Genomic DNA, 288358 nt, shown 5'->3' on the forward strand with positions numbered 1-288358 from the left:
TTGGGGAAAAAAAGGATAGAACACAGAAGAGATATTAGTTTTTGTATGTCTAGAAACATTGAAAAGAACGCCTGTAGGGGTCATTATCTTGCCAAGACAGAAACATTTGTAAAACAAGGTTAACATACGATAAAACAGTATATTTAGGAAGAGGAGGATTGGAAATTTTTACTCTCTTTAAAAGGTGACAAATAATAGAATGTTCGCCTACAAGTTTACCATTTATGAAAGGATGATGAAGGGAAATGGCTGACCGATACAGTTTGATAGTCCTGCAGGATTTACCTGAGCTAGCTTGGGAAGCAAGAAAGTTAGCTATTAAGCTTAGATCTGCTGAAAAGGGATCTCTAGATTTTCCCAGACACCAGCTGGACCAGATACCCCAAGCGGATTTGTAAGCTTTGGATGTACCTGGGGCCCAGGAGCTGTTAATATATGTTGAAGCTTTGAGTGGAATTCCTGGATAGGATGAGGAAGACCTGACACTTTCCAGGGTGATAGAAGAAGGGATTTGTTGAGGATCAAATCGTGAGGAAGACCTTGGGGATTGAGAAGAAGAGTTGGGAAGGAGGGGAGAAGGACAGGGAAGTCGATAGATAATTCGAGAAGGGGAGGATACCAAACTTGTGACTGCCAAAATGGGACTACCAGCACTACAGTGGCTTTCTGATGCCGAACTTGTGCAAGGACTCTGTTGATCATGATGAAAGGAGGGAATGCATAGTTTATTGAGTGAGACCACACTTGTAGAAAGGCATTGGTAGCTAGTGCTTGAGGGTCTGGTCTCCAACTGAAGAAATGAGGGAGTTGCGAGTTGAGACGAGACGCAAAGAGGTCTATTTGAAAGGGACCCCATTTATGATGGATCAAATTGAAAACAGAAGACTGAAGTTTCCAGTCGCTGGAATCGGAGCGATGACGTGAATACCAGTCTGCTACTGAGTTGAGAGAACCTGGTAGGTATTCTGCTTGAACTGAGATTTTTCGGTGAAAGCAGAATTCCCAGAAGTTTTTGGCTAATTCGGCTAGAGGTTTGGATTTGACATCGCCGAGATGGTTTATGTATTTGACCACAGAGAGATTGTCCATTCGGAGGAGTACCGAACAGTGAACTTTGTTCTTGGTACAGCTTTGGATTGCAAAGGAGCCTGCAGGCATCACTGAACAGTTGATGTGCAATGAAGACTCCTGAGGTGACCATGTGCCTCCAGTCGACATTTGACCACACCTTGCGCCCCAACCTGTTAGGCTTGCATCGGATTCTAAGACAAGATCTGGGGCTGATGCAAAGGTGGTCCTGCCGTTCCATGCTTCCAGGTGATCTAGCCACCGTTTAAGTTCTGTACAGGATTTGTGATCGAGGAGGATGGAATCTGAATAAGCAAGACCCTTGCGCAGATGACGAATCTTTAATCTCTGGAGTACTAGGTAATGGAGGGGACCTGGAAAGATCGCTTGAATCGAGGAAGAAAGAAGACCTACAATTCTTGCAAGAGACCTTAGGGAGAGAAAAGTCTGCCGTAAGGAAAGGATTATTTCTGATTTGATGGATTTTATTTTTGAGTCTGGGAGTTGAAGAGTGCCTTGAATAGAATTCACTAGAAATCCTAGGAATTCCGTAGTTTGGGATGGATTGAGAACAGATTTTTCGTTGTTGATTACGAAACATAGATCTGAGAGGAGAGAAATGTTGTAAGATAGGTTAGAGCGAAGAGTGGAAATATTTTGGTGCATGAGAAGGATGTCGTCTAGGTAAATTATTAATCTGAATCCTTGAGCTCTGAGATGGGCTAAAACTGGTTTCATTAACTTGGTGAAGCACCAAGGAGCTGAAGAAAGAACAAAAGATAGGCAAGTAAACTGATAGGTGTGATGGAGCCATTGGAACTGAAGAGAGTTCCTGTGAGAGTAATGAACGGGTACAGTTAGATACGCGTCTTGAAGGTCTAGGCGGACCATCCAGTCGTTCAATAGTAGTGATCTCTGAGATGTAGAATTGTTTCCATTTTGAAATGATGATAGAGAACGAATTGATTGAACTGTTTGAGATTTATAACTGGCCTGATTTTTTGGTTTTTTCTGACTACGAGAAATAAGGAGCTTATGAAGCTTGAGTGATGGGGCTGAACGTGTTGAATTGCACGCTCGTGGAGAAGGGCTTGGATTTTGGAGGAGATAAGGGTTGACGTTTCTGTTGAGAATTTGAGAGGTTGAGACAATTGAAAGGGGGGGTCGTAGAATTCCATTAAGTAACATTTGACGGTGTTGAGAACCCAAGGGTCTGAAGTAATCTCTTTCCACCTGTGGAGAAATTTTTTTTGACAACCCCCTACAGAAAGATGGCCAGAAAATTGGCTTACCTGTGGGAGTATAGGATTTGGAGTTTCGCTGATTCCTGCCCGTGAAGCCTCTGGATCGTTTGGGATAGAATTGCGGACGGAAGTCTTGTTGCTGTGAATGAAAGGAGCCTCTGTAGCCTTGATATCTGGCATACTGGCCGGTAAAGCAACCCCTTCCTCTACCGGCCCTGGCAAAAACCTGCGCATTAAACACTTTTTAAAGAGATTATTGCACCTTGTCTAAAGAACTGAAGGTTGTGACATATCTGCTTAATTCCTTAATATAGGAATCTGCAAATAGAAGGCCGTCTGCTTTAAGACCTGGGTCCATAGCGGCAAGATTTGCCAGTTTAGGGTCCAATTTGAGAGGGAGTCCTTTTCGACATTCGTGAGTCATGGCAGAGTCTACATTGCCAAGAAGACAGAAGGCTCATTGAATCCAGAGGGAGAGTTCTTCTGGATCTATAGAGTCATTATTCAGTCTGGCGGATTCCGCCATGTCAAAAATACGGGCTAAAGGATCTACTATGTCGAGGACTTTGTCCTGGCAGACTGACCAGGCTTTGTCTACTCATTTACGTGGATCTTTTCTGAACTTGGAGAAGAAGGTTATCATGGAAGAGTCGATGGATGAGTGGAAGTAATATGTAGAGGAAGAGAGGTCTAGGGCATTCAGTACGGAGTTTGGAGTGCACTTGTTTATCTAGAGGAAGATGTATTTGGCTGTGATATATTCATCAACATGATCAGAAGGCAGCCATTCATTGGAATTAGGGTGATGGATTAATTTGGGGTCAAACATAGGATTACCTTCAGCGTCTAGGAGGGGGGTAGAAAGTTGGTCAGATGACACTGGTTTTACTTTTTGGGGAGGAGGCCTAATCCAAAAATCAGAATTACTGATATCATCAAGATCTTTATCAAACTCAATATCGTCCATGTCATCATCAGTGTCCTTAATATTGTCTATCACAATCTTATGGGTTGTGAGTAAATGATTTGTTTTTGTCTTACTTTTTAAACCCAAAGTATTTTTCCCCTCTGAAGTAGGAGGCCTGTGAGGAACTAAGTCCTTCGTCCTGTGTGAGTTAGACTCACTTTTCAATAGCGCAGAAGAGGCATTGGGCTGCTTAGCAATAGGAGGCTTTGCGCTTTCTGCTTTCCCCTGCAGACTGGGCCATTCGTGATTGTGACAGACAGGATGAAACAGTATTTTCAATTTGCTTTGAAAATTTAGACATAGAGGCAGACACTGCCTTTGCCACAGAGGATTGAATAAATGTATTCAGATTATTTGAAAATGCCTCTTCAGAATCATTTTCTGTAAAAAAAAAAAAAATGAGGAAAAATGTATTTTGCTGAAAGAAACAAGAAGAAACTGGTAAAAGAGGGGTTACATTTGGAGAGGGAGGGTTTATTAGGAGGTGTATATATGACTCACGAAGTAACTGCCAACCAGATGGCTGAAGTATTGAAGGCCACGCCGCTCGGAGGTCTAGAAAGAGGGGCGGTGAAGTCAGCCGAGAGCTGGGAGACGCACGACGAAGAGCTGTGAGAAAGCTAAAAATAGCTTCAACGCAGCACGTTTAAAAGGGGAAAAACGTGATTAAAATCAGCTGACAGAACGTGAGTGATTCGCGAGTGAAGGAAGGTGTCTGCAAAAGAAAGCTGAACAGAAATGCGGTGAGGGCGAGCTGAACAGTTGTGTCAACCGAAAGGCAATTAAGAAGGGGGAAGGGAATGGAAATAGAGTGAACCAGGGAGAGCCCGTGGACGTGCTGAATGCTTAACATAAGTATAACACCATAAAAACTAAATAAATATTAAACGTTGTAAAATGTATAGAGCGCAAAAAGATATACTTATCTTGGCTGCGAGCAGCAAGAAAAGAGTGCTACTTGCAGTCAAGATTGGTATATCTTTATGTGTATTGCGTCCTGATTGGCCCTTTCTTCTTCTTTGTTTCCCATTGGTAGCTTGTTCTGCTACTCTTATGGGATTGGTGACTGCAGCTGCTATTGTAAATAAAGCAGGAAAAGTAAGCATAATAGGAGTCTCCAGTCTTGTCATAAAATGTTAACACCTTCTGTGCTGCGGACGTAATGGTTACGTCCTGCGGCACAGTGCTCGTGTACCCAGGACGTAACCATTACATCCTGGGCACAGAAACGCTCCCTCTGTGTTCTTCCCTCCCTCCCCCCAAAGGCAGGGATGGAAGGGGAAGCCCTTCCCCTTCCACCCAAGACAGCACCCCCAAAAAATCCCCCCCTCAACCCTCCCCCTGTGACGTCAGCGCGCGATCGCGCGCTGACTATCACAGAGGCCTTCTCCCATCGCGCTGGAGGCTCAGCTTCCAGCGCGATCAGAAGAGAAATGCTCAGCATTTCTCTTCCGATCACGTGGAGGAGGCCTGAGTGGCTTCAAAGGGAAGGAAAGGAATTTCCTTCCCTTTGAAGTCTCTCTGAGCATTTTAGCAGCTGGATTGCAAAGCAATCCAGCTGCTAAAATGCCCACTAGACACCAGGGATTTATTTTACATATGAAATTGGCATAAGGGTAGTGACCCCTTGGGCAAGGGTCGCTTCACAGGGGGGCTTTTTTTTTTAAGGCCTTTTCTGCCTCCCCTGGGGGCAGATTGGCCTATTATTAGGCCAATCTGTCCCCGGGGGGGTGGGGGCAGAAACCTCTAGGCACCAGGGATCATTTTTTAATTTTTTTTTTAGAGGTGGGGAGCGACCCCTTAGGCAAGGGTCGCTCCCCTGGGGGGGGCAAATTATATTTAGGCCATTTCTGCCCCCCTTTGGGGCAGATTGGCCTATTTTTATTCGGCCAATCTGCTCCCAAGGGGGACAGAAACCACTAGACACCAGGGATTTTTTTTTTTTTCTCGTGAATTTCACGCAAGGGGAGCGACCCCTTAGGCAAGGGTCGCTCCCCTGAGGGGAAAATTTATTTTAGGCCATTTCTGCCCCCCCCCCCGGGGGGGCAGATCAGCCTATTTTATTTGGGTCGATCTGCAGATACCACTAGGCACTGGGGATTTTTTTTTTTTTTTACAGATGGGGAGCGAGCCCTTAGGCAAGGGTCGCTCCCCTGGAGGGGCAAATTGTATTTAGGCCATTTGCAGATCGGCTGATTTTAGGTCAATCTGCCCCCAAGGGGAGCAAAAACCACTAGGCACCGGTGATCTTTTTTTTGCACCAATGTCACGCAAAGGGAGCAACCCCGTAGGCAAGGGGGTGTGGGGGGACTGGGGGGAATGGGGGGCAAATTTATTTTATCCCATTACCTTCCTTGGGGGCAGATCGGCCTATTGTTATTAGGCCGATCTGCCCCCGGGGGGCAGAAGCCTCTAGGCGCCAGGGATACATTTTTTTGGATTTTTTATTTTTGTTTTGTTTTGTTTTTTAGAGGTGGGGAGCGACCCCTTAGGCAAGGGTCGCTACCCTGGCGGGGAAAATTTATTTTAGGCCTTTTCTGCCCACCCTGGGGGCAGAAGCTTCTAGACGCCAGGGATAAAAAAAAATTTTTTTTTTTTGTTTTGTTTTTTAGAGATGGGGAGCGACCCCTTAGGCAAGGAACGCTCCCCAGGGGAGGCGGGGGCAAATTTATTTTAGGCCTTTTCATCCCCCCCGGGGGCAGATCGGCCTATTGTTATTAGGCCGATCTGCCCCCAGGTGTGGCAGAAACCTCTAGGCGCCAGGGATAAAAAAAAATGTTTTTTTTTTGTTTTGTTCTTTAGAGGTGGGGAGCGACCCCTTAGTCAAGGGTCGCTCCCCTGGGGGGCAAATTGTATTTAGACCATTTCTGCCCCCCTTGGGGGCAGATCGGCCGATTTTTGTTAGGCCAATCTGCCCCCAGGTGGGCAGAAACCACTTAGGCACCAGGGATTGGTGTGTGTGTATGCGTGTGTTTTCTTTAGGGGGGCAGCCCCTTGGGTAAGGGTTGCTCCCCATGTGGGCACATTTAGGCCATACCCCCACCCCAAATAAATGGGGTAAAAGTTGTTCTGCCCACCAGTGGGCAGATGGGGCAATTACCCTTGATCCACACCCCGGGGGGGGCAGAAAGTCTACTAGATGCTAGGGAATTTTTAAAAAACAAAAAATATTGAGGTGGTGGCTACCAACCAGTATGGGCCTGGTTACGCCCCCACCTCAACTGAAGGGGGTAACAGTCTTTCAGCTCTCCCCCGCACTCTAAAACATCTTATCCCACAGCAAGCAAGAAGACATTTGATTATTTTGGGTTTTTGTTTTACATTTGGGCCATGAGAGCTTGGCTTACTCTCAAAATTGTCCCACTTGGAATGGTGAGGGCTGCACTTTATGGACTTTGGGATGCTGCCATGTAGAAAAATCCACAAGACCTAGACACATCTGAAAACTAAACATCTGGGTGATTCCACAGTGGTGTGTTTCACATGCACCCTGCACCATTTTCGTACCCACAATCCCCTGCAAACCTCCAACTTTGCTGGAAATCAACCATTTTTCCCACGTTTTTGTGATGGAACCTTCCGGAATCTGCAGGAATCCACAAAATTCCTACCACCCAGCATTGTCTCATCTATACCGATAAAAATTCTGCTGCACTTGTCAGCCTAAAGATGTTTTTTTGCAAGCTGCCCTTTTGGACCCCCTTTGGTTCCCCCTCAATATTAACATGTTTTTGGCTCTTCCCTTTGACAAGCACTTGGCCCACCTACACAAATGAGGTATCATTTTTACCGGGAGACTGAGGGGAACATTGGGTGGTATGAAATGTGTCCCAGTGCAGTGATCACACAGAAACGTGGGGAAATGTGATTTTTTAGCTACATTTTAGGTTTGCTGAGGATTCTGGGTAAGAAAACATTGGGGGATCCACGCAAGTCACACCTCACTGAACTCCCTCAGGTGTCTAGTTTTCAGAAATGTCTGGGTTTGGTAGGTTTCCCTAGAAGGCTGCTGAGCCCAGGACCAAAAACGCAGGTGCCCCCCCCCCCCCACAAACACAGGTAGTTTTGTATTTGATAATTTTGATGTGTCCAGATAGTGTTTTGGGGCATTTCCTTTCGTGGGCAGTAGGCCCACCCACACAAGTGAGGTTTCATTTTTATCGGGAGACTTGGGGGAACGCTGGGTGGAAGGAAATTTGTGGTCCTCTCAGATTCCAGAACTTTCTGTCACCGAAATGAGAGCAAAAAGTGTTTTTTTGGCCAGATTTTGAGGTTTGCAAAGGATTCTGGGTAACAGAACCCCATCTTGGATTCCCCTAGGTGTCTAGTTTCCAAAAATGCATTGGTTTGATAGATTTCCCCAGGTGCCGGCTGAGCTAGAGGCCAAAATCCACAGATAGACACTTTGTAAAAAACACCTCTGTTTTCTGTGAAAAAATTTGATGTGTCCACGTTGTGTTTTGGGCCATTTCCTTTTGTGGGCGCTAGGCCTACCCACACAAGTGAGGTACCATTTTTATCGGCAGACTTGGGGGAATGCTGGGTGGAAGGAAATGTGTGGCTCCTCTTAGATTCCAGATCTTCCTGTCACCGAAATGAGAGGAAAAAGTGTTTTTTTGGCCACATTTTGAGGTTTGCAAAGGATGCTGGGTAACAGAACCTGGTCAGAGCCCCACAAGTCACCCCATCTTGGATTCCCAGAGGTGTCTAGTTTTGAAAAATGCTCTGGTTTGCTAGGTTTTCCCGGGTGCAGGCTGAGTTAGAGGCCAAAATCCATAGGTAGGCACTTTGTAAAAAACACCTCTGTTTTCTGTGAAAAAATGTGATGTGTCCACGTTGTGTTTTGAGCCATTTCCTTTCGTGGGCGCTAGGCCTACCCACACAAGTGAGGTACCATTTTTATCGGGAGACTTGGGGGAATGCTGGGTAGAAGGAAATTTGTGGCTCCTCGCAGATTCCAGAACTTTCTGTCACAGAAATGAGAGGAAAAACTGTTTTTTTGGCCAAATTTTGAGGTTTGCAAAGGATTCTGGGTAACAGAACCTGGTCAGAGCCCCACAAGCACCCCATTTTGGATTCCCCTAGGTGTCTAGTTTTAAAAAATGCGCTGGTTTACTAGGTTTCCCCAGGTGTCAGCTGACCTAGATGCCAAAATCCACAGGTAGGCACTTTGTAAAAAACACCTCTGTTTTCTGTGGAAAAATGTGATGTGTCCACGTTGTGTTTTGGGCGATTTCCTTTTGTGGGCGCTAGGCCTACCCACACAAGTGAGGTACCATTTTTATTGGGAGACGTGGGGGAACACAGAATAGCAAAACAAGTGTTATTGCCCCTTGTCTTTCTCTACATTTTTTCCTTCCAAATGTAAGGCAGAGTGTAAAAAAGACGTCTATTTGAGAAATGCCCTGTAATTCACATGCTAGTATGGGCACCCCGGAATTCAGAGATGTGCAAATAACCACTGCTTCTCAACACCTTATCTTGTGGCCATTTTGGAAATACAAAGGTTTTCTTGATACCTATTTTTCACTTTTTATATTTCAGCAAATGATTTGCTGTATACCCGGTATAGAATAAAAACCCATTGCAAGGTGCAGCTCATTTATTGGCTCTGGGTACCTAGGGTTCTTGATGAACCTACAAGCCCTATATATGCCCGCAACCAGAAGAGTCCAGCTGACGTAACGGTATATTGCTTTAAAAAATCTGACATCGCAGGAAAATGTTACAGAGTAAAACGTGGAGAAAAATGGCTGTTTTGTTCACCTCAATTTCAATATTCTTTTATTTCAGCTGTTATTTTCTGTAGGAAACACTGGTAGGATCTACACAAATTACCCCTTGCTGAATTCAGAATTTTGTCTACTTTTCGGAAATGTTTAGCTTTCTGGGATCCAGAATTGGTTTCTCACCCATTTTGGTCACTAACTGTAAGGAGGCTGAAAGCACAATTTTTTTTTTAAATGGGGTATGCCCACTAAAATGTCAAAATTGTATTGAAAAATGTAGAATTTCCTAGTAATTTATGACGGAAAGTCTTAATTTTATTAAAGAGATGGAGGCGAGTATTATGCTTCTCGATCTTGCTTTATTTTGAATAGCAGCAGTCAAGAAAACTACATTTCCCATGAGGCTAGAGGAACAGACAGCCAATGGGAAAAGAAAACGTATCGGCATGACCACCAATAATAACACGAACATACTATAAACACTATACTTGACTGCGACCAGCCCTCTTTTTTGATGCGAGGAGGCTAGTCTGTGTAAGAAAATAACGGAATATTAGAAACGACAATGGCAACAGCCAAAATTAGAGAACAAAGTTCTTGGCAAAAGTTCATCCATGACTTGAGGATCGGGAAAACCCAGGAAGCTGAGTGCAGTTTGTGATGAACATTAGGAAGATGGGTGTTCGAACTTGGCGATGTTGGAGGCATCATCCGGCGATCAGGAAGAGTTCTGAGATTGGTTGGTTGTTGCTGTGGGAGGGAAGAAGAATCGACAATGATTAGAGAATATGAGGTGGGATAATACTCGCCTCCGTGTCTTTAATAAAATTAAGACTTTCCGTCATAAATTACTAGGAAAATCTACATTTTATGGCAAGACGGGAGGCTCCTATTATGCTTTTTTAAAGCATGTTAATTATTATTGAGGTTGCTGTATGAATTGCTTTACAATAAAAAGTTCTGAAAACATAATCATTAGACCAGTCAGCCGATCTCAGAATGTCCTCGAGTCTGGAACCTACCCAAAATGCTTTGGAAGCCATTGCACCTCTGGAAGAGTGAGCACCAAACACTGACATGTCTATACCTGCTAAAGTCATGACCCAGCGTACCCATCTGGCTAGAGTAGCAGATGATACAGGTTTATGGGGTTTGCAGAAAGAAATGAGGAGTTGGGATGAGGACATTCTGAGGTTGGCTGTGCGGTCTTCGGAGACTTTGAGACATTGTCCTACACATAATTTGGGTTGATTAGGAAAATAAGGGTAAAACACTGAACGTATATTTGTTTTGGTACGTCTGTTCATAGTAAATAAAAAACCTGTAGGGGAAAATTGTCGAGATGAAATATCTAGTGCTTTGACATCTGATAGACGTTTAATAGAGACTAAACATAGTAACATTGTGAGTTTGGCTGAAAGCATTTTTAGAGAAAGGTCTGTATTGTCCTGCCAGGAAATAAATAAGTTTAAGACAACATTGACATCCCATAGTTTAGAATATTTGGGTAATGGTGGGAAAGAAAACTTTACTCCCTTAAGAAGGTGGCAGATCAAAGGGTGTTCCCTGATCGGTTTTCCGTTGATGTGGGCGTGGTGTAGGGAAATAGCTGACCTATAAAGGTTGACTGTCCTGTAAGACTTACCTGTACCGGCCTGGGCAGAAAGGAAATTTATAATGGGGGTCTTTACCGAATTTAGAGAAAAAGGTAAGAAGGGATTGGTCGATAGAGGGGGTAGAGGTAATATTAGAAGAAAGGGAGGGTCTGGGACATTCAGATCTTAGTTTGGCCCTTGTGGGTTTGTCTAGAGGAAGTCTTAGTCTGGAGGAGATATAGTCGGCTACGTGAGAGGAAGGTAACCATTCAGTAGAGTTAGGGTGGTGGAGGAAAGAAGGGTTAAACATGGGATTGCCGTCTGGGTCCAGAATTTGTTTGGGGTAAATGGGTTAGTAGTCAAATCGAATTTTGTTTTCTTGGGGGGAGGGGAGGGTTGAGATTGGGAGCCCCATATATCTGTGTCATCATCTAGATCATCTAAGTCACCCATGTCATCATCTGTGCCAGAGATGTGAGATACAATAATCTTTTGTGGAGCAGCTAAAACATGTTTGGTCTTTTCGGAACATTTAAGTTTGGATTTCCCCTCCTTAGAAGGAGGCCTTGGAGGAGAATTGTCCTCAATCTGGGGTGAAGAAGTTTCACCAGTCGAGCTAGCGCCATCAGGGGTGACTGTATTGAGGGCTTTTTGGGCAGGCAAATCCTTAATTTTTATTTTTCTGCATTCCCCCGCAGAATGGGCCAGTAAGGATTTGGAGACCATATCCTTTATGGAGGATTGAAGGTTTTTTGTAATTTTGCCCATTGAATTATTAATGGCTTTTGCCACTGAATCATTAATAAAATTGTCAAGGTCTTGGTTAAAGACATCGTCATCGTTATTGGAATTATCAGTCATGTTGTTGTAAATGTAATTTGGGAGAAAAAGGGTTAAAAATAGCCAGTAGAGGCAGAAACGGGGAGAACACGCCCTCGGGGGCATTACCGGTGCGAAGAGGCGGGTTAAATATGCTGAGGTAGATGAGATAGAGCAGACGCTGAAGGGACCCGGTTGTGGAGCATAGAAGCTGTTGTTTTCACCGAGCGCGTCCTTCTGAGGTGAGAGACGGAGCCACGGTGAAGCGCTGCGCAGATAAAACGGCCGTTAGAACGCTTGCGCGTTCCTCAGAAGGCTGGGGAAAGGGGGGCAGATACACTGGGAGGGGGGAGCGCTAAGATGAATATTAAGGAAAAACACGGCCGCGCAGAAGCAAAGCGGCGTACAACAGATATTAAAAGCAAAAGCTAAATAGTAATTGTAATGAGAAACGCGCACATATAATAAATACGAAAAAACTTAGAACACTTATCTTGACTGCGAGCAGCAAGAAAGAGGGCTAGTCGCAGTCAAGTATAGTGTTTATAGTATGTTCGGTGTTATTATTGGTGGTCATGCCGATACGTTTTCTTTTCCCATTGGCTGTCTGTTCCTCTAGCCTCATGGGAAATTTAGTTTTCTTGACTGCTGCTACTCAAAATAAAGCAAGATTGAGAAGCATAATAGGAGCCTCCGGTCTTGCCATAAAATGTGGTTTGCCAATTCAAGTCTGCCTGTTTCTGAAAGCTGGGAAGATGGTGATCTTGCCACCGCAAACCCTTTGCTGATGCCATTTTCAGGGGGAAAAACACAAGCCGCCTTCTGCAGACCTTTTTTCCCATTTTTTTAAAAAACAAAGTTTTCACTGTATTTTGGCTAATTTTTTGGTCTCCTTCAAGGAAACCCACAAAGTCTGGGTACCTCTAGAATCCCTAGGATGTTGGGAAAAAAGGACGCAAATTTGGCGTGGGTAGCTTATGTGAATAAAAAGTTATGAGGGCCTAAGCGCGAACTGCCCCGAATAGCCAAAAAAAGGCTCGTACAGGAGGGGAAAAGGCCTGGCAGCGAAGGGGTTAAATGGAACTGCACAAATAACAAAGCTATACTCTTCCCTAAGCGTCAAAGGGCCTCTTAGATGTGCATGTTTCTTGTCCTTCTTCTGTTCCTATGAATAATTTATCCCCTTACTCCATATTTACAGTCCGTCCTTGGTGTCGTCGCACATTCCCTTTCCACTGACTGCCCGCCTTAGTCCCTCCTCAGTGTCCATGGCTTCCCCGCCCCCTTCTGTGCTCTAGTGTCAGCGCCAGCAAGTGCTCGGAAGGTCCGGCTGTCTCTTGTGCTCGTCCCCATGGCGCTCAGCTGGCGCTTGTGGCTGCGCATTACCTATGCGTCGATGGGGACTCTGATCGGAGTCTCTGCATTCCTGGCATGGAACGTGGCTTTTGGACAGTCCTGGACGGCGGCCATGGGGGGTCTTTCAGGTAGGAAAAAGTCAGGCTGAATAGGAGAAGTCGGTAAATAGAACATCGGGTACAGTAGGGAGGTGACCAGCAGGTGCCGTTGGGAAGGTGAATACGGTTGGGGGTGGAGGAGTATTTGTCAGGTACCGTGGGGAGGGGGCTGTCTCAGGTACTAGGGGCTATCAGTGCCAGTAAGATAAGCGGTAGCATGCACTAGGGATGCCTTCAGGTACAGTTGGCCAGGCTTTTAGATCTGCAAAGACGTTCGTTGTTCAACACCAGGGGCGAGGAAGGCCGCTAATATAAAGTGTCTATCAGGTGTGTAAGCAGAGGCGAATGGCGGAGACCAGTACTGCATGGATGATTGTGAGGTTGTAAATAGATGTGTGCCAGGTATTGAGAAGCGGGTATCCCATTATATGGGCTTTCACATTCAGCAAGGGAGCGACTTTTTCAGTTTCAGAACTGTTGGAATCTTTTGGTGAATAGGGATTGCATACATTCCTACATTTTAGAAAAGGAACGTGGGATATTTAAAAAAAATATCGAGCGAATGTATTTCCTCCGTTGACTTAGTGTACCAGAGGCAATATCAGGCGGGAAACGTCCAAAATAAAGACCTTTTTGGCTTTAAAAAATAAAGTCTCGCGTCTGAGTCGGGTCTATTGGCATGTATGGGATCATTCCGGGTGGAGGAAGGGAGGGGAGCCCAACACATCATGCGAGGAAGGACTTGTGCCGTGTGCCACCTGTGCATGTAGGCCATGTCAAGAAAAGCAGGGAGCTGTAGCGGGGAATTGCATTACTTAGATTGATCTGGGGCGGAGGTATTGTGTGAGTGGGCTGTGGGTACATCATGGAAGAAGTCTATACTGGCACCAGCCAGTGAGAGGTTTTTTTTTAAAGTGGGCTCTGTTAGGGACAGTAAAACGCCGGTTTCGTCTGTGCATTATGTTAGGAAAAATCTCTCAGTGGGTCTGTGCATGCTCAGTAACAGACTGACCACTGACTTTGTATTATGAGGGTAGATCCCCGCGTAAGTTATCCTGCTAACAGGGATCGAGGTCCCAGTTGGTTGATGTATGTATGGTCCGATGCTGAAGAAAGGGAACCCTAATGTCTAAACTAATTGGAGACAACATTGCAGAGGGGCGTAGCCCTCCTTGGCACCCAGTCGGGGGAAAGGGTGAAACAACTTTAAAACTAACATTTTCATCTGTCGGTGACCGGAAACAATGGCAAACGCACCATTAACAATTGCAGACATTACAAATGCAACAGACTCACCAGAAAATTAATTTAGCCATGTAATTAAAATGGTATGGCTGCTGTGACACGTGCACCTGCCTCTGTTATTGTTCCTAGTACAATGACTTTTGTTGGTTATTTCCCCCAAGCATGCATTATTTGAATTAAATAATACTTGTTTGGTCCCGATTACGTTTAAGTTTGTTGGTAATCACTATAATCTCAACATGGAAACTACAGGATTTAATATAGCCGTTGGGTAATTATATCCTGAGTTCATCTCTCACGTATCATTTCCTCCAACACAAGGTTAAGTGCTGCGACCCAAGACATGATGATAACTCCACTCCGCTCACTCCCACATTACACCAAAATTCTTTTCACTGTTGAGTTTCCTTCCTCCACCCTTTAATGTCTCTAAGTAATATTCCACCGAGTTTTGGTTGTTTAGTTCAAACTCTCTGTTTTAAGATTATTAAATTATAAATTGGTCCAGAAAAAACACGCACGATGTTGCGAATACCCCTCAAGTTAATGTAGGGGTCCGATTACTTGTTCCGGTTTCTAAATGCAATGAAAGCAGTTGTAATGGGAGAGCTGAATCCTTCACGCAAAACACGTTTCTCTTCTGATATTTCATATTTCTGAACGTTCATCTCATGTGCAAAAGCTCCTCATTTAGTGTTTATTGGACTCTTAGTCGTCCCACTTCTACCAGTCCCGTCCTTACCTCTCTTACTGTTATGGTTTCTAATTTGTTCTAATGGAATCTAGATTTCTCACGACGGAAAGTCTTAATTTTATTAAAGACACGGAGGCGAGTATTATGCGTTTCTTTTCTTACTTTAATAAATAGCAGCAATCAAGAACAATACTTCAATTCCCAGAAGGCAAAGGAACAACAGTCAATGGGAATAGAAATGTAGTTCAAACAATGTACACCAATCACAAGTATGCAGGGGCATTGTGACATCACTTGACTGCGAACAGCCCTCTTTTCTTGCGAGAGAATCAATGAAAGTTAAACAATGGAACAATAGAAAACAGAATAAGAATTGCCATAATAAAAGACAACACATCGGAACAAAAGTTCAAAATCCAAGGTAGCCAAGACGGGTTACTGTAGGTAGCTGACGCGGAAAGAGCAGGTTGAAGAGTAGACAACCAAGCTGAGGTCCGAGACTTAAGTGGAAGCTTGAGTGATGGCCAGCGGTGCTAAAAGAAGGGAGGGAAAGATAAACAACGAAGTTACTGGAAGAGAAGGGATAATACTCGCCTCCGTGTCTTTAATAAAATTAAGACTTTCCGTCGTGAGACTAGGAAAATCTAGATTTTATGACAAGACCGGAGGCTCCTATTATGCGAGTTTAAAGCATATTAATTACATCCAGAGACACACTATTAATAGGTTTACAGTAAAATACTCTAAAAACATTGTCATTAGACCAATCTGCAGATTTAAGAATATCTTCTAACGGGAGCCCGCCCAGAACACCTTAGAAGCCATAGCTCCTCTGGAAGAATGGGCTCCGAACATAGAAGTATCTATGCCCGCCAGCGACATTAACCATTTAACCCACCTGGCTAGGGTAGCTGCCGAAACAGGAGAGTGGGGTTTTCTGAATGAAATCAATAATTGGGAATGAGAAGAGGATCTTAAATCTGCAGTCTTTAGTTCATAGGCTTTTAAACATTGTCCAACACATAATTTAGGATGATGAGGAAAATATGGATAAAAAACAGAAGCTAAATTAGTCTTAGTTCGACGAAACACCTTAAACAACACCCCATAGGTGTAAATTGTCTATTTGAAATATCTAAAGCTTTAACATCTGAGATACATTTTATAGACACTAGGCACAATAATAAAGTCAGTTTAGCCGATAACATTTTCAATGAAAGCATGGAATTATCAGGCCATGAAAGAATGAATTTTAAAACAATGTTAACATCCCATAAATGACTGTATCTAGGTAAAGGAGGATTGGAAAATTTTACTCCCTTTAATAATCGGCAAAGTAATGGATGTTCTCCCACCGGTTTTCCATTGACCGGTACATGGTTTGCCGAAATAGCTGATCGATATAGGTTGATTGTGCGAAAAGCTTTATCTTTACTGGCCTCGGCCGCTAGAAAGTTGATGATATAAATCAAATCAGCTGAAAAGGGATCAATGTGTTTTCCCAGACACCAGCTGTGCCAAATAGACCAGGCTGATGTATAGGCCTTTTTTGTGCCTGGGGCCCAGGACCGGGAAATGTATTGGGAAGCCTCTGTCGAAATGCTCGGGAAAGATTGAGATTGTCTGAAATTTTCCATGCTGACAGGGTTAATAGATTGTCCAATATGAGGGGATGTGGTTGGCCTAGAGGATCCAGAAGTAGATCCGGGAATGAAGGAATCAAAATCGGGAAATCTATTGAAAGCTCTAGAAGAGCTGGGAACCAGGTTTGAGATTGCCAAAAGGGGGCTATGAGAATTAAAGAGGCTTCTTGGCGTCTGACATGAGATAGGACCCTGCTGATCATAAGGAAAGGGGGAAAGGCGTAATTGAGGGAGAGGGACCAGCCCTGTAAAAAAGCATCTGATGCCAAGGCTAATGGATCTGGACGCCAACTGTAAAACTGAGGAAGGTGGGCATTGAGGCGAGAGGCAAAAAGATCGATTTGTAACGGACCCCATTTGTTGAGAATGATGTGGAAAATTGAAGAGTGCAGTCTCCAATCGCTTGAGTCCCGAAGGTGATGGGAATGCCAATCTGCCACTAAATTCTGAGACCCCGGAAGGTATTCTGCATGAACCGAAATGTGGTTTGAAAGGCAAAATTCCCAAAATCCCTTGGCTAATTCCGCCAGAGGTTTGGATCTTGTGCCCCCAAGATGATTTATATACCGTACTGCAGAGATGTTGTCCATTCTGAGGAGAATGGCGCAACTAACTCGTTTTTTTTACAAGGCTTCTGATTGCAAAGGAGCCGGCAAGCATCTCTAAACAGTTTATATGCATTTTGGACTCCTCTGACGACCATGTGCCTCCAGTCGAGATTGGTCCACACCGGGCCCCCCAGCCGGAACGGCTTGCATCTGATTCTAATACTAGATCTGGGGCTGATGCTAAGATAGTCCTTCCGTTCCAGGCCTCTAAATGGTCTATCCACCATTGAAGTTCTGTGCGCGATTCGTCGTCTAATGGAATGATATCTGCGTACGAGAGTCCTTTTCTTAAGTGACGAATTTTCAGCCTTTGAAGAGCTCTGTAGTGGAGAGGACCAGGGAAAATGGCTTGAATGGAGGAGGAGAGGAGACCTACAATTCGTGCTAGCGTTCTGAGAGATATCTGAGAGCTGCGTAGGAAGTATTTCTGATTTTATTGTCTTGATCTTTGCAGATGGAAGCAAAAGTGAGGCAGAGATTGAGTTTATTTGGAAACCTAAGAATTCTATAATTTGAGAAGGGGTCAGAATAGATTTTTCTCTGTTTATGATGAAACCCAAGTCTGAAAGGAGTGAGCATGTAAGGGATAGGTGAGACAAAAGGGATTGAGGCGACTGGCTCATTATTAGGATATCGTCGAGGTAGATAATGTGACGGACACCTTGGGCTCTGAGAAAGGCTACCACCGGTTTCATGATCTTGGTGAAACACCATGGGGCGGAAGAGAGACCGAAGGGTAGAAAGGTAAAATGAAAGTACTGGTCTGACCATTGGAATTGAAGAAATTTCCTGAAATGGGGGCTGTCGGAACCACCAGATACGCGTCTTGTAGGTCCAATCACACCATCCAATCCAGTTGAAGAAGAGTATCTCTGAGATGGAGGATGGTTTCCATCTTGAAATGGTGATAAACTACAAACTGATTGAAACCCTTTAGGTTTATTACAGGTCGCATTTTTTTGTTTTTCTTGAGAACTAGGAAAATTGAACTTGTGAAGCCCGTAGGATCGGGGAGGGTAAGAGCGATGGCTTGCTTTTGCAATAGAGATTGAACTTCTGAAGTAATGAGGGAAGCCATCTCTGCGGAAAAACGAGGAAGAGGGGGTAACTGGGTCTGAATAGGGGTTGCATAAAGTTCTATGGCGTAACCTTGAACAGTGTGTAGAATCCAAGGATCTGCTGTAATTTCCAACCACTTTGGTAGGAAAAAACGGAGACGTCCTCCTACAGGTATAGAAGAAGGAATAAGACTTGCTTGGCTGAGGAGAGGCTCTCGAGTTCCTGAAGCGTCTGGAACGGAAACCTCTTGATCGTTGGGGGTAAAATTGCAGCCTGTACTCTTGGTAGGGCGTGTTGTGGTGTCCTCTGGAACCTTGATAGTAGTACGAACGGCCGGCAAAGCGGTTCCTGCCTCTGCCAGCCCGTGCAAAAACCCGCTGGGCAAACATCTTTTTTAGAGATTGCTGGGCTTTATCCAATGACGTGAATGTTGAGACATACTTGCTTAAATCTTTGATAAAAGACTCCCCAAATAGAGCACCGTCTGTGCAAGCATTAGGTTGAATGGTTGCCAGATTGACCAGTTTAGGGTCAAGTTTTAGTAGTAGACCCTTACATCTTTCGTGTGTAAGTGCAGAATTTGCGTTTCCTAGCAGACAAAAGGAACGTTGAACCCACAAGGTAAGCTCTTCGGGATCGGTGAAAGAGCCATCGATTCTAGCTGCTTCAGCAATATCAAAAATTTGAGTTAGGGGACCCATAATGTCAAGTAATTTGTCCTGGCAAGAGGCCCACGCTTTGTCCACTCCTTTGCGTGGATCCTTGCCCAATTTTGTGAAAAAGGTCAAAAGGGGTTGATCAATGGAGGGAGTAAGGGAGATATTACCGGAGAGGGAGGGGCGAGGACACTCAGATTTTAGCTTTGCCCTAGTTTTTTGTCCAGAGGGCAGTTAATTTTAGCGGAGACATATTGGGCAACATGATCAGCGGGAACCCATTCCGTAGAGTTGGGGTGAAGGATATTATAAGGGTCAAACATCGGGAAACCTTCAGGGTCTAGGATATTGGAAGATTTAAGGACAGATGGTTTAGATTTCTTGGGGGGGCGGGGGGGGGAGAATATGAACCATCATCACCAGAAGAGGACACATCGGAGTCAGAATCCGGGTCCGGAAGGTCATCATCCGTATCGGGAATAGACGAAATTATCAGAGGAGGAATAACGTTCTTTTGCTTGGATTTATGTTTTAAATTTACTTTTGAGGTTGGTTTCCCAATGTCCAAATGTTTATACTCCTTGGAGGGAGCCTTTTGAGGAACCGCGTCCTCTGCCACATGTGAGGAAGACTCACTTTTCTTTTGCGTCAATTTTTTTAGATTTTTAATGGGAGAAAGGCGCTGACTGCATTCCCCCGCAGCCTGGCCCACATGGACCTAGATAACATGTCAGAAAAGGAAAGTTCTAAATTTTTTGCATAGAGGAAGAAACTGCTTGTTGAACAGAAGTTTTGATGAAGGCAGACAATTCATGTCTCACATCGTCAACCTCCAACGAAGGAGAGTTATCCGAATCTATGATAAAGCTATAGAAAACCAGGGACTTAAAGGGTTAAGAAACCAGTAAAATTACAAAGCTCCGCCTATGGGCGTCGCTAATCCTGCCAGACAAGGGAACACAGGAGGAGGAAGAGGACTGGGGCTCCTGTGAAGGCAGGAGGTAAGGGCGAAGGAAAAGTTTAACCGGGAAAAAAAAAAAAAAAAAAAAATGGAAATAAAATTCAGTCCAATGCAGGGAAACGAGCGCTCAACCCGAGCGTTGGGAAAATGTCTATTTATAGACAGGGGGCTCCAGCGAGTGGACGCGCTCTGTCTGAGGCGCCGGGTTTCCTCAGCGTGTGAAAATAACTGACGCTGAAGAACCCCGGTGGAATGGAGAGAACGCGAGCTGACGCGCGCAGCAGGGATTCGGAGGCGGTTGGGGGAAGCGCGAGGGGTGCTACTAGGAATGCGGCAACATGCCGACTGTCAAAGTGCAAATACGAGTAAAAGCGCGTATGTGAAGCGTGAACGCAGTAAAAATCGAATGCAATTATATCTCAATAATAAGCAACAATGAAATAATTTTTTACAAACGGAGACAAGATAAAATGGTACTTAGCTTGACTGCGAGCAGCAAGAAAAGAGGGCTGTTCGCAGTCAAGTGATGTCACAATGCTCCTGCATACTTGTGATTGGTGTACATTGTTTGAACTACATTTCTATTCCCATTGGCTGTTGTTCCTTTGCCTTCTGGGAATTGTAGTATGTTTCTTGACTGCTGCTATTTATTAAAGTAAGAAAAGAAACGCATAATAGGAGCCTCCGGTCTTGTCATAAAATCAGAATGCAACAAGGTATAGCTCCTCACTAACTGCCAACAATGGTTTTGTAGATTGTTTCATGCACTGCGCTATCAGTGTTTTGCTCCGAACAAGGTATTTTAAATAACAGCAATGTTTCTTTTCCCTTTTTTTCTGCGGCAAGAAGGGTACAACTATATTGTCTCTTATAAGTTGATTTCCACATTTTACAGACTGGCTAGATGTGCCTGAGGTCCCATATCTTCGACATTTGCTTCCTTTCATTTTCGTGGCTGTTGACAACAGATTTAAAACCTGTCACTCAACTACCAAATTTATCTCGACGACAATGTTTTTTTTAGAGGGCCCTTAGTTAACATGTGTACGCACATATATATGTCCTTTTGTACATATTTGGGTACATTATCAAAAATCGTTTGGTAGTACTACTAGCAAATGAAATAATATTGCTTATGTTCATTCTTATCTATATTTGCTATATTGGTGGTTCATTTTTTCTCACCAGATAAAAAGATAGACAACTAAAATATATCATTTTTCTTTAATGCGTTCTACCCATTAGTTCATTTTACGTGCCTTCGTACGATGACGTGGCCTGTGGCACTAAGCTATGACGACAGCACAGCTTTGTCTCTAATAATATAAGTAAACGTTTTACACCGTATTGAATGCCAACTGCCCTGGGTGTATTTTATTAAGATAGTATAGATACAGTCCACTAAAACATTATCTAAGTTTTCCACAGTGAAGGAAATAGCTATGTAAAAGTTATTTAGTTAAGACATTAGGAATTGAATGCATGGCATTAATTATCCTGGCATTGGACATCTTTGTGCACACTGGTTCACATTTAATGCATTAAAGTATTTCAAGAGAAATGATCTGAATCCGGCTTACTTCACAATACCATGTCCTCATATTGTCTATTTGGATTCATTTTAAAACTTTGACCATATCGTGCTCTACATGAGTTCTGATATCGTGCATGTTAGACTTTTTATCGTTGGCGTGGTCTCCCTTAACTTTTTTGCCTCTTGTTTCCCAAGTTGTTGATGTGTGCTGGACTCTGATTTAGCTGTTTCTGTGACTCTGGGCACTTTACCACTGCCAGCCAGTGCTAAAGTGCAAGTGCTTCTGTACAAAATCTGTATGTAATTTGGCTTATCCATGATTGGCATATTCGTTTTATTAGTAAATCCCTAGTACAGTGCACCACAGGTGCCCAGGGCCTGTAAATCAACTGCTACTAGTGGGCCTGCAGCACTGGTTGTGACACCCACATAAGTAGCTCTGTAATCATGTCTCAGACCTGCCACTGCAGTGTCTGTGTGTGCAGTTTTAACTGTAAATTCGACTTGGCAAGTGTACCCACTTGCCAGGCCTAAACCTTCTCTTTCTTACATGTAAGACACGCCTAAGGTAGGCACTACGCAGCCCCAAGGGCAGGGTGCAGTGTATGGTTAAGGTAGGACACATAGTAATGTGTTGTATATGTCCTGAAAGTGAAATATTGCTAATTTTGTTTTTCACTGTTGCAAGGCCTGTCCCTCTCATAGGTTAACATGGGGGCTACCTTTAAATCTGATTAAAGTGTAGATTCCCTTTGGGAGCGAATGGACATGTGGAGTTTGGCGTCTCTGAGCTCACAATTTGAAAATACATCTTTTCGTAACGTTGATTTTAAGATTGTGTTTTTGAAACTGCCACCTTTTAGAAAGTGAAAATTTTCTTGCTTATACCGTTTCTGTGACTCTGTCTATTTGTGGATTCCCTGTCTGGGTCAGTTTGACAGTTGGGCTAGTTGCACCTCATACTAGACAGTGACACAAAGGGAGCAGGGGTGCAGCCTGCATATCCTGATGAGCCATCTGTGCTAGGAGGGAGGGGAGGAGTGGTCCCTCACACCTGAAAGGGCTGTGCCTGCCCTCACACAATGCAGTCTCCAACCCCCTGGTGAGTGTCTGGGGCCTGGCCTGGGCAAGGCAGGATTTCACATTGAAGAGAGACTTTGCTGTGAAGTAGGCCTACTTCAAAGGAGAAATTGGGTATTAGAAGGGCACCCAAAACCACAGACTTTAGAACACTTCTGGAAACCAAGAGGAACCTCTGCCTGGAGAAGAGCTGAGGAAGAAGAGCTGCCTATGACTGTGCTTTGTGGAGCTATCCTGCAGTTGCTGCTTTTGCCAGAGTAAGAGGGCAAAGACTGGACTTTGTGTGCCTTTCATCTTGTGGAGATCTCCAAGAGCTTGATTCAGAGCTTGCCTCCTGTTGTTAGAAGTCTCAGGGACAGCAAAGAATTCTCTCTGCCAGCACCTGGAGTCTTTGGGGAGACTCCTACTCTGCCCTCTGGTGCTCATCCATTTTCTGGGACCCTGAAAGGAGAACCTTGCAGCCAAAGATGAAGAAATCCACGCACAGAATGCAGTGTGGGGAAAAGATCGATGCAACTCCGATCTGCGGCTGGAAAATCGACACGCCGCCGGCTTTGTGGCTGAAAATCGACACTTGCCTGCAACACGACCAAAGAATCTAAGCACAGCGCTGGAGAAATGACACGCAGCATCGCTGACGGAGGCTGGTGAGATCGCAACCTGTGCTTTGTGGTTTTCGGATCATCGTGCGGCTGGATTTCCGACGCAAACACCGCTGGGTGTGTAAAAACAACTGAATGCCTGCCCGGACCCGAGAGTGCTGACCAAACCGACGCATCGCTTTCCTGCAGAGAGAAGAAACGACGCTACCCGACAAAAGGAGAAATGACGCAAGGTCTCGCTCCTGAGTGAAATCGACGCATCGCAAGCCCTTTTTGACGCACACTCGCCCGTGCAGGGTTATTTTTGACGCACCCAAGGTACATTTTCACGCTAACAGTGTTAGTGTGTGTTTAAAACTACATGAGTACTCTTTTTGCTTTTTAATTGATAACCTGACTTGTGTATGGTGGATTTTTGTTGTTTTGGTCTTGTTTTGTTTAGATAAATATTCTATATTTTTCTAAACCTGTGTTGTGTCATTTTGTAGTGTTTTCATTAAGTTACTGTGTGTGTTGGTACAAATACTTTACACCTAGCACTCTGAAGTTAAGCCTACTGCTCGTGCCAAGCTACCAAGGGGGGTAAGCAGGGGTTAGCTGAGGGTGATTCTTTTTACCCTGACTAGAGTGAGGGTCCGTGCTTGAACCAGGGTGAACCTGTCTGTCAACCAAAGACCCCATTTCTACCAGTGCAAAATTAAAAAGAACTCTTTATGAAAACAGAATAGCTTCACAAAAATGGCACCTTCAATTTGATAATATGCTGTTGCCTTATTGAGTATGAACCTTATCTTTTGCTTACTTAGGTTATATTCCCAATTAGGGTATTCAATTCCTGCTGTTAAACGGTCCTTATTAAAATCTTATCTTCTTCTTGAAACCCATATTCTCTCCCATTTGACAGAAACTTGACGATCCATGGTTCCTTATTCCCTTTTCCGTGTAGCGAAGTTCCTAATTTGGTAGTGGTGCAATTTATCTGTATGCAGTAGTTTCTGCAAGGCCTTAATACTCCAGTCCACATTTGCAAATCTCTGTAGAATAGCCTCTCTTGTATTGTCTGCCATGTCTTTTCAGAGCTCTCCCTGATTTTATTTTTTCAAAAGGAACCCAAACAAAGAAAAAAGTGGTATTCTCTTTACTGCTGCAGTTTGCCTACCACTCTGGTTTCAGAGGTTTCCAAAAAATGCTTAGAAGCTTAGACAATATGTAATATATTGCCATGGTTTTGTACACCTTCTGTAATCTTAGCATTTTTTGCTGCCAAAGTTAGCTCTGATCTACAGAACTTCAGCTCTCAATATCTACATGGGCCTGTTGTTTTTGAGTTGTTAATGGTTCTTCTTTGTTCTCTAAACCTATTTTTGATCATGTACCCAAATATGTACAAAAGGACATATATATGTGCGTACACATGTTAACTAAAGGCCCTCTAAAAAAAACATTGTCGTCGAGATAAATTTGGTAGTTGAGTGACAGGTTTTACATCTGTTGTCAACAGCCACGAAAATGAAAGGAAGCAAATGTCGAAGATATGGGACCTCAGGCACATCTAGTCAGTCTGTAAAATGTAGAAATCAACTTATAAGAGACCATATAGTTGTACCCTTCTTGCCCAATCTGAGATCTTATGTATAGTTATCCTGAGTTAGCATAATTGGGGAGAGAGAGAGAGAAGTGGAGATGTCTGTTGGGATGGTCTTTTTTAGCACCATAACATATCTGAATCTCTATGTGATGTAAAGAAGCGGTCAGATTGTATACACATTTGGGACCTACACTGAATGAACTATATTAAAGTCCTCTACAGAGCTGGTGATGGACACCCCTCATAGCAGATATTTATTATTTGAATTTAATAGGGATAATTTACAATTTGTTGCTGATTTCTGGATATTATGGTGTTTGTATTATTGTCTGCCATAACTGTTATATGAAAGTACATACCTATATAATGCCACTGCGAACAATAGGTCAGCCCTTTTTTTGTGGCTTACCTGCATATGAAATAAATTTGCTGGTTGAGTTCTTTGCAATTTGTGGGTTCGAAGCTGAGGATTGCTCTGGACAGTGTTACTGTTTTCTGGACTCTGTCATTGGAGTGTAGGTGCTGCAGTTACCTAGGGAAGAGCCAAGTTTTCTTCTGACTTTGCATGTGTAAATGTACCTGAATGCTTCTAATGCTGAGTGGTAGTGAGTGCCAGAGCTTGGTGGCTTGTATTGAGAAAGCAGTACCTCCTAAGGTAAAGGGCTGTAATAAGTGGTACAGCCTGGAGCACAGTGTTCCATTTGGTTTGTATTTCTTGAATTTAAATTGTAGGTATAGCTGCCTTTTTCCTAAGGGGGCCATGTGGACAATGCAGAGTGCATTAAACATTGCCCTTCTAGCTTTAGGTAGCCAGTGGAGCGATTACAGCACAGGAGTCATTCGTTGTCTTGGGTGGAGGTGGGAAAGAATCCCTCAGGCAACATTTTGAATGAGTTGTACATTTTGTATAATGGGTACACCAAAGTATAGGCTGTTGTCATAGTCAATCTTGGAAATTACAAGTTTTGCAGTTTTTGCTGGTATGCCAGGTATGAGGAAAACGTGATGTTTTTCCATAGTGTAGAAGGCATTCCTTGTGACATTAGCATGAGATATAAAGCATAGGTCTAAATCTATGCTTACTCCTGGATTTCATACTTCTCTTGATGTTGTTGGAGGATCTTCGAAGTCCTTAGGCCATATGGTAGGCTGATAGTTTTGCCATTGTCTACATATCATAATCTTGGTCTTTGCAGTATTGACCTTTAAGTAGTTATTCATTATCTATGTGTTTATTGCCCGTTTTATTGCTGTAGTTTTGCCATTGTCTACATGTCATAATCTTGGTCTTTGCAGTATTGACCTTTAAGTAGTTATTCATCATCCATGTGTTTATTGCCTGAATCCATTGAGTTGTTAATTATATAGGTCTTTAGATCTCTCCGTTTTAAAAATTATTTGGGTGTCATCTGCATAGTGATAACAGGTGAAGTTGTACAATTTAATCATATTTGGTAAGGGAGTTAGGTATATGAATAATAATAAAATGAACCCTCCTGACGAACGCCACAGTGTTGTGTGAGGAGTTGATGTGAAAGGGGGTAGGTAGACTATTTTGTCTACTTGTGAGGTAAGAAAGAATCCATTTTAAAGTATTTTTGTGGATTCCGATATTGTGAAGTCTTAGCAGTAGTGTATGGTATCAAATGCTGGTAGTCCTTTTTTTGTCCACTGTGAGTTTTAGGTAAGGGAAGGGCAGTCTGCTTCAGTTTAAGCCTGTGGAGAAGTGGTGTATTTTTGTGGTCCCTACAGCGCTTTGGTAGACTCTGTTATGATGCCGTAATTTTTTTCACTATTGCAAATCCTGATTTTCTCCATTTGTATTGTAGTATGTGAGTTCGTTCTTTTGATGATGATCCTTAACTATGTGGTCAACTCCGGATGCACTTTTTGTTGGTATCTGTTTGTCCAGTGGTGTGGCTAGAGATCTAGTTGTAGAGGGTGTGTATGTCTTTCTGTCGCATGTTTATTGGGGTTTTTTAAAGGTGGGCGAAGAGTTGCAGGATGCATATTGTTTGCATTGTCTATACAAGCGTTTATTGTTGGGTTTTGTTTTCTTTGAATAGTTTGTTATTGATAAGTGTGTAGGTCTTGAAGTTGATGGTGGTGTGGTCACTCCAGGTTATGGGGGAGTTGTCTGTAACTATGGCTTGTCTTCAGGTGCAAATATGCCTTCTAGTTTGTGTGCCCAGTGAGTTAGGTCAGAAAGTATTTGTTGTAGATTAAAGTTTTCAAGCTTGGTTGTGATAGCTTTGGTTGTTGTTAGATTCTTCTTAATCGTATGTTGAGGTCTACAAGAATGTGTATGTTTGGATGGTCCAGATAGGTTGTTGGTTACTGTATCAAGTAGGCCACCTTTAAAGTTGGTATTGCTGTGCTGTTGCTTATGTAAAAAGGAAGGTATAGTTAATAGTTGGACTTGGGTGACATCTTATCAAGGTTTCACAGGTCACTGATGAGATTTTCAATGATTATTTGTAGTGTTTTTTTTTAATGACAGCTAGGCCTTCTTCATTCTTGACAATGCAATGTTTGTTAATGAAGTGGAAATCAGCAGGTATTGCTTTGTGGTATGTGGGTGCAGGTTCTTCGCTAAGCCATGTTTCTGTAATGAAGGTAAGTAGGTCAAATATGTTAAAGCAATTTTTGCCCATAGATCTTTTGTTGAGGAGTAGGCATTTTAGTTTTGTGTTTTTTTTTTTTTCTTCTTCATGTCCTGTAGTAAGGGCGGTGGTGGAGGGGTTTAGGGTAATTTGATATGGCTGGTTTCGGGGTGAATTGTCCTTGTGGCTTTTGTTGGAGTATGGAAGGGTGCTTGGTTACAAAAATGTGGACTTTGAGATCTGTGTGTATGGGGGCAGTTATTGGTGTGGGTCATACTGTTGTGGCTTCGGTTTTGTCTGGTGATTTTGTAGAGGGTGGGGGTTGTGCTGGGAAGGGACGATCTGGGAACCTTGTGATTCCACGTTCGTGCCTTCCATTGATATTTAGTTTCCTTCTGGCAAGAGGCATTGTGTTTGGGTTAGAGTTAATTAATTGTTGTATTGTTATGAATAGTCTGTCTTCTGTAGTTTGTGAGCTCTCTAAGAACCGTGGTCAATATTGTGATGATTAATAGACCTGGCCCAGGATGGATTCTTTAGGTCGAAGTGGAGGAAGGAGGGAAGGGTAGCTGTAGTGGCTAATGACACACTCACTACTTCTTATGCATCAGTCTCATACTCCTCAGGGCAATATTCACTCATAAATGTTGTGCTTACTGACTGCATTTGTTTGTGACTATCACAAAGTGTAACTTTTGACATGTTTAAAGACCCGGTTAGCCCAAACGAAACAATCTTTAATTTTTTCTTAAAGTGTGTCAGTGCGAGTTAAAGTCCAATATCTAGAGATAGTTAGGTCTGTGCAGAAGACGGCTTGTTGTGCTCTCTGCTAAGATTGACTATTGTTGCTTTCAAAATGTCATTTTTTTTTTTTGTCTTCTTTCACAAACCATGTGATAGCTTGTAGAGGTGCAGGTAACCTGGTGCTAAGTGTGTTAAACACATGGATGTTACGTAATCCATCTGAACCAGATTCAGCCCACCACCAAGAGTTAATGTAAAACTGAGCAGTAGAGAGATGTTTCCATTTGCTAATACCTGCTACTGACTGGTGCGTTCTGTACTTGCTGAAGTCTCTGGATTAGTGTCTTTGGACACTAAAGGGTATTAAGGTATTCCAGGTGGTACATAAGGAGGGCTGCAATTATCAAAGCACATTCCTTTCCTGTCAGAAGAGTGAGTATTGTTTATCTACTGACAATCAATGGGGTGCATTATCAGTCTTCTGGTGTTCTTAGCGGTCAACAATGCTCAGTGGAAGTCAGTTATTTGGGTGCTGCAAACACCACTTCTCAGTGGGCATTTCTCAGGCATTGCAGTTTGTAAGATGGCACCCAAGAATTGCTTCTGTTTCAAAGGCATTTTTGTTCATCAGTTACTTCTGGATGGATTATACTATCTTTGTTCATTCTGCAAACGTTAAAACACGTGTTACCTTAACATGGACCGTGTTCAAAGAATCTTTGATGCCGGCACTCTCTGGTTAGAAGACTTGAATGGCTCTGGTAGTTTGCAGGCTGCACAGTCCCACTAACATCCTCAGGGAACAACTCTCTCCAGAAGGCAACTTCTCTCCATGACAAAGGTAGAAGCACCGTCCAAGCGCTCCTCTAAAATGTAGTAGGTATACTTTATGCAGGTTTCAAGGAGCCTTGCTATTCTCCTTGATTTCAAGCATGTTCTGAATAGCCAAGCACATTTAGAAGGCTTTTGAAATTATATGTCTCCACAAAGGTGTTTGTTTAGTGGTCCCAATAGCTTGAGTTTTGCTGAAAATATCGATGCTTGTGTTGGAGGTCGCTGTTTATCAAAATACTCTTATTCTGTTGAAGTAGCCAGCCAGCAGTTTTCTTTTTAGGACAAACCCCTGAGTACCTGCTTATTTGATAATGTATAATAACGATTTGATGAAACGGGACAGGGAAACCACTCCGACCTACATAAGCAACAGTGACTCATAGTTTGCATATTCCAGTGGTCGCAGAGCAAGTGCAGTAACAATTTATGTCATACACCGATCAGCGAAGTTCCCTTGAATACTGAACAAGTATTTGTAGTTTTCAAATCTCTTCTTTTCATTTTCTGTTTTCTTGGTGAAATTTAAACAGTGCTGCAACCATACATTGCATTTCTTTCTCACACCCTAAGAGCTGTTCATGTTCTTGTGTGCTTTTGGAGATCCAATTTGTGAATTCACCGGAGTGCAGGATTGCCCAACTCATTGTGTGTATTAAAAGGCAGGTATCAGTGCCGTGAGTGGATTCAAAAGTTGTCATACAAAGCAAAGTCAAGCAGCAGAGTTATGCTTTACACTTAAAGTCCTAGCTCCAAGAATATGATTTATAACAGGAAAGAGAAGGTCACACTAAGCCTACTAACTCACATAATGTACTTTCAATGCTGCTTTGTGAATGACACAACTCTTATGGCTATTCTTTACCTGAGTGTACCACGTAAAAGTGCAGAGGGTAAAATCAAAATCTGGGTGGAAAACATTTACTAGAAACATGATTTGCCCTGCAAAAAAAGTACCCCATTCACGAAGAGGCATTTTCTAAAAACTAATCTAACTAGTTAGAAGTGTGACGCTGTACCCTCCTTTATGTCCATGTAATGCCGTCCTCCCTTCCCCCTCAGCCATCACCAATTTAATGTACTGTTTACTTTTCCTCTTCTCTAATGCATTGGCACAGTGGAACTAGAGCCTCTTATGCTAAGTGTTGCTCTTTTTAAATAAATTAAAATACATTATTTACTGATCTGCTTCAAGCTCCAGTCACTTGACAGTTTCCGGAAGGAAACAAACATGTATTGCAAGAATACCCTGTTGGGTGCCCAGGACGTAACGGTTATGTCCTCGGCAGCACCGCTTGGGTGCCGAGGACGTAACCGTTACATTCTGCACCCCCCCTCGCGCCCCCCTTCCACCTGCCCCCTTGTGACGTCTGATGACGTCAGCGTGCGATTGCGGGCTGACCTCCTCAGAGGTCACCCGCTCACGCTGGAAGCTCAGGTTTCAGAGCGATAGGAAGAGAAATGTTTGCGTTTCTCATTCGATTGGGGGTTGGGGGCAGGCAGATAGACATCAAAGGAAAGGAAAGGCTTTTCCTTTCGTTTGATGTCTTCCTGAGCATTTCTGCAGCCCAATCACATTGCGATTGGCTGCAGAAATGCCCACTAGACAACAGGGAGTTTGTTTACCTTAGGTAAACAAATAAGAGGAGCGGCCCCTTGGGCAAGAGTCACTTCCCAAGGGGGGCATTTTATAGTAAGGGCATTTCTGCCCCCAAGTACGGCAGAAACCTGTAGGCACCAGGGATCTTGTTTTAAAAAAAATATAGGTGGGGAGCGACCCCTTAGCAAGAGTCGCTCCCCTTGGGGCAAATTTATTTTAGTCCATTTCTGCCCCCCTTGGGGGCATATTGCCCTATTTTAATTAGGCCGATCTGTCCCAAAGGGGGGGGCAGAAACCCCTTAGGCACCAGGGATTTTTTTATTTTTTTATTTTTTACAAATGGGGAGCGACCCCTTAGGCAAGGGTCGCTCCCCTGGGGGCAAATTTATTTTAGGCTATTGCTGCCCTCCTTGTGGTCAGATCGGCCTATTTCTATTACGCCGGGGGGGCAGAAACCACTTGGGCACCAGGGATTGGTGTGCGTCTTGTTTGGGAGGCAGCCCCTTGGGGAAGGGTCGCTCCCCATGGGGGCACACTACTGTCGGACATTTCTGCCCCCATTGGGGGCAGATCGGCCTATTTTTGTAGGGCCCATCTTCCCCCCATGGCGGGGGAGGGCCCCTAGAAAGCCCGCCAGACACCAGAGAAGAATTGTTTTTCAAAAAAAGAGGGTCACGGTATGGCCATACCCCCACCCCAACAAATAAATGGGGACAAAGTTGTTCTGCCCACCGGTGGGCAGATGGGGCACTTACCCCGATCCACTACCCGGGGGTGGGGGCAGAAAGCCTACTTGGTGCCAGGAAAGCTCTCCACCCGCACACTGAAAGATCTTATCCCAGTGGCAAGCAAGAGGACATTTGATTATTTTGGGTTTTGGTTTCACATTTGGGACATTAGAACTTGTCTAACTCTCAAATTCATCCCACTTGGAATCGTGAGGGCTGCACTTTTTGGACTTTGGGATTCTGCCATATAGAATAATCTACGAGACCTAGACACATCTGAAAACTAAACATCTGAGTGAGTCCAGGGTGGTGTGCTTCACATGCACCTGCACCATTTTCTTACCCACAATGTCCTGCATACCTCCAACTTTGCTTGAAATCGCACATTTTCCCACATTTTTGTGAGGGAACCTTCCAGAATCTGCAGGAATCCACAAAATTCCTACGACCCAGCTTTGTTGAATCTACACCGATAAAAATTCTTCCCCACTTGTCGGCCTAAAAATGTTTTTTTTTTTCAAACTGCCCTTTTGGACCCTGTTTGGTTCCCCCTTAGTTTCAACATGTTTTTGGCTCTTCCCTGTCACAGGCACTTGGCCCACCTTCTCAAGTGGGGTATCATTTTTATTGGGAGACTGAGGGGAACGTTGGGTGGTAGGACATTAGTGCCGGTGCGGTGATCCCACACAGAAATGTGGGGAAAGTGTGATATATATATATATATATATATATATATATATATATATATATATATATATATATATATATATATATAATAAACATATATATATATATGTTTTTTTAGCAAAATTTGAGGTTTGCTGAGGATTCTGGGTACAAAAACCTGGGGGATCTTCACAAGTCACACCTCCGTTGACTCCCTCGTGTGTCTAGTTTCCAGAGTTTCCTGGGTTTGGTAGGTTTCCCTAGATGGCTGGTGAGCCCCCCCCCCCCCCCCCATACAAAATAGGTAGTTTTGTATTTGATAATTTCTGATGTGTCCAGGTAGTGTTTTGTGGCATTTCCTGTCGTGGGCACTAGGCCTACCCTCACAAGTGAGGTACCATTTTTAACAGGAGACTTGGGAGAATGCTGGGTGGAAGGAAATTTGTGGCTCCAGATTCTAGAACTTTCTATCACCGAAATGTGGGGAAAAAGTGTTTTATTTTTTGGGCAAAATTTTGAGGTTTGCAAATGATTCTGGGTAACAGAACCTGGTTTCCCCTAGGTGTCTAGTTTTAAAAAATGCACAGGTTTGGTAGGTTTCCCTAGGTTGCCGGCTGAGCTAGAGGCCAAATCTACAGCTAGGCACTTTCCAAAAACATGTCAGTTTTAATGTAAAAATGTGATGTGTCCATGTTGCGTTTCCTGTTGCAGGCATTTGGCATACCCACACAAGTGAGGTACCATTTTTATCGGGAGACTTGGTGGAAACACAGAATAAAAGAACAAGTGTTATTGCCCCTTGTCTTTCTCTACATTGCTTCCTTACAAATGTAAGATGGTGTGTAAAAAAAAAAAAAAAAAAAAAAAAAAAAAAAAAAAAAGACGTCTATTTGAGACATGCCCTGTAATTCACATGCTTGTAGGGGAACACCGGAATTCAGAGATGTGCAAATAACCACTGCTTCTCAACACCTTTTGCCCATTTTGGAAATCCAAAGATTTCCTTTATACCTATTTTTCACTCTTTATATTTCACCAAATGAATTGCTGTATACCCGGTATACAATGAAAACCCATTGCAAGGTGCAGCTCCTTTTTTGGCTCTGGGTACCTAGGGTTCTTGATAAACCTACAAACCCTATATATCCCTGCAACCAGAATAGTCCAACAGACGTAACTGTATATTGCTTTCAAAAATCTGCCATAGCTGGAAAAGGTTGTAGAAGAAAACACGGACAGAAAGGCTCTTTTTTTTTTTTTTCATCTCAATTTTAATATTTTTTTTATTTTAGCTGTTACTTTCTGTAGGAAAACCTCGAAGAATCTACACAAATGACTCTTTGCTTAATTCAGAATTTTGTCTACTTTGCAGAAATGTTTAGCTGTCCGGTATCCAGCATTGGTTTCACACCTATTTCTGTCACTAACTGGAAGGAGGCTGAAAGCGCAAAAAATAGGTTTTCTGATTCAAGTCTGTCTGCTCCTGAAAGCTGGGAAGATGGCGATTTTTAGCACCACAAACCCTTTGTTGATGCCGTTTCCAGGGAAAAAACACAAGCTTTCTTCTGCAGCCCTCTTTTTCCATTTAAATTTCTTTTTATTTGTTATTATTATTTAAAAAAAACAAAAACATTTTGGCTGTATTTTGGCTAATTTCTTGGTTTCCTCCAGGGGAACCCACAAACTCTGGGTACCTCTAGAATCACTATGATGTTGGAAAAAAAAAAAAAGGATTAAAATGTGGCCTGGTTAGCTTATGTGGACAAAAAGGTATGAGGGCCTAAGTGCGAACTGCCCCAAATAGCCAAAAAAAAGGCTCGGCACCTGAGGGGGGAAAGGCCTGGCAGCGAAGGGGTTAAGGAAACTTCCAAATTTTGGAATTGCATTCTTCACATGATGTAGCGGGACAAGACACTTGACTAAAGACCCTCCTTTGGTTTCAGTTTGACATATCCTGACATATCCTGAACTTCTGTGGTTATCGTACATAAGATAAGTGTGTTGGCAAGCAACAGATACGTCAGACTTTAAACTTGGGAGTCAGTGTAAAACTGACACCATTCTTTACTGGGAATTTCAAATCTGTGTCTTCTGATTACTGATAGACCGGAAGTAATTTAACCACTAAGACCTGAGGAAGTTTTGCCTCCTGACAGATTGTTAGGGTCGCTGCAGTGATGTGTTTCTCTTAGGTGAGAACTAATGGGTTGCTAGAGACTCACTGACTAGATAAAGCATGGTCGCTTCTTTAAGCCTAACACTAACGTCAAACATGCAGGCAGCCTTAATGCACAAATCAGAGCCAGGTTAGTCATTTGCTTTCCAATCTGCAGTTAATTGATGTGGGGCATTATGATGGGACTAAGTAAGGGGATTCGTTCTTTATTTACTTGGTAGATTATTTCTGATAACCTACCAAGTGTTCTTTGGCTTTTCCATGGCCCGATGTTTCCAGAGTGTACTTGAGTTGACCTGGTTTTCAGAGTTCTCTATAGTCAACATATATATTGTATCTGTAGCTACTGTTGTTGCGAAAACTAAACTCTGTATCATTGTCTCATGTTGGCTTTGCCTAGCCTACAAAGCGGCTTTTGTAGTAGCTTTCCACATTCTATAATACAAAATACCTAAACAACAGGCTGTCTTTCTTGGGCATGTTATTTGCTATCATTGTAGCAAGGCTAAAGGGCCAGCATACTTTAACTTAAATCTGTTACCAAGTTAAAATGTTGTGATGGTGTCCTTTCTGATTTCCTGTTTGGCAATCAAACCCACAAAAGATGATGGAAGGAATAATTGCAAATAGTCTAAACCCCCATTAGTTCAGCTGAACAGCATTTCAATCCATCGTTTTTTGCCACTCCACAATTGCCAGTGTCTTAGATCATTTAGGAACATTCCTTTTATCAAATTTTTTGTTTTGTTTAATTGCCAAGGGTATGCCCAGGTGTGGGTCCCTAGCTTACTGTGCCTCAGGATTCAAGATGTACCTCAGTGACGAGACCTAATAGGGCTCAAACCTGCCTGGGGTAACTTGTGTTCCCATCTGGAGGAAGCCTCAACTGGTAGTTCAGAGCCCACTGTTCCCATGAGGATCAGGGTCAGTACTGATTTGCATAAGGTGGACCTTTGTTTTAGAGTGATACGGTGGATGAAAAACTGTGGCTCGGAATGATAGCTAGAGTGATTGCTAGTGGTTTAGACTATTTGAAATCTCATTTAGTGTGTCTAATCTTTTAGGTGAAGTACAGAAGATTTTTTCAAAGAGCCATGTGTTTCAGTATAACCCAGAAATGCGTGTGGCACTTTATCTTGGCACAATGACATATTTTGAATCTGCTGACCACAACCCAGATAACAGACCTAACACTTTTGCTGACTGTCAATTTTTAAAAACTTAGATGGCAGTTAGAGATTGATCAATTGTTGTGGAATGCTAGGATTTCCTAGTTAATAATCTTAGCTATGTTACCACCATCTCAGTTGCCATATTGGACTTAAACTTGGGAAGCATACGTTTTGCTATAAGACAATATCACTCTTCTATAGCTTATGCCTACAGAATAGTTATAAGTATTACATGGCCGACCCAAGCCATTGGAAAGATGTTAGCACTTAGATTTTAGTTACCAATACACTTGCTTGATTGCCCACTGGGACAGTGTTTTCCAAATCTTTTAGTGCTACTACCCAATGTTAAGAATGACAACGTTTGTAACCCAGTTAGCTTTAGTGGACATGAGGCAGGGGTGATTTATTAATGTACTGTTAGCAATTATTTGTAAATGTCACAACCTTTACCACCCCATTTGATATCTGCCTGTAGCCAAGATATTGGCCTGCCCAAAAAAGTAGTAGATCGTGAACTTCACTGGGGTCTGACGCTGTAAAACATTTCAGAGTGGGTTGCTGGCTTGTGGCACCCATCTACTAAAATCACAGGGCTTCTGAAAATTCTTGTTGTTGATACCTGTCATTTTAGCAAATTTGAGAAACCCCTTTCTATTTAAAGAAGGCTCATTGGTGAAGGTGCTCTTGGGCTAGGCTATCTGCTTATTTGTTGGTCTCTCCTGTCTGTCTGCCTCTCTTTATCTTACATAACACAAACATGGTCCAAGGACATTGAAATGCTTTGCATGACCACAAAATTACATTGCACAAACTTATATTCATTTTATTTTAAGCACAGGAGATTACATGTTTTGCCCAGAATCAGAGGACGTTTATCCAATGCTTGGAATTGAACCTGGTTCCTGGAGTCCAAAGTCAGCAGCTGAAATTTCTTTACTTCACAAAGTAGCAACAGTAACAAATAGTGGAAGGTAGCTGAGTCTTGCTAGTTAATACTTGCAGGAGTTTGTCTAAAAGGTGGTCGTAGGAACATTGTTCAGCACCTTGGCACTTGTGCCCAAATGGGGCTAATCATTTTAAATATTAGTTACATATAGACCAGGACTTTTTCGGCCTACCAGTGGGGCCCTACCCACAGTATCGGAAATGCTGCTCTAAGATTTTTATTGTGCTAGTCAAAGAGGCACACTGCCCTTTGGGTTTCGTAAAGCTCACAGTAAAAAACAAATATCTCGATGGCATTTCATTAATTTTACTTTAATACTCAGTGGAGAACACCATGGAAATGATAACATCAGATAATGTGTCTTTAAGGAACTCGGTAGCTGCATTGTCAGTTGAGAAATATGCTAGTGCTGTTAATGAACCCATGTGATTAGTGGTGACTTATGTCTCCAAGATTATACTTTGGAAAGCCGAGTTAGAGGCATTCTGAAGGTGATCAGGATCATAAACTAGCTAAAAACATTTTATCAAGCAAAATCCCGATCACCTTTTTGTGACCTACATGCTGTTGTCAGGAGGCAGGAATCATTATGTTCTATGTGGTGTATGTGAGTAGGGAAGTGAAGCCTTCTTTGATCCATGCATCTTCAACAGTTTTCCCAGACACTTTGATCCGATTGGTTTTTTCTAAAACCTTGTTTGTGCTTTTTTCATATGAAGCATAATTTCTCACCAATTTATGGTGTTACATGAAGATTACCTGGCAGATGCTAATCTTACGCCTGAGGTCGGGGCATGCAATGAGAGAGCAGTAAAAGGATTTAAAGATATCTAGCTAAGTGTGCAGTTTTCCGGCCACAGGATTATCATAATGGTATCATGCACTGAGATTTTATGTTAACCTTTTTGCTTGAAATTTGGATTTTTATATTACTGTTTGATTAAAAAAAAAAACAGTAAGGTTATTTCCTTTTGAAAAATACAACAATTAAAGCAAGAGAGTTCAATGTCATTGGCTCCCTCCGAGGCAAACAACATTGATGATAATAAAAGGTTTTGAAATATTATGTAAATCTATTAATAGTGTTTACAGTTTTTTTAAATACTTGTACATAAATTGTGATAGGAAATTAAAGAATCTAGGAAACTTGACGGGAAATGGAAGGTAGCTCGAAACTAAGAAGATAGCTGTTCAAGTTCACAAAATGAATTACTGTAGTTGCAGATCCATGGCCTCTGGTAGGGCTTTACAGATGCATCTCCTCTGTTTGGGCGGAGGAGCATCACCCCCCCCACCCCCGCCAGAAGCAACCGCTGCAAATAGTTTTACATGGAAAGTATAATAAAGTCTGTTTATTATCCTTTCCATGTGAAAGGGGCGGGGCATTGGGGGTGACGAGCTGAGCAGAGTGCACTGTGCAGTCCCCTCGGAGCACATGTGTGTTTGGCTGGCTAAACACACATGCGCACAGGACTCTCTCTCTCCAGCCGTGCAATGGTTGCTGGGCTGGAGAGAGCCTGCACAGGCTCCCAGTCTGCTTGGGAGCACCATGGCTGGGCGCTCCCAGCCAGTCCTGACGCTGTTCAGAGCAGTGTCAGGATTGGCTGCAGTGCAGGCTGGGAGCCTGTGCCTGCAGCAGCGACAGGATAGGAGCAGCGTGGGAGCTAAGCCGATAAATGATTTAAAAAAAGAAAACATTTTTTTTTTATTAATTGTCTCCCGCGCCCCCACACCCCACCCAGACAGAGCCACTCATGGGGCTTTATGCTTCTAACCTAATTACTAGTACGTTTGACTTGTACCTAAATTGTCTATATTTGTTTTAAGACACTTTAAACTAGCATGACTCGGATTTCGAATTTTTTGTTTGAAGCAAAGAAAACATCTTACAGCTTCATGTACTACTAAATTGCATTCGGCTTAACCATACTTCTCAATTCCTTTTTCCCAGTCACTGTTTTTAGTATCAATTTCTGCTGCCCCAACCCTCTCAGTTGGTGGGCAAGTGAAAAACATTTTCAATAGTAATATTCGCCTTCTCTCTGTCTCCCATGACTTCTGAATGGATAAAGTGATCAATTTTGTTTAAGTCAAGCAAACCTCATCTGTGTGCAGACCCAGAATGGAAATCCTGGCAGAACTTTCCATTAGTTACATCCTCAATCCTAATTGTGTACTAAGGTTTAAGCATATTAATTCTCTTGAGATTTTTTTCTCGGACACACAAGTACCGATTTCCATCCCCAAAACATAAGTCAACATTGTCACTACATTCAGGGCCAGCTATATGAGGTTCAGTGGTACTGTCAGAACATTTCATGGTTAACATGGCTTTGAAGTGTGAGGCTCTGTAGTTTTCGTAACGTCACAGTTTGACATACAATGCTTTCCACTCATTTGGAGACAGACACCGCCATGTTGTATGCCTGCCTCTTGGCACCTGGTCAGCAGGGAACCCCAGTAAAGGATAGTTTTCTAAGTCTCTGTGAAACTGTAGCAAAGTTTATGTAAACTCTTAGAATTAATAACAAAAACATGCCTTTCACATGACCACCTAACACGAGCTAAAACCTTGAGAGTTTTGCTCAACTTCTAAATGAATTAAAACAGTTAAATGGGGAGATAAACATGCTCTGAAGCTTTCTACTTCTCCTTCAAAGTTTAGACCAGAGTTTTTCAAACCATTATTCTAGGCACGGTTAGATTACAAAAAAGTGCAATCTGTATGAGCCAATCAAAGAAGCCAGGCGACCAGTTTCAACCAATATTGAATCAATAAAACAATCAATCAGTGTTTAGAATATAATCACTTAAAACCACTGCAAAAGTAAAGACTAATTCAAAGGCAATAAGGTTAATCATCTAAATGACGAAGCGCAATTATATTAAACCTGCTGTATAAGCCGCCCATTGGTTCCTGGTAGAGGTTTGTGTCAAATTCATATTTGCCTGCACAATGCACAAATCATTTTTGTGCAAGGGACCAGTATATGTGTAGAAGTTGGTCGTAAATTGCATTCAACAAAGAAACTATTTAGCCGAAGGTTGGACTGTCTTCTAAATAAGTTCAGAAGGTTGAAATGTAATGGCAGATTTCTGGGAGTGTATGCTCTTATTCTCTGGAACTCTGTCCCGCCAGCCGTAATGGTGCAACAGCGTTTTAAGGAAACTCTGAAAACGGAAACATTAATCTAGTCATGTTATTGCAATCACAAATCCTCAGATACGCAGTCAGTAGCTAGATGTGCAGAAACAAGCACTATGCTGCCAAAACCTATATACTGTAAACAATTGTGAACACTTCTTCCAAATAGACCTGTTGCTATATATACCTGTAGGAGCCTGGCCTGGTTTGTAGTGGGTACCTTGGGTACTTACACCTTATACCAGGTCCCGTTATCCCTTATTAGTGAAAGTAGTAGTGTTCTAGCACCTTAGGCTGAAAGAGGTAGCTATAGCAGAGCAGCTTAGGCTGAACTAGGAGACATGCAAAGCTCATGCAACACCACTTATAGTTACACAGTACTTGTAAACAAGTAAAGACAATACTCTGTGTTACCAAAAATAAAAATATTTATTTGGGTGACACAGTACCAAAAATGCTCTTCTGGAGGCAATTATTATGCACAATATATATACTAGACACCAAAATTAGGCAAGTAAATAGTCAATGAACAATGCAAACAATAGGAAATGCTATAGAATGCAATGGAAGAAAAGTGGGTCTAGGGGCAACACAAATCATATACTAAGAAAGTGGAATGTGAATCACAAATTCCCCCCCTAGACAAGTGTAATGTGTGCAGAATCACTGGGAGAGTAAGAATATAGTAAAGGTAAGCAAATGACCCCATCCAGGAGCCCAGAAAAACAGGAGTAAAGTACTGCGAGTTTCCTTGGGACACACTACGCCTCCTTTTTGGGATTTTGCAGCAGCCAACCAAGTCTGCAAAGAACAACTGCTGGATTATTGGACCTGAAGACCTGCAAAGGAAGGGGACCAAGTCCAGAAGTCAAAAGAAGTTCCAGGAAGGACAGGAGCCCCTGCCAACCCAGAAGAGGGTGCAAAAGAAGAGCCCCCGGTTAGGCGAAGACTGCAGAAATGCACCCTAGGAAGTTTCCAGCAGGTTCCTGCGTGATGCAAAAGGTGTCCCACAGCGTGAAGATCATTGCAGATGAGATTTCGTGTTGGAAGGCTCCAACAAGCCTTGGCTGCGACAAAAGTGCGTTTTGCCTCAAAATGGCACTGGATCAACCCTGGAGGGACCTGGTGGCCTCAACTCCGTGTGAGGAGGAAGAGGGGACTTTAGAGAGCCCTCTGGATGCCAGTCAGCACCCCCAGGAGCTGGGTTCAAAGGAGGTGCAAAACGCTGTTGATGCAGCACAACTAAAGAAGGTCCCACGCCGCCGGAGAACAACTCAGCGAGTTGTGCGTTGCAGGATAGAGTGCTGGGCCAGACTGTGTACGAAGGAATTTTGCAAAGAGTCCACAGAGGCCTCAGGAAGCGAAGAAGACTCAGTACACAGGGGTACCATCGCTCTCTGGGAAGGCAAGGTCTTGCCTCCTCCAAATTGCGTCAGCATGACCTCAGGACGGTCTATGTCAATTATGTCCACCCTCTGTGTCCTTAGGAGCACTCTCGTCGCTGAGAGAGGAGTCCCAGGGTTCCGGTTGTCATCTTGGAAGGTTCCTGCTTGGAGCAGGGGAGTGACTACTTCTGGTGCAGGATGAAGACAGGGAGTCCCCAGAGCGTGCACACTGTGGAAACTGTTGCAGTTGCTGACTTGGAGCTGAGGTTGCTGAAGAAAAGTGTCTCTTGTAGACACTTTGTTGCAGTTACAGCGTTTGTTGGAGCAGGCTGTGGTTGATCCGAGTTCAGAAGAGTCTGAAGTTGTTGCAGAGGATTCCTGAAGGAAACTTGCAAGAAGAATCTGAAGAGAACTCACAGGACAGACCCTAAATAGCCCTGAGAGGGGGATTGGCTACCTTACCAGGTATGGACCTATCAGGAGGGGTCTCTGACGTCACCTACTGGCACTGGCCCCTCAGAGGCCTCCAGAATGTCTCCACACCTTGCAAAGCAAGATGGCAGAAGTCTGGGACACCCTGGAGGAGCTCTGGACACCACCCCTAGGGTGATGATGGACAGGGAAGTGGTCACTCCCCTTTCCTTTGTCCAGTTTCACGCCAGAGCAGGGTCAAGGGGTCCCTGAACCGCTGTAGACTGGCTTATGCAAGGAAGGCACCATCTGTGCCCTTCAAAGCATTTCCAGAGGCTGGGGGAGGCTACCCCTCCCCAGCCTATAATACCTATTTCCAAAGGGAGAGGGTGTAACGCCCTGCTCGCTGAGGAAATGTTTTGTTCTGCCTTCCTGGCACTGGGCTGCCCAGACCCTAGGAGGGCAGAACCCTGTCTGTGAGGTGGCAGCAGCTGTAGCTGCAGTGCGGGTCCATGGTGGAGCCCCCAGGATGCATGGAATTGGCTCCCCAATACCAGATTTGGATTGGGGGGACAATTCCATGATTTCAGACATGTTACATGGCCATATTTGGAGTTACAATTGTGAAGCTACATATAGGTATTGACCTATATGTAGTGCACACGTGTAATGGTGTCCCCGCACTCACAAAGTCTGGAGAAATGGCCCTGAACTATGTGAGGGCACCTTTGCTAGTGCAGGGGCGCCATCACACTCAGTAACTTTGCACCTAACCTTCAGGAAGTGAAGGTTAGACATATAAGTGACTTATAAGTTACTTAAGTGCAGTGAAAATGGCTATGAAATAACGTGTGCGTTATTTCACGCAGGCTGCAATGGCAGGCCTGTGCAAGGTTTTGTCTGAGCTCCCTATGGATGGGGGGGGGCAAAAGAAATGCTTCAGCCCATATGGATCTCCTGGAACCCCAATGCCCTGGGTACCTAGGTACCATATACTAGAAACTTAGAAGGGGGGTCCAGTGTGCCTATTGAAAATGGTAAATAAAGTCACTAGCCTACAGTGACAAATTTAAAAGCAGAGAGAGCATAAGCACTGAGGTTCTGATTAGCAGAACCTCAGTGACACAGTTAAGCACTACGCAGACACACACACACACACACACACACACACACACATTAGGCCACAAACTATGAGCACTAGGGTCCTGGCTAGCAGAATCCCAGTGACACAGTAAAAACACCCTGACACTCATAAACAGGCCTAAAGTAGGGATAACCATGCTAGAAAGAGGCTACTTTCTCACATCCTCTATTTGGAATACTGGCACAAACGATGTCATATTGTTGGCTGGGAATCAAAAAAGGCCCATCAACTACCTTGAACGTGCCCTTTGAGATATCACAAGGTGGTTTGTACCATTTTACAATAACTTCAGTAAGACTATAATTACAGTACTTTGCAATCCAAAGCTAAGCATGAAGATCAGAAAGATGACCTGCAGGTGCTTCAGAAATGGCAATGCTATCCACAGGAGCTGTTTATAAACCAAGTGATTTACCAGATTGAAGAACAACACGATAATGTTGTCAGGCCGTGTGCACTGCTCTGGTGTGTTTTCATACGAATATTGTTAGGCCTTATTTTTAGGGTCGAGCCACTGATAGCATGCACTAGCGCCCGCATATCACTTATGTGTTGTTGTTGTTGTACATAAAAAAAAGAACCTGAAGAGAGACATTTTTTTAACATTTGTTGAATTGTATGTCATTCTTCGGGACTCGGAAAATCCATAAAATTGTTACCCGACCTGCAGGTTAAGTAGCCCGAATAATCTACTCGACCTAACTTTAATGTACATGACCTGTAAACAGGTCTCAAATTGTGTGATCCTAGGTAAATATTTTATTTTATACAGTCACCTTTTTCTTCGTTCTCACATAGGGGTGCACCGTTAAACATGTGAGTTAAGCATTTCTGCTGCACAAAAAAAACCTCCTTTTGTTTGATTAATTAGACTAAACGATGCTCTATATATAATAAGAATCTAGCCCACATATAGGGAACATGTAATCCTTGTCTTGTCTCTTAGTATTTTCCAGTTTGTTTAAACACTAAGGTTTAATAAATATATTACTAAAGCATGTTGCTGTAGCATACGGTCATTTACAGACAGGAAATTTCCAAGAAATGTTCACAAACCTTCCCACTAACTTGCAGCTTTATGGATAAAACTATGTAGTGTATTAATAATATTAATAATCAGTGAAAACTGAGTTTCAGAAAACATTTGTCATTTGCACACCAGGAAGTGAAGTTTTCTTATTAGTTTTCACCCTATTAAAATATTTATTTAATCACACTGAAAACAAAAATGGTCTTTCACAACTACTGATATTTGTTCGTACAGTTGACTTAGTTATTTAAATGTTGTGTGTTAGGAAAAACCCACACACACTTTCATTTAACACTTTTTACAGCAGGTCAGACAGGTCACCATACAAAATTCTGGAACTCTGCAGTCAGAATGTAAAAAAACTGACTTTTGACCTCTGTCTCTGAACACAGACCAAATGTGACACGAACAAGATTTAAAGGCATCTTTTTCACTTTCTGATTGAACAGAACACATGCTTGTTAACTCACCAGAAGGGGCGAGTAGGTCCTAAGAATAGCTGGACCTGAAAAAATATGACTTGTCCTAGGGAGTGGGGGGTTGATTTTTCGAGGCCTGCTCTTTACAGCCTCATACTTGGTGATTGCTAGCATATTCTCATTTCTCTTCTTGTCTGTGGAGCAGGGCCCAAGCACTGATTGGTCCAACTTAATCTGTGCTGTCTGCTGCTCTCTATGTGATTGAGGGACTATTTTGTTCTTTTTAGGTTTTAGTACCCTGCAGACAGAAGGTGCGTGACTGGCAAAAATGTGTCCAGAAGGACAAACAAAGTTGTATTTTTCTATAGTTAACTTTATTTTGCCGGGTCTTCTTTTCTCACTTTGCACTCATGTTTTGTTTGGTTTTGCTCAGTGGTGCTGTTCTCAAAAGATGACTCTTATCTTGTTCTAAATATTTCAAAGCAACATTGTTTCTTTCTTATGTGTAATTTCCAAAATTATGCTTTGACACGTAATCATGCAGTACACCACAATCCACCCCACTCCAATCCAGTCCACCACACTCCAATCCAACCCACTCCATTCCACCGCACTCCAATTCCCCCAACCAATCCAGCTCCATTCTGTCCCCCTCCAATCCAAAACAGTCTGCCCCCCTCCAATCCAAAACAGTCTGCCCCACTCCATTCCAATCCGCCTACCTCCATCCTGGTACACCACACTCCAATCCTCCCATCCTACCCCACTTCAGTCTGCCCCACTTAAATCCAAAACCCCACCCAATTTAGCAATCCAGAACAGTCAAGCCCACTTCAATCCATAAATCTGCCCCAGTCCAGAACAACCTGCCCCACCCCAATCCAGAACAACTAGCCCCACTGCAGTCCAAAACATTCTACCCAACTGCAGTCCAAAACATTCTGCCCCACTCCAATTCAGAACAATCTACCCCACTCCAATCCAGTTCATCCACTCAAATCCAGTCAGTCCCAATCCGCCCCACTCTTATCTGCCTCACTCCGATCCAAAACAGTCTGCCCCACTTAAATCCAAAATTATCTGACCCACTCCCGTCCAAAGCAATCTGCCCACTCCAGTGTACCCCACTGCAATCCAAAACCACCTGCCACACTCCAGGCCAAAACCACATGCCCCATTCCACTCCATAATAATCTGTCCCACTCTAATCCAAAACGATCTGCCCCAAAATCATCTGCCACACTCTAACACAACCTGCCCCACTCTAATCTGAAACATTCTGGCATACTCTTATCCAAAACAATTGCCCCACTCCAGACTTCCCTGCTCCAATCCAGTCTAGCATACCCAAACCACCCCACCCCATCCCAATTCACCCCAGTCCAGCCCAATCCAATTTACCCTATCTCAATCCTATTTACCCCACCCCATTCCAGCCCACTCCAGTACAACCCACTCCAATCCAATCTAACCCAATCCACTTCACTCCAGTCCACTTGTTTTGATCCACTCCATCCCTCTCCAACCCGGTCCACCTTAATCCCCTCCATTCCAATCCAGTTCACCTTAATCCACCGCACTCCATACCAGTGTGATCCACCCCACTCCAATCTAATTCATCTCACTTCAGTCCAATCCACCCCAGTACAATCCACTCCACTCCTATCCACCCCTCTCAATGCAATACACCTCACTCCATTCCTGTCCACCTCAATGCATTCCACCTCATTTCAGTCCACCTGACCACACCCCACTCCGTCCACCCTACTCTGCCCCATTCAGTCCACCCTACCCATTTGAATCCACCCCACTTCAATCCAGCCCAACCCATCCATTCTCCCTCACTCCAGTCCACCTCATCCCACTCTACTCCAAACCACCTCACTTCAATCCAATCCTACACACTCCACTTCACCCTTCCTTATCCCAATCCAATCAAGCCCAGTTGAGTCCACCCCACTCTAAATCACTTCACTCCAAACCATCCCACTTCAATTCACCTTAACCTACCCCACCACAGTCCAATGGCATCCACCCTAATCCACCCACTCCTGTCCAGATCATCCACTTCTGTCCAATCCATACCACTCCAAACCACCTTAATCCAACCCACACCGACTCCTCCCTACACCAATTGAATCCACCCCACACCACTCCAATCCTCCCCTATCCAATACAGTTCAGTCCATCCCACTCGTCTACCACAGTCCACCCCACGTCAGTCGAGTCTAATCGAATCCATTCCACTCCAAAAGATCAATTTCACCTACCCCAATCTAGTCTACCCCAGTCCAGCTTGCTCAATCCACCCCACTCCAAGCTCCCCCACTCCAGTGAAAGCCACCCCACTCCAGTCCCATTCACCTCAGTCCAACCCACCCCATCCCAATCCACCACACTCTAATTCACTTCACTCCAATCCACCTCACCCCAATTCAGTCTATTCTACCCCATCCCAGTCCACCGAACTTCACTCCAATCCACTCTACTCCAGTCCACCCACTCTATTCCAGTCCAATCCACCGCACTCTAGTCCACCCTACCCACCCACTCCAATCCACCCCACCCACTCCAATTAATCCACCCTACTCCAGACCAATCCACCCACTCCATTCCACCTCCACCCTACCCCAGTCTGATGAATCCAGTCCACCTCATTCTAGTCCACTCTTATCCACCCCACACCAATCCAGTCACCCCAGTCCCATCCACTCCAATCCACCTCACCCCATTTCAGTCTACTCCACTCAAATCTACCCCACTCTACTCCAATCCACCCCACTTCCTCAATGCACTCCAATCCACCCAGTTCCACCCCCCACACCACTGCACTCTCTGCCACTCAACCAATGGGCTCTGCTCTCCTCCACTCAATTCTACTACACTCTTCTCCCCCCTGCTCAACTCTTGATACTCTATTTCGCTACTCCACTCTATGCCACAAACTTTTAACCTTTCTGAACAGCGGCCACACTGATGTACAACATAGCAAAAACATATTGCCAAAGACAGTAGCTCTTGTGTAGGTGTACCTATTGGCTTTGCCAATGTTTGTTCCGGGAGTTCCTGCATTGGGCACAATTTGTTTCCCTGGCTCAAGCTGGTGCCTAAATGCCTATTTAAGCATTTAGTTTAGCAAACTGAGGCCCTCATTACGAGTGTGGCGGTCTCAAGACCGACACACTGGCGATGGCGGTCAGGCCGCTGCAGACAGGGCGGTCTGACTGCCCTATTATGAACGTGGTAGATGTGCCACGGTCCACGTTGCAGCCTGTTGGCAGTCTTGGCTGCCGCAATCCGCCAGGGTGGATTACGAGTACCCTTTCCGCCAGCCTGGTGGGACACCTGCACTTGTCATGGGCAGTGCAGGTGCCCCCATAGACAGCCCCATCACACATTTCACTGCCTGTATAACGGGCAGTGAAATGTGCGATGGGTGCTGTCGCACCCGACTCACCACAACATTGCCGCCGGCTCAATTACAAGCCGACGTCAATGTTGTGGTGAGTTTTCCGCTGGGCCAGCAGGCGGAAACGCTGTTTTCGCCCACTGGAGCAGTGGAAAACCCCTAATAGGGTGGCCAACATACTGCCAGCACTGGTGGTATACTGGCTGCCGTTGCTTCGGCTGGCTTGAAATAACACCGCCGAAGCCGTAATGAGGGCCTGAGTGTCCTTCACAACCAGCAGGACTAAATAATACCTCTGAAAAATAGCCCAGAATTTCCTTATCAGAGATTTTAACATCCTGGGAACAATTGTGACTGTTTGCATCTGTTATTAATGGATATTTCATCTAGATGTGAAACATCTGGAAAACACTCTCATTGGAGGAAAGTGTCTTTTCAACATAGTTTTTTTTTTTTTTGCTTTAACTGTATTGTAGTACGATCTCTCAGTTTTCATCTGAGGCAGGGGTATCGTGAGTTCTCTTCCCCCCCCCCCCCCCCCCACCCCTTTAACAGCTACAGCTGGTGGAGTTCGTGATGGGCCACTTCTGTTTGCAACTGGGCAGACAAAAGCTCATAAATAACATGAAAGCGTTGGTGGGATTCTAACCTCACCCTTGCAGCAACACGTGCAGTCGCATGCTGCTAGGCTAACATAGTTGTTAACAATTCTGCCAGCCAGAGCAGCTTAAAGTTCTGGTTATTTGTTGTTCTCCCTTCCACTTTCTTAAATGGCTATCCTTGAGCATGACAGGATGTATTATGATGGCCTGCTCATTTAACCTCTGTTCCTTATTTTCATCTTGAGTAGTTATAACCCTTTCACTTATTTCACTAGTCTATTTTCACACTGGTGTTAATATTGCTCTAATAAGAGATGTAGCCACATGATGAAAGAATGGATGGAGGAGTGAAAAGGTGAATGGATGAGAAGAAAAAGAATGGCTGTATGACTGAGTAAAAGTATGAATGCATGTGTAAGTTAATGTATAGACAGCTGAGTGAAAGAACGGATGGAGTAACAGGGTGGATGGACGGAAGAAGTGAAAGGATGGATGCTGGGCGTCATGAACCCCCAACTGCAGCTGCAGTGGGAGTGATATTCTCAATGGGCCTCTTCTGTCTTGAAGGTGGCAGACAGAGATGAGTGAGTGATAGGATGGATCGATGGATGTGAGTGAAAAGTTGGATGGATGGATGGGTGAGGGAAAGGAAAGGAAAGGATGGGGATGGATGAATGAAGGAAGGAATGGATGAGTGAAAGGGTGGGTGGATGGATGAACCGAAAGGGTTGATGAATAGTTGATGAGGATGGATGGATGAGTGAGTGAAAGGGTGAATGGATGGGATCAGTGAAAGGGAGGATAGAGATGTGGTGGATAGATAGATGATAGAAAGGATAGATGATGGGAGAAGGGATGGAAGTGAAAGAATTGATGAGTGAAAATGGTGAATGGAAGGATGCTTAAAAGGATGAAGTTTGAGTGAAAGAATGGATGGATAAGTGAAATGGAGGGTGAATGGATGGACAGATGAGTGAAAGCGTAGACAGATAAGTGAGTGAAAGGACGGATGAGTGGGAGGGTGGATGTATTATTGAAAGTATTGACTGAGTTAAAGTATGGATGGAAGGAGTTAAAGGGTGGATGGATGAGTGAAAGGATGGATGAATGACTAAAAGGATGGATGAATGACTAAAAGGATGGATGGGGAGACAGGTAAAATGGTGGATAGATGGATGAATAGTTTTAATGGTTAGGTTTGAAGATGGATAGATAGGTTTGGATATGCATAGGCGGATGGATGAAATGGTGAACCACTGAATAATGGGTGAAGGAATGAATGGAAGACAGAATGTAAAGCCAACATGGTAGCAGGTGGATGGAAGGAAGGATGGATGGATGGATAGATGCTTGGATGAAACAGACAAGAGAGATCTTCTGGGGATTACTTGCTTCGTTAGCTTTGTGCCATAAGGACTTTGGTTTGAAGTGAGCGTTATTTCAATTTTATGGCTACTCCCTTGATTTGAGGTCTAGTCCATAAGGCTGTTGATAGCTTTGTAGTTTCTGTGTCATCTGCTGGCTTTTGATCCATGTTCCATGCTCTGCCTGGAGGTTCTTGGGACTGCATTGAGACCATTCTGGGCTGGTCATTTAGCACGTATAACTGGCTTGCTTCCATATTGCTACTTTATTACAGGATTTGCTTCATTCATTCCTGACAGCCAATGGCTTTTCTGAATAACCTCTGGTTATCTTAAGATCTCCAAGTTTAATTCCTGTAACAATCATTGTTAAAATTGAAACTTTTTGTACAAGATAAGTGTATTTGGTGCAATGTTAAAGTGACAAACATTAACAATCTACTTGAATTACAGGATTCATTATAGCACCTAAAACAGGTATACAAAATTGATTTGTAGTATAGAGCTGCACACGAGTTGTGATACAACGCATCAGTCTGTGCACGCACCTCACTGTTCACGTTCATGATGGCCCTAAACCATTCACTTCATAAAAGTAAGGGTAGTATGGCTGGTTCTGTCTTTTGTTTATTTTTCTTTAATCTGGCTTTATAATTTCATACTGCAGATGTTAAAAACACTGGACCAGGCAATGAGGTAATTGGTTTAAAAGTATGTAATGGTAAACACAGCTGTTTACATGGGTGCAGGAAAACATGGGAGAAACAAAAGCTAAGAAAACTTAAAATGAAAAAGGATAGTTTGAAGAGTAAATAGCAATGTATAACGAGTAATCCCCCTCCTAAACCCATCTCCCCAGTCTAGGTCACATGTTCTGTAGTCGGCTTATCGGTGCACTAGCCCATGTTTTGTGAAAACGGTCTGTCATCCTTAAACCTCGGTCATGCAGTGAAGGTATGAAGACTTATTAAGACTGGTATACTCAGTATGTTCACAACCCTCCTTCATCATCAAGGGATAAAGTCTAAGGTTTGTTTAATCTTATGAACAGACCCCACATGTCCTCAAACTGGGTTTGTCCTGAGTTTTATGTATGCATCTCTTATAGGTGGCCAAGTGGAAGAGTTAGGTCACCATTCTTGGTGTTTTGGTAGTGTTGTTAGGCACCAGTGCCTAAGGAGTCAGATATTTTGCGACCATTATGGCTGTTGACATCCACCTCCTCCAATGAGTGAAGCTGTGATCCACTTCTAGAACATCATGTAGTACGGCAAGTTTGAACAATGTGATACAGTGAAACTGTGCCCAACGACTACAAAATTGCACTCCGAGACCGCATCCACAAGCATCATTCACAAGGAGATAATCTACTGCACCAGCACTGCAGACTACGTCGCCCCAATCATGTAACACCTCAACGTCTGGCTCCAAACAGGCAGCAAAGCTACCGTCAGAAGCACCCTTGTCTACAGATCCGCCACAGGTTCTTCAACGCCCTCCACGACTTAATCGCCCCACTCTCCATAGACTTCGAAAAGTACCTCTACCTTGGCAACCTCAGTTTTCACCTCAGCGACCCCAACCACACAAACACCGCAAACCTCCTCGAAAGCATAATCAAAATCGGCCTACCCCAACTGGTTGCCAACCCCACCCACATCGCAGGACACACACTTGACCTGTTCTTCATGGCCAGCCACAGAATCAAGTACAGCCAGGTCACCGAATTCACCTGGATCGACCACGCCGTCATTCTGTTTACCATCTCGGGATACCCCAGCACTGTGCCAAACACCCAGCATGTCACACCTGCACACACTGCCTTGCATGGCCGCTATTAGGTCCAGCAAATAAAGCTGTTATGTACTGCATGCTGTTCCTCTTCATGGCATTGAAGCCTTCATATATATTGTTGATAACCTTGCGGAGTTCCCACCTTGTAATTTGGCAGCAATGAGCTGTTGCTTTAGTTTGCACAAATGGTAAAATGCTCCATAAGAAAAGTTCAGCATCGTTGAACAGGTGATACTCTTGGGGAACTCATTTCAGGTGCTTGTGCCAAAATACTCTGCAGTTGTCTTCATTTGGCTGTAATGTAGCAGGGTTGTTTGGACAGCTCATTGGGTGTTTATGCAAAACAGATATGTTTATTCCAGGGATCACCAAAACTGTAGCGTGAAAAGTCACTATGGAGCAGATCCCTCCCCAGCTGGGAGGTAACTGCATATAACAGTCCTCCACTCTGCCAGAAGAAATACAGAAGGCCTACATGTCGGCATGGAACACTGTGACCTTGCAACCAATATTTCAACCTCCATAAACAGTGCCATTTCCCCTGAAACGTAAGGAAACAGAAGTTAGTTTCATGACAGTCTGGGGACTATAGCACTGAATATTCTTGTCCCAGGTGGGAGTACGTTTCTTTATTGCACCATGGCTGACATCAGTGCCATTCCATAATGACATAACCACATAAGAAAGTTTAATGTTGGAATGCCATTGATCATGGGCAAAGACTGACTTGGTTACTCTACACTCAGGCCTTCAGACACAATCTAGGGGGTAAAGGGTTTAAAATATAGTTGTTACATTCAGTTGGTGGACTTGTTACTTCTAGAAATCCTAGATCAAGGACCATCTGGGCCCATTCTACAGTGGTAGGGTGACCTGTCTTTCTCATACATTATATTTATTCCCTGATGCCCTGCCTATTTGTGAGGATGTATAAGTACTTCTGGTAAACATCACATCGTGTTGCATTATCTAGGGAGCGTACTACTTTGACATGTGTTAACTGCATTAGGGCTTTAATTCTACGCAAATACAGATGTATTAAACATTAAACTCTGTTTGGGGGTACTTCTTTTCTGGAATGCAGTCTATCTGACCCAATAGCATGAGGAATTATGGAGCACACGAAGCATGATTAATTTGTGGCCTCTGCACCTTTGTCTGATACCACATATTATCTGACAGTTTAGTGTGGGCGTTATGGGTCGCATTGCTATTAAAGAGCTCTCTCAAGGACTGAAAGACAGTAGAACTAGAAGGTACCTTGCAATCAAAGTGAAAAATTGATAGTATTAAGATACGAAAGAGAAGCATAAAAACAAAAAATACATATCTTTTGTGCTGTCTTTTAAAATGTACAAAAATACAGTTGGAGGGGGATGCTTTTGAGGTGCCAATCTTTGTCCTCCCCCTCTTGTTCCATTTGCATTGTTCATTACTTTTGGTGTTAAAGCTCGGTCGAGACGCACATGGCTGTGATGAATCCAGGGTTTCCTGCCATCCACCTTGAGGGCGGTTGGTATGACCATGGTGACTGTGTAGGGGCCCTTGAAACGTTTCTCCTTCCATTTACAGACCCAATTGCATATAAACACTTGATCTCCTACTTTCACAGCTGGGCAGTCGACCTCGGTCTTGGCGCACTTTTCTTTTGGTTACCTGTTTGGTGTCAGCAGTTCACACAAGTGCATATGGATTTCATCATTCACTGCCTGTGTCGAGCTTTCTCGAAAGTTTGCTTCTAGTGGCAGGGACTTGGACACTGATAGACCTTCCTGGTGGGGTGTCATGTGATGATGTGAACTTGGTGTATTCCTCAGGGAAACAGTGCTATTGGCAAACAGTATAACCATTTTTTGTTTGAAGTAGGGATTTAGCTTGCTGATCTTGCTCTTCAAGAGGCCGTTCAGGCGCTCTACCACACCATTACTTTGGGAGTGGTACACAGGAGACAATTTGTGCGCTATCCCTAACTGTGTTGTGGTATGTTCAAATATTGCATTGGAAAAATGAGTGCCATTGTCAGATCTTATCTTTTCTGGTATTCCTCATCATGGAATCACTTCCCTAGGAATGTGGCTTCTGACTTGGCATCAAAATGACACATGGTCCCGCTTCGACCCATCATGAGAAGTGGCAGACCACCACGATGAGGTACCTGTAGTTATTGCATTTATCAGTCATATCCACAAAGTCCAAATGAAGGGCTTTAAAGGTACTTTGTGGTTGTGTAATGGTGGAATTGATCACTTTTAGGTGGGATTAGGGAAGTACTGCTGGCAGATTGTACAGCTGTGAGGATACATAGTAATTATGTTGTGTAAATTGGGGCCAAACCAGTCTTGTTGCATTTGTGTTGCCAAATAGTCCTTGGAGGTGTGGGCTAGCAAATGGATCTGATTCAAGGTGATTGCAAGCAAAGCCTGTGGCATCACTGGTTTTCTTCTAGATAGCTGTCTAAATACTAGGTCATCCCCTGAGTGGATGCACACTCTATCTTCCCATAACTGCTTTCCATGCGAAGAAGCAGCTTCCTGCAGTTCTCTTGGGTGTAATCTCGCTGTCTCAGTGTAATGAGGAGTGTCCTTGTCTTGGTAGTCTTTTATCCAGACTCCCTTGTTGAGACAGTGTGAGCCACCAGAACAGGTGCAGGTTGTGAGTCTGATGGTATCTTTGGTGGTGTGCGCCTAGTTGCCTGATCTGCTAGTGCGTTACCCCGGGACACAAAATCCTATCCACTTGTGCGCGCTGCACACTTCACAGCCTCTAAGAGGTTTCTATGCATCATAGGGACCATTATCTGACTTTAAAAAACCCTCTCCTGCTCAGTCCCATGATGCTTGAGTGCACAGTGGTTGTTACATCTGCTAAATCTGAGTGTATGGTAATTACTTCTCCTGCTCCTGACTTAAGGGCCGCTATAAATGCTGTTAGTGCTCCTGCCTGGGCGGAATAATGTGCAGTTAATGTCAATTGTTCTATGGCCTGCACTGTATCAGAGGAACCGTGCTGCTGAGCCTTGACTACTGCTGCCCTGTATGTTTAATTCCTGTCTCTTGGTCAGTCATGGAGGAACCGTCAACAAAGTAGACAATGCTGCCTGGTATAGGGTCCTCTGTGCCTTCACTGCGATCGTTGGGTCTATGTGTTGCACAGTTCTGCGAATCCACCTCAGGGTTTAATATTGGGTGGGCAAAGAATGTCTCAGGATTCACTCTATGAAACTTCACAACCTTCAAAGATGGTAGTGACAGTATCACCTCACATCCTGACAATCTGAGTAGTCAGAGTGGTCTTGGCTTTCTGAATAATAGCAAATACTGCATGTTCTTAATAGAGCGTCAAGGGTGCCCCCATAACTATGTGGTTGCTCTTCTGTAATGCAAAGGCTGCAGTGGACAGAGACTGCTCACAGTGCTGGTGTCTTTTCATGACTGATTCCAGCAGCCCACTGAAGTCTGCAGTCGGTTTGTGCCCTAGCGGATGCTGTCTAAGGACAGATGTCATCACCTGACCATTGCAGTGGCAGAATAAATAGAACTCCTTGGTGTAATCCGTAGCTCCAAAGACCGCAGCATTTGTTATTTCACTTTTCAACTTCTGAAACTTTTCCTTCATCTCTGGTGTGTATTTTATCCTGTCCTTTCTGTCTTTTGCCTGCTTGACAACAACTAACAAGGGGGCTATTAGCATGCTGTAGTCAAATACCCACTCTCTCACTTAGTTACAGAGACCCAGAAACTTTTGCACTCCTTTGACAGCTTCTGGTTCTGTCATTTGCCAGATGGAGGCTACCCTTTCAGGTATTAAATACCTACAAAATGCCAGCAGTAATTGACCTAAATATTTGACTGCTTCCTGGCAGTAATGAATTTTCTCCCTCTCCACTTTCTCTCCTCTCTGGTAAAGAGTGGTCAGAGCTAAAGGCCTTCATTATGACCCTGGCGGACGGTGGAATTTTGGAGAAGAGTACTGCCAACAGGCTGGCAGTACTCCTCCCCAAAATATGGAATGTACCACTCTGTCCGCCAGGGCGGTAACAGCTGCTGGGCTGGAGACTTCAGTCTCCAGCCAGACGGCCTTCACTGTCCCACCCACGGGATTATGACCCGCCTACTGCCATGGTTTTTGTGGCTTTCTTACCGCCACGAAAACCATGGCGGTAGGCACTATCAGCGATAGGAAATCCCTTCCCTGTCACTGATAGGAGTCTCCTCTGCCCCGCTGCCCAGAGCCCTTCCCCACCCTCCCCACTCCAGCCCCCCCACGACATACACACACATTCACGCACCATCATGCACTCGCATACACACACTCATACCCACATTCACCCACGCACGCATACATCCATTCACACACACATCCACACACACATCCACACACACATCCACACACACATCCACACACACATCCACACACACATCCACACACACATCCACACACACATCCACACACACATCCACACACACATCCACACACACATCCACACACACTTGCATACATACAAGCACCCACGCATTCACACAACACAACATTCATGCACACTCACATTCATGCATGCACACACGCATTCCACACGCCACACACCTGCATGCATGCACACACAAACATATACCCACACACACAACAAACTCCATCCCCTCCCCTGTCAGAGCACCTGACTTACCTGATTGTAATGGATCCTCCTGCAGGAGACGGGGCACTGCTGCCAGCAGCAGAGTCCGCCAGCAGAACACCGCCAGGCCGTATCATGGGTCATGATATGGTCTACGGCGGTCTACTGGCGTGGCGCTGCAGCTGGCAGCAGCGTCGCCTTACCGCCGTCATGATCGCAGCCGGAATTCCGCAAACCTTCTGGCGGAATTCCGGCTATGGTCATAATATGACGGACGGTAGGTAGCTGCGGCGACGGTGTTTTGGTGGCCGTCGCCGCAGCGGTAGGCGGTCAATACCGCCGTTGACATAATGAGGGCCAACGTGTTCTTTTCTGCACTGTTGTTCAGAAGGACTACAGACCAATATGTCATCAACATATTTTAACAGACTGCTGTTGCATTGATAACATTTGACAGATCATCCTTTATTGCTCTTTTGAACATGCTGGGGGACCTGAGTACCCTTGGGGCAATCAAGAGTAAAAAAATAAAATAAAAAAAAAAGGTACTGAGCCCTGCAATATAAGAACATGGTCAGATAGTGGCTGTCTGGATGGAGGGGAATGCTGAAGAAGGCACTTTTAAGATCAATAACTGAGAGATACATGGCATCCCGAGTAATACTCAACAAGATGATGGAGGGGTCAGGGAGAATTGGGATTTCTGGTAATAATATGTAATTCAAAGGGTGCAAGTCTTGAACCATGAGCCAAGTATTGCCCTTAGCTTTCTTGACTGGGTAAATAGGTCTGTTACAAGGAGACACTCAGGGTAAATTACTCCCTGTTTTTAGCAATGCCTGTATAGTAGGGGTGATGCCCTTATCTGCCCCGTGGACAAGGGATATTGCTTTACTCCGGGTAAGAGGGCACCTTCCTTCAGTGTAATCCAGAATGGTGCAGCAGTACGGATGAGGCCAAAATCAAGGGGACTCCTAGACCACAAGAGTCTGGTACTAGTGACAGATCTGCTTCTTTTACTGAATCAAACGGTCTGCTTGGTGTGGTCGTTCTGACTTCTAACACAGTACTTAGTGGTATATTTTTTCCTGAAAAAGTCAAACTCTTTTCTTAGGATTATCATAAAACAGTTGGTCATCCTGTGTCTCCCTAACCAACTTTTCTGGCTCAAGGAAGATGACACATACCCACAAAACTATTATAGTTGCTGGCTATTAGAGCACCATAGATCGGTGTTAATTCCAAAGCCTCTGTCTGTAGTATCACCTCAGTGTCTGGCAGCCCAAAGTCCTGTCCCTGTTGTCTAAAAAGGAATTCCTGGGTAATTGAACCTAATTTCCCTCTAACTCTGATGTTTCTGCTATGGTGGTGTATACCGCTGCAGTAAATGTCTCCATATCAGTGGGTCGTACTCTAATCTGGTCTGTGTGGGAGGAATCTACAGTTAGTACCATTATTCTGGAAGGTGGAATTCCAGGTGTAGAACAGATCATGGTACCATCTTGTTAAAAATGAATGGTCATATTTGATTTCGCCATCAGATCTTTTCCTAAGCAAATGCTGGAGCAGCTGAATAGAACAATAAACAACCATCAGTGTGCCTCCCACCTACTTCCATGATTTTGTTGCTCCTGTATCTTAGGAATGTATACATCTTGTCATTGATGGCTACTGTCACAATGGGTTTCTCATCTGGCCTGTGCGCTACTGACAAGACTGGACACATAGAAATACTCTGTGGGCATCCTCATTGTATGGAAAGGATTTCCTTCCCTCATAACTACACCTCCTTGTCCAATTTGAAGTGGAATTTCTGTGGGGGTGCTTGGTAATTTTGCTGAGGTAGTCTCTACTGTGCTTGGGGCATTGCTGGCAGCTGCACGTTTTGAAAGGGTGTCTGGGGCAGATATATTATTTTGTTGACTTTTCCTTGGCTGTACTGTCATATTTACTGATTGACTATAAATTCTCATTCTTCGATTTTGCTCATCCCATAGCTTCCTAATGCAGTCTTTAATAAGATTCTCAAACCTCCGACAATAATAATATGCCTGATCCCTTCTTAGAGGACCCATCCTACCTCTTCCTACTCCTCCTGTACTATTTCCCTGTGTCTTTACGTTGTTCTGCTGTTGCGGGTACTGTTGTTGAGTGGCCCCTGGGGCTGTTCCTGCAGACATTGCAGTCATCTGAGTGGCCACTGCCTCTGCAGCACCTTCCATTGCTCCTTTATTTGCTGTTTTCTGCTGCTTCAACTTGACTGCTGCTTTGTCTGCTACTTCCTGTTTACCATTTTCTTTCTCTCGTGTTGCCTTGCAAAAAGGGATTATGTGTGCTTAAATTTCGATCCAGGGCTTAGCCTCCAGTGCCACTATGTTACCTAAACTGCCCTGTACCTCAGGGGGCAACCCTTTCTTGACTACATTATCAAACCGTATTGCATTACTGTCACTTCCCTGCCCTGAACTGCTTCCTGGGTCCATGTTTCTTTCATTTTGTTGATGTGTTGTGAGGGATTCTCATTTTGGAGTAAGTGTAGTCTATCTGGGTACTTTTTCTTCAGCTGATAACACACTACAGATCTGACCAGAATAAATGGAGACCCATCACATCTGGTATCAGTGAGGTTCACATTTCTAACTTCAGCCTTTTGAAATACTGTGTCTGTTTCACCTTCTATGAGGGGACTAAGCAGGCTTTTTACATCCCCTACTGCCAAGGTGATGCCTGAAGTTTTTTTATCAACTGCCTTGATCCATGTCCCTGATCCCTCTGTAAGCAGGGACAACTGTTTTCTGAGGTTTTCCTTGCACATTTGTGGTCAAGGAACATAATGTGGTGCCCCAGGTCCCTTACGTATCAGGGGCATCTGATGCAAAGCGATGGTGACATGCTTGTGATAGTGCTGTTTTGCATACTTCTGTCATATACACAGACATTTTCTAATGTAAGGCTATTACCAGTCTGGGTCACCCTCACCGTACAGAATACAATCTTCAGCATTCACTGTGTGATGTGGGTCAAAGAACCCATTTTTGACCATGGGCTCACCTGTGGAACTAACCGTGCGGTTCAATCTGCTAAATTAGCTACGAATGGTACAGCAATGGGAGCTTGGGCACTCATTTGCTGTGCTGGTCCGTTGTGGAGTGTCACCTGTCTCCTAACCTCACTGGATCCCATTCTGGAGTCCGACTGGCCATGGGTGCTTTGGAATTGTAACTGCTAAAGCTCGGGGTTGTGTACTGCTAGGGAGCACATCTTGCTCTCTTTCCCTTGCATCAGTTGGCTTTTGGCAGTGTCCACGCAGCACTTGTATAGTCTAAGTCAATGAGTTTTCTCTCTTGGATATCATAAGTAGGGTGACTTACTTCTTGGGCTTATACAGTTCACAGATACTCTGCACACACTGGCGTATGGATTCTCTCCTGTCCACTAATTTCCCAAAACTTCTCTGACTTTGTCCTCTAAAGTCATTGTCATACCGTTCTCTCCTTACTTCACTTGTCTCTCTCCTGCTCCCCCTACATGTTAGCCAGTCCTGCACACTCTCTGGTGAGACTACAATGCCCCCTTCTGCCAAGGGGGATGACTACCATCTGTCCTTCTGTCCTTCTGTGCTCCTGCTCCCTTCCTTGAGAAATTGGCTGTCATGTTGTATCAACAGTCCTATGTACATAGTCACTCTACCCTATGTCCCTTGCTGTGGGGTGGACACCTGTTCCTTAATTACTCTACCTGTAGTATCTCTTTTCTGAACCAGCCGCGGCGTTGCTGATGAAATATGTGATTGGTCATTACTATCCCCTGAACTCTGTTCTTTGCTCTTAATTTGAAACTGACAAAGGTGACAGTGATTTCTTAGTTGCTCATTCCTTGACGTTCAATGTAATGTCCTATAATGCTATACCATGGTGCTCTAACTCTAAAACACACCTGTTGCCAAGATGTGTAAAACTGAAAACTGGGAGAAAATACCCCCGGTCAGTTATAGACCAATAAACCTACGATAGTGGAGCACACAACAAACATATCTTAGTACTCTGTATCCTAATTATTTCTTTTTAAGTGTCCATACGTGCACCATGGTACCTATATATGATCAATTTTAATCTGAAAGAAATGTTAAAAGACTCCACTTCAAACCTTCAGAGAGATTTTTTTCTTTTTATTTGAGTCTAACAGCAAAGACAAGTTAATAGTTTCCTTTAGATTGCATATGTTACTTATTCCAAATTCCACACAGATGTTAAATCCTTATATCAATTGTTGCTACAGTTGTTTGATAGTAGTTTCTCGAGCATATCAAATTCCAAATATAAGAACAATTAGTTCCTCATGAATGTTCACTGCCACACTTGTTGATGGTATTCAAATTCCAAATGCAGGAACAGTTGACACCTCATGAATGTTCACAGCCTACTAACAGCTGACATGTATTTCGTCCTCTACAGGACTTTTCAAGGCTGATTGATGTGATATAAACAATAAAACATTGTTACAAATCAAATATTTATTATAAACCACATAAAACCACAAAAGTTACCATTTCTGTTTAAAACCATCTTCTAATCACATGTCCTACTCACCCTTATTAAAATCACTGGAAATCATGCAATACTCTAATTCATTTACCAATCCCAATTAGAAATGGAAAGAAAATACATAAAAATAGAAATGAACTTCTTGTTAGAATATCAGGTAAAAGATTAAAAAAATTGTATAGATGTAACCCGTTCATCATACCTACAGTGTCACCAATTAAAGACCCATGAGTCCAAGAGAGCACGCAAAAGCATGATCATGCATTAATCGCAGTAGGTCTAGTGGTATAGTTAGAAAAACTGTCACAAACAATATATTACCTAAATCGCAATGTCGTCACCTCACAATCAGCATAAGATCAAGAGTACTAAAAGATGATGAGTAATTTGTGAATCGACAAAAAATACTAAATACTCTTCTGTAATGAGTCCATTGTGACAAGGGAAACAGAGACACTGTATGAACCAACCTAAGGGATGAAGAATGCACGGAAACCCGAATCTGTAAGTATTTTTATGCAATTCAAATATAAGATTATTCACATGACTTCGCTTACTAGCTTCACTCCGACATCCCCATGAGCATCTTTTCGGCATTTGGCACCTGCGGGTTCCAGCTCAATATATATTTTTTATTACAGTGCCTGTAAACCTTTAAAATATTACAGTTAGCTCAACAGAAAATGCACATTCTAGAGAGACATGTGAACTAATGGAATTGGCCTATAGAGGGCCCAATATGCCTAAATTAACAACCCAATATGTCACAATCTCCATAGACCTTGAACGCCATTTTGGAATGTGTACAATCACTGTTCCCAACAGACCAAAACACGTTTCAGAACATTAAGCATGGATATACTGTGTGTGCCTTCAATAAGAAAAGAAAAAAAAAAAGCACATAATTATCATGGACCATAGATCTGAAGCTAACAATTGAATTAAAATGATATCCCCCTTAAGCGCTATAGCTAGATGCAATATGAACTGCGCATCTTATTGCCCTGAAAATTGGGGGTCCCCTACCATAGTTTTCTACTTAGGAGTGCTTACCCTCTTTGGCTTTGGTATATGTGGGGTTACCTTCGGGCTCAGTGTCGGGAAGTGTGGAGGGGTTCCAATTTCAGGGTTCTCAAGCCCTAGTGCAGCTCCTTGCAGCTGCACAAGTGGGTAGATTCTAGGCACTGTGGGCGCAGTGCTCATAGGGTCATATGAGGGTAGGGGAACAGACGTAGACTAGTAGAGTAGTCTTTTGACTTCTCACAAAATATTCTCCATAAGGCTACTGTGGGTGCTTTTCTTTCATTTGTCTCCTGCATGTTTACTCTGGAGGTATGTGGCAACATGCTCAATTATCTTATCATTGAACGTTCCTTCTTTTGGTCAAGGATATTTATGCTTTTGGGTGGCTTCAGGCTATACTTTTGTCATTTGTTCTTGGGAATACCTTCTATGTATGCTTTAAGGCGGTCTCCATAATCAGTATTTTTAATACATTACATTTTATCTATTATGCTACCAAATTAAATAATCTTGCATGAATCTTATAGTGATAGTATTTTGTCAACTTTTCTACTTATTGTATCAAAAAATACATTCAGCTTTTAATTTTACTTCACCAATTCTATGGGGCACATTACAATGTAAACACTTAGTTTCAATCAATGTATATTCAAAATGACAGTTTATGCATTATACGACAGTACTCAACAACATCACACTGTGGCCTAATTCATTCAAATATGCACACGCTCACCTTCAGTCACGCAAAAAATACAACACAAAATTCTATTCTATGGTGATAGTCACATCTCTTATCTAATTTTCAGTAAATGCAACTAGCAACCTCTGGCCCTCTTCCTCCACGTCCCAGAGGAGATTCTTTTCAGACCGTGCATTTCAGAAACCATGGAAAGACTGCCAAATATTAGGGTCCAGGATTGGGAATTTGAGTGGTCAGATTTTAACTGGAGGTAAAGTTTAGCGAAACCAGCTTTTCAGCTGTCTCTCGGTGTCAAATGAAACACATATTGGCACCTTCCGATTTCAAAGTTCCCACTAGGCCACTTCCAACCCGTTGTTGTCAATCACAGGTTAACTAGTTATGTTTTGCCTTGTTGATTATGCAACACATGTACATAATCCTCTGTCTCTTGCTACCTTAAATCTTGTATTTACATCATATTTACATCTGCTTTTTAACATTGCCAAGAAGAATATGCTAATTCATAAACAAGGATTGTGATCTGCTTAGTTCTGACAGTCCCCGGATCCTTCTCAACTGCCTTGTACAGGCAGAACTTCAGCTTAAACCTGGCTTCTGCTTACCTCATCAAAATGTGGGTACTGATCTTTCTGCAGTGTCCTGATGCCAGTAGCCAGGTGGGGGCAGAGGAATCTCCTTGAATCAGACTTGCCAGCTGTTATGGGGTAGATAAATGCTCCCAACTCAAATTACTGCACATACTCTTCTTGGCAATCCAAAGTGGTATTTACTAACTGTTGTGACAGGGAGAAAAACACTGCACCTCAGCCCTGCTCAAGCTACCTCTGAGTTTTTTCTCAAATGCCTTTTCACAGGCAGGCCTTTTTTATACAAATCAGTCATTGTGGGACTTGGGCCTAGACTGTTTTTTTTAACTATGAACAGCTGTGTGGTTTCTCCTTGGGCTTTATGTTGCGTTATATTTTTGTGTTTCATATTTTCTACATTTGTTCTGCTTTGCTTCAAACTAAGAGGGAACAAGGCTAAAGAATGCAAAGAATGTAGCACTGTTACTCTGATAAATTAATTTATTAAGGGACTTCGGGGTGCCTTAATAATGAGTATGCAAAAATATTAACTTGAACTTTTAATTTGAATGCAGCAAAATGCATGCACCTACTAAAATAATCACAGCAATTGAATAATAATAGTCAAAGAAAATGCAATATATCAACAATATATATGCAGTGAATATATATATATATGCATACACACAGTAAAGCTAGTTAATTAATTAAATGCATCACCATTTCAAGCAAAGCTAAGCACAAAAGTCAGTGTTGAAGATGGAATCAGTGGTTAAATACAGATAGCATTACAACATTGTGTTTAGTTTTTACATTTTCTTCCACATTCCTTTGAGCAGCATTGTCAGCATTGTCAGCACGCATTTGCTCAAGTGAAGTGCATGAATACTGACCCTCGATAACCACACCCATCTGCTGATTATACATCTGACAATAACTGCTGGACATTGAAATAAGATCAATATGTATGCATAAAAGTTGGATGTGTGTGTGTGTGTGTGTGTGTGTGTGTGTATATATATATATATATTCACTATAGCAATGCTCACAGCTGGGCTCCTGGAGGCCCGAGAGAGGTGGTGCGTAGAGAACCGGCAGAGCACTCCGGTTAAAAATAGAAACAATGAAGAAGCTTCCAAGGAAGAACGCACACTCGGGAAATCCCAGAACTCAAATAGAGTAATTTATTTCACACACTACGCATTTCGGCTGTCTAGCACGTGATCAAGGCTGCTAGACAGCCGAAACGCGTAGTGTGTGAAATAAATTACTCTATTTGAGTTCTGGGATTTCCCGAGTGTGCGTTCTTCCTTGGAAGCTTCTTCATTGTTTATATATATATATATATATATATATATATATATATACACACAGGGAGTGCAGAATTATTAGGCAAATGAGTATTTTGACCACATCATCCTCTTTATGCATGTTGTCTTACTCCAAGCTGTATAGGCTCGAAAGCCTACTACCAATTAAGCATATTAGGTGATGTGCATCTCTGTAATGAGAAGGGGTGTGGTCTAATGACATCAACACCCTATATCAGGTGTGCATAATTATTAGGCAACTTCCTTTCCTTTGGCAAAATGGGTCAAAAGAAGGACTTGACAGGCTCAGAAAAGTCAAAAATAGTGAGATACCTTGCAGAGGGATACAGCACTCTTAAAATTGCAAAGCTTCTGAAGCGTGATCATCGAACAATCAAGCGTTTCATTCAAAATAGTCAACAGGGTCGCAAGAAGCGTGTGGAAAAAACAAGGCGCAAAATAACTGCCCATGAACTGAGAAAAGTCAAGCGTGCAGCTGCCACGATGCCACTTGCCACCAGTTTGGCCATATTTCAGAGCTGCAACATCACTGGAGTGCCCAAAAGCACAAGGTGTGCAATACTCAGAGACATGGCCAAGGTAAGAAAGGCTGAAAGACGACCACCACTGAACAAGACACACAAGCTGAAACGTCAAGACTGGGCCAAGAAATATCTCAAGACTGATTTTTCTGGACTGATGAAATGAGAGTGAGTCTTGATGGGCCAGATGGATGGGCCCGTGGCTGGATTGGTAAAGGGCAGAGAGCTCCAGTCCGACTCAGACGCCAGCAAGGTGGAGGTGGAGTACTGGTTTGGGCTGGTATCATCAAAGATGAGCTTGTGGGGCCTTTTCGGGTTGAGGATGGGGTCAAGCTCAACTCCCAGTCCTACTGCCAGTTCCTGGAAGACACCTTCTTCAAGCAGTGGTACAGGAAGAAGTCTGCATCCTTCAAGAAAAACATGGTTTTCATGCAGGACAATGCTCCATCACACGCGTCCAAGTACTCCACAGCGTGGCTGGCAAGAAAGGGTATAAAAGAAGGAAATCTAATGACATGGCCTCCTTGTTCACCTGATCTGAACCCCATTGAGAACCTGTGGTCCATCATCAAATGTGAGATTTACAAGGAGGGAAAACAGTACACCTCTCTGAACAGTGTCTGGGAGGCTGTGGTTGCTGCTGCACGCAATGTTGATGGTGAACAGATCAAAACACTGACAGAATCCATGGATGGCAGGCTTTTGAGTGTCCTACAAAGAAAGGTGGCTATATTGGTCACTGATTTGTTTTTGAATGTCAGAAATGTATATTTGTGAATGTTGAGATGTTATATTGGTTTCACTGGTAATAATTAATAATTGAAATGGGTATATATTTTTTTTTGTTAAGTTGCCTAATAATTATGCACAGTAATAGTCACCTGCACACACAGATATCCCCCTAACATAGCTAAAACTAAAAACAAACTAAAAACTACTTCCAAAAATATTCAGCTTTGATATTAATGAGTTTTTTGGGTTCATTAAGAACATGGTTGTTGTTCAATAATAAAATTAATCCTCAAAAATACAACTTGCCTAATAATTCTGCACTCCCTGTATATAGCTAGCTATCCTAGTGGAGGTCGTCACTAGGTAGTTTTAGTTAGGACCAAGTTTGTATAGAAAAACATAATTTTGTTTTGCTAATAATTTTGGAGCCACTTGACGAATCTTCACAAAATCTTCCAAGAAAATATGAAGCTCACTTGAGCTGCTGTCTAGAAAGTTTCTGGGTGATCCGCCCGGTGGGGCGAGAAAAAAGGGAGGGGGTCCTAAAACACTTTTCCCCCATTATTTTTTTCCATAGGGATTTTGAATAGCTATAGTGCCAAAAACACTGGTCTGAATTACACCACCTTTGGCAGCAAGGTAGGTCCTGTAAGCAACCTCTTTTTGTTTTGGTGTAAAATCAGTAGTTTTAGAGAAATATTAAAGAAAATCCAAATTTGTATATCCACGGACGTGAAGCATTCACAACCCCTTCCATTCTTGTGCTGAGATCTGATTGGCTGACAACACTTCAACAAGGAAGCCGTTGTTGTCAGCCATCTTGGGACTGACTCGGCTGAAAGTAAGTCCCAGAAAAAAAATAATACAAAAGGGGCCAGGGCACGAACACCCTGACCCCTAATCTCTGGTGCTGGGGTCCCAAAGGGACCCGCCCCCCCGGGATAAAAAGCATTTTGAATTGCGCTGCGATTCCTGGTGGATCCAGCAAAAATGTAAAAAAACAAAAAAACTAGCGTAGGTTCCTGCACTTTGTCTTTAAGTCCCCATGTGGGCATTCTTTTATTGGGGTGTTGGGGGACCACTTGATTCCCTCCCCCCCCCCCCAACACCCTGGGGATCACCACCTCCCCAGATCAAAATACTGGCGTGGGGAAGGCCCGTCCCACCCCCGCAAACTGCAGCCCCTGATATCACCACCTCCCTGGGACTATATTACAAATAAATATAGAGGGTCTGTTTTAAACCCCCTTAGGTCCGGGGATCACCACCTCCCTGGGGCTTCTTTTAGGTTGGGGGAGGCATGGCCCCCCTCGAGAAGCCACTGATGGCCATGGGGACCGCCACCCCTCAGGGCTGTCTCCTGTTATGTCCAGGGGTGCCCAACCCTGGAACATAGCTGTTTACTGTGGCTTGGCTGCAGCTTTGACAGCTTCAGCCAAGCCACAGCAAACAGGTTTTTAACAGCAGGACCCGTCAAACAGATCCTGCTGTCAAAAAGCAGAGTTTTCATCTGTTCAGAGATTAAAACATTGGTCCAGCAACCATCCAGCTGCTGTTAAAAGCAGCTGCCTGCTTGCTGGACCGCGGGGGAGGCCTTGAGGCTATCCCGCAGTCCCAAATAGCCAGTAAGGATATATTATAAAATAAATAAATAAAATATAGTCAGGGAGGCTTTGAGGCCCCACCCTTGGTCACAGATAGCCAGTAAGAGCATATTACAAAATACATAAAAATCATAAAATCAGGGACCCCGCAGTATAAATAAATAAATAAATGAGAGAAATGACCAGAAACACACTTGGTCTTGAACCCTCATCGCGCAGTGTTAAGGTCACAGACCTTCACACTTGAGTATTTGTCCTAAAGTGTGAAGGACTGTGACCTTCACACTGCGCGATGAGGGTTCAAAACCAAGTGTGTTCCTGGTCATTTCCCCCCTTTATTGTTTTTTTTTTTCCTAACTACAAATGTTTAAGGCTCATACTTAACGGTGATCTTACTCTTTTTAAATGGCAAATACATTTTTTCTTTTCAAATTGTGCAGCAATATCTCATTCTAAGTATATAATACATCAAAGCCTAAACAAATTGTAATTTCTCTTAATCTCACTCTCTCTCTTTCAATGTCTTTCTCCCACTCGCGCACCTGTTATGTTTGGGATGTGCTATTGGGAGGTTTTTCTGTCCTCCCGTGGCCAGTCGTTTTCCCTCATCCTGAGCAGCACATGGTATGCCCCTGACATAAGGGACAGAAGGAATAAAAGGAGGAGTGGTCTTCGTGCCACTAGCTTCCATTACCACTATACCACTGTGTCTGAGTGTTTGTACTATTCTATAAGCAGAGAGGCCCTCACCTGTAATAGTGTTCCTCTAGTTCCTCTATCCACCTCCCCTCCCCTTTTCCGGGCCACAACACACACCCACTAAAACACTTAAGCTCCTACTCATAAACCCACTCACACACCCAGGCCACAACAACCTGTGGACGAAGGCGGGTCTGGATCCTGCACCTACGACAGCAGAGTACCAGAATGCATGATCCGAAGGCACCCTGTTGCATCCTTGTCACTCCGCAGCTCCAAGTGTTGGTGGCTGCACACCGCTCGGGGGCAGCAACGCCTCTGCGGCCCTCGCTCGGGAGGATGGAGAGTAGTCCGTCCTGCCTGCCAGCCTCCCACATCCTGCCTCGTTCCACGAGGCGGGGGCGTGTACTCAGCAGCCCCGTCCATCACAGCACTGTGCGCGTCTCCCGTGAGGGAGTGTGGTGCAGCCTGCCGTGCCACAGCTTGGATCCCCAGCGGGTCCTCCCTTCTCACCAAACCGCCCTACGTTTGCGGGCGTGTGAAACTGCAGGCATTGTTCACCGTGTGTTTTTCAATCACGCGCCTCCCGGGAGGGGAACGTGTTTTAGAGCCTATTTTTTCATGCTTGGGCCCCCAGTGTTCCTCCACACGCAATACACCATAGTGGCCTGCCTGTTCTGCCAAGGAGGTGTCAGTCTAGTGCCAGGCATCAGAAAGCAGACAGAAGACAAGAAATAAAGCTGCAACCAAGTGAGCAGATATTCCAAATAAATTGTCTGACCACAAACACTCACAGACCCGCTAAGCACCTAATGCCAGAAGAATCAATACAGCCACCACTGCACCCTGCCCACAATAGAGCACAGGACATCGTTGAAAGTAGTTTGGCCAATCAAAAACAGTTTAATTCCTGAGCCTAATTTTCTTTGACATGGCTTTCATAACCACTCTCTAACCATTTGTGGCGGATGGCCCACCGTCCGTGCAGTCCGCCCGATGGAACGAGTGGCTTGACAGACTGGAAACCTACTTTGCAGCAATGGCGCTGGACAATGATAGACCTCATCCCATGCTTTTACATGTGGGGGAGTGCCATGATACACAAAATGTCCAAATCTGTCGCAGAGGAAGGTCCGCCTTTCACATATCAGACTCTAAAGCGGGCCCTCACAGCGTACTTTGAACCTCTCGCAAATCCGAATTATGAGATGCTTCTACTTAGACAAGCCCATCAACTGCCTGAAGAGTCCATTGACACATTCTTTGCAAGGCTCCGACTAGCCAGCATCTGCACCCTCCCTAATCTGGAAGATGAAATAAGGGCACTAAGTATTCAAGTGTGTCACTCAGTGAAACTGAGGGAGGGCGTCTTACAGGTGCCGGGCTTGACAGTGGTGTACATACTCTTCATGGGGGGGATCCAAAGAATTTTCCAAGGTAAGAGCTGCGCACATGAAGGCGGCACTGCAAAGAGGTTAAAGACTGAGTGAGCCAGTTACGTGGTCACGATGTCCACAGACAAAAAGAAGACCCCCCCCAAACAAAAGTCCACTCTCAGAACTTGCTACACGTGTGGAGGCATCTACCCTCATCAAGGACCTTGCCCAGGGCATGGGAAGCGGTGCACGAACTGTAACAAACTAACCATTTTGCAAAGGTCTGTCGGTCTGCATAGGCACCAAAGACCACTAAGGCCAGAAGTGTAAATTGTGCTCAAAAGCCCTACTTCCTGAGGATGACCGCGACATGGATGTTGATATTAAGGACATTGAAGGTGCCGTGCATGTCCTCCGTGCAATGCAACCTGGAGTAAAACCCCTGCAACGGATTCTGATTTTCAACATTCTTGTGGCTAGTCAACATGTATCCGCCCTCATTGACACCGAAACGTCATTAAACATCTTGCCACAATTTGTTCTCAAACCTCCACCTGTCCACCCAACACTTAGTCCCACCAACACTCAGGTCTATGCATTTGGTTCATCAACTCCACTTCCCCTCGCTGGACTTTTCACAACCAACATTGCGCAAGGTCAGCAGACAACAAGTGCCAAAATATATGTCACCAAGTCTGGATCCGGTATGTTGCTGAGTTACAAGACAGCGGAGAAGCTCCACTTGGTGTCAATCACCTGGGGACGGTTGATGATTTGGTCTCACAATTCTCACAGCTTTTTGACGGTATTGGATGCCTGAAGGGGAGATTGGTCAACCTCCACATTGATGAATCCATTTAACCAGTGGCTTTGAAGCATCAGTGGGTTGCGTTTTATTTGCATCCCAAAGTAGAAGACGAGTTGTGGAAGCTAGAGCAAGCGGATTTCATTGAATATGTAGAGGGGCCGACCCCATGGGTCTCACCCATTATGATCACTCGCAAGCCTAAACAACCAGGGGAAGTATGAATATGCATTGATATGAGACTGCCTAACGTAGCAATCTGAAGGGAATGCCACTTGACACCAGTAGTTGATGACATTGCGGCTGAGGTGAATGGATCGAGATGGTACTCAAAGATTGATCTCAAGACAGGGTACCACCAACTGCTGCCGGACCCAGAGGCACGAGCCATCACCACGTTTTCAACACATGTGGGCCTCCGAAGGTACAAGCGCCTCCGTTTTGGCATCTCCAGTGCCGCAGAGGTCTTTCAGGATACCATTTGTGGAGTGCTAGCTGGATTGGAGGGGGTCACCAATGTCAGCAATGACATTCTGGTACATTCCCACACCATTGAAGATCATGTTGAGAGGTTGCAAGCAACTTTTATGTGGCTGCATGACAGTTGTTTGACACTTCATAGGGAGAAGTGTACATTCCTACAACCTGACATTGCCTTCTTTGGGTATCCCTTCTTGTAGAATGGAGTCATACAGGACCCCGACAGGGTCAGGGACGTTCAGTTTGCCCTGGCTCCCACTTCCGTAACTGGAGTTCGGAGTTTTCTAGGAATGGTTACATATTGTGAGAGGTTCATCCAGAACCTTACCTCCCTCACTGCCCCTCTTCAGGAGTTGACAAATTTATGGTGGCTGGAAGTGGGAACTTGCACAAGAATCGGCGTTTTGAGCTACCAAGTGGGCATTGTCAGCGCACACCACCCTTGTTTATTTTGACCCCTCCAGAGACTCTGAGCTCTCCGTTGATGCCAGTCTGAAAGGCCTTGGGGCAGTGCTGTCTCAAAAAGGGAGTAACAAAGAGTGGGCCCCTGTGGCCTACGACAGTTGTGCGCTAACTGACACTGAGCAGTGCTACTCACACTTTGAGAAGGAGGCTATTGCTGTCCACTGGGGTTGCTGTCACTTCCACCTGTACTTGTAAGTTAACCCATTCGTCGTCCACACTGACCACAAACCCCTGATACCACTTTTCAACAGTTCATCATCCAAGACACCAGCACGCATCGAGAAGTGGGGTCTCCAACTTTAACAATACCAGTTCTCTGTAGTTTATCGGCCTGGAGCCCAGCACCTGGCAGACTTTCTCTCTCTCGACATGCCCGACCGACTACCGCGAGTGAAGTGGCTGATGCCGAAGAAGTCAAAGTATATGTGCAAATGGTGGTTGAACGATCCCAGCCCCTACTCATCACGCTGGAGGAAATCAGAACAGCGACTCAGACTGATATGTGCCTGCAGTCAGTCATCTCTGCCATAATTACCGGCAAGTGGCACACTTTGACACATCATCTCTCCAGACTGACTGAAGAGGCACAGTTGATGTTGTCATCACTTCATTTAGTTCAGCAAGAATTGGTGCTATCTCCAGATGGATGCTTACTACAGGTACCATGATTAGTGATCCTGTTGTCACTGCAGCAGCCAGTGGTGGACCTTACTCATGCCACGCACCAAGGGATTGTCAAGACCAACGCATGCCTCAGGTGCAAACTATGGTTCCCTGGCCTCGATGAACATATGAAGCGTGCCGTGAGACATTGTCACATTTGCCAAACGGTTGGCCCTGCAGATCTTCCAGCACCCATCATTAACGAGCCCATTCTTTCAGCTCCATGGCATCGTGCAAGTGTGGATTTTGGAAGACTACCAGATGGGCGACATGTTCGTCGTCATTGATGACTTTTCATAGTACTCCGAGGTTGAAATCCTTGACTCCATCACCAGTGCCCACACTGTACCACACCTCGAGAAGGTCATGACCACCCATGGTCTTATTAAAGAGCTCTAAATTGATACTGGCCAGCCTTTCGCAAGTCAAGACTTTGCGAGTTACCTAGCCTCCTGACGCATCAACCATATTAAGATCACTCCCCGCTGGCCACAAGCGAATGGGGAGGCTGAACAGTTCTAGCGAACCCTGAATAAGGTCTTGAGAATTGCTGTGGCGAATGGACGCGACATTGAATGTGTTCTGTATGCTTTTCTACAAAAATATCGCCTCACTCCCTATACTACCACCGAGGTAGCCCCCAGTGTCTTGTGCATGAACCGGCTGGTGTGTGACACAATCCCTCATCATGAAGGTCCCTCGGTGTTGCGCGACCAAGTGGCTGACAATTTGTGGCAACATCGTGTGCGGAACGCTCGCATATCCCAGAAGAGACAGGCCAAGAGTCAGGTTATTCAAGTAGGGGATCTTGTGTTCGTTAAGAATAGACATGCTGGGGGAACATTCCGGCTACCTTTTGAGCCCTAATCATGGCTCGGCAAGGAAGTAAATCTTTAACAAGGAATGTGTCATTTTCCAAGCGATAACTGTCCATGGAGCCCTTCCCTGATGAGGAGACAAGTGACTTCGCACATTGTTGTGAATCCTTCAGAGGTGGGACTATCCGGTTCCTCAGCAAAAGGATACACAGATCAGGCTCCTGATGACAGAGGGGGTTTGAGGTTTTGTGTCCTTTGATGGATAACGCAAACCCATCTGGGGCCAGTGTGGAAAGAGCCATTTAGCAATCATATTCTCTGCCATCTACAGAGGGTGCTGTCACCCAAAGGCAAGGGTACTGGCTGATACCATCTAAGACCTTGGGCCAAGACGTCCATATAAACTGCATATTACCCTGATGTCCTGCTGGGTATTTTTGGTTCCTGATTGAGGACAGATTTTGTTGGGAGGAGGAAGTGCATTCTTGAATCTTCTATATTATGTAATTTTCCTTTTTCTTTTATGCTGGTCAGAGTTGGCACAATCTTTTTTTTTTTTTCCTGTTTATTACTGTGGGTATAGGAGGAATGTTATGTTTGAGTCATGCTATTTTGAGGGGTTTCTATTCTCCCATGGCCAGTCGTTTTCCTTCATCCTGAGAAGCACATAGTATGCCCATGAAGTAAGGGCAGAAGAAATAAAAGGAATAGTGGTCTTCGTGCCGTTAGCTTACGTTACCACTATACAACTGTGTCCGAGTGTTTAAACTATTCTATAAGCAGAGCGGCCCTCACTTGGTAATAGCGTCATCCCCCCACCCCACCCCACCCCCATGGGCCACAACACACACCCACTAAAACACTTAAGCTCCCACTCACAGACCCACTCAGACACTCACACACCCACTCAGAAACCCACACAGACAGACACCAACTCACAGACCTCATCAGACTCTCACACACCCACTCACATACCCACTGACACCCTCATGCACTCTTTCACAGACCCGCACACACACTGACACACCAACTAAAACACTGATGTGCGCATTCTCACACCCAGACAGACAGTCATAGCCACTCTATTCCCTGGATACACCCTCTCACACCTATTATCACACCCACAGAGGCTGCCAAATCCAGCCAAAGGGCTGTGTTCAGCACAGGATTTGGTGGTTAGGGAGGGTTGGCCGCAGGTTCTGGCTGCAGGCCTGCTCTTGTGGGAAACCTCCGCTGCGCACAGGCGAAAGCTGTGCAAGGCTGGTTGCTTATATGGGATTGAACTCAGCGGCCAGGCCAAATGCTGTGCGCGGTGGTGGTGGTTGGATTAACGTATAGTAATGAAAATTACTATATGTTAAACTCATAGAAATTCACAGAAAAAACAAAGGTTACAGGGACATTATAGTTGGGAAATAGAATTAAAAAACAAATAGAAATTCACTTAAAAAAAACAAAGGTTACAGGGACTTTATAGTTAGGCTCACATTTCAAACATACAAAACCACAGAAATTCAACAGTCGTAGTTAGAGTTTTCTCAAGTAAGTGTAACTCCCCATGCACTGCTAATTACCCTACAAATTACTGCACTCATGACATCTTTGATAACATCATTGTTTGCTGTAACATTTTTTACTACAAAACTGTGCATGGCAGGGGTGAGAGTTACAGTTACCTTAGGGCACAAGCAATACTTACTTAAGATAACTCTGACTGTTGAATTTCTATGGCTTTGTACGTTTAAAATGTGCGTGTAACTAGAACGTCCCTATAACCGTTTGGTTTCTATGTTTTTTTGAAATTCTATTTCCTAACTATAACGTCCCTGTAACCTTTGTTTTTTTATCAGTGTATGTGTGTGAATTTTTTTTTTATATATATATATATATATATATATATATATATATATATATAACGGAGCGAGGGAGATACATACACAGAGATGTGAAATTTAATAAAATATCTACTTTTCCATGGAACAAGTTGATTCATAAATCTTCTTGTCCTGTAACAAAATCCACGCCATGTAGTGCGGCGACAAATAATGGCAGCAATCTCAATAATTAAGGGCTCTGATAATAGCCTCTCTGATTATACCAGGGCTAATACTATAGTAGGTTTTGCATACTAGCAAATCCCTTATTTTGCCACCTATCCACAGATGTACATAGTGCACTGTAGGTAGCAGTAAGCAATAGTTCCAGGTTTTGATTGCCTTTTTGAGCCTCTGCAAACCTACAAACTTGCATGTTTTAGGGGTTTTTACCAGCTCTTTCCTAATTGTTTGCCATAGTGAGAAAGCTTGGAAATAATTTCCTTACAGTTGGGGAGAAAAGTAATTGGAGGGAAAGCGAACTTTTAAATGCCAATATTTGTTATAATAATGAGGCACTGGCAGCTCCCACAACAATATATTTCTATAAAATCAATGTCAAAACAACATGCATTGACAAAACAACAAGGCTCTCAACCAACATCGAACCTACTGACTTTGACAATGCTTGTTTATTTTCATGTTTCTCATAATCTTGTTGAAACTGGTTACATGATTTTTCCATTATGGATATATTTTTAGAAATACTAGCATACATCAACACATACAAGAAAAGGTACCTAAAATTTAATAGCAGCTTTTAGCAAAATATTTCCCCTCATTTAACTTTTTAATGAACGTTTTGATTTTTAAATCAAAGAATACTCAATATTGCTTTCAAGCTTTCGCAAATATTTGCATCTAATCAGAGAGCATTCTGGGAGCATTATACGTAGCCTCATTGTTCAACTTTGCAAACGTGTGCACTCATTTTAATACCTGAACTACTATCAGTATTGCTGTCTAAGCTTACCACATTTCGTTAGCTCATGTTCACCCTAATAGTAAAGGCTTTGTTAATGAGCCATAAATACAAGTTCAAACAGCATTAACATATGGACAAAAATGTTACCTTTACTGTAGACAATGCCCTTCCCTGATCCGTAATGTCGTATGGTAAACTGGCACCCATATGCATTTAAGGGATTGGGCCTACTTGTCCCAAGGACAAAACATATATGAAAACTTGTTGTCATTGACCCCAAACAATATATCTGGGGCATCGGGCTTTAGGAATTTCACACCCCTGTAATATATATATATATATATATATATATATATATATATATATATATAATATAATATAATATAATATAATAATGGTGAGCGGGAAGTGGACCACTGTCATTTATTGCAGAGCTTGAATGTTGGTTCCTTCAACTGAAATAAGTTCTCTTTAATGTTGCTGCACCCTGAAAGTAAGATCCTCATCTTTGGGCCTGTGTAGGACTGAAATTTGCATTTATCCTCCAAATATGACTATGGGAAGCGTCAACAGCAGACTTGACTTTTTTTCGGTTTGTATCACCCATCTCAAATTTTCAGGAGCTGTTCCTCAGTTTAAAAGATTTAAGTTGCCCAGTGACATTTTTCAGTTTTGTTCCAGCATTTTCTTTATGTGAGGCGTAGTTGTACTGTGAAGATTATCTCAGCTGCTTTGGGTATGCATGGATATCACTGTGTAAGATCTCTTCAGGGGGTAACCTTTCAATGATCTCTGTTTCCCTTGTATCTCAATTACAACAATTTGCTACTTCTGCCTAATTGGCAGATCTACAGGCTTTGTCAAGCCTTCTCCATACCAACAGAAATACATGATCTCTTTTTCCCTGTTCATAGGTGTGTGATTCTGTTGCCTTGTCAACTGACACAGCTAGTATCAGAAAGTTGAACTAGGGTATGGAAGCTCTACTTCATAATGAACAACTTATAGCTACCTTAATCTAAAGTCATGTATGATAGTTCCCCTGCTGCATGTCAGTATGGAACTTAATTTTGAGACATGTGACAGCAAAAGTTTGATTTGTGGTATTTGTGCAGGTTTTTTCTGCCATCTCTCTTCTACTGTGGACATGTAAGTGAAATCTATTTGACTAGTGGCATCAGGATCTGTGAACTCTGAACAGAGGAAGCATCTACTCTCAGATCACCCGAATTTTGCAGCTGTCCATGGATCTCCATTAGCCCTGCATTGTTTGCCTCCTTTAGATCATGCACCACTTATTATCCTCCTTATGTCCTTGAAGACAATGCAGAACATAACAAGGCTGATATCTTTTGACACTGAGGCAGCAGAGCTAAATGATCCAGCTTAGCAAACTCCCCTGCAGGCTTTCATACTGACTGGATGATGGTGGCTTGCTAGGGGCTGTTGAGCAGGGTCCTGCAAAATTGGTAGTCAGCACCAAGAGTTCATGTCCTGTGGTTTCTGATTCAGAGGTTCCAGTGTACAATGAGCCCTTGGCTGTGTTAAGAACAGGTGATTCTCAGCAAAGTAAATATATTGTTGCATTATATTTTATATTGTCTTCTATAGACTTACAACTTGCAACCACTCAACTTTTCCATTCCATTGCTGAAGTAAGTGTCCCCCAGTGAAAGTGTACGTACTCGCATCTTCTGTTAATTTTTTGATTCTTAGTTAAACTCCAAAAGGCTTCATGGGTCTGTGTATGATGAAGCTGTTGGGGAATAACACTTTTTTTTTTTCTTTTCACTGCACATAGCCGTTCTGTATTCTTTTCATTGCATTTGATTACGCTAAACTAGTAGTGCTATGGTGTTGTCGTGCTGGCAGCTGTTCTGGCTGTTTGATGAGCCACCACCACAATTGTCATGAGGGGTTACAGGTACAACTTCTTGGTTCCTTTTCCACCATTTTGGCAAATTGTCAAGATCAGAAGTTCATTTATGTCTCAGTATAAAAAGAAAAAAATCCAGGTCTTGTTTGCTTGAACCGTTGTGTGATTTTTAATTTAGTTGTTGTCACATGGCGTTGTTACTGCTGATTCTGGCACCAACAGTGAGTTTGCACTTTTCAGCCTAGCAGTTCCTTAAGAATTTTCTTTACACTAGCTTCCTCTATTCACAAAGACAAGGAAACAGTTCTTTTCTGTAGATTAATGCCAATGTTTTATTCTCGCGGGTGACCTTTCACAGTCTGTGGATTCGTCACTTTAGATAGGGCTTTAAGTGGGATGAAAAAACTTGGATAGTGTAGGTGGGGAGGGGGAGTCTTCAAAAAGGGTATGGCAAACCTATGAAAGGGGTGTGACTTATACAATTAGGAGCCTGGCCTAAATCAGAATGTGTGCTGTACAGAAGCCTCTTGTGTTTGTTTGAAAAGCTTATAATGTTGCTCTGTGTGTAATAATCTACAACAAATATAGGGTACACTCACATGCCCTTAGTTCACAAATAGCATTGTTATTAGGGCTGGTCATGAATACTTGTCAGTGCATTTTTAAAATTCCCACTTTCAATAAATGGATCTTAATGCAGTGATTTGTGATGCACTAAGGTAAAACACTACTCTGTGTTAAAGAAATAATAATAAAAAAAAAGGTTTTGAAGACCGTCTATTAAATTCAGACATGGCATTTGTTGCACAATTTACATGTACATTCCCATCCCGACCACAGCAGGCACCGAATACACGTTGTCCTTGGAGGATGCAAATACATGCATTCAGAAGACAAGGGGGACCCCAGGGCAAGCTTACTAAGCTGTAATGCTTAAAATCCTTATATTCCCCTTAACATCTTGTGTAATGGTGTAAATAGTACATGAGTCAATGTGTTGAAGGCAGTCCTCTAGCTCACTGCTGAGTGTGTGGTGTGCACACGACTAAGATGGCAAGACATCCCAGATTTTCCGGACAGTCTCGGTTTTTAGAGGTCTGTCCCGGTGTCCTGACGTTTATTTCTTGAATTTAAATACCTGTCTCAGTTTTGGGGACAAAGGCCTAGTCATCATGCAAAGCAGCATTGTAAAGGAAAAGAACGCCTCTGAAGTCTGAAATCATAAAAAAAAAAAATATTGGTTTCTTTCAGGCAGCCCAGGAGAAGGCCAGTGCGGGCTCCCAGCAGTAGGCATGAGGGCAGGAAGACTCAGGATGCAGGTCCTGCCATAGCTAAAGCTGTGTAAATGTAGCCTTGTAAATGTATGTGTGTGACCTATTACCAACTGGCGGTCGCCAGTAGATTCTCATAGTTATGACTACTTTTCACTAGACATAGCATTTTTGGGTTTTCTAGTAACAAACCCCTTGATTGCCCCCTTCAAAAAGAAGTAAAACTGCTGTTGCTGAATAGATACCTTCAACAGTAGATCTGAAGTCACTCAGCTTGACTATTTTCCTATGTGCTCCTTTGGATCCTGAATCTGTTAAGCTGATTGTTACATTCTATCTATACTGTTTCTTGTTTGTTCCTTTTTGCATTTGTATGTTTAACTTGATTGCTATTTGTACAGTGCTTTCAAAACCGGACAGGTCATGTTTGCGCTATATAAAACTCCTCAAACAAATAAGTAAACTTTTGACTGCCCTGTTAAACGAATCTCCACAAAACTTTCCAAAAGAAAAAAGAAAACGTTCATCCACCTCAGCTCCTTCCTGGAAAGGTTTGAGTTGATCCATGAAGCAGGGGCCATGAAAAAAGGGGGGGAATGAGGAATCCCAGAACTTAAAATCTCCATTCATAGTCCATAGAATTCCTTAGACAAGACTACAGCAAAAACTGCTCAACGGAATTGAAGAATGTGCCCAGGGCCTGTAGATTAAATGCTACTAGTGGGCCTGCAGCACTGACTGTGCCACACATTTAAGTAGCCCCTTAACCTTGTCTCAGGGCTGCCATTGCAAGGCCTGTGTGTGCAGTTACACTGCCAATTCGACATGGCATTTTAAAGTACTTGCCAAGCCTAGAACTCCCGTTTTTCTACATATAAGATACCCCTAAGGGATGCCCAAGGTAACCCATAGGGCAGGGTGCTGTGTAGGCCAAAGGCAGGACATGTACTGGTGTAGTTTACATGTCCTGGTAGTGTAAAACCCCTAAATTTGTGTTTACACTGCTGTGAGGCCTGCTGCCTTCATAGGCTAACATTGGGGCTTCCCTCATACATTGTTTGAGTGGTAGCTGCTGATCTGAAAGGAGTAGGAAGGTCACATTTAGTATGGCCAGAATGGTGATACAAAATCCTGCTGACTGGTGAAGTTGGTTTTAATATTACTATTTTAGAAATGCCACTTTTAGAAAGTGATAATTTCTCTCCACTTAAATCTTTCTGTGCCTTACAGTCCACGTCTGGCTGGGTTTAGTTGACAGCTCCCTTGTGCATTGACTCACACACCCCAAACACAGGATACTCAGCCTCACTTGCATACATCTGCATTTTGAATGGGTCTTCCTGCGCTGGGAGAGTGAAGGGCCTGACACAAGCATGTCAAAGGACAGTAGCCTGCCCTCACGCAAAGGACAGCCACATCCCCTACTGGGACCCTGGCAGACAGGATTGAACTGAAAAGGGACCTTGTGCACTTCTAAGCCACTCTTTGAAGTCTCCCCCACTTCAAAGGCACATTTGGATATTTAAACAGGGCCTCTGCCCCTACCAACTCAGACACTTCCTGGAGAAGAAACTGGAACCAGAACCTGCACCCTGCCAAGAAGAACTGCCCAAAGGACTCACCTGTCTGCTTTCTGTGAAGGACTGCTGCCTTGCTGTTGCCCTGCTGCCTTGCTACTCTGTGGCTGTGGTGAAGAAGTGCTCTCCAAGGGCTTGGATAGAGCTTGCCTCCTATTCCCTGAAGTCTCAGGACCAAAAAGGCTTCATCTCTACAAGAAGGACTCCTTGTGAAATTAGACGCACAGTCTGCATTGCACTGAAAATTTCACAGCACGCCAAACTGGAACGACGCAGCCCGACTTCGCATTGAGAAGATCGACACAGTGCCAGTGTAGCGACTGGAAATTCGATGCACGGCCCACCGGATCGATGCACAGCTGAGCCGCAACTATGCCGCCTGACCTCCAGAGAGGAATCGACGCAGCACTTGCTGTGCGGTAGAAAATTCAACGCAACACCCACTGAAACAACGCAGCTTCTGTAACTTCGTCCTGTCAGCGCAGGAAATCCACACATTGTCCCCGGGGCGTCCGAAAACCCCGCAACCCGAAGAGGATCCACGACTGAGCACAGGAACTCGACGCACAGCCGTCCCTGCATGAAAATTAAACAACACATCGCTGTGTGTGGCCCGAGAAATCGACGCACACCCCTTTTGTTTCCACGGATCTCCTCCTCTGTGGTTGTTTGCAGAGCTTTTTCACGTGAACCAGGTACTTTGTGCTTGAAGGAGACTTTGTTTGCTTTTAAAAGACTTAAGACACTTTATATCACTTTCACAGTGATATCTCAAAATACACTTATTGCATTTTAATTGTTTTGACCTGCATTTATCCAGATAAATATTATATATTTTTATAAACACTGTGTGGTGTATTTTCGTGGTGCTGTAATGTTATTGTATGATTTATTGCACAAATACTTTTCACATTGCCGTCTACGTTAAGCCTGACTGCTCAGTGCCAAGCTACCACAGGGTGGGCACAGGATCATTTAGATTTTGTGTGACTTACCCTGACTATAGTGAGGGTCCTTGCTTGGACAGGGGATAACCTGACTGCCAACCAAAGACCCAATTTCTAACAGTATAGTCTCTTCCCACCCCTTAATACGGGTTGTATGACAGAACCACGCACGCTTTTAACACAGATGCCTTTAGAAGGCAGTCTTAACAATGAACACGTCGTCCTTTAACATGCAAGTCATTTCAACGACGTGCCTTAGGGAAGCGCTGGACTTTGGAATAATATCATTTACTATTCCTTCTCCAGTTTGCGCAACCTTAGGGAATTTGTTGGACTTAAAATCCAACACCAGTCCAACAATGCGTTTCCCTAAAACAAGTTGTTGTAAAGACTTGGGTGGTTCAGGTATGCTTGGTAAAGACATGTTTGTTGTAGAGACTGTGTTCTAAAGGCACTGCGTGGTTCCCGCTGCATGTTAAAGGCTGTTCCCCCTACCATGCACATCCATTATCAGAGAGAGAGGTGTTAGCAGGGAGGAGAGTCCCTGGACAGAGCACATTGTGCACACCTGTCATCCAAGAGAAAGGTCTCAAATGAAAGGCCAGTCTCTCTCACCACAGGCTATCACGATCATTCGTCACCTGAGACAGAGGTCTGACGGAAGAGGCCACTCCATGTACACACTGTACTACACACTCCAACAATCTGAGAGAAAGGTCCGAGAGGAAAGGGCAGTACCTCTCCACTCTCTGCATAAACCTATGATTTGAGAGAGATGCCTCAGTGAAGAGACCAGACTCTCTCCACACACCCTAATACATACTGCCTTCATCTGAGAGAGAGGGCTGGAAGGAGAGCCTAGACCATGTACACACCCTACTATGCATACTTATTATCTGAGAGGGAGGTATCACAGGATAGGTTTTTCCATGTACACACCCTAATACGCACATCCGTCATCCGAGAGAAAGGTCTGGATGGAAAAGGTAGTCCTTGCACACATCTTACTATGCTCACCCATCATCTGAGAGAGAGGTCTGACAAGAGAGTCCAGACCGTGTACACATTCTAATACACACGTCCGTCATTTCTGAGGGATGTCTCAGCAGAGAGGCCAGTCTCTATTCCACATCCTATTGTGCACACCTGTCATCTGAGGCAGAGTTCTAAGTGGAGAGACCAGACTAGTGTGAGAGAGAGAAAGATATATAGATATATATATATATATATATATATAATCTCTGACAGTATGAGCCAGTCCATGTACACACCCGTCACCTGAGAAAGAGGTCTCACTGAAGAGGCAAGTCTTTCTCCACACACCATAATACACATGCCCGTCATATGAGAGAGATGTCTCAGCAGAGAGCGCAGTCTCTCTCAGCACATCCTTCTACGTACACCTGTTATCTCTGCGAGTGGTATTGAAAGAGAGGCCACTCCATGTACAAACTCTACTACATCTGTGTTTTATATTTTAGCAGAGACATCTGTGTCAGATTCTTCCTACACCCAATTATACACACTCTTCCTTGAAGAGCGAGTTGTTAGTTTAGAGTCCAGTCCTTCTGCATACCATACTGGAGTTCATTGTCGTCCAGGTGAAAGTTCTCAGTGGGGAGGCCAGTCCCTACTCTACGCTACAGTGCAGATTAGTTATCTTTCTGTGAGGTGTTATTGAAGAGGCCAGTCTCTCCTCACTTCCTACTATGTCGTAGCGCCATTCTGTGGAAAGTTGTGTCTGGAGTGGTCACTTTTTGCTTAAACCCTAGGAGATGGAAGTAAAATCTAGAAGTACTGTAGTGGAGGAGCGTGTAAATTCACTAAAAAAAAAAAGTACGATCTTGTGAGAGTCTTGCAAGATTATAAAGAAAGGTAGGGGATGGTAGATAGTTGTTTATATAGAGAAAGCAGTCAGTACACAGTATTATACGTTTGAACACTCTACTGTCCACACTGAAGGATATAGACCTCTTGTCCATGAGAAATACATGAAATGTTTGTGCTTGCGAGACTCTCCTGACATACTGAGAAATACACAGCTTCAAGTAGGTGTTTGGGTGCTCCTACTCTCTGGAGAGTCTTGCAGAATTGTTTTAAAATGTAGTGGGGTAGAGAAAATCTGTCCCTAGAGAGAAGTTTCAGTACAGTGTGTTGTGTCTGTGCGGACTGTAGTATTGGCACTCTGTTATGCACAACTATTATCCATGAAATATATTTAAAATATTTGAGCTTGCAAACCTCTCACGAGAGTCAAGCAAATGCATGAGTCGAAAAGTGTGTTTGGGTGCTCTCGTTAGAGATTCGCAGGTGTCAGTATTTTCAAAAGAAGAGCGAATTGTAACATGAAAGTATCAGATTACGTAATATATGTAAAAATAGTGTGGCTCTGTTTTAACTAAATTGTGTAGTGTTAAGCTGCACATAGAACTGAATGCATTACTTGATGTTATTGAGGAGGATCCTGTTCCCTTCTGCAGTGAAGTGCACTCCATCTCTCCTATAGACACCTGACATATCGAAACAGATGTTGTTGTGGTATGTACAGCCCATGCCATGGCCACAAAGAAATGCCAGAACTGTTTTAATAACTTGTTTCTGCGAATTCTCAATTTTGGACAAAACTCTTTTGACCATTGCCATTTCTGCCTTTGACATATTTTACAATATACAAAGGCAGTTTGAGGAAATATAGACACCAATTGAGAAAAAGTCTCCTTCATTTGGATTTCAAGTGCAACATTTGTGATTGTGCCTAGGTCATTCCCACCATAGTGCACTTGCACCAGGTCTGAGTGTTCACAGTCCAAAATGCTCTCAACCACTAGTAACAATTGATGCCGCTTCATACCTCTATGGCCAATCCAAGTTATGTATAAGTAAGGCAATCCAAGATTCTTGTCAGTATCACAATTGGTGACAATATTTAGCTCAGTGGATGAAGTGGTGTCCCAAAATCCAGCGGGGAACCGTGGTGCAGTATGGAGATCTCCGTCTCAAGAGAAGTGACCAGCAGAATGAGTAAGCTTGAGGAACAATATGGAGTTACATGAAGACAGAGAAAATGGGACAGTGACAAAATTATAAATGTAATGGTAGGTTTTTGGCAGCTACAAAAAGTAAGTTCAGTTGTGTCCAACTGTTGTCTGTAATGTACACATTTCCTTGATAAACAGTATGAGCTTTTCTATTGGGTGACTTAAAATTTTGTTATTATCCTGTGAGAGTCTCACATGAGTCATTTACAAGCTTCAGCAGGTGAAGCTTGATGAGGGGGTCCTTGTATGATCCCACAGAACACTTGTGAGAGTTGAATGGAACTTGATGGGGTGACCCCGGCATGAGGTCTTTCTTTCGATCTCTCAAAAGTCTTGTGAGTCGGATTTTACAGGAAGAGAAAAAAGTGTCTAATAAGCATGTGTAGTCAAATGAATTATAAAGGAAAAATAAAAGGTTACGCAAGCTATTACAAATAAATATGGTACAGGTAGTACATGTCCTGTGAAACGGATACATTTCTTCTGTGAAGAATCCAACAGTGAGGTTATTATGGGGTCAAACAATAGTTGACTTTCCCTCTTCAAAAAAAAAAAAAAAAAAAAAAGCTTCAATGTGATTGGTTGGAAGGCTTGAGGGTTCATATAATTATGTGTTTCATAACTTAAGACACCTCAGAATGCCCGTGGTGGTTTGAAGGTGAAGGAAATGTAATCTCATTGCCTTGTGCTCAGCAGAGGTCATATGACTTTTGAGTAAAAGAAATGGGTGTATTCAGCTACCTTCAAGACAGTTTTATTTTCAAATGAGTAAAAATATACTGTAATTTAATGATGGAGCCCGTGACTAAATATTACAATAAAAAATATATTTAGAATCATGTTTTAATATATTTGTTTTTTGTGCCAGTACTAGTATTTGGAATTGTTTAATGTTAAATAGAAATTAAGAGTTTTATATTGAACCTTAGCTGATTGTATTTTTCAGATATTGTTCAGTTCATAGCTGTCTATGGAGAGAGGTTTAATTTAAGATCTAGATCTCTCTCAAGCATAGATGATGTATATTCTAACTTCAGAATTTACTGCATATATTTTTGGACAGTGTGTATCCTAAATATAGGTAAATATATAGTAGAGTGTTTTTGCAATAATAAGTGTGTACTAAGTGTTTTGAGCCATAGATTCAGGTCAGTCATGGAAAATATCTTTGGATAATGAATGAATTGGTTTCTTAAATGTTTAACTCTGAGTTTTAACACTGTGCAAAGTTATTTTGGACAGAGGGTATGTCAACATTAAAGTGAAGCATTCATACTCAATAATGTTGTATGATGCACAGTGAAGGTTTTAGCAAATAGCACTTTAGTTAATCTTAAGATAGTTAAACTGTATTGTATTCTGCAGTGTGATTAGAGGGTACTGTGATTATAGGGCACTGTTTCATAAACCACTTATGCATGAAGTTTTCTGACAGAAAAAGTTTTGATATAGGGAGTTTATAATAAAACTTTTTGACAGCCAGCATTTAACATATTGAGCGGTCTCAGTATGGATGTCATTTTGTTAAAACAGTGTTTGACTGGTACTGTTTTATATTATGGAGAAGTGTTTTGCATGCTGTATTGAGCACGTCCTGGGGTGTCAGCAGAGAGGTGATTTTATTAGTAAAATGTTTTATTGCTATGAGGTAATGCATTTAGACTGTATACACTTATTAGAAAAGGAGCTTCTTTCTCTTGAAAATGAACTGGATATAATGTGAGACTTTTTAAGGTGTGATAATAGAGGCATCATTTTCCACATTCCTTCTACATGCATCTCTTAACCTGCTCAGAAGTGTCAATCCATAGATAGCTCTTACTGATCTTACCCAAATCCTCTGTTCACTCTGAGGAAACACCGGTTGGGAGACTTGGGTCCATTACTAAATTCCTTCACTACCCAGGCCCTCGTTATGACTTAGGTGGACGGAAACGCCTGTCTGCCAAAGACGTGCATTCAGAAAACTGCCAATGCAGTGATCTGACCGTTAGGGCTATTAAGAGTTTTCTGCTGGGTCAGTGGAGCGGGAAACATCCCACAACATTGACACTGGCTCATAATAGAGCCGATGGCAATGTTGCAGTGCGTCTGGTTACAGCAGCACCCGTCGCACTTTTCACTGTCTGCTGAGCAGACAGTGAAAAGGGCGGCAGTGCTGGCTGGGGGGCCCCTGCACTGCCTATGCCAAGTACATAGGCAGCGCAGAGGCCTCCATGGGGCCCCAGGCATCCCATCTCTGCCACCTTTTACATGAAAGCGGCGGAGAGGGGACTCTTAATCCCCACTACAGCGCTGCTTGCACCGTGGCCCTGGTGGATTGAGACCGCAGCGCCAGCAGGTTGTCGGGCGGCAAAAATGTGGCAGTGACGGCGGTCCGACAGTTGCGCTTTTGCCACGGTCATAATGGGGAGGCTGGACCGCTGCATTGGCAGCGGTCCAACCACCACTGCGAGTCTGGTGATCCTAGGACCGCCAGACTCGTAATGAGGGGCCCAGTGTCTAACATGTATAGCACTGTCAGGAAAGATGATGTGTTGTTTTAAATGTGAAGCGTTCACTCTCTATGGGCTTGTATAAGAGGGAGTTAATCATGAAACCGTTCCCAAACCGAAGGATACCATGTTTAATTCTGATAGCAGAGGGCCTAGTGCTTATCTAAAACCTTCTACAGTATCCCTTCACTTTCCTCAGAGGTATCAGTAGAGACCTTGCTGTCTGTAAAGCCATTTGTACACCATATTCTGTCAGTAGAAATGCCTTTATGCGGGGGTGAATTGCTTAGTAAGAGAGGGAATGTTCTTAGAAAACTGAGCTTTTCACTGTGTATACAAGTATATTAAAAATTTCTCATTACAGGGGTACTGTGTGTCTAAGTTCTCCTACTGGCACCATTTACAGATAGTTGTTTGTAAAGCCATGTAGCACAGGAGGTACTAGCTTTCAAAGGTTTTCTACTCCTCTGTAGAGCTGTCACTTAGAGAGGCTGCTCTTGCAGTGTAGTATGAGAGAGGCTCACTGATCAAATTGCACCATGAGTAATGTATAGTATGCTGAAATATACTTGCCCAGAGTCTCAGCAGGAGGAAGCGTATCCAGCCTGAAGTTTTGGCAAGAGCTTTTCCTTTTGAGGGAGACGGCAGTGGAAGCAGCAACAGCAGCCGTTTAAACTTCTCTGTAGAGCTTAGAGAGGGCATGGCAAAAGTAGACCGCATGGAGCTACACTTCCCCATCTTCCTCCTCCTCTGCCAGTGTCACAGGAGAGCAGCCCTAGTTTTCCCATCTTATTGCCCGTTTTACCAATGGGATAACGGGTGCCCCAGGTTCTACAGCAGAGACGGTGATCCATAACAGTGATCAATGGGACTTGAATATTGTAGAAAAGCGTACGCCATACCCTTCTGGGAATTTCCCCCATCCTTTCCTCCCCAAAAGGTTTCTTTTCTGAAGACCATCTTCTCTTACTCCTATAGGATGTCCTAGCCATACTTGCAAAGGGCGCAGTGGAGTTGGTTCCAGAGCAGGAAAGGGGTCAGAGTTGCTATTCCTGCTATTTCCTGATTACCAAAAAGGACGGTTGTTCACGTCCGATTCCTGACCTCAGGATTTTGAACTGGTTTAACAAACAGGAAAAGTTCAAAACGCTGACTCTAGCTCAAGTGCTTCTAGCGCTGGAACATGAGGACTGGATGGTTTCAATTGATTTGCAGGATACATATTTTCCCATTTCCATTCAGCAGTCGCACAGGAATTATCTCAGATTCACGGTGGTGTCTCAACATTACCAGTTTGTGGCTCTTCTGTTTGGTCTTACTTCTGCACGTCAAGTCTTCACAAAGGTGATGGCAATGGTCGCAGCACATCACAGAAGCGGGGGTAATATTTGTTTTCCCTTACCTGGACGATTGGTTGATCAAAGCCAAGTCTCCAAAGTTGGTGTTGCATCACTTGCAAATAACTCGGTTGTTGTTTAACCTTGGCTTTTCCATTGATAAGCCCAAATCACAGCTAGAGGACTCTCAGCGCACCTTGCTAGCTTTCGGAACCTAGGGAACATCCATATTAGCGGGTCCAGGTTGTCTCCAGGGTGCGTCACATACAGCATCACATCATCAGCATAAATACACACAAAGGCCCTCATTACGACCCTGGCGGTTTGTAACCGCCAGGGCCGCGGCACGCGGGAGCACCGCCGACAGGCCGGCTGTGCCCCGCGGGGCATTCTGACCGCGGCGGCTTAGCCGCGGTCAGAGAAGGGAAACCGGCGGTCTCCCGCCGGTTTCCCGCCGGTTTCGCTGCGCCGGCTTGGGTATTCCGACTCCCCCTCCCGCCATCCAGTTCCTGGCGGTTCGCCTGCCGGGAACCGGATGGCGGGAGGGGGAGTCGCGGGGCCCCTGGGGGCCCCTGCAGTGCCCATGCCAACAGCATGGGCACTGCAGGGGCCCCCGTAAGAGGGCCCCAAAATGTATTTCACTGTCTGCCTTGCAGACAGTGAAATACGCGACGGGTGCAGTAGCACCCGTCGCACCTTCCCACTCCGCCGGCTCGATTACGAGCCGGCATCCTCGTGGGAAGGGAGTTTTTCCCTGGGCTGGCGGGCGGTCTTTTGGAGACCGCCCGCCAGCCCAGGGAAAAACTCATAATACCCTCCGCGGTCTTCTGACCGCGGAGCGGTATTATGGAGGGCGGAATCCTGGCGGGCGGCCTCAGCCGCCCGCCAGGGTCGTAATGAGGGCCAAAGATCCCTCGCAGCACAAATCCCAGCACCCTATGCGTGTGATGGTGTTGCAGACAAGCCGCTAAGGGCTCCAAAGCATTGACGAAAAGTATTGGTGACAGCGGGCACCCCTGGTAAATGTGCCTCACATCACCGTAAATTCGGGAGTGACCACTCAATTAATGTGTAGGTGGGCTACAGGTTGGAGCTCAAGCCCCGTCAAGACTGGTGCAAATAGATAAGGCCATTCAAGGGACTCAAATGCTTAGGTGGCATCTAAAAACACTGCAGATGTGCGGAGGACAGGGTCGATGGTATGTATTAGGGTGAAAACGGTGCGCAGGTTGTGAGAAGTTGATTTGCCCGGGCGACAAAACCTGCCTAGTCTGGCCTCACGATATGCAGCAAGCATTCAGGAACCTATAAGCTTAGCAAGTATCTTATCGTCGGGAAGCATTCAAGAAGCTAGAAGCTTAGCAAATATCTTATTTTCCACATTGGTCATAGATAAAATATAAGCTTTCCTGTAGTAAAGGGGTCAAGACGCCAGCAGCGAGGGACTCCACAAACATTGCAAGGGGGTGTGGAGCTAGTACCTGTGCATGTTCTTTGTAGAAGGCCGTGGTTAGGCCACCCAAGCCGGGGGCCTTGTTACCAAGCAGCATGTTGATGATCTCTTTCTGTGTGACTGACTCGCCTAAGTATTGCCTATGTCCATCATCAAGCCCCAGCAATTGTATTGAGTCGAGGTAGGGAATGAGATCTGAGGAGGTCTCAGATTGTGTGGATGAGTAAAGGGAGGAGAAGAAGGCTGTCATCTCCCTCTGAACTGGCACTGCGCCAACATATGTCTAGCGCTGGTCGCCCTGCAGTTCAGCAATGTAATCACTAGCCCATGGCTTGCGCAGCATATTAGTTAGGGCCTTGCCAGCTTTATCCCCCACTCCATACCTCTGGGAATGTGCCTCATTCCTCAGGCTCCTCGTACTCTTCCAGCTTGCTCCGAATGGCTGCCAGAGCAGACGGCAAACCATGTTTGAAGTATTTGAGCTCCAGTGCACAGATCTTCTGCTCAAGACATGCCAGCTCCCTAGGCAGCTTCATCAACACACCCGCCTGCTTGGCTATATAGACCCCCCGCACGACCGCCTTGAAGGCCTCCCACAGCATGGAATGGGAGGAGGCAGAGTGTTCTTTATGCAGAAAGTATTCTACAGTGGCGCATCTGATGTCCTCCCAGAACACTTTCTCTCGCAGGGCCCCAGGGGTGAGTCGCTACATGGAAGCGCAAGAATGCAATCTGGCGGGGACACTTCCAGTAAGATCACGCCATGGTCTGACAGTGTCCGGGGCAAGTGTTCAATGCTAGTAGTCCAGGTGTCTACATCACCAGCCAATAGTCTGTGCGTGACCAAGTGGTATGTGTTCATGAAATACAGGTGCCCGTGTGTCTGGCACGTTAGAGGTCCATGATGTGATTGTCAGATATGAGGAGGTGAAGCTGTGCAGCTGCATTTGGATGTGGACAGTGGGACACACCAGAATGATCTGCTCCAGGGTCCAGGACCATGTTGAAGTTGCTTCCCCATAGTACGGTACCCAGGCCAAGCATGCCCACAAGCCTCCAAACCTCCACAAAGAAGCGGGGTGTCGTCCACATTGGAGTCATACACTACTATCAACCGAAGCAGGAAACCCTTGAGAAAACTCAACAAAAGTACATATCAGCCTTGAGGGTCACAGGGAACCCTACAGCTGTGCCAGAGCAGTCCCTTAAGGAGTAATATAGCCACACCCTGGGCATAGCACAAGTAGTGGGCTACGTGGCGTTTGTCTACCCAGCCCATGCGCAAACACGAGAGAATGGCTTCAGAAAGAGGTTGCTCTTAAAACAAACATATATCTATCTGATGACACTGCAGGTAGGCCAATACATTTTGTGCCTTGTGTCGGTCATTTAGACCGTGCACACTCCAGGTTAAGCATTTAAGAAAGCGCATAGAAATGAGAGGGAAAAGGAACTGAACATCTGTTGTACTTGGAGGGGCAACCAACCCGAATGCGTACAATGGGATGCTGAGTGGCCATGGAAGGGGGGAAAGAAACCACATCAATCAGCCAAAGTCCTGCAAACATTAACAGCGCCCCAACAATCCCACCCAACCCCGACTTGACTCCCCAAGTATGTCAAAGCCACCCCAACCACCCTCCCAATGCCCCCCCAAACCTGACACACAAGAACCAGAAACTGACCACCCCCCACCCATTTCACCCTCCCTATCAGGCTAAATAATAGAGTACGACCCATCATGCAGCCACAAAACCTGAAGCTGTAAAAACAACAAGAGAGTCATCCTCTGGGGCCAGCAAAAGGACCAACGCTACCCAGCCAGAGTACAGCTGGGTGGCCGGTGTAAGCAACAATTTAGAGGCAGCCCCCCGGCGGTGCCCCATCTCCGCCCAGCAAATCACTTAAGTCACAAGGTTCCCAGCTTGTGTGTGACTTTGTGACCTTCATCCCTAGGGAGTAGCATTCGGGGAGCAATATTTTGCGTCTGTGGGACACATGTCTCATTGTTCCTCCAGAGAGCCACGGGGAACCTCAGTCATTATCGCTGAGCTGACCTGATTAAGAGGTCGAGGTACTGGCAGGCGATCTGGCAGCGGATAGCGGGATAGTTTTAATAAATTTGTGGTAGCTTCAGGGTCTGTGAAAAAATGGGTCTTTCCTGAGTGAAGTTATGCGTAGCTTAGCTGGGTAGATCAGGTAATATTTTGCATCAGTTTTCTGATGTGAGCTTTTAATCTGCAAGAATTCTCATCTGGGTATCTGCACGCCAATAATAAAGCCCGGGGAGATACTTTGTGTCCTGGGAGTGCTAGATCTTGCACTCCTGTAACAATTAGAGGACTGTGTCCCTTCAATTTTAATAGTTGGGCTGTGATCTGAAGGGCAAGGGCGCCTATTGGAGGTCACTGACCCATAGATCTTTGTGCCCTCTCAACAATGAGCATGACTGAGAGGGCATCGCCAAACAGCGTACGCAGCATGGTTTCCATATAGTCCTCCATTCGGCCCATTGCCATAGAATCTGGCTCACCAAGGATGCGCAGAACGTTTCTCCTTGAACGTGCTTCCAAGTCTTCACTCTTGAGGTGGATAATCTTCAGGAATTTTTTCATTTGCAACGGTTTCTCGCCAACTGACATCGGCCTTCTAGATGGATGATGCGTACATCGCGATTGCCAATCCTTTAAGCGGTCAGCCAGCAGATCTATTTTGGTGTCTATTGCAGTCAGGCCCTATTTGTGAACAAGAAACATCGTATTAATATCAGGCTTCTGAGAGGTCCCCCAATCTCCCTGGCCCATCTAGAGTTCCTCAAGTGACAAGTCCACGGTGCAAGACTGTCTGCAGTGTTCAGATGTGAGTTTGGATTGGCTTTTATTAGATTTCCCTGTTTTGCTGTGTGGTGGGCCTGTTAGGCCACACAGAGGGAGCAAAGGGGGTCACTCAGGACGAGATCCTTGTAGCTGATAGTTGACACCAGTGGGGTGCCTCCACACTCGCAAAGGGAAATATGGGTTGGGGGGGCACAAGCACACCTCTTTCAGCCAGAAATTGTCTCTGTAAAGGGCAGCCCCACAGATGGTCGGCAGGCAGCCCACACAGTGTACCCAGGGCTCATGGATGCTAATAGCCGTTATGTCCAATGTACCACAGACAAGGCTTCATCCAGCACAGGTAAGTGAGCATGGGAGCAGAGCACAGTTTGTCTACCAGTACCCAACAGTGGAGGGGCTCAGGGCCGACTGCCACCCCTGGCTATTTATTATAGCAGAGCCTGGCAGAAGGGGTGAGCTCTCTGCGCGGCTCACGTGGTCCATCAAAAGGGCCGGGATCTTTTTCCTAGTGTCTAGTCACATCACAGGGGGACCTATCCATGTCCTCTGCAGTGCTCCCTATGTCGGCAGGTGAGTCCTGGTGCCCATGCAGGTTGCCTCACAGGGCAGGCACCTGCTTCCTTTCCCTTCAGATGTTCCGCAGCACTGCTGGGGATAGATTCAATGTTTTGTGATCCTCCAGCAGCATGCCAGGCTCTCACTTAGGACCTGGGGCCCCCTCCAAAAAGCCTGCTCTCACTGAGAGGCCTCCCAGTATCTGTAGGTGTCGCTCGTGCGGGGCTGTCAGCAATGTAAAACAGGTAGCAGAGGCTCTCTGGAAGGCCTTCTTGTGGTCTTGCAGCCTGAGGTCCTGCCTCTCAGCATTCCCCTACAGATTGATTGGGGCAGCTGCATTCTCTTTTTGCAGCGTGCTGCTCCGCAGGAGGAAGATCGTTTCCGCTCCTAGAGGGCACACTGCCTGCAGGGTCATACCGTGATCAGGCTGCACACATGTCAGCAGTTGTGTCCGGGGCACATCCGGGAGTTTGGCACTGCCGCCAATCAGCCTTTGTTCGCCACCTCCTTTAACCAGCCACGCACAGTTAGTCAGTCTAGCTTAGCGAGCCAATTATTGCACGATCCCAGGGTAGGCCCATCACAGGCCACTGTTCACTCCACCACCTCTAGAAGCTTGGCCCTTGCATTTTAACACCTAAATCAGCAATTCCTCGGTGCAGCAGAAAGAGGGGCCGACATGCACGTCTGAACAAGCCCAGCACCTTCTTATTGAAAGGATCAATGTTGGATTACCACTCCAGGCCTCAATAAGTAATGGCCATCTTGCAGTTGGGCTCAGTGGTGCCCCTATCCCCAGTGGGATCTTAATTTACTGCTTACTCATCTTCTGTGTTCTCTAGTCGAACCTTCTGAATAGTTGTCCTTTAAGGTTACTTACTTTTAAGACCGTTTTTCTGATTGCTCCAACATCTGGAATGCGACTTAGTGAATTATATGAGGATTGGGGGTATAATATATGGTACGGCTAGGTAGCCATAATGTGCAATACATTCACAAATACCGTATTGGGTCCAATCAAGTACATTTCCTCAACTTTAAGCTTAACCCTGGGTAGCTGTAGCTGTGAGCAGTAAGGCTTAGCAAAGGAACAATGTGTAAAGCATTCAACCACACCAAAGAACAGAATAAGGATACGAAAGTCACACAACACGAAAGAAAGAAGACACCGGGTTAGAAGAATAGATTTGATTTTTATGTTTTTTTAGCAACCTTGAACATCAAAATCCACTGGAGAGTTCTCTAGATATATATATATTTTAAAGGAGTAAATAACTTTAGCATCAACCACAAACATGCATTGTTCAACAAAAACATTGGAATCTTTTGAAAATGTTCGAAAAGTTAGTTTGGCAACTTCAAGCTGTGTTGGGCGATCAAGTCTGACAGGAAAGAGGTCCAGGAGGCCAGAGGGGACACTTTGGACAGTTTCTTGACCATCAGAATGTTTCTAGAGCAAGATCCAAACTTTACAGGATGATTGCCACAGACCATAATGATGTGGCCCTGCTACTGAGGAATGCAGAGTCAAAGATGCTCAGGGATGCTCTGGTTGCTGTGCAGTCTATGGGGTGAAGTCCGGTTGAGTACTCAGCGCACAGGTGAGTAGGGAGCGACTGTCCATGGAGTTCCTTGTCCCACAAAGTTGTCTTTGCAGGGTTCCAAGGCTGCTCGTGCAGACCTTCGCTTTTGCAACACAGAAGTCACTATACAATTTTTCAGTGGAGGCTGTTGTCCCTCTTGGATGACGAATCCAGTCCCAACCAACACTCCAGTCCAGCAGACATGGGTGCATTTTTGTCCATGTTTGAATTGTTTCTGGGGGTGTCTGGTGTCTTGTAACAGCAAGACCTTTGCAGTTGCTACCAGAGAGGCAACATGGGCTCCTGCAACTTTAATGTCCCCAGTGCTGTTCCTTAGAGTCTTTGCTTCTGTCTGGGACCATGAGTCAGCATTTGACCAAATTAGGCATGCTGAACAGGGTACAGACTCCACTAGCCCGAAAGTGCAGTCTCTCTGGTGTCTCAGCCTCTCTTTGCGTGCTTCCAACGGATGTAAAGTGGTTTCTTTCTTGTCCTCTTTCCAGATCTAGTGAGTCTGAGGGTCAACATGCCAGGAGTACCATATTTACCCCAGGAAAGTGCCCTGAGGGTGCCATGCGGTCACTAGCCAATGGACTATTGCCCCCATCCCCCCCACACCTAGTGACAGAGTTCCTTAATGTGTGGCATTTTGCTATCCCAGAATGCTATATTCTTGTACCTTCCAAGATAATACAACCCTACCTTGGTCGTGAGGAGTAAGGTAGCCCACCCTAGAGGGACAACACGCTCACAGAAGAACTAGTTTTGGGGTGAGTTTCCCACTTCTAGTTCTGTCTTCATACTGTCTGCAAGGACAAAAGGCATCCTGCTCAGGGGTGTTGGGCCAGATGGCCCATCAAAGGTGGCTTCCTCTTTGAAGCACGCCTGTGAGCTAATCCCCTGAGTGGCCATCCTGGCAGAGGAGGTGAGACGTCGCTACTGAAGCACTGCCTTTGCCCTTGAGTCTGAGAGTTGTTCACATGTCTCCCAGGCGGTGAGAAAGCTGTCTGTGCGTATGTGCCTTTTTGAGGCCGCTGGATGAGCAGGGCACAGAGTGATCACTTTTTTTAAAAGTGGCCAACTATTAATAGTGCATGAATTTCAACCAGAGCATCAGATCACATTTAATGTTTTTATCATTCATTTGAAACCATGACCCAGTTTGGTAGTCTCAGTCAGAAGTTAGCCAGGTGTGAATGTCACCCGTTAACCCTAAATTGCCATTGGGACTACCAACTTTACCCACAGCCAAATGACAATTTGTAAGTGTTGCTGTCGAGACATAGTCTAATATATATGTCCCACTTAAGAAACTACAGCTCCCGGCCATAGGTCTCTTTAGGCCTTCCTTAGGGGAGACTTACATATAAGCTAAAGGGCTACGTGGCTTTGATTTTGGGTTGAATGGCAAAGTCGAACTGACAGTAAATGCACCATCCTTTCAGACTGCAGTGGCAGGCTAGGAGCCATTTTGTACCTGGTCACACGAAGAATGGCACATGCAGTGCTGCAACTCTGAGTAGACACTGTGCCTTACATGCCCTGGGTACAATATAGTAGGGAATTATAAGTAAGTCAGGCCTTGCCAGTTGTTTGAATCCAATTCGACATATACTTTGCATGGGGTCTGAACACTGGCACTTAGGTCTGGTTAGCAGGCTTATGTGCACTATCATAGTCGAAAAACCAGCAGCATCAGTCCAAAAATGTGAACATGTAAAAAGTGGCATTCCCTCACAAGGACTTTGTCACGATGGAGCATCCTTCGGATTAAGATTGGCTACGCCATGGCTCACAAAGAACATCCAGAAGGTTTTTGTGCGCATTACACTATGGCTAAATCTTCTACTTCTGCTTTAGCTAGAAATGCCCCTGTACTTGTTATCTGTTAAGCGGCAACTTAGGCACACTTTTGCAAAGCTCCGTTGTTTAGACTCTGAACTGAGGAGGGATGGTCACTTTGCTTGTTCTGTTTAGCCAGAGTTTTTGGCATAGGAAGACATGCACCCACCTCCGAGTGTGGGACTGCTTGGGTACTCTAATTAAAAGATGACAAATCTGCAGGTAGATGAATCCATCAGAAAAACAAGTTACTAACCTTTGGTAATGCTTTTTCAGGTGGATACAGTATATTCCTCACTGACCCAGCCACCCACCCCCTCGTTGCTTGCCTGCATATACTAACAAAAGTATTGTATGTAGAATTTGAGTTTTTTTTATAGGTTATAAATTTGGCCTAAGGTTCTGTGAAATATGACTGAAATTCGGACTTAGTTCCACTCGCTTGCCTCAAAGGCATGTAAAAACTGGTTGGAAACTGACGTCTGCATGCTGACAGGGGCTTCTTATGGCTCCACTGACGTCACAGAAGGTTGAGTGCAGAGTTGTTAAGGTTCCGAAGTCCTTGCGATGAAGGAGAGCTGTGAAGAAAGCATTACGCGGAATTCTGGCGCATTGGAGTTATTCAGAAGGTGAGGAAACCTCAGGTAGATACTGTATCCACCAGAAAAAACATTATCTAAGGTAAGTAACTTATCCACTTAGCCCATGTACAGCTCTAGGAAAAGGAGCTGCTCTCTTGAAACTGAACCGTTGAGAATCTGTGGATTGATAAAATGTGCTAATACAAAGCCTACTGTTTGCATAGACCTTCTACATACATCTGTTATCCACTTCAGAGTTGTCAGTTTACAGGTAGGTCTTTCTGATCTAAATCAAACACTCTGTTCACTCTGAGAAATCATCTGTTGAGAGACATGGGTCTGTTACTGAACTGTTGGTGAGCTGTTTTGAATGTAAACTGTTCACTCTATATGGGTTGTATGAGATGGAGTTATTCTTTCATGAAACAATACCACAAACAAAGTATACTCTGCTTATGTCTGGTACTGAGGGCATAGTGCTAGTCTAAATCCTTTTGTACTAATCCTTTACTCTTTTTAGAGGCATCTGTAGAGGCCTTCCTGTTTGCAAACCCATTAATACACCGTGGTTTCTCACAGGACATACCTTTGTACATCAGTGAACTACTCAGTAAACAGTTTTACACAACCTACAACCTCTGTAGACCTATTAGTAGAGAGTTGGAATGTTATGATATGATAGAGGTAATCCCTGTCTATAAAATTGTATTCATATGCTGTGGCTTTATATCAAACCTTATTATCCCTGATATCCCCTCTAGTAAAACTGAAGTACCACATGAACTAGTGCTTGTCAGAGGCCTTTTGGACATACCCTCTACTTTGGTCAGAGATAGTAGGTGACACCTTGCTGTCTATAAAGCCATATAGTACAGAAGGTACTAGCTCTCAAAGGACATCTACACTAAGCAGTCGGTCTGTGTTGAGTTCTGACTTGGAGAGACTGCTGTTACAGGGTAGTATGAGAGGCCCAGTATTTGATGAAACTGTACCATGGAGAATGTGTAACATGCTGAAATGTTGTACCACCAAGCCTTACTTTACGTTAGTAGTAGGTTCTCTTTAACCCCTTCGCAGCCAAGGACGTAACAGTTATGTCCTTGGCTGCGGCGCTGAGGTGCCAAAGACGTAACCGTTACGTCCTTAGACTGGCTGATGGGGGGACTCGCCTCAGTGCCCCCAGTGCAGGGATGGAACAGGAATCGCTTCCCCTTCCCCTTCCACCCCCCCCAGTGCCCCTGTGGCATCTGATGATGTTAGCGCGCAATTGTGCGCTGACCTCTTCAGAGGCCTGCCCCTCCGCTTTTGCATTTCTCCTCCGATCATGTGGAGGGGCTGAGGAAGGCATCAAAGGAAAGGAAAGGCCTTGATTATGTCTTACTCAGCATTTCTGGTGCCCAATAGCCAAGCGATCGGGCAGCAGAAATGCCCACTAGACACCAGGGAGTTTTTTTAATTTTTATTTTTGTATTTTGGAATGAGGGGAGCAGCCCCTTGGGCAAGGGCCGCTCCACAGGGGGGCAAAGTATTTTTAGGCGATTTCTGCCCCCTTTGGGGGCAGATAAGCCTATTATAATTATGTTGATCTGCCCCCGGGGGTCAGAAACCACTAGACACCAGGGATAATATTTTTTTGTTTTTTTAACCACTTAGGCACAAGGGATTACACCAATGTGTGTGTGTGTATATGTGTGTTTTTTTTTGGGGGGGGCAGCCCCTTGGGCAAGGATCGCACCCCAGGGGGCACATTACTGCTGGCCATATCTGGCCCCCTTGGGGGCATATCGCCCTATGTTTGGAAGGCCCATCTGCAGAAAGTCCACCAGAGGGAAGATTTTTTTCCGCAAAATTAGAGGGTGGGGGTATGGCCATACCCCCACCCCAAATAAATGAGGCCAAAGGTGTTCTGCCCACCAGTGGCAAATCGGGCAATTACCCTGATCCACACCCCGGGGGGGCAGAAAGTCTACTAGATGCCAGGGAATAAAAAAAAAAGTGTGGTGGTGGCTATCAACCAGTTTGGGTATGGTTATGCCCCCACCCCAACTGAAGGGGGTATCAGTCTTTCACCTCTCCCCAGCACAAGAAAACATCATGTCCCATGGCCAGCAAGAGGACATTTGATTATTTTGGGTTTTGGTTTTACATGTGGGCCATGAGAACTTGGCTAACTCTCAAAATCATCCCACTTGGAATGGTGAGGGTTGCAGTTTTTGGACTTTGGGACACTGCCATGTGGAAAAATCCACAAGATCTAGACAAATCTGAAAACTAAACATCTTGGTGAGTCTAGGGTGGTGTGCTTCACATGCACCCCGCACCGTTTTCTTACCCACAATGCCCTGCAAACCTCCAACTTTGCTGGAAATCACAGATTTTTTCCACAATTTTGTGATGGAACCTTCCGGAATGTAGGAATCTACGAAATTCCTACCACCCAGCATTGTCTCATCTATACCGATAAACATTCTGCTGCACTTGTCAGCATGTTTATTTTCAAACTGCCCTTTTGGACCCGCTTTGGTTTCAACATGTTTTTGGCTCTTCCGTGTCACAGGCGCTTGGCCCACCTACACAAGTGAGGTATCATTTTTACCGGGAGACTGAGGGGAATGTTGGGGGGTAGGAAATCTGTCCCGGTGCGGTTAATCCACATAGAAATGTGGGAAAAATGTGATTTTTGAGTTTTTTTAGCTAAATTTGAGGTTTGCTGGGGATTCTGGGTAAGAAAACATTGGTTGATTCACTCAAGTCCCACCTCCCTGAATTCCATGTGGTGTCTAGTTTTTAGAAATGTTTGGGTTTGGTAGGTTTCCCTATATGGCGGCTGAGCCCAGGACCAAACATGCAGGCCCCCCGCAAAAACAGATAGTTTAGTATTTAGAAATCTTGATATGTCCACATAGTGTTTTGGGGCATTTCTTTTGCGGGCACTAGGCTTACCCTCACAAGTGAGGTACCATTTTTATCGGGAGTCTTGAGGGAACGCTGGACTGAAGGTAATTTGTGGCTCCTCTCAGATTCCAGAGCTTTCTGTCACCGAAATGTGAGGAGTGTTTTTTTTGGGGCCAGATTTTGAGGTTTTCAAAGGATTCTGGGTAATAGAACCTGGTGAGAGCCCCACAAGTCACCCCATCTTGGATTCCCCTAGGTGTCTAGTTTTCAAAAATGCGCAGGGTTTGTTAGGTTTCCATAGGTGCCGGCGGAGCTAGAGGTCAAAATCCACAGCTTGGCACTTTGCAAAATACAGCTCAGTTTTCTTTGGGAAAATGTGATGTCAACGTTGTGTTTTGGTGCATTTCCTGTCACGGGCGCTAGGCCGACCCACACAAGTGAGGTACCATTTTTATCAAGAGACTTGGGGGAACGCTAAGTGGAAAGAAACTTGTGGCTCCTCTCAGATTCCAGAACTTTCTGTCACCGACATGTGGGGAAAAAGTGTTTTTTTGGGGGGCCAAATTTTGAGGTTTGCAAAGGATTCTGGTAACAGAACCTGGTGAGAGCCCCACAAGTCACCCCAACATGGATTCCCCTAGGTGTCTAGTTTTAAAAAATGCACAGGTTTGGTAGGTTTCCCTAGGAGCCGGCTGAGCTAGAGATGAAAATCCAGAGCTAGGCACTTTCCAAAAAGCACATCAGTTTTCAGTGTAAAAATGTGATGTGTCCATGTTGCGTTTCCTGTCGCAAGCCTTAGGCCTACCCACGCAAGTGAGGTACCATTTTTTTCTGGAGACTTGGGGGAACACAGAATAGCAAACCAAGTGTTATTGCCCCTTGTCTTTCTCTACATTGTTTCCTTTCAAATGCAAGACAGTGTGTAAAAAAGACGTCTATTTGAGAAATGCCCTGTAATTCACATGCTAGTATGAGCACCCCAGAATTCAGAGATGTGCAAATAACCACTGCTTCTCAACACCTTATCTTGTGCCCATTTTGAAAATACAAAGGTTTTCCTGATACCTATTTTCACTCTTTATATTTCAGCAAATGAATTGCTGTTTACCCTGTATAGAATGAAAACCCATTGCAAGATGCAGTTCATTTATTGGCTCTGGGTACCTAGGGTTCTTGATGAACGTACAAGCCCTATATATCCCCGCAACCAGAACAGTCCAGCAGACGTAACGATATATTGGTTTTAAAAATCCGGCATTGCAGGGAAAAGTTACAGAGCAAAAGGGGAAAAAAAATTGCTGTTTTTTTTCACCTCAATTTCAATATTTTTTTATTTCAGCTGTTATTTTCTGTAGGAAAACCTTGTAGGATCTACGCAAATTATCCCTTGGTGAATTCAGAGTTTTGTCTGATTTTCAGACATGTTTATCTTTCTGGGATCCAGCATTAGTTTCACCCTCATTTCTGTCACTAACTGGAAGGAGGCTGAAAGCACAAAAAAAAGTGAAAATGGAGTATGTGTCAGTAAAATGCCAAAATTGTGTTGGAAAATGGGATTTTCTGATTCAAGTCTGCCTTTTCCTGAAAGCTGGGAAGATGGTGATTTTAGCACCGCAACCCATTTGTTGATGCCATTTTTTAGGGAAAAAACACAAGCCTTCTTCTGCAGCCCTTTTTTCCCTTTTTGTTTTTTAAATGCAATTTTCTCTGTATTTTGGCTAATTTCGTGGTCTTCCTCAGGAGGCATGGTCATGGATTGAAACACAGCTTGCACAGGCCTCACAGGAAGCACAAGACTCTCAGACGCCACACGCAAGAAATGATCACAAAGCAAGAAGCTGGGGCTCCCGGGGGGACCCCCCCTCAACCAAAGAGGCCAGGCAGGCCCAGCTAAGGCTTCTTGAAGCTATTGCGGCCTTCAGGATGGGGGAGCCAACCAGCTGTGTCTCCTCCCAGTGTGAGAACCCAGTAGAGATGTCAACACCTGGTCAGATCACTCGGACCTATCAGATTCTGAACTGTAACTCCCCATTGTCACTCCCCCAAACAGCAGATGACCGTCTCTGAGGATAGATCTCATGGGGGCGGGAGTGATGGTGCCAATCTCTCCGCTCACGCTATACATTTGGACAGCGGAGTCCATGGACACGAGTGGCCCAGCTTTCAAGTCTAGGATGTTAAAGTCAAGGGCGTGCCACTCCCGCACGGCCAGCTAAGTAGCTCAGTGGTTGGCACAGCAGGCTGCATCCGCACATGGTCCTCAACCACCACTGAACCGTAGAGTTGGAAGATACCATTCATATGATATCTTTTTCTTTGGTTTGGACAGGGACGGTTTCTGAACCAGTCCTGGGGAAGGAGAGTTGGGTTGTTCTGTTGTTGTTTGGGTTTCTTGGGGACTGTGCAGTGTACACTGAGTTAGGTGCTTTCGTCCAAATGGTCACCTTTGCCTAGTCCCAGCCTTACCTCACTAGGAGCGTACCCTCGATTTTACATTGCAACATGCCCACCCCCACACGCTATAACATAATCTCCAGGATTGTGAGGGGGGATCCATTCCCTAACAAAAAGTTATAAGGTATTTTCCTGTTTGTCCCGCAGAGGTGCCCCTCTGGCCTTACTACAAGAAACGCCATCCTTTAGATAAGAGGGGCTAGCCTTACAGCGACATTGGAGGGGTCAGCTTTACTATACAACCTATTCTGCATATGCCGGAGGAGGGGGTTACTCATTTGGATAAAGCCTGGGGTCCCAGTTCCAATACACAGCCCACAAGGTAGATGCGGAGGTGCGATTTGTGGCTCTCAGGGGTCGCCTATGCGGGAAAATATAACATTAACATTTATGCTTCTTTGCTGAGCTATCCCTTCAACTCACCCCCATATGTGACAGGAGAATTACTAATCGGTGGGGACTTCAACTGTGTGGGAGACCCAGACCTAGAGAGGTTGCATCCCCGCTGGTTGAGTCCCCGATGCACAGGCTTGCTCAGACGTTCACTTCCTGGGGGAGAACTGGAATTTGGTTGACTCCTGGCGCACCTTACACCCACAGGATAGGGACTGCTATTACTATTCTACCATATATAATTTGCATGTGCTGATAGTTAAATTTCTGAGTACGCTACCTATGCACCAGAATATACATACCCTAGAGTATCTTACCAGAACTATCTCAGGCCATAAATCGGCCCTCCTATACCTGAGCTGGGTGGAGGACCAGCCCCCCATACCTTCTTGGAAGCTTAGACTGGAAGCATTGACGGACCCTCCATTCAGGGCCCAAATTGGAACACGTGTCTCCCAATATTTCCAGGAAAACAGGCAGTCTACTGACTCCAGAGACATGAAATGGGCTGCATTGAAAACGGTCCTGCGGGCCGCTGTATAACTGTATCGACTGGGGTACGGAAAACCCTCCCTCAGGAGGTTCAGACTGCCGAAACTGCACTGAGACATATCAAACTGGTGCATGCGAGAAGACGGGCGGATCGGGAGTCCCTACTGGTGGCTACAGAAAAAGTAGTGAAACAAGTAGAACGACTCCAATGTCATAACTATCAGCACTATATGATAACAGCCAATGTGTCCAGGGACAGTGCGGGACAGCTCCTGGCCTGGTTGGCTTCTCCCAATAGAGGAACTCCAATAGTGGACATCCGAACAGAGACTGGCCTTTCGCTGCATTCGCAAGCTGATATCAATAGAGCCTTCTACAACTACTATACTACGTTGTACAAGAGCAAATCTCAAATATCCCCAGATGACATTAAGGCCTTCCTTGCACCGCTTAAGTTTCCCAGAGTATCAACAGATGGAGCAGAATCGTTGGGAGGGGAAATTATTCTACCCGAGGTGAGGGCAGCCATTAAACATATAGTACAAGGAAAAAACCCAGGCTTCTCTATTTAATTTTATGCTATTTGTTATAGATCAATTAGCACCTAAATTAGTAGAAATGTTTAGTGAGGCCAAGCAGGTAAAGGTCCTTCCACCGTCAACCAGAGAGGCTCTAATGTTACCCCTGCTGAAACCTGGGAAACAGCACCATGGGATTCAGGCCTATCGCCCTCTATCAATCCTAAATGCAGACTACAGAACACTTCGTAGACTACTTGCCCCCAGACTCTTTCACTATATGCCTCTGCTTATACATAAAGATCAATCGGGCTTTATCCCGGGCTGCAACACAGCGCTGGACATCCGTCGACTGCTGCTATTGCTGGAAAAAGCACTAGCCGTAGCACTGTGTGCTGCGATATTATCAGTAAATACCAAAAAAGCTTTTGACAGCCTCAAATGGAATTTTCTGGCTGAGGTGATTACAAGTTTCCACCTAAGTACTGGGTTCTTAAATCGGGTCAAACACCTGTATTCTGCTGCGAGCGCTAGAGTTAAGACTGGCAAGCATATTTCTCCCAGCTATGGGATAGAACGCTGCACCTGCCAGGGATGCCCCTGTCTCCATTACTGTTCGCCCTGGCAATGGAGCCCACTGTGCTCGGTGCCCACCAGGGCGGTGATTACCAGGGGCCCAATGGCTGCTTCAAACATTCAGTGACATATTGGGCCTCAGAATTAACTAGATGAAAACCAGCCTGTTACTGGTTTGCCAGGGCACCCCCCACCAGTGGAGTTGGGTTCCTTGAACTGGGAACCATATTGCATTACATATTTGGGAGCAAGAGTTTATCACACCCCCTCCAACATTGTGGAGGGCAATATCGGACGGGCAATTGGTTCCCTGAGGCGGGCCACGGACTTCTGGAGCATGCTTCCATTATCAGTGATTGGGAGGATGGCCCTGTTGAAAATGGTTATGCTACCTCGATAACGCTTATTTTACCACCTTGCCTATCAAAATCCCTTGAACCATCTTTCAGGAAATAGGTTCCCTGATTCTGATGGATACAACTACCTGTGGATTCCTCACCTAATGAATACTCCCATGGCGCCAGCATTCAACGGAAATCTTCTTCCTAGCTTCTGCACGTCGACGAGGACGTCACTCTAGCCCGCGCGACGCCGTATGACGCCATACAGGCAATAAGAGGTCCTCGCCGACGTCAGTTCCCTTTTTTCCGTGCATTCGAAACGGTTATCTTCGAGGGAGCTACTGTTACTTTCGTAGCTACAGTGTATTTTCTGCTGCAAAGTTCTTCTCAGCGGTAATAATGTCTCAGAGGAAGTCGGGTTTCAAGCCCTGTCGAGAGTGTGGGGGCAAGATGTCCGTTACAGATCCTCACTCCGACTGTCTATGGTGTTTGAGCTCCGACCACGACGTCGTGACTTGCGATTCATGTCAGCACATGAACCCGAAGGCCCGCAAAGAACGTGAGGCTAAACTATTCATGGCGACGTCGAAGAGAAAGGAAAAACATCATAAAAAGTCTTCTTCGCCAAGGTCTCATCGGCGTCATTGAGACTCCCGGCGCCGTAGAGATTCACGGCGTCATTCCAGCAAGGAGACTCGTTCGAGGTCGCCTTTGGCTCGGCGTCGGAGAACTTGGGAGGTCAGTCCCACGGTCACGCCGCATCCATCGACGCCGTTGCCCTCTCCGGCGTCACCGACTTCGCCTGGACAGGCGTCTGTGATTGAGGTGATGCAACCTCTGGTGTTGTCTCCGGCGTCGCAGACGTCGAGGCCGGCGTCGGGGTCGCCGTCGATCCAGGCACCCCAGTATCTGGCTTTTCCCACCCCTGGAGCCGATAGTACAGCATTCCTGAATGCGATGTATACCATCTTTCAACAGATGGCTCCAGGGGGTGCTCCGGCTGGTCCTTCGGGGCCTTTGGCCTTTTCATTGGGTGATCCTGCGCCTCTACGGCCGGCACCCTTTATGCCCTTTCTCCCTTTTGGGAATGTGGGCTCGGCACCGCTGTTGGCGCCGGTGGCCGCTCCGGTGGCTTCCGAGGGATTGGCCCCGGAGGTTTCCATCCCGTCGACGTCAGGATTTCGTCCTGTGACTCCGGTGGGTCCATCGGCTCCAAGATCTCTTCGTCCTGCTCCTTCAACGGCGCCGAAGCTGCCTGTGGCGCCGGACGCGGCGTCGGATACTGCTGGGGATCGGCGCCGATCTTCAACTTCGGCGGAGGCCATGTCGACTCCGCGTATCGAGCAGAGACTACATTCGAGGAGGCGTGCTCTCTGTCTTTTGGAAGAGCAGGAGTACCAACGAGTCCTGGAGGAAGGAGAGGTTGAGGACTCTGGTGATGGATTGCATGGTCTGGATACGGCCAGTGGGCTGGATACTTCCCCTGAGTGGGACCTTTCATCTCCAGGGGAGTATACGGAGGAGGCTGCTTCCTTTCACGCTGTGGTACGGAAGGCAGCTAACTTTCTGGACCTGCCTTTGCCGGTGGCAGAGGCGAAGCAGAATTTATTGACGGAGGTATTGCATCCGGCCTCTGCTGCAGCGGAGCCTCTCTTGCCGTTTAATGAGGCTTTGCTTGATCCGGTGTTAGAGGTGTGGAAGAAGCCAGTATCTTCCTCGGCGGTTCATAGGGCTGTGGCCAGGAGATATCGAGCTGCACCATCTGACCCTGGCTTTCTTTCTAGACACCCTACGCCGGAGAGCTTGGTGGTGCAAGCCTCCTGTTCATCGAAGTCAGCGCCTGGATCTTTCCCGACGGTACCTGGAGACAGGGACTCCAAAAAGCTGGATGCACAATCCAAGAAAATATTTTCATCTTGCAGTTTGGCGTTGAAGGCCACCAACGCAACTTGCATTCTGGGGAGATACATCCATGCCCTTATGGACGATATTTCATCTTCATTTACGGAGCTTCCCCAGGGACTCTTGAATGTTGTCTCGGACGCCCAGGCTGCCGCAACCCAGATTATCCAGTCTGGGCTGGACACGACCGACTCGGTGGCTAGGGCGATGGGCACGGCTGTGGTGGCAAGGAGACAGGCCTGGCTCCGTAATTCAGGGTTTTCTGCGGACGTGCAGTCGACCCTATTGGACCTCCCGTTTGATGGGGACAAACTGTTTGGAGCCAAGGCAGATTCGGCCTTGGAGCGATTTAAAGAGAGCAGGGCCACAGCCAAATCGTTAGGGCTGCAAGCTCCTTCTTCCTCTGCCTCTTCCAGGTTTTTCAGGAGGTTTCGTGGATTTGGGCGTGGCTCTTCCTCCTCTTCCTTTCGGGGGAGATTTCAGCAACCCGCCTCTTCCCACCCCTATAGATCATTTAGAGGGAGAGGTAGGGCCCGCACCAGAGGAGCCTCTCAACAGCACTCTGCCTCTTCCTCGTCCTCTGGAGGGGTGCAGCAGGGAAAGCAGCCTTAGGCTTCCACCATTTCCCACTCACTCCTCTCCTGTAGGGGGAAGGTTACGGCATTTTCTCCACAAGTGGGAGACTATTACAACGGACACTTGGGTTATCAGTGTTGTGGGAAAAGGCTACACCATTCCCTTTCGGGAGATTCCGCCCCCCATCCCGCCCCGCCCATCTTATTGTTCAGAAGAACACCTCCTGTTGCTAGAACAGGAGGTTCAAGTCCTCCTTTCAAAGGGCGCGGTGGAGTTGGTCCCAGAGCAGGAAAGGGGTTGAGGTTGTTACTCAAGGTACTTCCTGGTTCCCAAGAAGGATGGTCGGTTGAGACCGATCCTGGATCTGAGGATCTTGAATTGGTTCCTCAAACAGGAAAAGTTCAAGATGCTGACCCTAGCACAGATGCTTTTGGCGTTGAACAAAGAAGATTGGATGGTGTCTGTCGACTTGCAGGACGCTTATTTTCATATCCCGATACTCAAGTCGCACAGGAAGTATCTCCGGTTTGTGGTAGGGTCGCAGCACTATCAGTTTGCGGTCCTCCCGTTTGGTCTTACTTCAGCACCTCGAGTTTTCACAAAGGTGATGTCGGTGGTTGCGGCAGAGCTCAGAAGGAAGGGGATAGCAGTATTCCCTTACTTGGACGACTTGTTGATCAAAGCCAAGTCTCCGGAGCTTGTGTTGCATCATCTGCAGTCAACAACCCAGTTGTTGTTCGACCTGGGCTTTTCGGTGAACGTGCCCAAATCTCACCTGGAGCCCTCTCAGCGCCTCCTGTTCATAGGGGCAGTACTGGATACAACATTGAATCGAGCCTTTCCTCCGCCTCAGCGGATTCAAGACATTCAGACGTTGGTTCCAATGTTTCAAGGTGGAGCGGTCATTCCAGTCCTCAAGGTCCTTCGTCTGCTCGGTCTGTTTGCCTCCTGCATACTGTTGGTCACGCATGCTCGCTGGCACATGAGGGCTCTTCAGTGGTGCCTCCGAAGGCAGTGGTCTGAACACAAAGGAGATCTCGAAGGTGTGGTCAAGATCTCCAGAGATGCTGCTGTGGACTTGAAGTGGTGGATTGCGAGCAACAATCTTTCACAAGGAAAGCCGTTCGCGCAGTCGCCACCAGTGGCCACGGTCATAACGGATGCTTCCACTCTAGGGTGGGGAGCTCATCTGGGGGATCTGGAGATCAAAGGACTTTGGTCTCCAGAGGAACAGATGTTTCATATCAATCTGTTAGAGTTACGGGCTGTACGTCTGGCTCTCAAGGCCTTCCTCCCTTCCCTTCGTGGTCAGACGGTACAGGTCCTGACGGACAATACTACCACGATGTGGTACATAAACAAACAGGGAGGAGTAGGGTCGTACCTTCTCTGCAGAGAAGCTCTTCGACTATGGTCCTGGGCAAAGGACCATCAGATTTGCTTGGTAGCAAATCATCTGGCCGGGGTTTTGAATGTACGTGCGGACAGTCTCAGTCGCCAATTCTCGGCCGACCACGAGTGGCGTCTCCATCCAGATCAAGTCCGTTTAATCTTCCAGATGTGGGGGTTTCCTCGGATAGATCTGTTTGCCACTCTGGAGAACGCGCATTGTCCGTTATTCTGCAGCCTTCAGTATCCAGTGCAGGGAGCATTGGGGGACGCGTTTCTGATAACCTGGTGCGACCAGTTGCTTTACGCGTTTCCCCCCATACCCTTGATTCCTCGAGTGTTGAGGAATATTCGCCAAGACCGGGCCCAAGTCATCTTAATAGCTCCGGATTGGCCAAGGAGGGTGTGGTACTCCGACCTTCTCCAACTCTCGCTGTGCCCTCCGCTCCGTCTCCCTCTCAGGGCAGACCTCCTCTCGCAGTCGCAGGGGCAGGTTTTACACCCCAACCTCCAGAGTCTACACCTACATGCCCGGAGATTGAACGGCGCAACCTGAGTTCCTTCTCTCTCCCGCCTGATGTAGTGGATGTTATCTTATCGGCCAGGCGACACTCCACTAAATCTATCTACGCTAATAGGTGGTCTAAATTTGTTTTGTGGTGTGGAGAGAGACAGATTGATCCCTTACGTGCTGATCTGTCGGACGTTTTGTCTTTTGCTCTGTCTCTAGCGCAGAAAGGTTGTGCAGTGGCTACCATTAAGGGTTATTTGTCGGCTTTGTCAGCCTTCATTTGTCTTTCAGACCAACCATCGTTATTTAAATCCCCTATTGTTCTCAGATTCTTGAAAGGTCTTCTAAATAAATATCCTCCAAAACCATTCGTTATGCCTCAATGGGATTTGTCCTTGGTCCTTACTTTCCTTATGGGGTCCCCTTTTGAGCCTAAGCATTCTTGCCCCTTAAGGTATTTATTTATTAAAACAGTCTTCCTGGTGGCTATAACATCTACAAGGAGAGTGAGTGAGTTGCAAGCCTTATCGGTAAAACCCCCTTATACAACTTTTTATGGGGATAAGGTGGTGTTGAGGACCAAGGCTGCTTTCCTTCCGAAGGTTATTTCACCTTTCCATTTGGCCCAGACAATTACTTTGTCCACGTTCTATCCTCCGCCTCATCCTTCTAAGGAGGAAGAGAGACTACATCGCTTGGACCCAAAGAGGGCGTTAAGCTTCTTCATTGATAGAATGAAGGATTTCAGGCTGGAGGATCAGCTGTTCATCGGATACGTGGACAAGAGGAGAGGAAAGGCAGTCCACAAGAGAACACTCTCCAAGTGGGTTGTTCTTTGCATTAAAATCTGTTACTCTTTGGCAAAGAAGGATCCTCCTGATGGCATTAGAGCTCATTCCACCAGAGCTAAGTCGGCCACTTCGGCCTTGGCCAGGGGTGTTCCTGTGGTCGACATCTGTAAGGCCGCAACTTGGTCATCCCTTCACACTTTTGCATACATTACTGTCTGGACTCTGAGGTCAGAAGGGACGGCCATTTTGCACGGTCAGTGCTGCAGGATTTCTTTGTTTGACCATTTTGGCACCCACCACCGGGCGTGGTACTGCTTTGGGACTCTTATTCATTAGGTGAGGAATCCACAGGTAGTTGTATCCATCAGAAGAACGAGTTACTTACCTTCGGTAACGACTTTTCTGGTGGATACATTAGCTACCTGTGGATTCCTCATGGTCCCACCCGCCTCCCCGTTGCCTTTCTGGTCTTACCAAGTAATCCTTAAGTGCGCTCCTCTTGGTCTTCAAGGCTGCAATAGATTTTGTATATATGGATACTTGTGTGTATATATATATATATATATCTTTTTGTATATACATGATTTGCATATATTTGTTTGTTTGATTTAAAAAAAAAAAAAAAAAAAAAAAAAGGAGAGTTATTAAATCTACAGCCATTTTATTGCAATGTTGTGTGATTTACAATGTTATGGGATGTTGCCTTGCTCTTTCATTGCATTGGGTTATTATTCTCATGCACGTAAAAAAATGTTTGTACTGACGTCGGCGAGAACCTCTTATTGCCTGTATGGCGTCAGACGGCGTCGCGCGGGCTAGAGTGATGTCCTCGTCGAAGTGCAGAAGCTAGGAAGAAGATTTCCGTCGAATGCTGGCGCCATGGGAGTATTCATTAGGTGAGGAATCCAGAGGTAGCTAATGTATCCACCAGAAAAGTCGTTACCGAAGGTAAGTAACTCGTTCTTCTATCCTTTATCTGGGGAACAGGCCGCAAGCGGGTGGTGCTGTCAACTTTGCAATGACCGACTATGATGGATGGGCTGGCAGCACTGAATTTCGAAGCCTACTATATAGCGGCATAGCTTCAATATTTTACTCAATGGGTGAGGAGCTGCCAGAACCCGCCTAATGACAGGTGGCTCTGAACATCGGCTGGGTCCTGGCTAATTCAGCTTCTTCTTGGACTATGGGATCTGGAGCCATGGGTAACGAGGGAACATGAGGTGGTGGCATATTACTGGTGTAGATGCATACAAAGAACCAGAACAACAGAACCAAGCACCCTTATTCTTCTGAGCTCCCACTTGATTATTTAACAGCCCTTCTGCACAGCAATAATTGGCAAGGCGAGGGCTATATCAACTCAGGGATGCAGAAGTGCACGCAGTGTGGGATTTGTTCAGAGATGTGGTGTTGCTCCCCTACAATGACTTACAGACTGAGTCTGACCTAAGCCCTCAACATTTCCTGATCCACAGGGCCTTAGTGGCAACCGTGGGGGGCCAGCAGGGCAGAATCACCCACTCACTCTAGCTGCACGTACTTAGAAGCGGGCACTCTGAAGGCAATCATGTGTCTGTACCGTAACATAAATAATGACTCAATGCAGCCCTTAGCATACATACTTCAGAAATGGAAAGTAGATATTGCAAATCCTTACAGATAAGGGGTGGGACATAGCACTGGAGCGAGCACCCGATTCTCACTCAATGCCAGGTTTAAATTAATAAACTTTTACATTTTACACTGAACGTATCTAACCCCTCACAGGCTGAACAAGATGCTCCCAGTGACTGATATTAAATGTCTTAGGTGTGATCAAGTGGGGTTGGATTTTTTTCATGTGTTTTGGAGTTGTCTCCAACTCCTTCACTACTGGCGGGAGAGTGTAGACTTCCTCTCAATATTGGTAGAAAGAGAAATACCTAGAGACCCGCCTACTGCCTCTTAAGTGATTTCCAGCATACCTCTAAGACTAAAACATCCAGTAAATTTAAGGATCTGTGGTTCATATTAGCCAATCAGGAGATAACTTGTAACTGGAAATCCCACCTGGGCCCCCAGGTGCTAGCTTGGTGCAAGGATCTCCTGAAATGGGCAGGTTACGAAGGGAAAACATAGAACTTGGAGGATCTGTAAAGGGGATGCCCCTCTGATGGGGCCAGGACGTGGGCAACGCTGGTTGAGGAGCTCAAACAACTGGTCTCTCCCACTACAAACTCCATGACCAGATCTTCATAGGGTGGAGGCGGGAGGGGTGAATACGGGAGTTTGCTTGGACCGGGATCTATCACCCATTGGACAAATTGGCTATGAAGAGAGAGGGACTAAATATAGAGCAGCATATTATTGAACTTAGTTGCACTGCATAAGGGAGGGAAGAGTTTTGAGGGGAATGGGGGTGGGCTTAAGGAGGATGGAGCTACCTGGGATGGGCTATTGGCTTATATACTGTCATTGATAACTGAAATTAGACTATGTATTGAATGGCCTATGAACTATCCCAGTATTTGCCTTCAATAAATCAATACATTTTTATTTTTATTTTTTTAAAGCAAAAAACAGTGTCAAGTTGTTGGATTGATCATTACCAATCTTTTGAGTCTATTCATGACCCATTTAGCTCCTTCCTAGCAATACTTATGCTTATGTGGAATGTCATCCTATGGAGCTAAGTATCGACAATGAGGAAAAATGAAAGAGGCAACTTTTCCCTCACCATGGCATATAAAACATATTTAATAATGCCTTGCTTATAGTTACATGACACCCCACCCCTGGAGCACCTAGGGGAACCTTAGGGGTGATGTATACATAAATAATTAGGTAGATTCACTTTGGAAATACCTTTAATTTTCAAAGTCAAATATGCACACATTTTACTTTTTAAAGACAATCTACAAGGCATGTGACTTATACACTAGAGCACCTTGGGAAATGTTGTTTTTTGTTTGAACGTGTTTTAATTGGCTGCTGTGAATTTTCCAGTAAAGAAAGAGAAAGCATAATCCGAGCCTCCGGTCCTGATATAGAATTGGATTCTATGAACATTCTAACAGACTTTGTTCTTTTAACTTATATGGAAAGTCCAGAGCAATAACTTGGGCTAGTTTAGGACTGTCATCAAATCATAAACATGTGTTGAGACCATTTCCTGAAATTATCTTGGGCAGTTTGACCCTGAAAGTACTGAACTTCGTAAAACAAATATGATGGACACCTATTATGCTTACAAAGTTATCTACCTAGAAATCATGTTTGTATGAAGTCATACAGTACTATACACACAAAAATAACGTAGATGAGAATATTGAGCAAGGACAGTTTGCAGTTACTAGTTGTAACAGGTGTTTAGTGAATCTTGCCTCATAAACCTTTGTAAACTGAGAATTCTTATACCTGGCTCTCCTGCAACATTTTAAACTTTGGCCTTCAGAGATTGAAATGCTAGGTGATTATGATTGCTATGAAGATGCTTTCTATGCAGTCAAAGATAGCAGCCAATGTGAAGTGTTTCCTACATATCAGAAAATGTGAAAGGATGAAATCCAAATGGAGTTAACAATTGCTATAGAAGTTGCAAAGAACAGTTCACAAGACAGTCAAGCTGACCAATTTGAGTTGGACTATTAGGCTTTGAGTTCTGTCATTGAAAATGAGATGTCCATATCCATGAATGACGTAGAATATGCTGTGGGTCAGTGAGGAGTGAGAACATTGATTTAGGAATTTTTATTTCACAACTAAATGAAAAACACCAAGAGATATTTCTGCAAATACCAAAATCTGTAAAGCATGGACTGCTACATGATAAGTCTTAATGTAATTGCAAAACATTCAAGCCTACACTTCTCCATGTAAATGGTCAGGTACAGGATAAGATTTCTAATTGTAGTGCTCACTGCGTTTGTTCTGAGAAAACTGTGTGTGGGCAAAAGAGTTTAGAAGCACAATGTTTTCTGAAGTGTATGTGTATATATATATATATATATATATATATATATATATATATATATATATAACGATGTGGCCGTTATGATGATAGTCCTCTACAGATTAGTACTTCAGTATTTAGATGCAGTAGATTATATTCTGAATATCCCCCGCTTTAAACAAAATATATTGTACATTTTCCACCTTTTGTTTGAGTGTGATCTCAGGTAAACGCTCTGATGTTTCATGTGCTGTTGTCAGAGTCGCCAGATCCTCGGGATCTGTGCACGTTCCCAACACTTCCACCACAAGACAGCTCCAATACTGTGATTAGAATTGTCACAGAGTCTAAGAGAGTCCAAGTGGGGAAAAGGGGATTAGGAAGGGAACAGCTGGGAAGGAGACCTGTAGGAAGCAAAAAGGTTAAAACACACATTATCGCGATTTTATCATATGAATCAATACTAGACTATGACTATAAACATTGTCATTCTGAAAAGCATGGACAACCTAAGCATAGACTTAAAGTGACTAGGGTACAAGATGACTGGGTACCTGTGAGGGAATCAAGAAAAGTTAAATGCAACTTTCAAATTCAAGTACCATCCTTTGTCTGAGGATCAGGAAACAATCTGAATGATTTCTAAACCATCATATGAATCAGGTTTTGAGAAAACATGTTAGGAACACACAACATTACATCTTGAACTCTGACTTTTTGTTTCCTCAAATTGCCGGAACATGAATTGCGCACATTACAGATTTTCACATAGGTAGAAAATACCATTGAATGATTTGTGCACCATGAATAACACAAATTAAAACTCGGGAAATAAATCACGCGACTTGTCAACTCGAAAAAACACCAAGTAAATGCCTTAGAATGGTAGCGCATAATGAACATTGTGATTTTTGAACACAGAAAAGGAATCGTGCGGCTTGCCGATTCGAAGGTCACCAAACGAATGTTAGGAAATGGTAGCGTACAATGAATAACATGAATTACACACGGAAAGAATCGCGCATCTTATCGATTCGAGTGCCACCATATAAATGCCTAGGAATGGTAGCGAATAATGAATAACATGAATTAAGCATGAGAAACTAATTGCACGTCTTGCCGATTCGAATGCCACCATGTATCTGCCAAGGAATGGTAGCGTACAATGAATAACATGAATTAAGAACGAGAAACGAATCGCGCGTCTTGCCGATTCGAATGCCACCATGTAACTGCCAAGGAATGGTAGCGCACAAGGAATAACATGAATTAAGCACGAGGAAAGAATCGCGCGTCTTGCCGATTCGAGTATCCACATGTAAATGCCATGAAACGACCAAGCGCACATTCACACGCACAAGAGTCAAATCGCTTATCATGCAAAGATTAGGCCCAAGAACTTGAGCGTCCTTGATAACGGAGTCGGGGGCCCAGCCCAACCTCCGTCTTACCGCCCTGATCTAGGATCACCAAATTAAGTGAAAAAAGGGCGAGGCCTGGAGGATCAAAGTAGGCCGCCGGAACAGGAGCTCAGGAAGTTGCTGCTGCTCTGCACCGGGACCTCTGAATAGTGAGCACGTGGAGCTGGGCTGGCTCCCTTTTATAGAGTCTTGGCCAAGCCCACAACCACACCCAGGCATGCTGCAAGGAAAACTTCTAGGAGGCTCTGGAAGGGGACCCCACCCTGACACAGTCTGAAAGCCTGCAGCAGTACATCACATGTGAACAGTATTTATATGCATGCTGAACATAAGTCTTCAAGATTAAACTCTGCAATGCAAAAAGGTTAAACAACATCATGTCAGTACAATGCATAAATTATGTTAGCTTGAAATTGCTAGGCTTTTACATTTTAGTCGCCCGTAGAGCGCGCACTGCCCTGATGCTGACAGCTGTGACTTCTCCTACTAGACTAGCTCCTCACAACATTAAAGGTATCACATTGTACAGACTACTTATGTTGCCTGTGGAACATAGTAGCAAACTATAATAGCTAACATTATCGGGTGATGCTTTTCATGAGGTGTCCAGAGTTATCAAAAAATTTTAAGTTCTGATTAGGGATGAAGCTATAATGGTATAAAACCTTATGCTAGCTTTTATTTATCTGAGAATGCCACAGGTCCTCAGAAGTGCCTATGATTTTCTATTTAGAGGTAAACATGTCATAGTTTTTGTTTACCTTTTACAGTTGACTCTGGTCAAAGGTCAACCAGTTGTTTTTTAAAAAAAATGTTTTAATGTGTTCCTGAATAAACTAAAAGGTTTTAGGCAGTATTGGAAATTTTAACATCTGGTTAACTTTTCAGTACACTGAGTTAACACAAAATATGAGACAGGCAGCAGGTCTAGAGTATCGGAAAATATTAAAAGACATCATAGTAGGTATATTTAGCAAGGAAGATAAAAAAAAACTGTTGCTTCTTGCACACACAAGAAGTCACCAGCATTTTATAATGCAACACATTATGAAAACTCAGAAACAGCTTGTGTGCCTAATGCCAAAATTAGACAAGTTTGTAGAATTTAGAAGTGTTTCATTTGGAGAAAGAGGCATTAGTGACTTTTAATAGTAAAGGCAAAATGGAACATTATGGTTTAAACTTACCACTATGTCAGTCAGTGGTAAAGAAACTGGAATCATTAGAGAAAATAGTTTCATATACTGCTGGTTTAGAGAAGACTCTAAACCTCTGTATATATTGCAGAATGTTTTTGCGACAAATGTCGAGGAGGCATTAGCGAATTTTGCAGAGTATGAATATATTCTAATTAAATTAGATCACATTGAGGAAGGATAAAAATTGGAAGGTACATAGGGAGATTTCTCCTGGTAAAAGATGTGTATGTGAAAAGACAACAGTTTCCTCTGTGCTTGGCCTATGCTGTCATCATTCACAAACCTTAAGGATTAAGTTTGGATGCAGCAATAACAAATATAGTTCGCACAGTCTGTAAAGAAGGAATGTATTATGTAGATTTATCACGATTGAGGACATTGTCAGGGTTGTACAATCCTGATTTTGATGAGAGCAGGGTGAGTGCAGACTCATCATGTGTGATAGTGTAAAATCTCTTGCAAGGGATCTATGCTCCTCATCTGAGGTTCTATCCCATTGTTAACAGGCATTAATTTCACAGAAGCAAAAAGGTTTTGAGATTGTAGATTTCACAAAAGTTTCAAAACAAACTCCAATATCTACAAAGAGGCAAAAAAGATAAAACCTAACAAAGACAGTAACGTAATAGGTTTTTCATTTTATTTCAACATATCTCATTCTCGTGCTACAGAGATGCAAAGATGATGGTATTAACATCAGTACTGGCATCGCCAACTTTAAAGCTGGTCAGATATCTATTTATAAGAAAACATACATTACTGTGGCTATTGATTTCTAGTATGAACACTCGATCAATGCTGGTCACTACACAGTCAACCTTAAAAATTAATCTGACTAATGTGATGATGCTTCTCTCACAGTAAAGCAGAGATTACCCTGGAATCTTCCAAATTCCTTTCTTTTATTTCCACAACTCAAGTTTCTAGAACAAACATATTTACAAAACATGTATCGGTATAATTATGCAGAAATACATTAAAGTTAATATTTATTGTTATGTGGCCTACTGAGGATAACAACTATATAATGATTTAACTTTTTCTAATAGTAATAAAAGGTCCTAAAACAAACAAACAAGTATGAATGTGTGCAATGTACCAATGTTGATCTCATGCAAATAAACCTTGTGGCGTTTTGTCATAAGTCTAAATGATTTATTTTTCCCCATAATTATATAATGGACTGCATTTCATGAAACTAAACACTCTGTTACTATTCAGGTGTTTATAAATGTTATATAATACATCAGGATATATTCTGTCAGGGTACCTATATCCTGAATTTTATTTTTCCTGATGAACAAAACGACTGCCATAACTTTCCGCTCAGGTTGGGGCCAACCAGTCATAGCACTGCCGTGGGCCCGTGTATCTGTGAATTTGGCCAGATCTGTGGAGGATCCACATCGGATCTCTGTCTCCAGATGCGCATAAATCTTTTTACTTTTATAAACTCCTAAATTACTGAACAGATTTACACCAAATAACAAAAAGCACTCTTTCCGGACCAAGATCTAGCTTTCTGCCAAATTGGGTGCAATTTCGTTCAGCGATTCAGGCTGTAGTCGTGTTTAAAATCACAGTGGGAAGTTGCATGGGGAAAACGTGGTTTGGGTACCCCCCCTCCTTTTCTCAGCCATCGCTTGACAGAGCACCCTGAAACTTTACAGGCAGCAGCTGGAGTATCAAACAGCACCAAAGTTATTAGCAAAGCAAAAAATGCTTTTCCATTGGAAACTAGGTCCTATCTCTAACTAAATACTGGCAGTCGCCAGGTTAGAGAACGTTATAGGTTCTGAATTTACACACACAAAACCATAGAAATTCAGCTGTTATAGTTAGTTATTTCAGGTAACTATACCTTGTGCCCTAAGGTTACTAGAACTCGCACCCTTGCCTTGCACCACTAATTACCCCAAATATTACATCATTCATAACATCTTCTATGAGATCATTGATAATATAATCACAACATTTGCTGTAAAAATATTGATGAGAAAACTGTGCATAACGGGGGCACAAGTTACAGTTACCTTAGGACAGTGGTTCCCAACCTGTGGTCCGGGGACCCCTGGTAGTCCAAAGCCTTCTCAGAGGGTCTGAGGCTGCTTAAAAAAATTAACAATTTCAACAGATTAGTCCTCCAGCTTTCAGTAATGACTCAGCAGGGTTCCCGGGATTCCAATAATGATTCAGTGGGCATCCCTGTGTTCCAGTATTGATAAAGTGGGGGTCCACAGACGTCAAAAGGTTGGGAACCACTGCCTTAGGACACAAGTTATAGTTACTTGAGATAACCCTAACTGCTGAGCCTGATATTGTGTTCAAACCCAGTTAGCTTGCCTAACTTTTTATTGAGGACCTTCATAAATTTCTTCAACAATATGTCACCCACTGCTCTGCCTTAGTCCACAATCGACTTGCTCCCTAAAGTTGGGATCCAGAATTGTGTGAATTGCCTTGATCCAGCCAACCCAGTACAGAAGGGCTTCATATAGTTTACCACGTGACATTATGTCTTTAAATTTGAATGTTAACCATCTAGACCCATGGGTATCATTCTTTTCACCCCCATACCCTTCTGGTTTTATATAAGCAAATATTCTCCAATTTTGTTTACAAACTTCTCTTGTCAAACTTTCTCAATGACATTGGTGAAGGGTGAACCTGAATCTGCCTAAATGTGTATCCCCACTCCACCAAGTGTCCTCCAACAGTCTGGTTTTCTCTTACAAATATCATCATTTATATTTAATATACATTTTTCCTTCACATCCCTTACCATAATAAGTCTGTCATTATCGGACTCCTGATACGATTGACTCCTACCAATATCCCCATATTCCTCATATACACATTTCACACGTTTCTTCCTTCTGTATACTTTTGCATAGTGACCCTTAATTCCACAATTACTGCACTTCAGGTTCAGTGTGGGACAACTTTTGCTGTAAGCAAAGTGGTCTTTGCTGTTGCATCCGTAACATATGCTCTTCTCTTTTCTGCTACGTTTATCCTTGCTTCTCTCTAAATTTGGTTTAGTACTACTCCTTTAAACATTCTACTAACATAAGTAGTATCTTTTTGTTCTTTCTTCAGTGCACCTGTACACTTCTACTGCATTTCTGCTTTCTGCGTAATTGCAAAAATGTTCTCTGGTGATGAGTCTCCATGTATCTATCCATGGTCTTTGTTGTATCGCAGTATTGCAAGCATGCATTACCACCTGATCCCTATTTAAGTCTTTTTGCAGTACCAAATTTGCAATCTACCGCTAATTTTCGTAGTTCTGTCTCCATTTTGCTGTGTTTGCGTTGAAAATGTATATCTTTTGATACTCACACACACTTTAGGAGCAAAATGTTTATCCAGCTCATCAACTGCAGCCAAAAAGGCCTTATTATCGCCCACAACAGACATTTTGGATAATCAAGTCTACATTTTCATTCCCATCAGAGCCAAAGAAAGCAAAAGAATCCTCGTCCTTTGTTCTGCTGACATTTTCTCATCAACATCAATGGCAGCGATATAGTTCTGAAAATAGGGCCAGATGTAGCAAAGGATTTGCGTGTCGCAAACTGCGAAAATCGCCGTTTGCGAGGCGCAAATGCCTCTTTGCCATGCAGAAATGTATATTGCGAGCCGGGACCGACTCGCAATATGCATTTCAGAATCGCAAATAGGAAGGGGTGTTCCCTTCCTATTTGTGATTCGGAGTGGTATGCAATACCATTTGCGACCGCATATGCGGTCGCAAATGGTGTCGCAGTTACCATCCACTTCATGTGGATGGTAACCCACTCGCAAATTGGAATGGGTCCCCATGGGACCCCTTCCCCTTTGTGAATGGACCACAAATTATTTTTTCAGGGTAGGTAGTGGTCCAAGGGACCACTACCTGCCCTGAAAAAATACCGAAACTAAAGGTTTTGGGTTTTTTTTTTAAGTGCAGCTCGTTTTCCTTTAAGGAAAACGGGCTACACTTAAAAAAAAAAAAAAAAAAAAAATGCTTTATTGAAAAGCAGTCACGAACATGGAGGTCTGCTGACTACAGCAGGCCTCCATGTTAGCGAGTGCCTATAGTCGCTATGGGGCCGCAATTTGCGACCCACCTCATTAATATTAATGAGGTGGGTCTTTGTGACCCCATAGCGACTCGCAGACGGTTTCTGAGACACCGTTCTGCATTGGAAATTGCGACTTGCAATTTGCGAGTCGCTCCGACTCGCAAATTGCAAGTCGCAATTTCCAACTTTGCTACATCTGGCCCTTAGTCTTTCCACTCTGCCCAGTTTAGGGGAGATTCTGAACCTGATGCCCAGAAAGATTGCCAAATATTACTTTCAGCACTCATATTGCTCTTCTTTTATTATCAAAAAGAACGAACATAATAGGAGAAATCTATATTGTCCAGTATTCACCAGTAAGTGATGTAACACCATTTGTGAATTCACACTTCTGTGGCTTCTTCACTTTTATTTTGTGGTTTCTTCCCATAAATGCCGACATTGTTCGTGCGGCATGTAAGAGCAAAATAAAAATAACGGAACGGCGGATATGTAAGGTCACTATCCGTGACCTCACATAGACGGGTTTCAGTGCAGTGACGCCAGTGCACACTGGAATCCTGTGATGCAGGGGCAAGAAAGAACAAGCATGCGAAGAAGGTGTGCGAGGCCATTTTGCCCCAAAGTGCATCAACTCAGCTCAGGCTAGAGCAATGGTTGCTCTAAAGTACGGTAGGCCTTGTTTAAAGTGACAAACTCCAAAACTGACCCAAAAATAGCTTCAGCAGGAGTCCTCCTGTAGCTCCATGCTCATACTGAGTCAATGTTTACCGGTTCCGCCTAGGGTCACCAGCAGATTTTTAAGAAATGGTTCTATAGGTGATGCAGAAGGTGAAAGGTCTGAGCCTGCTACGACAGTGGTATAAAAACTCTTGCTGAAATTCTTCATTGTAAAATTTAAAATCACTGTATAATATGCACTGCATGTTGCTGTATATCGTTTGCATGGACAGTCATTAGCAATACATTTATGCATCTTCAGGAGGTCATACAACAGTCTAAAGTGTATACTCTCTGGGCAACCAAAGGTAAGGGCACGTTGCTAGTCAAGGCCAACTTTGCCACAGGCCAGCCCACACTCACAGCCTTGTTATTAATTAAATCTGTTCTGCTGAGTTGCCTTAAATGGCATGATTTGGTCCCTTGCTTTCTTCTTGGGATGTGAAATGGATAAGTGTGCATGCGTTCGTTGATGTGCACAGGAGTAAAGCCAAGAATAGACTGACTAAAATAGCAAAGCGCTAACCGTCTATTTCTCCCTTTCCGCACCGGTAGTCCAATGCCCTAGGCATTTCCCTTCACAATCTGTGCAACACCCTACCAAAAGGCCATATAATGAAATATGAAACAATATCCAAAATGTTGATAGACCCAGCTTTCCGTAGGAAGTAAATCGAACTTATTCTCGTTTGATCTTTTAAAGTGACCGATTTGTCACTATGAATGCAGTGTTGGTTCATTTTAATGAGTATTGATCTGTGTTTTTAACTTTTGGTTATTTTGCTTTCCAAGAGGCAGACGTTTGCCTCCAAGTCTTCCCGAGACGCCTGACATTGTGTATCATTTCGAAATGTGACAATGCAGAATGATCTTGTGCTACATAAATGGCAAAATGAAAAAAGCGTCAAAGTCGTAGGTCTGACTTTGTCAATCCGGCTGTTTTTTTTTTGGACAAACCTATGCAATAGACATTAAAAATGTAAAGGTAATAAAAAGTTAAACTGCTCCCATCGCAAGTTAGCAAGTTAGTTTGCAAAAAAAATGTAAAAATTGACACATTGCAAAAATAAATTAAGTGAAAGGATGTGTGCCCTGAGAAGTAGTGAGGAAATTGGCAAGAGTCCAGAAAATTCTCTACCGTTCACTTGGTACACGAGACTGTTAGTTAATGAGGAGTGGCATTCAGCTATAGCTCGAAAACATTCATGTGTTTGAAGTTAGTAGTTTTTTTTTATATCAATTTTTTTTATTAGAATATCATGTGAGCTGAAAATGTTGGCGCACTGCTTTAGAGCATACAGGCATTTGTAGAAACATTGCTCAACTGCACCATTAAGAGGAAGTTACTTAATGAACCTTATAGACTTGAAAATGCGAACATGTTGGTTTCAGTTGGTTCTCAGGATGTGGCGAAAATATAAGTAATGTTTCCACGAGGAGCCCCGTTCCCTTGGCACCTTTTTATGGAACTAAACTTCCTCATAATCCACTCACTGCTTGAAAGTGAGAACAGCTGATTGCTCTTCCCAAGCGTGACTTAGCATTTGTTACCTTGTAAATTGTCTTAGTCATTATGTGTCATCAGTTGGTTATTTTCTGCTTGCATTACAGTGCCTCGTTTAACTCTTTCATAGCTCTGTGGTCCTCATAAGACGTAGCTTGCTGTTAATTCTTTGTTCATTTGCTTTTTTTTTTTAAACAGCTACTACTGTTAACCGAATCACCCCGAGACGCTTATCCGGATGTTGCTATATAAGCTTGTTGAGGCAGCACATGCACTTGTCTTGTAACATTTAGCTCAGTGGTTAACGCACAAGATTTTGGTACGTGTGGTTGGCAAATCTCTATTTTAATTCACAATGCATCTTCCATTCCTCCCTAGACTGAATAAGTGCTCGACAATCAATGATATTATTAACACCTGGTGTTCTGGCAGGATTTTGAGCTATTCTAAATCAATATAAAATAGTTATTCTTAGCACCGAAAATTGAGTAGTTTCTTATGAGATTACTAAACTACATCCATGCAGGCAGCCATTTGTCCTAAAGAAAAGGCAAAAAAGGTAGTTGCCTTGAAATAACTTTGCAATTAATGGTGTTCTAGCGTGCAAAGGATACATGTGTTTGTTCAAGCTCCAAAAAAGTGGACTATGTGGCTGGTGGGTAATGTTCTTGTAAAAGTTCACTTCTATTGAAGTAGTGCCTCCTAATAGCATATGTTCTAATAACAACAACCATGCTTTCAATTTTGTTCTGAAACTCCAAGAACATAAAGTTTTAAACCAATTAAACTGTCAGTGTTGCTTTTAAATCCTGCAGTGGGAGAGAGCTTATGATGTTGATGATCACCTCTAACTCTAGGGGATAATAGTGTTTATTCCCCCATCAAACCAGTATGTGTTCTCAGTCGTGTTAATCTCTTAACTGGCTCGACAGTGAAGTCAGTCTGTATAGTTCTGCCTTATCCTGTCTGGTATCACTGGACATGCCGATGAGTGGTGCCACATTGGCAGGCAATCCTTGAGTGTCTCCCACCTCGGGCACTGGGTTATGCTTGACAGCACTTCTGATTCAGGTCTCCTGGTTCACAGGAGGTGGAAGTCCTGATGCGGCTTGGTCCTGCCTGGGATGATTGTGAGTGGCCTTGGTCTCTGGGTTGGACTATGGGAACCTTAGGGAGAGTAGGGGGGGGCAGCATCTGATACCCAGGTCCCTCTGATCACTCAAGTGTCTGCTTCTCTGGGTGACCCACACCCACTGGGGACGAGCTATACCTCACTTCTTTCTGGACAATCACCCTTCCTTCAGGGTGAGGGGAATTCTTCTTTCTGTTAACAGGCAGGCGTGTAGGCACTTTAGGACAGGTAGGCAGCTCTTCCAGCAAGACATCCATTCCTAATGTGAATTTCCCCTCACATGTTGAAGACTGGCTATCAGGCCTCGTGTGCAGCCAGGGCTGGTGCATGCCTCTGAATACTTTGCTGAGCACTCACGACTTTGTTCATAGAGTATTGAGGTCCCACATTTATATACATCTGGTAGACAAAATATGTGAGTCTACTGTTGGAAACTGCAGAACCATTTTCAAGTAATTATTCTTTCAGTTGCTTTTTCCATGCTGTTCTTGAAACACAGCCAGTGTATGGAGTAATGCTCCTCACAGGACGCCATCTCCATCCATAAACTTCCACAATAAAGACACAAAGAGGCGTTAGGTTTTTGCACCTAGCTGTCATCAGCCAAAGACAAAGACAAAGACAAAGGAGGTCTCACCCTAAAAGATTTCCTCACCTTTCACAACTGAGTATGCACTCCCCCACCACCTGAACCCCTACCATCCACCAAATGACAGTGTTCAGAAACCTCCTTGCTAAACGAGCATTGGCAAAGCAAATCAGTGTTCCCTTTGGCATCTGTCAACTTTTGCTCTTTTTTGCCAATGTTGTGCAGCATCAGACCACCAAAAAAGTGTGTTCATGTGTGATTATGTATGCACGCACATGCCTCACCAGGCATGTGCATGTCTACAAAAGGACTCAGGGGCACTGTTTTTTTCCTTCGTTATTGTTTTATTTCTAATATGTCTATCCAATAAGAATCAGTAAATTAAAAAAATACAATTAGTCATGTGAAAACACTTTTTCTGTTTGGTTGATGTGGCGACATCAACTTGCTGCTGTTGTGTTGAAAAAAATAATAATGGCTGGTTGTACAGCGGACTGGCAGGGTGGAAGCTGTTTGTTGTTGATATTGGGGAATTTAAAAAAGAAAGCTGGGTGGAGGGTTAATGCAGCAGAGGAGGGAGAGAGCAACATGAGGTGTAGGGTCAGAAGCACACAAGGGACAGAGCACAAACGCACAGAGTGGGAGGGGGAAGAAGGACCCGAAAGAGCAGGCAGCAGCACACAAGGGAGAAAACACATGACCTCTCAAGGAGAGCTTAAGCAAAACGAAAAAATAACTCCCAAAATGAGCAGTGCGAGGATACAGGTCAGCTAACCAAAAGGATGGTAGAGGGCGGTTATGCTCCAAGACATGGGAAAACACAAGAAAATAAATGTGTGCCGTTGAGTATGAAGCAAGCAAATGAGTGTCAGTAAGCCAACTAATGGTAGGACGTGTGTGGGCTGTAAGCCCACTTTAATTTTTGGGAAGTCCATGAAAGGCCTTTCGCAGCCAGGCAACTTGCACTGTCTGATAGTATATTTGAAGCAGCCCTGTCTCCTCTCTTCCCCTCACTTCACTGTCTTGGGCTTCTTCCTCTCGCTACATCAATGTGAGCTATACACTTCCATCATCTAGGAGTACAGTCCTCACCTACATGTTGTGCAAATCCATGCTTGGGTTATCCAAAATGGATCCTGCTAGCTTCCATTGCTCTGGCTCACATAGACACCATGCATGCACAACACAGTCTACACACATTGCAAAATTTAACAAGCATTCAGCACTCAGGCACAATCACTCAAGTTGCTTGAATTAAAGATTGCCTAATCATGTAGAACTTTGCATGAGTGATGGGGCACGCCCAGGACCTAGTTGGACCAGGTTGGGCAATCAGGCAGGGAAACATGCCTGTTTGCAATGCAAGTGTTATTCCTGTCCCAGGAAGTTCCTTGTCAAGCTAGATAGTGGACATTGCTGTAGTGTTCAAGCTGCTCTGTTGTCCTCAAAAGGCTTTAAGTGGAAACACCCTAAATGAACTTAGATTACGTACTCTTAATGCAGAAGACCAAGAGTCTACCTATTTGTCTATTTACCTGTCTACCTCTGTCTGTCTACATAACGACCTAGCTGTCAATCTGGCTGTAAATCTACCTATTGAGCAACCTGCCTACCTCTCTATCTACTTGCCTACCTTCTTGTCTGTCAACACGCCTATCAATCTTTCTGCTTATCGATCTACCCATGTATCTATCTCCTGTCTATCTATCTTTGCAACAGTCTCTATTTTTGCAACCCTATCGATGCATCTATCCTTCATTGAATCTCTATCTCTGCAACATTTTCTACCTGTGCAACTATCTAGCAAGCTGCTTATCTATCTAGCTAGATATATTTCTGTCAAGCTAGGCAACTCGATTTATCTGTCTTTGCAGGGGGGACTTCAAATAGGTAAGCACTACAGGAAGGTCCCAAGGACGAATAGGGTTCCGAAGGGGTGGACGCAGAAGGCAGAAACTCCTGAACAACTTAGAGGTCATGCATGCAGCAGAGGATAAATCATCCCAGGGAGCCCAAAATGTTTTAATAGAGCACCACTGAAGTTTCAGGGTAGCAATGGAGAGACTCTCACCAAACCCTTCCTGAAGAAATTGAAAAATCACAGAGGAAGTAGCAGGAACAGGAGACAAAGACCATGCCCTGCACCAAGCATCAGAGAAACCCCAACAATGCACTTAAGCTTTGTGTGTGGAACCCCACCTAGGAAACTGGAGGGAACCGAAAACCTGCAGAGAAAGACTTCTCCATGAGACCCTCCCTCTCAACCCCCAGACTGTGAGACACAAACGTGCCAGAGCCCGCAGAGGGACGGACAGAGGGGCTGGTTCCCAAGGAAGACGCCACTCCGTCCCCACCACCAGGAGACGGAGAAGAGGGAACCAAGGTTTCTGAGGGAACCAAGGTTTCTGAGGCCGGGCAGGCGAGACAGAAACCACTGGATCATGGAAATTGGGGCAAATGTGTAAAGAAAACCCCGAGGCCAAGGACTGTCAGGGCATCGGTCCCCAGTCTGCACCCCAAATGAGGAACCGAGTGAAGAAGAGGGGAAGCTTGGTATTCAGTGGGGTAGCAAAGAGATCCACATTCGTAACACCCCAGCGACTGCAAATCTAGGCAGACACAAAAGAATAAACTCCCAGAAGGACTGGAACACCCAACTCAGACGATCTGCTTGACGATTTAGCACCCCCTGAATGTGAACGGCGCGCAAACCGAGGAGGTGGAACTCTGCCCAGCACACAATGTGGCGGGCAAGGAGATTGAGGGAGGAGGACCGGGTGCCGAACTGGCAATTTATGTATGACATCGCCACCTAGCTGTCCACCTGGACTACCACCAAGTGACCCTGAAGAGAGAAGGTAAATATCTGGAGGGCATTCCAGATGCCCCACAGCTCCCTCCAATTGGAAGATATCAAAGCTTCCGCCTGAGACCCTGAGCAGTGGGGTCCCCCAAGACAGCCTCCCAACCCAGCCCTGTAACCCAGGCTGCTGGCATCAGTAGTGAGGACAAAAGGAGTAGGAGACTGAAGAGGAAAGCCTCGGTCCAGAGAAGATGGATGCAACCACCAGAAGAAACCCTGGTGAATGGAAGCGGAAACAGGAACAAGAGCCTCATAGTTGCCGCTCGCCAGGGTCCAGTGAAGCAGAATATGGTGCACCAGCGGGTCCAAGTGAAGGCTGACACAGGGCACAACATCCAAAGTTGCCGTCTGAAAGAAAGAAAAGAGACAACAAAGTAGCACTCTAGAACCTAAGCACAAGGTCAAGCAGCCGAACGGCAAGCAATGGGGAGAACCACCTCAAAACAAACCCCATCTTACCTTCGGACCCTGAAGAAGCAGCCATTCCCTCGCAGAAGGCTCATGCACAGTTAGTAGATGCTCAAGAGACTGAAGCAGCCGGGCACACCTGGAGGTATCGAAAAAGCCACCAATATACTCCAGCTCTTTAGAGGTAGTCAGGTGGGACTTGGATAGATCAGGAAACCGAAGTACTCCATGAGGGACACTGTGGTGACTGTGTCGGGCAGTAACTTCTCCAGAATGGTTGCATGGATCAGAAGGTCGTTGAGATATGGGTGGACCAAGACATCCCTGGAATGAAGGAGAGCCACCACTGGGGCCAGTACTATTGTGAAAGTCCAGGGGGTGGGGGACATTAGGCCAAAGGGAAGCACCCTAAACTGCAAATGTTAGGAGCCTACAGCAAACCTCAGAAATGTCTGGGAGACGGGAGCCACAGGAACATGGAGAAAGGCCTCTTGAATATCAATCTTTTCAGGAAATCCCCTGGAAAGACCAGCTGAATCGACTTATGCAAAGTGGACATCTAGAAGTGCAGGATAGGAACAAAGCAGTTCAGAAACTGCATGTTGATGATCAGTCGAAAATCCTCTGTCACCTTCCAGACCTTCGAAGACACAGGAACAGCAACCGTAACCCCTCTCCAGAGGAGGATCAGTAAGGAGGGCTTGTTTCTGGACCAGGGAGGTGATACCGTCGGCCAAGGCCAATCTCTTCACTGGATCTCGAGGCCAGGCAGTCTGCAGGAAGTGGGGATCTGGAAACTCTGGAGAAATGTCCAGATAAACACCCTGATACCCCACCTGAAAAACCGAAGCGTCTGTGTTGAAAGTTGCCCAAATCGGAAAAAACGGACCCAGATGCCCCTCAGCAGAAGAAAAGGTGGGGGTGGCCCAGTCGGGAAGGATGTTTCAGACTTCCCCTCTTACCACCAGACTGACGGGAGGTACCCCTGAAAGAGTACCCTTATGCTGGAATCGATAGCTATTAGGTTGGGAATCGGGGCAATGCTTCTGAAACTGATCCATCCCCCTCCTTCCACTATCTCGGGACGTAGGCCTCTGACAGAAAGGTTGAAAATGTTTCTGACTGTTAAAGGATTTCTGGAGGACCTCCTCCAGTTCATCCCCAAAAGGTTTAGAACCTCCAAAGGGCATGTGCAACAAACAATTCTTCTGAGATTAATCAACTTTCCAGCCTCTGAGATGAAGATGAGACTGTGCAGAAACAGAACCAGCAGTGGCCATCGCAGAAGCCCAAAGAGGGTCAAAGGCAATGTGGGAAAGAAACTTAGCCTGAACTTCGATAAGGGACAGCAAATCAGAAAAGTCTCCACTATCCTGAATAGCAGAGGAGAGATACTGAAAATCCTTGACCAAGGACTGAGAAGTATTGACTCCAATAAATTGCAAAAGTGCAATTATGAACGTAAGCTACAAAAGAGCAATTAACTGTGTAACAAGGTCGATAGTATGCAAAGCGCTCGACTTCTGCCAAGTGAGATTGCGCTGCGAAAACAGAGAAAAAGTAGTTCACAAACCCAGCGAGCCTCGCATGTTTTCTGTACTTGATCGCTGTGCTCGAGGAGGGCTAACCACCGGAAAAGGCAAATGCATACCTTGCACTAATCAAAAGAAGCGTATTCTAACAAGCAAGCCAACTTGCCAGTGAAAGGAACTGACGTGTCGTGGACGGGGCTCCGAGCCCTTTTCTAATACCTAAGGTGTCTCGCTAGCGATACGCATGCGCGAGCGCATGCGATGCAGGCTCGACCCTAAAAAAACAGAGAGGAAGGAAAAGAAACAGGCACCAGAACAACCATGCTTAAATCCCATCACCCCCCCCCCCCCCCCACACACACACACACACAAACAAGCCACACCAGCTAGGGTGACCACCCGTCCGTAAATTTCACGGACTGTCCGTAATTTTGCCCTGCTGTCCGTTGTCCGTGATGAAAGTCTTAACGACGGCATTTGTCTGTAATTTCAGCCTTTCACCTAAAGGACAACAGAGGCAGGGCGAAATTATGGGCAGATGAGTTTCCCCACCTGTAAAGAAGGGCAGGGAGTCTCCTGTGCTCTGAGGGAGGGGCAGACAGCTAAGCAAAGGCCTTCTTGCCAAGGTGTCGCCTTCCCTAAAGAAATGCAAATGTGGGTAACTGGTAAATCTGCAACTGCAAAGGGGCTTGGAAACCTACTTTAATCAAAGGAGTCACTTGAAGCTTTCTGATGGCAAATACACTTTTCTTGTAGAGAGGTACTGTTATGGTGAGCTGTAGAGTGTGTGGTTTTAATGGACTGTTATACATTTTATACCTGAGTAACATTTTTTATATTATTCAAATTTGAGAAGCACTTTTTTTTATTTAACAGAACTGTATTTGCGCATTTTGTTGCAGCCTATATTATGATGTAATTGTATTTATATAGCGCTTACTACCCCTGATGAGGCATCAAATGCATATTTAAAATAAGGACTTACACATTCACAGTACTTTCAGGACCCTCGGTAACTCATAGTACTAACAAACATTGGCAAAGCCAATAGGTCTTGTTTATGTAAGAGTTATTGGCTTTGCCAATGTGTTTTAGCCATGTTATGCACCAGAGTGGCTGCTGTTCAGCATGGCTAAACGTTAGTGGCATAGTGGTGTGGAGTGGAGTAGAGTGGCATAGGAGCAGTGGCGTAGAGCCCAGTGGTGCAGAGTACAGTGCAGTGGGGTACAGTGCAGTTGTTTAGAGTGCATTGGCGTACAGTGCAGTGGTTTAGAGTGCAGTAGCATGGAGTGGCGTGGGACACAGTAGAGTGGCATAGAGTGCAGTGGAGTAGAGTGGCAGAAAGTGCAGTAGTGCAGAGTGGTGCAGTGGCATAGAGTGCAGAGTAGACTCATGTGGCAGAGAGTGCAGTGGCGTGGTGCAGTGCAGAGTAGAGTATAGTGTTGTAGAGTGGAGTGATGCAGAGTAGAGTGGCATAGAGTGCAGTGGCATAGAATGCAGTAGTACAGAGTAGATTGGTGTACAGTACAGTGGCGGAGAGTGCAATGTTGCAGAGTAGAGTGTCAGTGCAGTGATGTAGAGTGGAGTAGAGTGGCACAGAGAGCAGTGGCAGAGTACAGTGGTGCAGAGTAGAGGGCAGTGACATACAGTGCAGCTTAGGGTGCACCGACGTAGAGTGAGGTGGCATAGAGTGGCATGGGGCAGGGTAGAGTAGCATAGAGTGCAGTGGAATATAGTGTATTGGTGCAGAATGTAGTAGTACAGAGTAGAGTGGTTTAGAGTATAGTAGCGGGCAGTGTTGCAGAGTAAAGTCTCAGCGTGCAGTGGTGTAGAGTGCATTGAACTAGAGTGCAGTGGTCAGAGTGGCGTAGAGTGCAGTGGCGTAGAATAAATTGTTTCAGAGTAGAGTGCAGTTGCATAGAGTGGAGAGGTTCAGGGTAGAGTGCAGTGGCATACAATGCAGTGGCACAGAGTGCAGTGGCATAAAGTAGATTATTTCAAAGTAGAATGAAGTGGCTTAGGGTGGAGAGGTGCAGGGTAGAGTGGAGTTGCATAGAGTGTGATGGCATAGAGTAGAATGGTGTAGAGTGCCGTGGCATAGAGTGCAGAGATGCAGAGTAGATTAAAGTGACACAGAGTGTATTGATGTAGAGTGCAGGGGCATAGAGTTGAGTGTTACAGAGTAAAGTGCACTAGCATAGCGTGTATTAGCTTAGAGTGCAGTGGCATATAGTGCAGTGTTGCAGAGTGGCATCTAGTGGAGTTGTGCGAACTAGGTTGGTGTTGCCTAGAATGGAGTGGTATAGCGTACAGATGAGCAGAGCGCAGTGGTGTAGAGAGGCGTAAAGTGCATTGGCATAGGATAGAGTGGTACAGAATAGAGTAGAGAGGCATAGTGTGAAGTGGCAGAGTGCAGTGGCAGAATGTGGAGTGGTTCAGAACGGAGAAGAGTGCAGTGAAGTGCAGTGGCATGGAGTGGTGTAAAGTGGAGTGATACAGAATAGTGTGCAGTGGTGCAGAACAGCGTGGGGTGGAGTATGCATGGTGTGGTAACACACTGCCATTACAGACAACACATTTTTGATTGAAATGACCATTACATTTGCACAGACGTACAGTTTATCAAATCAAACTATACTGTGCACAGACGATGATGTGTGGAAATTGCATCACCTAATACAATGATTTGTTTTAATCATATAAAGGTACTGTTATGTGTTTCCATCACAGCTCAGGATTAACAAAAATGTGCTTCATTTTTACTCCTAATTCTGATATATTCTGAAGTTTATTTAAATGTTGTCATGTGATAGAAAAAACTCTTTCCTAACCCCAGTATCCAGCAAGATTGTCGCATAAATCCTCTCACCTTGAAGTCAGAGAAAGAAAAGTAAACACTTAGTTCCCACCAAAATCAGAGCCTGACATTTGACTTTGTTCTTTGAATGCACAGCAAATGTGATGAGATAAGAACAAGATTTACAGGCCTGTTTACAGAAAGGGAGCACTTGGATGGATGCTGTAAATAAGGTTTGGGCAAGGGAAGGAATGGGCAAGGAAGGAATGATCTCAAGCTGCATGGCCTAAAACAAATAAAGCAACAAAATGTGAGTTACAATCCACAAGGCCAATGGCAAGCAACAGGCGGAGTGCATTCTCAAGGAAGCACTATGAATGTGCTTAAGTGACAGCCGTGGGATACATTGTGGGGAAAGTCCAGTATTTTAGTCTAGTCCGTACCTTGCAGAGTTTTGGCCAAATCAATCAACCAGGTAGTATGACGAGAAGACCTGGCGTGGTTTCCATGTTGCAGGAAAGGTCTGTACATCCATTCTATCAGTTTGCCACCAGTTCCTATGGTGTAGAGCTTCTAGCACACCTCATGTAGGGTTAGTGCTAGGTGGCAGACATGAAATAGGGCATTTAATTATTATTTAAGGTGGCTGTAAGTAAGGAGTTGACCTGGGTAAAGTTGGTAGTCTGTCACAAGGGTTTGGAAATTTAGTAGCTCGCCATCCAGAAACAAATCCCCCAATTTTAAGATACCTACAGCATGCCACTGATGGAGTTGCTGTGAGCACAGCTTTCTTGTGCGAGTGGGAAGGCTTAGCAAAGGTAGTGCAGGAGCACAGGGTATTTTCGTGTCAGTGAGTTTACAGGTTCCAGCAAGGCAAGAGAAAGCTGTGCATGAGAACCCCGGTTGGTGATCTGTAGAATGGTCAGTAGGAAACAATGAGCAGTGCATTAAGCCTTCCTTAAAAGTCTTTACTGATAAACCTCATCTCATGCAGGGAGGTGTGCAGAAAGCCAGTGAGCCACGCATTGGACACTGTGCAGCTGAATAGTAGCATTCCAAGTCCAGAAGACCTAATCCACCCACAGTTACAGGTAATTTTATAGTGGAAAGAGCTACCCGACGGCGCCGCAGCAACCAAATCAGATGTGTGGCATATCTGAAGAAGGAATGAAGGACGAGCAGGGGAAAGTTTGTAAAATAATACTATCATTGGGGTAGCACACCATCTTCACTAGTGCCACTTGGCTCACCAATGAAAGCAGAAGAGAAGACCTTAATCAAACTGGGCTTGGAGGGACCCTGATGCTCTGCTGAGATTTTCATCCTGGAAATCAGTGGGAGAATGGTAAATATTAATCACTAGTTATCGAAAGGTAACTGGTTCCCAGTTCAATCTGAGATCTAATTGTATATAACGGGGAAAACAGTGCCATATGGTAAAGAAACACTAATTATATTTTAATTTCTTTACAGTTTTTTGGTCAATTTACGTCCCAAATATTTTGAAGATTCTATGTGTACTTGACACTTAGGGATAACCCAGATCACTAGTTTGGCCTTTGCTCAATTTCAAAACTATTTAAAGACATGGGCAAAGCGGATAATTGCCTTGCACAACCTTGCAAGGGGTCTGGCCCCTGCTCACCCTTCACAAGCACGAACAGCGGACCATTGCACCAGAAGAGTTTGCCAAGGTGGATGGGTGTTGCTTGTTCAACCACTTGACAGTGCCGCTTCTGTTTCACTCCTGTGGGCAGAGATAACTCCCCAGGTACGCAATACCTTCCAATAGTCTTGGTGGGCCCATCTTGTCTGATTTTAGGAATTGTCCCACCTTGTTCTTCTCTTCCTTATTAATCCAGTTCTGAGCAACAACCCTTTGAATCACTTGCTGTGGATCTCCCATTTGATCTCAATTTCATCCTCCTTTTTTATTATCTTTGATTGGTAGTCCGGGCTCCCATTTCTGAGATAAAAGTAGTCCCAGATATACAGTCTAGTGCTGTGAGACTACAGACGAGTTGTGGGTACCTCACATCCTGATATTAGGTGTGAGACTGTCGCACACACCACCGGCCCTGACTCTTTAAAAAAAAATTAGGTTGAAAGTCCATGGGCGGTTGGGGTAAGCCAGATGTTTTTGTTAAATTTGTTTAAACTAGCATAAGGTTTATTACCTTAATGTTTCCCAAACTGTTTGCCAGGGGTTTTAAAATGTTCAGAAACATAATCAAAATGTTGCTGTTACTTTCTCATCAAGAAAGAATCAGTAGATTTGGGTAGGGGTGATGGCCTTGGTGATTGGTCTACGCTACTGAACAAGGACGTAATGTGACACCTGAATTTAGCATACCAGGAGGCAATCACAAACAGACCACAGTGAATAAATAGTGCTATGTTAAAAAACAGTACATAAATGCACTGACAACATAGTGAGGCATGGCCTCTCTTGTGTGTCTGTAAAACTGACGTTTGTTTTTGAATTTTTATCCTGAATTTTGACCCTTTGTCCTGAATTTTTGTCCTGAATTTTGACCCTTTGTCCTGAATTTTTTACAGTCCTGTCCAGAATTTGCTTCAATGCCAGGTGGTCACCCTAACACCAGCCAGAACTGACAACATGAGTGGCAGAGGCAGGCAAAAGGGGGGCCCTCATCAAAAAGAATGCACCCAGCCGGTCAGCTGACAGCAGGCAGCCACTGAATGCCGCTGTAAGCCGATTCTGAGGGCCAGTAGAAAATAACTTCAGTAGGGTAGAACTGCAGTCGAGAAACCTCAATCTTTTATGTAACAGACTGAGACTCATGCCGTTAAACCACAGGGGATTGACTCTGCATGGAAAATCGAGCTGCACCTCTCTCCCCCTCACTGCCCACAGTAGCCGGGGAGGAGGCGGCAGACCGGAGGCCACAAGGAAACAATGGTACCACAGCAGCCAGAACAGCGGAGGGGGTGCTCATGCAGTCACCAAAGAAGGCGCCCGGGCCGAAGCACTACCGGGAAGCGCAAAAGCATGCCAGACCCACGGGAACGGCAGCACATGAAAAGAAGCATTGCTTGCCCAGTCAGCCTGCAAGTGAAAGTACAGCATAAGGAAACGCGGCGCCAAAGCAGTTGCACAATGAAGAATGCAGAAAAAAAGGAAGAAAACGGTCCCCACGCAACTGCTCTTAAGTATCAAAAGTGAAGAATCTGGAGGGCGCCCAGGCAGCCCTTACAACTCAATGATGGACGTTTGGGCACAAAAAAGAACAGGTAGGCCTCGGGGAGGAGGGGCTTTATGCTCCTTGTCCTCCTTACCTTTCATAGAAAGGTACGACGTAGCTTTTTAGGGGTGATATGGAGAGTGAATGGGTACATCCACTCCATATCGTTAGGAATGGGACGAGGAACGGATGAAGAGGTAATGCTTTATTTTATCCTCAAGGGTTAGAAATAACAGTGCTTCCCAAAGATGATGACGACAGCCTCCGTTCAGTAGGGCTTTATTTACACTTTCAGAATTTTGTGTACGACGATCGTGCGCAGATCTTATAGTTAATAGGGCGAAAAATAACCAGAAAAGGAAGAACACCTTGGGCTGAAACTAATTTGGTGGTTTTAGGAGGCTGGACTGGCTTGTAGTGAGTACCAAGGGGTACTTGCACCTTGCACCAGGCCCAGTTATCCCTTATTAGTGTATAGGGTGTCTAGCAGCTTAGGCTGATAGATAATGGTAGCTTAGCAGAGCAGCTTAGGCTGAACTAGGAGACGTGTCAAGCTACTACAGTACCACTTAGTGTCATATGCACAATATCATAAGAAAACACAATACACAGTTATACTAAAAATAAAGGTACTTTATTTTTATGACAATATGCCAAAGTATCTTAGAGTGTACCCTCAGTGAGAGGATAGGAAATATACACAAGATATATATACACAATAGCAAAAATATGCAGTATAGTCTTAGAAAACAGTGCAAACAATGTATAGTTACAATAGGATGCAATGGGGAAACATAGGGATAGGGGCAACACAAACCATATACTCCAAAAGTGGAATGCGAACCACGAATGGACCCCAAACCTATGTGACCTTGTAGAGGGTCGCTGGGACTATTAGAAAATAGTGAGAGTTTGAAAAATAACCCTCCCCAAGACCCTGAAAAGTGAGTGCAAAGTGCACTAAAGTTCCCCTAAGGACAAAGTAGTCGTGTTAGAGGAATAATGCAGGAAAGACACAAACCAGCAATGCAACAACTGTGGATTTCCAATCTAGGGTACCTGTGGAACAAGGGAACCAAGTCCAAAAGTCACAAGCAAGTCGGAGATGGGCAGATGCCCAGGAAATGCCAGCTGCGGGTGCAAAGAAGCTTCTACTGGACAGAAGAAGCTGAGGTTTCTGCAGGAACGAAAAGGGCTAGAGACTTCCCCTTTGGTGGACGGATCCCTCTCGCCTTGGAGAGTCGTGCAGAAGTGTTTTCCCGCCGAAAGGACGCCAACAAGCCTTGCTAGTCGCAAATCGTGCGTTTGACGTTTTTGGACGCTGCTGGGGCCCAGGAGGGACCAGGAGGTCGCAAATTGGACCTGAAGAGAGAGGGGACGTCGAGCAAGACAAAGAGCCCTCACTGAAGCAGGTAGCACCCGGAGAAGTGCCAGAAACAGGCACTACGAGGATGCGTGAAACGGTGCTCGCCGAAGTTGCACAAAGGAGTCCCACGTCGCCGGAGACCAACTTAGAAAGTCGTGCAATGCAGGTTAGAGTGCCGTGGACCCAGGCTTGGCTGTGCACAAAGGATTTCCGCCGGAAGTGCACAGGGGCCGGAGTAGCTGCAAAGTCGCGGTTCCCAGCAATGCAGCCCAGCGAGGTGAGGCAAGGACTTACCTCCACCAAACTTGGGCTGAAGAGTCACTGGACTGTGGGGGTCACTTGGACAGAGTTGCTGGATTCGAGGGACCTCGCTCGTCGTGCTGAGAGGAGACCCAAGGGACCGGTAATGCAGCTTTTTGGTGCCTGCGGTTGCAGGGGGAAGATTCCGTCGACCCACGGGAGATTTCTTCGGAGCTTCTGGTGCAGAGAGGAGGCAGACTACCCCCACAGCATGCACAAGCAGGAAAACAGTCGAGAAGGCGGCAGGATCAGCGTTACAGAGTTGCAGTAGTCGTCTTTGCTACTATGTTGCAGGTTTGCAGGCTTCCAGCGCGGTCAGCAGTCGATTCCTTATCAGAAGGTGAAGAGAGAGATGCAGAGGAACTCGGCTGAGCTCATGCATTCGTTATCTGAAGTTTCCCCAGAGACAGAGACCCTAAATAGCCAGAAAAGAGGGTTTGGCTACCTAGGAGAGAGGATAGGCTACTAACACCTGAAGGAGCCTATCAGCAGGAGTCTCTGACGTCACCTGGTGGCACTGGCCACTCAGAGCAGTCCAGTGTGCCAGCAGCACCTCTGTTTCCAAGATGGCAGAGGTCTGGAGCACACTGGAGGAGCTCTGGACACCTCCCAGGGGAGGTGCAGGTCAGAGGAGTGGTCACTCCCCTTTCCTTTGTCCAGCTTCGCGCCATAGCAGGGGCTAAGGGGTCCCTGAACCGGTGTAGACTGGCTTATGCAGAATTGGGCACCTCTGTGCCCAACAAAGCATTTCCAGAGGCTGGGGGAGGCTACTCCTCCCCTGCCTTCACACCATTTTCCAAAGGGAGAGGGTGTCACACCCTCTCTCAGAGGAAGTTCTTTGTTCTGCCATCCTGGGCCAGGCCTGGCTGGACCCCAGGAGGGCAGATGCCTGTCTGAGGGGTTGGCAGCAGCAGCAGCTGCAGTGAAACCCCAGGAAGGGCAGTTTGGCAGTACCAGGGTCTGTGCTACAGACCACTGGGATCATGGGATTGTGCCAACTATGCCAGGATGGCATAGAGGGGGCAATTCCATGATCATAGACATGTTACATGGCCATATTCGGAGTTACCATGGTGAAGCTACATATAGGTAGTGACCTATATGTAGTGCACGCGTGTAATGGTGTCCCCGCACTCACAAAGTTCAGGGAATTGGCTCTGAACAATGTGGGGGCACCTTGGCTAGTGCCAGGGTGCCCTCACACTAAGTAACTTTGCACCTAACCTTTACCAGGTAAAGGTTAGACATATAGGTGACTTATAAGTTACTTAAGTGCAGTGTAAAATGGCTGTGAAATAACGTGGACGTTATTTCACTCAGGCTGCAGTGGCAGGCCTGTGTAAGAATTGTCAGAGCTCCCTATGGGTGGCAAAAGAAATGCTGCAGCCCATAGGGATCTCCTGGAACCCCAATACCCTGGGTACCTCAGTACCATATACTAGGGAATTATAAGGGTGTTCCAGTAAGCCAATGTAAATTGGTAAAAATGGTCCCTAGCCTGTCAGTGACAATTTGGAAAGAAATGAGAGAGCATAACCACTGAGGTTCTGATTAGCAGAGCCTCAGTGAGACAGTTAGTCACTACACAAGTAACACATTCAGGCACACTTATGAGCACTGGGGCCCTGGGTTACCAGGGTCCCAGTGACACATACAACTAAAACAACATATATACAGTGAAAAATGGGGGTAACATGCCAGGCAAGATGGTACTTTCCTACACAACCCCCCCCCCCCCCCCCCCCCCCCCAAACGAAGGACAATAAGACTAGCCATGACCTGATGAGTCTTCATTGTCTAAGTGGAAATATCTGGAGAGTCCATCTGCATTGGAGTGGCTACTCCCAGGTCTATGTTCCACTGTATAGTCCATTCCCTGTAGGGATATGGACCACCTCAACAATTTAGGATTTTCACCTTTCATTTGTTTTAGCCAAAGTAGAGGTTTGTGGTCTGTCTGAACAATGAAGTGAGTGCCAAACAGGTATGGCCTCAACTTCTTCAGAGCCCAGACCACAGCAAAGGCCTCCCTCTCAATGGCAGACCAACGCTTTTCTCTAGGGGTCAACCTTCTACTAATAAAAGCAACAGGTTGATCCTGGCCCTCAGAATTAAGTTGTGATAGGACTGCCCCTACTCCTAATTCAGATGCATCAGTTTGGACATAGAATTTTTTAGAGTAACAAGGGCTTTTCAGGACAGGTGCAGAGCACATGGCCTGCTTCAGCTCCTCAAAAGCTTTCTTACAGTTTGCTGTCCATAATACCTTTTTAGGCATTTTCTTGGATGTGAGGTCATTAAGAGGGGCTGCAATGGAGCCATAGTTCTTAATGAACCTCCTGTAATACCCAGTGAGGCCTAGGAAGGCTCTCACCTGAGTCTGAGTGGTAGGGGGAACCCAATCAATAATTGTTTGTATTTTCCCCTGAAGTGGTGCAATCTGTTCCCCACCAACAAGGTGTCCCAGATAAACAACCTTACCCTGCCCTATCTGGCACTTTGAAGCCTTGATAGTGAGGCCTGCCTTTTGCAGGGCCTCCAAAACTTTCCATAGGTGGACCAGGTGATCATCCCAGCTGGAGCTAAAGACAGCTATATCGTCCAAATATGCTGCACTGAAAGCTTCCAGCCCTTGCAGGACTGTGTTCACCAACCTCTGAAAAGTGGCAGGTGCATTTTTCAAACCAAAAGGCATTACAGTAAACTGGTAATGTCCTCCAATGGTAGAAAATGCAGTCTTAGATTTAGCATCTTCTGATAATTTGATCTGCCAATACCCTGCAGTCAAATCAAAAGTGCTTAGATACTTGGCAGATGCCAGTGTATCTATAAGCTCATCTGCCCTGGGTATAGGGTGAGCATCAGTTTTGGTTACCAAGTTGAGACCTCTATAGCCTACACAAAACCGCATTTCCTTCTTTCCATCTTTAGAATTGGGTTTTGGTACCAGTACCACAGGGGAAGCCCATGGACTGTCAGAGTGCTCAACCACTCCTAGTTCCAACATTTTCTGAACTTCTTGCTTTATGCAGTCCCTGACATGGTCAGGCTGCCTATAGATCTTACTTTTGACAGGTAAACTGTCTCCAGTATCTATAGTGTGCTCACACCAAGAAGTGGTGCCTGGCACAGTAGAGAAGAGTTCTGAAAATTGTCCTAGGAGATTTATGCAATGGTCTTTCTGCTCAGCAGTAAGAAAATCTGCCAAAACTACACCTTCCACAAGAGCATCTTGTTCTGTGGAAGAGAAGAGATCAGGTAGAGGATCACTGTCTTCTTCCTGTCCCTCATCAGTTGCCATGAGCAGGGTGAGATCAGCCCTGTCATAGTAGGGTTTCAGGCGGTTGACATGGAGCACCCTAAGGGGACTCCTGGCAGTGCCTAAGTCAACCAAGTAGGTGACTTCACCCTTCTTTTCAACAATTGTGTGGGGTCCACTCCATTTATCTTGGAGTGCTCTTGGTGCCACAGGCTCCAAGACCCACACTTTCTGCCCTGGTTGGTACTGAACCAAAACAGCCTTCTGATCATGCCATTGCTTCTGGAGCTCTTGGCTGGCCTGAAGGTTTTTACTGGCCTTTTTCATGTACTCAGCCATCCTTGATCTGAGGCCAAGTACATAATCCACAATATCCTGCTTAGGAGCTTTTAAAGGTTGTTCCCAACCCTCCTTTACAAGTGTGAGTGGACCCCTAACAGGGTGTCCAAAAAGAAGTTCAAAGGGGCTGAAGCCCACTCCTTTCTGGGGTACCTCCCTGTAGGCAAAAAGGAGGCATGGTAGAAGGATATCCCATCTCCTGCGGAGTTTTTCAGGGAGTCCCATAATCATGCCTTTGAGAGTTTTATTAAATCTCTCCACCAGTCCATTTGTTTGTGGATGATAGGGTGTTGTGAACTTGTACGTTACACCACACTCCTTCCACATGGCCTTTAAGTATGCAGACATGAAATTGCTTCCTCTGTCTGATACTACTTCCTTTGGGAAGCCCACCCTGGAAAATATTCCCAGGAGGGCCTTTGCCACTGCAGGAGCTGTAGTGGTCCTTAAAGGAATTGCTTCAGGGTATCTTGTGGCATGGTCCACTACCACCAAGATAAACCTATTGCCTGAAGCAGTAGGAGGGTCAAGGGGGCCAACTATGTCAACCCCTACCCTTTCAAAGGGAACCCCAACCACAGGCAGTGGGATAAGGGGTGCCTTTGGAGTGCCACCTGTCCTGCCACTGGCTTGACAGGTTTCACAGGACTTACAAAATTCCTTTGTGTCCTCAGACATCCTAGGCCAATGAAACAATGGAACCAATCTGTCCCAAGTTTTCATTTGACCCAGGTGCCCAGCTAGGGGAATGTCATGTGCCAGTGTTAGGAGGAACTTTCTGTACTCCTGAGGAATCACTAATCTCCTGGCAGCTCCAGGTTTAGGATCCCTATGCTCAGTGTACAAGAGGTTGTCCTCCCAGTAAACTCTGTGAGAGTCACTGACATCCCCATTAGCCTGTTTGACAGCTTGCTGTCTGAGACCCTCTAATGTGGGACAGGTTTGCTGTGCCACACTCAGCTCCTCTCTGGCAGGCCCCCCTTCACCCAAAAGCTCAGCAGTGTCTGCTTCCAGCTCCTCTGGTGTAGGTTCTGCACAGGGAGGGAATTCTTCTTCCTCAGAAGTAGAATCCACTGTAGAGGGAGGGATAGTAGGAAGTGGTTTGCTTCTACTAGCCCTAGCTTTAGGGAGCACTTGGTCCATTGTTCCAGGATCCAAGCTTCCCTGTCCTTTTTGCTTTTTGGCCTGAGCCCTTGTCAAAGCAAAAATATGCCCTGGGATGCCCAGCATTGCTGCATGGGCCTCCAACTCCACATCTGACCAAGCTGATGTCTCCAAATCATTCCCTAATAGACAGTCTACAGGTAAATCTGAAGCTACCACAACTTTCTTTGGACCAGTTACCCCCCCCCCCAGTTGAGATTTACAACAGCCATGGGGTGGCTTTGTGTTATGTTGTGAGCATCGGTTACTTGGCACTGGTGTCCAAGTATGTGTTGTTCAGGGTGCACCAGTTTCTCAATCACCATTGTGACACTGGCACCTGTGTCCCTGTAGGCCTGGACCTCAACACCATTTATTAGGGTTAGTTGCTTGTACTTCTCCAAGTTATGGGGGCAAGCAACCAAAGTGGCTAAATCAATAGCCCCTTCAGAGACTAAAGTAGCCTCTGTGGTCTCCCTAATCAGACCAACCCCAACTAAATTACCAAAAGTGAGCCCAGCTACTCCCTTGGATTGGCTATTAGTAGGTTTGCTCCCACCACCACTGCTATTAGTAGGGACACTAGGTGTAGCAGTAGGGGTTGTAGTGGTAGGAGCAGTGGTGCCTTTCTTTGGACAACTGGGATCTGTTGTCCAATGGCCTTTTATTTTACATAAATAGCACCATGGTTTCTTTTCCTTGTTCTGATTAAAGGAGGATTTGGACCCACCACCCCCACCAGAGTGTTTTTGTGGGCCTGATGAAGACTCATTTTTAGATTTGTCCCCACCCTTGTCAGAAGACTTACCATCCTTCTTTTTGTTGCCATCTTTGTCACCCCCTGTATGAACTTTTCTGTTCACTCTTGTTCTGACCCATTTGTCTGCCTTCTTTCCCAATTCTTGGGGAGGTGTCAGATCAGAGTCCACCAAGTACTGGTGCAACAAATCAGACACACAATTATTAAGAATATGCTCTCTCAGGATCAAGTTATACAGGCTGTCATAATCAGTAACTTTACTGCCATGTAACCACCCCTCCAAGGCCTTCACTGAATGGTCAATGAAATCAACCCAGTCTTGTGAAGACTCCTTTTTGGTCTCTCTGAACTTTATCCTGTACTGTTCAGTGGTTAAGCCATAACCATCCAGGAGTGCATTCTTAAGAACTTGGAAATTATTGGCATCATTTTCTTTCACAGTAAGGAGCCTATCCCTACCTTTTCCACTAAATGATAGCCATAGGATAGCAGCCCACTGCCTTTGAGGGACATCCTGTACAACACAGGCCCTCTCAAGTGCAGCAAACCACTTGTTAATGTCATCCCCCTCCTTATAAGGGGGAACTATCTTGTGCAGATTCCTGGAATCATGCTCTTTTGCAGGATGACTATGGGGAATACTGCTGCTGCCACCATGGGTATCTAAACCCAACTTCGGTCTTTCCTTCTCTAATTCAAAAGACTGTCTATCCAAATCCAGCTGTTTCCTTTTTAAGCTTCAGTCTGGTTTGTTCCACCCTCAACTTATTGAGTTCCCTCTCTAACATTCTGTCATCAGGGTTGGTGGGAGGGACATTTCTAGAAACAGAGCTATGATGGGAATGAACAGAAGGAGACCTGTCCCTTACAGAAGCCACCCTAACAGCTTGGTTTACAGAAACATTACTACCAGTATGGTGAGAATTAATGCTTTTGCTATGATGTGAGACAACACTATTTATTTGGTGTGGCTCATCATCATTACCATCTATGCTAGATTGTCTAGTAATGGGCAGGCTAGGAAGTTTCTTTCCTGAATCTTTTCCTGGGGGAGTCCCTGAATCAGATTGAGAACTATTAGGTACTTTTTCAACAGATGGGGCACCTATGGCCTTATCCTGTTCTCTAAGCATGTTAAGTAACAGTTCAAAGGAAGGATTCTTCCCTACACTCAAACCTCTCTCTATACAGAGACTCCTTGCTCTTTTCCAGCTAAGGTTGTCATATGCAAGTTTGGACAGATCAACAGTTTGGCCTGTGCCAGACATTTTTTAGAGAGAGTTAAAGTGATAGAAAAAGAGAAAAAAGTTTTCAGAACTTTTTGGAAAGACAGAAAAAAACTTTTAAAACTTTTAAGAACTTTTTTGAAAGTTTAGAAGTACTTTTCAGCACTTAGAAAAGAGTGAAAAGAGGAAATGCAAAACTTTTTGGCAATGTGTATATACACTGACCTTGTTTTGTATATTTTTCTCTTATGAAAAGTACAATGACAAGAGTGGTAAGTAGTCTCAAGCACTTATCCCACCACTGCACAACCAATGTAGGAGGCTGGACTGGCTTGTAGTGAGTACCAAGGGGTACTTGCACCTTGCACCAGGCCCAGTTATCCCTTATTAGTGTATAGGGTGTCTAGCAGCTTAGGCTGATAGATAATGGTAGCTTAGCAGAGCAGCTTAGGCTGAACTAGGAGACGTGTGAAGCTACTACAGTACCACTTAGTGTCATATGCCCAATATCATAAGAAAACACAATACACAGTTATACTAAAAATAAAGGTACTTTATTTTTATGACAATATGCCAAAGTATCTTAGAGTGTACCCTCAGTGAGAGGATAGGAAATATACACAAGATATATATACACAATAGCAAAAATATGCAGTACAGTCTTAGAAAACAGTGCAAACAATGTATAGTTACAATAGGATGCAATGGGGAAACATAGGGATAGGGGCAACACAAACCATATACTCCAAAAGTGGAATGCGAACCACGAATGGACCCCAAACCTATGTGACCTTGTAGAGGGTCGCTGGGACTATTAGAAAATAGTGAGAGTTAGAAAAATAACCCTCCCCAAGACCCTGAAAAGTGAGTGCAAAGTGCACTAAAGTTCCCCTAAGGACAAAGTAGTCGTGTTAGAGGAATAATGCAGGAAAGACACAAACCAGCAATGCAACAACTGTGGATTTCCAATCTAGGGTACCTGTGGAACAAGGGGACCAAGTCCAAAAGTCACAAGCAAGTCGGAGATGGGCAGATGCCCAGGAAATGCCAGCTGCGGGTGCAAAGAAGCTTCTACTGGACAGAAGAAGCTGAGGTTTCTGCAGGAACGAAAAGGGCTAGAGACTTCCCCTTTGGTGGACGGATCCCTCTCGCCTTGGAGAGTCGTGCAGAAGTGTTTTCCCGCCGAAAGGACGCCAACAAGCCTTGCTAGTCGCAAATCGTGCGTTTGGCGTTTTTGGACGCTGCTGGGGCCCAGGAGGGACCAGGAGGTCGCAAATTGGACCTGAAGAGAGAGGGGACGTCGAGCAAGACAAAGAGCCCTCACTGAAGCAGGTAGCACCCGGAGAAGTGCCAGAAACAGGCACTACGAGGATGCGTGAAACGGTGCTCGCCGAAGTTGCACAAAGGAGTCCCACGTCGCCGGAGACCAACTTAGAAAGTCGTGCAATGCAGGTTAGAGTGCCGTGGACCCAGGCTTGGCTGTGCACAAAGGATTTCCGCCGGAAGTGCACAGGGGCCGGAGTAGCTGCAAAGTCGCGGTTCCCAGCAATGCAGCCCAGCGAGGTGAGGCAAGGACTTACCTCCACCAAACTTGGGCTGAAGAGTCACTGGACTGTGGGGGTCACTTGGACAGAGTCGCTGGATTCGAGGGACCTCGCTCGTCGTGCTGAGAGGAGACCCAAGGGACCGGTAATGCAGCTTTTTGGTGCCTGCGGTTGCAGGGGGAAGATTCCGTCGACCCACGGGAGATTTCTTCGGAGCTTCTGGTGCAGAGAGGAGGCAGACTACCCCCACAGCATGCACAAGCAGGAAAACAGTCGAGAAGGCGGCAGGATCAGCGTTACAGAGTTGCAGTAGTCGTCTTTGCTACTATGTTGCAGGTTTGCAGGCTTCCAGCGCGGTCAGCAGTCGATTCCTTATCAGAAGGTGAAGAGAGAGATGCAGAGGAACTCGGCTGAGCTCATGCATTCGTTATCTGAAGTTTCCCCAGAGACAGAGACCCTAAATAGCCAGAAAAGAGGGTTTGGCTACCTAGGAGAGAGGATAGGCTACTAACACCTGAAGGAGCCTATCAGCAGGAGTCTCTGACGTCACCTGGTGGCACTGGCCACTCAGAGCAGTCCAGTGTGCCAGCAGCACCTCTGTTTCCAAGATGGCAGAGGTCTGGAGCACACTGGAGGAGCTCTGGACACCTCCCAGGGGAGGTGCAGGTCAGGGGAGTGGTCACTCCCCTTTCCTTTGTCCAGCTTCGCGCCAGAGCAGGGGCTAAGGGGTCCCTGAACCGGTGTAGACTGGCTTATGCAGAATTGGGCACCTCTGTGCCCAACAAAGCATTTCCAGAGGCTGGGGGAGGCTACTCCTCCCCTGCCTTCACACCATTTTCCAAAGGGAGAGGGTGTCACACCCTCTCTCAGAGGAAGTTCTTTGTTCTGCCATCCTGGGCCAGGCCTGGCTGGACCCCAGGAGGGCAGATGCCTGTCTGAGGGGTTGGCAGCAGCAGCAGCTGCAGTGAAACCCCAGGAAGGGCAGTTTGGCAGTACCAGGGTCTGTGCTACAGACCACTGGGATCATGGGATTGTGCCAACTATGCCAGGATGGCATAGAGGGGGCAATTCCATGATCATAGACATGTTACATGGCCATATTCGGAGTTACCATGGTGAAGCTACATATAGGTAGTGACCTATATGTAGTGCACGCGTGTAATGGTGTCCCCGCACTCACAAAGTTCAGGGAATTGGCTCTGAACAATGTGGGGGCACCTTGGCTAGTGCCAGGGTGCCCTCACACTAAGTAACTTTGCACCTAACCTTTACCAGGTAAAGGTTAGACATATAGGTGACTTATAAGTTACTTAAGTGCAGTGTAAAATGGCTGTGAAATAACGTGGACGTTATTTCACTCAGGCTGCAGTGGCAGGCCTGTGTAAGAATTGTCAGAGCTCCCTATGGGTGGCAAAAGAAATGCTGCAGCCCATAGGGATCTCCTGGAACCCCAATACCCTGGGTACCTCAGTACCATATACTAGGGAATTATAAGGGTGTTCCAGTAAGCCAATGTAAATTGGTAAAAATGGTCACTAGCCTGTCAGTGACAATTTGGAAAGAAATGAGAGAACATAACCACTGAGGTTCTGATTAGCAGAGCCTCAGTGAGACAGTTAGTCACTACACAGGTAACACATTCAGGCACACTTATGAGCACTGGGGCCCTGGGTTACCAGGGTCCCAGTGACACATACAACTAAAACAACATATATACAGTGAAAAATGGGGGTAACATGCCAGGCAAGATGGTACTTTCCTACAGTGGTCGACAATGATTGCATTGCATTGACAAGAGACAAATGATTTCCTACATTACATGTGTGAAATTAGAGGTGGGCGAGCCAGAAAATGAACTGGGGAAAGCTGAGCCCAAGGGCCTGGCTAGGCTCAAAGAGCCCATGTTCTAGTGCTCTAGCCGAGCCCAGAAAAAGTTGGCATGTGCACCATGTAAAAATATGAAAAACAAATCTCTTAGAATTAAAAAACGTGTATTTGTTTAATATGCCGAAGCGATTCACATCGAGTATATCACTGGATTGAAAGATTATTAAGTAATAATTTTTAAACATGAAGTTAACACATTTCTGCCACCCACCCTGTTAACAATGCCATTAATAAACTAAGCTGCAAGACAGTTGTCATTTGTACCCATTATGTGGCCTAGTCTCTTATACGTGTAGCAAGGTTATATTTGATTAAATGAAATACAAACGGTTTTTGTACATTGCACATCCTGAACTCATATATTTGAAGGCGCTTGTTAAGGAAGTAAGAACGAGACGGTGAAATTAAATATTTGCCCTGGATCATGCAAGTTAATCATGTGTCAAAGCCAGGACTCATTCTAGGTTTTCTGGTTTCACCATATGCTATTCAGCAACTAGATGGTTATCTTTTTCTCTTCCTTTTTAATATCCAAAGTTTATGCTTTAGTTCTCAGTTCATTAAGCTGGAGAGTTTTATCAGGCTAAAGGCACATGAAGACTTTGGTTCAGCTCGAGGCTCTCTTGGACCATCAAGCTCAAAACAAGCAGAGCCAGGACTCTGGCTCGATCCTTTATTGCTTGCTCAGCTGTATCGGAAATTAAGAATGAATCAAGCAAGTAAGTTGTGTAACAGAGCTTGGCCAAAGAATATGTGTAATCCTAAACCCTGTGCACGTTTGTCAGGCTAGTTCTTTGGGACATATTGATCTCGAGGGCAACAGGGCAATCCTTGTAACAAGTAATGTCTCAGGAGCAACAGGAACCGAGCCTACTATGAGAACTGTCTGAATGCCAAAAACCTCAATTTTAAAGACTAACCAGGGGTTGCAAGGGTGTGGCGTTGAGGCTTATTCTGTAAATTTGGAAGAGGAAAGGAGCAAAATATAATGTCCAGGTAGTGTTATAACTTTGTAAGTGGTTTAAGCCTTATAGCATCCCTACAATGTTCAGTAGCATAATGAAATAGTCCATAGTATGGAAAATTGCTTCAATTGATCACCTTTAGAATACCTCATTGTAAGAAGGTGGGAGACACAGCTCATATAACAAAATGTGTATGAAAACGTCCAGAGCCTGTATTATGTATTGGGAACACTGCTCATATTTGAACCATGGCGCACCTTTAAACGGGTATGCCAAGCGCAAACATGAACAGTGCCGCCAATTACAATGAATGCACTGCCTTCAGGGCAGCTGTGAACTCCGCTGCCTTGTTGGCAGTGCATTAATTGAAATGTGGAGCAACTGCTTTGCTTATTCGGTTTGTGTTCCAATGTACAGGGTGCACCTGCTTGCACCTGGATTGGGGAGAGAGATCTTCATGCACGTAGGTATAGTGAGTGACGGCATCTGCATGCAAGTGGATGTCTGGATGTCCATGGGTACCCTTTTGTCCCCTTTAGAGGGCTGCCCTCAGGGTTCACACTGACAGAGCAGCACCTCATTGTGGCGCACTGTCAGTGCGCCTCGCGGCGGCTTCCGTACCTTTGCCTCCATGTCCATAATATGTTATGGGCAGAAAGACAAAGAGATTTTCTCGTTTGCATGAGGCCACGTCCCCGAGCAAATGAGAGAATGGCCTCTTGAGGTAGCGCTGATGCTACATGTGCACCAGTGCTATTAACATTACAGAAGGGTTGCACAAGCGTCTGGGGCAGACTATGTATTATCATGGTGCCCTTGTAGGGGGCACAAAGCTGGTCCACACGTCCGTTACTGCCCTCAAGGCACTCAGTTTAATTCAACCCCAGGTGTCCTAACATTGCCCCACAGGTGCCGCTCTGCGCTGGGTAAGTTGGGTTCTGGTGATAAGACTGGCCACAGCCACAATCTTTTTCAAGGTGTTTCTTCTTTGCAGGCCAGGGACTGGCATGTCAGAAAAAACAGGGTCAGTCAGGAGACCATATATTCTTACTGGGTCCATTTAGATTTTCTTGATCCTAACAAGAAACACTACATTGGCCACTGTCGCTAGGCCAAGGTAAGTACCAGGGCAGTTAGGCGCGTAGGGGCATAAGCTATTATGACTACTTATGACTTACTCTGGCGGTGATTGCGTCTGAGTAATTATAGTTAGGTCAGACTTACCATAGGACATTTTTTGTTTGTTTGTTTGTTTTCTTAATCACCGTTTGAGTCTGCACAGATTGTTTCCCCCAAAAAAAGTTAATCTACTTTAGTTTTGTATAACTATATATTACCACCGCATCATGCTCTGCTTATGACCACACATATTACATCACTCATGACATGTTAAATGAGATCATTGATTACATCACTCATGACATGTTAAATGATATAATTGATTACATCCATCATTTACAAATGAATACTATTGTCTCTAAGGTAATATGTGAAGTCATAAGGAGTGAATGAGGGGGTGCCAGTTTAAGATAGTTGACTAAACTATAACTGGCATATTTCAGAGTTATTTTTTTAATGTTAGTGAATATAAATATACAGACACTCTCCCTCTCTGGGCTAGTGATTGATCCTGGTCATGCCAAACTTCACCCTACACAGATTTACTAGGAAGTGTCAGTAGGCAGCCGTTTCAACTTGTATACATTGTATTGTAGATTTTAGTTAACATGTCATACCTTTGATTAAGCCATAAAACGTTTCAATTCACACCAGGTTGCACAGCACCTGGTTGGAAATGTGTGTTTGCTGATTGTCCTTTATGGAGTTGTTAGGTGAGATGTGTGAGGATCCAGAGAGGATCTCCAAGCACCAGGTGGTGCCTATAAGTGTAAGAATAAATACATTTGCACGTGTGGGTAACAAGGTAAGGGGTCCTGCCAGGGGCGGCTCCTTCGCACTGGCAAAAGAGAGTGGCCCCATTGGCTAAAAGCCAGCAACTGAAAAATAAAACAATATTTAGTTTTATTTTTCAGCCTGCTGGCTCAGCGAAGGCAGTATGTGAAGGAAGGGATAGGGCTTGGCCATGGAACAGGGGGAGAAGGAGTATAGTGAGTGCACTAATGTCTTTGACTGGCCAAACTGACACGCGCACTTCGGTTTCTCCAAGCCGGCTGGCAGGCATCGGGGTTGCACAGACTCCAGTGCACTGTCTGAGCAGTGGACCAAGCCACTCAGACCACTCCTGGTGCTGCTCTCATGCTAGGTATAGCTGTGTAGCATGAGAGCAGCACCAGGATTATGTAGGGAGCCTGTGCTGATGTCCTAGGGACTGCTGGGACACCATCAGGACAGGAGTGTGAGGCGGGCGGCGGCGGTTGGACAGGTACGTATTTTTTTTTTTTTTTTTTAATTATTAATATTCATTTCGTATTTGGGTCCAAGGCTAAGGACAGACCAGAGTTTTCACTAGATTACCAGTGTGGATAGGCTTTGGGCTTAATAAACCACTAGGCTATGGGCATCCTATGTGACAATGATAAGCTGATCTTTATTTATGTTTTACTGATATTTAGTTTCACATGATTTCTGATCACCGTGTAGTAATTTCTGATTGAGATTATTTTTCGCAGAATATGCACTTTGTCTTCATAATACTAGCAGGTTGGGCTAAAGGAGTCAATAGTATAAGGCAGCAGCAAGAGGCAGGTGTTAAGTAGGATTGGAGGGATGATTGCGAACCATGTGGATAGTCAGATTTAAATCGGGAGAATCCGGCCTTGTGGTGAAACATGGTGTTGAATGACATGAAGGTGATGAATGCTAATGCTATGGAAGCACAGTGGAGGGGTTGGAGTGATAAAAGTTGAAGGAGCAAAAAGATGAAGATGTATGAGGGCAGCAGTTCCATTCTGGTGCATGTGTGTCCTCATCGTATACCAATAGGTTATGTCATAGGGCTCAGTTCCACTGCCGGTTCAGAAGTTGTCCTGGGAATCAGCCTGGAGTTCATGGGACTCAGTGTAATTATAAAGTTCTGTTAATGCTGCTATTTAGATTAATCAGCGAGTGTTGTTGCCCCTCTCTATGTAGTTGTTTGGGTTGCTGGGTAAAGTGTATTCATCTTCAGCTCTTCAGAACAATCCAGAAGATTCCCTGTTGAAACGAGGTGGGATTTATTCAATGCATAAGAAAGTTAAGTGCAAGGATAGGATCTTCTAGTAGATAGCTGACAGGCATAGTTGTGCATGGGTGAGCTTGTGATCCCGATTTATGACAGTCAGTTGCAACCAAGAATAAATAGGAGTTGGGTAATTGAGAAGAGTGGGGTATGTTAGAGTAGGATGGTGCTAGAGGATAAGTATTGTAAAAGATTCTCATTTGTTTGGCGTGGTCAGGATTTTCCTGTAGCATTTGGCTAGCATGACAGAATGGCTTGATTGTCCTGGTTTCCGAGTTGTAGAATTAATAATATTAAAGTTTTGAATAGTTCCTTGAGTGGGCAGTTGGATTTAGCAAGACAGTTGTGGTGGTCATCAGGATTGCACAGACTCCTGTGCACTATCTGAGCAGCAGACTAAGCCTCTTTGACCACTCCTGGTGCTGCTCTCATGATAGGTGTACCAGTATAGCATGTGAGCTGCGCCAGGATTGTGTTTGGGGGGGGGGGGGGGAGGAGTTACGTATGGGAGCCTGTACAGGTGTCCCAGCTGGGACACCATCAGAAGAGGAGCGCAAGGCAGCCAGCAGTAGTGGGACAGGTCCATTTTTTTTTTTTTTTCGTTTTTAAATTATTATTATTCATTTTGTAATTGTTATTTATTGTCACCGATTTCTCCCCCCCCCTCCCCTTGAGATTAGCGGTGCCCGCCGCTGGGTCCTGCTACGAAATACAGTTAATCAGCTGTCATCAACTTTTAGTCTTTGTATTGCCTCAATTTGGGGATGGTATTCGGTCATGTTAAAAGGAGTTCCACTTTTGTTTGATCCCATCTGCTCGTTTTCTGTTGAGAAACCATTTGGAAAAACATATAGCACCCATCAGGTGAATGGGTATGAAAATTCTGTACAGTAACTAAAACATTTTCTATCAGGCAGAAATGATTTTACTGAGGAGTAGGGTGTCACATGGCTACTGCACCATAGCCTTTGAATGCTGTAAAGGTCATTGCCACTTTTGTAAACTCTGCCTCTTCTGTTAAAGATTGCACCTCTGGGCCTGATTATAGCTGTGCTGTTATATTTTAAGATGACTAATCTTTTCAAGAATAAGGAGTTCTGTTTAAATCTGTTAACTATGCTGCTGTTGTCCATACCAGAGTTTGGATCTCGTTTTCTTCCCTTAGACTTAGTTCTGCAATGTAAGTGGGTAATAGTGAGGATGGCAAAACAAACCCATTCGGTAGCCCTTCTTTTGAATGTTCCGTGCATTACTAAACCAAGAAGAATTATTGCTTGCCTTGTGGTTGTGACAAAGAAAATCGTAATTTTGTGAACCTAAGGAGCGCTTTTGGAAAAATAGATGTCCACAAATTCAGACTGAGAGTAACATACAAGTATGGCTAATTCCTCGTTCTTCTGTGATTTTGTAGGGGTGCTTGCACTTTGGTCTCTCGTTACCCATGTGATGTATGCCCAGGATTTTTGGCGGACGTGGCTGAAAGGTCTGAGATTCTTCCTGATCGTTGGCATAATCTTCTCTATGCTTTCGTTGGTTGGATTCATCACTTTCCTTTCCCTGGCCATCACGGAAAAGCAGTGTAAGTACTGTGCATAATGTTCCAAATGGTTACAAACGCAGAGTCAGATGTTTCGTTGAATGTTATGCAAATTGAGAATGGTATATTTCAGCTTTCTGTAGGGTAGATGATCAGGAACAGCAGAGATGTGAATCTGTAAACATCTACCAGTTACTTGCCATCTCACTTGCAGGCTTGACAAGAGAACTTTAACACGTGTAGTGTAGCAGGAATCTCAACATGTTGCCTCTAAACGTCCGTCTTTTGCTCGTAACTTCATAATTTAATGAAATAGCCAGAGTACTAAAGGCCTCAAATTACACAGATCTTATGTTGTGGTGGGCATCAGGGAGGGTGCAGTAGAATTTTACTTGATCAGGCTAGATGATGCATTTGAATTCTGTTTTGAAATATTTCTTTCATCAAATGTTCTCAGGCCAGGTATAAAGTGGAAATATATCCCATTTCGTGGCCCAAAGAAGTGTTTTCTGCCCTGTGTCATTTCTTTTAATTTGGGTAGATTCATAGCGCTGAGCTTGAGTATAAGTATAACTTAAAAGATTGCCTGAAATCGTGTAGAGTAGGCTCCGGGCTGCTATGCTATCAGGCGGGAGAGTGATAGGCATGGTGGTAGTGCATGGCTCAGTAGACAAGATTTGGCTCTAGGCTAGAGATGTGAAATAAGACTTTCCATGTGTTATGTGGTTGTTGGCATTTACAAAGAATATAATAATTATGTGCACAAAGATGAAGAGCATCAGCTTAATTCAGCTGGAAAGCCCAAAGGCAATGTAATCTAATCCTGGTGAGGGAGAGGCAGAAAGTGGAGGATGTTATTATATAATCCCAGACATTTGTAGTATGTACTGGCAGTCATGGTGATTTGGGTCCAAGGTTAAAGACAGGTCGGGATTTCACTGAGATTACGAGTGTGAATAGGCAGTGTGATTAATAAGCCAAAAGGCTATGGGCATCCTATGTGACAATGATAAGCTGATCTTCATGTATGTTGTACTGATGTTTAGTTTCACATGATTTCTGGTCACTGTGCAGTAATTTCTGATTGAGACTGAGTTTCGCAGAATATGTGCTTTGTCTTCATAATTCTAGCAGATTAGGCTAAATGAGTCAATACTATAAGTCAGCAGCAAGAGGCAGGTGCTGAGTAGGATTGGTGGGATGATGGCAAACACTGTGGATAGTCAGATTTAAATTGGGAGAATCCGGATTTATGGTGAATGAAACATGGTGTTGAATGGTGTGAAAGGGATGAATCTTAGTGGTATGGAAGCACAGTGGAGAGGGGTAGGGGTGATAAATGTTAAAGGAGCAAATGGATGAAGAGGTATGTGAGCAGCAGCTCCATTCTGGTGCATATGTTTCCACATCTTATCCCAATAGGTGATGCTAAAGGGCTCAGTTCCACTGCAGGTTCAGAAGTTGTCCTGGGAATCAGCCTGGAGTTCATGGGCCTCAGTGTAATTATGAAGTTGTGTTAATGCTGCTACTTAAATGAATCGGCAAGTGTTTGTTGCCCCTCAATATGTAATTGTTCGGGTTGCTGGGTTAAGTCTATGCATCTTCAGCTCTTCAGAACAACCCAGAAGATTCCCTGTTGAAAGGAGGTAGGATTTACTCAATACATAAGGAAGTTAAGTGGAACGATAGGATCTTCTAGTAGATAGCTGACAGGCATAGTTGTGCATGGGTGAGCCTGTGATCCTGATTTATAGCAGTCGGTTACAACCATGGATAAATAGGAGTTGGCTAATTGAGAAGAGTGGAGTATGGTAGAGTAGGATGGTGCTGGAGGATGAGTATTGTAAAAGGAGGTATTTTGTTTGGCAAGGTCAGGATTTTCCTGAAGCGTTTGGTTAGCGTGACAGAAAGGTTTGATTGTGCTGGCTTCTGAGTTGTAGAATTAATATTGAAGTGTTGAATAGTTCTTTCAGTGGACATTTGGATTTAGCAACACAGTTGTGGTGGGCATCAGGGAGGACTCAGTGGAATTTTACTTGATCAGGTTTACAGTGTGCATAATGTTGCTTCAGGATGTAGTTAATTACTTTGAGCGTGAAAAGTTATTTGGTATACCATTTCTGATAGAAACCACCTCCTGCTGATACTTCACCATAAAAATATCTTCTCAGGCATCAGACTGGTTTGTAAAACCTTTTCTCCATCAGTACCTCACTAGCACCGCCAGCTGGTGCCATGAGGCATTAGCCACAACTCCATCATGCCAGATATGACTACACCAGTGTATAAGATGACAACCTCCATGCTGATATGCATTCCTTTGTATCTATGGATCATTGAGTCTCTCTTGCGCTCTCTTTCTGTCTCTCTCTGTGTCTCTACCAGATCCACACAACAATTGCATTTATCTTGACTCCGACCTCAACTTCACAGAATGCAGCTTGGGTTCCCAGGTGCACCTAGGCCCCTCAGCAGGAGGCCAAGTTATTTCTGACCAATCCCCATAGGAGCTCATCAAAGAATGCCCCCTTCCCCTATGTGTTAGTTTCTTGGTGGAGAGCAATCTCCCAAGAGGTCTTCTTACAGAAGACACAAAAGCACCTCAAGGAGGAGAAGCCATCTTCTTTGAAGAAACTTTCATGCTACCCAGACCAGTTGCAGTCACAGCGCCTTTCCTGGATGCTAGGTTCTTTGTCTGAGCCAATTCTAAAGCGGCAAAACATTCAGCCAGAATTTGCTGCTCCATCTGCCACGCCAACGTAGGTTGAGGTCTCCAGCTAGCCATTTTGTATCTTTGGATTTACTCCAATACCTTCTGGGCTACTCCCCAAGGACAGTCACACTGCTTTGTGTATAGTGTCTCCAGTGGCTCCAACTTTGCCTCCCTCCTATTCCACACCTCCACCGGCTCTCGTCTCAGCACCTGGAGACAAATCATGGTCCAGAGTGCTGTTGTCTGTCCGTCTGATGCTCTCCACAAAGCTGCCACCAGAGTCAGCCGCACAAATCTGAGCTCATCTTGGTTCTGCTTCCTGCTACAGTACACTGAACCACCTCAAGGTGGATTGTTGTCTGAATTCTTACATAGACACCCAGTGAATTCAGAATTAGTGATAGACAAGGATTGCAGTTTCTTCTTTGAGACAAAAAACTGAGACATGAAGCTAAGTGAGTAAATGGATATTTATGTTTGAACTTGTATGTATGTTATATTTTCTTACTGTTCTGTTTGTTCTGACTAGGTGAACTTCCAAGTGTGATTCAGTCTGTATTGGGGGTCTGACTGGAATTCATATGTTGAGGTATTAAAATCCATACAGATTGAATCTGTCCTCCAATGAAACCTAATCATTTCATTGTCGAAGAATGATGAAATGTTTTCCCCTATAAAAAAACCTCTTTTCACTTTGCTACCAGAGCCAATTAAAACACCACCTTTTGGAGTCTTTATCACATAAATTGCCTTATGTCACATGCTTGCCCCATATGACCCCACATTCATATCTTCAATACCGTCACCAGAGAGACTGGTTGTTCAGGGTTCATACTCAGTACTGAACTGCAGTGCCTTTTGTTTTACATCACCGGACTGGGAGTCTACACGACTGTACTCCATGGGCTTTAAGGTCTTTGCTTCAGGTGGCATCACTCTTTCTATGCCAAGTGGAATGATTACCAGGTCGCTATATCTGTTCCTTCTCGAAATTGGCCAAAATGGAGGTTGAAAGCCTTCCACAACACATGTAGTCATTTTCTATTTGATCAGAGATGACTAGGGTGCTTCAAGGCAAATCCAGAAGTAGGAAGGTGCTTGGATTCGAAGATACAGTGGCAGGCGCTTGGGCACTGCCAACCTCCTAAGCCACCATGTCTGAATGCATTTGTTTGGCTTATTTGGAGATGTCCACGCTACTCTCATTGACATGCCCTTCGATGATGAACAGATTTTAAGAGAGAAGACTGACTCCTCCCTGCAACACTTTAAGAACAGAGCAGCACAGCTGCAGATTGCGAGGTAGTTGAAACAGTAATACAGAAAATTCACAGAAATATTCTAAAGCTCAGCAATCCAACAGACGCAGCGCACTCAATTTATCCAGACACCTCAAAACATGTACTGCTCTATTCTTGGAAGTCAAACTTTGTTTACTTAATTAAAACCATAACAGTGTAAAAAAATCAGCAATAAGCAATTATCTTAAATAAATTCTTAATGAGCACCTATACCTTGAAAAACAAAGATATGAATCGGTGGTAAACCAATACATTATTAAAAAATATAAATTATGTCATAACTTAACTACCCAACTAACACCTTTTGAAACTAGGACCTAAGCCTGTGCAAAACACACCCTTAGTTAATTGAAACCTTTACACGGGCCATAATATTCATTAATACAATTTAAAAATACACGGTCTATTAATTTATACAAATTTTAAGACCTTAACTAAAATTCCATTCCATTTTTGATGATACATGTAAAGCTTAATTAGTCAGTACTTATTCTCCTTAACAGTTCACTGTTAATTGGATTAAAAAGGAAATGAAAATAAAAGTCCTTCCATACCATTATCTCCTTGGCGAAAGACCTTATTGACTATAAAACTCTGAATGTCGGCTGACATCTTGTCAGTTATAAATCTAATGGGCAGAACTCAAACTTGTTCCACACCCACTACTGATTTTAGCGTGGTCCGAACTTCCAGTTTTTTAGAGGCCTGACTAAGAAACTTTACTAACCTAACATTCAATGAAGGATCCGAGGAATTAAAACAGGCAATTACAGCCTGCCTATAAGTACGTATAAGCCTCAGATTCAACAAGACCTTGAGTTACCTTCTTCGTTCTTTCCCTAAGCTTTGGCATATGCAAATCAGGTGTAGCAGACCCCCTATGCCACATAGGGAGCAAGATGGTGATAATCCTAAACTTTCCCTTTGTGCAAAATCTTGAACTCCTGAAAGTTGACCAAATCTATATCTAATAAATAGGTATTTTTCTTATTTTGACCAACCCTGATCCAAATACACCTGCATTTTATGTTCCCTGATTATAAACCACAAATGAGATGTACCTGCAAGGAGACTCTTATCCATAACCAGGGACTTTTTCTTTACCATACGATTAATAATATTTTAAAAAGCGACCACTGACAAACTCTGATCACATAAAGAATGGGCACCCAGATCATCCAAGGACTGGTCAAAATATAATGTGAGGTTGGTTCCATATTTAGCTCTTTCCAAAGAGCTTTACTTAACCAATTTTCGTTTGCAAGTTGCATGCTTTTCCAAAGTTTAATATAGGCCCCCTGTCTTGCAATCACTTGATTTGCATAGTCAAACTCCAGCCTAATTTGGGCCTGAGATGCTTTCTTGGGAAGATGGAAAAGCGATCTAAAACGTTCCCAATAATCCTATTCAGAGTGATTGCATCCCTACCTCTCAGGGCTTTGCTACTGTAAGTAACACTTGAAATTAACTTGGTGCCTATCACTTGTAACAGAGGTTTGTAACTGGGGCCATATAATACTGTTAATAAGGAGCGAAAAGCAAGCAACAAGGTATTTCCTTTACGTACTGAATCCATTATCTGGGGGTAAAATTACCCTATCTCATCTAATTGTACGCCCAAGTCTCTGTTTAATTTGATTTGTTCAAGTTTTAAGCCTTGAAGGTACCACTCATATGTTTTCTGTCTTTTGCTGCTGATTTCCATAGTTCTCTTCTCATTTATAACTAAGCCATTTTGAGCTGCAAAATCTGCCAATTTCGTTACCAAACGCTGTAATCCAATTTTCGTTTAACTTAAAAGGACAACATAGTCAGCGTGAAGCAGATTTGAGATGAAGAGATCCCCAGTCTTTGGGGTGGTGCGCATTTACTCCATTTAATATATAGGACAGATCCGATAAATAAAGATTGAAAAGATAGGGTGCTAGGACACAGCCTTGTTTAAGACCGCGTTCAGTCCCCACCTTCCTTGATAGAGAAGTACCATCCCCAATTTTCACTCTAATCCATGTGTCAGAATACAGCATCTGCACTGCTTTTAATAGTTTTGGCTGGATACCCCAGGAGTTTAATTTTGCCCACAGCAGGCTGTGCTGTACCGAGTCGAAGGCAGATGTAAAATCCACACAACATACATACAGAAGTTGTTTTCTTTGTTTACATTTATCTATAATTGTGGTGAGGGATAGGATGTTTACAGCTGTTCCAGGCCCCTTTATAAATCCTGACTGATCGGAATAATACTTTTTTGAGAAGCCCACCTCTGTAGATCTTCCAAGTGGGCGCCCGCATAGTATTTAGCCTCGGTGTCAGTTAGCGTGATTAGTCGATAATTCTCAGGGTCTGAACGATCACCTCCTTTAAAAATCAGGTGAATAATGGCATCTTTCCAGGAGCGTGGGATAGTTTCACGCTCTAATGCACTGTTATCGATCGTGACCTACCTTTCTGCCCAGAAGCCTGGATTGGTTTTATATAAAGCATTTGGGAACCCATTCGTGGCAGGAGTGGATGTAAGGGTCAACGTCACTGGCCTATACAGTCCCTTCTGTCCTCTGCCAGGTCTGCTTTCTCAAAACCTCCCTGACTCTCTTCCCCTTGCACCATTATTTTTTGATTGTGGTGAAGCTGGATCTCCCACTTTCCCATTAATGTGTAGAAGATCACAAGGGACAGCTGGGTCACCAAGCTAATCTGCATGGGCTATGCTTACTCTCCTCTCCTTCCCTCTTAACTACATTGATTCCATTAGGGCATGCCCTTTGGCATTGTTTTTGGAGGCAGAGGTCTTTGGTCTGGTGAACAGAAGGGCCCTGACGTGATGCTTCAGGAAGAAACAAAAACAGTATTCAATTCCAATTACTTCTTGGTCCCAAAGAAGCACCAAAGTCTGAGACCCGTCCTGGATCTTCACCTTTATAATCTTGTTCATTGGACAGATGCTTAATCTGAGCCATGTTTTACATGCCCAGAATATAAGAGGATTGGCTAGCAAAGGTGGATCTCCAGGATGACTACTGCCAATTCTCTCCACTCATAGTTGCTGCCTAAGGATCACTGTGGACTACTAGAACTATTACTCCATGGTCTTCAGTTCGGGTTGAACACAGCTGTGTTGTGTCAGCTTCACTGAGACATTGGGAGCACATATATTTCCATACCTAGATGATTGGCTGGTGAAGGAGAAGTCCCCAGCGCTGCTCAAGGAACATCTTTGCTGCATGAGTTCGGCATGACTTGGGTTTTATGATCAATGTCAAAAAGCCCCACCTTGACCTATGTAGATGCTGTGCCGGACAAGAACTGAATGAAAGCCTTTCCTCTTCATACTATGATGGTGGATATTCTGAGATGATTCTGAGATATCTTACTCAAACTTATCTCCTGGTCCAATGGTTCTTTCTTCGGCTTAGGCTCTAGGCCTCTTGAGTCTTGTTGGTTTCACATGCCAGATGGCAGATGACGGACCATCAGTGATTTCTACAGTGGAAATGTCTCCAACACCAAGAGATCCTCTCAGTCAGGTACAGATATTACAGTAGTTCCATTCTGACCTACAGTGCTGGATGAACCTCTCCAGTCTCAGGGTGCGTCCAGTCAGCCCTCCACAATCACAGGCTACCATGGTCCCAAACGCCTCTCTGAATTGCTGGGTAACATGTTGGTGCAAGGCCCTCCGGTCATCATTGAAGCAACATCTGCACATAAATGTGCTAGAGCTGCAAGAGGTTTTGCCATCCCAATATTTCCCCCTTGCTAGTCTCAGAGCCTACTGCATGCACTTCCACTAATTCCACTTCTGTCAAAACTCTTGCAGAATGTGCAGAAAAATTGGTCACAGCTGATCACGACAGATTGGGTAAGTTGAATATTGTGGGACTCAGGATTCAGTTACCTCTTCCTCTCCCATGCAGGGTGGTCCTGCTCTTGCAGCAGGATGGTTGGATTCTGCATCCCATACCGACATGCTATGGCTGTATATGTGCAGATTGAGTGGGCGAGTTATAATCCTTTTGCCTCCCTGATAAAGATGCAGACATGAACTTGGCTGCCACAAAACCTGCTAAAAATAAGTTTATGCTGGTTGCAGGAACAAATATATGCAGAGGTGTGAGGTAGAATGCTTGGACTCCTTCAGATCGTGCCTTTATGATGCCCTGCACACGGTCCTGTATTTTACACAGCAGAACCTGGCAGTGGCAACAGTTAAGGTTTACCTAGCCTTGTAACCGGCAGACCTGTCTTTTTAGTGTAAGACACAAAGTACCAGTCTTTCAACATGGCCTCGTGTGATGTCAGTGGGACATTGCTTTGGGTTGAGGGTTTTGTGGTGTACCCTCGACATTTGCATGATCTGCATCACAGCAACATTGCAAGCATTGGTAGGGTTCACATGTATTTAGCAATTGCAGCTTGAGGTAATTTGGAGGGTTTTTCTTCTATGACAGTAGTTTAGGCATTGAACATCGCACAGCATGTCAGGTAGCTGCAGAAACGGGGCCCTTCGGACCACTGCAGGGATGCCAAATAGCACACTGTCATTTTGAGTTGTTAAATGCTTTACCTGGCTCACCATATGAACCATGCAGAGAGGTTGGGGGGCTCCTCACAGGCTGTGTGCTGGTCATACTCCAGGTGCAAGTCAGCACCTCAGGATGCTCCACACACACTGGGGTACATGCTGGGATTCTCCTCCTAGAAAGTCTTTTCTCCTGAAGGGCCATGCACTCTCCCTCTCTTCAGTTAGCAGACAGACTTTGACTTGCTAGACAGACTCACTTTAGCTCATGTGCCCTTAAATTAAAGAGACTGGGTGTCATGAAAACACCAGCCCTGGAACATAGTACTCTGATGAACATTTCCTTCCTCTGTCAAGAAGAACTTGGAACTGGAACAATGTGGGATAGTTGGATCCCACCTTCATACTCCAGACAGGAGTTGTTGGCCTGCTGTCAAAAATTCAGGAACTGGTTTTGGGTGGTTCCTTTTCAGATTTCATTTTCTGTCTGTAGCTTTGCCATAGCCCTCCTTGTGAAAAGTGCTGACTCTTCCAGAAGGTAAGCATGATGCTCTCTTCAAGCAGGAACATCCAAAGCGTGAGCAACATGAAGTGTGAAGACTCTGCATCAACCTTCCTGTAGCAGCAACCACGGAAAGACAAAAGGGCAGGACCTGCATAGAAATGTCCTCTTTTTGTTTAATAACCGGATCAGCGGACTTAACCTGCTGTCCTGCCATCAGTCAACTGGCAGTGCTCAGAAAGGACTAATCAACAATTCCTTGCTAACGGGCCATCACAATTTCTAAAGGTAGCCATGCTTCCGTCTTCCCCACTTTAGTTCTTTTCTTTACCTGCAAGAATGTAGCCACTGTATGCTTCCACTATCTTGGAAGGTGTAACTGTTCTCCATTTTGTGCTGTTCAAACTATGGACTATTCAGATAGGATCGCACTGGTCTAAAACAGTCAAATTTTACTACCATCCTTATCTTGCAGACACACACTGGACACAAACATAGAATGTCATCCCAAGTCTCTGGGTGTCACATTTAAGTGTAACTTTAAATGAGTGGGCCAGTAGGCCACACTACTCCTGAATAATGAAAAGGTGTGTTTCTTTTCATCCATCTACTAAAAACAGAATGGTGCCACCACTGCTTCATGTCAGCACTCCAGGACATGAACAGGAGTCTCGTGTCAATAAAGAAGGCACGCTTGATGTGCCCTGCCAAGTCACAAAATAGGTTATGGACCTTGGAATTACCATAGACAATCCTAGGATTCAGTAGTAGATATGGTAGAAATATTTGCCAGCTGGGCCAGTAAGAAGTCAGGATACTAGTTACACTTGCAGTCGGGTCACTCTGGGCAGGGGTACACACCCGCTAATTATGAAGGGAAATTCCCATCCCAACAGTCATCCGGTGTTTCATGATCTGCTATGCCTACCTTACTAATTTGATGGATTCTTCCATGGCTCTCACCAGAAATGTCGTGGTGGCTGACATTTAGACTGCGGCCATGTAATCATTTTTCATTAGTTTGAATAAACATTACCTTGTAGCCCACCCATAGAGTCAGCACTACTTGTTATCTCCTATTGTTTTTGGACTCATTAGAAGGTGAAGAATATGCAGAAAGGTTTATCCATCACCTTCAGTTACAATATTTCTGGTGAATAAATAATTCTCCTCGGATTATTCTCCACTCTGCTTCCTCATATGATAAGTCAGTGCCTTATATAATAAGATCCCAAGATGTTCATACATGTTATTTACTGTTTTGTTTGCTGTCAGATGTTTTTTCCACCCCACACTTGGGTGCAGGAATAGTGTCATATCCATATGTAGGTTGGCACCTGTTATACACCAGCTACGTCATGTCTGGTGGGCGAATTTACATCTGAAACACATAGTTCCATGTGGTGGCTCTGAGGAGAGTTTCCTAATTATGTGAATTAAATTTGTAAATATTTCGCTACAGAACTCTTGCGGATGGAACAGACAAGTGTTCAGAAGGGATGTTCTCGAAAGTCTGTAAAATTAAGCCAAATGCAACACAAATTGTTTTAAAGGATTTTTTAGCTGTTTTTACAAACTGTTTTAGAACACTGATAATTTAGGTTAATAAAAAAACGTACTTTTAGTATTAAGTGTGAGTTGGATAGTAAAATTGTCTGTGAAGCAGTTCCTAACTTTTTGACCAATACCATTTTTCTTTTAGTTTTAAGAGATTCATGTAATTACACTTTTTTTCCTCGTAACTTCTTTAATTTTTTTAATATTGTTTTTACTATTTTTTAAATAGTTTGCCTTATTGTACGTAATTATTATTGGCTTTAGGCTGTTATGGCAATTTAAATAATGTTTATTGAAACCACCTTCAGATATTTGGCAGTTAATGTAGGAGGCTGTCCTCGTTTATAGTGGCTACCTGATGGTACTTACACCTTGTGCCAGGTCCAGTTATCCCTTATTAGTAGATTAGTAGTGTCCTAGCAGCTTAGGCTGATAGAGGTAGCTATATCAGAGCAGCTTAGGATGAACTAGGAGACATGCAAAGCTCCTATTATACCACTTATGTCATATAGCACTATATCATAAGAATCACAATACTCAGAGTTACTAAAAATAAAGGAACTTTATTTTAGTGACAATGTGCCAAAAATATCTCAGTGGATATACTCCCTTAGGAAGTAAGTAAAATAAACAATATATATACACAAACCAAAATCAGGTAAGAAAACAGTTAGAAAAGTAGCGCAAACACTGTAGAATACAATAGGATGCAATAGGCCTAGGGGCAACACAAACCATATGCTAAGAAAGTGGAATGCGGACCACTTAGGGACCCCTGGCCTAGTGTAGTGTGTAGAGGGTCGCTGGGAGTGTAAGAAAACACTAAGGGTGTCCAAGATACCCCACCCCAAGACCCTGAAAAGTAGGAGTGCCAGCTCTTCCTGCTGTTTGGGGGCGGAGAGGACTCCAATCCCCAGGATTCCCGGCAGCCTCCCGCTTCCATCACTGTAACGCGGACGCTATTAAGCGTACCGCGCAACGAGTCGCGCGGGCCGCGCCCATCTGTGCCTGTCTGAGGCCAGGCTGGGCTCCCCCTCTGGGCCCCAAGGTATGGTCTGGGGTTCTTTGTGTATTTGCGTTTTTTCAAATATTTTTTATATTGGTGCAGAGGTCTCTATTTATACTGGGAAACGCAAGGCGCGAGGCAGTCCTGAACTGGGCCTTGCTAAATCGAAAATCTCCAAACTTAATAAAGCCACGCAACCTCACACCAATTGCGTGTCCAAAGAGATTGACAATTTGATAGAAGAAGTGGAACTGATCCTTAATAATAAAAAAAAGAGAGAAATGTCCGGAAGAGGTTGAAATTGGGTACTCTTATTCCGTTCCTATCAGCTGGAACACATCCTTCCACTGACGCCCAGCTCACTAGTACCCCGCCTCAAGCACCTGCTCCTCAAAGCTTTTCTCGGAATGCTAGTCCCCCCCCACACACTCTGCACCTAATTCCAACTCTGAAGTTTTAGAAACTGACGCAATCATCCATGGGATTTCTTGATCCAACCGTTTTTCTATACTGGAATTACAAGACTCGGATAGTGCCCAACAGATCCCCTCGGCACCACTGCTCTCTGAATGTGATCCCCCTAGAGAAGATTTATTATAATTGGTGTCTAGCTTAAAGAGCGAAGTAGGTGAGCTGAAGCATTTACTGTTTGAAGTTCTTAAGCTTCTCAAGAAGTCTGACTCACCTCCTTCTCACGAACCAAAGTCAATGCCTTTGTTAACTAACCATCTTCCTGCTCCTGAGCCCTTGCCAACTGGTTTGTTGTTGAACTCTGAGGCTCTTTTGGGTTCAAGACAAAGGACTCCTCATAGTAGAGCTGCTGTGTCCCCTTCAGTAAAGTCTATGCCTTCTCTTTTCCATCTAGACTCGAAGTAGGACACCACTCTAGTATCTGGTCAGATTTCTCACACGCACAACGACAACTGCATTTATATGTGCAATGTCCCTCCGCTTCCAGCAAAATCGCGGGAAGATAAATCTTCACTAATTAACAAGGTTTCACATTGGATTCGCCATGACAGAGGCTGTGGCTCAATTATCCATGCCGACATCGTATCGGCTAAATGGTCAAATGGCCTATCCGGTGGACGGGATACTATAAAACTTAACCTTACAAGTCCTCCTCTGGTGACGGGCCTATTGCAGATGGAAGCAAGTAACCACATGAGGAAGCAACATGATATCTTTTTTTGTGACAACTGTCCCGCTTCGGGAAACATGAGGCCGAATCTTCCATCATGCACGACCATGCCAGTATCAAATAATGTCATAGGTTATTATGCTTCCACCAGACCAACATCCGGCCTAGCCTCTGTGATTGACATGGGTCCTGTTACCAAAGGCACCAATGTATGTGATCCTGAGCTCCAGGGGGCCACTTCAGACATTGATTGACTATGCTTTCCCAGTTCTCGCTACTCTAATATTAGATTTGATTTACAGGCCCCATTATATTAAAAAAATGTATCAAGCCCAGGAGTTGCACCTCTACGGGAACTTCAATCTGCTTCTATTATGAACCTCAATTCTGCACTTCATGATGAGCATGTTGACACCTATCACCTAGATGTTTTAATTAGTGAATCTATTTGTTCCACTGTTCACTCAGCAGAGAAGCTTTTGTCCTGGAATGTGGCTGGTACTGAAGTTTGGTGCCTGCTGGAGCAGGGGGAAGATTCCATCGACCCAAGGGAGAATTCTTCTTGGCTTCCAGTGCAGGGTGAAGGCAGACAGCCCCCAGAGCATGCACCACCAGGAAACAGTTGAGAAAGCCGGCAGGATTAGGCGCTACAATGTCACTGGAAGTCTTCTTGCTACTTTGTTGCAGTTTTGCAGGTGTCCTGGAGCAGTCAGCGGTCGATCCTTGGCAGAAGTCGAAGAAGGAGATGCAGAGGAACTCTGATGAATTCTTGCACTTAGTTATCTGAGGAAAAGCCCACTGGAGAGACCCTAAATAGCCCTCAGAGGAGGATTGGCCACCTAGTGAGGTAAGCACCTATCAGGAGGGGTCTCTGACGTCACCTGCTGGCACTGGCCACTCAGAGGCCTCCACTGTGCCCTCACACCTCTGGATTCAAGATGGCAGAGGTCTGGGACACAGTGGAGGAGCTCTGAGCACCACTTTTGGGGTGGTGATGGACAAGGGAGTGGACCCTCCCCTTTCCTTTGTCCAGGGGCTGGGGAGTCCCGGAACTGGTGTAGACTGGTTTATGCAAGGAGGGCACCATCTGTGCCCTTCAAAGCATTTCCAGAGGCTACTACTCCAGCCCTTAACACCTATTTCCAAAGGGAGAGGAAATCCTTTGTTCTGCCTTCCTGGGACTGAGCTGCCCAGATCCCAGGAGGGCAGAACCCTGTCTGAGGGTTGGCAGCAGCGGTAGCTGCAGTGAAAACCCCAGAGAGCTGGTTTGGCAGTAACCGGGGTCCATGCTGGAGCCCCGGGGATGCATGGGACTGGCACACTAATACCATATTTTGCATGGGGGGACAATTCCATGATCTTAGACATGTTACATGGCCATATTCGGAGTTACCATTATGACGCTACATATAGGTTTGGACCTATATGTAGTGCATGCGTGTAATGGTGTCCCCACACTCACAGAGTCCGGGGAAATTGCCCTGAACTATGTGGGGACACCTTGGCTAGTGCCAGGGTTCCCTCACACTTAGTAACTTTGCACCTAACCTTCACCAAGTGAGGGCTAGACATATAGGTGACTTATAAGTTACTTAAGTGCAGTGGTAAATGGCTGTGAAATAACATGGACGTTATTTCACTCAGGCTGCAGTGGCAGTCCTGTGTAAGAATTGTCTGAGCTCCCTATGGGTGGCAAAAGAAATGCTGCAGCCCATAGGGATCTCCTGGAACCCCAATACCCTGGGTATCGAGGTACCATATACTAGAGAATTATAAGGGTGTTCCAGTGTGCCAATTAGAATTAGTGAAAATGGTCACTATCCTATAGTGGCAGTTTTAAAGGCAGAGAGAACATAAGCACGGAAGTTCTGGTTAGCAGAGCCTCAGTGACACAGTTAGTTACTACACAGGGACACACATTCAGGCCACAAACTATGAGCACTGGGGTCCTGGCTAGCAGTCTTTTGAAGTTATGACGTTATGCGTACAATGAGGCTTCTTTATCTAGGTGATATTCTTAAAATCATGAGAATTGAATTTAGACTTGGCAGTCCTGCTCCATCGCTCGAGTCTTTAAGTGCAGCTATTGCTATGTAGCCCTTGATACTGGTTCAATTCTGTGAACTCAACAGAAGGCCAAAGATTCTTTTGGGGTGTGGGTATGCCCTGCTGCTCTTTTTCCATGGATAAAATGCCAAACACCTCCTAGGTGCAGATACCTAGCTCTGGAAACAAATCACCACCTAGGAACTTGAATAAGCATCATCAAGTGATGGTGATTCACACTGTTCACAAACCTTTCATACTACTTACTAGCAGTGTTTGTTATAGTTGCTTAAGTCTTGAAGTGGAGCCAGTGCTGAGTAGGCCTTGACAGTAGTATTTTTTTGTGAACCCTTCAAGATGGAAAGAAGCCTGTGGAGTACTACTACCGAGTATATGTTGATAAATGTCACACAGCTTCTAAGTACAGAGGGCCTTGCTCCAGCAAACAATCAGGGGCTCCCCAATTGGAAGCAACTTGAAGAAACATTATTGAGGGTGGAGTTGCACACTGGTTTTCCAAACTTGTCCAAGTTCTCCTCAGTGCATTTTGGTAAATGCAGTGCAAGGCTAAACGTGTTTGTGCTGTAAAAAGAGCATCTAGGGGGCTGATTTAGAGTTTGGTGGACAGGGTACTCCATACTCTTTCTGATGATGAAGCCTGCGTTGGCACTGTCAATAGAAAGCTTCCTCCATTTGTCCAATAGTTTAGAGGTGCTGGAGGATGAGCATTGCTCTGTCTGTCCTATTTAGAGTAGGAAGTTTGATGTCCTTATTCGGTCACAGCCCACCAGACCGCACAGCTGTCTAGGGATGCAAAAGGCATCTTGAAGAGTTTCATAAAGTTGATCTGGGAATGCATTCTGCCCATTGCTTGCCATTGGCTTTGTAGTTTGTAACTCACATTTTCTTTCTACCAATTTGCTGTCTGAGGGGTCTCCAGATTAATTTCCTCCCTCCCATGCCAAAGCTTTATTTAGCCTATCCTTCAGAGAGTTCCCTTCCTGTAAGCGTTTGTAGGAAAGAGGAATGCAGATTGGTCTCCCCATAGAGTAGGGGTTTCACGGTTCTTTTAATGGCTTTCCTAATAGATTAGAAATCGTGGTTCTGGGCAAATCACTTTTATCCGTCATCTGGTTTATTTAATCTTGTTAATGTTATTCTAGCCAGTCTCTGAGTTTGCTTTACTGGATTTACTCCATGTAGTTTTTTTTTTTTATCGATCCTGTGTCATAACATCTCTTCATGGTCATGACATGTCGCTCATATAGAGATTCAAGTGATTCTTTTCTTAAGCAGGCTTTGTTCTTTGGGACTTAGTGACTCGCTATATTTTGCAGTCTGCCTTATGTGGTTGGATGCCCCCGTTTCTTAAACCCTTCAGTTAAAACCTTGATATTTGTGAGTACAGCCTAGTGATTCACAAATACCTACGTAGCGCCTCAGAGTACCCCAAAGTTGCTGCAGCACATGGTAGAAAGCTCATTAACACTAGCCTTATGTTTGGGGATTTTAATACTGCAGTACTTCTTTTGGGACTGCAGTGTGCTAATATTCCCCTGTGTTAGCCTTTCAAATCTGGTCATGCCTGCTCATGTGGCAGATGCACGAGGCTCTTCTCTACAGATGACCAGATTAACAGATTAAAAGAAAGCGGCAGTTGTGTTTATGGATAAGGGAGATGCTGGGTGTGCACATCATAGTATGTTAAATATAACAGCAGTTGTTAGACAAACTGCATTGTTTGTGCCGTGATGGGGTGACAATGGGCGAGGGGAAGATCCTGTTTTTAGGTCAAGCCTTGGCAGCGTGCATGCACTGTCTGCAAGACCTGCTGTCTTCAGTAAAAGCACTTTGATCCCGCCTGCAGCTTACCATAGGTTCACTCCAGTGTCACTCTTATTTGCTGTCCTCCAACTGGTTGGCTCAGCAGGTGGGTCACTTTCCTTACACTGTCAGTATTTATCAGTTGTTTGAAAGGAACTTTTTAAATTGTTTCCTGCCTGCCCTTGGCTTGTGTTCTGATGGTATGTTTTGTTTTACTTTCATTTCCTCTACACATTAATCGGTGTTTATCTGATGGGAGTTGGGTTGCACACGTTCTGACTTTGTCATTTTGTTTTCATTTTTTTTTTTTATTTCTCTGTAAAGTCATATCAAGTGTATGCTTATAATAAAACTGCCTGCCGCTCTCTCGCTGCTCTCTGTGCTGGAGGAACCAGAGGGGCCAACTTCCAAGCTCCAGGAGGCCCAACCTGGGAGAATGACCTTTGACCCATGTTACTTTGCAATCAGAACCATCACAGGAACTAATATTACTCGATAGGTTAGACTGGTATTGGTGTTCAAGTACGAAGGATGTTAACGATGAACGCATGCAGATAGTCATACCTATGTGCAGAGTGGGTTCTTTTTTCACTCTTTTTCTCTTAAATCGGGTTGTCGTTTATTCCTTCCTGCTTCTTTATCCTCTTTTTTTGTCTCTCATATCTTTCCCTCCCTGTTCTTTCATTCAAAATGTGTCCCCTTCTAGACTTTTCCCCTTCTATGCCTCACCATCTACAGCCTTTTATTTTCCTTTCTTTCATATCTTTCTGCCAAACTGCTCGTTTTTACCAATCCTCAATTATCCTTTCTCCCTGTCCTTCTTCAACATCCTTCTCTCACTTCCTTTCTGTCGGGGATTTCAGGATTTTCACTGTCGTTTGGCACTCCGTTTAGTCCATTCCAGTTATTCCTTCCATCACCATCCATCGTTTGTCTTGTCTACGTTTCCTTGTAATCATTTAAACTCTGTCCATTGTCCTTTTCTTCTCTCCTTCTCAAGGTTTTCCTCCCTTGATTCCTGCCTCTTGCTTCCTTTCCGGTCATCTCACCTTTTTTCTCAAGTTCCGTTTAGCTTCACCCGATCATCTTCCCCCATCTTCCTGAGGTCCTTCCCACTTTCCTTCTTCCCTCCGAGACTTTAAATTGCACCATTCTGATGGGACACTATTGCGTTTTTAATTCTCCAATGGTACATTGTACTGTAAATCTCGTAGGCATATCTAGCTTACTCGTACAGCGTGACCTCTTTGCCTTTTTGGTATGCTACTATAGGATAGTCCACTCTGCTTTTCTTCACAGTTTATGGTATATCCGCTATTGTTGTTACCCCTTCCCCGCCCTCCTTACTACTTGGTTGGCACCAGTAGAATGTGACGATTTTTCTTTCATCTGTTTGACAGCAGTGTTACTGACCAGCTTGGTGATTACTCTTACACAGATAGACTTACCTCAACACTCATACTTCATTTGAATTTTCATTGTATCATGGGTGATCAGTCTTAGGGGTTTGCATTGGCTAGATATTGTCACAATCTCTTGTCATGTCATCTGATGTTCTCCGTCTATCATTGGCCAGGCTAGGCCTCTTGATATTCTTTCCTCTTTTCCCGCTCAGATTTCCCTATGTGTGTTCTCTACAATATATGGGCATATCATGAAACCCGTCGACCTCCTTGCTTTGCCATTTCATTATACTCTACCTCAGGTTGTGTCTGGGACCTTCAACGGATTAAATGTCTTGACCCACCTTATTGCCATGCTCAGAAGCCACACTGGCATTTACTGATGTTAGTAAAATTTGTTCAAGTGTATTGTTGTGGCAGCACCAGAGTGTGTAGGGGCTGCTAGTCCCCTTGTCTGATAATTTGAGAGATGTAATTGTAACTCTTTGGTGCTGGTTCGAACCCTTTTTCAATATTTTCAGATTGAAGTTCAAAGTGCTGTAAAGGTGATTTTTTTTTAGTTAGTTCATTATCAAATCAAAGGAAATGCATGCTTGTTTGAGACCCGTAACATCTTTATGCTATATTGTTCAGTTCTGTTAACAACAATAAAGATTATTTAAATACATTCAACCAGTCTCTGAAATAATCACCAAATATTAATTATGTGGCAGGAAAATACCAAATTATGAGGCAGGGTTGACCAATTTATGTTACAAGAAAAATCAGTTATGAATTTACAACGGCAATAGCTCTTGCTCAAGCAAATTCGAGACCTATTGCATTGCAAAAGCTGTTTTTTTTCGAACGCATTCTGTTCTAGGACAGCATTGGGTACGTCAATTTGTGCCCAGCTTACTTGCTGCTTCTTATAGGCGACAAGTAATTTTGTAAAAGTGCATTCTACCCTTGACGCTTGCAAATGCATATCAGATAGCTGTCTTGATTTCTGTTTACTTTTTGTCATTTTATACTGTGACTCAAGTTGTGCTGGAACCTATTTTTTCAGACGGTAGTTTCAGTTCGATTTAATGATAACATGTTTCAAGGGAGGATACAGGTTACACATGACTATGCTTTTTTACCATTCTTTTTTTTGTAGGCCGAATCGATTGGGTAGCAAAGCGCTTTGCACATGTCCGAGTTACATGAAAAATCGATGCCAAAACATTTCACATGTACTGAATATAGGTTTACATGATCTATGAAATGAACAAGGTGGACGAAATATTCAAAGAAAGTCAAAAGAGAGCCTCCAGAAATGACCAATTTCTCATCCTGATAGCAGGAAATGTTCTGCTTTCCACTAGTCCTAATTGAAAGGCCTCTAAAAGAATATTATTTGAAGATTTTCACACTTTAGAATGGCTGATCTCACTTTTTTATTTCAGTGGGTAGTAAGGCTTATCTATCACCTTAAGGAACATTGGATTTTCTATTTAGCACTGTATTTTCTTTGAAAATTGATCGTAGTACATTTCACATTCACTTGCATTTCTGCTCCTATGGTGCTTACTTTTTAGAGGTTTCTACATCGAATTTGATTCCCTGTGCACAAAAACGTGGCAAACAGGCTGTTTCCTGGTAGCATCCTAGTTGACGAGTATAAGTGTGGCCCTGCAAGACCTTCACTTAAATTAGTAGATTTAGCAATTGGAGGGCATACCTAAATTAGTTGAGTTTACCGATGAACAGAAGGTTACAGAGTGCAGCGTTTCCATCTGATTATTGCCCTTTTCCTTTACTTTTAAATTGGACATTTTCTTTTGGTGAGTAAGAAGTACATTAACATTTTGTGATGGGCAAGGTATTGCAGAAACACGCACAGCTTTGTCTTTGGGGGAAATCATTTGCTATTTTAGGCTTGTGTTTAAAGGGACATTCTTAAAATTCAGTGATACAGGCTCTTTAGCTGTTTTTGAGAACAGACTGTATATCTCCACCTTATCCTTTAGAATGGGCGACATCACTACCTTTTGTTAGTCTGGGTATTTCACTACTATAAAGCCAGGGCGCTCACAGTGTTAGTGTTCAAAGGGGTGTTTCCCTTTCTAGTGGTAAGGTTTGGAATTTTAGGTAAATTCATACATTGATTGTATGGCCTATTATCTTAATTTGCGTTACATCAAAACATGATTTATTTTAACTAGCAGTTTAGAGAATGGTTGGACTGGCCACACAGGTTATGAGGAGAAAATGCCTGGTTGGCAGTACTATGCTTTCTAGTCTGGATGGGTATAGCAGTCTTTACCTCCTTCACTGCACCACTTCACCCTGTACCACACCCCTTCACTCCGCTCTAAAACAATTTACTCTACACCACTCCACACTATATCACTACATATTACCTCGTACCAGTCCACTCTCCACCGCTCAACTCCAGTCTTCTCTGAAATAATCTACTCTATGCCACCCTGCGCTAAGCCACTCCACACTACGCCACTCTGCACCACACTACTCCGTGTTACTGCACTCTACTCCTCTTTACTGAAAACCAATGCACTCTGTTCCAGTCTAATCTGTACCACTGCTCTCCAGACCACTATATTCTACTCTGCAACACCCTATGCCACCTTACTCCACTCTACGAGACTCTGCTCTACGACACTCCACTCTTTAACACTCTACTCCACACTGACGTTCTCTGCCCCCTCCTTGACAGCCTGCCCCCTCCATGACAGTCTGCCCCTTCCATGAGTCTACCCCTCCACGCCACTCTACTTCCTTCGTAACACTCCACGCTACTCCACAACACTTTGATTTATGCTACCAACGTCTATCCATGCTGAACAATATCCACTCTGGTGTATAGCATGGATAAAACACACTGGCAAAGCCAATAGCCCTTGATAGGCAAGACCTGTTGGCTATTCCAGTGCTTGTTTCTGTCAGTCACCACCCGAGAAAAAAAAACTGGTAGTAAGGAACAGACAAAAAAAAAAAAGAATGACCCCTACGTCCTGGGAGAAAACTCACAGGGTGTGGGATCATTCGTTTTTTTCCCAAAAAATAAATTCCCATTTTGCTAGTTTATTTATGAAAAGCAAAAATTATTAGGTTTGGAGGAATGCCCTCAAACCTGGTGATGGCCATCAAGCAAACATTTTGTACTTTGAAAACAAGTGTTTAAAAGTTAAATGTCACTTGTGGACTGCAGTACTGATTGTGCCATCTGCTACGGTGATAGAGGAAACATGTCTTCAGATCTACCCTGTGTAGCCTGACCATAGAAGCCTAAAACCCATTGAACAGACCTGTCAGAAGAACCCTTTTTGACAGGCTCGAAATTCTTTCTTTAAATATAAATAATACCCCTTCAAGGAAGACCAGTAAGGTGGACCCAAGAACTTTATTAACTTGAAAAGTGGCTTGCCCTTTCTCAAGTATATGTAAGGTGAGACCTGGAGAAGACAGCTCTTCGTTGTGTCCGGTCAGGTTGGCACAAACCCAATAAGAGAGAAGCTGCCCCAAAAAACAGTTTAGAGTAGAGGTGGGAGAGCCGCTTGGGACGTCAAGTGGCTTTGCTCTGGCCCCACTCGGCTTAGAGACTACAAATGCCAACCAGGTAACATTGGCGAATCGGGTAAGAATCCCACCCTGTAGTCCACTTCTGTAAATCTGACAAATTTCCCTGTGTTATATAAAAGAATATATAGTCTGTGTCTGTTGTGAAGCTCCCGTATTTTCAAGGGTAAGGTTCACACTATGTGACACTGCTAAAAAATAAAAATTATGATTCTGCCTTTCACCTATGCTCTAATAATCTCTTCCAAGAATTAAGGACTCAGCATTGGCCTTTGGTGTCAGATAGAGATACCCATCTAGTGGCTGAACTGCTTAGCGTGATTGATACAGGAAAATCTGGGATCAATGCTTGGCTTCTGTGCTAGAACAAATTGTTTGATCCTAGGGAAGTACTCTGTCACTGAGCATCCTTTTTGGTGTATTATCACATATCAGAGCACATTCAAATACATAGTTCAGTATGTGTGCTCTACTAAAACCTCTCTTCAGTTTGATTCAGTAAACCACTTATTAAACTATAATGTTGCTCTATGTTTAAACTGTAATGTTGCTCTGTGTATAATAAGGATCTAAGCTCCATATAGGGTGCATATGACAATTGACTTGCCTCTTAGTTAACTCATTGTCATCATAGTGGGGGCAAGAATGTTTCTTAGTTTCTGTTTAAAAACTAGCACTTTTAATCAAAACTTGTTGCAAAGATTGTCTGTAATAAAGTGAAATGCTTTCACGTATTAAAGAAATACGCTATTTTGAAGACATCTTGCTATATGCTAAAATGCTTGTTGCATGATTTACATGCCAAATATTGTCTGGATACTGCTTGTGCATGGGCTCTTTTGGTTCCAGAGTCGACCTTAGGCTTGCCTCTGGCACGGCTTCCCCTGTTAATTTGTTGGCTCACCCACCTCTAGTTTTGAGTGATGACAGAAGAGGGGGGAGGGGTGGGGTGCTCATTTCCCTGGCCACACAACAGGGTGGGCACACAGGTTCTTCACATTGGAGGAAGAGTTTCTTCACCTTGAATTTTAGGAGTAAAGTGCTCTGTGGGATTGTTTGCAGTAGGGAAAACAAGTACTTCTGCAAACATAGATAGGGTTACCACTGGGAACGTTTACCCCACTGGTTAGGGAGGAGCTAGGAGTCACCTTTTCCTAGTAGTTTATGCCTACCATAAATGTGGTACCCCAGTGTAGAATAATGTCTTGACCTACAGAAGAAAACTGGATCCTTCTTGCTGTGACCTGAGACGAGCTCTGAAAATTGGTCATACTCCCTCTTGTACCCAAGATAAAGAAGTGGACTCAGAGTCAGGGGGCTGACTGCCTGTGAATCTATAGGGACACAACCTGAAAAAAACACTTTTTCCTGGAAGACCAGTTGCGCAGACTTGTACCTTGTCTGGACCCTGCAAGGCCTTGGCTGGATCAAGGAATAAAAGTCCTAATAACTTTCACTGAAATCAGCGAGCCTTAGGTGAAGAACTGATGGAAAAGGAGACTGAAACAAGCAAAATTGCGACTTAGAGAATTGTTTGGACTTCTAGACTTCCAGAGGAGCGGGATCAACCACCAGAGTCAATCCAGCTAAGAGTGAACGTCCTGTGCGGAAGAAATGGGTTTGTCCTGCTTGGAGCTTCTTCCCAGTAACAAATCAGTCTCAGTGGAACCTCGGCAAGAAGGTATTTGGGCTCATAGAGCACTGTTTGGCTAAAGCCTGCCGCCTTGCCCGCTGGAGGAATCCAACTAAGTCATAGCAAAGAAATTGGAACTGTTAGTGAAGTGTAGGCAGTGTTGAGGAAGCCAGGGCTCTCTGGAAGTAGCTCTGGATAAGTACCCAAGACGTATCTAGGAGACATGCGCAGCTTTTGCAACTCCACTACAGTCACACCACACTTATACACATGAAAGATCCACACAGTTACAAAAATAAAGGTACTTTATTATAGTAGCACAAATACTAAACTACTAAATAGGTAATACTCCAATAGTAGGTAAGTAAACACACTATTATGTACATATTAGAAGTCCGTGATTAGCATAGAAAGCAATAGCAATTAGTAAAAAGAATAGCAAATAGTGAAGGCCCTGGGGAAGACCAAACCATATACTAAGTAAGTGGAATGTGAAAGGCAGTCCCCCACCCAAAGAAGTGGAATCAGTAGAGGGCAGCTGGAGGAACTAGGAGCCCCAAAAAGTAAGTACCAGGGTGCCCCCCAGTGACCAGGAGAGAAGAGATAAGTAAATGTTTTTCTCCCAAACCGACAGGAGAACTTTGGGAGAGGACTGTGCAAGACCTAGACAAGATGAGAAGAAACCACTGGTGAATCCTGACAGAAGAGGACCTGCGAAAGAAGGGGATGAAGTCCAGTTTGAGTTGGAGTCCGGCTGTGGTAGGAGTCACAACCCACCCTTCTGTAGATGCAGGAGCAGGTCGACAGTGGATGAAGAAAGTCAGCAGTGCAGCACAGGTGCAGAAGAGGATTTCAGAAAAGCTGCAAGTGATGTCCCACGTCGGTGGTCGTATTGCAGTCAGTCAGTGGTGCTGGAAAACCACCAACAAGCCTTGGCAAATGCAAGAGTCGGAGAAGAAGCTTTTGCAAGGCTCAAGAGGACCAGCAAGGCTCACTCAGGGGACTCGACCCAAGGAGGGGAGTCCGAGGCGACCGTCAACAGCTAGGAGAGTCACAACAAGAGGAGGCAGCCTCCACAGGCAACCCACAGGCAGCAGACACAAATCGCAGTGAGGCCCATTCAGCACACCTGAAGAAGAGTCCCACGTCGCTGGAGCAGCAGGCAAGAGACTGTGCTTTGCAGAGAAGAGTGCTGGAGGCTAGGGCTACATGAAGCCTGAAGATCCCTTGGAGGAGGAACAAACAAGCCTTGGTAGCTGCGAGAGTCTCTGTGCACAGGGGAACTGTCCTGCAAGGAGAGGCAACAACTTACCGTCTCCCAAGTTGGACAGCTGATAGAGAGGACCATGGGGACCACTCCAAACCACCACCTGTGATGCAGGATCCACACAGCTCCAGAGGAGAGAAGATCCATGCAGCCGGTCAACGTTAATGCCTGCAGACACAGGGGAGTGACTCCTTCACTCCAAGGGAGATTCCTTCTTGCTTCTTGTGAAGGCTGAAGGCTCGTTGCCCTCAGAGGATGTACTGCCAGGGAAATATTGCAATTGCTGGAAGGAGCCAGAGAAGCAATGTTACAGAGCAGAGTCGTCACTTGAGTTGCAGATTGTCGGTTCCTGGAGGGTCCAGTTGCAGTCCCGGTGGCCAGAAGAGATGAAGTAAACGATGCAGAGGAGTCCTGCTGGAACCTTGCACATCGAATATGAGGACTCACCCAAGAAGGAGACCCCAGGAAGGGGGATCGGTCTCCTAGCAGGGTGATCACCTATCAGGAGGGGGCTGTGATGTCACCAGCCTGACCTCACTTCTCAGATGCTCCCAGAGGCCTATGCCCACCTTAGATTCAAGATGGCAGAATCAAGTGGCCACCTGGAGGAGCTCTGGGCACAACCCCTGGGGTGGTGATGGACAGGGGAGTGATCACTCCCCTTTCCATTGTCCAGTTTCACACAAGAGCAGGGACTGAGCGTCCCTGGACTGGTGCAAACCGGTTTATGCAAGTAGGGCACCAAATGTGCCCTTCAAAGCATACCGGTGGCTTGGGGAGGCTACCCCTCTAAAGCCATGTAACACCTATTTCCAAAGGGAGAGGGTGTTGCTTCTTTTCCCAAAGGAAATCTTTTGTTCTGCATTCCTCTGCTTTAGCTGGTCAAGCAGCAGAAGGGCAGAAACCTGTCTGAGGGGTGGCAGCTGCACGGGCTGGCTGGAAAACCCCAGAGGACTGGTAGGAGCAAAGCTGGGGGTCCTCTAAGGAGCCTCCAGAGTGCATGGAATCATACAACCAATACTGACAACGGTATTTTGGTATGATTCCGATATATTTGATACCAAACATGCCCGTTTTCATGAGTTACCATTATGTTGCTGGACAAGGTGACCAGTACACGGGTAAAATGGCTTCTCCCCACTTAAGTCCATGGAAATGGAGCTGGAGTTTGTAGGGGCGCCTCTGCTCATGCAGGGGTGCCCTCACACACAGGTACCCTCACCCTGCCCTCTGGGCTCAGAGGGCCTGCCATAGGGGTGACTTACAGTGACATGGTCCAGTGACCTGTAGTGAAAGGGCGCATGCACCTTTTCACTCAGGCTGCAATGGCAGGCCTGCAGGCACATTTTGCATGGGCCCCCATGGGTGGCACAATACATGCTGCATCCGATGGGGAACCCCTGGTTCCCCAGTGCCCTTTGTATCCAAGTACCATATACTAGGAACTTATATGGTAGCATCAGTATGCCAATTGTGGGGTGTGATAAGTCCAAAGCAACCAAATTTAGAGGGAGAGAGCACAGTCACTCGGATCCTAGTGAACATGGAACACACTGATTGCGGAAAAAAGTGGGGGTAACCATGCCAAAAAGAGGGTTCTTTCCTACAGGTGCCAAAAGTATCCAGCCAAAGTGACAACTTCTCTGGTCGCGATTATGAACTTTTCCTGCTCAAAGCTTTCCTCCCTCAAAACAGCTTCTGTTTGGTGTTGCTCAATGCCTATCCACCTTCACTAAGACAGTTTCCAGATACAGCCTGCTGCTGGGCCCCACTGAGAAATTTTGACTTCCTTTTCTAACACAACCATAAAAATGATATTGGCGCTTACAACTTTTTAGCAATATTTTCATTTAAAACTTCATAAATTTAGATCTCTAGTTCCCCTTAGGTAATTTTTCTTGTTTTGGTGTTATTTTTTGCTTTTCAAATGTATTATATTTTTCTGATATGGTTTGTGATTTTTTTATAGTTTGGTATTTTTACTTCATTACTGTTATGGTATTGCATAAATACTTAACACATTGACTGTGAGTCCTGTCTCCTCTGTGCCATAGCTGCCAATGTGTTGAGGTTAATTTGGTGACTTTAGGATTTACTCCAAAAAGTTAGTGTTTTCCTTGAGTTGGGTGTTGGTCCACCCAAATAATAATCCACTTTCCTACAGTTACCCAAGTACTTTTTATTTGTTCTCCCTTGTTATGGTGGTTACAAACCACTCCTTAAGCCATAAAGGAAGAAAGGAGGGGGCACAGGGATTCCAAGGAGGCTAAGGTTTTAATACAGGGCTTCTAAAAGAGCAATCCAGGACTAAAGCAGAAAACAAAGCCGGAGAGAAGCCGGTATAGACAACTTCTTGAATTTCCAAAGTCATTGTGGCAACAGATCGCCCAGTTGGCCACGCTAGAAGTTCAAAGAGTGAAGATCTGGAGGTTAAATGAGAAGCCGAAGCAAAAGAGATGGGCTCTGTGCTACAGAACCTACTTTCAAGGTCCTAAACCTCCACTATAAGACTTACTTAGTCTTCTTCTCAAGTGAAGCAACATGCTTATGCCTTCCTTTTGGCCAAAAGAAGGCACCTGTTTCTTCGCTGACTCTGCCAATGGCATTTCACCCATCCCTACTTTGTATCTTTTGATAGGGCTACAAACAGAGATGCTAGCTCCAGCAAAGCAATTTGCAGTAGAGATAAGTTTACCCTGTAGAAGAAATAACGTGAAAGAAAAACAAACTCTAAGTCTAAAAGTCAAGAGTAAATTCAAAAATCCCCCAACATCCCTTATTGGGCCCTTCTACAAACTGATACCTGTGTCACTAATGAATGAGAAAGAGATTTGGACTCTGATGCACAAGAAAACTTGTGCCATTTAATTTCATAAAAAGGGAGCACAAAGGGCCATTAAAGCTATGGCATGGCAAAAGGGACGTAGTTGGTTTTGGTTATGCACCAGGACCTTTAATTTTGAGAGCACAGTCTCCGGAATAGATCGGAAGCAAAGATCTGAATATATCTTTATACATTTTACACAGAACGAGGACAGTGACCAACCAAATTTCCTGAGAAACCTCCTAAGATTAACGAATTCTCCTTCCAAGAAGGAGTTGCTCTACTATTTTTGACAGCTGCACAGCCCTCATAGTTGATGTGTCCATCTCCTCGCATCCCAAATACTTTGAGGTTTTTGCTCTACTGTTGTTCACAGGCAGTACACATAGCTCGATTGTAAATACATAGTTGTGAGTAACTTTGAACATCATGTGAAAAATTGTTCAAATCACTTGTCATTTTGACTATTTGCAGGTGATTTATTTCCCTTTCCCCTTCTGTTCTTCCTACGTAGTCTTTATTTAGCTTAATTAATTTAAAGATAAAGTCAAATGTATTTTTCCTTTTCTGTGCACCAAAGGCCAAATGAAGGAAAGTGCTAATAATAAGTAAGTTCGCCTCATTGTGCAAATCTGTGCCTACATCGTAGTGTTCCTTGCTAGTTCCCTCTAAGGAGGAGTTTGTTTGTACAAATGTACTGATTTATATGGGTATCTGTCTGGTTTAATGTATGAAAATGCTAACAATCTCTCTCATAAAACAGCTGTAGTTTTACAAAGTGTTAAAACTGCAGCTTCTCTTCTGTATTTACATATTGATATGGATTTCTGCATGAAGTAAATGGTCTGTTCTGTATGTTTAGGCGTTGCTTGCAGTACCATCACTGAGAATCTCAGCTTCCATCTTCCTAGACTTAGATTTTGCCAGGGAATGTATCTATGCAATAATACCACTTTTTGACATCTACTGGGTGTCCTAATAAATTGCATGCAGTCCCCTGCATCACTGGGTGTATCTCCATGAAAATGCAAGAGAGGTACTGTGAGAGCCAGACTCTTCTGAACGTGGGCTATTCATGAACTAGCCTATTTTGCACCTGCTTGGATACTTACATTCACCTGCAAGGAAAATGGACCTTGAGGTGAATTTTAGTGAGGAGGTCGATTTTTCCTGCATGGCTAAGCTTAAAATGAAAGAGGGCTGCAACATGGGGTATTCGTGTGCCAGGTCCTAACACAGGATTAACTAACTGTACCTGAACTTTAGAAGTTGATTCCAGGAAAGATGAGATGTGAACCGGGACTAGGGAGAGATTGCCCCAGAAAAGGAATGGTCGGTCAACCAGCATTTTTTAAAGGGCTCAGTACAAACCCTACTAAATCTGCCCACGGAGGTCCTGCTAAATCCAGCTGACCTGTTTTAAAGCCTCCATCACATTTTGGTTCACGCACCCACAATCCTCTCCCGTCCCCTTAACACATTTATAAACTCCCACATTCACTTGCTTCCGTGCACACCCCCCCCAAAACAAGACCCCACAGACTTCTTAAAAAAACGAGAAAATAGTAGCAAATTATATTGGACGCATTATGCCTACTGTTATTAATAAATATGCAGACAATCACTGTTATTTTGACATAATTACCTGCCCTCCACTTTGCTTTACCTGAGGTTTGTATTAATAAACATTATCAGTTCACACGTCATTTATACATTTCACTTTTTTACTAAATCCTAATTCTTTTAGTCAGCAAACTATACAACCAAACCACTTAAAGATGAACAATACCCCTAATAAAAAAACATGAATGTAAACATGGAGACAGAAAAGTCAAAAACCAGTGAAGAACGAATGAGCTAAGAGGTAAGAAATCAAAACGAGAGGAGGACCTATAAAGACTGCCAGGGTAGATCATAGGTGGCAGCCAGGCATAGATGCGTACAAGATGATGAAGTAAAGTTATTTAGAATAAGACAAATTAAAGACCAGTAACGGTGGGCGAGGGACAGAGAGGATGAAGTTCGATTAAAAGTGGAGGCTATGGAGAGGGTAAGGAAAATGTGAAGAAGAGGACAAAGAGAGAAGCCAAATGATGTATTTAGTTCAACATGGTGTGGAGAAAACATCAAATTCGGACATATTTTAAATGGGTGAGGCTTAAGTCTTTTTAGGTCGAGTCTAGGCAGCACATGCGCTGTGTTTTTGAGACGTGCTGTAATCACTTTGTGGGCTTACATCCAGCGCGCTTAGCCCATTACCTTTTTCTTCCTCACTTTGATTTTCCTTCAAAAAGTCTTCCTCACTAGTGGTTCGTCCTTCTTTGCCCCTCCATGTTGTCACAGCCCAACGTCCATATATTTACGCTTTCAACTTTATGGGTTGTTTTTCAACAACTTTTTTTCCTTTCACTCGCTCTGCTTCGAGCTCTGTTGCGTGCGGTATCTTGTTTCTGGCCCAGCCCACTCTGCACAACTCCCTCCCACAACACTGTTTGTACGTAAAATGCCACACAGCATACAGACAAATCATGTCAATGGTGCCACTATAGTAGTAAATACCCATTGCCAATTTTCACAACCCTAGTCCTGTCTTGGTTTAGTCAGTTGTTTCATGATTTTAACCCCATATCTACAACTTTAATATGGATCAGATTATTTGCATTTAATTCCCTATGTGATTACCAGAAAAATGCATGATACTATTCATTGGCTGTCGCTGTTAATACAAAAGTAATTGTAGACCATGTCGAAGAAGGACATGATTACAGTCCTCCGAAGTCGTGCAATGTGCCGCTTTTTGGCTTTGAGAAACTGGTCACCCCAGCAACGAAGTTGTATTTGTTATTTGCAGAATAAATAAGATTGTTTTGCCTTTCAAACTCTGTGTTCATACGAGTACAACAATCACTCTTTTTGAGGCCACTTCTGCCCAATTAAAGATGGTGTCCCCAATAGCTACTGTAGGGTTAGCTCTCCATTGAGCCTGTCCATCCCATAAAGCACACTGAATGCATTCACAGGAAGCATGTGCTTTCTTTGCTAGTTGAATGTCTAGCTTTTTGGCTTGAGACAAACAGGTGAGCTGTGCCTGCAGGGGGTGCAGCGGAGAAGATGAGGTGCCAGATGAGAAGTGGCGGGGTTGTCATTGTTAGAAAGGACCTTTGAATTTTTTTAGTCTGTCCACTGGGAAGAGTTTCTTGACAAATTGGGGATATGGAGAAAGCTATTTATTAATAAGCTTAAGTGATTTGCCGATAATTGATGACAAGTGAACCTGTGCCCCCTTCTTTATGAGCCCACAGGGCACCAATAAGTATTGGTTTTGTCGTTATTACACACTTTACAAGTGCCTGCAGGAGGTGCTGTGATGACCACCAGATTCTGAATTATGAAGGCAAGCAAGTTTTTTTTGTCTGCACATGAGATCGGCATCCCACAGTATGTTGTGAACGGTCACAAAAGACTCGTGGTGGCTAACATTCCAAGCTGATCCAAACCATCTTAAAGAGTGGGGGAAGACAGGGAAGGTGGAAACTGATTAAGGGCAGGGACCAAACGAAATGAATGCAGTGGTAAGAAATTGTGTTGACAACATGAATGAAAACATTTGAGAATATACCTGTCTACTGTAAGGATGAAGGTCACTGCTACTCTTTACCTGTACACCAGTTATCTAGACTTGCATCAGTAGCTCCGTAAAAACTGTAAAGTAACTCTGGGACCTGTAGGTATCTGCGGACAGGATTCAGACCCATTTAAGCAATGGGCACATCCACAGATGGTTGTTACTCCTTCTCTTTCCTGTGCCATAGTATGCGCTCTTTCCCGACACTCTGTTCTCTCTTCTCTGTCACAACACCTTTCTTACCTGTCGCTTCTCCCTTGCTTCCATGTGCCTCTGTATGCCTTTTTCCTCATCTTCCTGTTACTCCATTCTCTCTCTTTTCCATTCTCTTACTAGTCGTTCTATCTCTTTATTCGTCAACCCTCTCTTCCACGTCAATTACTCTCTCCTACCTGTCACTCTTGTCCATTGTTCAATCATGTCTCTGTCCTTTCTTCCCTATCATTCTACCATCTGTCATTGTGCCCTCTGGCAAGTCAATCTGCCCCATCCTGGTCGCTCTTCCCTCTCACTCTTCCCCACTCCTCTGTCACTGTTTTCTTCTCTTCTCTGTTACTATGTACCCCTTCCCTGCCATTCTACCACCTCTTTCCTGCCATTCTGCTGTCTTTTTCCTGCCATTATTTTCTGTCAATCTCCCCTCTCTTTTCTGCCATTTTTAGGACGAGCCTATGCAGCGCACAGGCACGCTATCTTGGAAACCTGCTGTATTCGATATACGACTTTGATCCCGCCTGCTGCTTACCAAAGGTTGATTCTAATGTTACTCTTCTTTTCTGCCTCCTAATTTGTGCAGACACCTGATGCATCACTTCCGTTCTGAGCTGAGGAGCACCGGCCTAGTACAGATTAATTCCACTTGATTAGTTACTGTGCACTGAGATGCAGATACTATTTGTTCTACTCCCACCCATTCCACCTGCCCTCTTTGCCTCGTTCTAGTTCTGGCACTGTGCTTTAGAAACCAGCTACTCTCCTTCAGAAACCACTTGCCCTGTCCTCTCCCTCAAGGACACATTAATTTTATATTTGTAGGCACTGCCACAGAGAGGTTAAGAGATTTGCCAAGAATCACAATATGGTGAGCTGAGACTCGAACCTCGTTCCCCAGTACCAAAGTCCGCAGCTCTGACCTTTAACACCACATTGCTTACATTTAGATTCCATGCTGATACCTTCATACTAGGGTGAGACCCAGTTAAAAAAACCCGACGGAAGTCTGTGTGGTATTACCTTATTACGGGAATGTCAGCCCCTTTCATGAGATGCCCGCCTAACTTAGATTTCTGTTGCAAGTTGGAACGAAACATCCCATTATCAATTCTAAAGCTTCCCATTATTCCTAGAAATGACATTATGCACCTGGCTTTCTTCTTTCATGTAAACCTCATCTCATCCATTGCCCTCTGAAAATAACTACAACCGAAATATCCATACGATGATTGTGGCAGGGGCAATTTAAACTGTGTCTTTAAACAACACAATAAGTGTATGCTTTTCCTCCAAGCATGTTTTATGCTAGTATGGTAATTCAGCACGCTTTTTGAAATTCACAATAAAGGGTGCTTTTCCATAAAACACTCCACCTGGGAATTAAATCGACTGCGCACATATGAGGACACCCTTTAATGATAAAGACTAATATAGTTTGGTGGCAGAGTATAAATGCCTTGCATGCTTATTTTGCCCATGTATGGCCTGGTCTTTGCTCAAGACGCTCACACACACCACTTTGTTGCTTGTAGTAAGTTTGCACTCTGTAAGCACCAACATTTAAGTAAACCATACATCGACATACATATTCCAATTCCTTGCTAATTACTCAAAATTCCATGGTTTCGTTTTTGAAATAATAGAACCTATGTAGCCTGACCACCTCCAAAAGGATTTTAAAAGCACGCAAAACGTGAGTCCTCGATCTAAGTGCTTCCGATCTACCAGAGCTGTGAGGAGAAGGTGCAGGGCTCCGGAACTCGCTCCCTGTCTAACTTGGATTTGCAGAAACTACATTGAGAGTTACAATATTAGCTGTGCTCTGTTCTCCGCTTCTCTAAGATTCTTCAATCTCCTATCAGCCTCCCATTTCTGTAGCTCCCTCTCACACCCACTTCATAGCGCTCTAAAGCTCTATTCAGTTTTGGTGCATGGTGTTGTTTCACTAGACAACATGCTAATACTTCTTAGTCCAAGCGTTGAACAAGAATGCTCAAATAAATAAACGGAATTTTGAAAGTAGCCTCGGGTAGGAGAATTAGCCGAAGCAGACATCTTAAGATACAGTTGACTTCAGGATGACAATCCTGCGACTTGCGAGCAGTATCTGGGCATTACCGTCATATCAAAGTAACGTGGTATATGTATGGCTTACATGGCACATAAACCAGCGACATCTCAACCTAGACAAAAGTCTAACCGCACTTGGCTCCTTGGAAGCCGCCCTGGGGGTATTTGTTTCTTCAAAGGCCCTGGTGAAACAGGTGAACGAGCTAACACCAGCGTGTGAGTTCAGAGCCCATCTCTGCACGTCTTCCTATGGCCCACTGCATCGACCTTTCACCTTCCACAAACACTGCATCCACTTGAGATAGAGGTAGTCCAGTGCCAATGCGAGGAGAGTCCCTCTAACAATCCTGGATGATGCGTGTTTTTTTAAAGAATGCATTTTAGTACAATGCTTGCAACTTTAAGCACAAATAGAACCCCTTAACTCCAAGCATTGCAACCCCCATTTCAAATCTGAAATTGGACCACAAATAGTAGTGAACTGCTTGAAGTTAACTCTCGCAATCGGAAGTTATGTTGGTTGTGAGCTTTGTAATTAATCTGTTTTAATTTAACGAATAAAATAAACAAATTCAATTTAACGAAGTGGCAGACATCTTGATAACAAAGTTTGTTTCATCATAAACTACAGACGAAAAGTTCTCTACACTTGCTAGCGAGTGCCTCAGAGTTCTGTTGAAATTAGGAAGCTTGGTGTAAATCAAGAAAAACAAAAATTTAACTGTTCCATTACCAAGTTTGAAATGGTTAATTTATGAAACAAAGGAAAGAGATAACAGAACTACAAACAGATGTGTAGTTCCGGTCGGTACTATAAAAAACTTTGTTTATACTGGGGACTTTAGAGTCCCCACACATTAAAAATAAACAACAAAAAAGGAGTAAGCAATATGTATTTATCGAAAGTACATTTTCTGGTAATTTGACATGCCATAAGCTTTTTACAAATAATCTGTCCAGTAAATGTACCAGTGTGAGGCAAAGATAGCATATGTCACAATGAAATGGGTTTTAGTGAAAGATCAATGGATATGTAATTTGCACTGCCGTTCTGTTAGAATTAGTGCATAAAATGGAAACCAAAGAAATCTGCATAGCCCCTGCATAGTACTTCAAGATGGTCTATGACTATAAAAAATAAAACACTACATTGAATGTCAAGCTTCTCTTAAAAACAAAATGGACATCGTCATTCTGGGATATAGTTTTACTTAGTTTACAATTAATTTGTTTGCGAAAACCTCTGAATGTTTTCTAAAATTGTAATGCTCTAACGGAGTCTAGAGAGATTGACATTTTAGATTAACTGGGACAATAATATTGAGTCACTCATGGGTAATGAGACAGTAGTATTCAGAGGCCCCCAAAACCAATCTACAGTTGTTTTGCATTCTTGCAATTGGAGGCACACGGAGGCAAGGTGCTTTTGTACATTATAGCACATTTTTTATTTTTTTTTGCAAAGCTTGGCGTCCTGGTTCAACACGTTGACATTGGAATAGATCTCTTAACTTTTTTTACGAAAACCATTTCTGTTACCAAAACCATTTCTCTTACTTTGCAGGTACAAGGCCCTGTAGTGAAACCAAACCAAAACACATAGGCAAAAGACATTGTCATTTACAACGCCAATACCTGACACTCTCAAATGCAAGACCTATTGCATTGAGAGAATCTCTGAGGTATTCCCAGTGTTTATTATGCATGGATTTAACATAATGTACATCAGGTTGAATTTTATTTTGGCTTCTACAGGAAGCCTTTGGAGATCCTGTATTACACACAATATGTAGTACTGTTTTGAGGTCCCAGAGATTAACTGGACTACTAAATGAAGAATGTCTTTCATATGCCCTATAGAATTGCTGAGGATGCCCTAAAGAATGGAGTTTTTATACATATCAAAGATAAAACAGTGACCTGTACAGCACTTTATAAATCCTTATGACACAGGAGGCATTTGAGTTTTTTTAGTCACTGAGAGATGTTGTTTTATATTTAGCAGTGACTTAACTTTGTCAACCAGTGTAGAGAAGAAGGAGTCAACAAGCAATTTTGCTTGTCAGTATATTTTACATTTTAATCGGTGCAGTTGTGTAATAAGGACCGACCACTCAGTTTTTCTTTGGATTGAGGAAATTCACTGACATACATTGAAGATTTACTCAACGCATATTTACAATGAAGCTGTTTTCTGATAACATTTTTACATAATTGGGTGCCATTGTCATACAGTCGCCACCTTTGCCTCCTCTATCTTATAGATTGTTCTAGTTTCAGATACCCCGGGTGCAGGCTGGATCCAGAGATTTTTCATCGAGCAAGGCCCCTGAGCACCGTTAGGTGGCATTGGTCAACCCTGTGTCTGTGGTTTGCATCGTGGTCGCAGGATATCTCATTGTGGTATTTATATAGGCACTTTCCCCAGCACGCTGACGTCAGACCTTTCCTATCAGCACCAGCCTATGTGCAGATCCGTAGAAGAGCTACCCCAGAGTCACTTTTTGACTGGCCTTTTCAACTTTTGTGGACATTTTTTTTTAAACTTTCTGGTGCATCAGTGTCATCATGGAAGACCGGGTTCAAGCCCTGCAACTCCTGTCATCGGATGATGTCCATAGCGTATCCGCTCCTCATTTGTCTATGGTGTTTGGACCTGAAGTCGTGTTCAGAGTGCCGTGCCATGAACCAGAAGGCTGTGAGGGAGCGGTCCCTAAAGCTTCTTGCTCCCTGGCGCTCAACTCTGCGTCACTCTTGGTCGAGAGGAAGGTCCTGAGACTGCTTGCGGAGCCCACACTCTTCTTCATCTCATTCAAAATCTTCGGGACGCTCGGGTCAACAGAGGGAGAAGTCGAAGAAGAATAAACGTTCTTCGACTTCACCCTGTTGGTTGGATGACAAGATGCGGGAAAAGGAACGTCGTTTCTCTTTGCCTCATCCTCAGAGTCTACTTCTGGGTCGGCTCCTCACCTCCCTGAGTTTCTGGGAGCTGAGCTATCCCTGGCCAACTCTGCGAGTTCTATTAGGCCATGCACCTCGTTTTGGGCAGTCCGACCCTGCTGGTGTGTCCCGGGCCCATGGGGTTGAAAGGCCCCCCCTTAGGTTCCACGCCGGGGGCTTCGGCTCCCAGGGACACCCAGGGTTCTGTTTCCGGATCTGCACTGGTGTCGGTCATGCCACTGCGATCTTCCCTGACGATGGTGATGCCGGCTGGGCCCCACGGTCGACGTGGATCCCACAGTTATCGCTGACTCCAGCACAGAGCTGGACTGACGCCACTCAACGCCAATTCTAACTTTGGTGGTTACCTTGCTTCCTCAGTTGGATCCTGACCCTTATTCGTATGGGTACGGGTATGGTGAATGTATAGAGGGGTTGTTGGACCCTTTAGAATACCAACTTGATGACCCCATGAACTGGGCTCAGGACCTATGCAGAGCCAGTGATCTAGACACTTCCCCTGACTCTGGCATGCTTTCTCCCCCTACCGTGGCTACGAAGGAGGGAGCATTATATTCAGTGGTGGTGAGGAGAGTGACTGAGATCCTGGGCCTCGAGCTGCCTTCTGTGGTCGTCAGGACCAACCTCCTGACTGAGGTGCTTCAGCCGTGGAACTTCCTCTTCAGAACCCCTCTTGCCCTTTAATGAGGCCCTGCTGGGGACTTGTTCCAAACCCAGCATAGGGGCTCCTAACAGGACAATCTTCCACTGCCATAGTCCTGTGCCTAATGGCCCAGTTTTCCTGACCCAAATTCCCACCACTGAGAGCTTGGTTATCCAGGCCTTTGCCTCCCCTGGTGCAATCCCTTCCGCACCCTTGGGAGATTGGGAGGAAAATGTTCTCTTCCTCCAGTCTTGCAATGTGGTCTATGAACACTGCATGCCTTTTGGGTCGTTACACCCATACTGTGTGGGTCATGGTTGTGCAGGTGCTGCCAGAGGTCCCGGAGGAGGCCCGGGCCACTCTCAAGCTGTTGCTCAAGGGAGAAGCACAGCTAAGTTTATAATAAGATGTGGACTGGATATGAGTGATTCGCTTGGTAGATCGGTTGCATCGATGGTGGCCTTGAAGCACCATGTTTGGTTGAGGAAATCTGGCTTTCGCGGGATGTTCGAGCTGCACTTATGGACATGCCCTTCGATGGCACCCGTCTTTTCAGAGTCAAAGCAGATGTGGAGCTCGAGCCCTTTGAAGAGGCCAGGGCTACAGCTCGATCTCTGGGCCTTGCAGCTGTCCCTTGCCCCCCACAGTCTGCTTCTCACCCCTTTCATGGCTATGGAAGGGGTGCCCAACCACACCCTTTCCGTCCAACCACCGTCAGCGCATGCTGCCTAGTCTCTACGTGGCCGGGATGCGTGATCCAATGTCCTCATGGATCAGGGTGCCAGCGGTCGGCCATGTCCATCACCCCTTCCACAGGCAGGGTTCACCATCACCGACCCCGCTGGTAATTAATCATGTCAAACAGGTGGGTTTTGCGAATAGTCCGAAAGGGCTACTCCCTCTCCTTCAAGACTACCCCATCATCCATGCCACCATCCTATGTTCAGGTAACTGAGGAATACCTGGCACGTCTCCGCAAGGAGGTTACGGCTCATGGCCTCCTGCATCCTGCTTGGTGGCACATGCCAGATGGCATATGCAGGCTCAGCAGTGTGACCTGAAGTTCCAATGGGCGGAACATCAGGGGAATCTCTCCGACATGGTCCAGATCTCAGAAGGAGCTGCACAGGATGTGCAGTAGTGGCTTTAGAACTGCCAGTTGGTCAGAGGCAGATCCCTCTCCCTTCCCCAACTAGATCTGACAGTAGTGACAGATGCGTCACTCCTGGGATTGGGGGCCCGCATGGGAGAGGCGAAGATTAGAGGTGTCTAGTGTCTGGCGGACTCTGGGCTCCATTTCAGTCTTTTGGAACTCCGGGCAGTCAGGCTAGCATTAAAAGCTTTCCTTTCCTCTCTCAAAGGGAAAGTTTGCAGGTGTTTGCAGACAACACCACCGCCATGTGGTACTGCAACAAGCAGGGCAGGGTGGGGTCGGGGACCCTTTGTCAGGAAGCTCTGCGCCTCTGGAGGTGGCTGGAACATCGGGGTGGTTCAGCATCTGCCAGGCTCTGAACACCGGATTAGACAATCTCAGCCATGCCATTCACTCCACTCTCACATTACACTCACCAAATAACCAAATAAAACCTATGGCTTTAGCTTAGGATTGAAGAACTTTGATTATGGTCAGTATAAGGATGCATTAAGTACATTGAAATAAAAGCACAAAAAATAGAATCTTTGGAGCCCAACAATAGTGTGATTTTGGGACTAGAAAAAATGTTGAATTATTGTGATTAAGATTGTGCATTTTATTTGTTTATATTAGCCGCATGTTTGAGGTGTTTTATTTTTTAAAAGTAGCATTGTCCTGCTGATATCAATCTATAGGCTTTATATGGTGAGTTTGATGTGAGAGTGGATTGAACGGTTATTTTATGGTTGTATCTGTTAGGGAGTATATAATATTCAGGTCCCACAGATTAATAAAACAATGATGAGTGATGTTACCGAGTATAATCATGAATATAAGTAAATAAAATAATACTTTTTGAGCACTTTTGATTATATGACTAATGCTTGACCTATTTTTATTTATAATAATTTAGAGGGATTCCACTATTGTGGAACCATTTTTGGAGGTGGGTTGTTTTTCTTGTTCTGAATATAGTCCTTGACCTGCTCCTGCATCCTTATTTTCTCAGGGAATCCTTTTTTGATAATGTAGATCTTTTTTCCTCCGCAGCTGTTTTGTGCATTGGAGTTTCCTAGGCAGCACTCGCTCTGTGACGCTTTTCATCTCGAGTGGAACTTGGGCATCCTTTCCACCAATGCCACTTCTGCCTAGAGTTTTCAAGAAGACCAAGAACGACGGGCCCAAGTCATTCTTGTGTCTCTCGACTGGGCAAGAAGAGTCTGGTATCCAGAGCTCTTGAGCATAGCCATCGATCCTCCAATTAGACTGCCTCTTTAGGAGGATCTTCTGCCACAGCACCCTGGGATGGTTTGCCACCCAAACCTGTCCAGTCACCACCTTCTTGGATCAAGACTGAGGGGCAGCAGTTGATGGCTTTTGACCTTCCATCCGAAGTCTATAATGTTATCTTGGAAGCCAGGCGTCCCTCCACCAAAACGGTATACGCCAGTCACTGGAACAAATATGTGGCATTGTGTACAGACAAGTCAGTTGACCCCCTTTCTGCCCCTCTTCCTGAGGTTCTTTGTTTGTTCTTTCTCTGGCCCAGCAGGGCTCTGCTCTGGGCACCCTCAAGGGTTATTTGTCTGCCATCTTGGCTTTCCTCAGATTGCCTGACCAAACTTTGTTGTTTAAATCTCCCATCTTTGGTACATTTCTAAAGGGTATCCATACATTTCCCTTTCCTCTGTTCATAATGCCAAAATGGGATTTGAACTTTGGTCATACCTTCTTGATGTTTTCTCCTTTCAGGTCACTTCATAACTGTAGGAAGGTACCCTCTTTCTAGCCTTGTTACCCCCACTTCTGGCCTGTTTGTGAGTATATGTCAGGGTGTTTTTACTGTCTCACTGAGGATCCTGCTAGCCAGGGCCCAGTGCTCATAGTGAAAACCCTATGTTGTAAGTGTGTTTGATATTTGTCACTGGGAGCTTGCCAGCCAGGACCCCAGTGCTCATAAGTTTGTGGCCTGTATGTGTTCCCTGTGTGGTGCCTAACTGTATCACTGAGGCTGTGCTAACCAGAACCTCAGTGTTTATACTCTCTCTTTGCTTCAAAATTGTCACTGCAGGCTAGTGACTAATTTTACAAATTCTCATTGGCACACTGGAACACCCTTATAATTCCCTTGTATATGGTACCTAGTTACCCAGGGTATTGGGGTTCCAGGAGATCCCTATGGGCTGCAGCATTTATTTTGCCACCCATAGGGAGCTCAGACAATTCTTACACAGGAATGCCACCCCAGCCTGAGTGAAATAACGTCCACGTTATTTCACAGCCATTTACACTGCACGTAAGTAAATTATAAGTCACCTATATGCCTAACCCTCACTTGGTGAAGGTTAGGTGCCAAGTTACTTAGTGTGTGGGCACCCTGGCACTAGCCAAGGTGCCCCCACATTGTTCAGGGCAAATTCCCTGGACTTTGTGAGTGCGGGAACACCATTATACGTGTGCACTACACAAAGGTCACTACCTATGTGTAACGTCACAATGGTAACTCTGAAAATGGCCATGTAACATGTATAGGATCATGGAATTGTCACCTCAATACCATTCTGGTATTGGGGTGACCATTCCATGCATTCCCGGGTCTCTAGCACAGAACCCGGGTACTGCCAAACTGCCTTTCCGGGGTCTCCACTGCAGCTTCTACTGCTGCCAACCCCTCAGACAGGTTTCTGACCCCCTGGGGCCTGGGCAACCCAGTCCCAGGAAGGCAGAACAAAGGATTTCCTCTGAGAGAAGGTGTTACACCCTCTCCCTTTGGAAATAGGTGTGAAGGGCTCGGGAGGAGTAGCCTCCCACAGCTTCTGGAAATGCTTTGATGGTCACAGATGGTGCCCATCTCTGCATAAGCCAGTCTACACTGGTTCAGGGATCCCCCAGCCCTGCTCTGGCGCGAAACTGGACAAAGGAAAGGGGAGTGACCACTCCCCTGACCTGCACCTCCCAGGGGAGGTGCCCAGAGCTCCTCCAGCGTGTCCCAGACCTCTGCCATCTTGGATTCAGAGGTGTTGGGGCACAATGGACTGCTCTGTGTGGCCAGTGCCAGCAGGTGACGTCAGAGACCCCTCCTGATAGGTGCTTACCTCTTTCAGTAGCCAAGCCTCCTTTCTCAGTAGGCAAACCTCCTTTTCTGGCTATTTAGGGTCTTTCCCCTGGGCTATTCCTCAGAAACAGCAGACCTGTGTACTGCGTGATTTGCAGCTGCTCTGGCTTCTGTGCACTTCTCCAAGGATTCCTTTGTGCACAGCATAGCCTGGGTCCCCAGCACTCCGTCCTGCATTGCCCAACTTGCTGAGTCGGACTCTGACGTCGTGGGACCCTCCTTTGTGACTCTGAGTCAACCGCTGTCCTCAGATCTTCTAAGTGCCTGTTCCGGTACTTTTGCGGGTGCTGCCTGCTTCTGTGGAGGCTCGGAGTTGCTGAGCGCCCCCTCTGTCTCCTCCTCCAAAGGGCAACATCCTGTTCCTTCTTGGTCCCAAGCAGCACCCAAAATCTTCAACTGCGACTCTTGCAGCTAGCAAGGCTTGTTTGGAGTATTTCTGCCTGGAAACACTTCTGCAACCTCAAGCACGCCGTGGGACATCTTCCATCCAAAGTAGAAGTTCCTAGCCCTTTTCGTTGTTGCAGAATCTTAGGCTTCTTCCACCTGGAGGCAGCCCTTTTGCACCTTCATCGGGGGTTTAATGGGCTCCTGGCCCCCCGGACACTTTAGTGACTCTTGGACTTGGTCCCCTTCCTTTGCAGGTCCTCAGGTCCGGGAATCCGTCTTCAGTGTTTTGCTGGTGCTTGTGGTTCTTGCAGAATCCCCTATTATGACTATTGTCTTTCAGGGGTAGTATGGTAACTTTACTCCTACTTTTCAGGGTCTTGGGGTGGGGTATTTAGGACACCCTTACTGTTTTCTTACAGTCCCAATGACCCTCTACTACCTCCCATAGGTCTGGGGTCCATTCGTGATTCGCATTCCACTTTTGGAGTATATGGTTTGTGTTGCCCCTAGACCTATTTCTCCCTGTTGCATTCTATTGTGTTCTACAGTGTTTGCACTACTTTTCTAACTGTTACTTACTTGATTTTGGTTTGTGTGTTATATTTTGTGTATATTACTTACCTCCTAAGGGAGTATATCCTCTGAATTTTTTTTTGGCATATTGTCACTAAAATAAAGTACCTTTATTTTTAGTAACTCTGAGTATTGTATTTTCTTATGAAATAGTGCTATATGATATAAGTGGTATAGTAGGAGCTTTGCATGTCTCCTAGTTGAGCCTGAGCTGCTCTGCTACAGCTACCTCTGTCAGCGTAAGCTGCTAGAACACCTCTAATCTACTAATAAGGGATAACTGGACCTGGCACAAGGTGTAAGTACCACAAGGTACCCACTATAAGCCAGGCCAGCCTCCTACAATAACTGACCACTTCAGCTTCTTACTTTGAAGACTGCCTTTCTGGTCATTATCACCTCTGCTCGCAGGGTGAGTGAGTTGCAGGCCCTCCCCTGAAGTCACCTTTAATTTCTATCCATCATAAGGCGGTGCTTCATACCAGGACTTCCTTTTTACCTAATTAGTCACTCCCTTTCATGTAGGCCAGTCCATCACCTTGCCTACTTTTTATGCGCCCCCAAATCCTTCTAAAGAAGAGATGAGACACTACTGTCTGGACTCCAAAAGATCGTTGGTGTTCTACCTTAATTGTTCTAAAGAGTTCCAGGTGGATGATCAACTGTTTGTGGTTTATGTGGGTGCGAAGAAAGGTTGGGCAGTGCAAAAAAAAAACATCTCTAGATGGGTTGTTCTCTGAATTAAAATATGTCACGCATTGGCGAAGAACCAACCCCTGGAGGGTTTGCATGCACACTCCACCAGAGAAACAGCTGCAACCGCTGCGTTAACATGCAGTTTTCCAGTTCTGCCAGGCAGCAACTTGAGCATCTTTGCACACGTTCACAAAACACCACTGCCTGGGCGATCGTGTCCGAAGGGACAGGTACGTTGCCTGTTTGGTGATGCAGGACTTCCTCATATGTTTTTGGTTCGCAGACCCACCTTCGGAGATGGTATTGCTTGAGTATCTATTTTAAGGTAAGGAATCTGCAACTAGAAGTTTGTATCTGAACAAGTTGCTTACCTTCTGTAACAAATTATCAGGTAGAGACATATTCTAGTTGCAGATTCCGTACCGACCCACCCATCCTCCCTGTTATGCAAACTGATTTCTAGGGACAAGGACTTCTCGTTCAGGGACTTGGTTCTTGCGTACCGGAGTCAGTGTTCTTCATGACTCCACGCTTCTGGCATGGAAAGTTGTGAAAAGAAACTGACGTCAGCGCACTGGGGTGGCGCCTATATACGACCTGCGACATCATTTCCGGTGACCATGATGCCAACCACAGACACGGAGTCAACTACAATATGACTCTACCAGATAATTTGTTACCGGAGGTAAGCAAATTGTTCATTAGTATTCTTGGCTATATTTCCATGTTGAACAGCATTGGCATAAGTATAGACAGCTGTGTAAACCTGCAAGTGGCTGGGATTAGATTACAAGAAGCATTGCCTTCCTTATCAACTATCTACTTTTCATTAGGAATGAGGAGGCTACAGACTTATCTCACATGCATGACTCAAATACTGGAACGAGCTACTGGTAGTCAACTGAATCAAACCTCAAGCCATAAATTAAAAAGTATTAGGAGGCAGATATTGCCATTGTACAGTATGCAGTGGATGTCATTCTAGATATCAAGGTTAGCTACTTCAGTGATTGAGCCTTTGAGAAAGCTGGATTGGATAGCTTCTTTTGGTTGGTATATAAGGATAGCTGGTCAGCAAAAAGTTTTCAAGACTTTGCCCTGCCAAGGCAGGATTGTCACAGGTCAGAAGTTGGAGATTTAGTTAGGTTCTCTGTGGGATTCTTCAACAGAGGAGTTAATTGACCAGTCTGTTGGGAGGCCAGAAAGATGCTGTCTTTTAAGGAGTAATTTGTTTTGATAATATCAGTGTGGGAAATTGGGTTGTTGGTTGACTAAAGATTGAGCTCTGGTCAGCAGCAACCATAGTTCTTGGCAGGGTAAGGCACAAGCAAATCCCAAATTAACCTTTGCTCACCCTCTGGTAGCTTGACACAGAGCAGGCTTAGGTTGAAGACAATATGTAAAATATTTATGCACCACTAAAACAGTGAGAACACCACACAAAAAGAATCCCACACCAGGTTAGAAAAATAGAACTTAATTTAATAAAACACAAAGTGACAATGATGCAATGAGTAGAACTTGAGTTATGATTTTTTAAAGAATAAACTGTAAAAAGTGCTTACAAGCCAAAAGCACCAACCAGGGATATTTTAGTCATGCTGGACCGGGACGAATTCAAAAGCTCAGGCTAACCGCGATGGAGATCAGGCCGGCTGCAGGGAACCAGTTGGGCATGCTGAACCAAAGTATCGTAGATCCTGGTTGCGGAGCATTGCGTCGGTTCTGAAACACTCAATATAGTGGATGGGTCGATGTTCTCTGCTCAACAGCAGTCTGTTCTGAAATGCGGTGAGGCTGTGGTGCGAGTTCCGAATGCTTGGACAGTCGTGGTGATGCATAGGTTCTGATGAGTGCAGAGGCTGTGATGCAGATTTTTGTTGGCTAGGCTGCAGTCGGCAGGGATGCAAGGACGGTCTATTTTGAAGACAATGTGCTGGTTTAGAGATACACAGTACACTGGTGATGCAATTCTGGTTGCGTCTGTTCCGACCCATGCTGTGGAGGTGATACGTCCATTTTTTTCCTCCTCATGCACCAATGGTGATGCATCTATTCTGCTCCGGCAGCGGAGGATGTATCTGTTATGCTGGAGCAAGCACCTTATGCCCACTTCCAAGAGTCCAGAACTAGGGTGTCACCACTTAGCAGGATAAACTCACAGATGGCAGAGCCCAAGTGCAGGAGTCGGGGTGGTTGGAATTCTCTTTTTTTCCTGAGACTTCAGATGAGAAGGCCAGCTCTCACTCTGGGTTCTAGGTTCAAGAGATATGCAGTTCCCTCTCATCCAGGCAAGAGAGCAGCAGGTCAGCAAAGCAAAGGAGGAGTCCAGCAAACAGTTGGCCAGAATTGTGGCAGGACTTCAGCAGCACAGCAGTCCTTCTTCCTGTCAGAGTATCAACAGATCCAAACGTACTGAGTTGGTGGTGTCTGACGTGCGTTTCTTAAACCCAGTGGTGCCTTTGAAGTGGGGAGACTTCTTTTGACGTGCACAGATGTCCTTCCCTGGCTCCAAACTCACTACAGGTGGGTAGGCAGCTTGCTGTGTATTGACGGGACACAACCTATTCATGTGTAGGTGAGGCTACCTCCAGCTCCTCCCTCCCAAACTATCCAGGATGGCCCATCAGGGCACAGATGACCCATCAAGTGACACCTAAGCTCCCTTTTTATGTGGCTATGTAGGAGGAATACATAAAGGGCAGCTGTTCCCCACCTAGGATATGTGATCAGAGAAAGGCAGCAGACACCAAATATCTAAAGCAAGAAATTGTCCATTTTCGAAAAGTGGCAGTTTCAGAATTGCCATTTCAAATCCGACTTCACCATAAGTTGTGATTCTAAATTGTGATTCTAGAGATACCAAATTCGAAAAGTCTATCTGTAAGGAAATGGCTCCCTGTTGCAATTACCCCCCACTTTTTGCCTGATACTGATGCTTACTTGACTGAGAAGTGTGCTGGGACCCTGCTAACCAGGCCCCAGCTCCAGTGTTCTTTCACCTAAAATGTGCCATTGTCTCCACAATTGGCACAACCCTGGCACCCAAGTAAGTCCCTTGTAACTGGTACCCCTGGTACCAAGGGCCCTGATGCCAGGGAAGGTCTCTAAGGGCTGCAGCATGTCTTATGCCACCCTAGGGACCCCTCACTCAGCACAGACACACTGCTTGCCAGCTTGTGTGTGCTGGTGGGGAGAAAATGACTAAGTCGACATGGCACTCCCCTCAGGGTGCCATGCCAACCTCACACTGCCTGTGGCATAGGTAAGTCACCCCTCTAGCAGGCCTTACAGCCCTAAGGCAGGGTGCACTATACCACAGGTGAGGGCATAGGTGCATGAGCATTATGCCCCTACAGTGTCTAAGCAAAACCTTAGACATTGTAAGTGCAGGGTAGTCATAAGAGTATATGGTCTGGGAGTCTGTCAAAAACGAACTCCACAGCTCCATAATGGCTACACTGAATACTGGGAAGTTTGGTATCAAACTTCTCAGAATAATAAACTCACACTGATGCCAGTGTTGGATTTATTAAAAAGTGCACACAGAGGGCATCTTAGAGATGCCCCCTGTATTTTACCCAATTGTTCAGTGCAGGACTGACTGGTCTGTGCCAGCCTGCTGCTGAGAGACGAGTTTCTGACCCCATGTGGTGAGAGCCTTTGTGCTCTCTGAGGACAGAAACAAAGCCTGCTCTGGGTGGAGGTGCTTCACACCTCCCCCCTGCAGGAACTGTAACACCTAGCAGTGAGCCTCAAAGGCTCAGGCTTCGTGTTTCAATGCCCCCGGGCACTCCAGCTAGTGGAGATGCCCGCCCCCTGGACACAGCCCCCACTTTTGGCGGCAAGTCCAGGAGAGATAATGAGAAAAACAAGGAGGAGTCACTGGCCAGTCAGGACAACCCCTAAGGTGTCCTGAGCTGAGGTGACTCTGGCTTTTAGAAATCCTCCATCTTGCAGATGGAGGATTCCTCCAGTAGGATTAGGGATGTGCCCCCCTCCCCTCAGGGAGGAGGCACAAAGAGGGTGTAGCCACCCTCAGGGCTAGTAGCCATTGGCTACTAACCCCCAGACCTAAACACACCCCTAAATTGAGTATTTAGGGGCCCCCAGAACCAAGCAAGATCGATTCCTGCAACCTAAGAAGAAGAGGACTGCTGAACTGAAAAACCTGCAGAGAAGACGGAGACACCAACTGCTTTGGCCCCAGTTCTACCGGCCTGTCTCCCCACTTCTAAAGACACTGCTCCAGCGACGCGTTCCCAGGGTCCAGCAACCTCTGAAGCCTCAGAGGACTACCCTGCATCTAGAAGGACCAAGAACTCCAGAGAACAGTGGCTCTGTTCCACAAAGACTGCAACTTTGCAACAAAGAAGCAACTTTGAAACAACACATGTTTCCCGCCGGAAGGGTGAGAATTTGCACTCTGCACCCGACGCCCCCGGCTCGACTTGTGGAGAACAAACCCCACAGGGAGGACTCCCCGGTGACTATGAGACCGTGAGTTGCCAGAGTTGACACCCCTGAGCCTCCACAGCGACGCCTGCAGAGGGAATCCTGAGGCTCCCCCTGACCGCGACTGCCTGCTTCAAAGACCCGACGCCTGGTAAAAACTCTGCACCCGCAGCCCCCAGGAACTGAAGGATCAGACCTCCAGTCCAGGAGCGACCCCCAGGTGGCCCTCTCCCTTGCCCAGGTGGTGGCTACCCCGAGGAGCCCCCCCCCCCCCCCCCCCTTGCCTGCCTGCATTGCTGAAGAGACCCCTTGGTCTCCCATTGAATCCTATTGGGAATCCGACGCTTGTTTGCACACTGCACCCGACCGCCCCCGTGCCGCTGAGGGTGTACTTTCTGTGTGGACTTGTGTCCCCCCCGGTGCCCTACAAAACCCCCCTGGTCTGCCCTCTGAAGACGTGGGTACTTACCTGCTGGCAGACTGGAACCGGGGCACCCCCTTCCCCATTGAAGCCTATGCGTTTTGGGCACCACTTTGACCTCTGCACCTGACCGGCCCTGAGCTGCTGGTGTGGTAACTTTGGGGTTGCCCTGAACCCCCAACGGTGGGCTACCTTGGACCCAAACTTGAACCTTATAGGTGGTTTACTTACCTGCAAAACTAACAAACACTTACCTCCCCCAGGAACTGTTGAAAATTGCACTGTCTAGTTTTAAAATAGCTATATGTCATTTATGTGAAAACTGGATATGCTATTTTGCTAATTCAAAGTTTCTAAAGTTCCTAAGTGAAGTACCTTTCATTTAAAGTATTACTATAAATCTTGAACCTGTGGTTCTTAAAATAAACTAAGAAAATACATTTTTCTATACAAAAACCTATTGGCCTGGAATTGTCTCTGAGTGTGTGTTCCTCATTTATTGCCTGTGTGTGTACAACAAATGCTTAACACTACCCTCTGATAAGCCTACTGCTCGACCACACTACCACAAAATAGAGCATTAGAATGATCTCTTTTTGCCACTATCTTACCTCTAAGGGGAACCCTTGGACTCTGTGCATACTGTTCCTGACTTTGAAATAGTGTAGGACGTTGGCTCTGTATGCACTATCTCTTACAGATTGTGAATTACACTTATAAGATGCAATAAGTTAATCCTGATGTTAACCTATGGGAGAGGTATGCCTTGCAGTGTTGTAAATCGAATGTAAGAGTTTTTCACCACCAGGACATGTAAAACTTTAAAGTACATGTCCAACATTTTTAAATACACTGAACCCTGCCCTTGGCGTTGCCTAGGGCCTACCTTTGGGGTGACTTAGATGTATTAAAAAGGAAGGTTTGGGCCTTGCAAAAGGTTTACTTTACCAGGTTGACATGGAAGTTTAAACTTGAACACACATGTTTTGCAATTGTAGGCCTGAGGCATGTTTAAAGGGCTACTTAAGGTGCACCGCAGTGCTGCAGGCCCACTAGTAGCATTTAATTAACAGGCCTGGGGCGCATGTTGTGCACTTGACTTGTGATTTCTAAGTAAATTAAATATGCCGGTTGGGTATATGACAATGTTACCATGTTTTAAGAAGCGAGCACAAGCATTTTAGCAATGGTTGCCAGAGGTAACGTGCACAGAGTTCTAAAGAGAGCAAAAATAAATTCAGCAAAAAAATTGGAGGAAGAAGGCAAAAAGTATGTGGATGACCCTGTAGAGAGGGCCATTCCCAACAATCGGACACATTGACATTCTCATAGAAAACTGCTAGCTTAGGGCCAAGTTTTATGTTCCCCAAATCTAGTCATCTAATTTTGTGTTGGTAATGTATGCCATTAGGATGGACCTCTCTATATTATTTGGGCATATATTTATCAGGTTTTACTTGTTTTTAGATTTTATTAATTGTGTCTTATGCTTGGGTGCTTTGTAATATTTTATTTGCATTTATTTTCTAATTATAGTTGTTGGTCGTGTTGTGTTTAATGTTTTATTGTGCTGTACTATATTTTTCTGGTTTTAATCACATTTTATGGCCTCTGAGCCGAAACATAGGTTTTTGAACTGAACTGAACTACCAACTTATGAATTATCCAGTTGTTCTTCGATTATAGGAGGAATGTTGGACCAACCAATTGTTGATCAGTTCAGAAGGAATTCATCATAAGGATAATTTCCGTTCTTTTTAAATGATTTGGAATGGGTCTGTGGTCCTGTTTGGACTTTGTAGGGTTATTCATCTGATAATAAAGATGTTTGACTTTAGAGAAATGTATATTTTTTAATTTTTATATTTATTTATTTATGTTTTTTCTGGCAAATTTTAAAGAAGAAAATGAGGAAGTTTTGTTAGTTCGCTATTGTCTCCAAAGCCTCATGATTTCCTTTCTCATCAAGGATAAATATTCTGTGATTCCTTAGTTGTGTGTCTAAGGTTTTGAGCACTTTATTGTTGTCATCTTGTCAGAGTCACCATATCCTCGGGGTCTGCGCACGCTTCTAACATGTCCACCACAAGACAGCTCCAATACTCTAATTAGAATGTCACAGAGTCTAAGAGAGTCCAAGTGGGGAAAAGGGGATTAGGTAGGGAACAGCAGGGAAGGAGACCTGTAGGAAGCAAAAGGTAAAAACACACAATATCAAGATTATATCATAATAATCTTTACTAGACTATGATTCTAAGCATTGTCATACTGTAACCATGGATAACTTAAGCATGGACTAAATAACTAGGCCTCTAAATGTCTGGTTACCTGGAAAGGAATCAAGAATGATTAATACAACTTCTCAATGCACCTATTAATGAAATGTTACACATTGACTAGAAATATGAGAACCCTCTAGAATGATGTATTCAAAATCAAACATGGTCAAGAGGACAAGAAAATAATCTGAACGTTTTCTGGAACACAATAGGAGTTGTATTAACGGACTTATTATACACATATACTGTAACATCTAGAATTTTAACACTTAGTTTTAAAATGCAGAAACATGAATCGCGCACATTGCTGATTTCAGCAAGAATATGCAAATGCCATGAAATGAACGTGCACACTGCAAGCTGTCTGAAACATCAAGTTTTAATTGCAAGAGTGAATCGCGTGTCTTGCAGATTCAAATGTCACTATGCAAATGCCAAGAAATGCTTGCGCACAATGCGTATCAAGAGTTAAATGCAAGGAAAATGAATCATGCGTCTTGCTGATTTGAACGCCACCATGTAAATGGCAAGAAATGGTGGCGCACAATGAGTATCAAGGGTTAAACACGAGGAATGAATTGCGCATCTTGCCATTTCGAATGCTACCATGTAACTGCCAAGAAATGGTAGCGCACAATCAATATCAAGAGTTAAACACGAGGAATGAATCGCGCGTCTTGCCGATTCGAATATCAACATGTAAATGCCAGAAAAAACAAGAGTACATTCACACGCACAAGGTAAAATCTCTCAACATGAAAATTAGGCCCAAGAACTCTAATGCCCTCGAAAACGGGATCGGGGCCCAGTCCGGCCTCCGTCTTACCGCCCTGATCAAGGATCACCAATTTAATGAAGGGCAAAGGCCTGGAAGATCAAAGTAGGCCTCCGGAACAGGAGCTCAGGAAGTTGCTGCTGCTCTGCACCCGGACCTCTGAATAGTGAGCACGTGGAGCTGGGCTGGCTCCCTTAAATAGAGTCTTGGCCCACCCCACAAACCACACCCAGTCATGCTGCAGAGAAAGCTTCTAGAAGGCCCTGGAAAGGGACCACACCCTGACACACTCTGAAAGCCTGCAGCAATACATTGCAAATGAACAGTATTTAAAAGCACCTTGAATATAAGTCTTCAGGATTAAACTCTGCAATGCAAAAGGTTAGACAACAGCATATCAGCATAATGCAAGAATTACGTTATCTTGTAAGTGCTGGGTTTTTGTATTCCAGTCGCCCGTAGAGCGCGCACTGCCCTGATGTTGACACATCTCAATGGATTTCCACTAAATGTCCTTCAATGGTGGTGTTCATTGATGTGTATCCATAAGCAAGTTATTTGGTCGTAAAGGGGAAGAACTTTTGTCAGCATCATATCCAGATCAAGAAACACATGTAGTAGCTGCACAGTTTGTAGTGGTGATTTGGAAGCATTAATATTGAACACTGGTCAGAACACATTAAAAACTTTCTTGGTGAAAAACTCCAAATTCACCCATTTCCAGAATGTCTCTCAGAACATTGGTCAAAAACAACAAGATACTGGAAGGATCTAGGGTTGGTAACATCTAGAATTCAGACTAGGCTACATTGGTAGAAACTGACAACCTTTTGTTGGGTGACCATTTTCAGAGTCAGCCTGTCAATGATAGCACACCATTTGTGGTACGGTCTGTATGCAGACAGATTCATCTCCTTTTAGAGAATGATATAAATAGAGAAAAACCTTGCAAACTTTTCAAGCAGAAATCCCCAGGAGACATTAAAAAAAATCCACATGCCAAAACGGTGCCTCCTGTAACTCAGAACTTCAGTCTCAGTAGAATACTGTATGGATAGATGGGGCGGGCCCCCCTAGGGGGGCCTGAAGTGATCCCAGGGGGTCCCCAGACTCTGGCCAAAATAAACATTAAACAGATAACAGGCCTTTGTTTTAAGCAGAAGCATGTTATTGCAGTTTTAAAAAGGTAACAGTACCTAACTGCAATGTTTAAATAGGTTTAGACATATTTAAACATTGCCATGTTTATAAAATAATTGTGAAAAATTCTGAGGGGGGCCCAATGATTTTATTTTCAACTGGGGGGGCGTGGCATTAAAAAGTTTGAAGACCTCTGGGTCAGGGAGATCTTTAACCCTTCCCCACCCCCACCCACTGCATCTTCTGCCTATGTTGTAAGGAAACTGTACCATACTCTGGTAGTGATGACCTCATGGAGTTGTCAGTGCCTCATTCGAAGATAATACTTCTGCACTTTAATTTGCTAAGCTGACAAACAATCAGGTTTTAACATCCCAACCAAGATTTAGTGTTTTTTTTCTTTCGAAATAATGGTCTTTGGGTACCTTACATTTACAAGGAACTTTTGGGCATCCTGAAAACAGTGTGCTGCCTAAGTACACTAGCATGCTATGTCTCTAAACAAAAATGATTTGCTGGTCATTGTTTCTGACACTGTTGACCCACTTCCAGCTCTATTCAAGGACACCCTTCTACATTTTGTATTTATTATAAACATGGTTAGCTTCACATCTGTACAGTTTCCTCTTGCAGCAGTGGATGTGTATCTTCATAACAAAGAGCACATGCATTTTTAGAATGCTAATGAGCAACATAATTTTGATAATTGGGATCTCATCTAACGCAATTCCTGCTCTTTCATAAGATTTTAAGTTTGTTCTTACATGCCCAAGACTTGTTGGCCTACAGTTTGAACCATTGCATTATGCCTTTTGCAGGATGTCTGTCTTTTCCTTAAGGGAAGTAAGTTGGATCACTGGCAAGTTGCAATTGACTAACAATAATGAAAATTGTTCTTAACTAATGTGTAGGAAAGTTTAACTTTTATTAAGGGCAAGGATTATGAGTTCTTTCTTCACTTTATTTTAAAAGCAGCCATTTCATGTCCTAAAGCAAAAAAAACTACCAGTCCCAAGAAGTTCTTGAAGTGGTTCATCAATGAAACCAGTACAGCAATAACAGTCTCAATGGTGACCAATCAAGGGAGACCACAGCTAAGGTAGTCCATTATTGCTCTTGTGACAGCCTCTTTCATTGCGCAGCCGCATTGTCTTCACTGATCTTGTTTAGCAACCTCTGAGCCTATGAACAAAGAGAGGCATCAGTACAAATCACCTAATGTCATATAAACTTGTCAGAAAAAAAGGTTCTTTTGTAAATTATATCATAAAGAGAATGTCCTTTAATTACGTCACATTGCATCCGATCTATCATTTGAAAAAACAGTACTTACTAGGAAAGGGTGGGTTCCTTAGAGAAGAAATTTGCCGGGTGGGATAATCCTCGCCTCTGTGTCCTTATAGACTTGAACCTTTCTACATGTTAGTTAGGAACATTTTCATTCTCTGTCTGGACCTGAGGTGAGGATTAGGCTGGTTCAAAGCTTGCTCACCACCTGAGCCATATCCAACACCAGCTTGGAGTAAAACCTCTTAATGGTCAAATCTGAGGACTAATCTGCCGCATTCATTATGTCTTCCAAACGTGCTCCCAGGGTAAAGGCGTTAGAAGCCTTAGCTCCTAATAGAGTGAGCCCTAAAAGCCTTAAAGCCAATACCGGCTTCCTGCATCACCTACCAGGCAATGGTGTAGTCAGAAACCGTTGAGGTTTACGCAGGGCAAAAAAGGAGTTGCCTCTCTCCAGGAGGCCCGAGCTCTGCAGACTTTTCTTCGTATGCCTTTAGACATTGTACCTCACAGAACTTTGGGGAGTCATGGAAGGCCGGGTAAGAAATAGTCCTGGTATTGAACTTTGACTGGGTGGTAATGGTAAATGACAACCGAGAGGGTGAAAAAAGTCTGCCTGTTATATCCAAAGCTTGGACATCGGAGATCTGCACTCAAAATACTAGGCATAACAACATGACAAGCTTTGCGGATGATTCTAACGAGAGAGAAACCTGTTCACTTGTCAAGATAAAAATAGAATCAGCATGATGTTGGCATTCCAGAGCACTGAGGACTGTGCGGGGTGTTCCCCCACCGGTGAACCCTCCACCAGGATGTGGACTGCTGAGATGGCGGAACAGAACTTGCTGATAGATGATAGGTCAAACCTTCTCTCGCCAGACTAGCCTGAAAATTGAGGATTTGAACTATGTCTGCAACCACAGGATCCACACCCCTTCGCAGACACAGTGTCCTTCGAGTCCAGGCTGACTTGTAGCACTTGATGGGACTGTTTGTCGGGGTCCTGGATAATAGCTCCTCAGCTAGTCTCAAAGGCCCGGGGCAACCACCATCTCCTGTAATTCGCCAGGCCATCAAGGTTAGAGAGCCCTCAAAAACCATCTGGTGTAGAAGCTGATCCGGATTGAGAGAAAGGTGAAGAAACCGGGGGAGTAGGATTGGAGAATCCCAGGAAAGTTCCAGAAGAACCGGAAACCAAACTTGAGATCTCCACGTCATTGATCAGCACCACCTCTGGACTGAGGCCCGGATGATCATTGGGAATGGGGGAAATGTGTATCCCTTCTTCGGAGTCCAGTCCTACAGAAAAGCATCCGTCACCATGTCTAGCAGAAACGGTCTCCAGCTGCAAAACCTGTGAAGCTAGAAGTCCAGCCGAGACGCAAACAGGTCCACCGAAAATGGGCCCCACCGAACCTGAAGAGTGACAAACACTTCTGGATGGAGCTTCCAGAGGCTGGAGCCTCGAAGAAGACGAGAGTGTCAATTCATCACCTGGTTTGCCTGACCGAGGAGATACTCTGATGTCCTGCCCAAAAATTGTTGACAAAGAGGATTTTGTATCTTGTGCCTCCCCGATGATGTATGTATCGGACTGCAGAACAATCGCCCATCTTGATGAGTACACACAGTTGGATCCTGTCCCTTGTCCATCAGCGGACGCCAAAGGACCCGGCAAGGAGTTCCAAGAAATGAATATGCAAAGTCTGTTCTAGAGGAGACCAGGAACCCCGGGTGGAAAACTCTCCACATCTTGCATGCCAGCCTGATCTGCTGACATCAGATACTATGACTAGGTCTGGGCCTGAACCAAAAAGTGCTCTCCCATTCCATGCCCCCATGTAAGAAAGCCACCAGTAGATCTCTTCCCTGGCATTGTCCTTAAGAGGTATCATCCAAGTAGGGACCCCAATCCTAGTCAGGGTAAGTCAGATCACAACTCAAATTATCCTGTGCTCACCCTCCAGTAGCTTGACACAAAGCAGGCAGGCTTAACTCAGAAGGCAGTGTATAAGGTAATTCTGCAATAACTCATACAGTAACATAGTGAAAACACCACAAAAATACACCACGCAGGTTTAGAAAAATAGATATTTATCTGAATAAAAATGACGTATTCAGTGGACACAGGCAAAGTTATGAATTTTTAAAGATTAAATCCTACTAAAGTGCTTAGAATTACAATAGAGCCTCAACTGTTGCTATCCACGACATTGTTGAGAGTCATTCCCAATAGTCCAACGCCACAAGGAACGGTCACGGAGTCGGACTCACCCCGAGGCACAGTACCTTTTGAAAACAAAGAAGTTGCACGGAGTCGTGAAGGTGATGCATTGCTGGTACGTTAGTCCCTTGCGGCGTCCGGGGAGGTGAGACATTGAGTCTGCACTGCGAGGCATCTGTTCCGTCCGGTTGCAGGGGGAGTTGGTGCAGCGTCGAAGGAGTGACATCATCAGTTCCTTGTGACCTGGCAGGGTCGATGAATCCTGACGGTCAAGACGTGATGTGTTGACTTCACAGTGTCGCGATCACACCGCAGGATGTCAGCGGCATCGCAGTGACATCAGACTTGCGTTGCAGGCCGCGGTTATTGCATGCAGCGAGGACCACAGAGCCGGAACAGGCAGTGGTGTGGTGTTGAGCAACTGCGTTAGTGCTGGAGTCGCAGAAGTTTGTACTGGAGTTGCTGAAGTTGGTGAAATAGTTAGAAGCAAATAGGTGAAGTCTTTGTTGGCCTCGAGACTTCAAAACAGGAGGCAAGCTCAAATCCAAGCCCTTGGAAGCATTTTTGGGGAAAGCAGAGCCTTTCAAGCAGAGTCAGAGGTCAGCAAGCAGCAGCGCAACAAGCAAGGCAGCAGTCTTTCTCAGCAAAGCAGTCCAGACGAGTCCTTTGGGCATCCAGGTAGTTCCTCTGACAGAGTGCAGGTGTAGATTCAGTAGTGTCTGATTTGGTAGAGTCAGAGTCCCAGTTTATATACTTAAAAATGCCTTTGAAGTGGGAGAAACTTCAAAGAGTGATTTTGAAGTGCACAAGTTCCCCTTGCAGCCCAGTCCTGTCTGCCAGGATCCCTGTGGTGGGTTGTCAGTTCTTTGTGTGTGGGCAGGCCTTTGAAGTGTAAGAGAGAGCACCGCCACCCTACCTGCCCAGGGAGGCTTCAGTATGCAGATGTCACAGAGTGTCCTGTTTTTATGGCTGTCTGGGTGGAATACTCAAGGGGAGCTTTCAACCAACACAGACCAGGCGTGGATTGGAGACAGGACTGCAAGGCTGCAGAGAAATGTCCACTTTCTAAATGTGGCATGTCTAAAATAGTAATATTAAATCCAGCTTCACCAGTAAGCAGGATGTTCTATTATCATTCTGGCCATACTGAACATGACAGGGTTTACTCCTTCCAGATCAGAATCTACCACTCAAACGTGTATGGGGCAGTTCTAATGCTAGTGTATGAGAGGAGCAGGCCTCACAGTTGTGGAAAATGAATTGGTGAGTTTTTCACTACCAGGACATGTAAAACACATAAGTACATGGCCTGCCTTTTACTTACATAGCTCCCGGCCCTATGGGTTATCTAGGGCCTACATTAGGGGTGACCTATATGTAGAAGAAGGGGAGTTTAAGGCTTGGCAAGCAGTGTTAAATGCCAAGTCGAAGGGGATGTGAAACTGCACAAACAGGACTTGCAATGACAGGCCTGAGACATGGTTAAGTGGCTACTTATGTGGGTGGCACAATCAGTGCTGCAGACCCACTACTAGCATTTCATTTACAGGCCTTAGGCATATGTAGTGCACTTTACTAGGGACTTATATCAAATATGGCAATTGGGTATGAGTCAATGTTACCCTGTTTTACAGAGAGAGCACATGCACTTTAGCACTGCTAACCAGTGCTAAAGTTTCCCGAGTCCCAAAGCCAAAATATACGAAGTCAGAAAAATAGGAGGAGGAAGGCAAAAAGTTTGGTGTGACCCTTCAGAGAGGGCCCTTTTTCCAATAAGTTCCTTCCTCAGATAAGAGGCCCTGAGGTGCAAGAGAGCCTGGTAGTGAAGAGGGCCAGAGAAAATGTCCTAGAAGGAGGATGAAAGAAGCCCTACTATGCAAGCATTCTGTCACAGCAACGTGTGTGGTACCACCGGGGTTCTCCTCAGCCTCTGTCAGATTTTTGTAATCTTCTGAGAGGAAAGACTCAAAGTGGGCGTGGTGGAGTTGATGGCAAACCATAAGAATGTTGCTTTTTGGAACGGGGCCAGGAGGTCACGAACCTGAAGCTCTCCAGAAGCTCTCAGGAAGGTTGACAGTCGATTGCAGTTGACTCCACAGCTTGTGAGGACACTGGCCATGAGAAGCATTTTGCCCAGATATGATGAGGTGCACTCCTTGTGCCCAAAAGTGACTCCACCAGGAGAGTCCAATAGCTAGACTGGAAAATTCAAATGCCTGTTTGTGCCAAGGAAACTGGAGAAACTGCTGGTGGGATGGAAAGTTCGGGGTGGACAGATAGGCGTCCTTTAGATCTAATTGAAGCATCCAATCAGATGTGCGTAGCAGGTCCTGTAAGAGGTAGATGTCCTCTATTTTGAAATGGCAGTATGCCATCCATTCATTGAAATCCCTCAAGTTGATGAATGGGGCGCCTTCCTCCATCGGTTTTGTCCACCAGAAAAAGATTGCTGATAAACCTGTGCGGTTGGACTTTGATTGGTTGAATAGAACCTTTTTCCAAGATTGAGTGAACCTCCTCATCAAAGTTCTGCCTCTTGAGCAGATAAATGTATGGCCAAGGAGCGAGTGCTTGAGACTGGATACCAAAAACCTCTATTTGGAAACCTTGTACTATTTGCAGAACCCACACGTCTGACGTGATAGACCTCCACATGTAGAGAAATAGCACTAGTCTGCCCCAGCTGCCACCTGTACCATGGAAGAAGGACAAACACTCACTGGGATTGGCAGGGTTGGAATGCCCTTTGCAGCTGCTTCCTTGGAACCGCTGACCCCTGGTGGGGTAGAAACTGGTGAAGCGTGCCTCCCTATTTTTTGTGCTCTCAGCCTACTTCCAGTTTTTGGTGGAAACAGTAGTAAGGCCATGGGTGATTCACAAAAGCTATATATTTCTGCAAACTAGACTGGTTTCTAAATTCAACAAGAGTTCATATGTGTAGATCTCTCAAGGTTTTCCAAAGGAAAATGAAATAAAGAAATATTGAAAATGAGTAGGAAAAAATGCACATTTGTGACAACATTTTCATCTGTAACTTTTTGTCACAATGGCAGATTGACAAAAGTGATATACCATTATGTCTGCTAGACCCCTCTGGTTGTGACGATACATAGGGTTTGTTGGTTCTCCAAGAACCCAAGGTACCCAGGGCAAACTACTGATCTGCACTATTCAATGGGTTTTCATTGAGTACCACGTACAGACCAATTCTTATAGCGAAACAGGCAGAGTTAAAAAATGGGTTTCAAGAAAACGTATGTATTTCTGAAATGGGCACAAGATATAGAGTTTAAGAGCAGTGGTTATTTCTACATTTCTGAGTTTGTGGGTAATCAGTCCTAGGGTATGATTTGGAGAATATTGTTTAAAATTCCATCTTTCTCATACAGTGGCTTACATTTGCAAGGTAAAATGCAGTGAAATGCAAGTGTCCTGCCATTATACGCTCCCACAAGTCTCCCGATAAAATTAGTACTTCTCTTGTGTTGGTAGACCTAGTGCCCACAACAGGAAACCGCCCAGAACCCAACATGGACACATCACATTTTCCCACCCAAAACTGACCATCTTTTTCTAATGTGGGTAACTCTAGATTTTGTATCCTAGCTCAGCAGGCACTTAGAGAAACCCAGCCACCCAATGCATTTTTTAAAACTAGACATCTAGGGGTATACAAGGTGGGCTGACTTGCATAGCTCTCACCCTGTTTTGTTATCCAGAATCCCTTGCAAATCTCAAACTTTGACTAAAAGCACACATTTTACTCATATTTCTGTGCTGGAAAGCTCTAGAATCTGTAGGGAGCCACAAACTTCATTCCACCCGGCATTCCCTCAAGTCTGCGCATACAAATGGTACCTCATTTGTGTGGGTAGATGTAGTGCACACAACAGGAAACTGCCCAAAACGCAACAAGGATGCAGTGCATTTTTTGACACAAAACTGTCCCTCTTTTCCAGCTGTGGGTAGCTCAAGATTTTGAACCCTAGCTCAGCTGCCATCTAAGGAAACCTAGCGAACCTGTACTCTTTTGAAAACTAGACACGTAGGGGTATCCAGGGTGGGCTGACTTGTGTGACTCACCATGTTTTGCTACCCAGAATCTCTTGCAAACCTCTAACACTGGCCAAAAAAACAAATTTCCTCACATTTCTGTGATGGAAAGTTCTAGAATCTGTGGGGAACCACAGCCTTTCATTCCACCCAGCATTTTCCCAAGGCTCCCAATAAAATGGTGTCTCACTTGTGGGGGTAAATCTAGTGCCCATAATGGAAAACAGCCCAAAATGCTGTGCATTTTTTCCACCCAAAACTGACCCTTTTTTTCCAATGGGGATAGCTCTGGATTTTGGAGCCTAGCTCAACTGGTACCATGGAAAACCTAGCCAGCCTGCACATGCTTAAAAACTAGACAACTAAGAGTATCCAAGATGGGCAGACTTGCATGGCTCTCACCAAACTCTTACCCACAATCCATTGCAGGCCTCAAGATTTCACTTAAAAACACATTTCCCTTACATTTCTGTGATGGAGTCCTCATCCACGCCCACAAATCCCTCCACAACACTGGACCAGCCTACCTCAACGAACAAGTGAACTTCCACGCCTCCACTCGTTTCTCCGCTCTGCTGACCTCGCCCTCGCCACAGTCCCCTGCATCCAGTGCACCACCTCCGGAGGCAGAGCCTTCTTCTACCTCGCCTCCAAGACCTGGAACTCCATCCCCACCAACCTACGCAAGACCAGGACCTCCTGACATTCAGAAAGCACCTCACGACATGTTTTTCTTTAGCAGTAATCGGCACCTCACCAACCCCCCACAGTGCCTTGAGACCCTACCGGCTGAGTAGCGTGCTTAATAAATATTTTGATTGATTGATTGATTGATTGATGGAGAGTTCCGGAATCTGCGGGGAACCACAAACTTCCTTCTACACAGCATTCCCAAGGTCTCCCTATAAAAATGGTACCTTACGTGTGTAGCTTGGCCTAGTGCCTGCACCAGACAAAATCAAACCAAGGCCTGTGAGGGTCCCTTTGTGAGGATTCCCATTGATGCTAGTTTGATCAGTTCCTGTTGTGGGCACTAAACCTAGCCACACAAGTGGGGCAGCTTTTTTATAGGAATAAGTTGGGAAAGGCTGGGTGATAGGTATTTTGTTTTCCTGCAGATTGCGGAAGAGGATGGCACAGAAGTGCAAGGAAAATGTGTGATTTTACTCACATTTTGAGGTCTGCAGGGCATTGAGGGTAGGACAACTTGTTGAGATCCACAAGAGGCACACCACCCTGTGCTCTACAAAAAGTATCTAGAATTGATAGATTTTCCCTAGAGACAGTGTACACCCTGGCAGAGAAAGATGGAATATACAAATATTTCTTCACAAACATCTATTCCTCAAGTCACACACGTACTGGTTGGATTTGGCACGAGTGTGAGTGAAAGGTTTGAAATCTGCATGCCTCTTCGGACACAGGCTCTACATCGACTGTGAAAGTTTTTTTTGGGGGGGGGCGTGGGAGGAATCTAATCAGGAAAGGGGCGACCTTTCAATCTAGCCACATCCTCCACCACTCCAACTCTAGGAACACTTGCCTATTCCACTACAACAAGGCTGCCTATCACAGACTGCTAAAACTGAACAAGTGCCATCTTTGAATCTGGAGAACAATCCTTGAATACAACAAAAGCATTGAAGGTGGACATCTCTTCCGCTGCAAATTTCACAGCTACAAGTACATCACTATGCAACGCACTACATTGTTCCCTCTGAAGCTTTTAACATCCAAGCTCTTTAGATTAACCGTTATGGTTAGAGCAGGTTGTGCCACGAGCAACAATGTCCACTTTAAACAATTCCCTTAACAATTGCACACCAGTGTAGAAGTTATCTACGTCTAAATGGTAACCTTTGTTAAAAAGGTCCTCTACCATGTTACAATACAATCCGAAAGTGGACAGACAACCAGGGAGGGTCAATAATGGAATCCCTACCAGTGTACACCCTAAAATATAGACATAACCAGTACTACTCAGACATTATATACATCTTAATTTCTTGACGTGGCCTCTTGCTAGGAATGTACTGCCTAAAAACCAAACAGCCCTTGAACAGAACCACAGACTCATCCACAGCTACTTCTTTCCCTGGAACTTAGATCTCTGAAAATCGATGTACAAAGCGATCAAGGACAGGCCAAATCTTAAAAAGATGGTCACAATCAGGGTGATTTTGTGGCCACGCTGAAGCATTATCAGACAAATGCAGCATCTGAAACAGAAGCAAATACCGATCATGACTCATGGTTGCAGGACGGCTTCCTTATCAAGTCCATCAAAAAAGTTAAATCCAAGAGTTTCCTAAACTCGTCCACATTTGTGTGAGCCCAACCGCTAGCTCTAGAGCGAGGCTTAAATTTGGCTCTGTTGTCCCTCAAATACTGTTCAGCATGCAAATTAGTCTGTTCAATGGTCTCATCCAAAAATACATCGTCCATAAGCAACTGAAAGAAATTTATAGGCAGAATGTTTTCAGTATTCGCTCTACACCCTGCAAAACCAGTAAAGCCAGTCAATACAGGCTGCACCATGTTTGGTGCAACCCAGAGTTCAACATTTCCAATGGGAAGCACTCGCTTGCCAGAGACAGCTAGACTCGCCAGCACCTACTCTGCACAGACAAAGCAAGCACCAACAATATCCCACCAGAAAGGAAAAACAAAAGAAAATTGCAGATAAGACAACATAATACACATTGCGCACAAATCCAAGGATCATTTCACACACAATAAAACAGAAATTAAATATGCTACTATTACACCAATTACAAAAAACATAATTATGCAGGGAAATGATACTCCTTTAAAGTAAACAGTACAAAACCCTTTTCTTATCAAACTCATGCAACTACACAAACTGCAGATCTACCAGTCCTGAAACCAGAAGCAGGAGTAACAGCAAAGGAAATCAAAAGCTTTGTGCTAGAATAAAAAGAGAAATAAAACGTTACAATCACAAATGCAAATGATGACAAGAAATAACAGTTAACAGGATAAAACACTATGAAGTCTGCCCTTTACCATCCAAATGCCAGCTACCCACATTGCCAGCCAGAAGCCAGTCAGCACACACAGTCAGCCAGATGCCAGTCGACACACACTGCCAGCAAAATCCCCAGTTGAAACACCGCCAGTCCACACACCTCCAGCCAAGCTCTAGTCCACACACATACCACCAACCAAACCCTAGTCCACACACACCACCAGCCAAGCTCAACTCCACACAAGCCAAATGCCAGTACACACAGCCGGCGAATCACCAATACACACAGACCATCAGCTGAACTTCAGTTACCACACACAAACTTTCCCTGGTATTTAGTGTTTTTTTGGGCGTAGATAGGCCTAAAAGTATGACCGATATGCCCCCAAGGGGGATAGAAACGTTCATAATACATGCCCCAATAAAGGGGAGCGACCCTTGCCAAGGAGATCATGCCCTGGCCTATAAATAAATACAATTCCTGGTGTCTAGTGGCTTTCTGTCCCCCTTGGAGGAGATGGGCCTAAAAATATGTCCATTCACCCCCCAACGTGAATAGAAACAGCCAAAATGTGTGCCCCATAAAGGGGTGCGACCCAAAAACTAAACTACAAAAATCCCTGGTAGTCTAATGGGTGCATTGCTGATGCGCAAACGCAGCTCCAGCTTGCGTTCGCGCAGCAGTAATTGACTGGAAAGAGACATTGGGGGGAAAAGAAAAGCCCTTTCCTTTCCCCCAATGTATTTTTGCCCTCTCCAACCTCACCCCAGAGGAAAAAACCTACCTTCTTGTCTGAAGTGCTGGAAGCCAAATGGCTGACAGCATATCCTGGTGGCTTCTGATGATGTTTGCGCACACTGTGCATGCTGATGTCATCAGATCACTGGGGGGCAGCGGAAGTGCTTCCGCTGCCATCCCTCGTAGGGTCCTGTAGGTGAGCAGCCCACAAGGGGAAGCGTCAGCTCTTCCCCTGAGGGTAGCTGCGAGGATAGATTGGTTCCGTCCTCGGCACATGCCCATCATGTCTAAGGATGGAACAGTTCCATCCTCGGCACACAGGGAGTTGTCTTTATTATATTTAGTCATAATCTAGCAGCTACAAATACAACCATGGAAGATGGTTGTACTGGTATCCACCTCCACTTATTGGTGTCCCAGCACCACCAAAAATGAGCATAGTCTAAGGGCGGTTGAATGAGGAGCAAGCTATTATTTACTGTTCCCAAAAGAGAACGCAGTGCTTTCTTTTCAAGCTGTCAGAAAACCATTGTCATCCCAGTGTGTGGTTAGCAATCAAGAGAACACTTGGCCATGACTTGGTGAAAGAAATTTGACTATATAGTCTTTAGAATGACAATGTAAGCACTCATGAGCTGTGATTTAACCCTGTGTTAAAGTTATTCTTTTTTTACTTAGCAAAGAATGAGACAATCTGTTCTAGAACTTCCTCTTGCCTCATTTGTTTCCTTTTTTCTTTTCTATCTTTCACACCATGTCTCCTACCAACAATTTGGTCTATGCTGAACTCGTATCATTTAGGAAAGGAGTGTTCATAAGCTTGTTCTGGTGGGTCAGAAGACAAAGTTCAGTTTTAATAGATAGTTTTAACTGCAGATTACTCATCTTGTAATACTTCCGAGGCACATGACTGGATCTGAAAACCTTTCACCAGTAATGCTCCCACAAGCTACTATGTGACACCGAGAGCCTCCGTCTTGGTGCTGTACCGCCCTCGAAATAACAGCCTGTGCTGCATATAAGAACCACCCATGTGCACTGATCTATGTTCCTTTCTTTTTATGCCCTCAGACGGAGTCCTACTTTCTATTTCGTCAGCCTTTCAATGACTTTCAAACTTATTCAGTGTTCTAGAGACATTCCCTTCCTAAAACAGCAGGTTTCAAACCATGCCATGACTGTAGAATGCAGACGTCTACCATGAGCAAGCAAGGCTTGTGTTTTTGTTTAGTGTTTATCCTTGGAGCACAGCTCGAGGATAAATGATGTCAGTCGGTCTTCCTCTAGGGTCTCGGTCACAGAGCAGATTCAACAACTTCTTGGGAAACTCGGGATGCACCAAAATCAATCGGCAACACAATAGCATATTGAAGCCTTCAAGGAAACCATGCTGCAAATGTTTTGCTCCTTTGGGACACAAGGAACTACAAGGGGCTCCAGTTGGTTTCCCACTGGTGGATCTTTCCTCTGTGCTGGCGGACCCCTTGATTTTGCACCCGGCCCCATATTGATTCTAGTACAGAAGTCCCTTCTGGCGTCAAGACCTGGGCCAGGTCCTTCCTCATCGATGCGAATACCGATGCCACTGGCACTAGATGTGCATCTGGTGCTGATTTTGTCACTGAACAGACTTAAGCCTAGTTTAGATTGATGTCTTGCTTCTAGGCTACAAAAACGCAACCAACCATTAAACAACTTGATTATAATCCAACATCTCTTCCAGGGTGGATGCACAAGTAGATGCTCCATTATCTTTTTGGCTCTAACTTCAAACAAGGTACACCCCAAGATGTAGAAGATGAGGGTGGGTATGTCTTTATGCACCTCACTAAACAGATGGACTTCAAAGAGGTCAGTGAGCTTGCAACACTGCCACCTCCCCTCTTCCTCACGCGCGCCCAGGACACAGAGTTTTACTCGCCACTTGAACCGCCAACAAAAGAAAGTGCACTATTTGCAATAGTAGTCCGATAAGCAGCAGAGGTTCTGGATTTGGACTGCATTCAGTGGAGACCAAAACTAACATCCTTATGACATTTTTACTGCCACGTATGAAACCTTGTTCCCCTTTACGGAGGCCTTCACGAATACCTTGATGGGCACTTGGTCAAAGCCTTGCTCTTGGCCACTAGTGAATAGGTAGGTGGCCAGGCGCCTCAACCCAGCTCCTGGTGATTCCAATTTTGTCTGCTAAACATAATACTCCAGAGAGCCTTATGATTCAGGCAAACCCAGTTAATTCCCAATTACTTCTTTTCTTTGGACAGAGAGTCCAAAAGGATTCAGCGGTTTGCCAAATCTGTGTTCTCCTCTGCAAGTGTGGGATTCCACTCAGTAAATGGTGTTTTTTTATTTTATTTTTTATTCGCTCATCGTACACATGCCACCTGGGACTTGGCCAGAAGAGCTCTTACCGATGTGATTTGTGCTGGTCTTGGAACTACTGGATGCCTGGTAAAGGAAGTTGGCACCAGCAGTATGCTCCACAACATGCATGGGCTCCACTGGATTTTCTAGAGGTCTTCAAGCCTCTGTAATGGATGTGCCATTCAGTGGGTCATGCCTTTTCAGTGAAAAACCAGTTTTGGAATAGCAGTTGTCCCAGTTCCATTCCCCTGTGGCAATATCCTTCAAGTCGCTCTAGTTTACCCTTGCTGGGTCACATCTGATGATTCATTACTTTCAACAGATGGATCTTACAAATCTTTCAGTGCTATGCTCGTCAGATCTTCCCCCTTATCAGAGCAAATTTTAGAGGCGCTCCTGTCCATTCTGTTTAAAAAGGTGAGTGTAACTCTACAAAGGTGATATTAGGAGAGTTTTGAACTCTGAAAGAGGAGAGGGTTGTTACACTGGTTCCCTTGTGCCATAAAAGGATGAGGTCTCTGGTCTGTTCTGGACCTTCGACCTCTGAGTGTCTTCCTGTGGTAGGACAGATTCAAAACGCTCACCCTGGCTGACATCCTGTCTGCTCTGGTCTAGATAGTGTCCTCTGGCCTGCAGGACACGTATTTTCATCCCCATAGAAATTATCTGCAGTTCAATGCCAAGAACATTTTCAGTTTGTCATGCTCCCCTTTTGCATCCCAAGATCCCCAAACATAAGTGATGACAATGTTCATTGCCCACCTCCAGGGGTCGAGGACCCTACCTGTTGAAGACATCATTGGGGTTCACGATCAACCACCTTCTGATTCCTTCGCAGGGCCCCTAGTTCAATGGAGCTGTCCTGGTTTTAGTGCATTTCAGGGCCTGTATTCCACTGCAACGAATCCAGGACATTTGGGCCGAGAGCCAGTTGTTTCAGCTTCAGCCCCAGATCTCAATGAGAGCAGCTCTGTGGCGTCTTGGCCTCTTAACCTCCTGCTTCCTACTAGTTGATTATGCCAGAAGGCACATGCAATCTCTGCAATGGAATCTGAAGATTCAGTGGACTCAGTATCAAGGAAATCTAACAGATGTAATTCATATCTTGGAGGAGATGGTTCACGATCTTCAGTAATGGCTACTCAAAAGCAATTGTCCAACGGAAGGGCCCTTTTCCCAACCCAATCAGAGCCGGTGGCGGTAATCAATCAATCAATCAAGGCATTTATAGAGCGCGCTACTCACCCGTGAGGGTCTCAAGGCGCTTGGGGGGGGGGGGGGGCTACTGCTGCTCGAAGAGTCAGGTCTTGAGGCGCTTCCTGAAGGCGAGGTGGTCCTGGGTAGTCCTGAGGTGGACAGGAAGGGAGTTCCATGTCTTGGGTGCCAGGTAGGAGAAGGATTTACCTCAAGCTGTGGTTCTGCGGATGCGCGGGACGGTGGCGAGTGCGAGGCTGGTTGAGCGAAGTTGACGGGTGGGCGTGTAGAATGCAAGGCGACTGTTGAGGTATTTGGGGCCCTTATTGTGGAGGGCTTTGTGTGCGTGGGTGAGGAGCCTGAAGGTGATCCTTTTGTTGAAGGGGAGCCAGTGCAGGTGTTTCAGGTGGGTGGATATGTGGCGGGGTACGTCGAGGATGCGGCGTGCGGAGGCGTTTTGTATGCGCTGAAGACGTTTCTGAAGTTTTGCGGTGGTTCCTGCGTATAGGGTGTTCCCGTAGTACAGGCGGCTTGTGACGAGGGTGTGGGTAACAGTCTTTCTGGTATCGGCGGGGATCCAGCGGAAGATCTTTCAGAGCATTCGAAGGGTGTGGAAGCAAGAAGACGAGACGGCGTTGACTTGCTTGGTCATGGTGAGAAGGGGGTCCAGGATGAATCCGAGGTTGCGTGCGTGGTCTGAAGGGGTTGGTGCGGTGCCCAGGGCCACCAAGAGTCGTCCCAAGCGGACGGGGAGTTTCCGAGGATGAGGACCTCCGTCTTGTCTGAGTTCAGTTTCAGGCGGCTGAGCTTCATCCATTGTGCGACATCTTTCATTCCATCCTGCAGGTTGGCTTTGGCTTTGGCGGTGGCTGGGTCTTTGGTGAGGGAGAGTATCAGCTGGGTGTCGTCGGCGTAGGAGATGATGTTGATGTTGTGTTTGCGAGCGATCTTGGCGAGGGGGCTCATGTAGATATTGAAGAGAGTAGGGCTGAGTGAGGAGCCTTGTGAGACGCCGCAGATGATCTCGATGGGTTCTGAGCGGAAGGGCGGGAGGTAGACTCTTTGGGTTCGGTCCGAGAGGAACGAGATGATCCAGTTCAGGGCCTGTCCTTGGATACCAGTGGAGCGGAGGCGGGTTATTAGGTTGCGGTGGCAGACGGTGTCGAAGGCAGCCGAGAGGTCAAGGAGGATTAGGGCGGTTGTTTCTCCTTTGTCCATCAGGGTCCTGATGTCGTCAGTGACTGCGATGAGGGCGGTTTCCGTGCTGTGGTTGGCCCGAAAGCCAGACTGGGAGGGGTCGAGCAAGTTGTTGTCTTCGAGGAAGTTGGTCAGTTGCTTGTTGACGGCCTTCTCGATTACCTTGGCCGGGAAGGGGAGGAGCGAGATGGGGTGGAAGTTCTTCAGGTCGTTGGGGTCCGCCGTAGGTTTTTTCAGGAGAGCGTTGACTTCCGCGTGTTTCCAGCTCTCGGGGAAGGTGGCCGTGGCAAACGAGCTGTTGATGATGGTCTGGAGATCGGGTCGATTATGGCGTCGGCTTTGTTGAAGATGTGATGGGGGCACAGGTCCGATGGGACGCCGGAGTGGATGGTGTTCATGGTGGTTCTCGTCTCTTCGGAGCTGATGGGGGCCCAGGCGTGGAGGGTGATGGTTTGGGATGTGGGTTCAGTGGTGGTCGGCGGGATCTGGGGTCCGAAGCTGAGTTGTAGGTCAGTGATCTTTTGATGGAAGAAAGTAGCGAGGGAGTTGCAGAGGTCTTGTGAGGGCGTGATGGTGTTGGAGCTGGCGTTGGGATTGGAGAGCTCTTTGACGATGTTGAAGAGTTCTTTGCTGTTGTGGGTGTTCTTGTCCAGTCTCTCTTTGAAAGATGCCCTTTTGGTGGAGCGGATCAGCTGGTGGTGTTTACGGGTGGCGGTCTTGAGGGCTGACATGTTCTCTGCAGTGTGTTCTTTGCGCCAGGTTTTTTCGAGGGTGCAGCAGGTTTTCCTGATGTCGGTCTGTCTTGGGAGGTTTCTGAGGGGGCGAGGTTGTCTGCGCAGTTGGTGATCCACTGTGTGAGGCTGAGGGCTGTGTTGTTGGCGTCGGAGTGATGGCAGGTTGGTTATGGTTGAGAGTGGAAAGTAGCTGTTCTGTGGAGATTTTGTTCCAGGGTCTGCGGGTGATTAGTTGTGTGCGAAGGTGGTGGGTCTTGCGTCTGAAGGTGAAGTGTACACATCTGTGGTCGGTCCAGTGTATCTCGGAGGAGTGGTTGAAGGATACGTGGTTGCTGGCGGAGATGGGGTTGAGCGTGTGGCCGGCTGTGTTGGTGGGGGTGTTCACCAGTTGCTTGAGTCCGAGGTTGGCGAGCAAGGTGGCGGTGTTGGTGTCGTTGTTCTTCTCCAGGTGGAAGTTCAGGTCCCCGAGGAGGATGTAGTCAGGTTAGGCTTGGGCGTGCGGGGTGATGAAGTCTGTGATGGATTCGCTGAATAGGGCGCGTGGGCCAGGGGGCCTGTATACGAGAGTGCCTCTGAGGGTGGTCCTGGGGTCGGTGTGGATCTGGAAGTGCATGTGTTCGGCGGCAAGGAGGGTGTCTTCGGTGGAGGTGGTGACGTTGATGGAGCTTTTGTAGATGATGGCGATTCCTCCTCCGGTTTGGTTGGCGCTGTCTTTCCTGGCGATCTTTTAGCCGTCTGGTATGGCTAGGGCGATGTCGGGAGCCGATGAGGCGTTCATCCAGATTTCTGTGATGAAGGCGACGTCGGGTGCGGTAGAGTCCAAGAGGTCCCATAGTTCAATGGCGTGTCTGTGGACAGAGCGTGCGTTGAGGGGGATGCACTTGAGGTGATTGTTGGAGCGAGGGCCGGTGGACGGATTGTAGGCGCGGTTGAAGGTATACTTGCAGGTTTGACAGGCGAAGGGTCCATGAGTCCGTTTGGGGCTGGCTTGGTAGCAGGTGGTAGTTCGTCCGGGGTTGAGTGCGTGGAGGGAGGCGGCGTCGTTTCTAAGCTGGGGGATTTGGGAGCGCTGGGGGCCAGGGGTTCTGGCGCTGGGCGCGGTCCAGGCGCGGACGGGCGCAGATGGGCTTGCCTTTGGCGCGCCAGCGGCGCGGCAGCCATAAGAGGGAAGGGGGGGAGGAGGGGTCAGCTGGGAGGTGGGGGGCAGGAGGGAGAGTAGCAAATGGAAGCGGGGGGGGCGGGCCGCACGGGAATCAGCGGCTGGAAGGCGGGAGAGCGGGGGGCGGGGAAGCGGCTGGGGAGCGGAACGGGAGGGAGAAAGAAAAAAGAAAGAGCGCAGCAGGAGAAGCACAGGAGAGAAAGCGCAAGACAAGAGGGGCAAAGGAGAGAAAGGAGAGAAAGGAGAGAAAGCGCGGCAGGAGAGGCAAGGAGAAAGCGGTCACAACAAGAGAGGCAAAGGAGAGAAAGCGGTCACAACAGGAGAAAAAAGGAGAGAAAGCGGTCACAACAAGAGAGGCAAAGGAGAGAAAGCGGTCCCAACAGGAGAGAAAAGGAGAGAAAGCGGTCCCAACAGGAGAGAAGAAGAGGAGAAAGCGGTCACAACTAGAGAGGCACAGGAGAGAAAGCGCAAGACAAGAGGGGCAAAGGGGAGAGCGCGGCAGGAGAGGCCAGGAGAAAGCCGTCACAACAAGAGGCAAAGGAGAGAAAGCGGTCCCAACAGGGAAGGCAGAGGATAAAAAACAGAGTCACAACAGGTAAGGCAAAGGAGGAAGGAGCGAAAAAGGAGAAGGACGGGAACAAGAGAACCTAGAACTTACCAGACCAGTGGCACGGGACTGGCAGGTGGAGCTTCAGCGGCGGGGGAGCTACCTACCCGAGGGTCAAGGGTCGCTGTCTCTGCCGCGCAGCGGCCGCCATAAGAGGGAAGGGGGGGAGGAGGGGTCAGCTGGGAGGCGGGGGCGGGAGGGAGAGTAGCGAATTGAAGCAGGGGGGGTGGGGCCGCACGGGAAGCAGCGGCGGGAAGGCACGAGAGTGGGGGGCAGGGAAGCATCTGGGGAGCGGAACAGGAGAGAGAAAGAAAAAAGAAAGAGCGCAGCAGGAGAGGCACAGGAGAGAAAGCGCAAGACAAGAGGGGCAAAGGAGAGAAAGCGCGGCAGGAGAGGCAAGGAGAAAGCGGTCACCACAAGAGAGGCAAAGGAGAGAAAGCGGTCACAACAGGAGAGAAAATGAGAGAATGCGGTCACAACAAGAGAGGCAAAGGAGAGAAAGCGGTCCCAGAGGGAGAGAAAAGGAGAGGAAGCGGTCACAACAGGAGAGAAGAAGGGGAGAAAGCGGTCACAACAGGAGAGAAAAAGGAGAGAAGAGCGGCCACAACAGGAGAGAAGAACGGTCACAACAGGAGAGAAAAAGGAGAGAAGAGCGGTCACAACAGGAGAGAAAAAGGAGAGAAGAGCGGTCACAACAAGAGAGGCAAAGGAGAGAAAGCGGTCACAACGGGAGAGAAAAAGGAGAGAAGAGCGGTCACAACAGGAGAGAAAAAGGAGAGAAGAGCGGTCACAACAAGAGAGACACAAGAGAGAAAGCGCAAGACAAGAGGGGCAAAGGAGAGAAACTGCAGCAGGAGAGGCAAGGAGAAAGAGGTCACAACAAGCAAGGCAAAGGAGAGAAAGCGCTCACAACAATAGAGAAAAAGGGGAGAAAGTGGTCACAACAGGAGAGAAAAAGGAGAGAAAGCGGTCACAACTAGAGAGGCAAAGGAGAGAAAGCGGTCACAACAGGAGAGAAAAGGAGAGAAAGCGGTCACAACAAGAGAGGCAAAGGAGAGTAAGCGCAGCAGGAGAGGCAAGGAGAAAGCGGTCACAACAGGAGAGGCAAAGGAGAGAAAGCGGTCCCAACAGGGAAGGCAGAGGATAAAAAACAGAGTCACAACAGGTAAGGCAAAGGAGGAAGGAGCCAAAAAGGAGAAGGACGGGAACAAGAGAACCTAGAACTTACCAGACCAGTGGCAGGGGCCTGGGCAGTTGGAGCTGCAGCGGCGGGGGAGCGACCTACCCGAGGGTCAAGGGTTGCGCTTATCCTTGCAAGTTCAGGTGGTCAGCTGGAGAAATGGAGATTAGGAGAATCACCCTTCCGTGAAGTCCATATAATCCTGTCTAAGGAGCTAATTTAGGTTCTATTGTGATATCTGCAAAACAGACATTTGACAACTTCTTTGTGTGCCAGGCCAACAATCCTCTGTTAAATCACCTGTTGTGATGAGTTTATAAAAGGTTTGAGATGTTGCCTCGCTAACCGTTTGTCATGCCACAGCAGGGCCTTAATTTGGTTTGATGTTTCTCATGTATACACCTTTCGAGCCGATGCGTAGCAGATTGCCATGTCATCTGACATTAATGAATGTCTTCCTGATTGCAATTACTCCAGTTCGTCACTTGAGTTTGTCAGACATTGTCTTTGAACTGCCCTAAACCACCTTTTCCCCAGACATACTGGGGCTGATGCTTCGGGCAAACTTCTTACCTATAGTTGTGACTCCCTTATACGATGGCAATCCATCATGCTGCTAGCATCCTTTGCGCCCCACTTACCTCCATGGAAAGAGGAGAGACTTTATTGGTTGGTCCCAAAAAGAGATTTAAGGTTTTATTTTGATCGTACCAAAAAGGCGAGCAGTTAGTGTATTCACTAGAAAGAATGTTACCATTGGTAAGTAAATTGTTTACTTTCACCAAGGGGCACTTTAACCGCTGGTCACTTTACAGTCCCTCCACTACCTCGCCCCTAAACCATGGTCACTGTGAGATTTCAGTAAATAAAGTATTGCTTTTAAATGTTGGAAGGGGAGTTGAAAGTAAGATTAACAAAAGCACACTAGGGCAGTTCCAAAAGCAAGAATGTGAAAGGATCCAAAAAAACACTTTTTTATGCATAGTAGCTCATTCTACCTAGGAAACAATTTGGACAAACATGTTGAGAGGACCATTGTAAAGTACATTGGGATAGTAAAGCATGAAAGTGTTTAAAAACTGTTCAGATGGGGTAGGTTTCTAACTCAGTCAGTCAGTTTGAAAACTACATTGAGCTTTTAAAGTCCTTTCAGCAAGTTAGTTTGAGCAAAATTGGAAGAAATTTACAAATAACTTTACAGAGGTAATTGAAGGTTCTCTACATTTTGCAGGCAGAGTTTTCCAATTTTTCACATTCCCTTTAGCAGGTCATGCCAGTTTCCAAATCCCTAGTAACATGCAATGTCTTCCTTCAGCCGTGGAATACCATGTAGAAATAATTTTCTTGTGCCCAGCAGCAGGTAATTCTAACCTCAACTTGTGGTCTAGTAATTGGGACTAACACTGTGTTCATATAGTTTCCTCTTGCCTAGTACTAGGTAGTAACCAGTCTTTATATTCCAAGCAACAAATAACAGCCTTAATTTGCAGCTAATTCCAGCCTCCACCTATCTAGCAACATGTATTCCCACTGTGTGTCAAACGGCATCTCAGCCTAGCTATAACCTGTCTTGCAAGAGGTGCTGCTTGTCTGTACATGCCCAGCAAAAACCGTAACCATATGAAGCTATGCCAGGCTCCATGCAGTTTGTACTCACTTTTTCTACCGCTTCTTGATGAACATGCCAACCTTTTTTCCATAATTATCCTTCTACTACCTCCCAAAATTGACTCCCGCTCTACATTCACCTGCTCCTTCATTCTCTGGTATGCACTACCTGTGGAAGATAGGATTATGATGTGTGACCCAGCCTGCAGCTTCAGCTCTCTTGCAGTAGTCCGGAAGGGAAGCACGCATTTTACTGGTTGCAGCCAGTTGCGTTTTCTTGTAGAGAGGACATATGTTTATTTTCCTCAGGAGCATTTGCCCGTACTTCTGCTATGAACAAGCAGACCTGTTCAAATAAAGCACAATGCAGAAGCTTGCACGTTAGTGGCATTTATGGGTGGAGTCGTATTCGTAGTTTTTTACCGTGCGATGCATCCTCAGGGCAGCATTTTCTGCAATTCAAAACTACTACTTTTCAACCATTCCTAAAAATACTTGGGGAATGTATACATTTCCCCAAAATATTCCAAGACTGGAGTTGGAATACGAAACAGGGTGTGTGCTGTTGGAGAAGACAGCATAAAATCTGCTAAATAAGTGCTCCCAAGTGGCACAAGTTCCAGTGTGCCCTACTGGGGTTCGGCCTGGATCAGCAGACAGCACCAAATTCACAAAACAAGTGCTAGCAAGGAGCACAAGAGTGGAGTTGGCAGCCCCAGAGAGCAAGACCCAACTTGGGGGTACAGAGTATGGCCTCTTTGATTGTGTGCCTCCTACATTAGGAGCAACATTGAGATATAGCATATTTCTCTTCCCTAAAGAAATCAGAGACCTCAGAATGACCCAAAAGCCTTTATTTAACAATCTTACGTAGTGCACCAGCACCACAGAAAGCATGCTGCTCTGTAAAAAAAAATTATGTTTGAGAATGCATTGCAACAGATGAGTTATAATATTAAGCAAAAAAAAAACTGAAGTCGACAAGGAAATAATTGAAAAAAGTGATGGAATAATAGTCAGAAAGCTACTTTTCCCTGGTATTTATGATGGAATTTTAGGTGCTTTCTAAGTGTGTGAGGTGTGGCTTTAGATATCATCTCAACTGGCAGATAGTTCCAAGCAGTGGTCTCTGTCACTGCAAGATTTTGAGCAAACATTGTTCCAGGTGTGAGAAGCTGCAACTTCTAAGCTCCTTTAGGCTGCCGTATTTAGTGAAAAGCATGGTCACATAGGTGGGTTTCTTCAGTTACTTGTCTTTATAGGGCAGGCAACACTGTTGGAACCGAATGTTAACTTAAATGATTAGCATGGGTAACTCATGCAAAATGAGAGTGATGTGGTCAAATGTTTTTCACTTGTGTGGCAATTGTGGTTGCTGGGTGTAAAATGGCCTTTAGTGGTGCAAGTGATGTTTGTGGAGCATTTCTGAAGTCTGGCCTGGACATGACCGGAGTTTTTAAATCAGTTTTAAATTGGTCAAGGAAGATTAAGGCGGTCATTCCTACTGCCGCCCGCCAAGCGGGAACCGGCAGAAGACCGTACCGCGGTCAAAAGACCGCGGCGGTCATTCTGACTTTCCCGCTGGGCTGGCGGGCGACCGCCAAAAGGCCGCCCGCCCGCCCAGCGGGAAAGCACCAGCAACGAGGAAGCCGGCTCCGAATGGAGCCGGCGGAGTTGCTGGTGTGCGACGGGTGCAGTTGCACCAGTCGCGATTTTCAGTGTCTGCCAAGCAGACACTGAAAATCAATGTGGGGCCCTGTTAGGGGGACCCTGCAGTGCTCATGCCAGTGGCATGGGCACTGCAGGGGCCCCCAGGGGCCCCACGACACCCGTTCCCACCAGCCTGGTTCTGGCGGTGAAAACCGCCAGAACCAGGCTGGCGGGCAGGGGGTCGGAATCCCCATGGCGGCGCTGCTTGCAGCGCCGCCGTGGAGGATTCACAGGGGCAGCAGGAAACCGGCGGAAAACCGCCGGCTTCCCTTTTCTGACCGCGGCTTTACCGCCGCGGTCAGAATAGCCCCAGAAGCACCGCCAGCCTGTTAAGAAGAAGTCTGCAGACTTAGAAGCTTGGATTGAAAGGAAAAAGGGGGAAAATTTATACTGTAGGGTTAAAAACCAGTGGTTTTACTGAGGTGAGTAGCCTTCTGCTGCCAGGACATTTCGAAAAGAAGGTCCAAATATGTTTCTTTGTTTCAGCTGAATGAGGAGAAACACATTCATTCCTTCTCTGACTTGTTGTGAAATCGTTTTCAATGGTCCTTGAGGGTACAGGAGTTACTGGGCCCAGATTCTGATGAAACCTTTTACCACTGAAGTCTTCAGGCTAAACTTTACTAGTCGCAAAACTTAGCTCAAAGTACACGCATTTAACCCTAAGGGTAGCAAAGTAGCTCAGTCCAAGTCTTAGGCTGGTGGTGAGGTTTGAGGCTCAGAGCTCAACGGCACATCTAATATCAGTGAATTAATAAATGTCCAGTTACAGCTTTTACATATGAAAGAACAAATAACTTAATTGCTGTTCATAGCTTGATAACAGGTGATGAGCGTTGCCGCATGGCCCAACAAGTGGCTTTGCCCCAACCGACCCAGTGTTGCATCGATCAGCTTTGAGTGCACATGCACACACCTGCTCAGTTGAGCTTCAGCAGGACCAGTATTGATGTAAGAATGGCTGGTCTGTGGGTGCGCTGTTTAGTCTGGTGGATCTTGCTACACTGGATCTTCCTCAGGCCAGCACACAAACTCATTTTACCATCACTGTTGATGTTTGGGTACTGTCTTCTGTGATGACAGGGGACACTTTCCTCTTTGGCACAGCCCCTCCTCCAGACTTAGGCAGGTTGATTTACATTGACAAATATTCTTTGAGTGCCTCGCACGTTTCCTCTCCAAAGGTTCTTCTGTGGAATTCCACACAGTTCGTACCTTAGGGTACCTTAAAGGGAACAGTGCAGCAGGAGAGGACAGGGGAATTTCCATAAACTACTAAAGGTCCGTCGGTCTCCTCTCTTCCACAATCTAAAGTGGATCCACTACAAGGGAGCTCAGGAATGTATGGGATGAGCCTTGCAATTCACGTTGCTATACTGGACCCTTTCCAACACCCATCTTAGGTGCTGCTTTGGCTCGTGGAAATCAAAATGGATTGTTGTCTACCTACAGCCATATGCAACATACACACCCAACGCACAACCTCTTTCGACAGAAGCAGTGGCATCCACATACCTCTTGGTGGCGTGAAGGATCCAGTTGTAGGGGGACTACAGACAAGATTAAAAATGCAGAAGTAACCAGTATATGACCCTCCTAAATGGGCAACTGAAGTCCTCATCGGAGTGAAGTGCACCTTATAAGTGTCAATATTCATTTATACAAAAATGGCTGTTGTGCCACCACTGTCGGTCCTCAGCAGCCCAGTGAGCTAACAGTAGTCGCACTCAGCAAAAGCAGTGGGCACACATTAAAGTGGTGTAGACCACAAAACTGTGCTCTGGGTTGTAACAGTAAACCCTCCGTGCACATGCATGATTGTTGTGTCTAACCAAGATGAATAGGTTTAAAAACAAAACAAATTGCTATGGTGAGCTTGATGTCGAGTCGCATGCTTGCCAGAGCCAGGAAGGGGACCTTTTCTGTCCCACCACAATATATTTTACCCCAATATATTTACATATTGGTGTATGCGGCCTCCTGTTTTGCTCCATATGCAGGTACAACAGAGCCAGAACTAGCATTGAACCTTGAGAAGCTGAACAGTTCATAGCAGTTTTCACTCAGATGAAACATCAACTTGATGTTGGTTGGTTGGTTAGAAAAGAAGATCATTTTATTTAAAATGGATATAGTGAGTCAGCTGTAACCTGAATAATTGTATTGTAGTTCAGCACAGGGACATTCAAATGGGCTTAGACCTTGAATTGCTGATTCTAAGGAGTAATGTTTTGGACTATTTCAGGAGATAATTTTCTCTGCAACCGGAATCCTTTTTTCTTTTTAGGGGACATTTGTCAGGATAGGATATGGCAAAAATAAAGGCTAGGATTCTGCCTTCATTGTATGTAGCTAGGGAATAATGTCGGAGTGGATGATTTTGAATGGCTGCATTCAAAAGACTGATGTAAGATTTGCATTGGTGTTAGCCCAAAAGAGATTGAAACCCCTGAGGAAGATGTTTTGATTAATAGCAATTGGTGTTAGATGATGAAATCTGAGAACTGATGATTGAAGTTTTTGATTAGTGTTGGTGGATCTAAATGTGCCAGTCATGAAGCTCCTGTTCAAGAGAAGGTGAATAAGAAAGAGTGTAATATGCCAAAGGTGCAGAGCTCATGTGATGATTTCGCTAGAGCCCCAGAGCTTTCTACAACAGACAATCATAACACAAGAGCATTGCGTTCTCTGTGGCTAGCCTTAAATGGAGTGTACAGACTACATAACAGCAACACTTACAAGGAATATGCTGCATGTACAGTGTCTTCTCAGTACATTATTGCATAAGTGTAACACTTGCAAAACGTCACCATTGGGAAAGATGTCAAGCTAAAATGTGTAATCTAAAATGGAGACTCAGCACTGGCCCTAATGTGCTTCAACACACAGTGGCAACCCCCCCCCCCCCCAACTAGGAGATGACATAGACTGATGTCTACCTGCTAAGCTTGTTAGGTCATCTTGGGGAGGTGAAGGTCAGCTTGCTTGAGTTGCAGGTCACTCATCTGGCGCTGAAGGTCTTTCAGCTGCCATCCATCAAGGAGAGGCTGGTGCAGGTTCTCCCTGGTAACACCACAGCCTTGTGAAACTGCAACAAGCACGGTGCAATGGGTCCTTTGCCGGAAAACTATCTGTCTGGAGGTGGTTGGCTGGGCATTTTTTGGCTGCAAGCCATCTGGCAGGGTCCCTGAATGCCAGAGCAGACGAACTGAGCCGGAAACGTCTGGCCAAACACATATGGAGTCTTCCAACAATTCAGAACCCTGGCTAGATCTTTTTACCACCATCAAGGACATTCTGTGTCAAAACCTGGTATTTCTGTGAGAACACATTAGTTGTGGTTTGGGGGAATGGAACACAGGACACCTGCACACCTTCCCACCACTTTAGTTCTGAAAAAGATCTGGCGCAAATGTTCCCAGGTTATCCTTGTGTCTCCGTATTGGACAAGATAGTTTGCTTCCCGTTTGCGAGGACCTCCAGCCACCAGCAACCGGACAGAGTCCTCCACTGACTCTGTGCAGTCTGCACCCAAATGCATGGATATTGAGCAACAGCAGCTGACTGCATTCCACCTGCCTCCCTAAGTGGTGGATATCATCCTTGCTGGCAGGGGCCATTCAACTAAATGTATTTATGCCGGACTCTTTGTCAAATTTGTGGCTTGGTATGACTTTCACAAGACTGCCCCTTTACAAGTAAAATTCTTGGTTGTCCTCTTGCTAATTTTATCTTAGGCCCAGCAGGGTCTTGAAGGTGGCACTATTAAAAGTTATTTGTCAGCCCTATCCACTTTTCTATTTTTATCGGACCAAACTGTCTTGTTATGTGCTAGTTGTGATGAGATTTATTAAAGTGTTGACACTTTTCCCCTACCAAACAGTTTGTGATGCCACAGTGGGACACCCCTTGGTCTTGACGTTGCTAATGTGTGTTCCCTGCGAGCCGATGCATCATGCTCACTGCATCTTCTGATTGTGAAGACAGTCTTCCTCATTGCAATCATATCAGCTCGTCACATGAGGGATCTTAAGGCACCTCCAGGAACCTTCAGTGTATCAGCCCTACACCACCTTTTTCCTTGACAGTTTTGTGCAGAGAACTTGAGCAGCATTCTGCCAAAAGTGGTGACGCCCTTCCTCATTGGGCTAATCATCACTATGACAGTGCTCTTTGCTCCCCCTCACCCCATGGAAGAGGAGGATGGGCGCCATCTGCTGGATCTCCAAACCACCTTAAACTTTTAAGATAGGGATCTTGTTAAGGTGGACACTCTTCTGCATTTAGATCTGCTATGCACTGGCCCTAAAGCAGTCTTCCCGAAGGTCTGCATTGGCACGCGGAGTGCCTGTCATTGACAACTTTGAGGCTGTGATGTGGACATCAGTGCACACCTCCAAAAAGCACTGATGCCTTGACAGCCAGATCTGGCTTGAAGGGCATTTCGCCTGCTCGGTCCTGCAAAGCTTTTTGGTCTGCGCTCACTCAGTCCATAGACACTCCACCTTGGGAGGTACTGCTTTAGTATCGGGTGAAGAATCAGCAGCTAGAAGTATCCATCAGAACAGCAAGTTACTTTCAGTCAGTAATACTCTATCTATCTGCAGACACCTCGCCATCCTCTATCCTCATTGTTTTGTGGAGTAGCCTCTTTTCAACATTTAAAAAGGTCCCAAGTTAGTACTCAGCATAGTGGTACCAATGATGATGATAAGAAACTGACATAGCCACGAAGGTGGGGCTTATATGCAGCTCCACGCCATCACTTCTTCAGTGGTGTGGAGTCCAAGGTGGAGCCGCACTGTCACTTAGCAGCACGTGGGAGCACGGCTTTGAAAGTTTCTGAATGCAGTCTGGCGTGTGGGGAGCATTCTAAGGTGAGAAATCTGCAGTTAGATTTTTCACCAGAAAGAGTGTTACAGAAGGTAAGTAACTTGTTCTTTGTTCAGTTTCAACTGTGCTTGATACGCAATTGGTCTGAATTTTAAGTAAACAGATGAAGGTGTTTGCCATGTTTCTGTGCTAACTTTAACATTTTAATGGCATTATGCGTATTAATCAGTTGGTCTGTATTTTTTACTTGTGAATTATATGCTGTGAAGAAGGGCAAGGTCCGAAATGTATTAGGAGTATTATGTATTTAACTGGACAAGGGGCAATAGGCTGGAAGAGATATCTTACCACTCCCAACCACTCTACAACATTGGTTTATGAATTAACCTAATAAATAATAAAAAAGAAAGAAGGATGGGATGATAGTTGTTTCATCCTGGCGGTAAAACTTAACTGACAAAACAAACTGGTATAAATTGAAGTTAATGAGTTGCGAATATCTCAGAATAATTGATGTAAGGCTTACTGAGGCTGTTCAGGGGTAATCTAAAAATTATAAAAATGCAAATTTGGATAAAAGGCAAAAGAACATAGAATAGTGAAGGACAGCAGTAGCTACTCAAAGGAAAATGTGGCTACTCCTTATTTGACATCCAATAAAGTATGTTTTCCAGATACACAGTTAAAGCCTCCCATTAAACATCTTATCAAATGCCCCATCGGTCACTTGGAATAGGTGTTACTGTTTAAAGATCTGGTTGGCAAGCTATGTAGTAGCAACCTCTGCTAGGAAGTTCTACACAATTGTGCCAGTATTAAAAGTACACAAAAGTTCTTTAATGTACAGGCATTCGATGAGGAATCTTCGAATTCAGCTTTTATAGTGCATTTCAGTGGCATAGCACAGCCACTCCTGGCACCTGCAAAAAAAGGTCAAACTCTCGCAAGTCACATCTGTGAAATGGGAAAGCCAACTTGGTAACACTATGCACTACAGAAAGCTGATGTGTTGATTCCTTGACACGTTGTCTCACTTTCTTGAACTCAACCATTCAGCCCCGTATGCAGATCTGGAATACTGGACCCCAGCTGGTGCTCTCTCTGAGGCTGTTATGGTGGCCCGTTGAACCGACGAATATGTCTCAGGGGAAAACCGGTATCTAGTCGGGCGGAGTTCTGGCCTCCTTTTAACCTGAACATTTATGTAGAGATTGCTTTCATGTTTGTCAGTGTGCACCTCCATCCCTAAGACCCAAATGTCTTTATTGGCAATTAGTGATAACAAGTGGAGAGTGCCACAGTGGTTCCCTGAGAAGCCTTTACAGGCTAATCAAGCCTGTTGTTGGATAGTGCGTCTTAGGGAGAAAGGTTGGGCTCTGTCTATGAATACTGACTAAGAAGCGAAACTAAAGTTTTTGTTTTTTTTCTTCCTGTGAACAAACCAGCATCCTCTACAATTCACACATCTCTCTGCTGCTCGTAAAGCCGTATATATGGAGAAGTTACAGAATCTAGATGCATCCCCAAATTGACATTTTCCAAATTACATGCCTTTAACCCTGCATGCTTGAAGTTGGAGAAGATTTCCAGGTTGTGGCAATGTCTACCCAGACATTTTAATTAAAAATGTGACCCTCTTTAATATGATGCCACCAGTCGTTACAATCAGTTTAGCCTATGCAAAACCATATGAAAGCTCTAAATGGTGTTCTTCCTCTTTAGGAAACATGTTCTCACCAGGAAAGACAGGCAGTACTGTTGCATGGTGGATTTCTCACCAGAGCGATCCCTGAATCTTGAATAAATGTTTGAAGCTTATTTTTGGACAGAGGTACCGTGATTCCGCTCTACCAAATACGCCACACTGCAAAATAATGTTCCTGGCACCGCTTTGTCAGTAGAACCAAAAACAGACTAAGAGCTAAACCTCACGCAGTGAATGTTAACAAGTGCACAACTGTATTATTTACGTTGTATACAGTTGCAATTTTAATTTCATTTGGTCATGTATGTGATTCCTTGTAAATCACTGTTAAATTCTTTAACGGTAAACTAGCACCCGACTCTGTTTCATATAGTTTATGTGGATGACTGCTTGACCGTGGGAATATAATTAATGTAGTAGGTGCTGAATTCTATTAATTTTACAGGAATTTTCAAAGTCTCCTTTTTTGTATTGAGTGCCTGCCATAATTTATTTAAGTATTTGAGTCTTTAAGAAAATGTAGACCATTCAGTTTATCATTCAACTGTCACATTGTGAAGCCCTTTATGAAGACATACTTTACCCTTCTGGAACCAGACCAGCTTCTGTGTCATTATCTGGCTTAAATGGGATGCTACTAAGAGTGGAAGGAACGAGTCAATATTTTTATTGATGACTGCAGTGTCAAATACATCAACCTGTCTGTCTTCTTTAAGAGTTATGCCTGTGGTCGTTGCTTGCAGAATTTCCCTGCACTGCCTAAAATAATGTGATAACACGTTTTCATCTCCCGAAGCCAGTTGCCCAGCAAGCCTCCCAAACAGATTTGCAATATATTGATATCGGGTCATTCTGTGACAGGGAATATGTTTAAGATACTGCAGTGAGCTGCGGATTACAAAGCAGATCGAATTCTGGCAATCTGGTTGTTTAAACAATGGTTGACTCTGACAAGGTGATAGATTATGTCTGTATTAATAAAGTTTCTTGCCGGTAATTGTCAGCCATTGACTTGTCAAAAAAACCTTAAAAAGTATGTATTTCAATAAACCTTTTCCTGGTTAGCACTTTTACTCCTGGCGGAAATATTTTCAAAGCTCCGGTCAGTTGCATTTATCATTCTTCCATAACATCTCAAATTGTGTTGTGTTTCTCATTGCTTCCATAACAAGATGTATTTAATGCTTCCTTCTTCTCTCTTCACAGCTATAACTGACCCAAAAAGCTTTTATTTGTCGTGCGTCTGGAGTTTCATGTCCTTGAAGTGGGCCTTCTTGCTCAGCCTTTACTCTCACCGCTACAGGAAAGAGTTTGCCGATATCAGCATCCTCAGTGATTTTTAATCAGTATTTTTAATACATTTTTTTTTCTTTGTGTACGTCCTTTCGAGGGTTGCTTGTGTTTTCTCGCCTGTCTTTGGGGCATCAAGAAATAGGACACATACTGGCCTGCTGCCACAGGAGAGGAGTGAAAGGAAGAGCCCCACCGATCTTCAGCACTTTCTACCTATTTTATATTTTGAATCCTCCCTTGAGACTTTCTGGTTATGTACATGACCTGTGTGGCCACCATATCTTCGAGTGCCCCCATATTATCCCGGTTTCGTAAGTGAATTCATCTGGGCATGGAACTATTGGACAGCGGATCATCTTGTTTCTTTTTTTCCCTTTTCTTTTTACTTGCACCACTACCTTAAGAGACCACACTAACTTTGTGTGAATGTTATTGATATTGCAGCCGCGTGGCGACCATGCTTTCTTGTGCTGGGGACTCGAAAGATCTTTGGAAGAATATCAGACCTTGAGATGGTGTACGATCTCCCAAGATGAATGCATTTTTTAATCCCATCTTTTTTTTTTTAACTGCCCACCCCCATTCTTATTTCCCCAAGTTCGATCCTTTAAAATGTACTTGTCAGGAAGTTGCTTCGATATGAAAATCTCTTCCGGAAAGCATGGCGCTTGCCTTCAGTCTAGCGTCCTTCAAAGCATCGAACAAACAGAACCTAATTGAAAATCCACTGAAATTGCTGCTTTACGTATCCATTTAACATAAAGTTGAATGAATAAAACCAAGAGTTTTGTAATTTGAATAGTTTGCACTGTATTTCATGAACAGGATCTCCTCTGTGCTTTATTGTAGCAGAAAATGAGCATTGTGATACATTACCCTAATGTTCTAATACAATAGTGGTGTGATCCTTAGTACTTTTTAAACTACTTTTTTTAATGTATTTACGTGTGAGTTTGAGCACAACGCCCTCTTCCTGGTCTTTAATTAAACAGGCCTGTCTGTTCCCCAAATAATGTTTGTGGTACTAATCAGTTTCATCGTTGTTATAACTATTTTTTTACTATCCCAACTTGCCTCTTTGTGTTCCTTTCATATTATGTTTTATTTTACCTTCCAATGATAGATCACCTTTTGTTTTTTGCCTGCTTGTACACTTCAATTGGTTTATGTAAAATATGTTAATGTGGAGTTAGCATCATTTGTTGAATACAATAAATTGGTTCATTCATTTCTAAAAATAACACGTTAATAGATCATCTTGTTTACAGTGGTTTATTTTGAGACAGTGAGTGTAACAAGCAGTTCCACCTGCAACACCCACTTGTGCTTTTGTTACCCCAATCACAATTTCTTTCTTAGTTTTTGTAAACTGAAAAAGCAATTTTATTTAGAGGAATCTGTGAAATATTTTCTTGCTGCGAGCACAAGAAAATATTTTCACTGGCTGCGGTTTATCATTGATGCTCATATAAGATTTTACTTGCCCACAAGTCTGCGAGATCCAAACAAAGTAATCCTAACGTTTAATAGACGAGAATTCGGTCCTCCGACCTCTGCAAAATATTTGCTTTGCAGAGGCCACAGTGTCAATTAAGTATTTTTGTTGATGGACACGGAGCTCGCTGGAGCTTATTATCTTACACGACTGAAAATATACCTCAAGACTAACACCATCCTTACACTCTCAACGCACACCTTGAATTATAGTCACTGCGCACACTTAATTATTCTGTGCATACTCTTTCACAACTGGAATAGACGGCCTCTCTTTTGTGTCCTGATCCGAATTCCATACACTGCATCCTTTGGTCTGCATTCCATTTATTTATGGTCGTTCAGAATGCGGCTGCTCCTCTGCTTCTGAATGTTCAACTCTCTGTGAGGGAACGTATGCGCTCCCTTCCTGTTAGGATTCGTATGACATTTAAGTTGCTTTGCATGGTATTTCTGGCTGTCCATCATCATGGGTCTGTGCCCTTGAGAACAGCTTTTCTCTGGAATGCCCCAAAAAGACATCTTAGGTCATCCTTCTAGATTTCGGAAAGCCAGATAGGGTGGCCGCTCCTTCTCAGTAGCTGCAGCTAAACTATGGAAAACTTTGCCCACTCATATTGCGAGTCCAGATTATTCTGCTGCCTTTCTGAAGCAATTGAAAATTGGCTCTTTTCCCTTCCATGATGACAAGACGTTTGGATTTACCAGATGCCCTTTGCCTCGCAACCTTAGTGTTTTGACGCCTTGGCATAACCTAATGAGCTTTGTACGTTTCCTTTCCTATAGCCACACTGTGCACACCACCAGCCACACTGTACACACCCGAGACGTACAATGATACTTCAGGAGAACCATGAAAAGTCGTACTAATTTATGAGAGGTATTGAAGAAAATGTCTCGCACTGCTCTCAATACCCTGTACTTTCCTGGCCACAAATATTTCTGTTTTACAATTAGTGTCATTTGACCCTTGCCACTCTTTGTCAAATGGATGAAAAAAAAACACAGGATGGACTATTCATGTTTTAATCTGTTACGCCCACAGTGCCGTGGGACAGACTAGAAAATCAATGGAGGGCTCCGGATTCCCTGCCACAATTCTACACAACCGAAATGTGATGCCAAAACAGTGGAATATGTAGACACCTTTAACAACTTTTAAATATAACAAGATCAGTAGAGAGATGGTTATGTTTGTACATGTACAGCTGGTCTATTTCTTGCACTCTGTGCAGCATCTATATTTATGTGCCATTTAAATCCCTACATAACTCTACTACCCTGCCTCCAAACCTCAGGCACAGTACTCCATTTTTGTAACAGAAGCCAACGTACATCTGCAACGCTTGTAAATTATACACTTGTAGGGCACAAAGGTACCTGAATGTAAATCAGAGTGCTTCCATGTCATTCGCCTAACTACAAAGCACTACATACATTTTACATATGGAATAGGTTCTTGCTTAACAATGGAGAAAGCAAATTATGTCTTGAAAAGTGTAGAGAATGCCCTTCATAAATACCAGTGCAATACCCATGTGCATATGCCAAACTGAGTACTCTTCCCTGCTTAGCTTCTGGAAGCATTACGTTATCCTGACAAACACCAGTGCTCCTTCATGTATCGAAGGTGGCCATAACATTAAGAATGACTCGACCATAATTAATATTCAAAGTGTATCCCTGCAACATTTAAAACTGCCTAGCTCTCCCACTTCCTGAAGTTGTAAACAAATCAACCAACAATCTGCGGTCCAATTGCTATTCAAACAAACTACCTGTCACATGCCTATGAGATTATTGCTCCTTGATCCCCAGTAAGCCAAGTTTCTTTCAGAATGACAGAGCAGTTGTGTTTGTCACCATGAAGTATACCAGAAGCAAACACAATCACTTTATTTCCTTCATTGACTCTACATCAACGATGTCACAGTCCCCACTAGTGCTATCATAGTCGGTGGTGATGTTTGTACCCAACATTTGTGCTTTGATAATTTACTTTGTACTAGTTTGAAACACAATATTGCATTCTACTGACTGATCAAACTGGTTCTCGTTTTTATTCAGTGGCTCTTAGGGTGAGCTTATCCGCTAACCTTAAAGCTAATTAAGGAGAATATGTTTTTCATCCATAAAATCAATTCAGAGTGCTTTTTACTGGCGCGACTTGTAACATCACATTTATTTCTTTTTAAATACACCTGTGTTTTACGCCCCTCTATTAATAATGTGTCCTGTTTATTCTCCAGCTTTTGCAACAGTTTTACATTTGTTCATTTAATCATCAAACCACTGTCACCCAACACTATGCCTCCCACTCACACATTTGCCCCTAGACCAGAATGTCTTGCTGGAAGTATGTCACTTTTCCAAACATTCAACAAGTTGGACACTACTCAAGCGAAGCTGGATGACTTTATCAAAGTATGGTATGCCCGTTCATGTTAACAGACAATGTTAAATATTGTGAATTCTCATGAAGCAATCTTTATTGGTAATCACATATAAATCTGATGTTCTGATAGAGACTTCTAACCACAGATTACTCACTTTGTGAATTTTCTCAGGCGCCAGGCAGTATTAAGAAACTTTCATAGCAATTCCCTTGCTTGTATATATGTGGACTTGTATGGCTTCCCATCGGGTCTGTCCCACGCCAGGCATGACGCTTGGGCCCATCTAACTTTCCCACCTTTGCACACTATCAGTTCCTTTCTCTCCATGCCTGCTGATGCATTTCCTGCATTCTCAAATCCTTTCACTCCTGAGAGATTTTTTCCATCACATTTCTTCAGAGTGTAGACAGTGTTTACCCCCCTAAATCAACAGGGTTTAAATCATATTGTGATTGTCACCAACAGATGATGGTGACGGACCTATAGCACCTCTCTATTGTACCTCCAGGCTGTACAAAACTGAACAAAAAGGTCATCCGTGATGGGGAGGCCAAGCTAGCAATCACAGAACTCCAGAGGTTGAAAAAGTGCTTGCGATCAAAGGCATGGTGGTCCCGGTCGAAATCGAGGGCACATATGCATTTTGTTCCCAAGGTTGCTCCCTTGACCTGTTATCTTCGAGGTCACATGCCTCAGATAAGTCAAGAAAATCCTGCAAGAAGCATAAGAAATCTAAACATGAGTCTCCTTCATTCCCATCACTCCCACCTCTGAGTCATACAGCTCCAGCCAAGGAACTGATCCTGATGCAAGTCCTCTGCATCCCTGGCGCCAGCTCCACTGATCCTAGTCCCGATGCCATCCATGGCTCCAAGCTCACACCATGAGCAAAGCCACATTTGTCCCAAAAATCCAACGCCACCAGCATGCAAATCAATGCTGATCTCTGCATCACCGGCACCAGAAGGGGAGTCTATAGCATTGTCTGATTTGGAGACCCACTCTCTACCACCCAAACCTAGACCAATACCCATTCTGAACCATTTTGTGTCCTAAAATATGAATTAGGCAATCTTATTGAGGACAATAATCAATATAATGAAGGCAATATTTTTGATGACCTCCAGGGTACTAGTGGTGTAGACACCTCACCAGATATTGGTCTCTCTTCACCAAACCCTGGTATCACTACTGAAGAGTCCACAACCTTCACCACAGTGATTAGAATGGCGTTTGAGACCATTTACCTAATCCTGCCAACACAAGAAGTCAAACTATTCTTTTAACATAGGTCATTAATCCTGGAAATCTACTTGGAACTCTCTGCTTCCCTTTAAGAAGGCCTTAATTAATGTGTTGGTGGGCACCTGCTTCAAACTAGGATCTTGTCCTATGGTCAGTAGACCTGTAGTAAGGAGGCATTGACTGGTCTGACTTTCTGTTGCAACATCCGATTCTGGAGAGCTTTGTTGTCTAGGCATCGCCAAGCCTCTTGAACCTCAGTGCATTCCTTCCTCCCCACCTGGCAGGGAGGCAAAAGTATGGAGACATTCGCCAGATAGATGTACTGCTCAGCCAGCCTCGCCCTCAGGTCAGTAAGTACTCAATGCCTTTTGTGCAGATATTCACACTCATTATGGGACAAAGTGTCGGATGTCTTGCCAATGGTCTCAGATGACATCCATCAAACTGCAAAAGCAGATCATGGTCAGACACAGTGCAGCAAAAGATTTTATCAAATCTGGTCTGGACACTGCTGACTCTGTATGGCATCAGTGTGGTGCTTAAGCTCTATGCCGGGATTTTCTTCACAGTCTTTTCCATAGTTGTCTAACAGTTCCTATCAACATGCCCTTTGATGGCTCTAGACTCTTTGGAGGGAAGGCGGACTCTCCCCTTGAGAAGTTTAAAGAGAGCAAGGCCCCTACCTGCTCAGGGGACTTACTGTGCCACCTCAGCAGTCCCCCCAGCAACATTGACCCTTTTGAAACTTAGGTAGGGGCTACCTGCAGAGGCAATACCCACTTCAGCAACAACAGGTGTCCCACTCATTTCAAGGTCGAGGCTGGTGATTGGTCAAGGCTTCCAGGGGCAATAAGCTGCTCAGATCCCAACCTCCTTTCCCCTCACACCCAAGCTTCTCAAACCCCAGCCCCTCCACACACACCCTGCAGGTGCTTCAAAACCCCTTAACTTGCTCTAGGTGGGGCACGATTGGCCAGTAAGGGGGTTGTATCGCCTTTCACATCCCCTGCTGGAGGAGCATCACTTCCAATCAGTGGGTGCTCCAGATGCTGCAGAATGGATACTCCCTACAGTTTCTGCCCCGGACATACCACCTGCACCACACCAACTTCTGGAGGATGACTTGTCCATACTCAGTAGAGACGTTTGAGCTCTCTTGGGCAAGACAGCAATACAGAGAGTGCTAGCTTCGGAAATGTGGACCTATTGTCTGTTTTTACTCCATTTACTTTCTGGTGCCGAAATAGGAAATAGTCTTCTGCCCTGTCCTAGATCTTCGCACTCCACACAGCTTCCTGCAGAAAGATACGTTAAAAAGGCTAATTCTGATTCAAGTTCTGTCTCTTGTGACTTGATGTCAACAATAGATTTTCAAGAGGCTTATTTTCACATTTCTTTTCTGCAGTCCCAGAGAGTTTAGTTTTAGTTTCAGTAAGGTCAAGAGCATTTTAGTTCACCATGCCCAAACAGGGCGGAGTGGAGCCCTGAGACCTGTGCCATGAGGCTCTGCACCTCTGGAAATGGCTCAACTGTCAGGGCATATTCCTGATTGCTCAGCACATGGTAGGATTGTTAAACACCAGGACAGATAAAATCAGCTAATGGTGCCTAGCAGGTCACAAATGGCAGTTACAATCTGATAGGACACATGGCATCTTCATAGAATGGGAAGAACAATGACTCAATCTATTTGCCACTGCAGAAAATGCACATTGTCAAAACGTTTGCATTTCCTCCCTAAAGATTCCATTCTATCAGCACTGGGAATTGGGATTCCTTTATGCCTTTCCGCCACTGCCACTCCTGCCCAGAGTTCTGAAAAAGACCAAGAAAGACCTAGCCCAAGTCATCCTGGTAGCTCTGGGATAGGTGAAGAGGTGTGGTACCCAGAACTTCTGCCCATGAGCACATGTCCACTGATTCCCCTGCCCTTTTGGGAGGACCTTCTGTCACAGCAGGAGTCAATCTTGCACCAGAGCCTGCACAACCTATGCTTTTGTGCATGGAGATTGAGTGGCAACAGTTAACCTCTTGCAAGCTTTCTCCCGAGGTGATTGGTATCATCTTGGTAGGCAGGTGTCCGTCTACCAAATCTGTGTACTCAGGACGCTGGAAGAAGTTTGTTGTCTGGTGTTCCTATCAACACATACAACTCCTGAATGCACAATTATCAGATGTTCTCCTATTCTATCTATCTGTAGCTCAGGAAAGCCTTGCGTTAGCAACATAAAAAAGGTTACCTTTCGGACTTCTTACTTTTTTTATTTTTATTTTTGATTAGCCATACTTCCACCAACACCATTGGTGATGCTGCAGTGGGACCTTAATTTGGTACACACTCTGCATACTTACCATCAAAGTGGCATTCCTCAACATCATAACATCAGCCAGGCGAGTGAGTGAACTTCAGTCGTTGTCGATTGTTCCACCATATAACTCCTTCTTTCTGGACAAATTGGTTTAAGGACAAAAGCGGCCTTACTGGCCAAAGTAGTCACGCTATTCCACATACCATTTACTGCTGCCTCTTCCCTCTAATGAGGAAGAATGGCTTTGTCACCTCAGCCCCAAGAGAGCACTTAATTTCCATGTGGCTCGAACCAGAGTGCGGAAAAGACAACCAACTTATTTTGGTTTCTGTTGGGTCAAAAAATGAAAAGCAGTGCAGAAGAGGACCATCAAAAGATGTAGTGCACTCTGTATAGGAATCTGCCATAGGTTAGCCAAAAAGCAGCCACCAGGAGGCTTGCGAGTGCACTCAACCAGAGTGAAGACTGCTAGTACTGCCCTGGCGCTCAACGTAGCAGTCTTGGGACTCTGTCAACCTGCAAGGTGGCCGTCCATCAACACGCATATGAAGCAGTACTGCCTGGATAGCCAGGTCTGGCGGGATAGCAGTTTTACCAGATTTGTCCTGCAGAATTTCCTGCTCTGAGCCATTCAAGCAGGTATCCCCCTTGGGGAGGTACTGCTTTGCTATCTATTAACAAGGTGAGGCATGTGTGATTAGAAGTCTGTATCAGAAGAACAAGTTACTTACCTTCGATAATGCCTTTTCTTGTGGAGATTCTAATTAGCCACAGACTTCTCACTGACCCATCCTCCTGGTCGTTCTCATGTAGTGCTCTTAAAAGATTCCAACTTAAATGTCTGCACTCTGCCATATTAGAATTTCAGTAGCTCCAAGCCCAATGGCAGAAAGAGATTTCAGGAAGAAACTGACATCAACGTGTGGAGGTGGCATACATATAGAGGCACCAATGTTATTCCCTGGTTGGGCCGGACCCAAAGTGGAGCCTCCAGACACCACCTTTCAATGTGTGAGGGAATGTAAAATTTCCTAGCAATCATGAAGGAAAGTTTAAATTCTATTAACAACTTGAAGGCGAGGATGATGCTAAACTCCTTCATTTACTCCACTCAGCAGCCTTCAAAAACACAACAATGAAAAGGCTAGTCTGCAGTAGTCTAAAACAACATCCATAGAGAACATCCCAATAAATACAGCATAAAGGAACAGCACTTCCTCTTTTGAGCAAACAACCAGAATTCACCTGTTATCAAAATTCCTGCTTTTGGTCTGAACCTAAGGAAGTTAAATGATACAGAAAAGAATGATTCTTCACCGTTGTGCACACTCCTTCTAATATCAATATCACTACACAGCCACTGACAGTAAATGCAATACATTGAAAAATATAGCTAAACAGTTAATGATATTTTGCATAGACCAATATGTGTACTCCACCTATTCAAGGTCATAGTAAATTCATACTATACTTATGCAACAACGAAGACCTCTATAACACCAGGAAGGGTGATAGGTTTGCCCAGACAGGTGGGATAATCCTCGCTTCCTTGTCATTAATAGAATTTAAACTTTGCTTCAAAATTGCTGGGAAATTTTACATTCTGTGTCAGGACTGGCGGCTTGGATTATGCTAGTTTAAGGTTGGTCGTCAGCCAGAGAAGCCATACCAGTGATCGGTTTAAAATAAAAGATCTTAGAGGTGGAATCCGAAGACCATTTAGCAGCTCTAAGGATAGCTTCCAGTCTGCCACCAAGAGAAAAGGAAGACATGTCATACCTGCTTCTTGTAAGACCTATCTCACCCATCGTGTGATCGTAGTCACTGAAACTGGTTTAAAGGGCTTATTGATGGAAGTAAAAGGTTGTGCTGTGTCATGTTGTCTGTATTCCTCTGTCATACTTTCATAAGCCCGAAGGCAACAGACTGCACATATCTTGAGATATGAAGGAAAGGCAGGGTAGTGCATCACTCTAGTATTGGACTTAGTGCGATGTGCAATAGTAAAGGATACCACCACCGGTGTAAACATAGGAGTTGTAACATCCAGCGCTCTAATGTTCTCGTTTGGAGGAAATGGGACATAACAGAATTGCCAACTTAACTGCTAGCGCCTTTCGTTACAAATATTGATTGTTAGTGAGGAATCCAGCAACTGGAGGATTAGAAACATCCCAAAGGGAGCAATAATTTGGGCTTGGGAGAAAAGGACAAGCAAATGCCCATAAAAAGCCTGCAGACTTGTGGGTCTTTGCCAATCAGTATATCATAATTAGAGACATGACCTGCGGAAATGGCTGATCGACATGCGTTGATTGTATGATATGCTAATCCCTTTTCCAACAACTCATACAAGAAATTGGCCTCATTGGCTATATCCGCCCCCACAAGATTCAGCTCCCGTTGGAGACACCAGCATGTCTATCTTCTCCAAGCCAAGCCATACCTGTTAACAGTAGAGTCTGCCTATGCACAACCGATAAAAGAGGCAGCCTGCTCCGAAAGGCCCAGAACTGCCCAGCATTGTATGTAATCTTCAAAACCATGAGGAGAAGAGTTCTGTCCCGAAGCAGAGTGTGTAAGTTGCCAAGATTTTTTTTTTTTTTGCATAGCTTTGTGAATGTGTGCCTATACATGTGTGTGTTTTTATATAAACACACACATTTACAGGACTACAGGTATAAAATTAGCTGTGGCTTGACCACCCACCCTGGAGCCCCACCGCCCCCAACCCACCCTCACCCACCTCTCTCTGCTGGGAGCAAACAGGAGACTGTGTTGCCTGACAGTAACAGATAAATTACTTTAATTATTTCATACTTTGTAGACGTCTGTTAAAGGAGAGCATACCTTTTACTTATTCTTCCCTAGATTATCTGACTTTTGTCCCAAAAACCAGGACATTTATTTAATGATCTGACCTTTGTCCCAAAAACCGCGACATTTATTTTAAATTAAGAGAAGCGTCGGGACACTGGGGCAGTCCTCTAAAAAACGGGACTGTCTGGGGAAATCTGGAACGTCTGGTCACCCTACTGTGTGGACGTGTTGTAGCCTTTAGCTGGACCATTTTCATGCATACAAGCAAAAGGGTTTCCCCTAGGCTTAAACGTCACACAAACACTCAGACGTCACTCTACATTGTCAGTGGAATTGCTAAACAATTCCACTTCTAGTTCTAAGTGGCCCGAGACTTCCTTCATATTTATATCCAGAAAGTTACATTTATGATTGCTTTTGGCGTCTGTAAATCCAAGGTGACTGTCACCTAAATTCAACCAAATATAAGGACGTCCAACTGATCTTCGGATTCCCACCACACAAAAAGAAATCATCTATGAAGCAGGGCCAATATTTTACATTTTCATAAAAAGGGACCATCTCCTTGTAACCATCGTTCTTTTCAATTGCTTCCACATAAAGGCAGGTTAGACTGGGAGCACATAAAGCTCCCATGCTAGTCCCATTCCGTTGAAAAAAAAACTAATTCTTAAATAAAAAAAAAAGAAATTATTCTTGAGGATCAACCTTTTTATTTGTTTATGGTTATGAGAAATTGACTATGGGTATAAGTATAAATCTGTGATTTTATATCAATTATGTGATATTATTTGAGAAAATAGGATTAAAGCCATATATATTTTTCAACTTCCGTGTCTGTTTGGTCTAAATGCGTGGAAGGAAGTCACCCCACTATTCAAGATTTCATAGACACATTGGACTCCTATTTAAAGCAGAAGAAAACCCTCAGCGCCAACCCCTTTCCTAAAATCCCCTCTAAGAATAAACCAACCCAGCCTCTACAGTACTTCAAACAAATATCACAAGGTGAATTTATGGATTTGGTCAAAGCAAGCAGGCCTTCCGGTTGCTCTTCTGATCCTTGTCCATCACACATCTTTTATTTACTTCTGCTGCCACACCTATAAAAAGAATCATCAACAACTCTGTAACTACAGGAACGTTTCCTGAAGACCTGAAAAAGGCATACATAGGTCTGTTATTAAAGAAAACAAACCTAGACCCACAGGACCCCAATAACTACAGACCAGTTGCTAATGGACCTTTCCTGGGCAAACTGATGGAAAGAGCAGCATTCGCCCAGATATCACAGTTCATTGATGACAATTCCATACTTTCAGGCTACCAATCTGGATTCCGCCTAGGAAGAGACACTGAATCGGCACTCCTAGCAATCTGGGATGATATTAAAAACACAGTCGACCTCAAAGGAGTTGCTGCACTACTTCTCTTGGACCTCTCGGCTGCCTTTGGTAAGGGTGACCATGACACCCTAATTCAAAGACTCCACGAAGCCGGCATAAAAGGGACTGCTCTTGACTGGATTACATCCTACCTTCAAAACAGAACAAATATTATCTATTCTTTCCCCCCCCCCCCAATTCTCATCCAAACCCTATCTCACAAAAGCAGGGGTCCCCCAAGGATCGATCATCTCACCTTTGCTTTTTAACATCTACATGATATCATTACCAGAACTGATCAATGATTTTCAACTCACATGCTACAACTATGCAGATGACACACAAATACTACTTAAATTGGAATGCCCCAAAGACATTGAAAACTCACAAATCTTCAGTTGCCTCAGAGCTGTTGATCAGTGGATGACTTAGAGCCATCTCAAAGAAAATGCCTCCAAAACCGAAATACTCATATGTGGTGACTGGAAAAATGATGACCCACTGTGCGCCTGGCTTGTCAATCTCTGACCACCTCCTCAATTATCCAAGGAAGTTAAAAACCTCGGAATTACCCTGGACTCCAAGTTGACTATGAATGCCAAGTGGACAAAATAGCACGAACAAGCTTCATCGCCTTGAAGACCATGTGATGCATCTTCCCCCACCTCGGATTTCCACACAAGGTGCAGGCTACTATCTCTCTTGTACTATCAAAACTGGATTATGCCAATGGACTCTACCATGGATCATTTCTATCTATTATGAAAAAATTACAATGTATTCAAAACTCTGCGGCCAGGCTACTATTACATGTAAAGCCACAAGCCCACATCTCCCCTGCCTTGAGAGCACTACACTGGCTCCTGTTGCCAGAAGATATACCTTCAAGCTGCTTTGTATCACCCACAGAGCTATACATGGAACAGGACCGCTTTTTATCAGAAACAAAATAACCAAATACATTCAGCAAGGAAACCTCTACTCAAGATTGGCACCCTGCCTTAGAACACCACCATACAAGAAAAAGGCTATAGGTGGTACATCCTACTCCCTTCAAGCAGCCAAACGATGGAATTCATTACCCCCAGATATAAGATCCACAAATAACTATCTTGTCTTCTGAAAACTACTCAAGAGCTGGCTCTTTCCTTCATAACCACCATATTCAAACATCAATGGACTGTGTATGCCTGTGGTGATAAATATTTTTAATCTGAATATGTGTATATTCTATATATGTATATGTATGGTTCTTTAGGAAATATGTAGCGTTACTATGTCATAACAATAAATTACACACATACTTTTTAAACCTGTTTAACAAATGTGTATTTACTCATGAATAAATATGTATGTGTGTGTATAAATAAATAAAATACAATCTATAAATAAAACTCAAATTATAAATAAGTAAATTAAAGTAAAAAATTAATAATGAATACATAAAGAAAACTAAAATATTGATTTAAAAAGTGTGTATATTTCTATATGTATATAAATAAAATTATAAATAAATAAACATAATATAGATTTACTCTCTTGTAAGCTTTACTGTGTCTGCCTTTACCATATGTCATGTCTCTATCAATCTATCCTCCAGCCCCACTCTGACACATCCCAAATCCAATCTACTACTTTCATCTCCAAAATAACCCTGCCTAAGCTCTTCCCTCCTCTTCCACATCTAGCTCACCCAAACCTCACTTTAGTGCCACGATCTCCCAAACAACCCTAATACATTCTCCCTCATGTATCTCCCCTTGACTCATCCAAAACCCCACCTGCTACTATGATCTCCCTAGCCCTTTCCACAGACTCTTCCCTCCTCCATCTCTCCTTCACTCATCCCAAGCCTCATCCTATTACTATTAACTTCCAATGAACCCTTCTGGATTCTTCCCTCCTCTATCGCTCCATTACTCTAGTCAATCCAACTTATAAACTCACATATCCTCTGCTCAAATTAACTTGTAAAAATACAAAAACTGAACTTATATTTCCTTATACTAGTTCCTCTTGGGTTCTGGAGTAGCGTGCTACTCGCTGAAAAGCGCTTTGACGTCTCGTCAGGGGTAGTAAGCGCTATATAAATACTATTACAATGCAATACAATGAGGATCCGTCAGTAGATGAGTCAGGGGAAGTGGGATCTGAAAAATATTGTAGGTTCCATCATATGACCATACTCCCTAGCTTCTTCGGCCATATCCAGGATTTTAGTAAGTGTGCCCAGACTATTGAGTACATTGTCCTGATAAGAGTGCCAGGAGCATCTAGGCTTTTCTTAGGGCAGAGGTCTTCAAACTGGGGGGTGGGCCCCCCTAGGGGGGCCTCAAGTGGTCCCAGGTGGGGCCCCAGACTCTCTCCAAAAGAAGCATTATACAGATAAAAGGCCTTTATTTTAAGCAGAAGCATGTAATTGCCCTTTTAAAAAGGCAACTGTACTTAACTTCAATGTTTAAATAGGTCTACACATATTTAAACATTGCCATCTTTATAAAATAATTGTGAAAAATTCTAAGGGGGGCCCAATGATTTTTATTTTTCAACTGTGGGGCATGGCATTAAAAAGTTTGGAGACCACTGTCTTAGGGTCTTTTATAAACTTGGCAATGAACATAGCCATCCTAGCATCACTGTCTGGAGTGGAGGCCACTTTAGTGGCCAGAGAGGGTCTTGGACATTCCACTATTAAGCACCTCTGGACCTCCTGGTTTATGGGTTACCTGCTTGTGACATAGCTTGTCACTTTTCATGCAGGGAGCTGAGCAAGGGCGGTAGACATCTTCCGGGTTCAACATTCCCAGACCCTCCCGCAGAGTCTGTATCGCCATCGTCCTCCAGCCTGGGCTTCTTGGCACCACCTTCTGGTCTCCAGGGTCTGCTTAGGCCTGGTTTGTCACCTGAATCCCCAGTAGGGGAGTTATTCGTCCCCTGCATTCTCATCTCTTCTCTGATGGGAGTAGGAATAGTCTGTGGTGGTCAACCTAGGCTGGGAATCATCGGGAGCCTCCTTGTCTTCCAGACGCCTCTTCAGGAAGGCCTGGCGAAGCCTCTTAAAAGCATCCAAGGAGGTAGGGGCTGGAAGGGCATTGAGATAGTCTTGCTGATTTAGATTTGGATTTACCCCGTGGTGTTTCCCTAGAGTCAGCAGGAGGAGCTTGCCTCCGCCCTTCCCCAGCCGGGGATAAAATGGTACTCTGGACTACAAGATCAATAATTTTCTGACTAATGGGTTGCAGCACCCGTAAGACGCCCTCTCCAAGGAGGCATTAATCTCATCCACAAGCTCCTCATGAATGGAGAGCGGGGTCTTTTCTTCCTGGACAGACTTCCAATAGTCATCCCAATATTCATCTGAAGCACCCAGCCATTGCTGTCCAGGTGCAAGTATGAAGTTCAAGGCATGAAAACTGTAAAAGATAAAAACAAAAACGATGTGGACAATCAAGGGGAAGCCAAAACACACCCAGCAAAAATTGGGATGTTGCAATGCTTGTAGGGACTCAAGGCCTACCTAATTCAAAGGGCTGGATACTGAAGCACAGTGAATAATGCTGTCTAGTGAAAAAACCCTTATCTAGAGCCTAAACATCAAGTAGGTTAAGGGACCACCACCAGTGACAACATTCTCGACCAGTAAGAAGCCCTTAACTGTTAACGGAAGGAAACTGATAGCAGCTAGTGTGACGTGCAAAGGAATTGCATGAATGTGGGAGGGTGGGGCCATCTTCTCCAGCAGGCAGGTGTAGGCTTCCATACGCCCTCTAGGGAGTTAAAGATTCTACTGCATGTCTTGTAGATGTGTGAAGGAAAGTAGCCTCTTTCTAGCATGGTTACCCCCTACTTTTGGCCTGTTTGTGAGTGTATGTCAGTGTGTTTTTACTGTGTCACTGGGATCCTGCTAGCCAGGACCCCAATGCTCATAGAAAAAAATCTATATGTCAGTGTGTTTTGCCTGTCTTACTGGGATCCTGCTAGACAGGACCCCAGTGCTCATAGTTTGTGGCCTAATATGTATGCCTGTGTAGTGCCTAACTGTCACTGAGGCTCTGCTAATCAGAACTTCAGTGCTTATGCTCTCTCGACTTATAAATTTGTCACTGTAGGCCAGTGACTTCATTTACCAATTTCATTTGGCACACTGGACCCCCCTTATAAGTCCCTAGTATATGGTATCTAGGTACCTAGGGCATTGGGGTTCCAGGAGATCCATATGGGCTGCAGCATTTCTTTTGCCACCCATAGGGAGCTCAGACAAACCCTCACACAGGACTGCTATTGCAGCCTGCGTGAAATAATGCACACACTATTTCACAGCCATTTTCACTGCTCTTAAGTAACTTACAAGTCACCTATGTGTCTAACCTTCACTTGCTGAAGGTAAGGTGCAAAGTTACTAAGTGTGAGGGCACCCTTGCACTAGCAAAGGTGCCCCCACATAGTTCAGGGCCATTTCCCCGGACTTTGTGAGTGCGGGGACGCCATTACACACGTGCACTACATATAGATCAATACCTATATGTAGCTTCACAATGGTAACTCTGAGTATGGCAATGTAACATGTCTAAGATCATGGAATTGTCCCTCCATTCCAAATCTGGTATTGGGGAGCCAGTTCCATGCATCCTGGGGGCTCCACCATGGACCCCTAGAACTGCCAAACCAGCTCTAAGAGGCTTCCACTGCAGCTACAGCTGCTGCCACCTCATGGACAGGGTTCTTCCTCCTGGGGTCTGGGCAGCCCATTCCCAGGAAGGCAGAACAAAGCATTTCCTCTGAAAGCAGGGTTTACATCCTCTCCCTTTGGAAATAGGTATTACAGGCTGGGGAGGGGTAGCCTCCCCCAGCCTCTGGAAATGTTTTGAAGGGCACAGATGGTGCCCTCCTTGCATAAACCAGTCTACACCAGTTCAGGGGCCCATTCTCCCCTGCTGTGGCAGGAAACTGGACAAAGGAAAGGGGAGTAACCACTCCCCTGTCCATCACCACCCCAGGGGTGGTGCCTAGAGCTCCTCCAGTGTGTCCCAGACTTCAGCTATCTTGCTTTGCAAGGTGTGGGGGCACTCTGGAGGGCTCTGAGTGGCCAGTGCCAGCAGGTGACGTCAGAGACTCCTCCTGATAGGTCCATACCTGATAAGGTAGCCAATCCCCCTCTCAAGGCTATTTAGGGTCTCTCCTGTGGGTTCTCTTCAGATTCTGCTTGCAAGTTTCCTTCAGGAATCATCTGCGACTACTTCAGTCTCCTCTGACCTCGGATCAACCGTAGCCTGCTCCAAGAAATGCTGTAACTGCAACAAAGTGTCCACAAGAGACACTTTTCTTCAGCAACCTCAACTCCAAGTCAGCAACTGCAACAGTTTCCACAGTGTGCACGCTCTGGGGACTCCCTGTCTTCACCCTGCACCAGAAGAACCAAAGAAATCTCCAGTGGAGTGACAGAATCACTCCCCTGCTCCAAGCAAGCACCTTTCAAGGTGACAACCTGTACCCTGGGACTCCTCACGGCGACAAGCGTGCTCCTAACAACACAGAGGTTGGACATCATCGACATAGACTGTCCTGAGGTCCTGCTGGCGCAATCTGGAGGAAGTAAGACCTTGCCTTCCCCGAGAATGACGGTAACCCTGTGTTTTGTGTCTTCTTGCCTTCTGAGGCCTCTGTGCATTCTTTGCAAAATTCCTTCGTGCACAGCCTGGCCCCGTTCCCCAGCACTCCACCCTGCGACTCTCATCTCACTGAGTCTGGCGGCGTGGGTCCTTCTTTTGTTGTGCTGCATCAACCGCGTTTTGCACCTCCTTTGAACCCGGATCCTGAAGCTTCTGGGGGTTCTGCCTGGCATCCTGATGGCTCTCTAAGGTGCTGAGAGCCCCCATCTCTGGGGGCCTCACACAGAGTTGAGGCCCCAGGTCCCTCCTGGGTCCACCCAGCGTCATTTTGATGAAAAACCCACTTTTGCTGTAGCCAAGGCTTGTTGGCGCCTTCCAACACGAAATCTCATCTGCAACGATCTTCACGCTGTGGGACATCTTTTGCATCATGCAGGAACCCACTGGCATCTTCCTAAGGTGCATTTCTGCAGTCTTCTACTAACCGGGGACTCTTCTTTTGCACCCTCTTCTGGGTTGGCAGGGGCTCCTGTCCTTCCTGGAACTTCTTTCGACTTCTGGACTTGGTCCCCTTCCTTTACAGGTCTTCAGGTCCAATAATCCAGCAGTTGTTCTGTGCAGACTTGGTTGGCTGCTGCAAAATCCCCAAAACTAGGTGTAGTGTGTCCTGAGGAAACTTGCAGTACTTTAATCCTGCTTTTCTGTGATCTGGGTTGCGGTAATCTACTTACCTTTACTATATTCTTACTCTCCCAGCGATTCTGCACACACTACACTTGTCTAGGTGGGAATTCGTGATTCACATTCCACTTTTTTAGTATATGGTTTGTGTTGCCCCTAGACCTATTTTCTCTCTTTGCATTCTATAGGATTTCCTACTGTTTGCATTGTTCTATGACTATTTACTTGTCTAATTTTGGTGTCTAGTGTATATATTGTGTATAATACTTACCTCAAAAAGGAGTATTGTCTCTAAGATATTTTTGGTACTGTGTCACCCAAATAAATACCTTTATTTTTGGTAACACTTAGAATTGTCTTTACTTGTGTAGAAGTACTGTGTAACTATAAGTGGTATTGCATGAGCTTTGCATGTCTCCTAGTTCAGCCTAAGCTGCTCTGCTATAGCTACTTCTCTCAGCCTAAGCTGCTAGAACCCTACCCCATTCACTAACAAGGGATAACTGGACCTGGTATAAGGTGTAAGTACCCAAGGTACCCACTACAAACCAGGCCAGCCTCCTACAATGTGCGATCATGAATCCTCTGCAGATTTTCAAGGAAATAAGTAGAAACATTTTGAGGTACAGGTGCCATTTGCATTTTTGTTTCATGGTTCTTTATAAGATGTTGCAGGTTCCTTCACTTTCTGCTACCATCATGATTCACAAGAAGTACAGGAGGAAAGAATTCAGCTCTAAAAACGGCTTCTAGAAGGAATCCCCATCAAGGTTCATGATGTGCGGCAAGCAGGTGATGTGTTTTGAGCTGGTATGTAGATCCCTCTACACAGTGTTGTATGGCTTGAGCATGTATGTAGCATTGTCAGTATTAAATTGCACACATGGAGTAATACATAGAAGAAGACAGGAGTCCTTTGCATTGAAGTGTTGCATGTTTAATTCCTCTAGGTGCATTTGCGTCATTTGTCAGGGGTGGGGCAGTCACTGGACGTGCCTACAACAATTTTGAGTGTTATTTCATGTGCACCAAAGGAATAAAAGTCGACACAAGTGTTGAAACAAAAAAAAGGTGTAAAAATTTAAGGAAATCGAGATGTCAAAATGTACTAAGGTCTGTTCTAAAGCACTTGCAATTAAAGATACGAAAAGGAAAATTGCTTGAGATTAAAACCACTTCGGAAAATAGAGTTACGTATACGTAGTGTGACAACAGAAAAGTCAGTTAAAGAAAGAAAAGTCTGATTCTCCTAGAAGCAAATTTGCACACATGGAGTTTAAATACAGGAAGACAGGAGTCTATTGCAGTGAGTTATCACACTTTCTGTATCCCTGTAGGCAATGTTGAATTGTCTAGGTTGTGGTTTTCGTCACTGGACTGGCCAGAAAATAAATTACAAAAATAGACTCAATCAGGAAGTGAAAAATTAATACCAGTGTGCAGCAGATTCTGCTCTAATGTACCAATAAAACAAAAACGAGCATTGGCAAATCCAATAGTCTTGCCTGTTGAAGAGCTGTTGGCTTTGCCAATATGTTTTAGCCATACTGTACACAAGCTTGACAGCTGTTTAGCATGGCTGAAAGTTAGTGGCATAAAGGAGAGTGGCATGGAGTAGAGTGGGGTGTTGTGGGGTGTTGTGGAGTGGTGTGTAAAGTTGTGGCATGGAGTTGTGTAGAGTTATGTGGAGTGGAGTAGAGTGGCATATTGTGTTGAGAAGGGAGTAGATAGCCATACATTGGAAGGATGTTGAGTGGAGTAGAGTGGAGTGGTGTAGCGTGTCAAAGTGGATTAGTGTGTCATGGAGTGGAGTGACGTGTTGTGGAGTGGTGTAGAGCAGAGTGGAGTGGCATAGAGGGTGTTACATAGAGTGTTATAGACTAGAGTGGTGTAGAGCAGGGTCGTTTGTCATAGAGTAGAGTGGCATACAGTGGAGTAGTGTAGTAAGGTGAAATGGCAGAGTATCATCCAGTGGACTGGCATAGAATGTCACATTGGAGTGGCGTAGAGTTGGAGTAGTGGAATGGCAGAGTGGAATAGTGGAATGTGGTAGTGTGTCACAGAATAGAGTGGAAAAAAGTGGCATGGAGTGACGTAGAAGGAGTTGCGTAGAGCGTTAGAGTGGAGCCTTGTCATAAAATGGCATAGGGTGGAGTAGAGCGTCATAGAATCGAGGGCTGTAGAGTGGCCTAGAGTGAAGTGGCATAACGTACAATGGTGCAGAGTAGAGAGGAGTAGTGCAACATGGATCGCAATGGCGTGGAGTACAGTGACGTAAAGAGGAGTTACACAAGGTGGAGTTGAGTGGCATAGAGTGCAGTGGAGTAGACTAGATTGTTTCAGAGTAGAGTGAAGTGGTGCAGGACAGAGTACAGAGGTGTGAATTAGAGTGGCATAGAGTGCAGTAACGTGGAATGCAGTGGTGCAGAGTAGAGAGTCGTGGCATAGAGTGCAGTGGTGCAGACTAGCACAGAGTTCAGCGCTGGAGAATGCAATCTTTCGGAGTAGTGTCTTAGAGTGTCGTGGTGTAGAGTGCCTTGAAATAGAGTGTATTGGTGCTGTAGAGAGCACTGGTGTACAGTGGTGCAAAGTAGAATAGAGTGGTGTAAACTGCAGTGACGTAGAGTATAATGGTGTAGATTGGCTCAGTTTAGAGTGGAGTGGTGCAGAGTACAGTACAGAGGTGGAGAGTTAAGTGGCGCAGAGTGTAGTAGTTTAGTGGTGAAGAGTGCAGTGTTGCAGAGAAGAGTGGCATAGAGTGCATTGATGTAAAGTGCAGTTGTGCAGCATAGAATAGTGGCGTAGAGTGTTGTACAATATAGTGTTGTGCATTGGTGTAGAGTGTATTGTTTTGAGTACAGTGGTGTAGAGTGCAGAGCATTTGAGTGGTACAGTGAATAGAGGAATAAAGTGGTGTAGAGTGTAGTTGCTTAGAATAGATTGTTTCAGAGTAGAGTGAAGCGGCATAGAGTTCAGTGGCTGTAGAGTGCAGTAATGCAGAGTAAGTTAGAGTGGCTTGGCATACAGTGGAGTGGTGCAGGGTAGAGTGCAGTGGCGTAAAGTGGAGTGATGCAGAGGAGAGTGGTGTAGAGTGCAGTGGCATAGAGCAGAGTGGTGCAGAGTAGACTGCAGTAGCATAAAGTGCAGTGGCATATAGTAGAGTGGCATAGAGCTCATTGGCAGAGTGTGCAGTGTTGCACTAGTAGAGTGCAGCGATATATAGTAGAGTGCATTGGCGTGGAGTACAGTGGCATAGAAAGCAATGGCGTAGCGTACAGTGGTGCAGAGTAGAGCAGTGTCATGGAGTGCAGTGACAGTACAATGGTGTAGAGTGCTGCAGAGTAGAGCATAGTGGCATAGAGTGCAGTAATACAGGGTAGATTGGCGTAGAGTGCATTGTTTTTGAGTAAGTGGTGTAGAGTGCACTGCCATAGAGTGTAGTCGTTAGAGTAGTGCAGTGGTGTAAAGTATGGTGGTACAGAGTAAAGTGGCGCAGGTTCGATTGTAGTGGTGTAGTGTGGCATGGCACAGGGTAGATTGTTTCAGAGTAGAGTAAAGTGGGGTATAGTAGAATGATGTGTAGTCGAATGGAGTGGTTCACGGTAGACCGCAGTGGCATAAAGTACAGTGGTGCAAAGTAGATTAGGGTGGTATAGTTTGGGTGAAATTGTTAACTGGCATAGAACGGAGTGGTACCGAGTAGAGTGTAATAGCATAGAGTGCAGAGTTGCACAGTAGTGTGGCAAAGAGTGCAGTAGTGTGTAATAGGGTGGAGTGCATTGGCATAGAGTGATGCCGAGTAGAGTCGAGAGGCATAGAGTGGTGGAATGCTGGAAAGTAGAGTTCAGTGACGCAGTGTGGAGTGGTGCAGAGTAGAGTGCAGTGGCATGAAATGGTGCAGAGTAAAGTGGAGTGGGGTAAAGTGGAGTATGTATAGTGTGGTAGCACACTTTCATTACAGACAGCACATCTTCAGTTGAAATGACCATTATATTTGCAGTTTCACTGATAAAAGTGTACACCGCACAAGCATTTGTGGGAATGTCATCACTTAGTTTATTAATTTGTTTTGATGGTATTAAAATATTTGTTTCCCCCCCATTTTAGAATTGCCCCACTAGCCAGCATGATTGTCACTTAAATCCTCTCATTTTGAAGTCCGAGAAAGAAAAGTAAGCACCAAGTTGACAACATAAAGTCCAGATTTAAAGGCCTGTTTACAGAAAGGAGCATCTGTTGAAGAATATAAGGGGAGTTGATGAGAAAAGGCTTTGCTCCTTGGGAGGGACAAACTCACACTGGACAGCCTAAAACAAATTACAAACCAAAGAGCCAATGGTAAGCAATGGCCAGAATGAATTCCCAGGGAACCTTTCCGAATGTCCTCAAGATGTTGTTAGCAAACTAGGCAACTGTGTTGTCTGGTAGGCTTTCACCTAAAAGGGCTCATCACTGGGGTGTGGAATAGTCTCAGCAGCTAAGGGGTAATAGTGTGTCAGAAACTAGTGCCCAAAACATAGGGATCACTGTTCCATTTATAGTTATGCCAACCTTAGAAAGACAACACTTAAATAGTGTATCACAATGTAGAACGTCATGAACTCCTTTGTGCAGACAATAAACAAAGGATGGAGCAACAGCACTCAAAGTAATTCCAATACAGTGTAATAAGTATATGGGAATTCCAATCCAATCCAGTCTTTTTTATTAGATGAATTCCATATTCATCTGACAGAGACAATTAGCTGCAGATTCCTTCCCTTAGTAGTCTTCCCCAGGCGTCAGACTGGATCTAGAAATTGTTCCTTAGCAGTACCCCTGCGCATCGGTAGAGGGTGTTGAGGGACTCCGCAGCGACGTTGTCACATCAGTGGGTCCATATATTCCCTTCTCTAACGTGCTGATGTGAGTTTCTTCCTTTCAGCGCAGCAACACGGATCTGGTGTCTCAAGTATCTCAGGCCCGTTTGGCCTTTTCTACCCGATGTCTGGTATATTGTGTCATTTCTTAACCATTGATAGTGTATATGCCTTCTGGGTTTAAAACCTGTGGATCCAGTTCCTGGTAGATGCCGGCCACAGATCCTCATTCTGTCTGTTTGTTGTGTCTGGGGGTCTCATCATGACTGCGAGGCCTGCCATCGTTTGAAGCCAAAGTCTTTGAGTGAGCGTCGCATGAAGCTCCTTGCGGTGCTGGCAGACAAGTCCTCTTCGCACCGGCATTGCAGTCAGTCTTCGTCTTCACGGTCACGGTAGCGCGCCAGGAGTCGTCCGCAGATGGTTCAGTCGACCTCTGTTGCACCCTTGGCGCCTCCAGATAGGTCTACCCAGGCTGCTGCACGCTCTTCGGCGTCTCCGCATTCTCCTCCAGTAGAGTCCACGCCCATGTCGACCCCATCCCTTCCGCCTTATCCCGGCGCTGGGGTAGCTATGGACCAAATGTGACATTATTATAGGTCCCTTCATTCTATCTTTGGTCCTTCAAACACCCCCCTACCTCCAACCCCCCAGGCGCCTTCGTGCCCAGTGGAGGTGGTGAGTGTTTTGGCAGGGTCTTCGCTGGCGGTTTCCATCTTGGTGCCTGCTCACACTCTCGAATCAGACTCAGAAGTCGGATCAGTGTCGGCACACGGCTTCGTACGACCTCCATCGCCTTTGCCTGATCCTCTTGTCCCGGCTCCCCTCATGGCGCCGTTAGAACAGTTGACTCCGCTTGTCACGCCTATATTGAACTCTCTGGAGTCGGACGGCGACGCTTCCCCCACTCAATGTCGGTCGATGTTGCCACCAATGATGGGAGTGGTGTTGGGGAATTTACATTAGGCTTTCTGAACCTCTTGCACATCCTCTTGCTCTCCTTATGGGACCCACTCCTGGTTCATCCTCGGATTGGTTACTTGATTTGGGAAATGCTAGTGTTCTAGACTCCACCCCAGCATTTAGCCTGCTCTCATCCCCTGGCTTGGCGACTGAAGCCAGCACTGCATTTGCAGATGTTTTCAGGCAGGTGTTTGATGTTTTGGGCTTGCATCTTCCTATGGTGCAATTGTCAATTGATCTGTTGTTATCTTTTACTCCGGATCAATCTGACCCTGAACCAGTTCTTCCTTTTTGCGGGGCTCTCTATGATATCCTTCTGGGTGTCTGGACTCAGTCTGTCTCTGGTCCTCCAGTGGATCGTTATGTTTCACCCAGGCATCGGCCGCCACTGACAGACCTATTGTGTCTTTGCCACCACCCTCCTTCTCAAGGGTTTGTTACTCAAACTGCTTAGGGCGTTCCTGCTCTGGAGCAGGTTCCACCTTCTCCGCTGCACAGAGCTTTTAGGCAGCTGAATGCTGCCGGCAGGCATTTTTTGCCTCTTCTAGTGCTGCTCTTCGTTCCACCAACACTTCCTGTGTGTTAGCCTGCTTTTTCAATGCTCTTAGGGACTCTGTGGTACGTTTACTACCATTGCTTTCTGACGATGTTCGCCCTGCTCTTATGTCTTTGCTCAGAGATGGTCAACGAGCTGCTCGACTTGTATTTCAGTCCGGTATAAATTCTACTAATTCTATTGGACGGATCATGGCTGCTTCTGTTGCCATATGTTGCAGAGCTTGGTTGGCGGCATCCAACTTCTCATCTCCAGTGCAAGATGCTCTCCTTGATATGCCATTTGATGGCAAGTCGCTTTTTGGGGCGCATGCAGATTCTGCCTTGCGTTGTTTCAGAGGTTTTCATGGTGGGGACTAGTGTCCTTCCTCTCCCAGCACATCGTCATCTGTTGTGACTCTATGTGGACTGTCAAATTCATCAGTTGTGTGGGCATCCTCACTCCTTCTCTATTGTTATGGCGTTTGTTACGTCAGTTGGGATGCTTCAGACTCGCATCCTTGTCTGCGCTCTTGTTGTCCATGTTGGATCTTTTTGCACTTCATTTGGTGCGCACAGTGCTATTTCTATACTGCTGCAGACTCTTCTGTACATGAGGTTACTGCCACAGCCATTATAGTATGGTCCACTATAATTGTTATGGTGAGTTTCCACTATTCCTTTAATTTCAATTCAGCAAGACTTCATTGTGCTTGGTAGTATCTATACGTTTGAGATGGGCAGGTTGCCCTCTTCTCGTTTGGGCTGCTTCCTGGCGGAACATCTGCCTTCGCCTGGTCTTTTCCTATCACGGTTCGTGGTTTACTTTCTATTGTACATTACTGCCAACATGCCTCTCCTTTGATTTACCCTTGGCATTTTGCCGTTCATCTCTGAGAGATTGGGTTGGACATTTGCTGTTTGCGCTTTGGGGGTGGATGCTGTTTTACACATCTTTCTTGTTTTATTCCCCAAGTGGACATATATTGTTGTACTCCTTCGGGATCCAATTCTTGCCTACTTTTGGTAGGGTCTTTCACCTCTGGTGTCCCTTCCTAGGAAGGTTTCTTTTCCCATTTTTCCAGTGGATTCTCCATTTCCTGCTTTTTCTCTGCTACAGGCTCATATTTGTGCTTGTTGCAGGTTCCACTCCCTGTCTTTTAGGCTCAAGGGTCTATGGCTCAATGGCAATGTCTTCTGCCTCTGGTGGTACATGCTCCCCAGGACAAGAATTCAAATCCCGCCAATGCTATCAGGGGCTGCTAATCTTTAGTGTTCTTGGTTCTATCGTACTCACTGCTGATCATGTTTCTTCCAGGGCGAGCTCAGTGATTGTACCTTCTACCTTTTGAGGCACTAACTTCGCCATTCCAGGGATTCTGTGCTTCCCTAATATAAAAAAGAAAGAAACAAAAACAGAATTATTATGCTATGGTACTGTACTAATACTGTACATTTCACTGTGGGGTACTTTCCTCTAATTCACATTGTTTTTATTGTCAGCTTCTTTCTGCTCATTCCTGAGCTGGAACCTCCCCGTGTTGTTGTTCATGGATTCTTGCTTTCTTTTCCACAGGATGTTGTGGGTTCTTTTATCGTATTCCCTCTTCTTCAGGCAGTGCGGTTTGTCTTTTTGGCTCTTACGGAGGCATCCTTTATTCTTGGATTTACTTCCTGGTGCCACTTCACCAAATTCTACTGTTCTCCCCCTGCCCCTATCCCCCCCACCCACTTTAATAGGAGGGGTGTGGTGCTAATTCCAGTACTGGCTCCTGCAAGATTTTACACATTGCTTGGTGCCCTTTTTGTCCTTTGCCCTCCTTGTTCATGGTGATGGCCTGGGAGGTGTACTATCTATTGTTTCTTGTTGTCGCTATTCCTTCCATTGTTTTGATATTTTGCTGCTGACATATAGTTTAGTTCCCTTCTGGGCATGCCTCTAGTGTCCCTTCCCTAGTGTTTCTTATTTGCTTTGTCATTGTTGATTAATATTGATTCTGTCAGATCCCTCTATCCTTCTGCCTCTGGGATGGTTCTGTATTTTTTCTTCCAGCTTGTGTTGTTGACACCTTGCATATTTACTATCTTTCTTCCTTGGCATGAGCCATGGTTGTCTTTCAATGTCTTTTTAGGTCTTTTGGGACCTCTTCACTCTGTCAGACTTTTGTCTCTTCTCTGGTCTCAAATTCTATGTTCTTTCTCCTCTCATATTCCTTACGGGTACCATGTTTGGTTTCTTTGCCATTTCAAGGAGCTGTAGCTTGGTGGCTAGGTCCACTGTCATTGTTGCAGCAGGCTACCACTATACAGGGGTTCAAATATCACCTACGCTCTTACATATTAGCAGGCTCCTTCCTTTGTTATCTGTGCATTCTGTTGCACAGTTCTTTGGCTGCCTTGGTATGCAGTTGATAATTCTGCCTCCAGTTCCCCTGTCAGCTTGTTTTCTGGCATTCATTTTTGATCTGAGCTCTCACAAGAACATCTGCTCCTTTTACCTTGTCTTTCGAGTTCTCCTTCAGTGCTCTCTCTTTTTTTCTCCTCTATCATTCCCTGCCTAGTGTATATCTGTTCACTTTGCACTTGTGCAAGGCCTTATCGGTCTTTCCCACTTTGCTGTTCCTTTTGAGCCTGGAGCTGTTTCTCCATTCTCCACTCCTTCTGAGCCTACCATCCAATCTATCTGTACTCTTTCTGTTTCTTCATCCACTTCTCTGACTGGAGTACTCTCTCATTCTGACTGTGAGATTGCTGCAGATTCCTTATGGACCCACCCATCCTCCCCGACTGTGAACTGTGTACTCTTCAGTCTCGCTTAGGGTGGTTTTGGGTGTTTTGTGGTTCTGCTACGTTTCAAGACTTATCTTTTCCTTTCTGGTTGGCCTATACACTATTGCGCTGTTTTTCTATTCCATTGCCAGTTTCTCTGTGGCTCTGCGCTGTTCTGCGGTTTCAAGTCACTGAAGAAGCTGACGTCAGCGCATCGGAGAAGGGAATATATGGACTCTGCTGATGCCAAGTCCAGGGACCTCATCACTGCGGAGTTGCTCAATGCCCTCTACCGACGTGCAGAGGTGCTGCTGAAGAAAATTTTTCAGATCCAGTCTGACGCCTGGGGAAGAATTCTAAGATAAGGAATATGCGGCTAGTCTGTGTCTCTACCAAATAAGGCGTTACTTCATCGTGCTTCTTACAAACTTGAGAAGATATCAACAGTTTCAATCAGGAAAAACAGTCCTCATTTATCAAGTAGCATATTGACAGCCAACACATGAGTAACTGTTCACAGAAGTAAAGATCCTGAGAGTTGTAGTCCAGTAAGCAAACATCTCTCAACCAAATAAAAGGATGCAACTCAAGTCGATAATCCAAAGTAGTCATGCGTGATTAACACAGTATGAACAATGGACCATACTATGTCCTGATCCAATCAATAGTAGGATGGCACGCGAAGTAGTAGAGTTCCTGGTGTTCATTGCGCATTACTACTTTGGATTATTGACTTGACTTGCATTACTTATTTGTTTTTACAGTTATTTTTTACATGAATGGCCTTGCATTAGCAGTCTGAATTTATTCTGCTCTTTTACTTGCTGCCTTGAAAAAGAAATGTTGTGACGAAACACGTCCCACGTGTTATGATGCTTCAATTGCAATGTGGGTGCGTTACTCGCACATGTTCTATATCCAAATGGGAGAAAATGTTTTTGTAAATGAATATAAATACTTGAGTTCATCATTATAACTACCCTCACAGATTTTTGCAATGTTGAGAGCTCCCCTTAATCGAATGAAGTGGCCCATCACTATTAATGGCAGGTACAGTCCATCGTATGCAACAATCAACTGTTTGTCTTTATCCCTTTTTAATTTAAAACATTTGATAATTCCAATAACTTTACAGTCCTCCTGCCTCAGGGTACAAATGTTGTTAAATGTACTCACCCTCGTCTGAATCGTGTATTTGGGGCCTTTAACAACCATTATTGCCATTGGCTCTGGCCCAAAATCCTTAACTATGGAAGATGTTGTACCAGTGGTATAACTAACATTCCCCCCGAACAGTTGGTTTGGTAGTAAAACTTTAAATCAGAGCTCAGTGGGCCCCTGAAGCCTCTGGGCCTGGTGTTACTGCATCTGCTGCATGCCTGGTAGCTATGCCCCTGTGTTTTATTACACTAGATTTTTATTGGCCAATAGTCCTCATTAGCTGCCTGTCGCACAAGTGAATGCACAACCAGACCTGCTTTGATCTGGTATGTAAGAGTTTTAATAGCAGACAACAGGGATTTTTTCCTTTCACCCTGGAATGTTTATTTCATTAGCTAAACGTGTACTTTGTCACAGGTAAAATCTTGATGGGAAGGCCTGCTCCATGCTCAGCTAATGGGTTAGTATGTCATTGGAGCTCTGGAGACACCCTGCTTCAACCCTAATCTTGGTGATAGCGTGAGGAAACAAGAATAAAGAAAGGGTTATAGAGGGAGAAGCAGGGAATGGGAGGGGGTGAAATAGTACCTGAACGCTATTGGGAGCAGCGGTCGGGCGCTGAATAAGTTAAATTAATATGTGTTTTTTCGGTGCTCCACAGCAAGTATTGGATATTACCTTTTTTGTCTGAAATAGCCAATTAGGGATGATGCAAAGAAGAGTGATGCTGAGGCACAAAAATGGGTGGGCTCCAAGCCCTTTTTGTAAACAAGAGTCTCACAAGCGAGATGCATGCGCTAGTGAATGCAGTTGCAGACTTGACCCTAATGAAACTCCTATCAAGATAATCAGTATGGAAAATCTGAAAACTTCAGATAGTTATGCAAATGCAGCTTTAAAAAAATCACTCAGTTGCAGAAAAAAACTTTTGAAGCAAAGTTGCACAAGCAGAGGTACACTGAGGATTACAGGAGTCATCTGGAGGCAAGTTGGGTGTAGGAAAGTGCCCTTTTTGGATTGTCATCCCCACACATTTTGCTCTAGATGCTGTTGGTTGAGAGTCTTAAAGTGCATTGGAGCCAGGTAACCAGGCCCCAGTGCCAGTGCTCTCTCCCTCAACTGGTATTTGTGACTTAGTATTGTCAACTAGCAAATACTTTAGCCCCTCCTTATAAGTTCCAAGTATATGGTACCAGTGGTGCTCAGGGCATGGGTGTTAAAGGGGTCACCCGGACCTGAAGCTCTGATTGTGCCACCCTGTGTGACCCAAGTAAACTACTGGCAGAAGGCCTGCCATTGCATACTGCAGCACTGGTGTAACTATTCAAACTTGACTATTCCCACACCATGTTTGGCACAGTCAAAGCACTATCTTTAATTTGTCAGTAACCCTTAAAGCAGGCCTCCTAAGCCTGGAAGCAGGGTGCATTAAGTTGTGGACATATAAATGCAAGCTTATATGTCCCTATAGTGGCCTTTTCCAAGGAGCCCGGACAACACATGGCAGGACTAGGACCATACTAGAGGAGCTCCAAGAGAAGCATTCAATACTCCTGCACAACAGTAGGTGGGCAACACCTGGGACACTAAAATATGCACAATAGGGGGGAGTGACCTAACACCCCAGGTCCTATCCGGGGACTACTCGCTCGCAACAGGCAGCGTCTTGGAGGCACCCCCTGAGGAGTGAGTTAATGGAGGGGGGGCAAGTCATGGGAATACCACCGCCACCCCCCCCATGAGGCGTTGTACGCTGGAACACGAGTGACCGCAAAGTGCAGTGGCCCTCTTATGCACCTGTCTACTCCATTAGCAGTGGGACCAATTGAGACCCCTACATGCCACCTAAGAAGTCACAACACAATTGAATATCCAGCAATTTTTAGCCATTAGAGTCTAGAGAGACCTCTGTATGTCAGTCAGAGCTTGACATTAAGGCACTCACCAAGACCGACTTGCTATCTTCACTGCAAGAGTTCAAAAAGGCGCTTAGGAAGGAGTTAAAATTGGACTTTATAAGCTCCATCGAAGTCTTGCATGCCGAACTAACCACAAGACTTACCTGACTCCAACAAGATATAGACTCAGTCGGGAACCGCACAATCGATTTGGAAACACAATGTAAATCTATGGAACAATGTCAGGAGCAACTGAAAGACTCCAACAACGAGACCAGGGAACACTTGCACACAGCTCTGTTGAAATGTGAAGATCTTGAAAACTGCTTCCGAAGAGACAACATTCGACTCAGAAATCTGGAGGAGGGAGCGGAGGGTCCTGATCTGGAGAACTTTCTACTGGGTTTGTTTGGCGAACTTATAGGTGACTCGCCGATTCTCAATCAGGGTGTACCTGGTGGGCCCACCAGGGACAGCGGAAGGAAGAAGGCCGCCTCACGTCTTGATAGAGCTACACTAGTTTAAGATGAAGAAAGCGATTCTGCAAGTTACCCGAAAAGAGGACACAGTCTCGTTTCAAGGAGCGATATGCTCAGTATATCAAGATCTCGCCCCGGCTACGTTTGCAAGAAGGCTACAGTTTAGGCCGATCATGGACTACCTCCGCAAGAGCAATGTGAAATACCGTTGGACCTTTCCATTTGGACTAGCCTGCTCCTATCAAAATAAAACGCATCACTTCACTGAGATGGGCGAGGCAGCAAATCTTCTAGGCATAGCGCTCTCAGACACAACTAAATCTAACAGTCAAAAAGGCTTACTCCTTGAGAACCCAGGAAGGAACCGAGCCCCTGGCTTGTGTCGCCACGCTCCAAGAGGCAGGGGAGAAACGGGGACCGTGAACCTGCAACTCTCTCTACCTGAACGTTTGCAGGACCAGACAACATCTTTATGCCTCTCCCTTAAAGATAAACTCCACCAAAACTGGGATTGTTTGGAGGTGGTCCTGTTTACCTGCGTGGGTCCCCCTATATAGGGGACACTGGCACCTCTGAAACATGGCAGTACACGGCCACAACTCTCTGACCCCGAGTTTGTTCCACCAGCCCCATACATAACGCCATTCATTGAGAATGCTAAGGCGGGTGTTGACAGAACGCCTAAAATGATCTACTGTTATACAAATAATAGACTATGTAAGGGACTAAAGTCCCAACTTGTTTTACTACACTGTTCTTGGTTGGTAACCATTAGTAGTCTTGTAGTGAGATATGTGATAGAACGCACACAGGGTCAGTATTGATTCTTCGGGTGGGACGGAGGTGGACAGGGATGTCGGTGGGGACGGATAGGCTGAATGCAACCATAATGAATGACATTGGTTACCAGTACAAATGTTAGTCACAGTAACATGGAATGTGAGGGGACTGAACTCCCGCACTAAGAGACAAAATATATTGAAATATCTCCTGAATGCAAGATACGATATTGTAGCCCTACAGGAAACTCATTTGAAACGCAATGAAGAGGGAAGACCACGACATAGGAAGTATCCGACGGTGTGTATGCTCCCCATACCACAAAACACAATGGGGTGGGTCTCTTTTTTCACGAATCCCTAGCCTTCCAACATATTGCACATAAATCTGACAGGGGAGGGAGATTTCTGATGGTGAAAGGTACAATAACGGGCCGCACTTGTACGATAGCTACCTTGTATGCTCCCTACATGGCTCAGGCGTTTCTTATTAATTCTTGCCTTGTGCAACTAGGGGAATTTGCAGAGGGGGAGATTATCCTATTGGGAGATTTCAACCTGATATGGGACAGATAAGTAGACACTTCTCACCCGGCATGCACCCCAACTGTCAGCTTCTCCAAATCCTTGAAAAAAAGAATAACTGAATTAGGGCTACTCGATTCATGGGAACACTTACATCCTGACACTAAGGACTATACTTTTTTTCCCCCGCTCACTCTCACTGTACTTACTCGTGACTGGATTACATATTTACAAATCAGTCACGCAGAGCATTCACACATCAGAATTTCACCCCATAATCATCTCTGACCATGCCAACGTACAGCTGAATTTAGACAGATCCAGGGGAGACCCAAGAGAGTGAAGGTGGTTTTTCCCTATCCCTGTAATTAGAGATGGGAAAATGCGTGATGACATCTGAAAAGCCATGATGGAGTATATCACTCTAAACGACCCTCAAGACACTGACATGGCTAACAATTGGGATGCATTTAAGGCAGTGGTTAGAGGGAGATGTTTTGTTGATGTCTACTCTTACCAAGCAAAGAAAACAGAGTAAGTGTTACATTAGAAGCTGAACTAAAGAAGACAGAGCAGATACACAAACAATCCCCCTCTCTCCAAACACATCAAAATGTCACAGCAATCCGAGGGAAACTACATGCGAAATATACAAATAGAGCGGAGTTTACCATGCTTCGCTTCACCATGGGGCGTATATGAAGGGCAACAAAATAGGACCCAGACTGGCCCGAAAACTGAAGGTAAAACAAGAGAGAGAATATTCCCACCTTCCATCTGAGCGAAGAGGGAGAGGCCAAGACAGAACGAGACAAAGCAACCGCCTTCCGTAACTTTTAAAAAGATTTATACATAGCAGACAGGCCAACAAGATCTAATCAGTTGCATTATCTCGATAAGGCGCCCTTACCACAAGTCACTCAGTAACAGAATGAGATTCTGGGAGAACCTACAGACAAGGAGGAGGTCAGGGCAACGATAATTGCGCTAAAATTGCTAAAATCACCAGGGCTAGACGGTTTCACAACTCAGTTCAATAAGACTTTCGCCTCGGAGCTTAAACCACATTTGACTACGTTTTTTTTAACTACATAGCCACTGAACCCGGCATCACACGGTCGATGAGTGAAGCACTGATATCAGTCATACCAAAGCCAGGAAAAGACCTACATCTCTGCTCCTCGAGCGTATGATGGAACCACGCATGCTTGAACAACGCATTCCTTAATGCAGTAAGAACAATGACCGCGTTGTTACCATGCATGCCTTTACCACGATTTTTCATTGTAAAAGCATGCCTAGTAAAAGGCATGTGTGGGAACGCCATGCATGGTTCTATCATACCAGCCTCCTCCCCACCCGCCCTGAGGCCCAAAGGTACCCCACCCCTAAAACCAAAAAAAGCAACACCCCCATCCTACAATACCCAACCCCCCACCCCTACCCCTAAAAAAATAAAATTAGCCCAACTCCCCACCCACCCCAAGCCCTTAATCCACACCACCCCTAAAACCTAAAAAAAAAATAGTGCAACCCCCTACCCTACAATGCCCAAACCCTTAATCCACCCCACACATGAAACATTTTTAAAAATAGCGCAAGCCCCTACACTAAAATACCCAATCCCCCTGTCCCTAAAAAAATTTAATTAGCCCAACCCACCACCCACCCCAAGCCGTTAATCTACCCCCACCCCTAAAACCTAAAAGAAAATAGCGTAACCCCTACCCTAAAATACCCAACCCTGCCCCTAAAAAAAAAAACAATAGCCCAACCCCCTATCCACCCCACCGCTAAAACCTTTAAAAATCAAATAGCGCAACCCCTACCCTAAAATGCTCAACACCCCCCACACAACCCAAGCCCCTAATTCACCCCACCCATAAAACCTAAAAAAGAATAGCACAACCTCTGTACCCTAAAATAAAAAATCCCCCACCCCCGGCCCTAAAACAAAAAATAGCCTACCTCCACACCCATCCCAAGCCGTTAATCCACCCCACCCCTAAATATTTAAAAATGAAAATAGCGCAACCCCTCACCCTAAAACAAAAAAATTGCAAACACCTCCACCCCTAAAATAAAAATACCCCAAAAGCCCTTATTCCACCTCTAACCATAAAAACTAGCCCCCAACCCTGCCCTAGTCCCACTTACCCTACCATGTCCTCTCTCGATCCACTCTGCCTTTTCTTATGCCTTAACCATGCATATGTGTAGTTCAGCACATGCATGGTTAAGGCACAGAAAAAGGCAATCGTTGCTCCAGCAAGCATGGTTATGTTTGCGTGGGAAAGTTCACGTTGTTCTCAATGCATTGTTTAGGCTGTTTCCCATGCTCTTCCTATAGACTCATCGCCTTACTTATCCTTGACACTAAACTGTACTGAAAAATTTTGGCCACCCGCTTAGAGAGAATATTGCCAGACCTGATACACCCATATCAGTCAAGATTCATAAGAGGGAGACAAATCTATGGCAACTTGAGATGAGTGATACACTTAATAGAGAGAGTGACCAAGAAAAGAACACTGGCGATACTGCTCCCTGTAGATGCAGCAAAGGCGTTCGACCGGCTGATTGGTCTTTTGTTCCAGACCATAAGGCATTTTGGCTTTTCTGAAACGTTTATCACAATGGTGCAAACCAGTTACATTGATCCAGTGGCCAAGGTGATGGTAAACAGAAATGGATCAAAGACCTTTCAGTGGGAAGGGGCACTCGCCAGGGATGCCGGCTCTCCCCCCACTTGTTCCTACTTAGTATAGAACCCTGGGCAGAGAGAGTACGGTGGAATGGGGAGAGTCAGGGTATACCCTTTGGATCCACTGCCCATAAGATCTTTCTGTTTGCAGATGACATTCTTCTATCCTTGACTGCACCACAGACTTCCCTCCAATCTCTGCGGAGAAACATGCTTAATTTGAGGGGGTTGCAGGGTACCTGATTGGCTTGTCTAAATCCTATCGCCGTAATCTCACCCTGCCCTCAGTCGAGATGGAGCACTTGACAAGCAACTTCCCCTTCCAGTGGGCACAGAAGGAGTTAACATACTTGGGTATTAGACTCACCCTCCGCATCGTAGACCTCTACAAAGCCAACTACCCTCCACTGATCAAACTCTTTAGTGCTGACCACAGGAGATGGTCACCTCTCTATATGACCTGGTTAGGTCGCATTCACGCCCTCAAGATGACAGTGCTTCTGATGTTCTTATATCTCTTCCAAGGCCTACCCATCTCAATGGAAAAGGTTTTTTTTTCCACCTTGAGGACTCTCCTGACTGAATTTATCTGGCAAAAGGAAAGGATTTCCAAACGTATTCCAAGTCAGCACAGTTACGAGTAATCACAGAGGAGTGTAAGCAAGAGTCAGTTAAACAGTAGCTGCACATGGACAGTACAGTGACAAGATGCTATATTTGGGACCTGTTATGGACACCTAAGGCTGATAGACCCGGTAATCTGCCTTTGAGCACCCCCACTAAAACAACGTTAGACATTTGGTTTACTGTCAGGAGCATGGGCCCATTTCCCATCTCCATTTACACCCACTCACTTCAATCCGGCTTTCCCGCCAGCACTTTCGCAGGACCCCTTTGAGAGATAGAGGACAGGAAGGTGTATGGTGATATCTGACTAATTCCATGGGCCCAACATACCTTAAAAAATTGCTAAAGAAATTTTTGGGTTGCCACCAACGGAGAGATACAACTACACGCAGCTATGACACTGGGTCTTGCGCCCCAACATTAGGGAAGCAGCAACGCAAGTCCTCTCTCCTGTAGAACAATTTGTGAAAACACAGGCAGGCTCTAGGGGGGCTAGATCATCTCTACCAGCTACTGCTGGATACAATCCCTCGCACTACTCCTGGTCATGTACAATTTTGGCTCAACATCCTTGGCGAACAGATGTCGGAGGACCATTGGTCCGATTGTGGGATGACATCCTGCGATACAGTCTTTCCATGGGGTTGAGGGAAGCCTACTACAAAACTATGATTGGTACTTACTCCCCACTAAATTTAAAAAGATCTTCCCCAACACCACTGATACATGCTGGAGGGATTGCAGCCTATTGGGAGACTTCAAACATATATGGTGGGACTGCCCCTTGATTAAGCCATACTGGTCTGAAATTTTAGCAGAGATAATGTTGGTCTGTCCAATCCCTGCCTCGTCAGGCATCACTCTTCTAGGTCTTAGAGACAAATCCATTAAATAGCAAAGGATAGGGCAATTGTGCGGATGTACCTGTAGACAGCCAAGATGGCTCTGGCAGCGGCACAGATGAAGCAGACAGCACCCTTGATCACTCAGTGGCATGCAAGACTTTGGCAGGTCCTAATCAAAGAATCATTGGAAAAAATTCAAAGGGATCATTTAAAAAAGTTTGAATACTAATGGTGGCCACTGGTGTCCTCTCTCTCTAGAGGCCTCCCTCTGGCAGCCTGCCCGACTCGTACCCTTGCACTCCACCTCTTTCAGATATAGAATATCTGTGACCCCTGAGGTCAAGGAGACCATGACTCACACAAAGTCTGTACTTGGTCCTTACTGAAAGATGCTAATAGCTGATACTCATGTTGCATAATGTTTTATCTCCGGTTCTTATTTATGTTTGTAAAGAATGTTCTTTCTCCCCCCCCCCTCATTGTAATGACACAATATGAAAATTGGCTGTAGCTTTTACAGTTGACACTAAATTCTTGTGGAAACTGTAAACCATGTTAGCACTATATTTTAGGACTACTGTCAATTTCTCTGATATGGTCTATTGTTCCTTGATATATGACGAAACTTTAATAAAGAAAGTTTGACTATAGTGCTTTTTCCATTAAAGTCTACTAAAAGTGAGAGGCGGCCCATAAGATAACATGGGATGGCACCCGGTAAAACATGAGGTCGCCAGCTCTGTGTTGGTACCTCTGAAAGAGATCATTTTTAGTATCACACAATGTACCTTCTCACCCCTGACATGAATCTTGTGTCAAGGGCAAGATGACATGTACTCAGTGTCAGCCTTAGAAGTTGCTCTTCTCGTTGCCCCAGTTTTCCTGTTCTTTGGCTGCCAGTCTGCCACTGCTGCTGCCAAGACATGATTCTAACCTCTTGGGCATAAGTGTGAACACTCCAAGGAATACGAACAAAGGCCTTGACAGAAAAGAGGTCACACCTCCTCCTTCTCAGGAAGCCTAGTGGAGTGGAACATGAAGGCGGTGAGCTTCAAAGGGCACAGTGCCTCCGATATGGAAGCAGGCTGTACCCCACTGAAGGACAAAGCCATTCTCCTACCCAAAACGCATTTGCAACTTGGCAGGTGCAAAAATTAGTCAGGACGCGTACACCCCCAGAAGGCTAGCCACACCTCTAGGTCTGTAGAGCAAAGGAAGACTTGTGCCATCTTGAAAAGTGGCAAAATAGAGGGTTCCAGATAGAAAATGTGCCACAACCCATTGGATGTGGTCACCTCGGGCAGACTAGCCACTGGGAATAGCCAATTGCCTATTTGCCCCCACACCTCGACCACTCCTAAATCTAGGATTTAAGGGGCTCCCCTGGCACCATAATCTCAGATCTGCATCAATGTATGAAGAAAGAATGGATGGAGAATGGCATCGATGGCAGCAGAATACTGCTCAAACCAAAGGCGTGAGACCTTGAACCTGTGGCAACGTTTCTGGAACTGTTTGACTGTGGCTTGTCCTGAACCAAAGCTAGATTCCCCCAGCAAGAGAACCCTTTGTGAGCAGCAAGCAGGAATGCTTTGTGAGCCAACAGCAAGACCAAACTCCCTTGGACTAATGACACTATTCCCCTGCACACCACAGGTAAAAAGCACCGACAGGAACAGAAGAAGCGCTGGCCATCAGGCCCTCGAAGGGATCACCCAAAAGCAGATGGTCCAGTGCATTGTGGGAAGTGTAGTCCAGCTTTCCACCGGGGTACAGTCAGTTCCCACTTAACCACTGCCAAGGCCATCACCATCTTTACTTGATGCTGCAACCCAAAGGCATCCCGCAATACCTGCACCCAACATCACCTGAGGCTTTGTTGTCAAGTCTTTGCATCTGTTATCTCAACTGCACCATTGCAGTGGCAAAGCCAACAACTGCATTTCCCATTCAGCACCAAAGATAAGTAAGCACACCTCTGCCCCAGAGACGCCAGAGCTAGGTGGAGTTGTTCTGCCTGGTGAATCCCAATCCTGGGGCCCATACAAGCTTAACCTCCGGAGGACTCCCCCAAACTCGACCTGTAACTGGCCTAGTGTCACAAGTACCATTTTTCAGCACCTGTGGCTCCCATTTTCAGCACCAAGGACAGCCAGGACTCCTCTGCTCCTGGGCCCCACGAGCCAGGTAAAATTGTTCTGACTGCTGCAGCTTGGTCCTGAGACCCAAACAACCCTAACTACAAGTGGGTACCTTTGAACTCGCACTCCAAGTGGCTGGGTGTCACTAGTGATTTTCCCCATTGATCGCAATGCTAAAGGTTTGACAGCTTGAGCTGGATTGAATTATTTTCCACTTAAAAAATCCATAACTCCAGCTATATGTACTTCATTTACTTTCTTTTGATGTTTAAAATATTATAAAAATCTGTTTTATTTATTCTTATAAATTGGTTGTCGGATTTCTTTTGAGTTGTGTCAATTACTTATCGTCCATGTTGGTGCTCTGAAATGCTTACCACATGTTCTACTAATAAAGCCTGACTGCTCTTTGCCACACGCAAGGACTGAGCTGAGGATTTATTATTGAGAATCCAAGGACCATCTTTGGGGTATTGCGGGAGTATTACATAGTGAAGCCTAATCAACATCACTGCAGAATAATCAACTTTTATACATGGGGCAATTGTCATATCCCTCTGGGTAGTCCTGAGTCCTTCACAGGTTTGTGGTGCTGCACTGTGTTAATTTCCATCATGTAGGCATTCACGGGTTGCAGATCTTGATGTCTCCCACCTACCAAGAATGTTTTGTGGCTTGCCACAGGGAGATGCCACTAAACATCAAACTGTACCCTTATTAATTTAATCTACCACAGGGTGGTAAGTAATATATATATATATGTTTGATGGCATGTGTAGCTGCAGATTCACATGCTATTCGTTATTCCGCCATCTAATGTTGGGCTCGGAGTGTTACAAGTTGTTTTTCTTCGAAAATCTTTTCTGAGTCAAGGGATCGAGTGACACCTCCTCTTGGTCATACTGCGCATGGGCATCGACTCCGTTGTTAGACTGTTTTCTTTCCGCCTTCGGGTTTGGACGTGTTTCCTCTTGCTCCAAGAATTGAATCGGAAACTTTAGAAAACTTCCTTGATCGTTGGTATTGTTTTGATCACGTTTCAACCTAACCTCGAACCAATAGTACTGTTGAAAACAAAATTTTGCCCTTCTGGGCGCGTGCACACAACTCGGGCCTGTTCGGGCCTACCACGTCGAAGCCTGATGGATCGGACTCCTTTTCGATTTTGTCCTCAATGCCACGCAAAATTTCCATACACAGACTAACATCTTGTCTGTAATCTGTGTCTTTCTCCCAATCACAGAAAAGAGGATTGCGAGGCCTGTCGATCATTTTGATTGAAAAAGACCCTGCGTGACCGGAGAGCCAAAAGACTGGAAATGGCGTCGAAAAAAGTACAAAACACCTTGACACCATGGAGGAAGAACAGGCGCAGATGGCGGTTTCTATTAGAAACACCAACTCCGAAGAAGAATTGGAAGAAGATAGGCCTATTACTGCTGGTCAGCACGTGAGTACGTCTGCCCCTACATCCACTTATAAAAAATCCTCGAAGGCCTTGGGTACACCACCGCCAGAGAGCCATGGTTCAACCTGAAAAAAGACTCTCGTCAACCGACCTTCGGGTTTGGCGTCCAAAAAGGCCACTCCTCTGTCGATATCGGAGTCGAGTAAGTCCATCAAAAGTTCAACTTCCGACTCAAGCAAGCGTCCTCACTCCTCGGAATCGAAGCCTCGATGCCCCACTTCAGAGCCGATACTACCGGCTGTATTTTCGGGCTTGAAAAAACTACCCTGTTTGGAGGAATTTCGAGCCATCTTAAACAAAGCTCAAAATCACTTGATGAACATTCATTTATACCTTCTGGTCATTTTTCTGTGGACACTGAGATGCAACCTATCCTTGAGATCATGGATGAAATACAATCAAGGATTCCCATCCATAAAGAGACTGGCAGAATAATTAATGCACCTCCTCTACAGACCAAGAGAAAGTTGGCCTTTCAAAAAACATTTAGACACTGCTCCACCACCAGCGAAGATTTATAAACAGAAGAACCCATTACCTATCCATACTTCTCCCCCTCATTCGCCACAACTTTCTTTTTTGCCACCACCCACTAGCCCACCACCTTTGCCTTCACCAACTCATTCACAATATTCTCATGGTGATACGGTTGATCCTTGGGATCTCTATGATCCGGATCCCATTTCTAGCAATGACCTGGACTTATACCCTTCCAAACCTTCTCCACCAAAAGACACTACTGCATTCACACAGGTTATTTCTAGGGCTGCAGCGTACCATGGGGTACTTATGCAAACTGAACCCTTAGAAGAGGATTTTCTTTTTAACACCTTATCCTCCACTCATTCAAGATATCAGTGCCTCCCAATGCTACCTGGCATAATTAAGCATACCGATCAAATATTCAATGAGACAGTCAAAGCTAGGGTTATAACACCACGCATTGACAAAAAATATAAACCTGCACCTACAGACCCTGATTATATTACCTACCAAGTTCCTCCAGACTCAGTGGTAGTGAGTGCCATCAGAAAGAGGGCTAATAGCCAGTCGTTAGGGGATGCTCCTCTCCTGACAAAGAAAGCGGAAAATTTGATGCTGCTGGCAAGAGGGTAGCAACACAAGCTGCTAACCAACGGTGAATTGCAAACTTGCAAGCCTTGCTAGCAAGGTATGATAGAGCCAATTGGGACGAGATGCAGGAACTCCTACAACACCTGCCAAAGGAACACCAAAAGAAAGCACAACAGATTGTAGAAGAGGGTCAGGCCATAAGTAACAACCAAATACGGTCTGCCCTTGATGCTGCAGATACAGCAGCTAGAAGAATGAATACTGCCATCACTATACGCAGACATGCATGGCTACATTCCTCCGATTTTAAACCAGAAATACAGCAGGCAGTGCTGAATATGCCTTTTAATAAAAAAACACTTGTTTGGCCCTGAGGTTGATACTGCCATAGAAAAACTCAGAAAAGACTCAGACACAGCCAAAGCAATGGGAGCCTTATATGCAACACCCTACAGAGGCTCCTTTCGTAGGCAACAATTTAGAGGAGGATTCAAGCTGCAATCCACAGAGGCTTCAACCTCCCAGGCAAAACAGGGGCAACAGCAACAGCAGTATCAGAGAGAGGGATGTAGAGGTTCTTACAGAGGCCAATACTTTAGAACCAGAGGCAAGTTCCAGGGCTCAAAACAAGCCACTACCCCATCTAAACAGTGACTTATTTACCATCCCTCAACCCCACACATCTCCTGTGGTGGACAGACTGCAGCAATTCCACTCCCAATGGCAAAATATCACCACAGATCAATGGCTATTGTCAATTATATGCAATGGCTATTGCCTGAATTGATTTCTACCCCACAAACATTCCTCCACGTTATCACAAAATGTCCCCAGAACACAATGTTCTGTTGCAACAAGAAGTACAATCGCTACTACTAAAACAGGCAACAGAATTGGTCCAACATTCTCAACAAGGAACAGGAGTATACTTGCTATACTTCCTAATTCCCAAAAAGGATGGAACTCTCAGGCCCACCTTAAATCTCAGATCACTAAATCTATATATCCTGTCAGAATACTTTCACATGGTACCTCTACAGGATGACATTCCACTACTACAAAACACGATTTACATTACTGCATTAGACCTTAAAGATGAGTATTTCCATATACCCATCCATCCAACACACAGAAAACACCTAAGGTTTGTGATAGCAGGAACACATTATCAATTCAAAGTTCTACCATTCAGCATAACAACAGCAGGGCATTCACAAAATGTCTACCAGTAGCAGCCTACCTAAGAAGGCGACACATACATGTCTTTCCATATCTAGACGATTGGCTAATAAAATCAAGCAATTTTATACAATGTCAACAACACACTGAATACACAATAGAGACCCTACATACACTAGGGTTCACTCTCAACTACAAAAAATCCCATCTTTAACCAGCACAGGTGCAGCCTTACATAGGTACTATTCTCTATACGCAAAAAGCCTTAGCCTATCCAAATACACAAATGATACAAGCTTTTCAAAAACTCATAGCACAAATGCAGCCTAATCCACAATATACTGTGAGATTTATCATTAAACTATTAGGGATGATGGCATCTTGCATATCAATAGTACTGCATGCAAGACTAAACATGAGGACACTACAACAGTGCCTCTCACAAGAATGGTATCAAGCACAGGGTCAGTCGCAAGATCTAGTGTTGTTAGATCGCCAAACTCACAAGTCCCTTTAAATGGTGGAATCTCAGCAATTTAATGAAGAGGCGGTAATTTCAAGACCCTGTGCCTCAGACCACAATAACAACAGATGCATCAATGACAGGTTGGGGAGCTCATCTCAACGACCTTACCATTCAAGGGTAATGGAATTCAAAACAGCTAAATTATCACATAAACCATTTAGAATTATTAGCTGTGTTCCTTGCCCTAAAAGCGTTTCAGACACTTCTCAAACACAAGACTGTCTTGATAAAAACAGACAATATGACGACCATGTATTACCTAAAGAAACAAGGCGGGACAAATTAATCTCAACTGTCCCTACTAGTCCAAACAATATTGAAATGGACAATTCACAATCAAATTCATCTACTAACAGAATACATCCCAGGAATACACAATCAGCTAGTGGATTTCTTAAACAGAACACACCAACAGATACTCAAATGGGAAATTTACTCTCAAGTATTTCATCAGTACTTTCAAAAGTGGGGGACACCAGAAATAGACCTATTCGCTACAAGCGAAAACGAAAAATGCCAAAACTTAGCATCCAGACACCCCCACCCTCTGTCCAAGGGCAATGCTCTGTGGATCAACTGGTCAGGAATATTTGCTTATGCTTTTCCCCCTCTCCCACTATTTCCATTTCTGGTCAACAAACTGCGTCAGACTTCTCTCAACTTGATACTCCTAGCCCCAAAGTGGGCATGACTACATTGGTACACAGCACTCATAGACCTGTCAGTAGTACATTACTACAAACTTCCAAACAGACCGGATTTGTTAACACAAAACCAAAGGACAAATCCAAATCCCAGTGCTCTCAACTTAGTGATTTGGCTCTTGAAGTCATAGAATTTGGATACTTTCAACTTCTCATGGAAGTTCTCAAACAAGCACGCAAGCCTACAACTAGACAATGCTATGCTAACAAATGGAAACGATTTGTTCATTACTGTCCGTCTAAAAATATTGACCCACTCACAGCATCAATACAAGATATTGTATGCTACCTACTTCATTTATAGAAGTCAAACTTAGCTTTCTCATCTATTAAAATTAATCTTACTGCCATATCAGCATATTTGCAGACAGTACAACATACCTCACTCTTAGAGTCCCAGTATTAAATGCCTTCATGGAAGGACTAAAACATATCATTCCACCCAGAACACCACCTGTTCCAGCTTGAATCTCAATATTGTATTTATGAGATTAATGGGCTCTCCTTTTGAACCCATGCCTTCCTGTAAGATCAATTCTTAACCTGGAAAGTTGCTTTACTAGTAGCCATTACTTTATTACAAAGAATTAGTGAAATACAAGCATTCACTCTTGAAGAACCTTTTTTCCAAGCACACAAACATAAAGTTGTACTTAGAACTAATCCAACATTTCAGCCAAAAGTGGTATCCCCTTTTCACATAAACCAAACATTAGAATTGCCAGTCTTCTTCCCACAGCCAGATTCAATTGTAGAAAGAGCCCTTCACACACTTGACCTTAAAAGAGTTCTTATGTACTATGTGGAACAAAAGAATTCCGAAAAACAAAGCAGTTTTTTGTTGCTTTTCAACAACCACTTAAAGGGAATCCTATCTCTAAACAAGGATTAGCAAGATGGATTGTTAAATGTATACAAACATGTTACATTAAGGCATAAAGACAACTTTTACTCACACCTAAAGCACATTCAGCTAGGGAAAAAGGTGCATCTATGGCATTTTTAGGAAACATACCAATGGCAGGCATATGTAAAGGTGCCACATGGTGTACACCACATACATTTACAAAGCATTACTGTGTAGATGAATTTTCAAAACAACAGGCCAATGCTGGTCAAGCTGTCTTGAATAATATTTCAAACAACTCCAACTCCTACAGGCTAGCATCCGCATTTCTTGGGGAGAATAACTGCTTTGTAGCCTATGTATAGCATGTGTATCTGTAGCTACACATGCCATTGAACAGAAAATGTCACTTACCCAGTGTACATCTGTTCGTGCATGTAGTACTGCAGATTCACATGCACCCTCCCTCCTCCCCGGAAGCATGTAGTCATTGCAGTTGATATATTTTGTACATATGTATATACATGTGCATTTGCACGGACATCTATTTTTACTTACTATTTATATACAACATTTATATTACTACACTCTATCACTTCGTCCTACACCCTTTTGCAGGAAAACATTCTAACAACGGAGTTGATGCCCATGCGCAGTATGACCGAGAGGAGGAGTCACTCGATTCCGTGACTCCGAAAAGACTTCATCGAAGAAAAACAACTTGTAACACTCCAAGCCCAACACTAGATGGCAGAATAATGCATAGCATGTGAATCTGCAGCACTACATGCCACGAACAGATGTACACTGGGTAAGTGACATTATATATATATGTATATATATATATATATATATATATAAATAAATAATATATTTTTTTCGATGCATGTGTAGCTGCCGATAAACATGCTGTGTATATCGTGCCATCTAGTGTTGGGCTCGGAGTGTTACAAGCTGTTTTTCGAAGAAGTCTTTTTTCGAGTCAAATGATTAAGTAACTCTTCTCGGTGATAGTGTGGAAGGGCATCGACTCCTTTATTAGACTGTTTTCTTTCCGAGGTCGGGTTCGGACGTGTTCCCTCTCACTCCGGGACTTTTGATTTGGAAACTCTACTTTCTCTCAAACTTTTCTCATACCGTTGTTATAGTTTTGAACGCGGTTTCTTCTGCACTCAATCCGATAGTACCATTGGGATCAAGGAAATCCCCTTTCTGGCACTCTCACCCTTCTTGCGCCTGTTCAAGCCTACTGCATTACAGCCTGATGGATCGCACTCCATTCTGATTATGTTCTCGGTGCATGCAAGATATCCTTATACCGACCAGCACTTGCTCTGTAATCTCTGTCTTTCTCCGGAACATCGGAAGAAAGCTGTGAGGCATGTCAGTCTTTTCAGTCGAAGAAAACATTACGTGATCGAAGGGCACGAAGACTGGAGATGGCATCCAAGCACCCGGAGTCCACCACCAACACCCTCAAAGAGGAGCAGGCACAAACGGCAGTTTCAATCCCAGACTCCAAATTCGAGCAGAGTTCAGACGACGACAGCCAGCCAATAGCAGCAGCGCAGTACGTGAGTACACCTGCCCCAACACCAGCTTTTAAAAGATTAGGCAAGGCCTTGAGTGCGTCACTGCTGTCAAGCCATGGTTCCACCCCAAAAAAAATAATCGTCGACTGACCTTTGGGTTTGGTGCCGAAAAAGGCCAAAACACTTCATCAACAGGTTACCACGCCCATTTCGATGTCGGTTCGGGCCAAAAATTACAAGCCTCAACCTCCGAACCGAGCCAATGCTCAGCATCATTGGATCCGAAAAGAGTACGCTCTGCTTCGGAGCCAAAACCTCTGCCAACAGCTTCGGGCCCGAAACATCTCGTACAGAGAAGATAGGGCTTTCAGCTCGGATGAGGCACGTGCCCAAAACATTGACTAAACATTCCTGTTAGGGCACAAAACATACCTCTGAACGTCCAATGGAGGAATCAGACATTCAACCTATTTTAGAGGTTAAGGACAGCAAGCAGAGAAGAATCCAAACTCAGAAAGACACTGGGAAAATGATTACTTCTCTGCCTCCACAGACTAAAAGAAAGTTGGCATTTCAGGAGACTCTTGATTAGGCCGCATCACCGGCAAAAATATTCAAGCAGAAGACAAAGACAAAACCTCTTCAGCTTTCTCCACCGCATTCACTGCAACTTTTTTTCACCACAACCTCTCACTCCACCACCACCGCCTTCACCATCACACTCTCAGACTTCTTCACAAGAAGAAAAATGGGGTGATTCCAGTTACATTGTAGACCCATGGGACATGTATGATTCGAATCTTATACCATCTAATGATCCGGATCTCTACCGTATTAGACCATCCCCACCAGAGGATAGTACAGCTTATAACTAAGTAATATCCAGGGCAGCTGCATACCATTTAGTACAAATGCATGCAGAACCTTTAGAAGAGGATTTCCTTTTTAATACACTATCCTCAACTCATAAGCAATACCAGTGTTTACCAATGCTTCCTGGTGTGCTGAAGCATGCAGATTAAATATTTAAAGAATCAGTTAAGGCTAGGGTTCTAACACCGAGAATTGACAAAATATAAGCCTGCGCCAACAGACCCAATTTACATCACACAATAATTACCACCTGTAAGGAAATGCCTCCTTTGCATGGTTACCCCTTGACTTTTCGCATTTGCTGATGCTAAGTTTTGATTGAAAGTGTGCTGGGATCCTGCTAATCAGGCCCCAGCACCAATGTTCTTTCCCTAAAACTGTACCTTTGTTTCCACAATTGGCACAACCCTGGCACTCAGATAAGTCCATTGTAACTGGTACGAAGGGCCCTGATGCCAGGGAAGGTCTCTAAGGGCTGCAGCATGTCTTATGCCACCCTGGGGACCCCTCACTCAGCACATGCACACTGCCTCACAGCTTGTGTGTGCTGGTGGGGAGAAAAAGACTAAGTCGACATGGCACTCCCCTCAGAGTGCCATGCCACCCTCACACTTCCTGTGGCATAGCTAAGTCACCCCTCTAGCCGCCCTCACAGCCCTAAGGCAGGGTGCACTATACGACAGGTGAGGGCATATGTGCATGAGCACTATGCCCCTACAGTGTCTAAGCAAAACCTTAGACATTGTAAGTGCAGGGTAGCCATAAGAGTTTATAGTCTGGGAGTTTGTCAAACACGAACTCCACAGTTCCATAATGGCTAAACTGAAATCTGGGAAGTTTGGTATCAAACTTCTCATCACAATAAATGCACACTGATGCCAGTGTGGAATTTATTGTAAAATGCGCCCAGAGGGCATCTTAGAGATGCCCCCTGAATACCAATCCGACTACTAGTGTTAGGCTGACCAGTTCCTGCCAGCCTGCCACAAACGAGACGAGTTGCTGGCCACATGGGGAGAGTGCCTTTGTCACTCTGTGGCCAGGAAGAAAGCCTGTACTGGGTGAAGGTGCTTCTCACCTCCCTCTGCAGGAACTGTAACACCTGGCAGTGAGCCTCAAAGGCTCCCCCCTTTTGTTACAGCGCCACAGGGCATCCCAGCTAATGGAGATGCCCGCCCCTCCGGCCACTGCCCCCACTTTTGGCGGCAAGGCTGGAGGAGATAATTAGAAAAACAAGGAGGAGTCACCCACCAGTCAGGACAGCCCCTAGGGTGTCCTGAGCTGAGGTGAACCCTGCCTTTAGAAATCCTCCATCTTAAGTTTGGAGGATTCCCCCAATAGGATGTGCCCCCCTCCCCTCAGGAAGGAGGCACAAAGAGGGTTTAGCCACCCTTCAGGACAGTAGCCATTGGCTACTGCCCTCACAGACCTAAACGCACCCCTACATTTTGTATTTAGGGGCACCCAAGAACCCAGGAAATCAGATTCCTGCAACCTTCACAAAGGAGGACTGCTGACCTACAAGCCCTGCAGAGAAGATTGAAGACGACAACTGCTTTGGTCCCAGCCCTACCCGCCTGTCTCCTAACTCGAAAACCTGCAACCAGCGACGCATCCGACAGGGACCAGCAACCTCTGAAGCCTCAGAGGACTGCCTTGAACTTAAGGACCAAGAAACTCCTGTGAGCAGCGGCTCTGCTCAACTTCAACAACAACTTTGCAACTTTCTTGCAACTTTACAGAACTTCACTCTTCCCGCCGGAAGCGTGAGACTTCACACTCTGCACCCGATGCCCTTGGCTCGAGATCCAGAGAACCAACACCACAGGGAGGACTCCCCGGGGACTAGGACCCCGTGAGTAGCCCGAGACGACCCCCCCTGGACCCCCACAGCTACGCCTGCAGAGAGAATACAATGGCTCCCTCTTACCATGACTGCCTGTAACAAGGGACCTGACGCCTGGACCAAGCACTGCACCCGCAGCCCCCAGGACCTGAAGGAACCGAACCTCAGTGCAGGAGTGACCCCCAGGCGACCCTCTGTCTAGCCCAGGTGGTGGCTGGCCCGAGAATCCCCCACTGTGCCTGCCTGCACTGCTGGAGTGACCCCCGGGTCCCTCCATTGAAACCAAAACAAAACCCGACGCCTGCTTTGCACACTGCACCCGGCCGCCCCTGTGCCGCTGAGGGTGTTGTTTTATGTGCCTACTTGTGTCCCCCCGTGCTCTACGAAACCCCCTTGGTCTGCCCCCCGAGGACGCGGGTACTTACCTGCTGGCAGACTAGAACCGAAGCACCCCTGTTCTCCATAGGTGCCTATGTGTTTTGGGCACCTCTTTGACCTCTGCACCTGACCGGCCCTGAGCTGCTGGTGTGGTAACTTTGGCGTTGCCTTGAACCACCAACGGTGGGCTGCCTATTCCCAGGAAATGAGACTTGTAAGTGTCTTACTTACCTCACAATCTAATCAATACTTACCTCCCCCAGGAACTGTTGATTTTTGCCCAGTGTCTACTTTTAAAATAGCTTATTGCCATTTTAACAAAAACTGTATATGTTATTGCTCTATTTCAATGTTCCTAACTTACCTATGTGGAGTACCTTGAATTTTATGTATTTACTTCAAATCTTGAACTTGTGGTTCTAAAAATAAATTAAGAAAATACATTTTTCTATATAAAAACTATTGGCCTGGAGTTGTCTTTGAGTGTATGTTCCTCATTTATTGCTTGTGTGTGTACAACAAATGCTTAACACTACCCTCTGAAAAGCCTACAGCTCGACCACACTACCACAAAATAGAGCATTAGAATTATCTAATTTTGCCACTATCTTACCTCTAAGCGGAACCCTTGGACTCTGTGCACACTATTTCTTATTTTGAAATAGTATATACAGAGCCAACTTCCTACATTCGTGGATCAGTGGTGGGGTTTAAGACTTTGCATTTGCTGCACTACTCAGCCAATACCTGATCACACAACTAAATTCCCAAAATTGTCATTAGAAACTGATTTTTGAAATTTAAGCTATTTTTCTAAATTTTTAAAAAGTCCTGCTAGTGCCTTGTGTAAGTCCCTGTTGGCATTTCTTATATAGTTTAAAAGTTTGTAAACGTTTGGATTTAAGTTCTAGAAGTAGTTTTTAGATTCTTAAAAAGTTATCCCAACTTTTAGAGAAATAATGTCTAGCAGAGATGAGATGGTGGTGGAACTCACCCTCACCCCTTACCTACATCTAGGGATGTCAGAGCTAAGGACTCCCTGTAAGCTAAAAACTATAAAAACTGGGTCCAACCCTGCCAAAGTTAAGCTCCAGGAGCTTTTGGCAGAGTTTGCAAAGGACCACCCCTCTGAGGATAATCCTGCAGAGGGGGAAGCTAGTGACCAGGAGGATGATTCCCTCCCTCCTGTCCTAGTTAGGGAGAACAGGGTCCCTCAAACCCTGACTCCACAAGTGATAGTCCGAGATACTGGTTCTTCCACAGGGGAGACCAGTAAGTCTGGAAGCATTGAGGACAGCCTCAATGAAGATGACCTCCTGTTAGCCGGAATGGCCAAAAGATTGGCTATGGAGAGACAGCTCCTAGCCACAGAGAGGGAAAGACAAGAGATGGGTTTAGCTTACATTAATGGTGGCAGCAACATAAATAGGGTCAGGGAAAATACTGACGTGCTAAAAATCCCCAAAGGGATTGTAACAAAATATGAAGATGCTGATGATATCACCAAGTGGTTCACAGCTTTTGAGAGGGCTTGTGCAACCAGAAAAGTAAACAGATCTCACTGGGTGCTCTCCTTCGGGAAATGTTCACTGGAAAGTGTAGGGATAGACTCCTCACACTCTCTGGTAAGGATGCAGAATCCTATGACCACATGAAGGCTACCCTGATTGAGTGCTTGGGATTCTCAACTGAGGAGTACAGGATTAGGTTCAGGGGGGCTAAAAAATCCTCGAGTCAGACCTGGGTTGATTTTGTTGACTTCTCGGTCAAAACACTAGATGGTTGGATTAATGGCAGTGGTGTGAATGATTATGATGGGCTGTATAACTTGTTTATGAAAGAACATCTTTTAAGTAATTGTTTCAATGATAAACTGCATCAGCATCTGGTAGACCTATGTCCAATTTCTCCCCAAGAATTGGGAAAGAAGGCAGACCATTGGGTCAAGACTAGGGTGACCAAGACTTCCACAGGGGGTGACCAAAAGAAAGGGGTCACAAATCCTCCCCAAGGGAAGAGTGTTGAGAAATCCAAGGGAAAAAGTAAAGAGTCTTCTACAGGGCACCAAAAACCTGCTCAGGAGGGTGGGTCCAAAGCCTCTTCACAATCCTCATTTGGCTATAAGGGTGAGAACTTTGATCCCAAAAAGGCCTGGTGTCGCATCTGTACACCAAACTGGAGACAAGGCCTGTCCCAAGAAAAGTCCCACCACTACTACTCCAGTTAGCACTGGAATAGCCAGTCTCCAGGTGGGATCAACCGTGTGCCCAGAGCAAATTAGGGTTCACACTGAAGCTACATTAGTCTCGGAGGGTGGGGTGGGCCTAGCCACACTTGCTGCCTGGCTGCCTTACATGCAAAAATACAGGCATTAGATCTTAATCAATAGGAATAGAGTAGAAGCCCTGAGGGATACAGGAGCTACTGTCACTATGGTGACAGACAAACTGGTTTCCCCAGGACAATACCTAGCTGGTCAGACATATCCAGTCACCAATGCTGACAATCAGACTAAAGTCCATCCCATGGCAATGGTAACTTTAGAATGGGGAGGGGTCACTGGCCTGAAGCAGGTGTTACTTTCTTCTGCTATATCAGTAGAATATCTACTTGGAAATGATCTGGAGTCCTCAGCATGGGCTGAGGTAGAACCCAAAATCCATGCATCCATGCTGGGTATCCCTGAACTGGTGTGTGTCAAGACTAGGGCACAGTGCAGGGTGAAAAAGAAGTGTTGGAGTCTGTAATAATGGCCCAACCTTCAAAGAGAAAAGGAAAGAAGATTGGGGAACCAGCTTAAACACAGCACAAGAAACAGAACCTCTCTTCCCAGGAAGAAGTTCTATCCTCTGAGGGAACTGAGTCCATGGAGCTTGAACCTTACCAGGTTGAGCTCTTGGACCCAGGGGGACCATCAAGGGAGCAGCTGTGGGAGGGGCAAGAAATGTGTCCCTCTCTTGAAGGCCTAAGACAGCAACCAGCTGAGCAAGAAGGAAATGTCAGTCGAACACACAGGGTCTATTGGGAAGATGGACTCCTTTACACTGAGGCAAGAGATCCCAAACCTGGTGCCACTAGGAGAGTGGTAGTGCCTCAGGAGTTTAGGGAGTTCATTCTGACCTTAGCCCATGACATTCCCCGTGCTGGGCATTTGGGACAAACCAAGACATGGGAGAGGTTAGTGTTGGGGCTGCATTTCCATGGGGTCTTTATGAAGCTCAACAGGGCCCACCTCCAGATACCTCCAAATCTGAATGCCATTATAGCACAGATTTTTTAAGTGATCTGATGAGGGGAAGGTTGTGGGTTGGGATCAGCAGGGAAGGAGATCTGAGAAAACAAAAAGGTCACAGGAAAACAGTACAAAGCATGTTAACAATTATGCACAGACTTGAACTACAGTCTGGCGTAAGGGTTTCAGATTACTTAGAATTTTGAGTTATAGTATGGAAAGATGATTGAGAAAGTAAAAAGGCACCAGGACTTTCAGCAGTGGGTTTTGTCGACCCTTTCCCTAATAAACATGCAATTGGTTATCTAATGATACCTTCTTTAATGTAATATATATATATATGCCACAACATTCACCCACTTGCCCTATGTAAGTCAGCAATAAAACTCTTCAACTTGTAATTCTATTTATCATGTTTATAAAACTCATGACTTCAAGGTTAGTTGCAGGCTAAACAATATTTTCAAAAGAATTCAGTGCTCCTTTGATTGTATGAAAACATTCTGCCTGGAAGATGCTGAACCCAGAGTGACCCTGTAATAAATTAACGCAGACTTCAGGACACAAAACTCAAATAACTGGAAAGCTACATCCAACCCAGATGCACTTTCTTAGAAAGAATATTCTTACCTTCATAGAAGGGCCTGCTCTGGAAATACACTCTGCTAGAGGCTCAAAGGAAGATTAATCAGGGAGAAGACAGCAGCTGATAACAGGAGAGGCTCCGCACCAAAGCTGCAATGACAGCTGCCTGACTGAATTGAGGAAAATATCCTTAGGATTTTCTTCACCGAGATGGAGCAAACCGGACTGCACCAGGGAGGCCCAGAGCAATAGTGAGCATTGTTTGCTGGGTGGGGCCAGTTTTATACTAGGTGCCACGCCCAAGATGGTGGCTGTTCAGCCTGCTGGGAATTGTAGTGTCTTTCAGACTACTACAATGAAGCAGCATAACACTAGCAAACAGCTATATGGAGGAACAAACATTTGCTTAACATTCAAGACATTCCATATAATACCATAAAATATCACAAATAGGGTAATAGCACAGTTTAATAAGAAAACGAACAACAAGACCACCAGTTAGCTTTGCAGACGGCCTCGTGAGCTTTCCCACAAGATGGTTTGCCACACAATGGTAACAATGAGCACACAGGTAACTTAGCTTGGGTGGGCCCTAGATCGTGCACCAGCCATGTTCTGACAGTACACCCCCCTCCCATGCGCGGTCTAGGGCCTGGCTTATCAGGATGACGGAGATGAAAGCGCCTCACTAAACGGGGGCATGTACATTTCGTGCAGGTTCCCAAGAGTTGTCCGCTGGGCCATAGCCTTTCCAGGAGACCAAATACCATAAGGTGGACCCCCTGAAACGAGAATCCAAAATGTTATGCACTTCATACTCCCAATCTCCTTTAACCAACATCGGTGCAGTACAAGTAGTGCAATGGGCGGAAGCTGGCTTCAGAAGGGATGTATGAAATACAGGGTGAATACGAAGGGTTGACGGAAGCATTAGCTTATAAGTTACTGGGTTGACCTTACATAGAACCATATAAGGACCTATGTACTTCGGATGGAAGGCACTTGATTTCTTGAATGTAAAATGCTTTGTTGAAAGCCACACAAAATCATTTGGTTGATATGAAGGTCCTACTCTGTTTTTTATCATAGTGGAATTTATATTGTTCCTTGGCCTTTTTTAATTGTGTTTTGATTTTTTCATGAATTTGATACATATGAGTCATAGCATGTAGGAGGCTGGCCTAGCTTATAGTAGGTACCTTGTGGTACTTGCACCTTGTGCCAGGTCAAGTTATCCCTTATTAGTAGACTAGAGGTGTTCTAGCAGCCTAGGCTGGTAGAGGTAGCTATAGCAGAGCAGCTTAGGCTGACATAGGATACATGCAAAGCTCCTACTATACCACTTGTATCATATAGCACTATATCATAGGAAAACACAATACTCTTTATTTTAGTGACAATATGCCAAAAGTATCTCAGAGGATACCCTCCCTTAGGAGGTAAGTAATATACACAAATTATATGTACACAAACCAAAATCAGGTAAGTAACAGTTAGAAAAGTAGTGCAAACAATGTAGAATCACAATAGGATGCAACAGGTAGAAAATAGGCCTAGGGGCAACACAAACCATATTCTCCAAAAGTGGAATGCGAACCACGAATGGACCCCAGGCCTAGTGTAGATTGTAGAGGGTCGCTGGGAGTGCCAAAAAACACT

At 44.8% G+C, this 288358-nt stretch overlaps 1 protein-coding gene across 1 annotated transcript; it reads left to right on the plus strand.

Moving 5' to 3' along the window:
* The first annotated feature begins 12680 nt into the window (after nt 1-12680).
* On the plus strand, nt 12681-235034 carry SLC48A1 (solute carrier family 48 member 1). The gene is made up of 3 exons (XM_069231040.1): nt 12681-12906; nt 151440-151607; nt 234149-235034. The coding sequence occupies exons 1-3, from the start codon at nt 12774-12776 to the stop codon at nt 234283-234285; spliced, it is 438 nt and encodes a 145-aa protein (XP_069087141.1). The 5' UTR covers nt 12681-12773; the 3' UTR covers nt 234286-235034.
* Nucleotides 235035-288358: the final 53324 nt, after the last annotated feature.

Source organism: Pleurodeles waltl, chromosome 4_2, assembly GCF_031143425.1.
Source record: "Pleurodeles waltl isolate 20211129_DDA chromosome 4_2, aPleWal1.hap1.20221129, whole genome shotgun sequence".
In the NCBI taxonomy this organism is placed as follows: Eukaryota; Metazoa; Chordata; class Amphibia; order Caudata; family Salamandridae; genus Pleurodeles; species Pleurodeles waltl.

Bases quoted from the DNA above. Each gene is read 5' to 3' on its own strand.
- SLC48A1 (XM_069231040.1), top strand. From the start codon at position 12,774: ATGGCGCTCAGCTGGCGCTTGTGGCTGCGCATTACCTATGCGTCGATG. The intron at 12,907-151,439 runs GTAGGAAAAAGT...GTGATTTTGTAG, and splicing joins GGCCATGGGGGGTCTTTCAG to GGGTGCTTGCACTTTGGTCT. The intron at 151,608-234,148 runs GTAAGTACTGTG...CTCTCTTCACAG, and splicing joins GGCCATCACGGAAAAGCAGT to CTATAACTGACCCAAAAAGC.